The sequence below is a fragment of the Ambystoma mexicanum genome, chromosome 2p (genome assembly GCF_040938575.1).
Source record: "Ambystoma mexicanum isolate Mex_15411 chromosome 2p, UKY_AmexF1_1, whole genome shotgun sequence".
Classification (NCBI taxonomy): domain Eukaryota; kingdom Metazoa; phylum Chordata; class Amphibia; order Caudata; family Ambystomatidae; genus Ambystoma; species Ambystoma mexicanum.
The window spans coordinates 323,838,993-324,127,350 of NC_090923.1; positions in this window are offsets into that span (position 1 = coordinate 323,838,993).

Here is a 288,358-nt window from a genome sequence, read left to right on the forward strand (position 1 = left end):
CTATAGAGGTTGCCTTTCATTTTCTGTGATGTCACATTGAGGTAAGACCTTCTCTGTATTATGTCTTTTTTCATTTATTTGTTCTATTTCTTTGATCATGTGTAGAATGTGAACACTGGGAATGGCTGGACTGTGGAAGTGGGCAGAACCTCTGCACTGGTCTTTCATCTGGATAAAGTACCAGGAATGCCCTAGATTGTGCATGAATATATCTGAGTTTGGCATTGTGCACTTGTTTTCCTGTACAAGCGAGCCGGGCAGTGCCAATTTTTGCAAATATGTGCAAATAGATGCCCAGTTTCCCAGGCGATAGATCATCTGAACATTGGGGCAGTGTGTCTCTCTCTTAACTCAGTGTCACCAAACCTCAGAAATTCATGGCATAGCAACATCCATGGATGAAGCCTGTTGGTGGAAACGTGAGATGGTTAGTGCTACTACTAATTTGCTTAGACTTATGTCAGTACAAGAATCATTTTCCAGGAGGACGGAGTCTCCATCCCTGTCCAGCTAATGCAGTCTGTGTACACTCATAACACAATGGGCCTCATTATGAGTGTGGAGGTAGCCATGCCCTTAATAAGGGCATGGCTATCCCAAAACCCGAATCCGGGTTCCCTGAATGGGGAAATACCGGGCCATTCCGACCTTGGAGGCCCGGTATTTCCCCATTCAGGGAACCCCAACCCGGTCCATCCTCATTCCCATTTGAGCCCCCATAGGGCTCAAAGGGAATAGGGAGCATGCTAACAACAGGGCCGTTAATGACGGGCCTGTTGTTAGCATGCTGGGCCGCTCGCGGGACCTGCTAAGGACGTCTGGTAAAACCAGGCGCCTGAGCGAGTCCCGCGAGCAGACCTCGTAATGGGGCGGTAAGGGGTTAACGGCTACGGCACCTTTACCGGCGCTGTTAACCCCTTACCGCCCTCCTCGTAATGAGGCCAAATATGTCCAATGAACTCCCCTCTAGCTTGAACCCTTTCACCTTCTACCTTATTTCTGTTTCTATCTAACCCTTCTATGGACCAAACTTTTTTTTCTTGTTACCCTATTCATCTTTCCATCCAATCTCCTCCAAAGCTCACTAATTTTTTACTTTTGCAGAGTCTTCATTTCATCCAAAACACATTTTATCTTTTAGCCCTTCTTATGTTTTCATACAACCCACTCACTAGCTCACAATTCTGACTTTTGTGCCTACTCATCTTTTGAGACTTTCTTTTCATACACCACAAGTGAATCTCGGTCTGGCTTCTGCTTCCCATCCCCCTGCCTTTCTATCTCTTCTATCCTCGTTTTATTGCTCTTCCATTTCTGGTCTCATATGATGACACACCCACAAGCAACATAATGTATGTCCTGCACAATTATTATTATTATTATTATTATTATTATTATTATTATTATTATTATTATTATTATTATTATTATTATTATTATTATCATCTTTATTGTTTTGGTTTGTATAAACCTTTACAATTTTACAAAATCTACAAAATCTATAAATATTTTCAACATTTTTCAGAATTCATAAGTATACAACAATAAAAGGATAAAACAAGAAACATTCCTAAAAGACATTGCACATATTTCTAAAATTTTCATTAAAATTCACAGGTTGTTGGCCCCAAGTGGATACATTTACATGTGGCTACAACTGAAATTTTAAGCGTTCTTAACTTAAGATTCTTTTTCATAACAAGTCTACATTTTGAAATAAGTACATCAGTCAAAAATAGCTTTCTAGTCTTACGTAATAATATTAGACCACGGGCGAAGATCAATTACTGTGTCTAGGGTTCAGCCTTAGTGATCATTCTAAGGCACATATGTTATACAAGAATTAATGCACTTTCATTTTTAAGGCAATTTGATTTCCATGTAACATTTCCTTCCACAATTTATCTCGATCAACATTAGTTGTATCTAATACAAATTTTGAGAAGCATTGAGTTCTTTCTTGAGCTAATTTAGGACAGACCAGTAATAGATGCATCAAAGTTTCATTTTCCTCTGTGAGATTACAAAATCTGCAAACAACCTTCTGCATATTCAAACCACGAATTGTCAAAATGTCATTAGTGCTCAAGACATTAAATCTGAATCAGATCATTGTATTCCTAAACAGCCTCGATGGATATTTTACTAGATATTTTTCTGGAATCAGAAACCATTTCCAAATGAGACTATTTGAGAATATAAATTTGAGTTCAGCAGTATAACATTGTTTTTTAACCAGTCATACACTTTTACTGTTTCTTTGACTTTCCCATAATTTCTTAACAAAGTCTCCACTGTTAAACCCACTTTCATCAATATGGTTTCACAAGCTGCTATTAGATCTGACATAAAGTTTCCTTTTACTACTACTTTCAGATGGCAGTATAATGATTCTCTATCTGCAGTCAAGCATTTTCTAAACAATGCTAGTTTTTTTAGATGCATCATGCAGGATATAGAGGTTAAACCTAATTCATACCTGATCATTTCAAAAGGAGTGCATTTCGTTATATAGAATAGAATTTTGCACCAAATTGAGGCTTCTAAGCTTTTCAGAAAAGGCACCAATGATTCAGGTAGAAATTCCATACCATAAATTAGGTTTGGGATAATCTTTAGTCTGTAGAATTGGATACAGGGGGCCAGGGTGAATTTACCAAATCTTCTCTCTATAGACTTAATTTGATTCGTGTTTTTTTTTGTTTCATTAGGAGATTGTTTTTCAAGAACACATTAGGATTGGAACTATACACTGTGTAGCCCAAGTATCTTAATACAGATTGACTCTTAATGCAGGAGTCGTCTTTTTACTTCCACCTTGAAAGATAATCGTTTTCGTTGGATTCATTTTTAGTTTTCTTTCATCAATAAACTCCCCAAAATCATTTATCAATCTTTGCAAGCCTATTTTTGAGCCATCCAGTAATAGAAAATCGTCAGCATAAGCTATCCATCTAAAGATATGCCCACCAAACTTTAAGCCAACCAGGCCACTAGAGTTTAACTTTTTTCCGGCTTCTGCAACATACAAATTAAAAAGTGTAGCTGCCAGCCTGCAGCCTTGTTTTAGACCATTGGCCGTTGTAATTTCATTAGATAGTAAGCCTTTATTGTTTAACCTCACTCACATGACAGTATCTGAATATAGGTGGATTATTACATTCAATAGACCACTATCAATCCCCAAGGACGTTAGATTTTTCCATAATGTGGGTCTGTCGACTAAGTAAGGTCAAGTCCATTGATGCTTTATAAATCTGTTCACCGTTTTTTTTTTTTCGCCAAGCTCATTAGTTGGTGCAATAAGAGACCACCCGCATCGGTGCCAATGTATTTTCTAAAACCTATCTGTCTAAAATCCAAAATCTCTTTGTCATCCATCCATTATGTCAGTTTCTCCAAGACTATGTCAGCATATAACTTGCACTCAACGTTTAAAAGGGTAATGGGTCTATAATTTTTCGGTCTCATCCTGTCCTCTTTCTTAAATATCAATATAACATATGACATTTTCCATGATTGTGGTATTTTTTTCTCTTACAAATGTCACTAAAAACTATATGCAGTAGTTTCGACCATATATAAGGATGGCTTTTCAGAATTAGAAATGATAAGTGGTTCGGTCCAGGGGTGGAGGTTTATTTTGATTTTTTGATATATTTTAAGATATTTAATTCCGTGATATTCAAGGACCATCTTTCCTCTTCGCCATTTATTACTATCCACGATTCTGATTACTTTTTATAAAGATTACTGAAATGTTCAATCCATGTTTGAGAATCAATAGGATTCGCTTGAGCTTGATATTGGGCTGTATGCAAGCTATTTATAATGGACCAATACATATGTGGGTTAACAGCGCTCATTGCTTTAAGCATTGATTCTCCATCGTTTTGGGCAATCTGGGCCTTCATATTTTTTTGCCAATTTTAGTATTTCTGTTAAATTGACCTGATCTTATGATTACGCACCACAACATCACCAGACTCTTTATTTAGCTTTCAAATGGACACTTATATACTCTCGTCCTCCCAAACCCACTATCAAGGATGGGGACACCACCACCAATCCCGGTTCAGTTACAATGCTTGCCTTTTTATTTTCTCTGACCTCCCACTAAGGTAAGACATCCTCTCGAGTGCTTTCTCTATTTTAAAGTTGATTTCTTTCTATGAGCATGTGTTGTGTGCAAACATAGGGAGCAGTCTTGTATCGGCAGTACCTCCAAAATGTTCCACAGCAAACCTCATATGGATAAAATACCAATGCTGCCCTTCATTTTTGTAGTGTATTAAACAGTACATGTTTTGTATTACTTAGGAAATATGACCCGAGAAGGGGGGCCAATAATGGTCAGGTAATGCCCCGGTGCCATAGTTAGAAGTCTGAGTGAAGCTAGGGCTTTAATGGTGCCCCGAAGGCATTACCCAAATGGTAATGGCCCACCTCTGAGAGTCATATTGACATTAGTACGGTGGCACGTCGTACTGGGGTACTAATTGCAATTTTTCTCGAGTCGCGAAACAGCGCTGCAACCGTTTCTCAAAAAGCAAAAAAATAGCCGCCATTGATCGGGAGAAGGGAATGCACGTAGTCCAATCTCCCTTTCCATGGTGGCCATTCAGACGAATGAAAAAAAAGGTAAACAAAAAAATGGCTGCCATGGACAGGGAGAAAGGACTACATGTAATCCCTTATTCCTTTCCATGGCAGCCATTCATGGAAAGAACCCTGGATCTGCGGCAGTGAAGCAGAGGCTCCAGGGCTTTCTCAGCGAGGTAAGGCATTGGCGAGGGCCAATGAGCTTTCTTGAAACAAGCTCATTGACCCTTGCTGGGTACTGGTGCAAGATAACATGCAGACCCAAGAGTATCAAATGCTACACAAAACACACATGATATGGTAAAGCTAACTGAGGCACTGCACCCAACTAAAATATATTTGGGATTTTCAAGATGATTTTCAAATAAAATATATTAGAACATATACAAACCCAAATATGGTATTTACAGTAATTTATAATAGCTTACATCATAAAGATGTATAGTCAGAGCAGTTAAGTAATCCTGAAACTACCTCTTCTACCATACTACCTCTCCATGCATATAAAATCTTTTCATGGCACCTTTCTTCTTTGTGTTAGAGGAGGAGGGTGTGGTATTCTCAAACTAAGCAGATGACACCCAATGCATAGTTCCCCTTACGGGATCCCATGAATAGGATGAGCTTGAAGTTAATAGAGTTAATGATCGTAGGCAGTTCATATGTCTTGCAAGGTCTAAATCAGTCTTATAGCTCTTTTAAGTTAGGTGACAATACTATAAGTCCACTTCCAAAAACTAAAATATTGGGAAATACTCTCGATCAGACTCTTAATATGAGAGCTCATGTTACCTCTGTTGTATCTTCTGCAGCCTGTTATGTAAAATTATTGTCACATCTGAGACCACTTATTTCACAGAAAAGCACAGAAACTATCACAGAGCGATTATTGGAGCGAAGATGGATTACTGTTGTAGTCTATTACTGGGTACCTGTATGCGGGACTTAAAGAGATTGCAGGTTGTACAGAATTTGGTGCTGAGGGTTGTTGTAGGGCTTTCAAGGTGCACTCACGTTTCAGAGGCCAGGCCATCGATTCATTGGCTACCAATTGAATCAAGGATTAAACTTTACTTTTTACCTGACAAAGTTCCTTTTGGCAGTGCCATAGAAAGTATAGACAATCTGCTTTTTAACTGTTTTCAGTTTATAATTGTCCTTAGATGCTCCACGTCCCAAAGTTTCTAGTTTCATGTTTACTTGTTGTCTGCGCCTTCATGCCTGCGGGTCTATAGCGCGCATTATAAATGCCATGTAATGTAATGTAAACTGTAAATTAAGCAGTAACTATTAAGAAAAATGACCAAGTATTACGAGGGGTGCGCAGGGAGTTTTACACTCGATTGGCCTGGCGCGAGAGGGGTACGTTTATTACGAGAAGTGCACGGGGAGTTTTACACGTGATTGGCCTGGCGCGAGCGGGGTACGTGTATTCCGAAGGGTGCGCAGGGAGTTTTACACACGATTGGCCTGGCGCGAGCGGGGTACGTGTATTCCGAGGGGTGCGGAGGGAGTTTTACACGCAATTGGCCTGGTGCGAGCGGGGTACGTGTATTCCGAGGGGTGCGCAGGGAGTTTTACACGCGATTGGCCTGGTGCGAGCGGTGTATTCCGAGGGGTGCGCGGGGAGTTTTACACGCGTTTTCGTGGTTGGGGGACTGTTTGCTGGTCCACTGGCCTTTGCGCCATGTACTGGATTTGTGCCATGTTTCTGGCGCACGGAGCAGGGTTGGGGGTGTAACTGGCACTGCTGCAAGGGTGCTGTGCCACTCTGTGCCACGGCTGCTTATGGATGTATAAATCCATGAATACGCTGTGCACCGAAATGGGTTTTGGTGCACGCGGCTGGCACAGACTGCCGCACGCACAATCTGTGCACCAGCTGCATGCACCACTTGTACGCTGAATTCTATGAATTACCCCCTAAACTCAAAGTGTAATTTTTTGACAATTCATTCAGTCGATCTACCATTACGCATGAAACACTGTTGTTTGCTACACCTGCAAGATGGTGACTAAACATAAATGTCTGTATAGCTTGGTCATGTAACTGCACACACAACTGCAGATCCTCCATAACCACCCTGTATAAGATTCCACTGTCATAAATCTACATCTGGCAAAGCTGCCATAAGCAGCCTCTACTCAAATAATAGAAGTATGTATCAATGCATCACACAACTGCAATCATCAAACCAAGAGCCCTAACCAGATGTGTATCAATTATAGGTATAACTGTGACTAAACAAAATGACAAATATGTTTCATATACGTACAGTTAAGCACACAGGAAACTGAAAAAAGCAGACATGTTTGCTCATTTCTAAAGTTTGAAAGAAGTCTGAATACAGACGGGGTACACTATTTTTGACGTTACAAGACAGACCAACCTCAAAGGACAGACAATGCCAAGAAGAGCAATTATTTTTCCCAGTTCTTAATGTTAGATGATAGAAAGTGCAATGTTTTCTTTGATGGAGAAATTTTGCAAGTCCTAATAATATGACAGACGAGAGCAAATCTGTTTTTCCACACAGACAAACAGCCAAATGAGAGCTGAGAACGTTTCTAAAATTCAAGTTTCAATTTCTCATGTTTAAAGAAAACCTACTGGTGCAAACAGAATATATTTTTCATTGTGACATTAAACCATACTGTGCAAGTGCAATACAATGGCAATAATGGCAATACAATCCCAATATGTATTACAAAGCCTCTATGCGAGAAATCATTACAATTCTGTACCCACCATCTGAATAATGCATACTAATTATATGACGCAAAGTGCATTATGGTCTTCAATGAAGACACATTTGTTATTTCTACGATAAATTATGTTGTGTAAAAAGTGACACATATTTTCCAATTGAAAAATGCTTTGTGAATCAGGCCTATAATCTCTAAGGATCCTGTTTGTAGCACCTCAAGGTAAGACTTTTCAAAGTATTATTGTTTTGTTCTCAATCAATACTGTAAACTGGTTTTGAATAGTCAAAGTTCAAGGTAGCGGAATAACAAAGTTATTACCAAGAACAAATTATGGTTCCAAAACAACCTTCTATATCAATTTTGTAAAGATGTACACAGGAACACAAAGGAACTCATTTTCAATTGAAACCTAACATCAATGGAAGATGAAAAATCCTAAGACTTTTACACCGTCCATTGATGGCACTGCTCATTTGAATTCATTCGTATGGTGTAGAGGAGTTGTTGAATCCCACTGTTGTTTCTGCCGCCTCCCTTCCACTCCAACATACAAACTCTCCATCATTTGCACTGGCATGGATTTTCTTGCTGGAACATATAGTCATAAATCCCTATGGCATAAAGCAGGTTGACCACATAGAGGTCCATTGTAAATGCCGCCTGCCATGCACGCATGCTAGGTAATATTTTATAATTACAAGTAATTGATGTACGACATTTTTGCATGTCAGACAGCGTTTATTTATCATTGTGAACACTGCTTACCAACCCGTGCATGGTAAGCAGTGTTCACAAATGAAAACTAAACTTACTCTGATATGCAAGCATGTCGGAGATCGTTTAATTGTAATTGGGAGTGCCGCCTGCCATTTGGGTTGGTACTGTTAAGTGGATTGATTATATGCTCCCAAGAGTTTCAAAGCGAAGTATGTGATTTATCAAATGCCTAAATGTTTACCGTTGAACCAAGTACAGTTTTGACCGTCTAGATTTGCAATTTCAGCCAATGTTCTGTGGCCACTCTCACCCTGAAAAGGATTCTTTGTATTGTTAAATGGTCTTTCTTTCTTTCTTTCTTTCTTTCTTTCTTCCTTTCTTTCTTTCTTTCTTTCTTTCTTTCTTTCTTTCTTTCTTTCTTTCTTTCTTTCTTTCTTTCTTTCTTTCTTTCTTTCTTTCTTTCTTTCTTTCTTTCTCTCTTTCTTTCTTCCTTCCTTTCTTCTTTTCTTTCTTTCTTTCTTTCTTTCTTTCTTTCTTTCTTTCTTTCTTTCTTTCTTTCTTATCACAGATAACAGTTAATGAACCGAATGGGCTTAAGATCTTACTGCTGAGATCTCAATGATCGATTTGAAAAAATGAATTGCTCTGTGCACATATAGACATGGTTTGTACTATTGATCCATTTTCCCTTCATATGGAAGCTTTAATTAATACTAAAAGAACAATACTTACTTATCCAAATGCTTGATAATTATTTTCTGTTTGCCGAGTGAATGTTTGGATATATAGTCTCTGCCAGATAGGTGCATACAGTTAGTTTTGTCTCTGCACAGTGCATGCTCAATCTTATAGTCACTGCTAGATATGTGCCCACAGCTAGTTCTGAGCTACTCATATATAGTCTCCGCCAGATAGGCACGTACAATTAGTTTTTTCTCTGCACAGTGCATGATCAAACGTATTGTCACTGACAGATATGTGCCCATAGTGAGTCATGTGCTATTACTGCAGTGCATGTGTAATCTGGTATATTTATACAGCAACATTTAAGAACTTAACACATTGAATGTTCAGACTTGTGGTCTCTGACAGATATGCACCCAATGTTCTTACTGCAGAGTGTGCTATGGAGCCACTGCCTGAAAGGTGTCCACAGCGAGCTTTGGATAAGTAAGGTGGGTTCTGGGAGTTTCTCTCTACTGGCCTATATCCCAGGTGTGAGTCTCAACCAGAGTCTTTAGCTCACCATCCTTTCACAGAAGAGAAATGTCCACAACATATCAGTCTTTGTCCTGCCCAAGGGCAGTCCAGGCCAAAATGCCAGGCAATTCTCTTCTAAACCATAGTACCAACAGCAACTCCAGACACGTGTTTCGGCCTGGTTGGGCCTCCTCAGTGAGGTGGAGCTGTGCCTCTCTAAGAAGGGTGAGCAAAGGTTCCACGTCTGGAATACCCTAGTAACTTAGGGCGAAAACCCAAAGCTACTTAATATCCATAAGTAAGGGGGGTTCTGGGAGATTTTCTCTACCGGACTAATGTCTGGCAGAGAGACTCCCAGAATCCCCCTTGTTAAATTGCATAATTGAATTAATTGTGGGTCTCACCCTAACTTACTAGGGGAATCCAGACGTGGACCCCTTGCTCACTATTCTTAGAGAGGCACAGCTCCACACTACTGATAAAGTCCAACCAGACCGAAAGACATGTCTGGGGTTGCTGTTGGTACTCTTATTCAGAGGAGAATTGCCTAGCATTTCGGTGCTGGACGGCCCCAGGGCACGACAAAGACTGATATGTTTTGGATATTTCTCCTTTGGGAAAGATAGTGACCTAAATAATCTGGGTAAGGCTCTCGTAACCAGGACTAATGCCTGGCAGAGAGACTCCCAGAACCCCCCATTGTTAAATTGCATAATTTAAGTAACATTGGGTCTCACTCTAAGTTACTATGGGAATCCAGACCTGGACCCCTTACTCGCTATTTTTAGAGAGGCACAGCTCCACCCTACTGACGAGGTCCAACCAGACCGAAATACATGTCTGGGGTTGCTGTTGGTACTCTTGTTCAGAGGAGAATTGCCTAGCATTTCGGTGCTGGACTGCCCCAGGGCAGGGCAAAGACTGATATGTTTAGGATATTTCTCCTTTGTGAAAGATAGTGAGCTAGATCATCTGGGTAAAGCTCTCATAACCAGGACTAATGTCTGGCAGAGAGACTCCCAGAACCCAACCTTGTTAAATTGCACAGTGAGCTTTCGCCCATTAACACAGTGCATGTGTAAATGTGTACATTTTTTCAGCGACTTTTGTGCTTTTAATGCAATGCGTGCTTGGATGTGTAGTTTCTACCAGATATATGTGCTCTGTTAGCTCTGCACTCTTAATGCAGTGTATTCTGCAATGTGTAGTAACTACTAGATATTTTACCACAGTGATTTTTATGCTCTTAACGCAGTGCATTCTGGTGCACTATCGGATATGCCATCATGATGCCTGTTGTGCTAGTAACACCGTGCAATTGTACTTTTGTATATTTGTACAGTAGTTCTCCTTAGTTTGGTATAGTACAGTAGTATATTACAGTTGTATTACAGTAGTAACAGTTGATTTTGTTCATACTGATGAATTGTTCGAATCCTGGCATGACTACTTCTTCTTCTTTCACATGATGTAACCCATGATTCGTGACTCCAACAATCAAAGCAGAACACCGAATACAAAGGTCTTGATGGGGCTAGTGTAAGCCTTTGAGCACACCCTTTCTGCAGACGAGATGGTTGTGGCGCTCAAAAGGATTAACCAAATAGCATTTAGGAAGAAATGGCATTACCTCAGCAAGCTTTGAGCAAAGCAACATTTGAAGTTAATATGTTTGAGCTGAATCTACAAGAAAGGATTATTGCCACTTATGATTTAGAGGATATAACTGACAATGTATTTTTCAAAGTAAACATTAAATTGCAATGTCTCTTGTGATGACACCCTCTAATTATGGGTCATCCAGGATTTTGACCCTTTGCACTCTGCTTGGCTGAGTTGATGGTGGAACATGGCCTCAAATGGGCGAACCCCAGCACCCCCTGAATCACGTGACCTAAAACTAATCCAGATGGTCTGGATCCATTTAAAGGGGTACCCCAGCCCACCCATTAGGTCAAAGTAATTAACATTATGAATAAATATTGTTTCAACACACTGGCACCGATCAGCAGAACATAAGCTACATGAAGAATATTCTCCCTATGGTTGAGATACACACGTCTAAATGGCATAGTGTTTTGTTTATGGACCCCACTTTGCTGTTCTAGAGTACTGCACACAAACCTATACTGTTGTCTCATTAAAAGTGTGTACAGTAATGAAGAAATAGACACCGGTCCTTAGTTTGCGCATTTAATTGAATCAAGAAATGTACAGCACTACAACATAATGTAGAATAGTGATACTAATTACAGGCAGTACTTTAAGTTGGATCAAAAATGAAGTGGGTGTTGTACAAATTTATAAAATGAATGTCTTGTTTAGGTGTGCGACCTAAGGAATGTTGGGCATGGCTATTTAGCAGAGAGATGGCCATAGCTCACTAGGGGTGCTGCCAATTCATTTGCTGATATTGCTCAAAGTTGAGCAAATGCTTGAACAGTATCTGTGCCATATCACCCAGACATTTGTTATAGCACAGTGGCAACGCGCTAGTCTATGAAGAAAGACCACGCAGAGCCACATAGGTTTGAATCGCATATCCGCTCTTAGAAACCATACTCAGGTGTGGTATTAGGCCAGGTAGGGTATTAGGCGTGTTTAGAACAATAACAACGATTAAATAAATGTAATAATAATGCCCTAATTTGTCCTCAGCTGAAGTTCTTTTTAGGTGGTTGTCTGTAAATGAAGATCCAACACTTGCCTTCCATTTAGTCATCATCCTTTGGGCTGTGGTGGCTGTGGTGGCTTGGGGCTTTCAGAAATGGACATGACCCAATGGTTAAAGACAAAGGTCCCAAAGGAGGCATGTGGTGGGTGACCTTGGTGGGCGATCATGTGGAACAAGTGAAGGTTCCATGATTAGCAATGGGGATTTTGCAGTCTCTCAAGAAGTGAGGCAGAAGACGTCTCAAAGGTGCTTTCAGGGCTAAAGCCAAAATGTGCCCCATGCTACTCTGAGACTAAATATAAGTGGACGGTGCTTGCATGCACCACCATTCTTCACATTAATATATAGATGAGCCTTTATTGTGCACACTTGATATCTGAACATCCTCCTCTACTCCTCCAACTCTGAGATCAGCTTGCACATGTGTAGAGGCTGTGCACGCAAGCCGCCGAGGGTGCTAAGGGGGATTTCAGCACATACTGAGGTTCTGAAAGAAACCAGGAATAATTGGAATGTGAGCTTAATGTACAGCATAAGGCGACCTTGCAGAAAATCTGCATACTGGTCTGCTCTCGGCTGGACTACTGCAACAGCCTCTTTCTTAACCTCCTTCTTCTCCTCTCCGTCCTCTTCAACTCATGCAGAACAGAACTACAAGACTTATCCTTGTCCTCAAGTTCAGGGACCGTATTTTTTCGGCACTGAAATCCCTTCACTGGCTCCCCATGGCTGCAAGGATTAAGTTCAAGACCCATTGCATTGTTCACAAGGCTTTCTGGGGCCTGGGCCCACTCTATCTGCAAGGCTCCCTTCCTAAATACTCCAATCGTCTTCCTCCAACTCTCTGCGGGTGAGCCGCTTCTCCAAGCAGAGACTTGGGGGGAGATCTTTATCCACTGTTGGTGCTTCCTTCTGGGACCGCCTCCCTGCCTCTCTCCGTCTTGAGTCAGATCTCCTTAAGATCCGGAAACTTCTCAAGACTCACTTCTTCGCCTCCTCCTTCTCCCCTGCTAACCACCTCTTTTTGCTCTCTCTCTCTCTTCCTCTACTTCTGTTCAATGTTGCTGACTGTTTGCCTGGTGTAGCTTCAGAGCCTCACAGGTCCCAGGCCTCCATCTCCAGTCTACTGCACTTGCCTCCAGGCCTTGCACTTGCTGCAGCACTACTGCACTTTGGTCACGACCCATGAGAGTGGTATATCTCTGCACTTAACCCTTGTTCTGACGGAACTGCATGATCTGAATGTACCACGCGTAGTAAGATCGTTTGTCTTGTCTTCCTTATTTCTTCCCCTCCCATGCATTGTTGCGCTTTGAAACACCAGTGTATAAGTACAAAATAAATAAACAATCAATCAATCAATCACTGTAAACCAAAGATGACTTCTTTTGTATTATTATATCAACCTTTTATATAAAACATTTCTGAGAATTATTACATCAAACATAACTCTAGTACTTATAAAATCATATAAGTAAAATCACACTATAAATCATAATTCATTTATTTAGCAAAGTACCACTTTATAATTTCCTGACAGAGCAAAACACACATATTTTACCAGAACAAAATAGTCATATTGTATATGTGTAGGCAGTTAGCATTCATCAATTTCCAAATGAATCCCCTATCCACAAAACTGATAGCCCTTTGCTCATTACCAATTGTGTCATTGACCTCTCTGGATACAATGGGCCTCATTAGGACCTTGGCGGAGGACCATGGCGCTATTAGCACCATGGTCCATGACGCTAAGTTGCCAACTCCACCATGGTGGTTGGCGGACTTACCGCCCCATTCCGACCTTGGCGGGGCGGTAAGTCCCCAATCCCCATTTACCCTTCCCCATTCCCATTTTTGCCCCATAGGGCATAATGGGAGTGGGGAAGGCGTTAATTACGCCACCGTAAATTACGGTGGCGTAATTAACAACAAGGTCCCTTAGCGCCATGGATTTTAACACCTGCTAAAAGCAGGTGTTAAATCCGCCAATGCGCTAAGGGATCTCGTACTCAGGCGGTAAGGGTCGGCGCTGTTTACGCTGGCGTAAACCCCTTACCGCCTGGGTCGTAATGAGGCCCAATGTGTTTTTCTCAGGTGTCCGTCACTCTTTGCTTCACTCCATGAACACCACCATTAGTTCCTATGACTCCACTTGTGTCCATCCTTCAACATCACATACAGTATCCACTTCCCACTTTGCCTGCTATTTTTGGCCTCAGATAAACTTGTAAGAAAGTACACAAAAGCACTTGATTGTACTTTCAGCAGAACCTGTGAGGTGGCTATCTGACACACCATGCTCCTGAGCTTCTCCTCCATCTCCGTTGGTATCTGGTCACACTCCCATTGCAGTCCCAGTGGGACCTTCAGTTGTTCAAAAAGAAAGAAAAAATACAATGAAACACATTGTATAGCAAAATACAGTAGCTCATGAACCATCAGCACCAGAGATGCTTCTATGTAAGGGGGAAAAGGGACACATTTGCAAACATTCTATTGCAGAGGCTTTGTCGAACAGTACCAGTATTTTCATACAGTACAGTATGTGAAGGAAAAGCAGTTTCAGTATGAATGGGTGGATCGAAGGATTGCATCGAAATATATGTGATCTTGGGCAAACGTCTTCATTCTGAGCACTGTACACATGCATTACTTGCTATAATAAAGATATCACTAATTCGTGTCTAGTATATGCAGGAGCAAGCTGCATTGTCTTTTCTCAAAATTGATCACATTTCAATTAATCGCCTTCCCTTTTTTCTCTTCAGCACCCCATTTTAGCAATCAATGTTATTTGGGTCCTGCCTGTAATGATGGTATTTCACTCCTGTTGAGGGATGCGTTCATGATGATACATTGGAAGAAAACGAGCTTCAGTTTCACCAAGTGGTCTGTACTGTAATCAGAAACTAGGGGCATTCTGCCTGACCTTGTACTACGAAACAACGTAAATCACTTACTGAGTAGTGTACTTGGCTGATGGACTGTGTCGATTGGGCTGTATGGAACTCTTTATCAGACAAGACTGGATTTGACAAAAATGTCTTCTGCCCTGGGGGAGTACATGGGTGAGTAAAGGCTAAAGCACCTATTAAGCCCTCACAGCTGTAAAAGCCAACACAATCATACAGGTAACAGAGGCACAGTTAAGAGAGATGCCCCCTTCAACTTTTCTGATAATGTGTCCTGTACTCTCAGGAGGGATCTGTATATTATTCAGTTGTGTAAAAAGTATAACAGTCCAAAATAAAGGAATAACCAATCAAAGTTCTATTAAAATGTAAATACGTTAATAAAACACACCATATGCCATAGTTTTTTTTAATTTTTATTAAATGATCGATTTATTTCAAACCTTACAAAAACATTCAAACTTGTCATGTCTTTCATTACAATTTTCCATACATCCCTTTAAAAAGGAAACCAAAAAATGAACAGTCACAAACAAAAGTCAAGAACGGGCACAGAACCATTAGCAGAGTCATAACGGCTCCCAGGAATCACCCACAAACTTAATAAAACAAGGAGAACATAATCAGTTCACCCCATCTCATCATGGCCGTTTGTCAGTTCCAATACAACCTCCAAAAACTTCATTGCAGCTAACATCAGTGAAGTTTTTTCTCCCAGAATGAACATATCCCACCGCTCCTGACATGTTAAAGTTTTACAGCACTTCGTTGTTTCACTCATATATTGCCTCCTTTCTGCCTCCAAAACTTGACACTCACACAGTAGATGTTGTGAGGATTTTACTATATCTTGATTTTTGCAGAATCTGCAGAAATATTCAGTAATCGGAATCTGTCGCCTGTAGTTTAGGACTTCCCAAGTAGAGAGAATATTTAATCTCCATCTCATAAATAGTACCCTATAGTGTTTGCTCTGGAATTTCAATAGCTATTTATGGAGAGTGTTCAACGGTCTCCATCCATGCTCCAAGTTCAGTGGTAATCTGTAGGAGCTTCTTTACAAGAGAGTACTGATCCAATCCAATCTTTTCACCTGTAGTTTCACGTTTTTCTGATTCGAGTGAAAGAGCTCCTCTGTTAGTTAGTTGTGACTATCTAAGTAGGTCTCTGAAGGCAGATTTCCAGTCATCCACAACCTCATAATTTTCTTTATAATATCCTTTATCAAAGATTTCAAATGGGTGAGCCTTCCCCTCAATCATACATTTAGAGAATAGACTCAACGAGCACCACCCAATCATTGAACTAAGAGATTGAAGGCCCAATTCAAATGAGACAAAGGAGATGGGCAGAGACTGTGGTAGCCCCAGCACCCTCCTTCAGAAGAGGCCCTCTAATTTGTCCCAGGTTGCCTCCAGAAGATTAGGGGCAGATTCAGAGACCACGTGTTAGTATCAGTGCAACTTTGAGTCTATAGAAACAGACTAATGGTTCAATTGTGAATTTGCCGAATGTGGTGTTTTTTTTTCTTGTTTGCGCAGCCAGTCTCATGCAATAGTAAATAAGTAGAAAACAGTACAAAAAATAACATCCCTGAGTAAAGAACATTGAGCCAAAGTGGGGTGCAGTGAATAGTGTTCATCCAAGCAGCAAGCTGGCAACAAGCTGGGACTGATAAGGTGCTTACAGCAGTTTGAAGGCTGCATTCGAGCAATGCAGGTTGATGCGCACATCATGATTGGATTAGGGTCAAGCCAATTCGAATCAGGGTTGTAACCTATGGGTAGGTTCAATGGGTGATGCTCCTGTGGTTTGAAATGAGAGCCGGCAACGGTTCAAAATGGTGATCCTGATGCCTTGGTGTGTGGTTCAACAAAGCAGCAGTTCACGGTCAGGCCGGGTTTAGTCATTTGTGTAACAGCAGTTTCAAGTAAGCGAGTGAAACGCCAGCTGTTTCAGTCGAGATCCGGCGATAAGCAAATAGTTTGAGCAGGTGACGAACTCCACGAGGCACAATGCAACATCGAATTGGTTTGAGATACAAGCACCCTGGTTTGAAGAGTGCAGTTGAGTGCCAAAGTCAGCACCTGTGGTTTCTGTTGTTTGAGATGTGGTGACTCCAGTTCAAAAACAGTTTGACTGGTTTAATGCAATGAAAACATGGTTGCTGACTGTCATGGCTCACATAGTTCTGTAAATCCCAATCCAGACAATCAAGGATAACTTTAGTCCTTGTTCTCAGGCTCTCAAACACAGGGGAGGTTGGACCACAATTACAGGAGTCCTTCAACACAGTGATGTCCTGGGTACTGTTGTACCTGGCAGAGAGGCAGGTCTTGTCCCAACAGTAGTTCACCTCCACTGGTCTCTGGTGATAGTTAGTGACAGAACTTCCCTGTGCCTTGTACACTCAGCCTTCACCTACTTGGTAGAGGACTTTGGAAAGATCAACTGTCCTAACCGAGGTACAATTAATTCTTCCTCAGGTTTTTGTTCAAGAATGATTCAAAGAAGGAGTGGGAGACACCTCCTTTTAAAGGCAAAAACCCCACATGCGATTGAAGTAAAGCTAACCTTCTTTTAGGGGTCCAATCACTGTTCTTAGAGCAATTGGACATTGACTTCTGACATCACACCCAAAATGCTTTGTGCTAAAGGAAGTTGAGGAGACAGGAAGGAAAGGTAGATTCAGAGATAAACAAGATGGTGGAACATTCCTCCAGATATAAAGACCTCCCTCTGTATACACTAAACCTGCCCCTTCCCTTCTCAATAGAACCAAAAGCCTTTAGATATACAGCACCCCGGTGTGAGGCTACTCCGTTGTGAGGGAGGGTGCCCTCTGATTCCTGTTCCCAGTGGCTGTTTCTCTGGTAAGGGTGTTACCACCCTCATACAGGAACAAAGAGATTAAATCTCAGAGACTACAGTCCAGCCTCTCTGTGGAAAATACAATGATCCCTTTCACAGCTTATCTAGGCTCACAGCACTGACACAAGGTTATAGCAACTAGTTTTGACTGTAATAATTATGAGAAATACCATCCACTATACCATAACTCAGGTTTGGCTTATGTTTAATAATAATAATATTTTTAATGTGATACAGATTGAAAAAATTCAAACTTTACACATATTGCATTTACATAACCAAAGAGAGAAAGGAAAAGAGAATACAATTTCACTTTATACATTTGTGTAGATAAAAGAAAAGGTGAAGGAAAAATACCGTAAAAAAGAAAAGAAAGAAGAAGAAAAAAAAAAAAAAAGGGAAAAAAGAAGAGGCAGAGTGAAATATAGAAGTAAATATATCTAAGAACATACATCTTTAGCGGAATCCAAAATCTTAATAAAACCTTCATATAAAAACACTTTTAGTCATTTTAGATCATAATGCCCAGCACTTTTTCAATTTGTAGCCATACATTGTATAATGCAATAAAAAGGTGCATATTAGATGTATTAGTGCAATATAACCAAAATTGATTTTCGGGTATAGATTCCAGGTTGTGAGCAAATTCTCCAAGGTATTTAGCAATTGAGGGTCTCATAATAGAGCATTCTGTCAGTAGGTGCTTGGCCGTCTCCAGGCATTCCGAAAGAGCACATAGACGACATATTCTATCAACAGTTGCAATTTTTTCCCTCGATCCCACATTATAAAATGTTGGTAATTGCTCCAAACGGAAAAGAATAATAAACCGTCTAAGCCTTACAGAGGGGCATAAGTGGAGATAGGCCTGAGGTTTCATATAGCTATACAGTCGATACTTTACAAAAGCACATGACTTTAAACTTCCTAGATGAGTAAAGTTCTCCAACCAATCCCATAAATCTACCTTTTTCCCCAGGGCTACTAAAGCCTCCTGGGAAACGGTCGACCCTCTATTTATCCAACCAATATCTCTCAGTAATTGGATCATACTTTTCTGAAGAGGGGAAGAAGTATCTTTTTTACTTACTTCTAAATATATGGTAGCCAATAGAGGATTGGGAGAGCTGCTCTTCATCTTGAGATAGAAGCTCACCCTTTTTTTAAGCATCATTGCTTTAAGTGAAGGTAAACCCAATTCAAGTCTTATCAAGGCCATAGGGACACTCGGGGGTAACCCCAGTATGCGCCGCCAAAATTTTCCCTCCACCACTTGAAGCCAGGCTAGGTCAAATGAGGTCAGGGCTTCCAGCCCATACGTGATCATCGGTGCAAACACCTGTATGTACAGGTGTCTCGTCCCCCATAATGTGAAACCAGACTGTCTACGGGTAAATGACGCAATGAAAGCTATTACTTGCTGCGCCCTTATTCTCCTGCCTTGTCTACACAGGGAATAATCACCCCGTGGTTCAATTTCAACTCCGAGGTAACGATAGGAGGGGTAATATAGTATGTTGTTATTCTGCACCCAGAGCTCAACACGTGAGACTTTTTTCTTCGTGAATCTTATAACTTTAGTCTTATCCAGGTTGATCACTAACCCATTGGTCTTGGCATATTCCCATAGTGCCACCGCTGAGCGCCTAATGCCAGCAACGGTGTTGTCAAAGATGACTAAATCGTCTGCATATGCCAACACTGCGCACGGTACATCCACTATTTTAGGGGGGCAGTTATTCACCTCGGCCAGCATTGTTGGAATATCATGTACATAAAGATTATACACCAGTGGCGCTGTAACGCATCCCTGTTTTACCCCTCTATCCTGTCTCACTTGTCTAGTCAGGGAGCCCTCTTGATTTAGCCTGAGGCATACCATGGTATTATAATGCAGCTGTCTAAGATAGTACAGGAGACTAGGCGGACAACCCATAGCTTCAAGTTTCTTCCATAGCCTGGCTCTTAGAATAGAGTCGAATGCAGCCTTAAAGTCAATATAGAGGGCGTAGAGCGGGGGTTGTCCCTTATCGAACGCCCGCGTTCGTAGTGTATCCATCACCCACAAATTGTGCGTGGTAGAAAAACCCCGACGAAATCCACATTGGAACCTGCTAAGAATATTCGCCTGATCAGCCCAGTTTTGCAATTCTGTAAGCAAAAGCGCTGCAAAAAGTTTTCCCGTAATGTCCAGCATGGAAAGAAGTCTATAATTGTTTGGGTCCATACGACAACCTTTTTTATACACCGGCACCAATATCGCCGTTTGCCATGTGCAAGGAATCTTCCCCTGTGCTAAAACCTTTTTAAAGAGTATGGAGAGGAGAGAAGCCCAAAATGTAGGATGGTTCTTAATGACGACATTTTCTAGGCCATTAGGGCCAGGAGCTCTGGAAGCTTTCAAGGTTGTTATTTTATTGAGAATGGCCTCCTCAGAGGGCTCAAAGGGCGGGGGATAGTAATTCTTCCTGGTTGTAGTTATTGGTACATCTGCTTCTCCTGAATTACGATCCAGAAGAAATCTTACCCAGGTTTCCTCTCCAATAGGATTATCCAGCTGGCCCTTGACCTTCTCTTTGTTCTCTTTCAGTAACTGCCATATGTTACGCGAGTTTCCAGAGCAGATGGTTTTTACCAGCCTCAGGTTTCTCACGTTCCTCTCTGTATTTCTGATATTTCTAATGCTAGCTCTATATTTGTTTTTAGCTTTTCTGACTTTATCATAATAGATAGTGCACGCTATATTTTGTCCCCTGAGCCCCCGCATCTCTGCTCTAAGCCTTCTCTTGGCGTCGCGAATTTCCTTACTGTAAGGCATAATCGTACCTCCAAGCTTTAACATATACTTTTTCCTAGAGGTGGCATGTAATCCTGAGAATCCCAGGATCCATTCTTCTATTTCATTAACGTTCAACTGTTCAAAATAGGAAAGAGGACCCTGGGCCGGATATGAGAGAGCTTCCGTAGCCTTGTTAATGTTTCTCTCTGACCAGATAATTCTAGAGCCTGCATGATTAGTTTGGATAGTGCCCGTGTTACACTTATTAGCAGGAGAGAGAGGGAGTTGTAGAGAGCACATCAGAGCCGCATGGTCACTCCATTGATTGGCTCTAACCCTCATATTAGTTACTGTGGACAACATTTCAGGACACATAAATATATAATCTAAAGTACTGAATGATGTCCCATTAGACCAAGTGTGTTTCCCCGGCCTGTCACCCATTGTTCGACCATTGATCATGGATAATTCCCATGACTCAAACAATTGTAGCCATCCCATCCCTTCATTATCTCTTTTATCGTGTGTCATCAAGCAACTTTCATTCAAGGCAGCGTGGGGGGCGACAAGCTGGTCATCCTTCATATGACAATTAAAATCACCCATCACCACTACCGCCAAATTTCCAGATCTTTGAGTCCAAAAGGTCAGTAACTCATGAATAGCTTCTTGTAGAGCTTCCCTTATCAGTGCTCCAGGGGGATTATAGAGGTTAATCAGTAAAAATCTGCTGTGCCCATTGTCATTGGGATAATCGACCTCGACCGCCAAGTGGTAATCAGTGGCGTTAACCTGGATCTGCCGTGAATTGACCGTATTGGCCACCCCTATAAGAAGTCCCCCGTACGGACGACCTTTGTCCCCTCTTTTGGCAAATGACTGATGCACCACAAAACCATCCAGCAGTAAAGGATTCATTGCCCAAGTTTCCTGGAGACATATACAACTATTTTGCAGTAATAAGTCCATAGACCCATCTGGTCTTAAAAGGTGGGCAAATCCCCGACAATTCCATGAGACAAATGAGAAACTTCAGAGATTCTGTGCCATTCGTGGGAGAGCTTCCAGCAATATTTTAAGAGCTTGCTGTATTTCGGTCATCGCTGTATTTTTTGGTGCCACTGTATTGGCCATATTTTCTGACACCACTGGACTGGCCAGAGGAGTTTGTGACTTCTCAGTCGTAGCTACCTCAGGTTCTTCAGTAAGGTCTCTCTCCTGAGGATCTACATCGATGGCAATATCTACAGTTATCAGTTCTTGTTTAAATTTTCTGATCAACTGTGCTGAAACTAAGAAAGTACAGTGTATTGCGGAAACATGAGGATTAGGAACCTGTAAGGGTTCAATAAACGCGAAGTCGTCAGATTTCATAACTCTCAATTGGGGTATGTAATGCAGTCGAGTTAAAAATTCTGAACGCGTCAGCCAGGGATTTTTACCACTAGGGTACAGATTCTTAATATAACAAATGCGATTCAAATTCCTTTCCTCTTCCGAACCTATTTGCACGGGCCATGACGGCTCAGGTGTTTCGTCTGTACCAACTAGGTCGGTGTGAACGTCTGGGTCAGCTATAACACTTTCATCTTGATCAGTGTCTTCCTGTGTAACTTCATCTGTGTCAGCCAATTCATACTTTTCTCCTGGCACTAACCAATCAGCCAATGGCCCCTTTGCTTTTGCGGCTCGTGCTACTGCTCGCGCCTTTCTTTTTCTGATTTTTTTGGAGAAAGGTTCCATGGCTGCTTTAGGTCTCACGCTGGGAGGTATAGAGTTGGATACTACTTTCTTGTTTTTCAGAGCCCTTTTAGCCAATCTACGTTGTTTCCGCGTAAGATATATCCCAGGACTCTGTAGAATTTCTAAATCCTCAACTGTTATTGCTGACAGGTCTTCCACTGGGGGGTTGCCCTCCGGGACCATATTCAGAGGAGCATCTTCGGTGGCTTCTTCCATTATCTCTTCAGCTTCTTTCATCTCCTCCATAGTTTGAAGGGCATCGCTTCTGTCTCATCCCGCGGGGCATCCTTCCGCTCTAATGTCCTCGTGATGATATTAGTGTTTGTCAATATGCTCCCTACCATTTGCAGAAGTATTTTAAGAGCAAATTGTAGTGAAGCTACAGATGATTGAAGCTCGCTTATTGCCATATTGTTGGTATGCGGACTTAATTCTTCATTGTCCTCCTTTTCCGGGTCATCCTCCATAGAGGCCATCGCAAGATTCGGAGATGCCGAGAGACGTCCACTACTGGACACAAGATTGGCTTCTTCCAGTGCAGTATTAATACTATCTGTATGGTGGATAGGATTGTTAATAGCCTTTGCCGGATTCTGTGTTGACATCCTTCTCTGGATACTCAGACAGAGGTCCAGTAATGAATTATTGTCTATGTCCCCGTAGTTTGTAGAATTTAGTGAGACACTCTCCTTATTCCCTGATTCAGCAATTTCCTCGTTTATTGTTGAGTTAATCTCTAGTGGTGGATTCACTCCAAAGAAATCTGTGATGGCTCCTTGTACCACTGGCATTGTTTTTAAATTTTTTTTGCCTTTATTGCCTTTCTTCCTATTTTCCTTGTCATCACTCAATGGCATAGTCTTGCCTTTCCGCAAATTGTAGATTGTCTGGGGTACTTTTCTTCCTCGCTGCATGTCCTCAGTGTATTAATTCCGCACAAGGGCGTATGCTAGATTACCAGGATAAAGTCCTCCTTCAGGTGTGAGGAATACTAGACTGTGCGCTACCCCAGGTAGGACGCCACTACACTGGGACTGAAAGAGTGCACTAGGACTGTTGAGGCTTTAAAATTTACCTTTGGGGGCTCAGTAGGTACGACTATAACTCGCGCCTGCTGATCGCACCTTGTTAGCCGTCACCAGCCGTCACCAGCCTGAGCTAGGCCCTCAGCCCCAGCCCCCGACCCCCCCAGTCAGAGCTCAACCCTCACCCCTACTGCATTACATAGTACCGCAAACCGGCACGTAGGGTACTGGAGTCGGGGATCTAGCTGTGCCGGCTAGCTGTGCCGACTCCCACTCCAGTCCTGTCACCCAGTTCTCCGATAACCTACTTGTGTAGTTTCCGGAGTGGCCCCACGTCTCCACACGTCTCCACAGTCCGTGTTCCGGAAGCTTCGGGATGCTGCCTCCGTGCTCCGTACTGCGTTCTCGGGGCCTCGGAGCCTCGGAGCCAAATGCCCTGCACTCCACTGCGCTCCTCTGCGTGGCCCGTGCTTCCTGTGCTTCCTGCACCTGCACCGCCAACGGCCAGCCGCCCGCTGCACAGCCCGCGGCCCGTAGCCCGCAGCCCGCAGCCACTGGGTCTGAGGAAAGGACCTACAGACTATAGAGTCCACCAAGTCAAGCCGCACTGTCGTCCTGTCTCGTCCTGCCTCCAACCTCAGGACTCGTAACACAGCCACTTCCGACTCGACTCCACCTCCAGGCATTCTTATGTTTAATGATGTACCTGCCAAAAGGACAGTAAGCTTATGGTTTTAGGATTTTGGTTTTTGGGTGCATAGCTTATATGCAGACCTTGCGCTGCAGAGACTTGGTTGTCACTTCAGCTGTCAAATGGGCATGTGTGTCCTCGGATCCTGCTCTGTGCCACTGGTAAGGCAGGCACTGCAGATCAGGATACTGATGCATCAGGGCACATGTGCACACTATGCTTTTGGCTTGGATCTTATGAGAGGGGAATGTGTCCTACATCAATGTTTTCATTAATAAAAAATAGCCAGGGCTTCTGCACCTTTTCCAGATGGTAATTCCTCTCACTGGACTACAATAACTGACCACATATTTGCACTACCACAAAGCCTTCACACTAAAATGTATAATCTTCTCTCAACATACCACTTCGAATGAGGGGTCTGCATCATTTATGTGGACAATATTAGACACTGTGATGGGACTTGGTGCTCAGTTGGCTAAACCCTCACTGGCAGCCTATTGTGAGTCCTGGGATGAGGGGGTGGTGTATTCATTATTACAGCTGGATGGGTTGATGGGTTTTAATAGTTTGGACTGGCACATGACATTCCTTCAAATGAGCCTAGAGTACAGTGCGGTAGCAGGTTGACTGTGGTTGTTAGTCATCCTCTGTTGGCCCACACTGATAGTCTGAAGTTGAGACATGTTGGTGAAGGAGTTTGGGGATTATTGTAAGGATGCAATAGAAACCCCCTTCTGATAGTCTGAAGTTGAGACATGTTGGTGAAGGAGTTTGGGTATTATTGTAAGGATGCAATAGAAACCCCCTTCCAGTAGTTATAGAAGGATAAACCTTGTTGCTTCAATACTTAAGGTATTTGGTGCCCTTTTGATTATGATGCCAATTTCAATTTCTGATTAATTTTTTTCTGGCATGTGGTGATGCTTCAACTATAAAAATTAGCCACTGTCTCTTCCAGGTAATGGTTTAAACCCACCTAGCACAAACGCTGTTCTCACTGTAATAATCAATACTGGTATTAAACAACTCTAATCATCATCTACAACATCTGTGGCAACACAGAGCAACATTAATCAATTAATTAGACTCCATCTTATCACAATTTTGTGATCTCACAAAATGCCATGAAAATATCCTGCTTCTTTTTTTTCAAAATTGAAAACGTCTATTTTCGCATAACGGCCGTTTTGTTAAATTAAGACACAAAGGGACATGTTTTCAAAATGTTTATTTGCAAAAGTAATGGAATTCACCAACACATCTGATCCCTTAAGGCCAAAAATGATTTGCGACATTTGGATGTTCTTTTTCCACCTCTTCACGTATTTAAAATCTTATTCCGAATTCACAAACTTGACGCTCTTTTAAATGTGTGGAAAACTAAGGCAACCCCATGCACCTGCATGGAATAGGTGCAAGGGGATGCAAAGCATAATAGGATTTTTCCTAACCATGTCATGCAATTTTATGCAAGTAGGACAGCAGAGGTATGAACCGCTGCTTGCATTTCTGTTCCTGAAATGGAATAGAAATGTTTTTAGCTTTTTAAATTGCATTTTACAGTGACAGGACCTTTGAGAATAAAGTGACGTTCTCCTTTCCAAAAATAGGGCACCTAAAAACAGTAATCCTCTAATCTATTTTTAGATGCACCATTTTTTGGGGATCTGCCCAAAAAAACAACCCTTTTCTAAAATCCAAAAATAGTCACAATATGAGGGGGAAAGAAGAGAGACGTGATATGTTGGGCTAGATGGAGTTTGATGGGCAAGGAAGCAGAGGGAGAGCAGTGGGCCAGAGTGGGAAGCGTTGGGTGAGAGAGCAGACAGGCACTGGTGGTACAGAGGTGGGGTGGTCGGCCATAGGTGGGGTGGTCGGCCGGAAAGCAGAGAGGAAGTGGCAAGCCAGAAAGCAGAAGGGCAGTGTAGGGTCAGTGTGATTAATTGGATTCTGTCTTGCAGGAGTACAAGGATGGGTAGGGGTAAAACGGCCCACTCAGCTCTCACACCTCAACAAACCAAAACACAATGCAATCAAAAAGGTAAAACTGGACAATCAAGAATTATACCTATTTCGCCTTTTGTGGCAACGTGGGCTGAGGGAAGGCTATACCCTTAAGAGGGGTTTGAATGTGAAAAAGTGGTGACCCAAACAACACAGTATCGAAGTCCAAAATAAAGTGATTGTCCAGTCAGGGTTCTATACAAATATAAACACTTTAATAAAACACACAATCTAAACATAGAACGAAAAGAGATTAGTATGCCAACACCGACCCCAAAGGAAAGAACAGAGAAGATGCAACAGACTGGAGAAAGTAGCACTCTGAGGTTATTTACAGATGTGGTAGGTAAGGTACTACCATAAAAAGGATATTGGGTGGAAAACAGCAGTGATCATGAATTTAGCAGTCTTTAGCGCCCAAGTGGACCGTGGAGGGCAGTTCAGTGTCACAGTATCTGGATTCAGTTCTTGTTGGGCTAGCAAATCACACCCGGGTTCAAATGTAGATGTGAGCTGATCTGATAAAGCAGATTACCCTTTGGAGAAGGAATCACTTGCATCATTTTATGTACTAATAAAAATAAAAAAAGCCTTGGTTTTGCACCCTTGCCAGATGACAATTCTTCACAGTCAGATGTAGAGGGGGCAGTTGGCTAGAGGAGGAACAGTGGGCCAGAAAGCAGAAAGGGAGCGATTGTCTGGAAAAGAGGCAATGAACTGCAGATTGGAAGAAGTAATGGGGGGAGAGTGCAATGCAATGGAAGCGAGAAAGAGTTAAAGACTAGACTTCAGGGAAAACTGGACATCATAAGCTGTGAGTTGAGAGCATGGTTTGGAGCATGGCGGAGACTGGGGAGTGCAAGCTGTCACTTGGAAGGGTGACAGAGCATGTGAGTTTGTGTATGACAGGCAGAGTGAGAGGTTTGGGAGTGAAGGTTGTGATGGGGAATTTGTGAGTGGAATGTGAGGGTGCTTGGGGAATTGAAGAACAATGTATGGGAATATTCGTACCATTAAACCTAATATTGATGCATAAAGTAAATGTTATTAAATATGCAAGGACATTAAACCAAAGTAGTGCAAAGCAAACACTGTTTTGTCAAGACATTGGCATCTAGAACTCTACCTAGTAAATTAATTCAAAAGGTGCAAACAATGACAACCTGGATCACTTGGAGCCTCACACACTTCCACTTTCTCGCAATCTCCAAATCTTACACACATCGGTAAATAGAAAAATGTGCCACAAAAATGCTGCAATAAATACAATTTTGTGCTGCAAATTTTGCATTCTTATTCCATCAGATTTTCAATTTCATGCTGCAATATTCTGGAGGGTCTATTTAATTGGGAAGTGGCCTCTGTAATGTTGTACTGTCTTACATTCAGTTCGTGCCTGTAATAATGAAGATCTGAAATGGCAAAATAATTTCTTGCATTCAATTGTTGCACAGATTTATGTTGTATTCCTTTATTAAACTACATACATATCTACAGCGTGTTTTATCTTAGGATTCCGTGGCAAGAATGAAATGCTTCGGAATTATAAGGAGTGTACTCAGAAATATGGGGGTTGGGAGGCTGCCTGCATTGTTAAAGTGGCCAAATTGAATACACATGGTCAGTACAGTTGGACATTTTTGCAAACGTAGTGTCTGTAACATATACTGTAATTTAGCTGTCATCTTGGAATGGGTACAGAGATGCAGGGATGTATGTCTGATAGTATCCCTTAAGACTTCTGTGGGAATTGGACATGACCACAATATAGATAAGTCGCTTTACAGTAAACTGCCTAAAATGCATAATGTTCAGTAAGGACAATATACAGTACACAGTATCACCACAACAAATCCTGGCTCCATGACAGAAAAAAGTACACTGACTACATGGTCCTACTGTATAGTAGCGGCTCCCTATGAAGCAATGGTTTGCTATGTTATTTATACGTAAAAGAATGTAAACATAAAATAAAAAATAAAAATTAAATAATGAGCATTGAGGACTGCAACCAGTTGATCTGAGTAACCATATGTATGAGGCATTCACTCTGTCAATTGATGAACAGCAGGCCTGAACCCTTGCTCCCAAATGTATTGCAGTGATTAATGCATCTGCAACTCCGAGCTGGCTCCACCACCATTACCCAGGGGGCTGGGTGTCTGAATGTCAGACTCTCCTCCCAATTGCACTGTTCCTGCAGGCAGCCATTGAAGGCATGGGTGCTCAGGCACCTTTCAATGGCAAGGAACTACCTAGTGGTGAAATGAGAAACAGCATCATGAAAGGTTGTGTACAGCCAGCGTTGCAGATAGATTGCACTCACAATATCACCGAGAGAGGTGTCTGGTGTGGCTTATTCAGTTTACAAAACCAGCAAGATTTTCAGAACTCGGTGACAGCAACTGTAAAGAATGACATACATAGGATGAACATTAAACAAGGACATGAATCAGGCTGAAATGAGTATGACCCTTACCTTCCAAATCCTCCACCATTTGCACCTCTGGAGGGATATTCTAAGGACTATGGCCACCCCTCCCCCATTATCTGCACACACAGCTGTGTCTGCAGCACTTTCACATTAATTGCGCTTAACTGCAGGCGACAAATGCTGATCACTGCAGTGTGAGCATATGTGTGGGGCTCGGGAACGGGCATCATGCTGAAAGGTTATACCCGCATACTAGGGCCTATGTGATAGATCAGCATCATGTGGGAAGAGAGTGTCCTGAGCACGACCCAGGTTCGAATCCTGAGTAAGGGGGAAGCAGCACAAAAAAACAAAGTGTGACTGTTACAAAAAAAAGGAGGGGTACTATGGTGGATTTCCCCAAAGAGTAGAGAAACCCTTTAGTTCCCGCAGACTTCCACCGCTGGAATTAGCATATTAAACGTACAAGTTTACATCACTGAGAAAACTCCAGCTATCTTCTAAGATCACTACCAGTGTCAGCTTGGCATTAGAGTTACCGATACAAATAAATGATATTCTGCTTTAGAAATGGCATCCGTTTACTGTGAAGAGAAAAATAACATGCATTTCTTATAACATTAAAACCTGGTTTAATTGTTTTAGCGAGTCATGTGTCTACAAAAACACAGTAGACATTTACTTGCCCATAAACTTAAGGGTACTTCGTGTCTTGGTGACTCCCTGTGGAACTGTGTGTGTTCTATCCCTTTAGGGCAAGACATCATCTTAACCATAGACGCAGTTTGGACATAAGTGTCTGTTTTAGGATGGCTCACATTGTTCGCAATCTATTTTAAAGTATTGGCCAAGAATCCGGCCAATAAAATCTCCAGTGACTCAGGACGCATACCAGTTCACACGGTGAGAACCTCGCCGTCACCCGAAAGCTATTTATTTTACACGACATTTCTTCATTAGTCCGGGGCTTCAAACTTTACAAGAACCCCCAGGAAATCCACTTTTAGAAAAGTGGGGCACATGATGTTTTCCTCTGATTACCGTAAAGCCGACAGCTGTTGAAGCCTCCAGACATGCTTTACATTAAATGATAAAACGACCCGGCTCCTGCACAGCTATAATTACACGACTTTGCAGATAACCAACCGGAGCGATTGGGGCTCTTACACCGAGGGACTGTGAAGGCAACCACACGCCTCGATCACACGGCGGGTGCGTCTACGAGCAGCGGGGAGGTCAAAAGTCTGCATTTTTCCATTGATAAAATGTTCCCTGCCAGGAAGCCTCGGAACTTATAAAGCGCATGATTATGGGAACTCTTAAAACTGGCCCTACCCAATTCCGCATTTTACGATTAAATCCATCTGACACATGGCAATTATTATGTCTTAGAAGGTCGCCATTTCACTGGTCATCAGATATAATTACCTCAAATCCGTGCACTTGCCTTGCTTCGTTTGGTACAGTTAAAAATGAAACAACGTATTTTAATTCTAGTTTAGGAACTTGGCGGGCACATAGGCATGTGGCCCTATTCATGGAAATATTTGCGCGGCAAATAGGGATATTGCGCGGCAATGTGCGTGCAAAATCCCGTTTGTTGATTCATGGAATCGACTGCACCATGCTTTTTCGTACTTTGAAGGGACTTTGCGCAGGCTTGGCACGTCTCTGCGAGTGAAAGAGTGCCTTTCGGGAGGCACCACGCAGAGTGTGGGCGTAGCTTGCGCACCTCGGCAGGGGAGAGGCAGAACACGCCCACTACCCCGCGGAACAACACGTATTCATGGATCCATGAAATGGCCAGGCAAAGCCCTCATTCGAACCGACACACAAAGGAAGGCATGCATACACTTGCACATAGGATTCACCACGCAGAGGTATGATCGAATGTCGGATTTCGGGGAGCATGTATACAGGCAGGGTTTTGATCTGAGTTAGGGGTGCACATACATAGTGTAGTGGGGCGTAGGAACAGTTTACGGGGGTTCACACACAGGTTTTCTGAGTTTTAGCCAAGCTTTCAAAAATCATGTGTCTGTTGTCAGGGTGCCCGTCACAGTTATGGGGGACCATGCGCAAGGTCCCTGAGACGAAGACCAGCTTGTGGGGGACACAATGCACTGTTTTGAGGGTGCATGTTATCGAGCCTGCGGAGCCCGCAAAGGTAGCTGTTTCTGGCTGCTTTTGCTTTGCGTGGGGGTGTGTCAAGGGCATTCTACAGCTACGATGAATGTTCAATTTTTCGCAGCACTGATCGTGGGACACCACAGGAGAAGGAGAATAGCCAGGCCCCACATTTATTTGCCCAGGACCAGCCTTTTTGGGATGCCTGATGACCAGGTCTATGACAGGTATAGGTTTCCACTTCGTATCATCCTAGACCTGGTCACTGAGTGGGAGGATGACCTCACATCACCCACCTTGTGCCCCCAAGCACTGAGCCCCTTGGAAAAGGTGCTCAATATCGTGCATGTTTTGGCCACTGGGTCATTTCAGCGGACAACTGCCATAGTTGGGGGTGTCTCACAGGCCACGCAGTCACGCTGCCTACACCAGGTGTTGGCAATCATGACTGCACGCCCCTCAGTCCGCTGGCACATATACATGCTCATAGCCCCCACAGAAAGGCAGGCCATGGTCCAGGACTTTTACAGGGTGGCACACTTCCCCAAAATGCTCGGTGCCATAGATTGCACCTATGTCCTATGTCCACCTAGGGTCCCTGAGCACATCTATGGAAACCGCAAGCACTTGCCTTCCATCAACGTACAGGTTGTATGCGATGCCCATGGAATCATCACTTCTGTCTATGCAAACTATCCTGAGTCCACCCATGACAGTTTCATATAAAGAATGTCTGCCCTGAGCCGGAACCTGGAATCTGGGAAGCATGGCGACACATGGCTCACTGGTGAGTACAAATGTCTGCGCACATGCATGCATGTCACACAGAGACAAATACACAAACCCAACTAATGAAAACCATCCTCACCTCCCCAGGGGACAGTGCCTACCCTCTGAGCAACCACATGATGACGCCAATACGGAACCCCACCACACCACCCCAGGTAAGATACAACGCAGCCCATATTGCAACCAGGGGCATAGTGGAGTGCACATTCGGAGTGCTCAAGTCACGCTTCTGCTCCCTTGACCGCTCTGGCGGGCAGCTACTATATGCACCCCCAGTAGTGTGCAGGATCATTGTGGCAGCATGTGTACCGGTGGACATGGTGGTGGCCCCACATCCCCAACCAGAGGCACAGGCCTGCCGATGGGATGGGAATAGTGAACGTGGCGAGGCAGCCCAGACCCAGCTTGTGGCCACATTTTTCACCTAAACTCCCACCCCTGCGGAGAGCATACATGCCTGGCACATACCAGGGGACAATCGATGATGACAAAGAGACAGGCAACTGTCACAACCTTACCACCCTGAGAATGTTGTCACGGAAGTGCTACATTGTGTGCATCCCTATCTACTTAAACATAACCAATCCTGTGTGAGCAAAAGGAACACATTGTCATGACCACTGTGAGGGGGCACAAGTTGTGCCACAAGCAGGCTCCCACCAGAGCCCTGAGGGCCTTAAAACCACTGCAAAAGGGCTCCTGAAGCCAGTCCAGACACCTTTGGCACCAGGCTCATATGTAGGAAGTAAGGGTTGTTCAAACTAGGTCCCATGTATGTACATGGGCCTTTAAATCCAACATGGAAGTACCCACACAGTCTAGTTCTAAGAACCAAGCCATGCGGTCTAGTGTTTTGGGTGTGGCAGTCCTGGAACTACTTTCCCTGATACAACTTTACCTGGGCTATATAAATCTCTCCCTGAATGCAGAACACGCTTCGTGTTATTCTACAACCAGCAGCGTGACGCTCACCGTGTCCAGCTCCTGGTCTTCAGCATCTTCCTGTAATCCTGCAAGAACAAGAACAAGATTATTCTAGTTTACCTGAGAAAAAACCATCCAGCACTCAGCATCTCAACTGGGCTGCAATCTGTGGAAACCGAGAGAAGAAACATCACTCACCTGTGAATACTAGTTTAAGGACTTCCGGCGAAACGCTACCACAGCTGCTGTTCGAACATTGCGACCTGCAATAACGAGAAAGGAAAAACATCGAATTCCATCAGTTTTACCTGAATTCCATCGCGCTGCGCCACGCTTCCACCCGGAGCACCACAGCAACATCTGCAAAGGAAAAGAGACATATTCAGATTCGTTTTCAATATTAAACAACCGCACAGCGCTATACTTACCTTAACGGATTCCAGGGGCCTATTTTTCATCGCGCTCTCATCCACTCCCAGCACCACAGCGGGCTGTGAGGAGAAGAAGAAGAAAACACAGGTTAGCTTTAAAAGTCAATAAAGGCGCTGCGCTTCACGCTTTCTCTTACCTAGAAAACGTGCCTCTCCATCTGGCACGCCAGCATCAAGACCTTCACACCCGAAAAGAGGGAGATAAAGACATTAATGAATTAACAAACATACCTGCCTACTAGCAGATTCGGGGTCACAGCAGGCCTGGGCCCAAGGAAGGCATACTGCACCAGTGAAGCAACTCGGCAGCTCACCAACAAACGTCAAGCTACCCCTGCACAAGAAACGCAAGACGGATAGCTCAACCTACAAATAACTAAGGTGAGAAAAGAACCCAGTGGGAAGGAAATCGTTCAGAGGGAGGTGGGAGATTCACCCATTAGAGACAGTTATCACAAATCCTTCCTTCTGTAATTGCAGATTCAGCATTCAGCACTGGGCAACTACGCATCCAGGGTTCCAGATCTCAGATCCTTCCAGACGCTCCCAGGGATATCAGGTGAGCGTAACACACATGCAAGGTGTATATCACACCACCCCCTGCAAAACAGGCAATGATATTCAGTGGCACGTCACCCAAACCCTCCCAACACACATCACCCTTGTCCGCCATACCATGACATGGCATGCAACAGCAAAAGAGCAAATCAAACTAGTCAAATCAAATCAAATCAAAATCAAAAGCACAACACATGACCAATTAGATACAAAGTGACACGTGATAAATGGAAAGAGGCCTGAGACAATCACACCTGACATGCCACCAGCGGTACCATCAACAAAAGACAGAATGCCTGTTGGCATGCACATTGGCCAAGCCAAATCCAAAAATCCCAAACCTGTGTGCTGTGTGTGTCTCCTGCAACACACTGCTCAGCACACAGCACAGTGAGCAGCCATTGTGTTGGGGATACACCTTGAGCATCATATAAAAAGGACAAGCAACAAAAATAACCTATTGATGCATGTACACGATCCCCAAATGGTAAGTGATCATGAGCTGCAGGGACACAGCATGCCAGAAAAGGCAATCTGTGTGCACATGTGGGCATGGAAGGGTGGTTGTATGTGTGGGGGAGCATTGTGTAAGTGTGTGTGTCAGTAGGGACATGCACCCAATACATGCATGTGAAATCTAGTGACCCTCAGTGTCCTGTACACATCACATGTGAACATTGGCCATGTGCACACCCCAGTATGTCAAACCACAACAATCCCCTGACACCTGAAAAGTAAACACAACACAGGAACAGCCATTGACCAACAGAACACATCTTGTACACAGTACCCCACAATGACAATGTCAGAGAGTGCCCAAACACTGTAGCCCAAGCGTACTGTCCGACAACAAAAGGCCCTCCCTCATTTACTCATCACCATGACATTTAGAAGAACTGTGTCTGGGGTCCGTTGGCTTCTTCCTTCTAGTGTACCTGGCTTCAGGATCCCCCAACCCCTTGGTTTCATGGTTCCACCTTTTGTGTAAATAGGGTCCAGACCCTCAGAGGCCACCTTGACTGGTAAAAATACCCAATCGTAGAGAACTCCAAGGAGCCAAAACCCCAAACTGGGGGAAAAGCCTCTAGCCACAAAAAAACCCTGGACAAGTCTTCAGTAGATGCTTTGAAGTTGCTGAATATGGCCAAGCACATGTCCAAGCAGAATGATAGAATAACTACCAAGGTAGCACAGTTGAACAATGGTTCAACATGATGGGGAGCAATTTCAGAACACAACAATCAATGAGGATGCAACAACTGATGGGTTGTGTCAAATCTCCGGTCTCCAGGTGCAGGAGTGGCACAAACCAACCACCCCCTTCGCGGTCTGGGTGCCTGCAAGGTAAAACTTACACAGGCCTCCGAGACCCCAGCGGGGAAAGAGGGTTTGGGATCCGTTGGTTGGATAAGCATTGGTAGATAGGATAACCGGAAAGAGGGTCAGGAGAGGGGAGGTGGATGGGCAAGGGAAAGTAGTGAAAATACAAAATACAACTATTGTCAATTACACATAATCATAGAAACCATGTACTTTATGCACATTCTACAAAATGGCTCCAAGGCGAGCAAAAGAGAGACTTATCTCTGGGTTGAGTGCTGGCCTCCTGCCTGCGTACTCTCAGGTCCGGTAACAGGAGCAGTTCAATGCTGCAAAGAGAGTGTGAGTTACTATTCTGTGTGTGTTTTTCCCAAACACACATAACACCATTCATGCCTCGCACTTAGTGACTCCTCCCCAAACAAGCACTCTTGTCTGCTGCTTTGTTCGTATAGTTTTTCTTGCCCCCGTGATGGTTTATACACTGTTAATGCGGTAAGGTAGCTGCATGTGGCCCCACGTTAAACGGATGACCATGTGTTAAGAATCACTCATGATAGACTGTGCCTTGGATGTGCTGCTAGACGCGTGTTGCGAGGTGCGACTTCAGTACACGTTGCTTTCTGCCAGCCGCAACTTTCTATAGGCAGCACACATGGCTAATGATATGCACTGCATTAGAGTTTGTGCGTCGCTGGGTGCCCCCCCTTGCGCTGTATTAGTCTGTGGCTAGGAACACTCTTGCGCTAATAACTTAGCTTCTATGGAGCAGGGGGGACTCGAGGATATGGGTGACGCCCCCTGTGTGTGCCCCTGACAACCTGGAAAGCTTCTTGGCATTTGCTCCTCAGCGCGGCTTAGCTGTACTGTGCGCATCCTCCCCAACGCCTGGCTATGCTCCCCAGCACTGGCACTACTTAGCTTGCATATGCGAGGGGCCTGGAGGACGGTCGTCTGGGTCATGGCTCCTCATGCTGCTCACCTTGCTCAGAGCTCCTGGAAACACGTCTGCTTCTGTCGGACGTCTGAGCACAAGCCCTTTGTGTCTGCTTGTGCACGCATGCGCACGTGTGCACCACCCAACATGGCCAGGGTTCTGTATTTCTTGGCCCGGTGTCTGCTGGGAAAGGTAGTCTGGAGGATACTTTTCCTGCAGAAAAGGCATAAAAGCTTTTAATAAGGCTGGAAAGTTTCCTGTGTGTGTGTCTTCATGCTGCTTGTCACTGGGCCATTTCTGAGACCTACATCTGACCTCCTCCCACACAACCCCAGGTTCTGTACCCTGACATGTAGAGCTGGAACTTGAATCAAAAATAACCAAGGAGGCTGGCACAACTGGATGGTTGACCTGAAACCCAATCAATCCTTGATAGCGTGAACAAAGAAAGGCAGAGACAGCACAAGTCTGGAAAGGCACAGAGAATGCAAGATAGCCGGAAACAGCTGACAGCAAGTTAAGAGAAACAACCGTTGAATAGCATTGGTTAAAGCCAACAGGCAACATAAAGGCATGGATGTAATAGATGAAAGACAGGAGGAGGGACAGAAAGATGCTGTTGAACAGAAGTGTACTGATGTAAACCGAGGCAGTGTAAGAGTGCGTGGAAATAACAGCCTGAGAGACTGGTGGACAGATCTGCAACAAGGACAGTAGAAGGAAGAAGAACAGGGACTAAAGGCATCAAAATGTGAAAAACAAGTAAAAGAGCAGTAGTCCAGTAGGAAAAAGCATCAAAGTCCAAGAGGGAAGCCAGACACAACGTGCCATCCAAACAGAATGTTGCGTAGTAGTAGTATAGGCGGACATTTCAGGTGAGGACTGGACCGTGAGTTGTGCTTCTTGGGTCACATTCCTAATGCATCCTCCTTTGCCACAATCCCCAGGGGCTGAACTCAACATGTACCAACATGACATTGTCAACATCCGGCCCCGTCCCACCATCAGTGTGACTTTGACAACCAAAGGGTTCAGGCTACCGTCTACAGCATGAAGTGCATCAAGCACGTATACAGGCAAGAAAAGAACATACATCACAAATAACATCAATAAATGGACAGTTCAATAATGTACACAACAAAATTGATATCAGACATGCCGTGGATAAAATATGCATAATCCCCACTAGGGGTGTTGACACAAGTAGTACAGAAGCAGACAGGCCACAGATATGATGAAAGTCCAATGCCCTTGTGTAAATGGTTGTCATACCGAACCATCCTTGCGAGCCCATCGATAGGGGAAGCAGGAGTGGCATATGTGTCAGGACTCCAAGCTGCAGACACATACATGGGACAAGTTTCAATGGGCCCAGCTGGAACAGACAGTGGATGCTTTCAAAAGCCACAAAGTACCACACCGTCACATGAATGCACAATAGACAAACAATTTTAAACTATATTAACTCATTAAACTAACTATAAAATAAAAAATGGCCACATATGACCCTAGGGGGAGGCACCCAGGAGGGGGAGGTACAGGGTGCACCTCAACACCCACATGCGATGATGTTGAGAGTCACCCTCTGGAAGGAAAGCAGAAGGTGGACGTGGTACAGTAACCTGACCATGCCCATGCCTATGCGCAGCTTGCCCCTCGTCGGCAGCAAGTCTGCGGGACTGGTAAACCTGGTCCTGTGCAGTGATGACACGTAGGTCAGCATGCAGCACCTCACATGATACGTGTGCTTCCTCTTGTAAGGTAGCATGTGTAACACAGAGTTTTTCCTGCATGGAATCGCAGCTCAGCTGAGATGGTATTCTCAAGCTGCTCCAACCTCTCCTCTGTCCGATCCCTCTGGGACATGTTTAACACACCCAGAGTAGAACTGAGGGATTTATGGTCATCCCTCAGAGCCTTCCTGTATGCCTCTTCATGAGCAGCAAGTGCATGACGCAGAGACACCATTTCAGCCTGGCGTGCCCTGTCTGAGGCTGCCATGCCCAGCCTGAGCGAGTGGGCTGTGGACTGTGCTGCCCGCTGCTGGAGATCTACCTGCCTATCAGGGGGGAGCACGGATTGGGCCACACGTTCCATGCTCTGAGCGATCTTATCAATTGCTGCCCCTGTTGTTCGGAATTGGCACACATGGCTTGCTCCCACTCAGTAAACCCCGGCACACGGCCACGGCGTTGCTGGGCTTGACACCCGCGGGGCCCAAGGAGCCAGGGACCTCGCTGGGTTGGCACCACCCACGGCTGCAGGACTACATTCCTCCATTGATGTGGTGCTCCAGGCACATCAGCAACTGGTGTGGAATGTGACCATGCATCCCGATCCACCACATTTGGAGGTTCCAACACTGTCTGGACCCTCAGTGCAGGGGACACAGAGGATCATCCCCATCAGAATCACTTACTGTCGACGAATGGACATGACGTGCATCCAACTCAACATTGTTGTCAGAGTGAACATCCGAGCTAGACCCATTGCCACCCCATGACCCCCACTTGTGCCAGGTTGCTGATGTAATAGCAACCCTGTGTCAGGATTGACATCACCATCCTCTGGCTCCATTGCATCATCATCTGTAATGTTGAAAAAAAAAAACATGAGTACACATGTCAGATGCACATAACGCACACACACATAGACATCACATCGACAGCCAACACAGGAAGCGGACATGTCGCACACAAATGAAATTCCGGCATGCATCCAGTGGCATCAATATGCAAACGCATCCCAAAAACAGAAATGGATGTGTGTAAATAGCGAAGCCTACACATTTACTGAATGTAGTATATCACCTCCATCACAAACCACCTATGTCAGGCACATGTCACAGGCAGAAATGACAGATGACAACAAAGAGATGGCACATACCATAAGCATGTTTGAACTGCCAAATGGCCACAGCTGCAAGTGAATCCAAACACACCATAACTCACGTAATATGCATGTACACATGCATCACTAAATCATCATCACCAATATTGCTTCATCCATCTGCAGATCAGCCCGTACCGGGTGTCATAGGCCATGTAGACATAGTGAATGTCCCGAGCAAAACGAGGGCCTGCAACCAGGCATGATGGACCATAAGGCCAGTACGGACTGAGCTGGCGCCCATGAAGCCTCCAGAACACCCCTCAGGGCCTTATTGAGCACATTGTGCTATGAATGTGCCATAACCATTATTAAGCATGTCAAATCATCACGGCCAGGCACCACCAGATTAGCTAAGTGGGCCGGGGCATACACATACTACACAACAGTGCACCTTCAGGATTGTGCCAGTTGAACATAACGGGCGTAATGCTGAAATCTCACCAGCATTAACGTCAATCAACTACATATTAGTCAGTCAACAAAAAAGCTTCAGTAGACACATGTGTAAATGAACACTTTCACACACACACATAAGTGAGTAGCCGCAATGTTGCACTACACAACGTTGAAGCTGCTTGCATATATCCATGTGAAAGTGTTCAAAAACACCTGTGTCCCTTTACACCTGTATTGTGATCATGAACAGCAACCAATACAGCAAAGCAAGCAGCTAGAAGGCTGCTTGCTTTGATGTATGTGAAAGTGTACACATACACAAGTGCAGGCAGCTCCACAGTCATTACAGCCCGATTGGCAGGCTACAGTCAATCTGCGACCTATAACGGTTAGTATAGGCCGCAGATTGACTTATCAACTTTGCTAAACCCCCACTGGGGTGTTTTAATACTGAGTACATGTGTCACTGGATGCACCTGTGCCTGTGCCTTTCATGACAGTGAAGGGATGACAATCTGACCATACATGCCAGGTCATTTTGACATTGCAGCAGTGAGTAACCTTGTAGAACGGTGTAACATGGCTCAGAAGGGGGTTGGTGCTGTGCAGAGCATGTGCACTTTACTGTCTATCTACATCATTATGATGTAAATCAATAAACAAGAAGGCAGTGTAAGTGCAAGGTCAGGCATCACTGGCAATGTGCATGCAATGGGTTGCATGGATACAGGCAACCTCCCCCACTGCAGGGAGGCATTGTATGGCAGTGAAAGGTTGACCAGATAACTGTGTATTGGCAGACAGTGTTGAGTAGCGTCAATTGCATCATCTGAGTCAACTGACAACACAGCCAATGAGAATGGGACAGTGAGCAGGACACATGATGAACCCTCTGTAGTACACCCATTTTGGCAGAAGGCACTACACAAGTTTGACAGGGTCAGGGGGCCTGAGACAGGGGGAGGCCTGTGCCCCACACAGACTATGACACCCTAAACATGTGCGTGATGCCGGACTGAGCCACAGTGAGCATGGAATGGATGATCAAATGCCATTAAATGTATGTCATCCTGGACACATACTACAATGATCATCCTGCAAAGGACACATAGAGGCATGCATGGAATGCACATGGAGCATGAATGTGCACTCATGTCCCAGCGGAGCATCTTCCATCTGCACAGTATGAGTGAGACACCCTGCATCAAGGACATAGGATGTACCCCACAGTATGTTTTTGGCTGGTTGGCAGGAGGATTTGTGCATGTACACAGGAGCGTTGAACAGGCCATTGCAGTAGTCCAACATGTTACCCACCAGTGCAATGGTGTAATAGTGGTGGAGAGGCAAGGGAGCATGCCTACGTGGAGTACCCGCATGCAGGAAGAACACACATGCACGTCCGTCATGCAATGACATAGTCCACGTGCTGAGTGGAAAGACACCCTAGGCTACTTGCAGAAGGGCCAGTGAGCAGGAACATGGACCGGAGGGGCAGCCGGGTGACTAGCATGTGAGTAGGGTGCAAGTGTGGTGATTAGGACAGTCCCTGTCTGCACTACATGTCCAGCATGCTGCACAGCAGGCAGGCATCAGTGAAGCATTGCATGACTCATAGAGAACTTAGCATGAGAACCATGTACACATAGCATGTATTGGCAGTCAAGCACAACACATCGCACAAGCAAACCACACATGGGCTGGACAAACATGCAACAACACTCACTGGACGGGGCATCAAAATCCAGAATCTCTCCCACTCCTTCGACCAATTGTGCCGGTATGAACTCCGAAGCGATCAACTCATGCGGAGTGAGTTCTTCCTCCACCACCAGTCACCCCATTCATGGCATAATTGGAGGCACTCTTTAGCTTAGCACAGCGTCGAAGGTCATCCCAATGCTTTTTGCACTCCTGAGCTGTGCGCACCTCATGTCCGAATGCACTAACACTCTCTGCAACACACTTCCAGTGGTTCCAATGCTGGGCAGCCGTAGTGTGACAATTTGGGCCCACTAGCATATCATGTTCGTGTTCCGACATGTAGCCCACAAGGAAGTCCACTTCCTGCTTGCCGAAAGGCTTCTTTCTCAACGTGCCGGAGGCCGGAGCCGTGTCTGGGGTCCCAGCCTCTTCTGCAGGTGCAACCTTCCTCCTCTTGGTCAGTGATCCGGACCCTGACTGGCAAATTCTGTCCTGATCAGTAGAGGCAGTGGCACTGGTGGATTGAACCGAGCGAGTGGCAGGTGGAACTAGGACGGAAGCCCTGACTTGCGTCAGTGGCTGCTGGGTGCCCTTGACTGGACCCTGCACAGCAACATTGGCTGTGCCAAGGTCATTGACCGGGACTGTCCTGGATGGTAGACTCACAACTGGGATGGTGTCGGCTGCATCTGCCATGCACTTGCCAACACGTGGCTGCTCGGGGCAGCAGATGACAATACTGCCCCAGGTGTGCCTCGGTCAGGGCAGCCCTGCATGCACCTACCATGTGCCTCCTGACCTCCTGGAAATCAGCCTGGGACTCTTCAGGTGCCAACGCAACATGCGCTGGCCGACCCTGAGCCTGGGTGGTGGTGGCCACAGCTGCACCTGCAGCTACCACTACCCTTGGGCCCGTGGCAGTTGATGAAATGGACTGCCGGGTCACATGGGCGCCAGTGCTAGATGCAAGAGCTGCATCTCCCGGAACCACAAGGGGTGGTGGCATGACTCCATCAACACGTGGCAGAACATCCTGCCAAAGTGGCGCACCTCTGCCTCTTCCCCCTTTGCAGCCACCCTGGACGCCCTGGAGTCTCCCTACTCCCTTGTCACCCCGGCCACATCCCTGACCATGCTCGCCACATGGAGGATGCCCAGCTGAGGCGCCCCTCACCTTTCGTGGCCTCCCAACCATGGCACAGATGTAGTAGTTCCGGCACATATGTAGTAGTGCCAATGGGAGGTGTACACGACAAATGTCCTGGACAATTGGGATGAAGGGGATGGAGTACTAGATGTTAACCGCACCCCTGTGCACCTGCAAGGCTGTATGTGACCCCAGTGATGAAGTGACAGGTCACGCATGGCTCAAGCACCCCAAAACTGCAGTAAAACCGTGCACGCAACCCCCAATAGCCCACGTGTGTGAAATTAATCTCCCGCAGTATGCGGTGGCACCCAGGGACACGGAAAACAAGTACACGTGGGATATGCTGGCTACTATTACCTCAAAAGGGGTACGCGATACACAGGGGGACCCGCAGTGGGAAAAATAACGTGCGTCACTCACCGTCTGACTACCGTGGTAATGAAAAACACACATAGCCAATACCCCCGCCAAAAGAAGAGATACGTCCTTGATCCGCTGTGAAGTAGTGATGGCACGTGAAACAAAGAAAAGTAGCAACACACATGTCAGTCTCCACGAAAAGCACATACAGTGAACTACTGGCCCCGCTCACCTTTAACCCTTGCTGATGTAAACACCTGCCCCCGTCACGTCACTTACGCGCTTAGGCCCTTTCCTCGAATTACACGCATTAACACACAGACATGCAGTTTTTTCACGTGCTGAATCACTATACACCTGTGCCGAGGTAAACGCCAGCACGTGTTACGTCACATGCATGCTTACGCGCTAAGGACCTTTCCTAAAATTACACGCTGACGTGCTGTTTTTTCACGTGCCATCACTGCAATCACTCCGTATCAAGCTGGCCATGCAACAACCCATGGAAGACCACGCTCCTGCCCAGGAGGCCATTTTCCTGCCCCCCAGAGCCCCAAGCTGACTCCCGCCAGCCATCTGCTGCTGCCTGCTGGCAACATGCCCTGCTATTTGGTGCCTGCACATCATCCATCTGCAGGGGTCCAGTTGCTGTGACCACCCCTGCTAGAACAGAAGACTCTGGACTGCAGTGCCATCGCTCCACAGCCCAGCACCAGGACCCAGTTGCCCACCCACACCTGCCTCAGGAGTTGCCATGTCGGGGGAAACAACATCTGAGACCACTGGCAATCCCTAGCCAGAGAGGCAGAGGGCTGCCAGCTTCACAGCAGGAGAGGTTGGCATCCTGGTGGAGCAAGTCCTGGTGCATTATGATGCCCTCTTCTGAAGAACACGTGCTGACAAGGATGGACGGAGAAGGATCTGGATGGACATCGTGGTTGCCATGAACGCGGAGGGGGTGGCAACCCGCGACCTACCACACGTCAATTAGCGCTGGGAGGACTTCAGGTCCAGGACTCTCAGGAAGGCCCGGCACCTCTTGGACGCAGCAGATGCAGAGGGGTGCTGGGTCCACCTTACCAACAACCAGATGAGGGTCCGGGAACGCATATGCCCAGCGCTTCACCTCTAGATTCTTGAGAGTCAGACCCGTCCGGAGTCGAGCGGTAAGTGACCATGTGTACTGATTGGACGCAGTGTATGTTGAGGTGTGCCAGGAGTGTGCAGCATGGACATATGTCTGGAAAGGCCCATGTATGGATGTGTATGTGCAGGGACATGAGCCTGCCGCATGTGAGTCCAGTCATGTGTGATGCACAACAATGGTGTATGTGTTCCAAAGCATGATGCACAAATGCATGTGGAAACGCACACATGTTAGCATTTCTGTGTATGTACTATGCCATGGTTGGGGTGTGACACATGGATGCTGGTTCAACCTTCATGTATGTGCACTGTGTACATGTGTGTGTGTGTGTGTATGTATTTGACATGTGTGCGAATGTGATATTCCATGGATGCATGTGACACAGACATCGAGTGAGCCGATTGGCAGATCTGACAAAGTTGCCGGTGATTGCACTGTGACAGGTGGTGGAGATGTACAGATGCATGTCTGTCTGGTAGCGTGTGTGCATGTGTTTGGCACTCCCCGTGTTGCCTGTGATGTCAAGCTGACCTTTGGATCTTCATGCTGTTGTGTGTGTATGGATGCTGCTGCCTGATGCACCATTCCTGTTAATCTGTGCATGTGTGTGGGTTCAAATGATATGTGTGTTGTGGAGTGTGATGCCATCTGTGAAGTTTGACACTGCCACTCATGTGCAACTGTGATGTGTGTATACAACCATTGAACAGTGCCCTGATGGCTGTGTCCTGTGTCTCCCTGTCTGCAGCGTCAACTGATGAAGAGAGCAGAGATGGTGCAGTGGTGCACAGCGGCAGGGATCCCACCTCCAGACGGAGACAGAGGGCCCAGCTCCCCTCCTGCGTAGTCATCTCTTCGGGGAGTGAGGAGTCTGTTGCCGCGTCCATGGCCGCAGCTGCTGAGGGTACGTCCAAGAGGCAGAGTTTGGAAGTGGACTCCTCGGCAGCAGTAGGGGCAGCTGAGCCCCCACAGGGGCCTTTGGAGGAAGATGGCACGGAGTCATCCAGGTTGGTGGGGGGTTCGGTTGAGGAGGAGGCCACTGAACGCCCACGCACGGGGCCTGGAAGTGGGGGTTTCCATGGTGCTAGTGGTGCAGTCCAGGGGCAGGGACAGGAGGCAGCACAGGCCGCCACAGAGGTGCCTGTGTGTAATTCTGGCCCTGATCCTGTGACTGCATCATCCGGCACCAGCAGGGATGCCTCCGTCCAGACCCGTTTTCAGGGAGGAGATGCGCATACAACAACTGACCTTCCTCTCCCTGCGGACATTGCAATTTGTGACCGTATTGAGCTAATCCTAGCAAGGGTGGCGTTGCGCCAATGTGGGATTCAGGATGACGTGCAGGGTTCTCATCTGAACAATGCACGACATTTCAGATCCCTCTTTGGCCGCATCGACCTAATAGGACAGGTCGTCAGCACTGGGTTCATCCATGTGCTGGAACTCCTGGCGGCCCCCTCCTCAACTGAGCACCATATGCGCCAGTCGTCCTCCATGCCATCTTCTAGCCCAAGTATCACCTGGGCCCCGTGTGGAGCTGCCCCTGAGCCAGCAGCCAGGCCGGTGGAGGACACATCCCTGCCACATTCGGGAGTCAGAGGTCCAGCAGGGGTGGCCACCCCACCAACTGGACCCCAGCAAGAGGAGGACGTGCAGGCATCAACAGGTCGTGCATGTGCACGGCAGCAGCAGGCTCAGGGTGGGAGCGATCATGGCTCGGAGCCATCAACATCACAGGGGCAGGCATCGGCCGGAGGGCAGGAGGACCCAGGATTGGGAGTGTCTTCCGTGTGGCAGCGGTTGGACCAGCAGATAGATGCTGAGCGGCGGCGGGCGGATGGTCAGGGCAGAGAACTCCATGCACAGGGCATTGAGGCGACTGAGTGCCTCGAGGCAACTCGCAGGGAGTTGGAGGAGGCCATGGCTGCATCCCTGCGAGACCTCGAGGCCAGGGAAGAGGCCCGCCTCTGGAACATCGACGTGGAGTTCAATGATGCCATGGCCCGGAACATCAAAGAGTGAGCCGTTGGACTTGCCCACTGCCTTTGTACATAGTTCTTTAGGCTTAGGTTTCCTTTGTTTTATATTCATTTTGTAGTTCATGGTCTTTGCTCCACTTTATGTATATAGTTTTTTTATTTATAGGCTTTTTGGTAGGTTTCCTTTTGTTTGGGGATCATGGACCCTTTGGACTTGCATTGTAAATAGTTCAAGATATATATATACTTTTGTTATTTCAACTTCCCATGGATCAATGGTTTTGTTTGTTTTTTATTTATTTATTTGATATGGACATTGGCGATGGACCACTTTTCAGTTTTAAGTTGTGGATTTTTGTTTTTCATTGGATTTTCCTTTTTTTTGGTATTGGTTTTGTTATTTCTTTATTTGCAAGTTTGATTTTCCTTATGTTATGTTATTATGTTTTTTAATACATTTCATATATCTTCATTATTGGTGTTGTGTACTCTCATTGGTTTTGTGCATGTCTCTATGAGCATTGTCTCAGTCATGCGTTGCCACTGTGTGGCTCTGTTGTACATTTATACATGGCCATGCTGGTTCTTTTAAGACTCTCATGGCATGGGTAATTTAGGAGTGGGTGCAGTGGATGGTTGTGTGCTTGTACTGGGGGGTAAGGGGGACTTGGGTTGGCATTAGGGCCATGGGTCTGTTTTGTTATGACATGGTGTTTGGTGGGCCATGTGTCAGGGCCTGCTGGCAGGTGCCCGTCAATGGGGGGGTGGGTGGGGTGGGGGGCCATGAGTCGGGGCCTGCTTGCAGGTACCCGTCAATGGGGGGTGGGTGAGTGGGGTGGGGGACATGAGTCGGGGCCTGCTGGCAGGTGCCCGTCAATGGGGGGTGGGGAACATGAGTCAGGGCCTGCTGGAAGGTGCCCGTCAATGGGGGTGTGAGTGGCGGGACATGAGGGAGGTGGAAGGGCCACACCCAGGAGGGCCCACACTGCCCAATCACGTGCAAAACACCCCGCGCACCCCTTGGAATAAGTGTACCCCGCTCGCCCCAGCAAAATCACGTGTACAACACCCTGCGCACACCTCGGAATACGCATACCCGCTCGCGCCAACGAAAATGCGTTGAAAACTCCCTGTGCACCCCTCGGAATACGCGTACCCGCTCGCGCAAGCAAAAATGCGTGGAAAACTCCCTGCACACCCCTCAGAATATGCGTACCTGCTCACGCCAGCGAAAATGCATGTAAAACTCCCCATGCACCCCTCGGAATATGCGTACCCCGCTCACGTCAGCAAAGTCGCATGTAAACCTCCCCATGCACCCCCAGTGTACATGCAAGCAGACCATCCACCCTCCCCATGCCCCGCAGGCAGACTATCCACCCTGGGCATGCTCCGCAGGCAGCCCTTCAAACCTGGGCATGCCCCACAGGCAGCCCATCCACCCTGACCATGCCCCACAGGCAGCCCTTCAACCCTGGGCATGCCCTGCAGGCAGCCCATCACCCCTGGACATGCCCCGTAGCCAGCCCATCCACCCTGACCATGTCCCACAGGCAGCCCATCCACCCTGGGCATGCCCCGCAGGCAGCCCTTCACCCCGGGGCATGCCCTGCAGGCAGCCGCTCTCCCCTGGGCTTGCCTTGCAGGCAGTCCATCCACCCTGACCATACCCCGCAGGCAGCCCATCCTCCCTGGGAATGCACCGCAGGGAGCCCATCACCCTGGCCATGCCCTACAGGCCGCCCATCCACCCTGACCATGCCCCGCAGGCAGCCCATCACCCCTGGCATGCCCCACAGGCAGCCCATCACCCCTGGGCATGCCCCGCAGGCAACCAATACACCCTGACCATGCCCCACAGGCAGCCCATCCACCCTGGGCATGCCCCGCAGGCAGCCCTTCATCCCTGGGCATGATCCGCAGGCAGCCCACACTGCAGGGGGGACTTTTTCCACACAATTTTGCTGGCGCCAGTTGGGTATGTGTATTCCAAGGGGTGCGCAGGGTGTTTTACACGCGATTTCGCTGGTGCGAGTGGGGTATGTGTATTCCGAGGGGTGCGCGTGGTGTTTTACATGTGATTTCACTGGCGCAAGCGGGGTACCCGTATTCCGAGGGGTGCGCGGTGAGTTTTCCGTGCATTTTTGCTGGCACGAGCAGGGTACGCGTATTCCAAGGGGTGCGCGGGTGGGATATGCGCATTCCGAGCGGTGTGCAGGGAATTTTCCACGCATTTTCGGTGGCACAAGCGGGGTACACGTATTCCAAGGGGTGCGTGGGGAGCTTTCCACGCGATTTCACTGGCACAAGCGGGGTACACGTATTTAGAGGGGTGCGCAGGGAATTTTCCATGCGTTTTCGCTGGAGCGAGTGGCTTATGCGTATTCTGAGGGGTGCGTGGGGTGCTTTCCACGCGATTTCACTGGCCCGAATGGGGTACGCGTATTCCAAGGGGTGTGCGGGGAGTTTTCCAGGCGTTTTCATGGTTGGGGGCTGTATGCTGGTCCACTGGCCTTTGCGCCATGTACTGGACGATGTTTTTGGTGCAAGGGGTGGGATTGGGGGCGTAACTGGCGCTGCTGCAGGGTCGCTGCGCCACTCTGCGCTACGGCTGATTATGGATGTTAGCATCCATGAATTCTCTGTGCGTCAAAATTGGTTTGGCACACGCGGCTGGCGCAGACTGGCGCACGCTTCCTCTGTGCGCCAGCCGCGTATGCCACTTCTGTGCTTAATTCTGTGAATTACCCCCTGTGTCTCGGCTACACCTCGACTGCTACCAAAACAATGAGCTTCCTTTTGTGCTCATTCGGTTTGTGAAATTAGTAATTAGTTGACAAATGCAAATACAATTATGGTAGTCTGTTTCATAATATACTGCTGGGATTTAGCACAGGTGATCGGGAGTCTGTCTACAGGTTTCCACTTAATCCAAATCAAAAGGCTGTTTATTAAATGCATTTTAATTAAAGTGATTAAAATATTTGATTGACACTAAGCAGTATAATACTATGGGCCTCGTTATGAGTTTGGTGGAAAGTGAGAGGCAAATCTGCCAATTTACCATCAAACGAATGTACCATTACCACCATGCGGTCCCGTGGCATTACCCTGGGATTCCAAGTGGTGGTACTCCATAGGAATCCATGGGGATTTTACGGAATTAACACAAGTGATGATTGCACATCTGCTGATTTCGGCATAAAAAATCCTTCGCTTCGAGGTCAAACTTGTAATGAAGCAGTGCGGTAAAAGTGGTGGTAAATATGTTGCTGCCAAAAAGTGGCATAACTGGTTAATGTCACTCTTTTAGCACACCATCCAATTTGTAATGAGGCCATTTTATTTTATCAACCAAACTGAAATTACTATTACTCCACGTTACAACAGTTGGAAGATCTGTTGCATCAGAGCAGGCAAGTATTAAAAGGGGTAATGCTCCAGCCACATATTATAAGGAGTAAAGCATCATCTGCTGTACATTATAAAGACATTGCAAATCACCTCAGAGTTCCGTAAACTTATAAAGGATCTTGGCTTTCTTTTATGTCACAGATCTTGTTGGCGAGTTGCAATTTCACAGTTGGAGTGGTATAACCAATGTTTAGTACCCTTTATACAAGGTTGCTCAGTCAAATGGCATGCAGGCATTTCCAGCATTAATATATGTTAGTGTCTCGAGTTTCTCCCCTAAGAGACTGCTGCTCAGCAATGTTCTCCTTCTCCCCCACTGCCCCGGCTGACCCCTGTCTCCCTTTGTACCGAGGACTCACTTCCACTTCTCTCGGCCTCTTTCAATTTGCTCCCTCTGCCTACTGCCTGCCTCTCTGGTAGCCATGCCAGTGATCTACCGAAGAGGGTGCATTGCTGTTATTGCATATTCTCTGGCACAGGGCAGACGTGGCCGACTCTATGCCATTTTACAAGAATTACTTCCGGTGTGGCTTCTCTCTCCATACACTGGTCTCACAACGGCTAATCCCACTTGGGGGATTAATAATCCAAATACTTTGTGGGTACTCAATATGGTGTATACAAAAGGAAGGATACTGAAATGCTTCAGTCTGTAATCACAACTGTGAATCTACACTCAGTACCACATTCTCTCTCCATACAACAGTTTCCAAAGCAACCCTGCAGTTGCCCTTACCTTTTTTGCAATTCTCTGTTCATTTTTTGTGACTCCTAATCAGCCACCTGCCCTTCATCACACATGTGCTGAATGTCTTAGCAACCGCAAGGGTGGACCCCCTGTTTATTAGGTTCCCACCTTTCTGGATACCTATTGGCGGGATTTCCGCCCCTTTGGTAGCTGATACATAATAGCCTTAAACCTGCCAAGTTATGATACAACAATTTAAGTTACCTTCAATAACAAAACAATAATCACATTGTTCTGACAACATTACACTGTCTCTGAGGGACATGCTACATTGCTCTCCCAGGCCAAAATTAACCTTACCAGACATTATTCTTAGGTCTGCTCCAGCACCTCACCCAATGACCATTCACACTCTTTGCCTGATTCCCATCCCAATCACCACCCAGAGGCCCACCCCTACCCCAAGAATCATTACACATTTCAGTCTCACTCTCATGGCTCATCCCCGCCCCTAGGCCCAACCTTCTAGCAGACCCTTTCCTGGTACTAATCCCTTGCCTGCCTCTGGATCCATCCCTACACGGAGGCCCTTTTTGCACTGCCAGTCTCCTCCCTCAGACAGCACATTTTGTCTGAGACCACGCCCAAAATATTGCTATGGTATATAATAAGGAGAGCACAATTATAATTGTTTGTCTTTCATTGTTTTGAAAAATATCAAAAGTCAAAAGGTTACTTGACATGATATAACAAGTAAACCGTGCCTATGAGGCCATACATAACCGCTTAATGGCATTACCTTTTTTATTTACATTATTCTAAATCTTATAGATCCACCCATCTAAATTGTCTCTAGGCACTTAAGCAATGAGTGCTATTATTACCAAACTCAAAGGGTTCACTTTATGAACCACATAATATTGTAAGGCTGAATATGCCCTGCAGGCTACTGAAAGATACACTTCCCAGACTTGTTTGCTATCAAATTGAATTTGGTTAGGGTTCAGTTCAGATGTAACAACTCACCCAAACAAGAAGACAATGTGCCATGAATAGAAGTAAAAATATCAGTTAAGGCACGTATCTGTCGTACAAATGGGTAATTGGAAGAAATGTTATAATAATATCAATGTAACATTTTATCCTATTTCTTTTTGCTAGATATCACTGAGTTGGGGAATAACCCCTTTCTCTTTTACAAGAAAAAACTTAATATTGCCTAACACTCTGTAAACCATGGTCACATTGCATCGAAGGGTGATCACTACTGCTCAATACTTCAACCAATCCCCATCCTCCTCTGCCCTGAACCCTCTGTTGTCGTTCATTCTGTGTGACACTCATCTCTTCTCCTGTCTCTCTCTCATCTCAATTTCCATGGCATCGTCCTTGCCATTGCCTGGATAGACTTCCCCCTAAGTGGAGGCTCTTTTATATCTCCTGGAATATTGAAGCATTGTATGCCACCCCTCCTGGGCCCCCTCAATGGAATCTCATTAGTCCCTTCTTGTTTACTCCCATGCATTTTCCATGGAGATAGCAGGATACAGAGGATAGCACAGGGGCAACGCACTTGTTTGGAAACAAGACTATGTAGATCAACAGAGGTTCAAATCCCAGATCCGCGTTTAGAAACTGAACTCAGGTACAGTATTAGGTGTGTTCATTACTAAATTACTCGCCCTTTAGCACACTCATCTTTTCCTCTGGGATCTCCTATCAGGTGTTGCCAATGGAACATACATGTTTGTTCATTCATTCTGTCATCACAAACATTATGGGAACCATACTCAACTCGATGGCAATACACAACCTGATGCTAAACTCCTCCAAAATTGAGATAATCTACCTCCCATCACCTAATGCCTCCATCCTGATTCCCTCTCCTCTGTCCCTCCCCTCCGAAACCTTTACCTCACGTCAAAGCACACAACCTGACTGCAGTTGACAGCAATCGAATTATCTACATCACTAGATTACAAGGCTCAACCTCCATAGCACCCATAACATTTATGACAATCACTCTGCTGAAGAAATTCCTCTCTCACGTGTAGACAGTATATTTGACTACGGATCAAGTACATTTATGGGACCCCTTCTCTTCTCCTCTATACTCCTGCACTACATACACAAAAATAACTTGCTGTTTCAATCTGTGACCTTTCCATTTTTAGATTTTGCTAATCCCATACATCTATGTACACCATCTCCAAATACAAAATCTGTAGCAATTGCATACTTTTTAAATCCCAAAATCTTGCGTAGATGTCCATTCATGGTCTAGATTCCTTCATCGTGTGTACATACCCATCCACGGTCCAAATAGAGTTCATAATTTGAAAGATGCCTACACAGTTTGTAAGCCACTAAGTATAATGGATGCTTCTGTTGTCTACACCCTTACTGCTAGCCAGTGCATTCGATGTCATTCGGGACAGTTTATTTCACAATCAGATATATAGTTTGGTGCGTCCACTCATGCCCTAGAGGCAAGGAGTATTACACATGAATTCGCTGAGTACTGTATCCCCGAACTATGCTGCTCATCTAGTTTCTGCCAATTTGTAAAGTTCTGTCTGCATTTGCCTTGTTCTTTTCTACTTAGCTACTTCTACTGCAATGTTTTATTTGATCTTCTTTTAAATTATAAAGCATGTATATTTTTGCCTGGTACAATTTGCACGTTATGTCTCTCAACTATAGTACTTTAATGTATTAAACCTTTATGGGCATTGCCCAAAAGAAAGTTACTATTGATTGACTATGCATTAATGCATATAAGAGCAAGATTTCTAATAAGCTAATATTTAAATTATTCAACAAAGCAAATGGGTTCTTCACTGGGCATTTCTATTAGGTGTCTGATTGTTGTCTTCTCGCTGTGCCTTCTTTAACCCAATGGTAATGCAATCAAGTCAAAACAGCTGACATTGATTAAAGATAGCCATAAAGCAGAGCTAATTGGAAGGGACTGATTCAGATTGGCCATGTTCATGAACGGAAATGCACAAGCATGCAAACAATGAGCCATTCATTGTTTAAAATAAAAATAAAAAAGCTGTAGAGAGATAGGCTATGGACTGTTTGATGTTTCAGATATATGCACATGCATATAAGTGAAAAAAAGGAATAAAGTACAAGCTGTATGCGATCTGTGATTTATAATTATAAGTGAAATCCTAGGTAGCATAAATGAACTATGAGTTTCTCTTGCAGTTTGGGATCTCTGTAAGCCTTAGACAGCTCAAATCAAATGTGGAATAAAATGTCCTTTGATTGGTGTCTGCCATGGTGTGATGCATTGGGATCTGGCAAGGGTGTGAAAGCACTGGCATTTTTATTTGTATTAAACAATACAATTATGGGGGTAATTCCATCTCTGAAAAGGTACTCTGCTGATCAAATTCCCCTTTCATAAGCTTCATGCCAAAAGCATAGTGTGTACCTTTTGTCTTGTTGCATCAGTAATCTATGGCACACCAGGTTCAGAGGTCACAGTTGCTCATTTGCATATTATTTTCTCTTTCTACTGCGTTTTTTTAATATGTTTTCTAGTTAGTAATTAGTGTACATAGTGTGTTTGATTAAAGTGATGTCCTCCTGTTTAAGCCATGCCGGTATTGCCGACAAGAAGGGTCGCGTGCCCGCGCCCATGCCGCTATTAGAGGCACCGTTAATTATGGTGCCGCTAATACTGGATTGGCGGGTCATGATCGTCCGGAGCGGTAAGCGATGCCGGTAATCCTTTACCGGCATCGTTGTTCCCTTACCGCCAGGGTCGTAATGAGGCCCAAGGTCTCATTACCTAGTCCAAACATTCGGCCCTCGGACAGTATAACCATTAACTAGGCTCAAAGGTCGGGAAGGCTCGTTTACAAGTTGGAAACACAGTCCACCATTTTAGAACACAGAATTACATATGAACAGAAATCAAAATGGCGGATGATCCTAAAATGGCGGCAAAGTCGATCTAGAATCAGAACTTTGCAACGCGGTTTTCTTCGCAGAGCGACTAAGATTAGGCCAATATATATTAGAAGGAGGCACAATATGATTTCCCGTTTAACAATGTTGGCCAGCCTAGCTGCTACCCATGGGTTTACACTGCATTCAATTTCCAGGCCCTTCCAATCCCCTCCTCACCTGATGCATAGATTCAGTGCCTGCAGCAGGACAATGATACAGGAACTTATGATCTTGACAATGAACCTGTGAATGGTGGTGGATGGAGAGACAGATACCTCTGTAAAACCTCTAAACATGTCTGCACCACTGGCAGTGTGCCCAAGTATGTCCTTGAAGGGATCTGGAGCAGGCTAAGCAACATTAAGCAGTGACAGGAGTGCATTGAAAACATAGTGGAGCAGCAGCTACAACACCTGTAGGCCATTAGGAATGGTGTGCAGGGGTCATACCAATGGATAGCCAGGATGAAAGACAACCAGTGCCACCACTTTACAGTAGGGACAACATCCAATAAAGTGGTGGGCCGGGGGTAAGATAGCTGGCACTGAGACCATGCAGAGAGTACAGGAGCATATCCGTGGTCAGAAGTCACATGGTTCCACTTCCGTCACCCCATAGACTGGTCACTGGCAGGGAGCACCTTTCATCAGTCCAATGTTCCTCTGCATGTACACATGCTGAACAATCTGGTATGTGGAAAAGTTCACATAAATACATTTGCAGTTCATTTAAGGGTGGATAGAAGGGAAGAGTGTTAGGAATGAGGGTGGACAGAGGTCAAGGGTGTTGGGGAGAAGCTGGGAGGAACGGCCTTGGTGTTTTGGATGAGCATAGAGGGACGGTGAGGATGTTGGGGATGAGGTCATAGGTAGGGCAATTATTTAGTATAGACTGGGGAACAAACACACATATGAAGATGAAATGAGGAACGCAAAGTCATTTTGTGTGTGCATGACAGATTTATTTTGTGACTATATACAATGTAATGTATGTGTCCTCCAATGTCCTAAAAATAAATCCTCAATCAGTTCTTGCCACACAATACATCTGTCCCTGCCTACCAAACTATCGCTGCATGGCAGCAAGTAAACCGTACCATGTGTGCCCTCATTCTCTACTGGGGGTTTCATGTTGGCATCTGGGGGCCTGGGAAAATGACTCCCGATGCACATATGTAACAGGAAGGAAAATACCACAATTAATATCCCCTCCCTGTTTGGCCTGTACTTAGGCCATATACCTGCCTGAGGAAGATCGGCACTATCCCTTCAGAAGACCAAAAAAAACATTCAAAACAAAGCCTGCTCATAATGTGTTCCTCATTATATGCCACTTCCTGTTGTGTCTGAGGGTTCCAGAGAGGGGTCTCCAGTCATGGGAACTGGTGCTATCAGGAGTCACAGGTAAAGGCAAACTGGATAGGTGCTAGTATTGGAACAATAAGCAAGTTTACCCAATAGTCCTATTCTACATACAAAAATAAATCCTATTTGTTATTCAAGTGTCACCCTTCACTGTTCCCACATCAAGTGGAACATTCCAAAAGATTATCACAAATGTTTATTAATCATCAATTACCATATTTTTAAAAACACAATCATAAAAATGATCACAGTACATAAAACACATACAAAGTGCTAAAACAACACCAACACAAGTAGAATCAGCATAAGTGAGTCGTAGTACAATACTTTTTCAAAGGATCAAACATGTGTAACCAATTTACACTATGATTCCGTTGCCTTCCTACTTTCGGCTTATTCCCTATTAATATATATATAAAACCCGACTTGTACAAGTTTCTGTCCTTTTTGAACACCAATGTAGGACATTCTTCAGGGGAGTGTGTGTTGTGTCGAATTTTAAAATCTTCCTAAATTGGGGAGAGTACCCTGTTGGTAAAAAGGGACACCCTATTAGTGTTGAGTTTTCAGTCTTGGTTTCTATTTCCATATAATCAAGCCCTTATCCCTAAAGGGGCTAAAACAGTATGTTCATTATTACATACGTACATTTCCTTGTATTAACTCCTGGACCTTTACTGATTCTTGCTGCGGATTTCCAAATTTCTATTGAAATTCTCGCTCTTCCTCCTTTTGATTCTGATCTAGTGCACAATGGATGCACATTACCATAGGTTATCATACGTAATGCACTATATTCTTTTCTTTGTATATGTAAAAAAAGGGATGGAGCTTACCCAAAAACGAATATTCCCATCCACTTTTTACTACCAAATATTCTCTGTTTTCTGATTGGTGAATATCACCCTGTAAAATAGAGTACTATCTCAGTTTTTCATATTGGTTTTTCATATTACTTTTTTCAACCTTACTTTCAAATGCATAATAGATTGTTGGACATTATAAGGAAGGACTTACTTTTGTCATTAGGTGATAAATTCCACCTCACTTTGGACTTTGTTTCATCCAAAAATATTGGCCTCAAAATCTTTTCCTTTTTCAATTTCGTTTCTATAGAACAAAGCCAAATTAAAGGCTGTATTATAGATATTAGCTCCCTTATAATATATATTATTACCCAAACTCATATAAGTGCGGCAGAAACGGTGAAAAACCCACGTGTCTCATGATGCAACGCCATGACGTCATCGCGTCGACGCAAACGTTTACGCAATGACGTCACCGCGCCAGCGCCAATGCAAAACATAGCGTCCACAGCCCCTGATGTTTGAGGGACTTGTAGGAAGGAATAGACATGGAATCCCATGTCAGACAAAGTCCTACCACAACGGAATTGCCCTTGCGAGGTGTGTTAGGGCTTTGATGGACAAAAAGATATGTTAAAAAATTGAATAATGAAAGCCCTTAATTATCAAACTAGGCCGGGCCATGAAGTGGGAAACATAGTTGGAATGAAACACTCCTTTTATTCTACAATACATTGAGTGTTTATGTGTATAACCTAGAAAGACCCAAAGGAAGCACGTGGTCTAAATTGACTACATTTTACAAAAAATATATATACAACAAAGGGGCAGATGCACTAACTCTCTAGGTAATGAGATATATGGGAGGTTATATTCTGATTGTTTATAGTTGGGCATTATGCCATTCCACTCCCTCATTTAGCCCTCTAATATGGCTTTTTGACAAAAAGATAAGTTTCTGTTCCAAATGCAACAATTTCTTATTGATCACCAACTGTGATTTCCCCTTGATTTGTTTCAAAATACACCATTCAAAGTCATTACATGTGTGTTTCATTTCTAAAAATGTTTGACCATCGGTGCTTGCTCCACCTTATTCTTGATGCAGCTCCTGTGTTTGATCATTCTTGTTCTACATTTCCTATTTGTTTTACCAATGTACATGCGTTTACAAGGACATGTTATCAAATAAATCACATTGTTGGTGTTACAATTTGTGTGTTCACTAATGTTTCACATCTTTCCATACCCAAGTCTACATCAGTTGTCTTTTTTGTTTGGGTACACATGGTACAATTTCCACATGGATAGTGACCTGTCACAGCCGGTAAACCCCATAAATTAGTCTGTTGTAGGGGTTTCTGCTTGACACTCACATCATTTCTCATGACAAGGTTTCGTACAGTGGTGCAATTTCTGTTGATAATACCCTTAATTTTGTATGACAAGTTGCTGAATGTATTCACAAATACTATGGGTGTTTCGTTGGTACTTCTCTCTCTCTGTATTTGTTGATCAAGTAGAGATTCCCTATTATTATTAAAAACCCTCTTAGCTGCGTTCTTAACCATAGGGGCGGGATACCCACGATTTACCAGTTTGTCAATCAAATTGTTTGCTCCGTTCTCATACGATTCGTTTGTACTACTGTTCTTTTTTAATCGTAAACATTGACCGAAAGGGAGATTGTTCTTTACATGTTGAGCATGGTGGCTCTGAAAATGTAACAAAGCATTTTTATCTGTGGCTTTTGTATAAGGTCGTAAAAATAATAGACCATTATGATTATATACACAAATGTCCAGATAGTTGATTTCCTTATTGCTACTATTACAAGTAAATTTAAGGTATTGATTTTGTTGATTAAGCCACTGTATGAAGTTGCAAGACTCTTCTTCATTCCCTTTCCATATAACAAACACATCGTCTATGTAACAAAGCCAACAAAGAATGTTGTTCTGGAAAGGATTACGATTATTTTAAATAACGGTTTCCTCAAACATATTTACAAACAAGTTGGCTACATTGGGAGCCATCACTGACCCCATTGCTGTCCCCTCAATCTGCTTGTAAAACTGCCCCATAAATTGAAAAATGTTTTCTGTCAGTGCCATTTCTGTGCACCATTTGATGAAAGAATTGGGAACTGGATTTTCATCATCTCTTCTCAATAGGGTCTCCTCCACCACTTCCAGGGTCGCCAATTGTGGTATATTAGTATATAATGCTTGGTTATCTAAACATAGCAGTAAATTCACACTGGGATTAAATGCATTTCCCTCTATTCTATTGATTGCATCGGTAGTGTCCTTTATATAACTCTTCATAGTTGGAATGAAAGGTCTTAAATAAAAGTCCACAAACTTGGATAGAGGTTCCAATAGTGAGTTTACACCTGAAACAATGGGTCTACCCGGGGGGGGGGGTTCTCTAAGCTTTTGTGAATTTTGGGGAGTATGTAAAAGATGGGAACTCTACCATTCTCTCTAATCAAGAAATCCCCCTCTTGTTTGCTAATCAAGTGTTCTTCCACAGCTCTCTGAACCTTATCTTTGATCACAATCAACAAATCATTACTCGGGTCTCTGTCTATTTTTAGATAGTGATCATCATCTGCCAATAGATTATTATATTCTTTGATGTAATCGATCCTGTTTAGTATTACAATCGCACTGCCTTTGTCAGCTTGACGGATGATGATCTTATCATTAGACCCCACATTTTTTAAAATATTGTGTTCCATTTTGCTCAAATTGGAATGGTTAGGTATCCCTCCGGCTTCCAATTTGGTAATCTCTTCTAACACGTTCCTTTCAAAGACCTTTGATTCTGCTGAGTGTGAATTGGGAGAGGCACAAAATACAGAGTGATTTCTCAGCCCATGCAATTGTCACCTTTATCAAAAATGCTCTCCATGAAAAATTCTCTTAAATGTAATTTCCGCATGAACTGATTGAATTCAATCCTGAACTCAAATGGATTATGAAATTTCGTTAGTATGAAATTCAGTCCCTTATTTAGAACTTCCTCTCCTTTTTTTGTAATCTGGACATTGGAAAGATTCACTACCAGCCCCTGTGGCTGTGTGTTTGCATCCGTTCGGATTCCCACTGTCTCTGATCTCCTTCTCTTCCTAAAAAAGATTGTCTTTGGTTATTGCCTCTCTGACCATTATTTCTTGTACCTCTACCTCGAAAGGGACGGGTATCTCCCCTATTGCTCGAATTTTCACAGGCTTCTTCATGTTCAGAATATCCCCCATCACTCGAGCTGTAGGAGGTATTCCGGAAACGTACTCTCCGGTTCTGTTTGGTATTAGGTCTAGGTTCTACAAACTTATAGTCCTTATTTGTATAACGGAATGCCTTTTCATGAGAGAAATCCTGTATATCTTTCTTCATTCTCTTCACTCGTTCAGAGATAGTTTCATTTTTTGACTCTTGCATCTCTTTTAAATGTTTGTCTAGGCCTTTCTTAAAGGCTTTGACATCCAATTTACTTTTAATTTTTTTCTTCTAGATTTTTTAGATCGATCTCAATCTTTTTAGCTGTTTCTTGAGCTGTCTCAATAATCAAAATCAACCAGTCACGGCCACATTTATTGGAGATGTAACTCCATTTCAATTTAAATTCTGGATTGTCAAGGAATAGTCTGGGTTCATTTCTCACAGTAAGGCCTTGAGGTAAAGCTTGGTTTTTAACATACTGTAACATGATAATGGCATGAGCTCTGTGCGGATGAGTCTCTTCCTCATCTGTACTAATTCATCCCATTGATCATCTTTGTTGAAAGCTTCAAGATCTTTATTAAGGCCCACTATAGGTAAAGATTCTATTAGTTTCCGGACATATTCATCATCGTAGGCTAAACACTTCTCGAATCCCAATTTGGGGCCCGAAAGTTCACCTAATCGTGCACTAGATAGACTACAAAAGGATAGGAAGAATCGTGTTACTTATCACGACCGCCACGGAGACCCTATCGGTCACTAACAACACTGTTCTCAAAAGAACAGTTCTGAAACACAGATGGGGATAAACAGATTTCTTACTCTGTGAACATATCTATTCTATATACAAAAAGAAATCCTATTTGTTAATCAAGTGTCACCCTTCACTGTTCCCACATCAAATGGAACATTCCAAAAGATTATCACACATTTTATTAATCATCAATTACCATATTTTTAAAAACACAAACATAAAAATGATCACAGTACATAAAACACATACAAAGTGCTAAAAAAACACCAACACAAGTAGAATCACCATAAGTGAGTCGTAGTACAATACTTCTCCAAAGGATCAAACATGGGTAACCAATTTACACTCTGATTCGGTTGCCTTCCGACTTTCAGCTTATTCCCTATTAATATATCTAAAACCCAACTTGTACAAGTTTCTGTTCTTTTTGAACACCAATGTAGGACATTCTTCAGGGGAGTGTGTCTTGTGTCGAACTTTAAAATCTTCCTAAGTTGGGGAGAGCATCCAGTTGGAAAAAAGGCACACCCTATTAGTGTTGAGTTTTCAATCTTAGTTTATATTTCCATATAATCAAGCCCTTATCCCTAAAAGGGCTAAAACAGTATGTTCATTATTACATACCTCCATTTCCTTGTATTAACTCTTGGACCTTTACTGATTCTTGCTGCGGATTTCCAAATTTCTATTGAAATTCTCGCTCTTCCTCCTTTTGATTCTGATCTAGTGTACATTGGATGCACATTACCATAGGTTATCATACGTAATGCACTATATTCTTTTCTTTGTGTATGTGAAAAAAGGGATAAAGCTTACCCAAAAACGAATATTCCCATCCACTTCTTACTACCATATACTCTCTGTTTTCTGATTGGTGAATATCACTCTGTAAAATAGAGTACTATCTCAGTTTTTCATATTGGTTTTTCATATTAGTTTTTTCAACCTTACTTTCAAATGCATAATAGATTGTTGAACATTATAAGGAAGGACTTACTTTTGTCATTAGCTGATAAATTCCACCTCATGTTGGACTTTGTTTCATCCAAAAATATTGGCCTTGAATTCTTTTCCTTTTTCAATTTCGTTTCTATAGAACAAAGCCAAAATAAAGGCTGTATAATAGAAATTAGCTCCCTTAGATAACATATATTATCCCAAAATGACTAGTCTACATAGTCACTCCGCTACTTACTTGAAAAAAACCACATGTAGTTAGGGTTTGCCTCAAGGTATCCCATTTAACTCTGGATGCTTACAATGTCAGCTACCCAAAATCATATAAGTGCGGTGGAAACGGTGAAAAACCTGCTTGCCACATGATGCGACACCATGACGTCATCGCGCCAGCGCCAATGAGAAACATAGCGTCCACAGCCCCTGATGTATCTGGGACTTGTAGGAAGGAATAGACATGGAATCCCATGTCAGACAAAGTCCTACCGCAAGGGAATTGCTCTTGCGAGGCATGTTAGGGCCTTGATGGACAAAAAGATATGTTAAAAAATTGAATAATGAAAGCCCTTAATTATCAAACTAGGCTGGGCCACGAAGTGGGATACATAGTTGGAATGCAACACTCCTTATATTCTACAATACATTGAGTGTTTATGTGTATAACCTAGAAAGACCCAAAGGAAGCATGTGGTCTAAATTGACAAAATTTTTCAAAAAATATAGATACAACAAAGGGGCAGATGCACTAACTCTCTAGGTAATGAGATATATGGGAGGTTGTATTCTGATTGTTTATAGTTGGGCATTATGCCATTCCACTCCCTCATTTAGCCCTCTAATATGGCTTTTTGACAAAAAGATAAGTTTCTGTTCCAAATGCAACAATTTCTTATTGATCACCAACTGTGATTTCCCCTTGATATGTTTCAAAATACACCATTCAAAGTCATTACATGTGTGTTTCATTTCTAAAAAAATGTTTGACCATCGGTGCTTGCTCCACCTTATTCTTGATGCAGCTCCTGTGTTTGATCATTCTTGTTCTACATTTCCTATTTGTTTTACCAATGTACATGAATTTACAAGGACATTTTATCAAATAAATGACATTGTTGGTGTTACAATTTGTGTGTTCACTAATGTTCCACAATCTTTCCATACCCAAGTCTACATCAGTTGTCTTTTTTGTTTGGGTACACATGGTACAATTTCCACATGGATAGTGACCTGTCACAGGCGGTAAACCCCATAAATTTGTCTGTTGTAGGGGTTTCTTCTTGACACTCACATCATTTCTCATGACAAGGTTTCGTACAGTGGTGCTTTTTTTAAAAGCCACAATAGGTCTACCTGCTTCCTTTGTCATGATTTTATTCCAATTTCTGGTGATAATACCCTTAATTTTGTGTGACAATTTGCTGAATGTAGTCACAAATACTATGGGTGTTTCTTTGGTACTTCTCTCTCTCTGTATTTGTTGATCAAGTAGAGATTCCCTATTATTATTAAATGCCCTCTTAGCTGGTTTCTTAACCATAGGGGCGGGATACCTACGATTTACCAGTTCGTCAATCAAATTGTTTGCTCCGTTCTCATACGATTCGTTTTTACTACTGTTTTTTTAAATGGTAAACATTTACCGAAAGGGAGATTGTTCTTTACATGTTGAGCATGGTGGCTCTTAAAATGTAACAAAGCATTTTTATCTGTGGCTTTTGTATAAGGTTGTACCAATAATAGACCATTATTATGATATACACAAACGTCCAGATAGTTGATTTCCTTATTTCTACTATTACAAGGAAATTTAAGGTATCGATGTTGTTGATTGAGCCACTATATGAAGTTGCAAGACTCTTCTTGATTCCATTCCCATATAACAAACACATTGTCTATGTAACGAAGCCAACACAGAATGTTGTTCTGGAAAGGATTACGATCATTGTAAATAACGGTTTCCTCAAAAATATTTACATACAAGTTGGCTACATTGGGAGCCATCGCTCACCCCATTGCTGTCCCCTCAATCTGCTTGTAAAACTGCCCCATAAATTGAAAAAAGTTTTCTGTCAGTGCCATTTCTGTGCACCATTTGATGAAAGAGTTGGGAACTGGATTTTCATCATCTCTTCTCAATAGGGTCTCCTCCACCACTTCCAGGGTCGCCAATTGTGGTATATTAGTATATAATGCTTGGATATCTAACCATAGCAGTAAATTCACACTGGGATTAAATGCATTTCCCTCTATTCTATTGATGGCATCAGTAGTGTCCTTTATATAACTCTTCATATTTGGAATGAAAGGTCTTAAATAAACGTCCACAAACTTGGATAGAGGTTCCAATAGTGAGTTTACACCTGAAACAATGGTTTGGGGAGTATGTAAAACATTGGAACTCTACCATTCTCTCTAATCAAGAAATCCCCCTCTTGTTTGCTAATCAAGTGTTATTTTTTAGATATATTAATAGGGAATAAGCTGAAAGTAGGAAGGCAACAGAATCAGGGTGTAAATTGATTACACATGTTTGATCCTTTGAAGAAGTATTGTACTACGACTCACTTATGGTGATTCTACTTGTGTTGGTGTTTTTTTAGCACTTTTGATGTGTTTTATGTACTGTGATCATTTTTATGATTGTGTTTTTAAAAATATGGTAATTGATGATTAATAAAATTTGTGATAATCTTTTGGAATGTTCCACTTGATGTGGGAACAGTGAAGGGTGACACTTGAATAACAAATAGGATTTCTTTTTGTATATAGAATAGATATGTTCACAGAGTAAGAAATCTGTTTATCCCTATCTGTGTTTCAGAACCGTTTTTTTGAGAACAGTGTACCCAGTAATCCTAAAATGATTGTCAGAATTTCAGATAATTTCCATATTGGCAACATGGATTTTTCCACTATTGGTCTTTTTGTCCCGGAATTATATCATGCCTAATGATACTAGTGAGAAAACGCTTAATGTCACTATGAGAATCTCTGATTTCCAACATCACTGCCCCACCCGAGGGAACAAATTGTAAGCAAATTTCTAATGGGCATGCAATCTGTGGATCTTTGTTACTGAACACTCTTACCAGCTAGCAGATAATCCTGTTTACTTTGTATGATATGATATGATATGGTATTTATAACGCGCCTATACACAAGTGTTTCAAGGTGCGACAAGGCAAGGGAGGGGGAACAGAGGGAAGACAGACAACGATCCTACTAGGCCAGTTGTCATTCAGATCGCGCATGTGCATGGGAAGGGGAGGGAGGGGAGTGCGGGGGAAAGGAGGAGAGGACAGTGCATTACATGGAATAAGAAAATAATAAAGAATAAGTAAAAGTACCGCAAGCAGGTGTCAAGTGCAAGGGTAAGTGCAGGCATCAGGTGTCAAGTGCTAGTAGTGGGACTGTAGGGATACAGAAAAGAGGCCCCAAGTGTGGGGGTTGCCAGGAAGGCAGTGCAGGAGTGCGACTGGTGGGGTAGGAGACCTGGGCCCGAGAACAGAGGGTGGCCAGGTAATCAGTGCGTTTCAGTGTCAGGCAGAAAGTCAGCAAGGGAGAGGAGGAGAAAAAGCAGAAGCAAAGAGAAAGGTTTTGAGGTGCTTCCAGAACCGAAGATGATTCTCCTTAAGTTGCAGGGGGCAGGGAGGCTGTTCCAGAGGGAAGCCCCTGCAGAAGAAAGAGATCTACCACCAACTCGTTGCTTGGAGAAGCAAATGACCCTGAGGGAGTTTAAGGCAGATGAGCGAAGATCTCGAGAAGGAAGGTATTTAGGAAGAGAGAGTTGAAGGTATTGAGGCGCCAGGCCCCAGAAGGACTTGTGGACAATGCCGGGGGTTTTGAATTTAATGCCCATGGCCACTGTGAGCCAGTGCAGAGATTTCAGTCCTGGAGAGATACGGTTCCTGGGTTTGAGGCCAAGGACAAGTCTGGCAGTCCTGTTCTGGATATGTTGCATAGGGTGGAGATTAGAAGCAGGCAGATTTAGAAAGAGGCTGTTCCAATAGTCCAGCCTAGAGAGAACCAGAGCGCTGGAGACAGTGAGCATCTAGGGGAAGGAGAGGAAAGGAGGAAAACATCTGATGAGGTGCAGCTGGTAGTGTGAGTTCTTAGAGACATCAGAGATGTGAGGAGAGAAGGACCGTGTAGAGTTCAAGATGACCCCAAGGGTTTTAGCCTTGCAGGTGGGAGCAGGAAGAGGGCCAAGAGAGGCGGCCAGAGAGCTACAGGAAAGGAGGGAGAGGGTGTGCCAATGAGGAGAATCTCAGTCTTACTGGCATTGAGGCAGAGGTCATTGGCGCACACCACTCCTGATTAGCAGACAGACAGTCAGAAATGAGGGAAGTAGAGGAGGAGACCAAAGGTAGCCTAAAGATGAGCTGGGTGTCATCCGCATAGCACTGAAAGTTGGGGCAGAGAGCGGCGATGCGGCAGGCCAGGAGTGCCAGGAATTGGTTGAACACCCAGGGAGAGAGGTTAGACCACTGGGGGACACCACAGGTACAGAAAAAGATAGCGGAGAGGAAGGAACCAAGTTGGACCTGGGAGGGTCGGTCAGAGAGGAAAAAAGTCAGCTATTCCAGAGCCTGACCAGTGATACCCAGGTTATCACAGAGATGGTTGATCAGGATGGCATGGTTGACAGTGTTGAAGGCAGAATAGAGATCAAGCAGGATGAGGACGCAACGGATGTTAGAGTCAAGGATGGAGAGCAGGTCTTCACAGATGTTCAGGAGAGCAGTTTCCATGCTTCTGGCAGGTCTGAAGCCAGACTGATGGTCATGAAGACAACCAACAGAATCAGTGTGGAGATTAAACTGGGAGATGGCCAGTTTCTCCAGGAGCTTGCCCAGGAAAGGAATGATGGAGATTGGGCGATAGTTAGCCGGGTAGGAGGGGTCGGCCGAGGGTTTCTTAAAAAGGGGGTGCACAAGGGAGTGCTTCAGGGGGGATGGGAAGACTCCAGTGGTGAAGGAGGGATTGCAGAAATCACCCAGGGCAGGAGTTAGAGAGTCGATGTGGTCCTTGATAGTTTTGGAGAAACAGGGTTGAACCTGTTTCGATGAGACTTTCATAGATCAGACTTTTCTAGTAACCGTGTCTGCGGAGAACAGAGGAAAGGCAGAGAAGGAGGGAGGAGAGGTGGCTGCAGAAAGGCTAGAGGAAGAGCAGGGAGTAGGGGGAGGGAGGGGATAGGAGGAGAGAGAGGACAGGATGTCCTGAGTTTTAGAGATGACGTGAGAAGCCAGTGCCGTACAGAGGGCCTCGGAGGGGACAGGAGAGGTAGAGACTGTGGCAGGATTGGCCAGTTCCTTGCAGATTTTAAAGAATTCAGCCAAGTTCTTAGATGTCGCAGAGACGCTGGCTTGGATATGCGCTCTCTTCTTGATTAGGATAGAAAACCGGTATTGCCTTTGCAGCAGGCGGCAGGCCAGTTTGTCAGAGGATGTACATGAAGCACGCCATTACCTCTCGGCCACCGAGACGAGACGAGGTCAGAGTCATACCAGGAGTTGCACTTGGCTTTGGCTTCAGGTGCATTCTCATGACAGGGGCAAGGATATCAAGAGCATCAGATATAGCAGAGTGGAGCGTGGAGAGGGCTGTGTCAGGGTCAGAGTCAGCCAAAGAGGAATGAGGGGTGAGAAGGTCACAGCGAAAGCCTCAGCTGACATGCACTTCATGGGTCGGATGACCGAGAAGGTGGGTGGCAGTGATGGAAATGGCTTGGCCTGAGGGGTAAGGAGGGTGAGGTGGGAGGAGAGGAGAAAGTGATCACTCCAAGAGAGAGGAGTGGTGTGAGGGACAGAGGGAGGAAGGTCTGCGGAGATCAGAGCATCAATGGTGTGCCTTGCAGAATGAGTCGGGCCAGAGGGGAGAATAGTGAGTGAGAGAGAGTTGCAGAGCTCACAAAAGAATCCAAAGGGAGGACAGGAGGCATCCAGGTGGATGCTGAAGTCTCCAAAAAGGAGGAGTTGAGTAGTAGAGGCCAGGAGTTAGGCAGAGAGGTCCGCCCACTCAGAGAGGAAGGATGACATGCGACCAGGTGGGCGATAGATAGTAGCCACAGTAAGAGAATGGCTAGGGGAGAGAGAGAGCCTGCAGATGAGGCATTCAAAAGAGGACTAGGCCTGCGTAAGAGTGACAGAAGCAGGAATCCATTCAGGGAAGATCAGGGCTACACCCCCACCAGAGCAGTTGGCCCTGGGCATGGAGAGGATCTTGTAGCCGTCAGGTATGAACGTATCAAAGCTCGGGACAGAGCTGGCCGTGAACCATGTCTTGGTGAGACCGAGGACATCAAGGTCAAGTTCTTCCAGAAGGCGCAGATATCAGATTATTGTTTGACAGCAGAGCGTGAGTTTAGAGTGGCGGTATATAGAAGGTTTCCATCCTTGAAGGACTTCCGTGGAGGAGTACAGATCAGAGGTGCACCCTGCGGAGGTGTAGAAGGAGCCTGAGAGGGGTCAGAGAGGGAAGGGAAGGCAAGGTAGCCAGGGAGGAGGCAGAAGGGGGAAGGGAGGTGATCAAGGAAAGGCGAGAGGGGACAGCAGGAGAAGAAAGGAAGTTGATGAGGTGCGGGAAACATCTATCAAAGAGGAGAAGGTTGGCCTGAGGGCCTTGGTCCAGGACTGTCCCATTAGAGTAAACACTAATGATGACCTTAGAGGAATGGAAGGATACCAGCAGGGCGTCCCAGCGGGTTCCAAAATTAATGGGAGAGGAGGAGAAATGGGAGGTTACAGAGACCATATGAACGGTCCATAGGTCTGGCGAAGGCACGACAAACAGGATGTCAGTGAGAGTTTCCTTGGAGGAGGCACTGATGTAGGTCTCGGCGATGGGGAGGCCAGGGTTGGAGACCAGGATGTCCTTTTTAAACTTCTTCCTACCAGATTTAGTGACGAGAGCAGGACAGTCAATAGAGACGCAGTTATAAAAGATAGGAGAGACAGAGAGCACCATAGTGTAGGTGGGAGAGAAGGGGGGATGGAGGGAGGAGGGGAAGACACTAGCAAAGGTCACTAGAGTAGGCAGACAAGACAGCAGGATGCAAGCAAGTTGCACAATAACACAGTTGACAACAGTACGATAAGAGTTTTCAAAATGCACCGGTTAGAGCACACGTAAAGTTTGAGAATCCTAAATAGGGGATATATGGCCCGGTTTTTCACAATGCAATTATTTTATATACTGATACAGTGCATATTAAAACAAGACGGGGAAAAAACACCTAAGTTTGACAATCCTAAATAGGAGAGAAAAGGCCTGTTTTTTCATAACAAGGGGAAAATAACACAACCGAGAAGGGTCTGATGGTGGCAGGAAGCTTGTGGGACTAACCTGAAAGACTGACTGGTAACTGGCGTACCCTGCGGATGCCTGAAGACACTTATAGGGAGCCGCCAAGTAGGAGACACCCTTTGCCTAGGGACCCTTAGCCTTGGGGCTGCCGGGCAGGGGGGCTGCCCAGGGAGGGCCTGTAAATAGGACGGGAGAGCCATTCCGGGAGGGGGACAAGAAGGGAGGTGGTCGGAACAACGCTGTGGAAGAACAATGAAGGACAAAGAACAGGGGACATGCCAGTCATGATGTTTGGCATTCATGGCATAGCTGCCTGTCAGTAGTGCACTGTCATCTTTCACATCAGATCTGTGCCTTGCCCTACCTATGTGGTTTACCTATGTACTGTGGTTCCTGTAGTTAAATGTGAAATTATGCATTTCTGGCATGCCCTGATGTTGCCATGCAGGGCCGTGTAAGGTTCTGTAGGAGTTTATATGCATTGTTAGTGGGCAGGTCCTTTATGCACAGCACAATGGCTGGGCATGCATTACAGTGCCATTACTTACATGCATCCCTTTCTAGTCATCTCACCTGTTCACTTGTGTTCCATGTATGAGTTGTTTGATGATGTTTCTACTTACCCAGGATCCAGGTCTGTTGCACTCTGTAGTTTTTCATTTATGCAGGCAGTGGACTGTTACGCAGGACCATGGCATCATGGGTTTAAGTTTAACCTGGGATAAGAGTACTGCAATAGGTCACGGTCAGGTCTACATCACAGGTCACATGTACATTTAGGGCATGCAGTTGTTTCCTGTTCCAGCACAACTCTTCTTAGCCTTGGGGGCCAACAATGTTGCATGCATACAGCCCAGAGCTGCAATAACTTTAGGGAAATGGGCAGCTTCATAGAATCATCCCTTAGTCGCATTTACCTTTACATGGGTGGTGGGCAGGGAGATATGCTAAGGTGCATGGGTGCATGAGTGCATCCAGCACCTGATCAAGCACTTCTGAAAATTTGGACTGTGACTTGTCATGCAGCACACCCACAGTGTGCTGGTAACTGCCTGGTTCAAATCATGCAGCTCAGAGACAAGCTTCAGCAGTGTTGCAATAGTTGTTTTTAAGCTAATCCTGTTTTTCAAATCTTTCTGTTTTACGGTGAGTAGGACAGCTATTATATCACTGTAAGGTGTTACAGTCATGTTGTCTGTGTATCAGCTAGTGCCCAGGGGATAGCCTGACCTGAGGAATGGGTGCACTCCTTAAATTCCTTCTACTCCACCTTTGTGCCCGTTATGTACTTTGACACTGCTCCTGCCCATGCCTCTGCAGCTCACTGTACATCAAGGGCTTCTGGAGGTCAAAATGTAATACTGCTATGGACAGCATGGTATTTGGAAGTGTGTTTGGTGAAGGTGTAGGCCTTAAATTCCCTTCCAAGGACAATTTGGGGCACCTGTGGTCTCATTTCCACCAACTGGATGCATTTAGTTTTGCCTATATAAGAAACCATGGTGGCAACAGTAAAGACAGACACAAATGATCACAGTTCAAGGGTGTTTATTAAACTTTACAATGAGTGAGCAAAACGTGCAATCTTAACCTAAATCTAAGATGGGAGCAAGCTACAACTATCAAATAATAATAAGGAAGTTCTAGTGGAGTCTTGTGAAAGAGAAAAGGGCCTATACTTAAATAAAATATTGCCAATTCTTAAACTAAGTTACAAAATAGTGTGAGATAATGTTCTTAAGAAATGAAAGAAGTGTTCACCAAATGATAAGTCAGGATGGTATGGCTAGGGTCTCCCTTCCCCATGTTTTTCGCATGGGACTAGGCAGCACCTCTGAGAACAGCACACTCCTGGACCTTGCCAGCACAAGTGTTAAAGACTCCAATCAAGCAGTCCCACTAAGTCAGTGCCTTGTCTGGGATGGCTCAAGGGAAGCCCTTATTTATATATTTTTATGTCCAGTTTGTGTACTCTGGATGACAACCCTTATATAACACCACTCTCTTAGAATACCCCTGACCCCACTGAGCCAAGAAGTAAGTTTGTCTTGCAAATTTAAAAGGTTTATTTGAGAATTAAACAATAAATATATATATATATATATATATATATATATATATATATATATATATATATATATATATATATATTGCACTTTTATAATAAATTAATAATTGATATCACACTTAGACATATGACAGTGAGTGATAAACAATGGATGATGTGATACTAGCACACTGGGTAATTACTTAGGAGTAGTATAGAGGATAAGGTAGCTGAGAATGCTTTATATGGTACAAGGAAATGCAAGGTAGAAAAGAAGAAACACAGGAATAAACTTGATATGATTTCAGCAAAACATAATATAATCACTTTTCCCCTTTTGGCAATTCACCCCCTCTATGCAATGTAAGGAGGTGGAAGTGCCACACACAGTCTTCAGGAATACAATCACAGTACAATCCCAATTCAGTTCTCCCCTAGCAAGCTTAGATCAACAGGGATGATTTTAAACACAGGCAAAGTACTTTAAAGGTGGTTTGCAAAGAAGGGAAAAATATGCTAAACATTATTTTAATTCCCTCTAGAGGTTCAGGGTGAGTGATAGCTAGTTTAAATTAGTTCAGGATCACTTTAGCAATGCTTTATGAATGATTGTCAGGTTGCAAACGAATTTCAGCAAAGGAAAGCAAGGACAAATATTTTTACACGTGGCTGAAATGAAGCAAAATGTCAAATCACAGCAATTTAGTTGCAGGCGTCGAGCGCAATTACGGAGGAAGTATAAGGACTAGCAAGTCGGTTTAGAGCTTGTTGAATCTCGCTTTTATCACAAACGGTTCAAGAGTTACAGACGATTTTGTGGAGGTAGATTTTCAGAAATGAAATTTTAAAGTTTCAGAATGACAGATGACAGTTTTGCAGCTTTGAATCAAAAGACGGGACACGATTTCTATGATGCAGTTCTCAATAGGTTAAAATAGTTTGAATTAGATTATTTTAAACTAAGAGATTGGTTTTGCACAGTCCTGGCTGAGTACTCACACTATATGTTGGACAGGAATGCGACTTCATCACGGATCGGGTCAGGATTGACTGCGGTTCTCTCGCCACGGACGGTCTTTATTACCGGTTCTCTGGTTACAGCGGTCTGGGTCAGCTCTGCTCTGCCAGTCTGGCACTCGGCACTTCACAAAGGTCTGGCCTCTGGCTCTGGGTACAGCTCTGCTTTCTGGGTGTTTCTGGCACAGGGTTTTAGGCCAGAATCAAACAGCTCAGCCCAGCTGTTTTACTCTGATGTGCCCCTTGGAAGTCTGGGGTAAATCAGTTTGCAAAAGATTTTGAGGCCTGCTGACAAATTCTGAAGTCTGAATTCAAAGTTCTGGTCTCTGTCTGGATTTAAGTGCTGGATCTGGTGTCTTCTGGCAAAACGCTCCGCAAGAAATCAGCTTGAAGTGGGAAATGAATGTCCCTACCTGTCCTGCACAGTCTCCTTTTATGTGTTTAGAAAGTGGGAGGGTCGGCTAATTCTGCATGCCCAATCCTCTCAAGATTTGATAGGTCAAAGTATTCTTTGGTCCCTGATTTGAGAAAGGATAGTGTATCAGAGTGATGTCAGCCATTTATGATCTACTGAAGAAACGCCCCTTTGCTTTTACCTTAGAAATCATTTTTCTTAACTACACATATTTCCCAGATACACAGTTGTTTGACATTACATGTACATATAACAGATTACTTAAGGTACAATCTGGCCCAACTCTGATCTTCCTGGGGGCTTGCATTAAATAATGACAACTTATTTTCGTTTTTAGTTGATTTACCAATATCGGACGTTTACCAAAAATGGCACACATGTACACCGCCTTTCTACCTATATTCCATTAATTTACTAGGTCTCTAGCATAAACACAGTGTCTGTAGTATTAATAATTAGCGGGGTTTTGGCTCAGAACATCACAGAGCGACCAGCCTAGTTTTGAACTGGGAGTGAATGTGTCAATTTAAAGATCCCATAGTTGTACATTTCTGTCATCTGGTTACAATTAGTTATCAGTGTTTATATAAAACATATATTTGCCTTCAATTCAATTCACAAAAAGTGTCTGGCCCGCCCCTAGGAACTGGGTGAGTCAGGGATCACATGCCTCTTCTTCCAGGCAGAGCTCTGTTTACAGTCCACACCCAAATTAACATACCCCATTCAATTGCAAGAGTCTATTGTGTCGGCTGAGGTCTGCAGGCCAGGGGGCCACTCTGCATTTGGTTAGCATGTCCATGTGATCTCCTGGCTTCTTGTGTGTAGTTCTGAGGTGAGAAGGTTTCCCAGTCTCTTGCAATGTTAATTGAATCAGCATGTCTTCAGGGAACAGCAGGTGTTTAAATTCTTAATTAACCAAAAAGGCTTTGAAGTTTCCAGCTGTCTCAGGAGGCTGGCAACTCCTGAAGTACAGTTCTACTGTCAGAGTTTAGACCGCTAGCACCAGCTTGTGTCCAAAGCTGGTACTGCAGCCATTTTTTTAGGAGTTGAATTTGACAGGAGGATTTTGCTTGACAGCTCTAATCCTTGCTGCCATTGTTTTGATGGGCATCCTTACAGTAGAGTGGTGATGTGGAACCCCCCTCAAGAAGGTTGAATCTTTAGAGTGGTCTTGTGCCCATGATTTTAGCAACTTGTTGACATCAATAAAAACAGATTTTGAACAAATTGAAATGGACATTTTGAGCTTGCACTTCAGAGAAACAGCAGTGATTTCAAGGCACTTTTGATCTAACAGGCACTGCCATTTTTCCTTTGGCACCACCTTTCACCCCTGGCGCTTCCAGTCCATCACGCTTACACTGGTGGGTGGCAGGTTAGGCGACCATTTTGGTGTGCGCAAAACTGCACGGTTCTCCTGGTACTGGGATAGAATGATGGGCGGCGACAGCTCAATCCCCACATCTACCCAATCTATTGATTTAGTTTTGTTCTGGGATAGAATGATCGGTGGTGACAGCTCATCCCCACATCTACCCAGTCTAATAATTCAACATGGGTCAAAACCCTTGACACAAGGTTACAGTTCCTTTCAATGTTGCCAGGATCTTCTTGTGCCAAGTCTCTTTCCCGCAAAATCCCTTGCCTTAGAAAGCCTGCTGTAGCAAAAACAATAAACAAACAAAAGCTCCTTTGGTAATCTTTCACGTTGGGCGATTGTTCTTCGCTCTTGGATCCCCCTCAGCTGATCATTCTTGCAATATTAGCCTCCCTCTATCGGATTCAATACGGCCTTTCACTGAAAAACATATCATTCAACGGTCTCAATGTCCTTTTAAACAACTATCCATTGTGGACATCCCTCAGCCGGATTCACACTTGTTGTCACAATGTGCACAGGTATATCACTGTTTACCCTCAATTCGCATGCATCCGTCTGTCAAGTTCACATTTGCCAGTTTCACAGTTCAATCAGTTTTCTCCAATGTGTCAAAGACTTTCAAGCGTACGAGTGGCTTTGCTCGACCCTTGCAGGACCACTTTGACACTTCACAGTGGCCTCTCATAAGGCCTCTTGGTTCTAGTAGTTTCAGCAAAACAACACAACCCAAAAAGGCTTCAGTAAGAGTCCTTCGAAAGAGCTCCATGCAACACTTGACCAATCTGCTTCTCAACCTTTTACTAGGGTTTCTTTAAAGTTCAATTACAAAAGTTCCTTGTTCTACAAGGTTGCCCCCTGAAACTTTGGGCCCAGCAAAGTTTGGTTTTACTATCTGTCTTCTCTGACTCACCGGCTATGCTGAACTGTTGGAGTTTCTTGTGTTGGGAGTGAAGGACTGCACCATAGTGGCAACTGCTTTAGCTATCAGCACAGGATGGCCCATGTGCTGTTGACACCTGTCACACCACATACCAGCAGTACTTCTCGGTCTTATGATTCCCCTTTCTGAGGCTCTGCAGGTTTGAGTTGAAAAGGTTTCCTTGTCGTCCCTCCAGGTCTCTCTGCCAGGTCTCTCTGCCATTCTCCTCCATTTGAACTGCCGATCCAGAATATCTGCTTCCTCGTGCATTCAGCCTTGCTAAAAGTGTGCTTTTGTGCTATAACTTTTATCCCTGTGGGGAAGGAAAAGGGCCGCCAAGTGTGCGTAGTTATTGTCAATTGACTGACTCTGCCTGACCCTTGTGTTGGGACATGCCAGGTAAATGGCACTGGTGTTAGTCTGTTGTCTTTCACGGTATAAGGAAGTGTGTGTGTCTGAAAATGGGGGCTAGAACATTTGAATATCCTACGGGGTAGGACGGGGAAAAGATGTTATAGGAAAATGGGAGCTGCATCTCACCTGTTGGTGTCCCACTTCCACTCCCCAAGGACCCCGCTCCAGGTGATCCTCCTGCTCTGGTCCACCCCGAGGAACTGGATCCAATAGCGATGGCTGTGTCCTAGCCACCTGGATGACAGATCCCGGGGACTAGTGGGTGAGATACCTTCAGGTTTCTTACACTTCCAGGTGGAGGTGACAACACTCTTATTTTGGTAAAAATAGTGCCTTTTTAGTGATATTTTGGTGGTACTTGATCTTTGTAATTTTGCATCAGTGAAATTAGGATTTTTTGCCACTGCTAATTTCTCCAGTGGAATTAGACCCAGGGGAATTACCATGCGTTCTTGTCGATAATTCCCCAGGCGCTAATTGTTATTTGCACTGGGAGCATTAATGCCAGTTAATTTAATTTGGCAAAATGGTAGAAGTGGTGGCATTTCCATGTCTGCCACTGTAGGTCCTTAGCACCAAACTCATAATGGTACGCAGGACCTCATATCACGTTTGGCGGTGCAGAAAAAAAAGTGGCGGTAATTCTGTTTCTGCCAATTTTCCCACACTGCCAAATTATAATTTAAAAGATAATAAAGCTTTTACATTTATAAAGCTTGTTGCTGGAGGTAAATCTCCTAAATAAACATCCAAAAATCAGTAGAATGACGGAAAAAAGACAGTCTGCTGCAGTTTGTCAACAGAAGCAGAGGAGTTTGTGGGTTTGTGGAACATTGTAACTGGCACTTTAGCTTTTGAGGTGGAGACATATAATACGTCAGTGGCGCAAAGCACCAGCATGAAGGACGGCCAAAGGACAGTCTGCTGCAGTCTGCTGCAGATCCATGGCAGAAAGAACGGTGGTGTCTTCTAATTACCATTTACCCATTTACCCTCTGCGGTCTTGGCAGTGTCTTACTTCTTACTTTGGTGGGGGAGCGAGCAGCAACAGCAGCAGTCTGGGAAATACGGGAGTCTCTGCCCTGTGCCTTGTGAGTTAACTAACATTTATTGCTACTCATGCCACTCGTGCTGGTGTGTTCTGAACTGTACTGCGTATTGACTTTATTGACTGAGAAGCCTGTAAGTCACAGATGGCTACCACTATTGCGATAACTATGACTAAGGTAAGAAGTGGCCAGAGCTTTAATACTGGCTCTCCTGTTTCCACTTCGGTTTCCACAGCTGCTATTCAACTGGTGGATATTCCTACAGGCAATATAATGGGGAAGGTGGTAGCCCAACAGAATGTGAGGGGGAAAGAGTGTTACTATAATAGCGTTCATCCCCCACAACCCTCAGTCTGATATAACATCTGCCTGGAGACTGACAGATAGCGGATTTAGCAGATGGTGGGAATATTTTGTCTAATTATAAAGAAAACGGTGGAAACTTGTTATCCAGTGCTTCAAATCACAGAATTTCACTAGACCACTCTTATATGATGTGGAATCTCAGAACGAATCAGCAGCTTTCTCTGTTGGAAAGTGTGACGAGGGAATCTTTCTGGCACCAAGCAACATGTATACCTTAAATTAGCATTTTGAAGATGCTATGGTCCTGGATGAATCTTTTCTCCACCTCTGATGCCATATGGGAGATCTTGGAAATTCAGGGTACTCAAGATCACTGAGGGATATGCAAGATGGGGCTACCATAGTTACATGTACACAATGGGAGAAACTGAGTATACTGAATCAATCTTTGTGCCAGGGGACACAGTCAGAAGTCTTCTTTAAACCAAATTTAAAACCAGCTTCTATTTTTGAGTATCACACCCCAAAAAGCACTCTGGATTGATGTGACTCAAATATTCTCCCAAACATCCATTTTTTGGGTCCCGCCTCTATCTCCGCTCTCCATTTGGTTCTCCAGTCTATCTTACATTTGTCTGACAACATCAAAGACGAAGTACAGGACAGAGAAATTGACCTCAATAGGTAGAAATGTGAGTTTTCTGAAGGACAGTGTGTTTAACCTTAAAGAAGATCTTAGGGGCTTGGGTAGGCCTCTGAGGCATGCTACTGAAGAATGTGAGGAGCTTCGTGAGGAGCTTCCTTTGAATGATGGTCTGGTGGTATCTGTGAATGATCCTTCAGATATGCAGGCACCCTGCAGTCCCTCTGCCTTGTTGGAATGTTTAGCAGCTCTAAACGCTTCCCTTGTTCTTTCAGACTCCTTTGAAGCTCAGCCTGAGACAACGATGGCTGACCAGGACCTGGAGTTGTCCATGAATCAAGCTATCATCGAGAACGTAAGCCCACAGCAACAGTGGGAGACTTCCAGAGGGAGAAAAAAGAAGGCCTGCAAAGCCCATCAGTCCAAGAAGACAAAGAATTTACCAGCGGTGAACCACAATAGGAGTACAGTATTGAAGAATCTTTCTGGAAGTCTTATCGGATGTGGAAGAAATGATGGACATGACCCAGGGGTAGACTGTGCCCGGCCAGGGTTGTTGCCGGAGATCAAAGAAGACAAACCGGTCTCGGTCGGGGCCTGGGCAAAGCCAGGATGTGAATTCTGCCACATGGTCTCAAACAACATCTAAGAAATGCTCTCAGCATTACATTTCTGCATTTATAATTCCAGATAGACATACTGTGGTCGGATGACAACACCTTTCAAGTTAGAATGGGGAACTTGAAGCTCTATTGGATGGCATTTTCAGGCGATTTAGGTCTTCATAAAAAGCTCAATCTTTTTTCCATCTATGCGGCTGAAACAATGTATGAGTCAATGGTTCAATGTCAAAGGAGGTACTTCTTTCCAATAACTCAAGACCTGTTGGTTGTTTGGGATCAAAGACTTAAGGAAACCATAACTACACGCTACATGGGATGCAATCTAACAAACAGTAGCTCATTGGTGGAAACCGGGGTTTTGCTGAAGGTAAAGGTAAAACCGTTGATTTCACAACCAAAATGTATCAACAGTCTACTCTGCAAATTTGCTCTTTTGCGCTAATAAAATTTTATCTAGCCACGGTGGAGCCAAATGTTTTTTATGGACTGGACCTTTCACTACTGGATCTGGGAGATATCCTTGATTCTGTACAGAGCAGGGTCTGGAAGAATACTTTGAGCATGCAACAGGGGCATTGTTTGCTTGTTTGTTTGTTTATTTATTTATTTTCTAATGCACACCAAACCCTTAGGTAGCTGGGCGCTACAGATACATGGATATTTGAAGCTACTTAGGCTACTTTGTTATTAAACTCATTGAACTGATGAGAAATCCCTCCTTCTTTGAATTACTTGGAACACCTTTCACTATTGCACTGTTCAGCGCAGTGAGACTGAGAACTGCCTGTGTTCATTTATATTTGAAGCTTAGTTACAACATGTAAATAGGTACAGTAATTGAATTAGGGAGTGCCATAGGTGTGGAGTAACATACAGAACAAGTGCAGTGGTCAGTTCAACAGACAGGTACATTAGATAAAAGAATAGTCAAATAGTGAAGTGCACATATGGGTACAGCAAGACAAGCAAGTATTATATGTTATTTGCTCAAACCCAGTTTAACATATTGCATCTGATTCTAGGGTATGGCTGTTCAGCTCTGAGGTCTTGGGGGAGTGCATTCCAGCCTAGAGCCACTTTAACTGGAAGTTATGCAATCGTAATGCAATTATTCGATATGGGTTGTATCTAGTTTCTCAGAGGTCGGGGTATTCATAGAGGCAACTGATCTGCTATGCTAAGATTGTTAGGTCCCCGCTGCCTTCATTCTATGACGATCTGGGGATATTTAGTCAGCATGAGATAGTTAAACTCTATGATTACTTTATAGAGGGAAAATAATTAGTCTGAAGTGGAATTGGTGAATTGGTGAAAGGACCGGCTATGATCAAACACAAATTGTTTGTGCTTGACTGGTGTAGAACATCTGAAAAGTTGGGCTTCTACAGGGAGTATGTGAACTTCCCAAGAAAAGGCGTAATATGCCTAAGTATATGTAACGCTCACCTTGTATCCACAGAGACACCACCCAACTGGACTGGATCGCTTTGGATTCGGGTTCACCTTCCCCGGTGACTCGTTCTGCCGTTGGTCTATTTTGGAAGACAGGACTTCTGTTTTAGCCACAATCTCCTTCTCTCAGGGCCCAGCTCCCAAGTGCCCCTCTACAACCCCCTTAGATTCTTCCTCACCTTACATCTCGACAAGATGTGCTCTCCGTCCTGCTGTTCTGTGCAGGGGCGTGTCATGGCAAGCACCTTTCTGCCAAGTTACTTCACGGGCGTGGGCCCGGGAGTCCAGTCCTGCTGTGACTCCGCTCTTGAGGTAAGTCTATAATTCTAGTGTGTGTCCATAATAGTAGTTGACCTGTTAATCTCCTCCTTTTCTCATAGGTGCAGAAGGGATGATGAAGACGTGGAGCTGATGGAGAGGGCGATGCTCGAGAAGATGAGTGAAAGCGCGAAGCGCGGCACTATGAGCGTCTTTGGAATATGGCTAACCTGTGCTGTTCTTCCCTTGCAGGTCGCCGAGAAGTTCCTGGAAGAAATGCGATCAGATGGAAGTGCAATGCTGAGTGGAATATGTCCGGACCGCTGTCAAATACCAGGAGAGTTTTGGTAGGTAAGCGTGAGTCTGAAAGGCGTTGGAATCGGAAGACGAATGCTTACTAAAGTGTCCTCTTCTCTCTCTCTCCCTAGGATGTTGCTTGCTGGTGAGGACAGGTTCTAGAGAAGACTCCGGAGCAATCGAGGAGCTGGATTGCGAAACAGGTAAGGAGGAATAATGGTGTTCATCTTCTCCCCCCAGATTCAGGCCTGGAATGCTGCAAGCAGGTCTCGGTGAACATCACGCTGCGAGTGCAGAACAACGCAAAGCATGTGCTTCAGCTCGTGCATGGCTTAAATAGCCTACAGGTATCCCAGGTGCCTCCAGGGCAGACCACGCCCTAGATGCTAGACTGCATTCCGAACTGAACCTTGTGGGGGCAGTCATGTTGGTCCATTCCCCAATAGGAACTCTATCTGCCACATGAGCCTGGCGCCAAAGGCACCAGGACTGGCTCCAGGACAGCCGAGAGGGGCATGATTGGGCCCTTGGGGCCTTGCAGGAACACTGCGGCAAGGCCCAGAGACCCCAAGTCCCCATTCCAGGGGCTTTGGCCGTGACAGTATATCTGTTTGTTTCCATTGTCTAGAACTCAAAGCTTATACTAACTGTTTAAACTAAACATATTACCCCCACTGGACAATACTAGCATATTGGGTGGTAACTTGATACGATCTTCAGCTTGTTGACTATGCAACCAAGCAACTTGTATAGAGACATTGAACCACCTTACGCTTTTCTGCCCTAGTTCAACCGAACGTAGAATATTTTATTTTGGGAGTCTTTTGGGGTCAGAGGGGGGACCACTGGAGATTTGTTTTTGGCCCTGCTTATGTGGCGGGATAACACCTCACTTTTCTTAGTACTTTATGATGTTTTATGTGAGACAATAGGAAAGCTTAAGGAAAGTATATATAAATATGTATTAAGTTTTATATAATTGTATGATGTGTTATATAATTGTATAATGTTTTATGATGTTTTATGATGTTTGGTCCAACATTGTTTCTTTTTTGTTAATTTTCAAGCGGTAACACAATAGCAGATTTAGTGCATGGTAATTCCGCTTGTGGTAAATCCATCAAGAATCCCCATAGAGTTCTATGGACTCTAATAATGGGGAATACCTCCAAACTTGTAAGGAGGCCGACAATGTCAAAATGTTACTTGAAAATAAATGAAGTGGTTTGTTCACAAATGTTCTATCTCTAACCAACTGTGTGAATTGTTTAGAAATGTAACAACGTAAACACTGAATTCTAAAAAAGAGGTAGAGGATGGGTTATCCCAATCATGCATCATTAGGGCTATTAGACAGTGCTATTTATTTTAAATCAGCTTAATTTCACTAGACAAATGTTGCTACTTGATCACATAATGCTTATCAAGGGGGAATTATAGTGGCTGACATTTGCAGAAAAGCAATAACTGGATGATCTTAAAAGATTATTTTTGAGTGTTATAATTTCTTCCATATTGATAACATTTGAAATAGGATGAAAAAGTATGTTTATCTGAGGGATTACAATCTGACATGTATTATTTCTTAGACTGATGTTTCCTTTTCTTGTTGCTTCTCTGAGGGATGGCACAAATCATTTACATTCAGGTTACTTATTTGATCGTTTAACTTGGTTTTAATGGGATCAATGCGTCAACACAATATTGTTGCCAAGACTTGACTATCAGCATTGAAAGGATTTAGTGTAAGAAACATACTGATCTCATCACAAGTAGCATCCAATAGGGAACACATGTTTTGGTAGGGATGGAACCCAAATCTGAGGCTACCCAATGATTTACAAAGATGTGTACTTCATAATGATTGGTCCATGTGAAAGGAACAGGATCTCAATTGATAATCATGTAATCTCTACAAAAGATAACATCTATGGTACTAACCTTCAAAAGAGTGTCAACCTTCTGTTCAAATTGAAGTGTGTTAAGATATTCTAATAGATACTGTGCTTATTGGCAACTATGTGACTTGGCTCCAAGTAACTCCAAAAATTGAGGTAAGGATCTTGTGGGTCTATCTCAAGAGCCAAGTTGGGCGCACACCATAATGGTTCATGCAGAGGCCTGTATATTAGATTAAAAACTGCGTATCATTTGGGAAAAACTGATATTTTATAAAGAAAGAATCACAATATAATAATTCTGTATCCAAGATTAAAGTAACATAAATGGAATCTCTACCGTTATGTAAGGGCACAGACATACCCTGGAACCTCCTTCTGGTACTCATTAATTGTCCCCTTTTCACGCCAGTCATGTATACTAATGTCTGTCAGATGGTCTCTTGCAGCCATGCTTCAATCACAAACAAAAGCACCAAAGAATTATCTATAATAAGATTATGGATCTCTTCTCTGTCTAAGATTGTAGAATGGAATTCATAAGCAAGCTGTAAAATGATTTAGAACAGTGGGTACATCTGCTGACACTCACAACAAGATCAGGTTTAGTATTAATTTAAGCAGGTGATGGTGAAGTGAATTAAGGAATCATCAATGATTTTACTTGAGGTTAAATGAGGGGAAAGTTTAGAATCACAACACCTCCTTAATTCAACAGAAGAATAGACAATGACGAAACTAACAGAACTCGCTGGCTCCTGGTGTGGCCTGGTGTTGAATTCGAGGGGACATTATTCTCTGTTTGTTTGCATGGGTACCCCTGTTTTCCTGTTATGGTGTGAAACTTCTCCAAGAAGTGTGGCCCCTAGATACTCCTCTTCTGAATGAGTTTACTAATATGTCACAAAAGGAGCTTTTCCTTAAAAAAGGACCCTGCATGGGAGTTCAATTGACAGCAGTATATAATGCAAAACTACAATTTGGTCAAACAGTCATTTAGGACTTCTTGGAGTCAAAGCAGAAGCAAAGTTGAACGCATTGCCTGTGCAGCTACTAATGCAGCTATTAATGGTAATCTCTTATTGGAACCCTTATACATTTAACTTGGATACATTTATTTAGACTCTTATGGGCATTCTATCCTCCTGCTTGAACGAGGGATATCTACGTAAGTTTATAATAGCTGGGGATTTCAACTGTACCTGATGTGAGCCTGATGAGGAAAACATTTTGAATAGTCTTACAGCCAAACAGGGAGAAAAGAGAGAGGCCAAAGGAATTACATTAGATAGCAGTCAGGGGCACCCATGATGGAATATTGGATACACAGAGGCATTTCATGTTACGTAAAGATGCGTTATTATATGCTTCCCACATCTGTTGACTACATACTGTGTAGAATAAATTAAAGTTCTATTTCAAAGTTTGGCCCCAGAGGCACCCATGCATGCCTCCTTCGAATACAAGTTTCTATCCATTGAAGGTTGTACTGACATATGGAGGCAGTGCCCCAAAGATGGTTCTGAAGTGTATATCACAACTGCAGCTGGGGCACATCAGGGCAGTACCCAGGTGATTTATGGCTAGAACCCAAACTGTGTTTGCCTACTTTAAAATCATGGTATTTTATGAATGTGTTCTTATTGGAGGTGTTTTTCTTTGGTAGCAATTCCTATTATGTCATCCAGGTCAAAAACCATGTGACAGCACTCCCTGTCCTGCAACTGTGGTCAAAGTTCATGAAATGTGCCTTCCAGAGATGTTATCATGTGAGTGATGTCACTTGCACCACCTCTGATATTTTGATGAAATTAAATCTCTCACCAAAGTTTCATCAGGAAATATATTTAACATGAGCTGGGCCTACAATTCAGGAACTAAATTATTTAGTTCAGAACTGCTAGAGGACATGTGATGAAATGCTGTTATGAACACAATCAGAGTTCCATGTTGTATAGTCCACCAATATACTCTTCTACACTGGCATCATAGTCCAGCTTCTCTCCTGCTATGTTGATATGAGGAAACAGCAGCCTCCTTAAAGAGACCAATTATGGAAATTATTTAGCCTGGATAAGAGTATGATTGCAGATCCCTCCCGCTTCAAGTTCTCCAAAGTCAACACTCTTGAAGTGGAAAAAATCATTCTGTCTCTGAAACCATCCAACTGCCAGGGGGATCTGTGCCCAGCTCAGCTGATCAAAGACGCCGCCCGTGATTTGTCACCTTTTATCACTAAATTGATCAACGCCTCATTTACTACCGGCTCCATCCCTACTAATTTAAAACAATCCTGGGTACTGCCTTTATTAAAAAAAAACTACCCTTGATCTTGCCACAAACTACCGACCCATAACGACCGTTCCTTTCCTACTAAAAATCCTAGACAAGGTTTTCTATGTTCAAATACAGAAGCATTTGGAAGAACACCACCTCATAGGATCCAGACAATCAGGATTCCGCCCGCAACACGGGACGGAAACTGCACTTATTGATTTGAAAGCCCAAAATGACACACTCAGGGACAAAGGGCAAGTTGCCCTACGCTTCCTCCTCGAACTATCCGCAGCCTTCCACTTGGTCGACCAGTCTGTCCTATGCTCACACCTTCACACAGCAGCACATTTCTCCTCCGAGGCCATCACATGGATCACCTATTTTCTTAACGGAAGAAATATGAGGGTCTTCTCTCATACTGCAGCAGCAGACCCGATACCTATTACCTGCGGTGTCCCACAGGGCTCCTGTGTCTCCCCGACACTTTACAACATATTTACCAAGCCGCTTTTCGATGATTTGGACCATCTCGGTATCACCTACACTAACTACGCAGATGATACCCAGATCCTCCTTCCGCTTTCAGGAGATTATGAAAAGGATTTGGCCTTGCTAAATAGTGTGTACATCATCATCCAGGCATGGATGGCCACTCACGGACTATGCCTGAATGATGAGAAAACGGAGCTTATCATCTTGGGCACCACGCCTAGCCTAAAGAAACTCAGCCCGGCCTATAATTCCTTCATGATAGATGGGAACAATATCAAAGTCAGACAGGAGGTCAAAACTCTGGGATTTTACTTGGATTCAAACCTTTTCTTCAAAAGAATATTGAGTTCCTTGGCATTATCATCGGCATACACATGCAAATTAATCCGCTCGGCCAAATGTTTTCTTTCAGACACTAGCTGCGTTACACTCGCCAGACCCTTATACTCTCCCGCCTTGACTATTGTAACACCCTTTACCTGGGTACCTACAAGGCCACTACCAACAAGTTACAAACTCTTGAAAATAATGCTCTGAGAGCAGCCCTAGGCATCCATAGAAGAGAACATATTTCAGGATTCAGCCAACAGAACAACTGGCTATCAACTAGTAACAAAATACTCCTAAAAACGGCATCACTTACCTATAAATCTCTCAACAATGCCGCCCCGATATACCTGATCAACAGATTCCATAGACAAGCGTCCTCGAGACCCCTCAGAACTGCGTACAAAAACTGCCTTTCCGTCCAACACTTCAAACTTGCTACCATAGGAGGTAATAGCTTCCCAGTAAAAGCAGCAAAAATTTGGAACTCCTTACCTCCCAACCTGAGAGTAGACATGCCCTACTTTCACTTCCGCGCCAAAGTAATATCATGGCTGAATCTGAATGACTACCGAGACAACTAAATGTTATGGCTTCATTTATGCTATCTGCACATCGTGCAGCTTGTGTGCCCACCTTTGTAATTTTGTTGTTACGGCTTACATTGTCTACCCTCCCTATCTGTGTGAATATACTCCCTATTGCCACTGTGTACCTCTATACCTGTAACTAAGCTTTGCAAATTCTTGTAACTGCTGCGCCCTGATACCCTTGGGTACAACTGCGCATTACAAATAATAAAACAAACAAACAAATATAATTGAAAATCAACCTAAACATCACATGCAGGGTAGCAAACAACACACTCCCATAATTCACTTATTATCAGCTGCACGTAGCTCCCATAGACCAGCACATGTCCAAAACTAAACCTCACCCGTTGCTCATAGCTGCTGAGGACCTGATTAGCAAGCGATAAAACAAAATGAGAGCAAGACAATATTTTTGCTTAACAAATCAATGAATGGTGTGAGTAACATAGTGGACAGCAGAGAAATTGGCTAATGTACACTTGTGATAAATGGTTCAGTTTATGATATTTGGATTGCAGGTGTTGGGATGAACGTTCAATGTCCCACATGTGAGAGAGAATACAAACTGAGAAAACCCATTCAAGATGAATCTGAAACCACACCAAAATCCAAAGGCCCAGATAGCCTCTACAATACATGGACACTTCCACCATCTCCCCGCTATGTGATTGAGACAGTAGCCAGCAAGATACACACATACACCTACATTTAGACTTTAGGTAAGTAAGAATGATGGGAACGACAAGTAACATATAGGAACATATTAGGCTTAACCAGACATGCATGCACAAGTAAGCAAGACTAAGATACAAGGAGTTCTTTAAGTAGTCATGTAAGCAATCAGAAACATTGAAAGATAGTACTTGTAAGACACACTGTACATCTATGAAACATCTCTTATGCATGTGACACACAGAGTAGGCATCAGAAAAAAGAAAGTTTCATGAGCCATTTTGATTCACTAGGCCTCAGAAATCCATGGTTAATTCAAAATGCACTTGGTTTCAGCCCATACAAAAGATGTACGCAAACAATGTCCGCTGCCTCAATGCAGGGTGCAATGTAGTGTTGCGTTTGGTCAGAATTATGAGATTAAATACTTTCCCAGGCACAGAATGAGAAAGAATGATTTAATCAGATGTTGCAACCATGAGCAGACCTTGTGAGAGGAAGCTGTAAAGCTGTGTAGGCATTGGTTATAAATATGAAGGTGCATCAAGTTCCCACACATCTTACAAATAATCATACAACCACTGAAGTTCCTGCCCATGTTCATATAAAAAAACAAACACAAGGTCACAGCTTGGTGGGAACGAGGCAATGTGCAGAGACGTGCACAAGACGTCACTCAGACAGAAGACTCACACTGCCCCCTGTAGGAAAATATTCTCTTAGGAGTCAAGCAACAGATAGTATAAGTGCCGTTCATCAAGAACCCACAGTGATGGTTAACATAAGATTGTAGAAACTAAAGATTATATTAGGTGATGTAGGAACATAACATAAAGGGTGCCCTGGAATGTATTAAAGTACACATGTACACATGCACACCCACCCATTCACTGAATACCCCTTTTAGTCAAGCACACGGTCCCAGAGTAAGAAGCCAAGAAGTATTTCCATGAAGTCATGTAGGCACATCATGAGAAAGGATATAGAAGAGCAACATTTTAATGAGAAATCACAATATAGCTGCTGATTGAGCAGTTAGAAGGCTGAGAACTGTAAGCTGGTGCCAACCTTGTTTAGGTCTCATGAGAAAGGATGTGATTATTCTTTTTGCTTCCATACTGTTCACACCTCACAATTCCATTGGTCAGCAACAAACAAAGCAGGCCACACCAGTATAGCCGAACGGGCAACACCAATCACCTGCAAAGTTGTATATGATATGTTTTAACATGTCAACTGTCCAATTAAATTCGTGTGAAATTAGTTGATCCCACCATGAAATCATTACCATGAGATAGTCATCAGAAAGGTCATTAGGAATAGGATAGGCCAATAGGGCTAAGCATTGTATAGAATCATCTATGGAGAAACCAAGACTGTCTATTCAGCAAATATGAGTTTGAATGTATTCTGAAACAATGTTTGAAATTTCACTCCATTTCTCATTATAAAGTAAGCCGATTTGTGATGTTCATGAAATAGTCCATAGGTGCCCCTCTGCGAGAACTAACACGGCTAAATGACCTGTTCTTTGGGAAGGTACCCACTTGAGAGTCCACAACCACACTTTAGCTCACTGTACATTTCAAAGAAGGGAAATATCCATTTGCATATCAGTCTTTGTTCCACCCACAAGGGCAGTCCTGCACCGAAATGCTATGACAATTCTCTTCTGAACAAGAGTACCAACAGCAACCCCATACACGTGTTTCAGCTTTGTTGGGCCTCAACAGTGAGATGGAGCTGTGCCTCTCTGAGCACAGTGAGTAAGGGATCCACGTCTGGATGACCCTAGGAAACTTAGGGTGACTAAACCTAAGTTCCTTAAACTATCATAAAAGAACAAGAACGAGAACAAACACTGCTAATTTACCTGTTCTTTGGGAAGGTACACACTCGAGAGGCCACAGCCACTCTTTAGCTCATTGTACTGTGGAAACAGAAAAGTAATATGAGGCCGGGAAGCCCAACAAGAAACACACCAACACAGGTTACAAAGAACATACAAGTGCTTTATTTAAAAGCTACAAGAGTTACCAAGTCAATTGACAAACGGATAGCTATTCGGCTCTCAGAGTAACATAACGAACTTCAATGAGGGTTCGATGCGTCAGTGAGAGAGAGAGCACATTGAAATACTCAGGCTCTTTATACGATTTGTCCAACCCTTGGCCAACCCTCTCGCGGGTTAACCATTCTGTGAGCCGGGCCTATGGGTTCTTTGCCAGGTCAATCCTATAATATATGCATTTTGATTAGTTTCACTGATATAGTTGTACATTTACACATAGGTCAACGGTAGGACAAGGTCTCAGTTTGCGACCCCGACATGTGGCCTGCAGGCATATTAATTATTCATGTATACGGAGGTCACAACGGCCAGAATCTTACTCAGAATGTCATTTGGCCTCCATTTTGATGTTCAGGGTGACTTCCATATAACAAGAGAACCTAAAATGGAGGCTTAATCCAAGATGGCGACTTACATTACTTTCTCTAAGGTCAAGACCTTGCCGTGGAGTTTGTTCGCATATGATGTTTAGACAACTTGGCATAGGCCAATACACATACAATTGTTACGATAGGAGGCATAATATTGTTTCAATTCCGACAAACCCTCCTTTTGGCCTATGCCAAGTGCTAATATCATTTCTAATACCTCCGTAAATAACTCCATGCATTGTCGTCCATACATCCTGAATCATTGTCTGTAATATCTATAGCCATTAGGTCGTTCATCAGAACCTCTTGTAACACAAACTCTTTAGATGCTGTATCTGGGGCATACATTTTGTGCCCTACTGTGCTCACTGCCTGAGCACAACATCCCCCTAGCATTGCACATATACTAGGTAGACATTGGAAACAGCAACAAAGGAATAGCAGGATTCCAAAAATAACCAGTATAACAGAAAGCACCTTCCAACCCCAGGATCGTAGAGAATCCCAGAACCAAGTGCTAATATTCCAATCTCCCACAGGAACATGCACTTCAGAACTAAGGATGTGCAAGTTCTGTATTGCTTTGAAAATTGTTGGTGCGGAATCTGGTACGAAAACACAGCAAGCGGACCCCACTAACTTGCATACTCCACCACGTTCTGCCAGGATGACATCTAATGCCATCCGATTTTGGAGTTATACCAATCTTATTGCTTTCTGTTCTAGTGTCATTTGTAGAGTATATCCGTGGTTCAGTTGATGGTTCTCTCCAGTACTCTTGCTAGTCCCCTAATATTTTCAGAATTTGCTATCTGTCCCCAAAATGGCACAACTGATTTTGCTATATCTCCCAATACTTGCCCATGGGTATCTCCGTTCTTGTCCCGCCATGGGGGAGCCTTAGAAACCTCCAATGTACTAGCTATGAATACCCCAGGTAACATGATTCCTAAATAACAGGTTCCCTGCCAATCCTTGGGCAACCAAGGAAATGCTAAATTACCACAAACGAAATAGACAGGCCCCCCTACATACAGAGGCCTGTTCTCCCCGGTCAAATTTACAATGTTCACACAACCTTCAAAATCTCCCATTGACCGAGTGCCATTTCTTTGTACACAAAAGGGGACTGAATCGGGGCTATGATTAATATTGTAGGATGGAGGCACAGCGTCCTTATTGCCTATCGGAGCCATTTTAAAGGAAATTAGAGTTTGAAAAGGAAGAGATAGTTTGTCAGATGGCCTAATAGAAGCAACATTAGGTCTACTTCTATTTGCAAAAAGCGAGCATCCCAGGGGAGTCAATTCACGTTTCTCAAAATCATTTAAATTAGTTCCATCAAAGTTCCCTGAGATGCTATCAACGGCCAAAGAATAGTGCTCTGAGAGAGGCATAGCAAGCAGTCGTTAAAGGTAAAGGGTGAATATACGATCCTAGCCCCTTGTTCCCATGTTGCGGTAAATGGCTGCAAATCCAGCAATTAGTCTTATTAAAAATGGCATGCGTTGAATTCATTATTATCATTAAAGTGTTATTATGGTGCTTTCGTCTATGCTGGGAGTCTCTAGGTGACAAAGTATGAAGGTGTACAGAGGGAGTCAAGGCAGTAGGTACAATTTCAATTGGCAGTAAAGGTTTTAGAGGGTAAATTTCTTCAAAGTACCAAAGTCCCACAGCGGTAATTATACAAATTCCTATTACTATTAACACAACACAGCAATACATTTTCGGGGCCCAGGCACATTGTTCGTTGTCCGAGTTGGTCACCCCTTTATTTACAAGTCCAATGCGAGCAGCAGCAGTGGAGGTGGCAGGCATCGTAGTTTCTCAATCGACGACCCCAATGTTCGTTGCTGGCGACGCTGCGGTCGCACAACTTCTTAGTCCTTCCCCAACCCTAGCCAGCAGAATTCCTTTTTTTTTCCTTTTGTTCAAAAGGAACTTTCTTTTACAAGAGAAAACTTTCAATCACTTCTTCTTTCCAGATGCACAGGAAAAACCTGTGCCGTAGTTCTATTTTCTTCGTCGAAGGTTGTACCTGGTGGTACCCAGTACTGTTTGATCCGGAAACAGGGTAACGTCACTTCCTGAGGGAAGCAACGTATCGGGGGCGACGGAAGTCGCAGAACTTGAAACAGTGTTTTCTGGAAGTGACCTTTTCAAAGAGTGCAGAGATGAAATGGACTGTTCCCCATGCTCCAAGGACTCAGAGAAATTCTACGACACACTCACAGCGCTATTTGCTACTCCAGGATCAGAGATTGTAGCATCAGCGAGGGGTTCTGCTTCTTCTGTAACGTGTGGCGTCGGGTGAGGAAGTTTCTTGACATGCGTCACGTGGATCCAATGCTTCTCTCCAGCCACCCGCACCTCTGTCTGGGTGACCAACAGCACCTGGTAGGGTCCCCTCCAGCGAGGCGCGAGACAGGAAGACCTTTCGTAGGCCTTCTCTAGGACCCAACTTCCAGGCTGAATATCGTGTCCTGGGCCCGTAAACCGTACAGGTAAAGCTGATTGGACCTGATGATAAATGAGATACAGATTTTTAGTCAACTGGTTACAGTAGTCTACAAGCAATACATTCTCGACCTCCCTCAGGTCTTTGGGCTTCGGAAGGCCCCAAATGTTAGCAGGTCTCCCCATCACTACCTCAAATGGAGAGAACCCAGTCTAAGTTTGAGGTGTGGTACGCATGGCTAACAATACAATAGGTAAGGCATCTGGCCATCTCAGTTTGGTGCCGGCACATGTTTTGGCAAGCTTATTCTTTAGGATACCATTATGTCTCTCTACCAACCCAGCACTTTGAGGATGCCTAGCTGAGTGAAATCGTTTTTCAATGTGTAACGCTGTGCATATCTGCAAAATTACTGCTGCAACAAAATGGGGACCGTTGTCCGACCAAATTACCCTTGGAAGCCCAAATCGTGGAAAGAATTCTTTTACCATTGTCTTTGCAGTGGTCATGGCAGTGTCATCCTTAACGGGGAAAGCCTCAACCCATTTACTAAAAGCACAAATAATCACAAGAACATATTTTAGATTGTTACACCGTTCCACTCAATAAAATCAAAGTGGATGACCTCGAAGGGGACAGAAGGGGGCCCAAAACTACCCCTTGGAGTAGTTTCCCACCATTTCCCCTTCCCACCATTGTGCTGTAAGCAAATCATACAATTCTGAACATGTCGCTGTACAATCTTCAAAATGTTATCATTCACCCAGACTTGTTCTAACATTTTCGTGATCTGCTGAGCACACACATGCATAGGACCGTGTGCCATCGTAACCATCGCCAGCACATATGAATCAGGGAGCAACCATTTCCCTTCATATGTATTCACCCAACACCCATCGTCATCTAGTTTCCCCATTCCTTCGCCCCACTTTTTAGATTCTTCTATTGTAGCATCAGTTTGGATATCTCGCACAGACCCGATACCCTCATCCATTACATAGGCATCTTTTGTTTTCCTTAGAGCATACATGTCTGCGCTAAGGTCTGTAGCCGTTTGCCTAGCTATCTGGTCAGCAAAAGCGTTCCCTTTTCCCACATCATCTATGATCTTACGATGTGCTGCATATTTCATGATCGCTAACTGACTAGGGAGTGAGAGTGCCGAGAGCAATTGCACTATCAGGGGACCATGCTGAATCTTGGTCCCATGTGAGGTTAGGAACCCTCTTTCCGACCAGAGCCTCCCGAAGTTGTGAGCCACCCCAAAGGCGTACTGGCTATCAGTATATATGTTTACTATATGCCCTTTGGAGAGTTCACAAGCTCGGGTCAACTCTATAATCTCTGCGGCCTGCGCGGAGTTATGCGGAATTCTCTTAGTTTCAACAACCGTACTCAATGTAGTAACTGCGTAGGCAGCTGTAGATGTACCATCGGGGAGTTTGAAGCAGGAGCCATCAAAAAAAGCTCCCCTTCTGCATTGCCCAAATGTCATGATCTCTGCTTCCAAAAGGCCAGGACTTACTCAACTCCCTTGGAAGCAGACCCATAACCCAGGTTCCGAGTGCCAGCCAGTCCCAATTGGGACCTTTTGGACCCTGTCCTGGCGCCAGTGGCGCCAGGCTCATAAATATGCCCAGTCCCAGCGCTGCAAGCGCCGGGCTCATAATGCTTGGGTGGACTTACCTGCAGCAGACCATGCTGCTTACTTACCTGCCAGTTGAACCCCTGATCCTCTTCTGTTTGGGACTACTTTTCCTGTTGGGTGGGGCAGGAGCCACTCCCTAGGTTCAGAACACTGGAACTCTTCTGGAAAGCAGGAACTCTTTTCTTACCTAGGCGTGGCTGTGGAAGGAGACACCTAAGCACTACAGGAGGCTATTTAAACCACACCCGATGGATGAATCTTGCTTTGCGTTATTCTGCATCCTCTGCAGCAGAACGCTCATCGTGTCTTCTGCATCTGATCCTGGGCCTAAAGGAAAAAGGCTTACCATCCTGAATCCAGTCTTCAGCAACATCTATAAAGACAAGAAAGAACAGGTTAGCACTACGGTCTTCAGTGACAGCGCATCTCTTACCTGGTCCATCGGCTGTCATCAACGCCTTGCGCCGCATTCCTGCATCTGAAAGACAAAGGCTTATCTACTCTTCACGCGCTCCGGAGGTCATCGCACTGCATTCCGGCATCTGAAAGACAAAAGCTTACCAACTCTTCGCGCGCTCCGGAGGCCTTCGGCGCTGCATCCCGCATCTGTAAGACAAAAGAAGGTGCGTTTAAAGACATTGGGTAACGTTCAATACTCACGTGCCATTACTCCATCCACGCCGAACTCAATGGGCATTCCGGCATCCTTCAGCAGCTCCGAACTGGTATCTGCAAAATAAAAGGACAGTTAGTGCGCATCGTGAAGCAAGCAACAAGCGCTTACTTACGCGCTTCCAGGCGCTTCTATTCCGCATACGGGTCCATCCTCAACTCACTTCAGCCAGTCAACCGCCATCGCCGGAACCCGCAAAATAAGAGACAGCATTACAAAAGACTTTTAAAGACATTTGAAATATTCGGAACTCACCGTTCGTGAAGTAAACGACGGACAGCAGTCCTCTGAAGTCAAGAGGCCTGCGCTACCTATCCAGTGAAGAAACTCATTACAGCACCCTGCCCCGAGGCAGATGGAGAGCTCGGCGTTCACTTACCTAAGGTGAGAGCGTTAACCTTTGGGGTTCTACAGGAGAGGAGAAAAGGAAAGAGATAGGGACACCCCAATAACCCCAGTTCATTAATCCCATATTTTCTATCTGCAGACATCTTACTCTTCGAGTCAGGCATACAGTGCACAGAGGTCCAGCCCAAAGAGCCAACCGGGTGGTGCACATCACTTTTGAAGATACGGTAGTCGCCCAGTCAAGACCGCGCCTCTGCGAGAATCAGGTGAGCGTTACAGAACGCAAAGCCTACCGCAAAACTCTCGCCCAGGCGCTATGGAAACCTCGGATACCGACCACCTAGCCCGGTTACTTGGGGAACTAATGGCAGAAGTGCATGCAGCTCGTCAGGAAACGAATGCTCTAAGAAGGGAACTAATTATTTCCAAGGAGCGAATTGCTACAGTCACAAGCCGGACAGACCCCGTTACCCGCATTAGGGGAAAATCTTCCTTCAACATCCCCTATGAATCCAGTGCAGATCAACCTACCTGGGAATGTACCTCTGGCTCCGCCCGAACGATTTTCTGGTGACCCAAAGAGGTTTGCAGTATTTATCAATCAGTGCCGGTTGCATTTTTTATGCCGGCCAGCAGCCTTTCCAACTGATCAAGCTAAAGTAGCTTTTGTGCTTTCGTACCTTAGTGGCAATGCGGCAGACTGGTCGATCCCTCTAGTTAATCAAGATGATCTGGTTCTCCATGATTTTCAAGCCTTTCAGCTTAGTATGGAAAAACTGTTCGCAAGACATTCACAGGGGCAGGCCTTGGACAATGAGCTTCTTTCGTTGCGACAGGGTAATCAAGACCTTTTGGCTTATATTGCATCTTTCAACAGACTAATAGTGGAAACTCAATGGCCTGAGGACAAAAGGATTACGCTGTTTTATAGAGGTCTACGTGGAGAGCTCAAAGACGTTTTAGCCCAAGTAGTGAATCCCCCACAAGACTGTTCGGATTATATAGACTTAGTCGTTCAAATAGATCACAGGCTGCAGAACAGGAAGGCCGATCGTTCCAAGTTTGATGCTCGAGTATTTTCCAAACCACCAACTCCTTCCAAAGGAGTAGACTCCGGGGAACCCATGCAAATAGGGGGCCTGAAAGGACCACTAACACAAAAGGAGCGGGAAAGGAGAAAACAGTTGCAATTATGCCTCTATTGCGGAAACTCAGGGCACTTTCTTCGAGACTGTCCGGTGAAACCAGCCAAGAAGGCGGTAGGAGCTGCAGTTACCAAGGTCACAAACTCTGAGCAGGGAAACGACCTCGCCCGACAAGAATAGAGGTCCTCTTGCCGAGCGTTAAAACCAGTTCCGTGACCTCGCATTTCGTGATACCTATGGTCCTCATTAGCCCTGATCATCCAGATAGATTACATGCGATTGAAGCTTACGTCGACAGCGGTGCCATCGGCAATTATGTGGATCAGGAAATTGTTTTGAGGATGAATCTAACTCTTTGTCCCAAGGCTGTAAAGGACGTCATTACTACGGTGGATGGTACGGAGATAGCCTCCGGACCAGTAACGCATGCCACTCAAGAAGTGACGCTAGTAAGTCAAGATGGACACCATGAGAAGATCGTGTTCGATGTGATCAAGGCCCCTCAGTTCCAGATTATTCTAGGGATACCTTGGTTAGAAAAAGACAATCCTCGGATCGATTGGCGAGCAAGAACGGTTCAGTTCCCAAAATGTGTCTCTACTTGTCACCCTCCACCTGGTGTTGCTCTAGCAGCAATTTCTTCGGAGACTCCCCAGTTACCTCCCGAATACCTAGAATTCCAAGATGTTTTCCGGAAGGATCAGGCTAACTCTCTACCTCCTCATAGGTCCTATGACTGCCAGATAGACCTGATACCTGGATCTACTCCTCCGTGTAGCAGAATTTATGCCCTCACCGAGCCTGAGAACCTTCACCTCCGACAATACCTGGATCAATACCTAGCGAATGGGTTTATTCGTCCTTCTAAGTCCCCTGCTTCTTCAGCTTTGTTCTTCGTTCCAAAAAAAGAAGGGGACCTTAGAACTTGTATAGATTACCGCGCCCTGAACCAGATCACCGTTAAGAATAGATATCCGTTACCTTTAATCCCTGAACTCATGGACCAAGTCAGAAGAGCATGCATATATACAAACCTGGATCTTAGAGGAGCCTACCACTTGGTACGAGTAAAAGAGGGCGATGAATGGAAGACGGCCTTCCGCACCAAGTATGGGCTATTTGAATATCAGGTCATGCCCTTCGGGCTTTGCAATGCCCTGGCCGCCTTTCAATATTTTATGAACGATGTCCTCAGAGAACTCATAGATGTATGTGTTGTCGTTTACATTGACGACAACCTCGTTTATTCTTCATCGGAATCTGAACATAGGAAACACGTGAAAATGGTCCTCGAGAGGTTGCGTCAACACAGACTTTTCGCTAAATTGGAAAAATGTGTTTTCAACGTGACTGAAGTTGAATTCTTGGGATTCATATTATCACCTAGCGGAGTGCGTATGGATTCAAGGAAGGTCGATGCAATTCTCAAATGGCCATCACCATCCTCCGTAAAAGGGGTTCAAAGCATGTTAGGCTTCGCCAACTTTTACCGCAGGTTTATCCCCGAATTCTCTCGAATAGTCCAGCCCATCACCCCCTTGTTAAAGAAAAACAAATGTTTTGAATGGTCTACCGAGGCGGAACAAGCTTTCCAGAATTTGAAGACAAAGTTTATCTCTGCACCAATTCTAAAACATCCTCGCCCCGAACTCCCCTACATCGTTGAAACTGATGCTTCGAGCCTTGCCATGGGGGCAGTTCTATCACAGAAGGACCCAGTAACCAATCAGTTACATCCCGTGGCATTCTGGTCTCGCAAATTCTCGCCTCCTGAGATCAATTACACTATTACTGATAAGGAACTTCTGGCTATCAAGTCTGCCTTTAAGGCTTGGCGGCATTATCTTCTGGGGGCCCGACACACCGTTACTGTGATTACGGATCACCGAAACCTGCAATATCTGAAAACCGCAAAAGCCCAATCCTCTAGACAACTCCGTTGGGCACTATTCTTTGCCGAGTTTGACTTCATAATTACCTATCGACTTGGTACAAAAACGGTAAAGCTGATGCCCTTTCTCGGATGGGAGTGGAGGAACACTTGACCAACCCTAAACCTGTACCTATCATTCCCGAACAAAGAATTCTGGGTGTAATAACCACACAATCCATAGAGGAAATTAAGGATAAAACCAGGCAACTTATAACTCCAGCAGAAATACAGAATTGGCATCTGCAGGGAAAGGACTTTGCAGTAAAGGACAACTTATTGTATTTCCAAGAACGATTATACCTGCCCAGCACAGATTTACAGAAAAAGGTGATCTCTTGTTATCACGAGTCTCTAATGGAAGGACATCCCGGTATGGCCAAAACCTCAGAAAAGATCAAGCGCTACTTCTGGTGGCCGTCTTGGAAAAAAGATATCAGAGACTTTATAATGTCCTGTGGAGTATGCGCCCAAAACAAGAGTCAAAAGGAAAGACCAGCCGGCCTCTTACGCCCTATTGACATCCCACCTCGCCCTTGGCATACGCTTTCTATGGACGTCATCACCGACCTACCTCCATGCTCCGGATACAATACGATCCTGGTAATCGTGGACTTATTCTCCAAGATGGCGCATTTCATTCCACTCAAAGGCTTGCCAACAGCAACAACTCTGGCCCGAGAATTTCTCGAAAACATTGTCCGACTGCACGGTTTTCCTTCAGTGCTAATTTCGGATCGAGGTAGTCAATTCATTTCTCATTTTTGGCGAAGTTGTTGTCGGTCGGCTCAAATTGATGTGAGATTATTGACCAGTCACCACCCTCAAACCGACGGACAAACCGAGAGGACCAATCAAACTCTGGAACAGTATTTACGCTGCATGCTGCAACAAACTGAAAAAACTTGGAAAGATATCCTTTGGATAGCCGAATATGCCTACAACAACTCTGTCACTCAGGAACTGGGAAAACCCTGTTTTTTCTTTTATACGGCTGTCACCCTCGAACCTCAGAGTTGGATCCACCCCAAGATCTTGGAACACCAGCAGTAGACTACCTGCACTCTACAATCACCCAAGCTTTTAAGGAAGCCGTTTCTCACCTTCAAAGGGCTAAGGAACAATACAAGAAAGGAGCAGATCAACATCGGAAGGAAGCCCTCCTATATCAAGTAGGAGATCAAGTCTGGTTATCCACCAAATATCTACCTCTAAAAGGACCACGCACATTCAACCCAAGATACCTTGGTCCCTATTCCATCACTACCATAGTAAACCCAGTAGCGGTCAAGTTGGACTTGCCCCCTCACATGAAGATACATCCGGTCTTCCACGTCTCTCTTTTAAAACCCGTGCAACCTCAAACCCGACTAACTAAATCCCCAAAACCTATCCTAGTTGATGGAGAACTCGAGTTTGAAGTCAAAAGCATCCTGGACTCCAAGATCTCCAAATCTAAGCTATTTTACCTAATTGACTGGAAAGGCTACGGCCCTCAAGAAAGATCCTGGGAACCTGCAGAATATGTCCACGCTCCTCGTCTAATCAAAAGATTTCATCAAACATTTCCTGACAAGCCAAAACCCCCGGGGAAGCCCGGTTTGGGAGGGGCCTTGAGGGGGGGTACTGTCATGATCTCTGCTTCCAAAAGGCCAGGACTTACTCAACTCCCTTGGAAGCAGACCCATAACCCAGGTTCCGAGTGCCAGCCAGTCCCAATTGGGACCTTTTGGACCCTGTCCTGGCGCCAGTGGCGCCAGGCTCATAAATATGCCCAGTCCCAGCGCTGCAAGCGCCGGGCTCATAATGCTTGGGTGGACTTACCTGCAGCAGACCATGCTGCTTACTTACCTGCCAGTTGAACCCCTGATCCTCTTCTGTTTGGGACTACTTTTCCTGTTGGGTGGGGCAGGAGCCACTCCCTAGGTTCAGAACACTGGAACTCTTCTGGAAAGCAGGAACTCTTTTCTTACCTAGGTGTGGCTGTGGAAGGAGACACCTAAGCCCTACAGGAGGCTATTTAAACCACACCCCATGGATGAATCTTGCTTTGCGTTATTCTGCATCCTCTGCAGCAGAACGCTCATCGTGTCTTCTGCATCTGATCCTGGGCCTAAAGGAAAAAGGCTTACCATCCTAAATCCAGTCTTCAGCAACATCTATAAAGACAAGAAAGAACAGGTTAGCACTACGGTCTTCAGTGACAGCGCATCTCTTACCTGGTCCATCGGCTGTCATCAACGCCTCGCGCCGCATTCCTGCATCTGAAAGACAAAGGCTTACCTACTCTTCACGCGCTCCGGAGGTCATCGCACTGCATTCCGGCATCTGAAAGACAAAAGCTTACCAACTCTTCACACGCTCCGGAGGCCTTCGGCGCTGCATCCCGCATCTGTAAGACAAAAGAAGGTGCGTTTAAAGACATTGGGTAACGTTCAATACTCACGTGCCATTACTCCATCCACGCCGAACTCAGTGGGCATTCTGGCATCCTTCAGCAGCTCCGAACTGGTACCTGCAAAATAAAATGACAGTTAGTGCGCATCGTGAAGCAAGCAACAAGCGCTTACTTACGCGCTTCCAGGCGCTTCTATTCCGCATATGGGTCCATCCTCAACTCACTTCAGCCAGTCAACCGCCATCGCCGGAACCCTGCAAAATAAGAGACAGCATTACAAAAGACTTTTAAAGACATTTGAAATATTCGGAACTCACCGTTCGTGAAGTAAACGACAGACAGCAGTCCTCTGAAGTCAAGAGGCCTGCGCTACCTATCCAGTGAAGAAACTGGTTACAGCACCCTGCCCCGAGGCAGATGGAGAGCTCGGCGTTCACTTACCTAAGGTGAGAGCGTTAACCTTTGGGGTTCTACAGGAGAGGAGAAAAGGAAAGAGATAGGGACACCCCAATAGCCCCAGTTCATTAATCCCATATTTTCTATCTGCAGACATCTTACTCTTCGAGTCAGGCATACAGTGCACAGAGGTCCAGCCCAAAGAGCCAACCGGGTGGTGCACATCACTTTTGAAGATACGGTAGTCGCCCAGTCAAGACCGGCGCCTCTGCGAGAATCAGGTGAGCGTTACACCAAAGGAGTATCTATAAGGTCTATCCTGCCCTTCGTTTCCTGTTCAGTGGTATACAGGCAGTCATGTAATTCTTCGTCACTGCAAACAGTATTTTGCGGGAAAGGTAGGAGTTCAGCCGGATTAAGAACACAACACCTCTTAATTTGAATGTGAGGGGCAAACAGAATTAAATCATACCTCGTCAGTCGTGCAGAGGTGAGGTGTTGCGTTTGGGTTTTATTCAATAGAACATCTGCAGAGTGGGGTACCATCAAAATTAGATCATGGCCTAGGACCATTCCTTCACTCTGTTTTACAGACGCGGCAGCAGCAGCGACAGCTCGCAAACATCTTGGCAAAGCGCATGCGACAGGATCAAGGGTGGAAGAGTAGTAGCCGCACGGCCTATTCTTCCCTCGTGTTCCTGTGTTAACACAGCCAAAGCACATCCATCACATTCATGCACAAACAACACAAAGGACTTGTCATAATTTGGAGTACCCAGAACCGGTGCAGAGCATAACGCAGTTTTGAGAAGCTCAAATGATCGTTGATGTTCCGATTTCCATGGCAGCGGCAAAGAAATGCCCTTCTTCGTCAAAGCCAATATCGGTTTTATCACTAGTGAGAAGTGTGGGATCCACAACCTACGGTAAGAAGCCATACCTATTAAGGCTCTGACTTCCTTCTGTGTATTTGGAACAGACATGCCAGAAATGTGTTTTATTCTTTCAGGTGTCAATCTTCTCCCCTCCTTTGACAGGAGGTCGCCTAAATAGGCGACCTCCTGAGAACAATATTAAATGTCTTGAGCGAAGCTTTGTGACCGTTTTCGGCCAGATTAATAAGTAACAATACAGTGCCTTCTTTACAAGCACTTTCAGAATCTGCAGCTAAAAGTAAGTCATCGACATACTGAAGCAATGTACAAGTAGGTGGCAATTCAAGGGTTTCAAGCTGCTCTTTCAAAGCCCTACTATAAATGCTTGGACTTTCAGTATTCCCTTGAGGCGCACGAGTAAATGTGAATGAACGTCCCCCCAAGGTGAACGCGAACAAATATCTACTCTCCTAGTGTATAGGAATACTAAAGAAAGCATTCTTTAGATCCACAACACTAAAGTGCGTAGCTGTAGCAGGGATCATTGTTAGTATCGTTGTCACATCAGGCACAATTGGAAATTGTGGGGCGACAACTTTGTTAATAGCACGTAGATCAATTATAAAACGGTATGGGATTGCATTGTCGCCTTTCTTGTAAACAGGCAAAATCGGGCTGTTACATAAACTACCTGCAATCTCTTCAATCACTCCTCGATGCACAAAATCGGAGACAATGCACTTCAAAGCACGCTCGCCCTGAACTGATATTTTATATTGGTGAATGCGTGGTAGTTTAACTCCATGTTTCAAAACTATTTTAACCGGTTCCGACATTCCGGAACAACGCTAAGCTCAGGAGGCAATGGTCGAATCAGAAACTGGGAAGTGGGAAGCTGCTGTGGTGAAACCGTCAATCGTACTCCGTCAGAGGAACAATGAATTACTGCATTCAATTTCTTCAACAAATTTAACCCCAGCAAATTCTCTCCACAGTTCGAAGTCAGAAGGAAGGGACAATGGTCTGTAAAGGGACCCAAAGAAACAGACACCGGCGAAGAAACCGGGCAAGCAATTGGTATACCAGAAAACCCTACAGAAACATTTGTTTGCCCTGACAGTGGAATGTTTGGAACCCGGGAATAATCAACGGAGCACTTCTGTGCTCCAGTGTCTATCAAAAACTGATGTTTCCCATTCCCCACTAACAATTCAACGTAGGGACCTTTCTGATTAACGGGAATAGGTGAAGGTTCCAAACCCTGCTTCGGGCAGTCCTAATGAAATAAAATGTCATCGGAAGGAAGCTCTTCAGAAAGGTAGGCAGCAGAAGGGTGATCAAATATGTTTCTCGTTGTCATGATGCCCGCTCCCGGGGAGCCGGTTCAAGCCCTGCATCCCCGAAAGCGGACATCCAGTCCCCAAGGAAGGACCCAGCAACCCCATATAGGGGCTCTTTGGACAGTGTCCTGGCGCCTATGGCGCCAGGCTCATAAAAGACATCAGTCCTTGCGCCATAGGCGCCAGGCTCATTATGGAAGTGCTTGGGTGCACTTACCTGATGCAGACCATGCTGCAGGATCCCGGCCTCCTTGAGGCCTGAAAGGAACTACTTTACCTGTGGGACTAATTTACCATCCGGGCGTGGTCAGGGAAGGATACATACCTGATTGGAGGAAGGATACATACCTGGAACTTCTTCCAAGGCCATTTAAACCCCACCCGAACAGCTACACGTGCTTCGCGTTGTTCTGCATCTAGCAGCTGGACGCTCATCGTGTCTGCTCCTGCATCCTGACTTCTGCCACGCCTGCCAGCATCCTGGATCACCTGCAAAGGAAGAGAAGAAGAGAACAGAAGAAGGAAAAGTCCTTACCTGCTAAATCCGCATCCCGGAGACATCTCGCCGACAATCCTGAAAAGGAAGACTTTTATTTAAAAGCTCATCGCGTCCGGATTCGCAGTCACGCCCCAGCGCCTAGGGAGAAAAAGACAAGAACAAAAGGTGAGAGAGAGAGAAGGGAATAAGGAAAGCTAAATCTCCATGTTAAGACTTACCTGTTGATTCATTCCCTCTTCATTTCGGGTCCGCGCCGCATCCTAGCATTTCCGGACCCCGGCCCCTAACGGGAAAAAGAGACATCAGCGTTAATGAGCGAATGAAAAAACATTACCAAAAAACGCTCATTAAAGACTACCTGATTTCTACAAGGATTTCACCTCTCATCTCGGGTCGGTGCCTGTTCCCCGGCATTCCGTACCCGGGCCTCTATGGGGAAAAAGACACTAGCATTAGTACATTAATGCATGGACACAAGGGGAACCTCTTATCAAAAAAACTTACCTGGAAGCCAAGCAAGTTTGGTTCTCACCAATCCGAAAATCCAGTGAAGTAACTGGATACCAACGCGCCCCTGCATCAGAAGCAGGATGGAGAGCTCGTCATTCCAGACCCTAAGGTGAGATGCTTCGAGGAATCACAGAAGGGTTTCGAGGAGGGTGAGAGGGGAAAGTGGGAGGCCGATTGCATTACCCCACAGACAGTTAATCCGCTATTTTCGCCCACAGAAGGATACTTCTGCGAGCCAGACAAGCCAGATTTGGGGGCCCGGTCCAGTCCATCTTCCGAACCCTGCGCATCACCTTAGAAGAGGTCACAGCAGCGCGAACCAGGCCAGCGCCTCCGTGGGAGTCAGGTGAGCGTTACACTCGTGTCCACACTCGAAATCTGATTTTCCCCTGAAAAAGGTTGCTGAGGATCTTGTGAGAACTGACCTCTATCAGGGCCCCCCGCTCCAGGGCGACCTCTAGGTCGTCTACCCATACTCCCAAATGCATTGTTTGACCTTTGGCGAAGGACGGGGCACTGTGCTCGCCAATGACCTTCCTGGCGGCAATAGGCACATTGATTAACATTCACAGGACCCAAAGGAGCGTTTCCTTTCGGGATATACTGACCTCTGGTCTGTGAAGTACCTCCTCTGGGATTTCTAACAATTTGTTGTAACAATACTTTAGTCTTCAAATCTCCTTTCCTCTTCTCTATTTTCTCTTTTTCATTATTAACACGCTTCTCATAATACTGAGCCATGTGCAAAACTTCAGATTGGGATTTCGCCTGCCAAGAGCTCTCAGAGGACATAATCTGTGACTGGATGTCGGGCAACAATCCACGTACAAATTTGTCCACAAACAACCTTTTCCCAGACTCTGTGCCCAAGTCCTGTCCACTGAAGTCAGAGAATACCTGTTTGAATCTATTTAAGAACTTGGTGGCACCTTCAGTTTTTCCTTGAACACAGGCCGTAAGCTTGTCCCAAATAATTCTTTTCTCAGGAATTATGGTTTTCAATTTTGCGACAATTCTATAAGGAAAAGTAAGTATTACCTGAGGTAGTTTCTCACCAGCTGGTCTCTCCCCATCAAACCTAGTCATGTTAGCCCACGTATCTCCCAACCCTGGCACATCGTCTATTGTTCGAACCTGCTTCCATAAATCTACGGGCAGGAGTACAGGGAACAGCAAGTCAATATCACTTAAGGTGAACGCAGAGGACTGCAAAACGGACTCTATCTCTTTGTAAAACCCTGTCGGGTTTTTCCTGATATCGGGAATTGATTGTCTAATAGTGTTCACTTCCTGTCGTGAAAATGGGACGTGAACAAATTGCGATACATAATGCGCAGGGATGTCCACAGCGGGTGACCAGTCCCAGCGTTAGCTGGAATCTCAACCTCTCATAGGCAACTGAGATATAGGTAACTCTGACCGCTTACTAAGCAACAGAGCCAGGTTGAGTGCCAAGGCAGCTGAAGAAGTGTCGGGCGAAAAAGCCCTCATACAAATACCCAATAACTCTATTGGACAACTAACCTTCTTCCTTACACATTCATCTTGCAGGTACTGTACCACTACCTGAATCACCTTCCTCTGCATTTCTACTGTATACTGACTATATGTGTCATATACTTCATCTGGTGGTATCGATGAATCCGAGATCCATCGAATCGCATCTTTAGTACAAGTTCGTACTTCCTCAGATGCCGATCTATGACACGGAAGGAAACGTTTCTGTACATACATACTGTCGTCTTCACCATCCCCATCCCGTAATTTTATAAGTCCCTCCTATACTCAAACAATCTCTCAACATGACCATGTACTTTCTCCTCTGTGTCCCTCGAAAGCGCTAAAGTATTTAAATCCCTCACCCCTTGTGGGAGATCCGCATTGTGTAATGTACCCCACATTACGCATAAATGAGTCCCTAAACCTTCGATAAAAACATTTTTCTCAGGAAAATTTCCCATATTTAATAATGTGGAAAAAACGTTAACTTGATCACCTCTCTCCATACAGTGCTTAGCCCATGCAAATAATTCCTGTTTCTTGTCTGCAGAAACAGTATTGCGAGTGACAATCTTTGACCCCGCCCCCCGATCAACTTCAATCAGTTCAGAACCACTCTGGAGCAGAGGTGTGGGCATATTCAATGGGGGTACAACTATCAGCGCAAGAGGAAGGGGTGGCGGGATAGATGGAGGAACAACAACTAGAGGAATAGGAACAATAGGTTGTACAGGGGGAACAGGAATAACAGCAGGAATAATAGCAGGAATGGGCAGAGCACCCGGGAGAGGATCATACGGAGGTGGCGCAGAGGCACCAGGCCTGCGTTCGTTTAACAATTTTTCAATAAATTCTTCAGAAGCATGGAAATCTTTAGAGGGATACATTTTCTGGATACCTAGTGAGAAAGCCCTATCCATATTTTTGACTGACTCCGAATGTTTTTCCTTATCATATAACAACACCTTTTCGGCATTTGTTTTATGACGGCGTGCATGTTTATCCCTACTTTTAAGCTGCTGCAACGCTTCTTTTTTCCAATTCTACAAAACATCAAATGCTGCAGGTCTGGCCTTCTTTTTTAGCAAGACCGATTCTAGGTATTCAATACGGGGGATCTCGAAACTACCATTGATTGGCCACTGCAATTCGGAGGCATGTCTGGTATGTCTGTGCCAAATATCATTAAATACTATACTTCCAATGCCATACTTACAGTACATAGTACATGCCGGCGAACCCTCCTGTGGTGCCGGGCGGCTAAATTCCAAAGATTGTCGATCGCTGCGGAACAGAGCCCTGAAGCAGCTAGACAATTTCCCAGGCATTTCACAAGAAATTGGTGTTACCTGGTCAATAATTGTGTCTGCAGATACAATACGCCAAATTCAAATTGTCAGGGTTAAATTAAGAGCCGAGTCACGACTGCACCTGACCAAACCTAAGGAGGACTGTACGGTTGATCAAAGAACTTACCTAACGAATTTTACCTTGTGTTTGGTGGTTTCGACAAATCTGCCCGCCTCAAAAATGGACCCTCGTCAAGATGCCGTGTCAGACCACACGACTTTCGTCCAAGGATCGGATCGTGCAGCGCTGCCGAGGTATTGCGTCTCGTTCGGTCGGACCCGCAGTATCACACCGTCCGATCCCGGTTCGATAGTCTGTGTCAACCTTCAATGATCCGGCATCAATCCTGAGGGGCCCTGTTCTGGGGTGCCAACTGTGGAAACAGAAAAATAATATGAGGCCGGGAAGCCCAACAAGAAACACACCAACACAGGTTACAAAGAACGTACAAGTGCTTTATTTAAAAGCTACAACAGTTACCAAGTCAATTGACAAACGGATAGCTATTCGGCTCTCAGAGTAACATAACGAACTTCAACGAGGGTTCGATGCGTTAGTGAGAGAGAGAGCACATTGAAATACTCGGGCTCTTTATACGATTTGTCCAGCCCTTGGCCAACCCTCTCGCGGGTTAACCATTCTGTGAGCCGGGCCTATGGGTTCTTTGCCAGGTCAATCCTATAATATATGCATTTTGATTAGTTTCGCTGATATAGTTGTACATTTACACATAGGTCAACGGTAGGACAAGGTCTGAGTTTGCGACACCGACAAGTGGCCTGCAGGCATATTAATTATTCATGTGTACGCAGGTCACAACGGCCAGAATCTTACTCAAAATGTCATTTGGCCTCCATTTTGATGTTCAGGGTGACTTCCATATAACAAGAGAACCTAAAATGGCGGCTTAATCCAAGATTGCGACTTACATTACTTTCTCTAAGGTCAAGACCTTGCCGTGGAGTTTGTTCGCATATGATGTTTAGACAACTTGGCGTAGGCCAATACACATACAATTGTTACGATAGGAGGCATAATATTGTTTCAATTCCGACAGTACCTTTCAGAGAAGGGAAATATCCATTTCCATATCAGTCTTTGCCCCACCCACATGGACATTCCAGCACCGAAATCCTATGGCAACTCTCTTCTGAACAAGAGTACCAACAGCAACCCCATACACGTGTTTCAGCCTTGTTGGGCCTAATCAGTGAAGTGGAGCTCTGCCTCTCTGAGCACTGTGAGCTAGAGGTCCACGTGTGGATGACCCTAGGAAACTTGGGGTGACTAAACCTAAGTCCCTTAAACAATTATAACACGGTCCATAGGCACCCCCCTGCGAGAACAAACACGACTAAATGACCTGTTCTTTGGGAATGTACTCACTCAAGAGTCCGCAGCCACACTTTAGATCACTGTACCTTTCAATGAAGGGACATATCCATTTGCATATCAGTCTTTGTCCCACCCACATGGGCAGTCCAGTACCGAAATGCTATGGCAATTTTCTTTTGAACAAGAGTACCAACCGCCAGAGACGTCTTTATGGAGGGGGGCCCCAAAAAGGCTGCCTGGTCTGAAGAAGTAAGATTACATTGTTAACCAGTCTTATCTTAAATACCAGTCTTATCTTAAATAGCACACATCAGGATATTTTATGGGGTGCTACTGAGTCCTTAAACCCATTGCCTTTCTGTTTTGACAAGTACATTCTGCCTTGATCAATTCATCATGTATTGCTTTCTGTGTTCACTGTGGTATACATAGTTTGTGTGTTCCTTACGGCACAACTCTGTAGCATTCTTCCCTTCCTGTGGGAATTCTGTTGATCATGTGCAATAGGCAACAGTGAAATGCATATTGATAAATTGAGTGCGACAATGGTTGGGAAGTTAGCTCAGTGTGTGAAGCACCCATTGCAGAGATATGTGTTCATATGCAAAATTAGAATATCATATTCCAGCAAGTCTGGCTGAGCCTTTCCTATGTCTGAAGTGTATACAACTGGATGCCTACTTGGTTTTGCAGAACAACATCTGCTGGTTTCAGCAATGTACCTGTACCAGATAGGGAATGCTATAAAAACGAACATGTCATCTGTATGGTGAAGGTCTAGAAATTGGTTTGTTCAGATGAGGTGTTGTGAAACCTACGCAATCGCCTCCACCGATGCTATCAACTGTTAGTCCAAGAGGTGAATAGGTATCCATGGAAAGCGTTCATGCTTGTATCCTGGCTTTGTCAGCAGATAGTACAGTGATCCTGGTCAAATCATCTCATACATCTTACATTACTTTGCTGTCTTCTGTGATTTGCCTTCTTACATGCTTCTGGCATCGTTTAGCCCATTACTTGATCTTTCTTCTTATGTAGACCATTTGAGTGGAAGGGGTGGGTAGACAGAAGACAGAAGAGAGCGGACCAGATGTTGCAGGCCTTAGGCAAGCATATTTCAAGGTCTGCTTTTTTGACACAAAAAACTGTTAGCTTCTTGGTAAAAGTCAAAGGTTTTAATGCACGTTTATAAATGAAAATGTCACAAGCCATTGTTTTGGAAGTATTTCAAGCTTTAAAATACAAAAGACAAACCCAGATAACATTTGTTAAATCACATCGATTGGTATGCTGGTACTTATATACTTCCCTTGATGATGGAGAGAATGAAGCTAGAACCATTCCCATTTTGCGTAGAACTCTTCTATATTATTTTGTTAAAAATGGTCATGTTTGGTAATGTGATTTGTGTACATCCAAGTCCATTTTTTATAAAATTAGATTGTTTTAGTTAATGGTAAGAACTGAAAAGAAAGTGTTCAAATGCAGAAATTGCAGTGTTGGCACAAATCCCAGCTTCACCCTTTCAGCCCTTAACCAATGTGTGATGCTGGGCATCTCATTTATTCTTATATTGCCAGTCCCTAAACATTTCACAATTGTCAGCCCTTCAGAGTGATTTTCTTCTCATGGTATGATCTTCTTAAAAGACTTATTCATGGTGTCACTGGCTATAGGGTTGCTACCACTTTAATACTGAGTATATTTATATTGCACATCACAGGCATTTGTTCCTTTGATATCTAATGGCAACACTATTTGAAATCCATATCCCACTTCTAATCTCAATCTGTCTGGATAAAGACACCTTTCTGGTAGCTTCTAATCTGCATCCACTATCCATGCTACGGTATGTGTAGCGTTCTCCTTCCTTCCAATTGGTCTCCTCTGTCCATGCATGAGCACTTTTGCATTCTATGAAGTAGCTAATGTGAGTTATCTGTCTATTATGGTTGACATGTACCTTTTACATATCGTCCTGCATTAATACTACAGGCTGCATACCTTCCTGGATGCTTTTGATAAAAAAGTATCCTGTATGTACTAGAACAGTAACCTCTTCGTAGACTGCTATTGTTGGTCTTCAAATGCTACTTGTTTATCATTCTGATTAGAGCAAGAATGAAGAAGGTAAGGAGACTTAAAGGGAGTAAACATGCTTATTATGCTGCAAGACAGCATATCATACTATAGGTTGTGAGCGCAATGGGTGGGGGTAGGGTATGCAACCATTATTCTTGATCCCTTAATTCATTTGGTTTGGTGGAAGGGAGCCCCAAAGATGTCCGTGCCCAGGGCCCCAAAAGTGCCTAAAATGGCCCTACCAACAGCAACCCCATACACGTGTTTCAGCCTTGTTGGTCCTCATCAGTGTGGTGGAGCTGTGCCTCTCTGAACACAGTGAGCAAGGGGTTCACATCAATTTGTGATGTTAATTCAAATGATTTGTGGATCATTCCCAGCTGTGGTTGCATGTAATAAATACACTGTTGTCTATCTGGCTCCCATGCATTTTTATTGGCACATTGAATTACTTTTGTAATATTGATTTGTGGGCCTTACGTTACAAGGGTTACTCTTGTTTAAAAATAAAATTTAAAAAACAGCCAAAAAAACAGGGAAACAACACTAGACCTCACTTGGCTGTAACCTGTAGTAGGGTGGCTCCAATTTGTGTCAGCTGCCTTTCAAGACAACCTGTGTTTCCTCCTCATGAAATAACAGTACAATTGAACCATAACTTTCATTTATAGAAAAGAACATTGTCAAGTTCACTGTAAATCACGTACATAGATAATATTATGAAGCATTAATGGGAGCATAGTTCAGGGTCAGTGCACCCTGGTCCCACACCTAGAAACTTGTCTTTGGTACTTAGCTTGTTATAAAAGATTCATGAATTTTAAAATAATTCTTGCAGTAGCACAACATTACTTTTTTCTGTGCCCAGAGTATCAGGCATCCATGGCCCAAGTGAGAACCCCAATCCGGTACTTATGTTCTTTGACCAACTGAAAACGTACACATACAAACTGTTGATTTTATTTGCCATTTACATTTGCTAGAAACTGTCAAAATAGAAATAATAAAAAAACTACAAATATATGCTATAAGACTAAAGTTATGGCTTTTTAGGACTGGTTTACTTGGCAACACCTTTCCGGTTGCTTCTGCAGTATAGTTAGATTTGTTATCAACGAGTAGTTGTGAAATCATTTGTGAACTGTCGCGTCTTGGGTGAGTGAGGTGGTAAAGGCCATCAACCACCAATATTAATTTCTGAATCACAAAATCACTCATGTAGATCTGCACCAGTTAAGTTGTAAATCAAGAAAAAGTTTAATGTGAAAGATTATCCAAGTGTGCCCTTAGTGATGACACGTGTTTCGGCTTACGCCTTTATCAAATCATGGCATGTATCATCTCTAGTCAAAATCACAAAAACAAAAAAAAATCAATTGTTCTTGTGTTAAGCGTTCATTCTTGTGTCAAATTGAAGGGTTACATCCCTGAGCCCTAGTGTTCCTGTTCCCGGCATTGGCTTGTGAGTCGGGCTTACAAATATATGCTGTTTGTCTTCCTGTGACAATCACAATTAATATAAGCAATTGCTGGGATTCTAAGGTGTCAGAAGCGGCCTCTTTGTTTACTGAGCTTACCTGCAGCGAGGTGGGGCTTGACATGTTGTGTTCATGTTTGTGGGTGCTTTCCTTGAGCTTTCTTTGAGCAGAGTGTGGAGAGCGGAGTGTAGCGAGGATACAATGACCCCATCCCAGTTCCCCGGTGTGGTGCTGCGGCCAGGAGGTTTACACAACACGGGAGGTTTACACAATGCAGCATTTTAGTCACTAGGTTGCTTGGTTGTGTGACCCTCGCCAGCGGAGGCTGCAGCAGAGGTGGCAGTGGGTCAGCCCTGTAAGCCTTGTGGGGTATCCCTGTGATCGGTAGCTATGTGACTGGCCGCGTGACCGGCTGTGATTTGATAGCGGTGCAGGACGTTTTACTGAAGGAAACCTGGATTAAAATAAGATTGAATTCAAAAGGAGCTTTAACAGCACTAATCAGAAAATTTAAAGGGTTAAGGCAAGTATGCATATTTGCACCATGCCTATTTAACCTTTTCATGGCTGACTTCTATCAAGCATTGAAAGGTATCGGTCTTATCTCACCTAAATTGGGGGGAATTAATAAATTGGTTGGCTCATGTGGACGATTTGGCACTTATAGACTACACACCTATCGGCTTGCAGCGCCTAATATTTAAAGTGACTGAATATGCTGAAGAGAATAGATTGGTTATTAATGAAAAGAAGTGCCATATTATTTAGATAAACCCATTCAAAGATGGCCAGAGTAAAATATATCTGGCAGGCAAATAATATTAAGATAGTACCTCAGAGGGAGCTATTTTATTTAGGGTTCCAGTTATGGGACAGAACATCTCGAGATGGCAGTATTAAGCAAATAATGAACAACAGCAAGACATTGATTTATCAAATGAAGAAGATGTATAGTAAATATTGCAAGTTTACAATAAAGACTTGGTTGACTTATTATATAGCAAGGTTGTCCCGAAGATAATGTATGGGATAGAAATCCAGTGAGCCTAAATATTCAGTGGGTTAAGATTGAGGGTCACATATGGAAAAGGGTGTTGAATCTTCCCATGGGGACACCAATGCCGTCAATTAGATTTGAATTGAGAATACTGTCCCTGGCACATTGGTTTCAAGGGAAAGTTCTGATCTTAATGGAAAATATCTTTAACCCGATGTGTAACACCCTTTTTGAAAATCTGAACAAGGAACTAGTGTCAAGTAATTCCCTGTTTCTTATGGCTATGGTTTACGCTGCTGATATCATATTATCTGAATGTAATAAGGGCAGGAGAGAACTGCACAAACACCCAGACTCAATTAAATAAAGATTAAAAGAGACTGGTTGGATTAAAACCATTACTATGGTTAGAAATTACAAACGTCATACCACTTGGGTCAGAATTGATAAACCATTGGGCATGTTGCCAATATATCTAAAACAATCAATTCCTGTGTCCTAGAATAAGGAGTCAATGTATGCGTTTCTGCCTCACTCTACTGCCTACAGGGGAAATATTGGCTAAGAGATCAATTCACACACTTCAAAATACAGACACGTGTTGCTACTGTAAAGAAAATAAGGAAACCTTATTCCATCTAATGGTAGAAAGCGCGAATTTGAAAATAATGAGAACGCGCATTCTGAGTAGATTTTTCACAATGGGAAGGACAGACCTGGCACAAGAAGTATGGTATAGGCTGAGTGGAGGGAATGAGGTTTTCTTGACTGCAGAGGTCATAAGAATGCTGGATGAGCTTGGTTTAACGAGGTCAAATTAGTGTCTATTTAAAGGTTATTATTTTCCTTTTCTTTTTTCTGATTTGCAAAATGGTGTTGTATCTTGAACGTGTGAGGTGCTAGTAATATGCATTTTAGGTAGAAGTTAATGATGATGAAAGTATTTTATGTGTTAAAAGTATATCCTTGTGTTAAAATGATGAAAGTATTTATCTGTTTTAAAATTATGAGATTGTTTATTTATGTTTTAATCTTTTTTTTGTAATACTTGTGTAAAAGTTCAAATTTTGAACATAACCACATTAAAAAAAAATAAAAAAAATAAGCAATTGTGACTTTTGACTGTGAGCCTTGAAGCTGCCCAGTCATCAGACAGCTTTTTATGCCCTACCTTCTGTATTGCATAATGATTTTAGCCATGTGTTTAAGGATATTAGGAGTGCACGGATCATTAGCCGATAGATTCCTGCATCTGTTTTTAGCTGTCCAGCAGTTTTATCATCTCTGATATTGAAATTGAATGCATACAGCCTGTGAGATGTTTACAGTCAACCACAGAATCATCAGATACGTGAAGCAGTTTTGACTGTGAATGCCATCTGCTTAATGTGTAAATAATAGAATCAAATTGCTCTAGCGTTTAAAAGAAACCCGAATGATTGCCGTCATTAAAGTAGAATTACACTGGCCAGCTACAAAGGAATAGAACTCACTGGAGCTACATGGTGTCATAGCGAATTATTCTTAGAACTGTGGAGGTTTTTCTTTAAACGTCGTGATCGGGTTTTGTAAATATCTTTACAACAGGATGTCATTCTTCTCTCAATTTTGTTAGTATTCGAAGACAATGGCCCCGATTTCAGGACGTTTGCAGCGGGGTTGCTGACACTTTGCATGGCATTAGCACTACTGCAAACCGTTCCCAGGTGCAAAACAATTTATTTTCCAATGCATGTTTGCAGCAGGGCAATATTTGCCCGAATATTCAGAAGGAACTCTATTTGCACTACTGAAACCTTGCCCCTGTTCATACACTGAATATTTTTGGCACTGGGTCATTTTTTTCACTAGGACTAGTACAGTGCAAAACTGCCATTGCACCAGTGTGTGATATGGTCCATGTTGATCAACTAATAGATGAATGCCTTAACCAACATGAGCCTATTGTGCAATGACTTTTACAGCTTTACTGAATCACGTGGTAGCAGGATAGGCTTGTCTACAGAACTGAGCAGGCTGGGGCTCACTCTCACCAGCACACAAGCAGACACATTATACCACACAACAATATTAAGAAAGGATTATAGTATTACAAAAAGCACATATTTTATTAGGTCTGCATCCACTTGGAAACCATTTTTACAATATGTGTGAAAGTTGGCGGTTAGTCATAGGCAGTCAAGGCATAGAATGCTGTGGCAGTTCCTTAAGAGGAGAGTTCTGTGCCGGGCTCAGTGCCCCGGAAATGACATCACTAAAATATTGACAATGCACCAGCTGAGCAGGGCAAGCGTAAAAACAAAAAAAATACGAACACATCTTGATAACATTGAACCACATATTTGCATCAGCTTTGCCATTTAACCATTGCTTACATTGATGTCCATCGTGTACTTGTGTGTGAGCAAACCATGCATTCTCACAGTGAAAGGAGATGTGAGATTGGCGAGGCTGTGGCTAAGTTACTGACTTTCCGTAAACATGGGTTCTAATTGGGTTACAGTAGTACATCTCTTCATGGACGTCTTTCTAAAACTGTGCACCTTGTTCGTGCACAGTTCTATGATGTTTCCCCACAGACCAATTTCGCTGAAACTTGTTTTGCTGTGTCCAGTTGTGGCGCTCCAGGGAAACATCATCCCCTCTCAGTACCCCCTTCCCGTTTACCTCCCAGTGTGGAGACAGCGCCACAACACCCCTCCACCATGCCATCTGTTGTGCGGGGGACACCCCGATCCCCCCTGAACACATCACCCACCCTCCCTCTCAACATGTTAGACGTTAATACACATCCTGGCACAAACATACATACACACATGCATACAAATACCACTACCCCTCCCGAAGCCAACTCCTTACCTCACTGCTCACGCCATCACACAGCAGCCAGTCCCACTTCCTGGAGGTACTGTAAGCACATGCAATGTTCACTGACAGGCCGCTGTTCAGCAAAAGTGGCCTGTCGGGAAATTGCATGCCACAAAAGTGGGCTGGCTCTTGTGCACTTTTGGTCGAAATCGACCAATTACATGTAAATCTACGCAAGTATGAATATGTGTATGATGGGGTAGGGAAGTGTGGGTTTGATGGGATGGGCTATAGGGGGCAAAGTGGGATCCCTCTATTTAAAAATGTTAAAAAAAATAAAAAAAACGAGTCGATTTCATTTCGAAAAAATGTGCACACATTTATTTTTATTTAAATGTTTTTTTTTAACATGCGTTATACCTGAGTTTGGTTTCGTAGCTCGAATCAGAGGTTCGTACACTCTATTGCTTTCCGTTCACACGGTTACAAAGGTGCCTATCGACCCAATCAGGCTCAGTTCATATTTCAACCTTGCTGAAAAATGAAAGTTTGCACTTAAAGCTAAAATTCAAAATTATTCAAACGATGTTAACCCTGGTGTGCAAGGCGCATATGGGTACGGGTCCCCCCTCTTGACCTGACTATGCTCTGTATTATACCAGCAATCTCTCTTTTTACTTATATTATTTTTATTTTGATGTTATTTTAATGTATTTTAATGTATTGTGCAGTAATGCCTTTATTTGTGTGCCCATTAAATGAACTTGCGTTGAAACAATGGGTGCTGATGATACAAACTGTTTCAATCTCGTTTGAACCAAAACTGAGACTAATCAATCGTGATAAGGCTCTATCTGTATGTGGGGTTCTACAGGGAAATTATACTGATTCAAATCATTATTCCAATTCTTTAGACCAAGTTTTGAGGGAAGCTTTTTCAGGCTCTTCCACCACTATCACTAATCCCTGCCTGGATTGAAAATTGTCTCAAACGTATTTGCTTTTGGTCAAATATCCTTTTTCCCCTCTGCCTCAAATTATACAGGTTGACCATTAGATGTACATATGTAAAAACAAACAACATCTGTACAGTGTTGCACCAACTTTTGTTCCAATTACATATTACTACCCTCTCCAATATATTTCAAATTTCTGGACCACTCACTCTGTTTGGTTTCATGTAGGGTCTTGCTATGACATGAGTTGTCAGTAAAGCAGATTCACCCTGATGTATAATCCTATCATAAAATATAATGTAGTGTCATAGAGTGAGGGTGCAGGATGATGACACGCCACCAAGTTATGGTCTGAGGCTTCTCCTCAGCCATTAGTTGGGGAATGGTCACTATCCCAAGCAATAATCTCCTCTCCCAAGGTCTAAAAGGCTATTATCAAATGGTAGCAGTACAATGAACATTCTTTTTAGTTTTGGTGCTGAAGTAAAACTACTACTTTAAGAGTGAGTAAAGTAAATAGACTAACTGAGTTAGTAAATTAAATGTGGTTTACATTTCTAGTATTTTAATTACATGGTTGTCTTCTTCATTCAAGCATTTTAATTGCAACATGATTGAGCTGGAACATGTTTAACATGAGCATGCATCAAGTGTCCGGAAATAGTAAACAGTTTCTCAATACAAACCTGAAATAATTGTCTAATGTGTTAGCTTTTTATTTCATGTATCAAATGGCATGTTGCAGCAAAAAAGGTCCTCCCACTGAGGAAATGTCTTGTTGGAAAAATAAATCATTGTATTATTATTATTATTATTATTATTATTATTATTATTATTACTATTATTATTATTATTATTATTATTATTTTTAGGTAGGGCAGTGAGTGGATGGTGTGTGGCCCTAGGTGTTAGGGAGGAGACATTCCTTGGACTTGAGAGTCTTGAGCTCCTTCCTGAACTGTTGAAGTGAGGGGGCTAGTATGATGTTGATAGGGTGATGTTCCAAAGTCTTGGGGCATATACCGAGATTGCTTGTCTTCTGGCTCTTTAGTTCCTGCACTGACAGAGTTTAAGGGCCTGATTCACAGAAGCGTTTTATAATGTCCCAGTCCATAGGAAAATGCTCTGTGAATCAGTTCCTTAGTCTGCACATGTCCTTACGTCTGTTGGATTGTAGATTATGCAGCAGGATTTGAAGATCATACAGGGTTGCAGCGGGAGCCAGTGCAGTTCTATGAGGGTGGGGCTATGTGGTAGAGTTTGTAGAATCCTTTGATGACTCATGCTACAGCATGCAGGAATTATCTTAGTGGTACCAGTGAAGTCGCTGGATGGTTGTATCCATGTCTTTTCTTGGAGACAGAAGGTTCAGAATGCAATCAATACCCGTTGTTTTGACTGCACTCCAAACATTTTGATTGGATGAGAGGAGGTCAATAATGATCTCCATTTGCTGTCAGATATATACGACCAATCCATCTATCACAACACAAGATTTGCTCCCGCCATGGTACATACCAAGAAGGGATTGCCAGTAGAGAAATGGGCCTATTAATCAAGTTTCTATATTTTACTAATGTTGTTTGGTAAGTGAACTGCACAGATGTACAATGGGTACCACCCAAAGACAGACAGGAGATATTCAGAATGCATTAAGTGCTGCACGCCATCACCGTCCAAGGGATGTGTGATAGCACTGGCAAACTCATCATCACACATATATGTGGCTAGTTTTTAGCAGTCGAACCCTGATGACACGGTAGTAAGAGTTGGATACAGTTCTACCATCATGAAAGTTACCACTGTGTAAGATCACAGCTACTGTGAGTGCAATGGACAGTAGTGCCCTTCAGAGATATCTACATTGAAATTACATCTACGCTTCATAGGCTTTAGCAAAATGTTCATAAAGTCAGAAAATGTGTCTAGTTTTCCTGATACAATGTAAAGCACTGGAGCTTGTGACACAAATGTCTATATATATTATGTTATGGGTTATCTCCATTCTGAATGGTGTGAAAAGCCGCCAGAGATTTGGGGGGATATTCATTTGAACAGAAGCAAAGTATTTGAGGCCTGAGAGTACTGCTTCCTGAACCAACATATTCTGATGATCTTCAGACAGCAAAGGACCGATTATGGACAAGGAATTAAGATGGAAGTTCGCAGATTTAAGTGAGATTCACAAATGAGGATTAAAGGTAAAGGAACATGAGGTGAGGGAAGAAGGAGCAGCCAAAAAAAATGTATGCTATCAATAATTGAACCTCTCAGAATTGATATCTCAATTTAATATGGTGTTAGCATCCCGGTTGAAGGGCTGGAGCATGGGGGTAATGGCCCGGTATCTGAATTATATGCCCAAGCAAAGATGGACACTGCAGGGCAGGGAAGGTAGCTGGCAAGTTTCATATATAGCGGGCTAACATTAGAGGTTTCAGCCCACGATCCGCGTAACCTGATTAGCTGCGCTCCCTGGCGCGGGTGCTTATCACCATTAATGCAGATCCAAATATCACATGTCAAATGCTGCAATCACTCATAGACCACCTGAACAATGCCATCATGATCACTCTGTAGGTTCAACAGGATATCAGGATTATCAACATGTACCTGACACTGTAGAGAATGAGCTGCTAACAGGAGGGGATGGAAAATAAACATACATTGAAAAGATGTGTTTGAACAGGACTGTATAGAAAATATTGGGCCTCATTACGAGGAAGGCGGTAGGGGGTTAAAGGGGCTGGTAGAGGAGCCGGCCCCATTAGTCCCCTACCGCCTCATTACGAGGTCCACTCGCGGTACCTTCTAAGGACGCCTGGTTTTACCAGACGTCCTTAGCGGGTCCCGCAAGCGGTCCAGCATGCTTACAATGGACCCGTCATTAACGGGTCCATTGTTAGCATGCTCCCCATTCCCATTCAGCCCTCTGGGGGCTCAAATGTGAATGAGGATGTACCGGGTCCGGGTTCCCTGAATGGGGATATAACGGGCCCTCCAAGGTTGGAATGGCCCGGTATTTCCCCATTCAGGGAACCCAGACCCAGTACCCGGAATGGGGGTAGCCATGCCGGAAAAAGCGCCATGGCTACCTCCTTCCTCGTAATGAGTCCCATAGAGTTAAACTGAAGGAATGGCTACTGTTGACCTCAGCCCTTGCGGGTAAAGTGAATGCATGTCAGCTTCATCCCTCCGATGCCAATCTCCTAGTCTAAGCACTAAGCAGAATGTCATGGTCCATGGTGTCAAAAACTGCCAGCGGATCTAAAAGAAATAACTCAGATGGATTACCATGATCCCAAAAACGAAACTACTTGGCCTAATTTAGAATAGCCTTTTTCAATGGCAAACTCACATTGAAAAAAGCTTTGAAAATTAGGCCATTAATCTTTGTTGTGCTTTCTCTGCCTCTATGTGGACAGAAACCTTATTGGACATCAGATAGAAGGTAATTATGCTGCTAACATGCCTGAAGAAGAATGGTGGCCCTCACTGACATAATTTGCAAAATAATGTCAATGTAGCTGTTTTTTGTTGTTGTTAGAGATAGCATTTTAGTTTCTGTGAGGGAGCAAGAATATTCCCTGCAAAATTCGATCATCTAATATGCTGTCAAAGTTCCTAAGAACTATTTTAGATTTCAGAATATAGCCAAATTACAGAATCCTTGCACAGGTGCAAGTGCAAAGTTGCACAGTATTAGCACTAGGGCAACGCTTGTCCTATTTCTAAAACACTTGGACATTTTAGAAAACCATTGTACCATGACAAGTGCCTGTAAGCACCATTTCCTATTCCCTGTAATTGCTCACATCTGTTTCAAAGTTGTCTGCATCACTCATAGAGCCTAGTGGAAAACGGGCTACACCACGCATAAAGTTAGAAATAACGCACTACCTGGCTCCTGTGATCACTGGGCTCAAAGTCTAGTGTAGTCCCTGTCTTCAGGGAACACACATAGGACAGCAGAATTTCTGCTGCAGCCATGGCTTCTCAATGGAATGAACTTCCAGGATGCATCAGGGATTTTGGAGAACAGCTTCAGTATTTCAGGCGGAGGATGGCAACCTTCCTCTTCAGGAAAACGTTTGGTCTGGATTTCATGATTAAGTATTGTTAGCTGCATGACTCATCTGTTGTGTGTATGTATCTCCTGTGTCATGTAATGCACTTCTCCTTCCTCTTTCCTTAAGGTAGCATCTTGTTAACACATAGCTATTATGTGTTAACATGCTAACATGATTGCTGCCCTGTTATCTACCTTTGGGCGTATCTTATCAGATTGTTCCCATGCCTGCATAGATCAGCTCTTCCTCCTTCCTTCCTTTTATTTGGAGGCACAGTTGGTGCCTTATAAAAATCCTATTAAAAAGTAAATATATAGATACATGGTCTGCAGTTTTAATCTGAAAGAAACATCTGCCTAATACTGCATTGATATGTGGAACCAGCATCATAGGCAGGACAAAAAGAACCACTAAATGTTGTACTTCCACTGGGCGAGCAAGCCTTCAGCCTAAAAGGAGGGAAGGGGGGATCATTAAGGCTGAATGTATATAACTACACAGGTCCCACATATTTTGTCCTCATTTTTGCTTTTATTGAGTTAAAGGTTTCTATTTTTCATCCATTCATGCACTCTAAAGAGGCAGTCCCACAGGTTTTGGCAGTTGTCCCCCTCCCTGAAGATCATAATCATTCCTTAATTTGTAAAACAAAATGAGTACCAGGGCCCACATTTTTTCTAGCATGCTTATGACACATCAGGCCGAGCACACACTCCATCAGTATTGCCACCAGCCACAGCTGTTCCCACAGTGCCAACATATTTGGGGTTAAAACTGCAACTTGAGCAGGATCATTGCGCGTTGATGGATGCACTAAGTCAGATTTGAGATTTTCGAATAACAATCAACATAACACAGGATAACATACCATACTAGATGACACTTGAAATGAATCACATGTTTAAGTGCTTCACTTAAGTGCTGGGGGGCAGAGCCTATAATGATTCCTTAGAGGAATTCAGGACGAACATAGACACCATTAGCACTGAAGGGGAATCGTGTGTAGATTGGTACTCAGGACATACACTCCTCCTAGGCATTGGCCTTTACCCAGGCAATTTCCAGGTGTTGCTGGTGCTGGCTATCCTGTTGTTGTCAACTCACCCTGCTGTGCAAGTGCTGCTGCTTAATGCAGTAGCTGATCTGCACCAGTTAGATGACGATGAACGAAGCAGTGTGCAGGCATGACCAGCAGGGGAGCCCAGCATTGTCAGCTTCCTCATTGTTTTCATGAAACTGAATAACTAGCACTCTCACATCAGTGTGGGTCATCAAGTACATACATTACAATGAGCCAGCCCAGGGTGCAGAAGCAGAGATGGTAGCCTGTGCACCTGTTGTTGCTTGCTGTGTGGCTTCTACTGACTGACAGATAAAATAATAAAGCACCACATCACAATAAAATTGAGTCTGATGCAATACGTGCTGGGGCTCAAAATAAGTGCCAGGGCAGAACACTAGCAAGCACCTCCACAATTCAAAAACTGATCATAATGCATACCTGCATGTCATCTGCATATGATTCATTATTGACATCAAAGTCATTGAATATGTTAAACAATGGATTCAGGGATACAGCAAATAGTACTGGGGAGAGACAGGGCCCCTCTGATACTCCAGAGTTTATGTAGACTTTGGAACAGTGCTTGCAAAATCTCCTTGCTCAGACTTTGGTATGGTTGAGGCCCATTTGCATGGTTGTTCTCGGCCAGGCCTCTGGGAGGCAGCATTGCTCAAAGTATATATTTTATCATAGGTGAAATGCACCATTTAACAATAAAATCATGTGCTATTTTTTATTGTATAAGGGGTGAAGGAATTTGTTGGGGGTATGTACAGTAATTAAATAGTCTGGTAGGGCTAGTAGCATCTTTAAGAATTTGTGAGGCATGTAGAGAATTAGGTGTTCCTATTTTGACACATTTTGACATGTAATGTAAACGTCTTGTAGTGTGCGCTTCTGCCTCTATTGGTGACATGGCTATGTGTGGATCTGTAAGAATAAAATTGGGGTGGGCAGGTGAGGTGCATTAGTCAGACAGTAGGAGAGACAGATGTGAAGCGTGTTGTGTTGATGGGTCCAGGTCGGACGTACCCATTTCTGAGTGTCAATCTGCTTTCTATGGATTTTGCAGAGAAACTTGGGAGCATGATTCCCATGGGGAAGAGCCCAGTATCTGATAGACTACATCGCTTGCTGGAAAATGATCCGAATCATCTGACGGCATACAGGGAAGCATATGCGATTAATGTCAAACAAATGAGGTAGATCTCATGGTCAATTTCACGGGAAGCTGATGGTAAATTAAGCACAGCCATGTGAAAACCATATTGATCGTCAATAGAACAATCCTACAAAGCAAGCAAGACAGATGTTGTACATGTGTTGGGTAGAAGCCTGTTTGCATGTGATAGAAACAGCTATGGTTGTCCAGACATATCTGCAGCTGTTGGTAAAACAGACAGATTGGTAATGGGCCAGAGGCATGCATGCATGGCCGTTAATTGGGTTTTTGTTTGCTGAAAGGAGATAATTCCAATCTTAAATGGGGCAGAAATTAAGTCTGTCCTGAAGTAGGTATCTATCATGTGTTTTAAACAAGTGCAAACTGACCTAAATGTTATTTTTAGTCACCATGCAGGGGCCTTCTTGTCTTCAATGTTGGTCTTCAACATGCTTAAGAGGACACATAGAATAGGTAGCACACTGCAAAAGGGAGGTTAAGCATTATAAAGGGTTGCATGCTTATCAATCACAGCCATTTCTTTTCTTGGCATTCCAATTGTGTTCACAAATAAATAGGTTAAGTGTTCCACAAAGTTCTGGTGAATCTAGGATTTGTCTCGGAAATAATGCCCAAAGTTTAGCCTGGAGGATATGTTCTTGAAAGTTGTAAGTGATTTCAATCCGGCACTTCACCTAAGTCAACGCCTAGCGTGTAATGCACAACTGAAATCCTTATTTATTTTGTGTCTAAAAGTTATTTTATTCTGAACGATGTACCACTCATGTCACGCCCCTCTCTTGGACCCCCCCCCCCGGTCACACTAAACCAGGAATCAGGCTGATTTGCAAAGTTACAATATTTCTTTATGTATTCACAATATAGTCACACTATGTTTAATGGGTATACAATAATCACCAATGGGGTTATGTAACACTAAGCAATCTCCTTAATCATAAGGAGTAATAGTGAGTAAAATAATTCAGCACAGAAATAATACTTTTGTGTATGTTCAGATCAAATAGCAGTAGGGTTACTATTTCCCCCTGCAAACTCCTTAACCCCCCAACAAGCAGCATAAAGATATAGGAGGAGATCGAGCAGGTATTCAGGAATGCAGAATTCAAACAAAATGTCAATCCCAATTTCCCCCCAGCAAACACAAGAGAAAAACGGAATTGATTGGCAAGCTGTCAAACTGGTTTTTAAAGTATCTTGAGAATGGATTGGGTAAAACACTAAATATGGTTTAAATTGCTGAAATTGTTTAAATTCTTATGGGAGCTGCTTTAGATAGTTGCAGACAAACACTAGCAATGATTTGATACTAAGGAACAATGTGAAATCCTAAAATTGAGGTCAGGTGCAATCAAAAACTGTTTTACACGTGTCAGAAATTTCCTAAAACAAAATTTGCGGCAAACTTTTCCACGTGCGGTAATCGCGATTGCGGGAGAACTTTATGAACTGAGGATGTTAGCTACAAGCAGAAGTTGAAATGTTGTTTTTAGTATAAAAATTGAGGAAGTTATGGACATTTTAGTGGAGGTCGTTTTTCTGAGATAGGCGCAAGCATGGGAAAACAGGGATGCGCTTTTAAAAAACAAATGGGATTTCTTATACTGGATTATGACTATAGAAAAAGAGAATGCCACACACAATTCTCCACAGTCCTGGGCAGAGACTCTTCAAGTGGTGGACATTCCCTTTCTTTCTGGGATTCAATTTATTTATTCACAATACTAATGATTTATGATTTTAGAAAACAAATGAGAAACTCAGCGCAAGAAAACACTCTGACAATTCAAAAATACTCCTAACACTAACGGCTCTGAATACAAGAGAGGATGGGTTTAAGACAGGGATTAATATGGACAGTACATATGCTAGTGACACAGTTCTATCTATATATACTCACTATATGGGTTTCAAACAGAACCGTCAGGGATTCTGGTCAGGGATTCTGGTTCAGGGACATACTGCTGGGCACACCGGATTGGACTGGGTCTTCAATGGTGCTGGTCACGGCTTGGCACAGGACTGGATAGGGTCTGCAATGGTTCTCTGGTCACAGCACAAGACAACGGGATTGGATATTTTGGTTCTGATGAGAATTATTTTAGAAGGATAGCACTTACATCACAGCCGGCTGTTTGTTTGATGTTCCCCTTTAGTTTTGTGGGTTTTTTTCTGGTTCTGGAAATTCAAGGCCTAGTTGAAAATGGTTCAACTAATGGAATGGGCCTTTCTGCTTGCCAAGTTTCTGGAGTCAGGATCAAGGAAGATGGACAGTTCTGCTTCAGGGTGCTTCGCCAGGATCAGGATAGTGGGTGAATCTGTGTGTGTCTCTAAGTCCTCAGCTGTCTCCATTTATGCTTATGCTAAAGGGGGTATGTGCTGGTTTATCCTAAGCATGCCTCTTAGGCAGGCGATTGGCTGGAGTCTCTTCTCTCCCTTGATTGGAGAGGAAAACAGGGTGTCACCATGATGATGTGGGTTTATGAGTCAAATAATCCTCCCCTTGTCCCATTGAACATGAAATCTACTTTTGGTACAATACATATTTACTTGTGTGCAATCTTTATAACAATAACATATATAGATTACATATTTTGTGTAGCAGATACTCCTCCAAACTCCTCCAAACCTCATCGTTGTACGATCTTGTGTCTGCTTTTGACAGAATTTTGCCCTTTTTGTTCGGAACACAATATCCAGTTTATCAGAAATTGTGCACAAAAGTGTGCATTGAATATGGGCATTAGTGTATGGCATGAATACATTTGGTGTAAAATCAAATTTTCTGCTATTACTTTCCAGAACATCTCACAGCATTCTGGCATCTCTTAAAACGCGCATCCAGAAATCACATTAACAATGCTGTTATTTCTATAATTTTCACAATTTTACACAGTAATTTATCAGTCTTTTTAAAAATTTGCTTTTGGCCTTTGTTAAGCAGCATATGGTCGTTTGTCTCTGCCTCCTTCTTCCCCTGGCACCTCAGAAGCAGTCTCCACCCAGTGCCTTCAGGGAGAGGCCATTTATGATTCTTCATACTTCGCCTTTCTTTTCAGCCAGAGGATGTCCATTGTCCCCTTCCCGTGCAGCCCCAAATTCTCCTCCCATAATCTAATTATCAGAGAGGTGTGATTTCCTGGTGGAGTGAAGCAGAAGGGAGATGCCTGGCCTCCGTGGGGGAAGCTGTTTGACTGGTTTGATTGCTTTTAGGCAGTCTTAAATCCAATGTCATTATGTTACATTTTTTTCTTGGTTTAAAACAAACTTGTAATTTCAAAACAAGCAGCTAGAGCACTTATTCCAGCTTCTAAACCATGGGATTTAACAGTTACAACCTAGGTTACTATCAATAACAGGTCACTTAGTTTTCAGACATTAGATTTCAGTTGTACAAGTTTAAATTCTATCATGCAGTCTACTGACAGCTGTCATACAGGCGGCCATCGGTACTGCGCCCTCATTTTGACAGATTTCACAGGCAGGCACATTTTTGCTGTGAATGTTTTGTTGACAAATTCAGCTTTCCTGGACATTGTATGTTCATAATGATTTCTTGAACTAAGTGACTTGTAGCGCCCAGCAAGAATATTGGATGTTTGAGGGTGTTTTGTACCAGCATTCTGCAGTTTCAGAAACCAAGAAAAAAGATTTAAAAACAAGATTTTGGATTTCCTTCAGCAAAGCACTGCTTTTCAAGCAGGCTCCATTTTTATGTGTTGTGAAGCCCAGTGACATGTTTTAGGAGTGAGACCTCCATTCCACCACTGACAACATGCATGGTAGATTTGTCAGCCATCTTTTTGTGTTGTACAGCGCAGTTTCCATAGGTTTTGACACGCACAAGGGTTTTGCGGCCATTTTGATAATCTGGCACCATCAGAACACAGGGATGACCTGTAGGGCAGAGCATAAGTTGGTTAATACATCCCACAAAGCCCCCCTCATGACTTGAATTTGACCGCCTGTCAAGGGGAAGTCAGGAGATTGGGATGTTTATCCTTTCTTTTTGGTCCAAGTGGAAAAATGTGTCTGCTTCTCCCATCAGTGCTGGATCGATAGGTTCTCCTCGCCGGTTCCAGGTGGGAGTATGGAGCAATTCTCCGGGCCCTTGGGTCTTTCCTCCTGGTCCCCGAGTGGTCCTCCTTGGTGCTTAGAATCCTTGGATCCAGTGCTTTGATGACAGAACAGAGCAAGGTTACGGACATTTCCCCACCACTATTCATGTAGTGGGGCGGATGCATACATTTGACATGAAATTTACAATCTTTCCCGCCTGTAATTACTAATGATTTTAATGGGTGGATTGATTTTACAGTTGTAATTTTCTAGGGATCCAGAATGTCCCCCTCTGGGTTTCCAGATGGCTCCTCTAATTGCCGCAGAGTATGCCTAGGATGGCAAAACTTCAGCTGGTTGATGTGAACTTACTTATCTTCCCCTTCTGCCAAACTGCCTTTGGGGATACGGATTTTGTAGGTGACTGGTGAGATTCTGTCTACAATTTCAAAAGAACCCTGCCAGCTAGGAATAAATGTGCGTTGTTTGGCCTAGTTCCTTTCGAAATTGTCCAAGTAGACCCGGTCTCCTACTTGGTATTCTTTTCTAGTTGTCTTAAGGTCATAGTGGGTCTTCATATGTCTGCAGATCTTTCTAGATTCTGCTGAGCATGGGCAAAAGCATGTTGAAGGTGTTTTCTCAGATTCCCAACATACTCATGAGTTGTGGAGCCATTTATCAAGGTCTGCTCTTGGGTTCTGTAGAGCAGATGCTGGGGAAGAACCTTCCTTCATCCAGTCATCAGCTCAAACGGCAACATTTTAGTTGCAGAAGAAGGGATAGATCTGATGGCCATCAGGACAAGAGTTAATCGAATTTCCCAACTTGGCCCAGAATCTGCCACAAACTTTTTTAATATGCTCACAATTGTCTTGTTGTATCTCTCAACTCCACCACTAGAGGCTGCCGGTAGGCAATATCCCACATTACGAGTTTGGCGGTAACCATGCCACTATTGGCGGCATGGCTGCTGCCGAAATCGCGTCGTGGTCCCGGTCCTCGGAATGAGGACTTACCGGGCCATTCCGAGTTCGGAAGGCCCGGTAATTCCTCCCTCCAAGGACCCGAACACGGTCCTTCCCCATTCCCATTTCAGCCCCTATAGGGCCCGTTGTTTGCTCCCTCTTCCCCTCGCGGGACCCGGTAAGCATGCCTGGTTTTCCCAGGCGTTGCTTCCTGGGTCCCACGAGGGGAACTCGTAATGCGGCAGTACGGGGTGAACGGCGCAGGCACCTTTTACGGCGCCATTCACTCCGTACCGCCAGGGTCGTAATGAGGCCCAATGTGTAGTTTCCTTTTGACCCCAAGTATCTCCCACATCTTTGTCATCACTTTGCTAGTGAAGTGGCTACCTTGGTCTGACTCAATCCTTTGGGGTAGTCCAAAACGCAAGAAGATGTGGTTGATCATCAGGGTAGCTGCTGTTTCTGCCTTGCAATTTGGGGCCAGGAGACATTCCACCCATTTAGTGAACAAGCATGTCACGGTCAAAATGTACTTGTTCCCCCTAGAGGAGCGAATCACGGGCCTGATAAAATGAACTTGTAAATCTGACCAAGGCAGTGTCATCCCCCTCTTTTGGAGGGGGCAAGGTGTGTGAGTGATATTGGCTGAAATTGTGCACACACAAGACATCCCTTCAAGTATTGGTCAAGGACCTGCCCCATGTGTGGCCAGTATGCAACCTCTCTCAAGATTTCTAGTGTCGTATGAAACCCCCGATGACCGACTGTGGACATGGGCGTGACTTAGCATCAGACTTCGGAATGAGGTAGGGACCACCCACTGGTCATAGCCAGCAATGGATCTCCTTACCAACAACCCGTCTTGGATTTGGAACATTTTTGGACATTTCATCAACACTCTTAGGTCATCTTTCCCAATGTAATCGATATTCATCAGGGGAAAGTTCTCCGGGTCCTCAATGTGTTGATAAAAGTTACCAATTATTGGATCCCATTTTTGAGGCGTAATCAAATCAGCATCTGGGGTCTCCTTACTCCATTGGAAAGTTGAGAGTTCATTGTGAGCATTTGTCTGGGACCTAGTGATAGCAGTGATCTGGATTTCCCCCAACAGTGACTCAGTCTCAAGTAGATCTCCTTGGATGGCTCCGGTTTTGGGCAGCTATCAGCTAGGTAATTTCCAGTTTTGTCTGGTCACTCTACTTTAGAATGACCCTTGATCTTTTTCCAGTAGATGGTCATCCCATTTGAGGTGACCAGATCATCAATATTTTGGATTAATTTTCCATGTTTCAATAGTTTATTATTAGCACGCAGCATGCCTCTGGTTTTCCAGTTAACCAGGTGCTCCACAAACCCGTTCCGTACATAATCCAAATCAGTGATTATGACCAGTTTGTTGAGTTGGTGTTGGACAGCAGTGAGGATGGCGTGATGCACAGACATCAACTCTGCCACTTGACTACTTCGGGGACTGATTTTGTACCCAGCGCAGGGTTCTGGGGCATCATTCACCCATGCATTCCCTACGTCGGCCACAAGTTCTTTTTCCCCGTTGTTGTGAACATGGTAGGAGCACCCATCCACATCGACAATGGGCATTCCCTCACACTGGTCTTCTTCATAGGCTTTGTGTGGGGAATTGAGGTATGCCTCCATGTTGTCCTTGATTTTAAGACTTTAGACCTTGAGACAGATTTCTCTGGCACAATCATGCAAGTCAGCCAGACCTTGCGCGAGGGGACACTTCTTGTTTTGGCCATATCTGACCTCCACAGGAAAGCCTTGCATTGAAAGAATCCAGGAAGTAATTTGGAATTACTCACAAAACCGGCCCGGATTCTGTCACTCTGAAGATATTGCAAAGGTTGGTGTGGAGTCCCACTATGATGTGTTTGTTTGTTTGTTTTGTTTGTTTGTTTTATTATTTGTAATGCGCGAGCGTACCCGAGGGTATCAGGGCGCAGCCTTTACAAGAATGTGCAAAGCTTGGTTACAATAGTCATAGAATATACAGAGAGACAAGATGGTCCACCAATAATATATACAAATCAACAGTGAGTTACATAGATATAATATACCTATAGACGAATGAGCACACATGGTTACAATGTGTGCAAGTGGCACGACGGGGGACAGCCTGGCACTTGAGGTGACTATGGCGGCTTACGTTTTCAGCCAAGAAATTACCTTGGAGCGGAAGTTCTGGTAAGGCAGGTCCTCTCTGAGATTTGGCGGTAAGGAGTCCCAAAGCTTGGTTGCTTTCACTGGGAAACTATTGCCTCCTATGATGGCACATTTAAAGTGAGGGACAGAGAGGCAGTCTTTGTAGGCAGTTCTGGTGGGTCTCAGGAAAAGTTGTCTGTGGAATCTGTTTATCAGGTAGGTAGGGGCAGCGTTTTTGAGGGATTTGTGAGTGAGCGATGCAGTTTTTAACAGAATTTTGTCATTGATGGAGAGCCAATTGTTCTGTTCACTAAATCCTGAGATGTGCTCTCTTTTGGAGATGCCTATAAGGGCTCTGGCGAGAGTAAGGCAACTGGTGTCAGACAGAAATGGTTTAGCTGTGTGGATTAATTTACACGTATATGCCATGGAGGAGGCCAGGGAGCTCACCTGTCTTCTAAGGGAGAAATTGGAATCCAGGTAAAAGCCTAAAGTTTTGACCTGGTGTTCCCCCTGGATGAACGGGTGGTAATTCTTCAATGCCCACACCATAGCCAGGAATTCCTTCTCACAATCGTTGAATTTTTCCTCCACAGAGGATAAAGTTTTACTCGCATAGGAGATTACTTTATTGAACTTGTCATGCTTTTGATATAATACTGCAGTCAAGCATGTATTTCAGACCCCTGTCTCCAAGAAGAACTCCTTGTTTTTGACAGGGTAAGCTAGGCAAGGCGCTTGTGAGAGGCTTCTTTTGAGTTGTCTTACTGCCTCGGCTTGTTCTGGACCGCACTCCCACTTGACCCCCTCTTCAAAAGATGAATCAGGGGTCTTGTGATGTCTGTGTAGTCCTCAATGAACTTTCTGCTGTAATTAGTTAGTCCAAGGAGGCTCCTTAGTTCCTGCAGAGTTGTGGGGTCTTTTAATTTCTGGAGTGCTTCCACTTTCTTTTCCTAGGGACAGAGACCCTGAGGAGTTATCTCATGCCCCAAGAAATTGACACAGGTTCTGCGCCATTGTGCCTTTTGAAAGGAGAGTTTTGCTCCGGCAGCCCTCAACTGTGTCAGGACATAACGGATCTCCGCTATGTGTTCCTCCACAGTTGAGCTTTTGACTAGAACCTCATCTACATAGGCCAGGTTACCCCTTTCACCCAGGTCGGGCATGGCCTTGTGTAGAAAAATGTTGAATTCATTGCCGGAGTTAATGTATCCGAAGGGAGTCTGGGTCCATGTGTACTGCTGCCCCCCGAAGGTGAAAGCCAGTTTATATTGGTCCTGACAGGTACAGTCCGGTACCCATTGCTCAGGTCTATTGCAGTGAATACCCGTGACCCCTGGATCTGGGCCAGCCCTCGGTCAATGTAGGGAAGAGGCCATCGGGAACTATGGACATGTTTGTTGAGCTCACATAGGTCAGCACAGAGTCTCCAATGGCCGTTTGGTTTCAAAATCCCCAGCAACGGATTATTGAAGGAGCTGTGGACTGGACGAATTATCCCACGGGACTCAAGGTTCTTAATTATTTCAGTAAGGGACTCCATTGATGCGAGAGGCAAGCGATATTGCTTCACAAACACTGGAGTCATGCCAGGGTCCATGGGAATTGTTGTTGTGTGGATGTCGGTGTGACCACAGTCATATAAGTCCAACACAAAGAGTTCCTGAAAATCTAAGAAAACTTGTTTCAATTTTTGCCTTTGCTCCAGAGTCTCACAGGCATCAGCTAGGTTGACTCTCTCTTGAACCATCTGCCTGAAGCCTGGAAAGACTTCTGCTTTGGCTATCTCAGCGGCCTCCTCCAGCTGGGTGGAGAAGTCAATGGTCAAAGTGCTGATTTGGACTGATGGCTTCAGGTGGGGAAGGCAGTCCTCGCGGACTTGAAAGATCACCTCATCCCTCCTGAATTCACAGGTCACATCTTCCTTACCATAAGGGCAGGAAGTGTACACCAGGAAATACCCCCCATGCCGGGTGAAGATCCTGTCTGGTGTTGCGTCATTGTCGCTATCACTGTCAAAACATTCCTTGGGGATTGGTCCTAACAGTTCATTACCTAAATCCATGGAAAAATGTCAGTCATCAACCGCCATTCCAATAATGGTGCCTGCGCCCAGAGTGATACTCTTTAGGTCGCTGTTATCTACCTCTATTGAAATTGAGTCGTGTTCTATGTTGACTAATGGTGTTGGGTTTAACCCCAACCCTTGCTGTTGGAAATGAGCATTCAGTTGGACATAGGCGTCAGGATTTTTCACTTTCTGTCCTCTTTTAATTTTTACTTCCAGTGAGCATTGTCGGGTCCGTTCTGGGATGGTGACCTCCTCTCCAATCTGAATTTCAACTGCATATGGCAGCAGTTGTGCTGATCTAAATGCTTTCTCGGGATCATCAAAGTCAATGGGATTACCCGCTAATCTGGACCAAGCTTTGAAGTTTATTAGGTCCTAACTAATGGCAAAGCGATAGAGAATGTCACTGCCTAAGTAAAATGCAGCAGGGACATCTCGCACGACCCAACAATTATGGACTATGCTCTTGTTGCCTATGGAAATTTCGAGCATAAACCTGGTAGGCAGAACATGTTTGGAATTGGGTATTTCCAGGTCCATTTCCCATTTGTCTAAAAGTTTAAATGTGGGAATGGCTGGATCTTTTGGGAGTTTGCGGAACATGGCCTCGCTGATGAAGCTCTTACCGTTGTCCGCACACACTCAGGCGAGAACAGAGTCCTTCCCTTCATTTAGCTGAATAGGGATGAACAACAGCTCTCCAATTTTCTGAATATCATCCAAGCTTTGAGCTGATTTCTCATCTTTCTGGACTAAGGGAGTGGGATTTTCTGATTGTGAATTTGTAAAGAATTACAGAGTGTTCCCTTCCAGGGTGGAATGCCACCTTAGACTGGAAGGAAGGTTGATTTTCAGGAATAGAGAGGACTCACCCTCACCAGTTTGTTGCCCTACTGCAATTACTGTCACATCTGGGATTTGGTTATTCTGGAAGTGAAATTCTATTTGGTCAGGTTTTTTTCCAACCATGTGGCATGTGCTGTTTAAACTAACATGGTTGACACTATGTTTCAATTTTATTGGTCAGCTAGTCTGGGTCCAGAGGACCATGTTTACACAAACTGTGAGGGGAGACAACCTACGCAGGATGTCATTCCCTAGTAAACAAGGTGTGCCCTCTGGAGTCACAACTATGACCGGGTGCTTCACCTTGTGTCGCCCAATTTTAATGTCCAAATCTGCAGTCCCCTCGACGGGAATTTCCTTCCTGTCGAAGTTCTGAAGTTGTCTAGGAAGAGGGGGGAGAGGAATTTGGTATTTCTCCCCCCTTCCTGAATTCAGTTGATCCAAAGCCCTTTTTGACAGAAGAGTAGCTAGGGATCCAGTGTCCACCAGTGCCAAAATTGTACATTGCCCCTGTATTTGGACCGGGGCATACAATCCTCCCTCCTTTTCCTCAAGAGGCAAAGATAATGCACATTTTTTGGCCAACTGGTGGGTTAATTTCTTGGTTTTGGATATTGAAGAGGTGATTTGGGCAGTATTCTGTTTGGGATCTTGGGAATCTGTAAGAAGAAGGTGACAGCTAGATATGGGGGAAGTTTTGGGTTCCCCTGGTTCTGATTCTGGGCCACCCCCACCTTTTTGGAGATAGTCACCAGGATGGGTTGAACCAGAGGATTTTCGTGCTGATCATTCTGGGTACTGATGATGGGCGGTTCTAACTCGGTCCACACATCTACCCAGTCTGGATTTGGATCCTTTGGGACCCATTTTTCTTTGGGAGGAGTTCCCCCATCCCTGAAGGAGAAGATCCTTTCCAAGAATCCTCTGAGCATCCTCTCCTTCAAACTTGAAGATTTGTACCTCCTCCACAAAATGGGTGTTTTTTGGGCTCTTTATTTCTCCTACCCACCCTCTACTCCTTCTTCTTGGGTGGCAGACTTTCGGGGGCAGGAGATTTTGGTTCTGGTTCCTGGGTTTCCAATGGCTTTTCACAAGTGGGGAAGGAAGCTTCCTCCAAGGCTTTACACCCCCCTTCCCCTTGTGCCTCCTCCCTGGGAACCGGTGGGTTGTCGGGGTGCTGACCCCATCATTGTTCTGGAGCACCAGGTCCAGATTTGGGGGCATTCTGCACCGGCATGCCCATCTGAGGGTTCTGCTGAGCCCTCAGCATGTGACCCAGATCCTGTACCATGTTCTGGACCTGGCGCTCTAGTTGGGACACCCGCTCTGGCTGGTACGGGGTCCTCATGTCTCCCCTGGGTTGATCCCGGGAAGGGTAGCTATCCCTTCTCCCAAAATACCCCGGGTTAGGAAAGTTTTGGTACCCCTCCACCCTCGGCCTCCCCCCTCCCATATTGGGCTGTCTGGGCTCAGGAAAGTGGGGAAAAAAGGATGGGTTGTTTTGAGGGTTGAAATTTTGATGGTACCTAGGAAAGAAATTTGGTCCGGTATTTGGGGAATTACTGCACTCCTGGGGAAAGTGAGGAGGGAAGTTCCCTGGGTTTACTGCTGTCTGGTTGGATTCCCCCCACCCCTCTTGGGCTGGAGGAGTCCACACATAACCCAGGATGGGTCTATATCCCTTGTAGTGTGGGCTGATGTAGTCAGGGGAGTTAGGGGTCCCATTTGTGGGGTTACCCACCTGGCTCCCTGTTTGTAATTGGCCCGAGGGCCTTCTGTGTTTGGGGTTGTATGGATTCTGTGCGGGAAGGTTTTTAGGCCCCCCCATACCAGATCTAAAATGGGGGCAACCTTCACGTCCACCACTTTAGCAGCAGCAGGGGTGTTGATTGTTTTAGGGTTTTTGTACAATTTTTTTTTCCAACGGCTTCTGCACCTCATAGATGTGCGTTGCTTGTTCAATAACCCAGTCTAGTGATCTTCTCGTGAAAATCCCTCACTAGTTGGGTCATGATATACTTAGGGAGAGCTTGAAAGAAGGTGTTCACAAATTCTCTAAGTGCGCACTCTTCTAGTGGTCTGCGCAAAGGCGTGTTTCAACTCCTGAGCAAATCCTTGTGGGGCCTGATCTTCCCCACATTGTAATTTTTAGGCTGCCTTGCGAGCCTCTTGAGGTTTCCTGTGAATAGAAAAATGTTTCAGGATGGCCGCCCTATAGGTGGACCATCTGGAATGATTCTGATCCTCCAGCCCCGCAAAGAAGCTGGAATACTCAGGAGAAAATGTCCACTTCACATACTGAATACAGCTTTGGCTGTCCTTCATGTGTAAAGTGTCCATCATCTGTTGAAATAGCTCAAGGTGCTCCCAAACCGAATATTTTGCATTCTTGTGGTAGGGCTTGATAACGCTCCTAATGGCTTTTATTTGTTTCAAGGGATCCTTGAGCAGGCCCTTTTGAATTTGTTGGCTTTTTTATTTTGGGTCACCCTGGTCCACTCATCCTCTGATTCAGAGGCACTGCTACCAGAGGTGGCTGTCTGGTCTTCTAGACTCTTCTGTATTCTGTGAGCTGGGGAATTGCTTGCAGAATGTGGTGGCCTAGTTTCTTGGGTCGTGTGGTGCTCAGAACAGTCTTCTGACTCTTCCTTGCTCCCAGGATTGGCTGAGTACCCCCCCACTGTGCCAGCTGGGAAGGGGTTTTTAATGTACTCTAAATGGGCCTACCCTCATGGAATCCCCCACTAAATTTTACCATCTGATCTCTGGATAAGTGATATTTCTGAGGATCCATTTTTCTGATTCTCCCCTCATTGGAGTCTCCCTGATCAGAGAACATGGCCCTAGCACCTGAGAACCCATACATAGATGCCTGCCCATCTATTTCTGGGAGGTGATGCCCTATTGGCCCCATATTTCCCCTTGGGTTGAAGTCTACCATCCCCATGGTCCTTGGCTCATGTGAGCCAGTGGACATGGGGGTGGCAGAGTCCATGGAATTGAAGAGATTGAGGTCTCTGGTGCCAGGGTTCCTGAGGTTATGCTCAGGGGTTTCCGTCTCCCATCTGACCTCATCTCTCTCAGCCCCCACTCCCTGTTGCCATGCAAGACTCTGACCCTTTTGTTCTTCTATCCAGGCTTTACTGGTCTCTATTAGTTGTTCCTGCATAGCTAACTGTCTACGGAGCCTGTTATTTTTCTCACAGAGAGCCTCATTGTCTCTCTGTGCTTCCTGCCTGATTTGAGAATATTGGGCCAATTTCTGCTACAGGAGGGTCAACTCCTGATTCCTGTCCTTACTAGCCTGGTCATTCTTTGCTAGAGCATCTTCCACCCTCCTGGCGTGCTCTAGCAGTTTTTCGTAGTACCTTTTGAGCTCACCCAGTCCCTGAAGGGCCAGGTGATTTTCTTTCATCTTGGTTTCTAAGTAACGGACTTCCTGGCCTAAGGTGTCCCTTTCCTAAATTAGAGTACCCTCTGTGCAGCCAGGTCGTCCCTTTGTTTTTAGAATGCACCAGCTTTCTGGCGCTCTTCATCACATTCTGTTTGAGATTCAAGATCTTTGAGAATGAATGTATTATTTTCTTCTTTTATCTCATCAAACTGATTTTCCAGGGTGACTATCTGCCCTGCGCAGGCCCTGTTATAGTTCAATTGCTGCTCCAGCTTTTGTTGGATCTGTAGTAGAGAGTCCAACCTTTTTTGGCACTTTTTTTGGCAGTGTCAGTATTTTGGTATCCTGCTCTACCTTCTCTTGATGCAGGATATCCAGATCTTCTCGGATTCTTGGCTCTTTTGTAGCCTTTGCTCTGCAGAGTCCAAATCAGTTTGGTTTTTTCTAGCGATTATACTTGCCTTTTTGCCAAATCTAGGTTTTCAGCATATTTTTCCTGTATTTCTCCAATGTGGAGGTACAGGTATGCCACTATTTTGGCAATTTAAATTGCTCTTGTTTTGCCTTTGGGGCCATGTACAATTCACTAAGTGCCATGTGTAATGGACCCTGATCCTGCCATATATCTAATTCTGTGGCAGTGGCTTGTTGCTTGATTTCCTGCAGGCAGACATTGTCATCCTGCTCTGTCCATTCACCGCTGACAAATAATTTGTGCAGTAGGTGTTCTTTTGCCATATTAATTTCTACTGGGGTCACCATTCCGGAAATATTAATTTCCTTCTGACTTACAGGAGTTATTTTATTTTTGCAAATAGGCCAAACTTCTTAGAGTGTTTCTATTGAAGGGTGTTTTTACAGTGTAGCACAGTGTGGTAGCCCAAGACGGTTTATGTACCCCGTCAGTTAGCACGCTGCATTAGACTGTCACAAGTGGTATGTCTAATTCAGAAATCTCGTGGCGAGCCCCCAATCTGTAAGTGATTTCCATCCGGCACTTCACCCAAGTCAACGCCTAGCGTGTAATGCACATTGAAATCCTTATTTATTTTGTGTCTAAAAGTTCTTTTATTCTGAACAATGTACCACTCATATCACGCCCCTCTCTTGGAACCCCCCAGTCACACTGAACCAGGAATCACGCTGGTTTGCAAAGTTAAAATATTTATTTATGTATTCACAATATAGTAACACTATGTTTAATGGGTACACAATAATCACCAATGGGGTGATGTAACACTAAGCAATCTCTTTAATCATAAGGAGTAATAGTAAGCAAAACAATTCAGCACAGAAATAATACTTTTGTCTATGTTCAGATCAAATAGCAGTAGGGTTACTATTTCCCACTGCACACCCCTCAACCCCCCAACAAGCAACATAAAGATATAGGAGGAGAGAGAACAGGTATGCAGGAATGCAGAATTCCAACAAAATTTCAATCCCAATTTCCCCCCAGCAAACACAACAGAAAAACAGAATTGATCGGCAAGCTGTCAAACTGTTTTTTAATTGGGTAAAACACTAAATATGGTTTAAATTGCTGAAATTGTTTAAATTCTTATGGGAGCCGCTTTAGATAGTTGCAGACAAACACTAGCAATGATTCAATACTAAGGAACAATGTGAAATCTTAAAATTGAGGTTGGGTGTAATCAAAAGCTGGTTTACACGTGTCAGAAATTTCCTAAAACAAAATTTGTGGCAAACTTTTCCATGCGTAGTAATCGAGATTGCGGGAGAACTATATGAATTTGGAATGCAATTGAGTAAGTTATGGACGTTTTAGTGGAGGTCGTTTTTCTGAGATAGGCGCAAGAATGGGAAAACAGGGATGCAATTTTAAAAGACAAATGGGATTTCTTATACTAGATTATGACTATAGAAAAAGTGAATGCCACACATGAATCTCCACAGTCCTGGCCAGAGACCCTTCACGTGGTGGATACTCGCTTTCTTTCTGGGATTCAATTTATTTATTCACAATACTAATGATTTATGATTTTAGAAAACAAATGAGAAACTCAGCGCAAGAAATACGCTCTGACAATTCAAAAATACTCCTAACACTACCGGCTCTGAATACAAGATTGGATGGGTTTAAGACAGGGATTACTATGAACAGTACATATGCTAGTGACACAGTTCTATCTATAGATACTCACTATATGGGTTTCAAATGGAACCGTCGGGGATTCTGGTCAGGGATTCTGGTTCAGGGACAGACTGCTGGGCACACCGGATTGGACTGGGTCTTCAATGGTGCTGGTCACGGCTTGGCACAGTACTGGATCGGGTCTGCAATGGTTCTCTGGTTACAGCACAACGCAACGGGATTGGATCTTTTGGTTCTGATGAGAATTCTTTTAGCAGGATAGCAGTTACAGCACAGCCCGGCTGTTTGTTTGATGTTCCCCTTTAGTTTTGTGGGATTCTTTCTGGTTCTGGAAATTCAAGGCCTAGTTGAAAATGGTTCAATTAATGGAATGGGCCTTTCTGCTTGCCAAGTTTCTAGAGTCAGGAGCAAGGAAGATGGATAGTTCTGCTTTAGGGTGCTTCGCCAGGATCAGGATAGTGGGTGAATCTGTGTGCCTCTCTAAGTCCTCAGCTGTCTCTATTTATGCTTATGATAAAGGGTGTGTGTGCTGCTTTCGCCTAAGCACGCCTCTTGGGTAGGCGATTGGCTGGAGTCTCTTCTCTCCCTTGATTAGAGAAGAAAACACAGTGTCACCATGAAGAGGGTTTATGAGCCAGAGAATCTGCACCTTTGTCCCTTTGAACATAAAATCTACTTTTGGTACAATACATATTTACATGTGTTCAATCTTTATAACAATAACATATATAGATTACATATTTTGTGCAGATACTCCTCCAAACCTCATCGCTGTTAGAGTGTCTGCTTTTGACCGAATTTCGACCTTTTTGTCTGGAACACAATATCCAGTTTATCAGAAAATGTGTACAAATGTGCGCATTGAATATGGGCATAAGTGTATGAATGCATTTGGTGTAAAACCATATTTTCTGCTATTGCTTCCCAGAACATCTCACAGAGTTCTGGCATGCCCTAAAACGTGCATCTAGAACTCACATTAACAATGCTGTTATTTCTATAATCTTCACAATTCTACACAGTAATTTATCAGTCTTTTTAAAAATGTGCTTTTGGCCTTTGTTAAGCAGCAAATGGTGTTTTGTCTCCGCCTCCTTCTTCCCCTGGCAGCTCAGAAGCAGTCTCCTCCCAGTTCCTTCAGAGAGAGGCCATTTATGACTCTTCACACTTCGCCTTTCCTTTCAGCAAGAGGATGTCCGTTGTCCCCTTCACTTGCAGCCCCAAATTCTCCTCCCTAATCTAATCATCACAGAGGTGTGATTTCCTGGTGGAGTGAAGCAGAAGGGAGATGCCTGGCCTCCGTGGGGGAAGCTGTTGGACTGGTTTGATTGCTTTTAGGCAGTCTTAAATTCAATGTCATTCTGTTACATTTTTTTCTTGGTTTAAAACAAACTTGTAATTTCAAAACAAGCAGCTAGAACACTTATTCCAGCTTCTAAACCATGGGATTTAACAGTTACAACCTAGGTTACTCTCAATAATAGGTCACTTCGTTTTCAGACATTAGATTTCAGTTGTACAAGTTTAAATTCTATCATGCAATCTACTGACAGCTGTCATACAGGCGGCCACGGTTACTGTGCCCAGATTTTGACAGATTTCACAGGCAGGCACATTATTGCTGTGAATGTTTTGATGACAAATTCAGCTTTCCAGGACATTGTATGTTCATAATGATTTCTTGAACTAAGTGCCTTTTGGCACCCAGCAAGAATATTGAATGTTTGAGGGTGTTTTGTACCGGCATTCTGCAGTTTCAGCAACCAAGAAAAAAGATTTAAAAGCAAGATTTGGATTTCATTCAGCAAAGCACTGATTTTCATGCAGGCTCCATTTTTATGTGTTGTGAAGCCCAGTGACATGTTTTAGGAGTGAGATTTCCGTTCCACCACTGACAACATGCATGGTAGATTTGGCAGCCATCTTTTCGTGTTGTACAGCGTGATTTCCATAGGTTTTGGCGCGCACAAGGGTTTTGCGGCCATCTTGATATTTCTGGCACCATCAGAACACAGGAATGCCGCAGGACACAGCATAAGTGGGTTAATACATCCCACACTGCATTGTTTGATTGAGAGGAGGCCGTCTCTATGGAGTAACCCAAAAATACTTATTTTCAGTTAGGGTTGCTTTTTTACAGATTTGAGTCAATTTTCAAAATGCTTAAGTGAGTGTTATGCCTCTTTTTTCCATTCGTTTTGTGACACAATCAATAGGTTTTATTTGTATTTTGAAGCATGTAGCATAATGAAATTGATTGATGGATAATATTTATGAGGATACCCCTAAATAAATTGTTGGCATTCAACAACAAAATGTCGAGCATATCCTCAGTGGTGTCAGTGGAATATGAAGTTCAGAAGCCTTTATAGACCTTCTCTATGTGTGGGAAGTTATGTAAATTATGTGTGGCCAATTATACTGATTATATTCACTGCCATTGGATTCATTAACATTTTATGGAGGTGATTAATCTTATATAACTATCTTTCACCACACAAAGGGTGGAGTGTTTTTTATAATGTGTGCATCATACTGTGAGCTTAACAACCTCCTAAATGCCATTGTAGTGTGAGATATGTGAGTGAGGAATAGACAATACTAGATGTTGTACCGTGGAGAGATGCAGTACCCTTGACACCAATGCTGACCAATGTGTGTGAGCATGTGAACATAGATTAAATGGTATTTTGAAAAGTATAGTTAGCAGATGCTCTTTGTTCCACATTGCCCATCAACATCTGTTTCAAGGATGACATCAGCATCCCAGAAGGAGATAATATTGAGTGAGACTATGGGTTCTGATGGCCCAAAAGAGCACATCGTGGCAAACTGATGATTAGAGAATCTGTGACAGGTGAAATAAAATGGGTAGTGGCCTAGTCATTTTGGGGATTGATGTTACATCATTGATATTGATATTGATATTTTATTTCTATCGTGCTTGTACACAAGTGTTTCAGAGCGCGACAAGGCCAGGGAGGGGAACAGGGGAGAACAAAATAGCGATCTTACTAGGCCCAGTGACATTGAGAACGTGCAAGTGCATGGAAGGGGGGAGGGGAAAAGTGCATGGAAGGGGGGAGAAGTGGAAAGGGTGAAGCAGAGGAGAAACAGATAAATAACAATAAATAAATAATAAAGGCAATAAACAGTGGTAGTGCATCCAGCAATTTGCAAGTGCTAGGTTTAAGGCAGTAGACAGGGTAGATCTGATAAGTGCGGGAAGAAAAGGGCGGGGCTGTATGGGTACAGATACTTACCCCAGTGCAAGGGGTGACCCGTAGGCAGTGCAGGAGGGTGGCACGGTGAGCAGGTACCTGGACCCAGAGGTCAGAGGGTGGCCAGGTGCACGATGCCAAGAGAGAAAACAGATCAGCAGGGAGGAGGGGGAGCAAAGGCAGAAGAAAAGAGGAAGGTCTTGAGGTGCTTCCGGAACCGGAGATGGTTCTCCTCAAGTTTAAGATTGGCAGGGAGGCTGTTCCAGAGGGAGGCCCCAGCCGAAGACAGAGATATACCCCCAGCTCGTTTCTTTGAAAAACAACTGACCCTGAGGGAGTTAGAGGTAGAGGAGCAAAGAGCTCTAGAGGGGAGGTATTTGCGGAGGGATAGCTGAAGGTATTCTGGACCCAGTGGACAATGCAGAGGGTTTTGAATTTAATCCATGCATCCACTGGGAGCCAATGAAGAGATTTCAGAGCTAGAGATACGATCCCTGGGCTTGAGGCCAAGGACAAGTCTTGCAGTCCTGTTCTGGATTAGTTGCAGAGGGCGGAGAGTAGAGGCAGGTAGATTTAGAAAGAGGGTGTTACAATAGTCCAACCTAGAGAAAACCAGAGCTTGGGATACCATGAGCTTCTGGGGGAAGGAGAGGAAAGGCAGAGTACCTCTGAGGAGGTGCAGTAGGACATTTGACTTTTTAGAGACCTCAGAGATGTGGGCGGAGAAGGAAAGGGTAGAGTCAAAGATGACCCTGTGCTTCTTAGCCTCGCAGGTGGGGGTAGGAGGAGGGCCAAGGGAAGCCGGCCAGAGAGTGAGGGGAAGGGATGGTGAAGGTGTGCGATGAGGAGGATCTCCATCTTGCTGGCATTTAGAGAAAGATCATTGGTGGCACACCAATCTTGAATGGCAGTTAGGTAATCAGAGATGAGAGAGGGAGAGGGGGTGGCAGAGAGCAGCCTGAAAATGAGTTGAATGTGTCATCAGCGTAGCACTGGAAATTTGAGCAGAAAATGGCAATGCAGTGGGCGAGAGTTGCCAAGTATTGGTTGAAAAGCCAGGGATAGAGGTTAGACCCCTGGGGAACACCACAGGTAGAGAGGAAGATAGATGATAGGAAGGACCCAAGTTGGACCTGGGAGGGTCAATCTGATAAGAAGGAGGTCAGCCAGGCCAAAGCCTGATCAGTGATACCTAGGTTTTCACAGAGACGGTTGAGCAGGATGATATGGTTGACCGTGTTGAAGGCAGAAGAGAGATCGAGGAGGATGAGGACAGAGGGAACGTTAGAGTCAAGGTTGGAGAGCAGATCTACATGGATGTTCAGGAGAGCAGTTTCCGTGCTTCTGGCAGCTCTGAAGCCAGACTGGTGGTCATGGAGACAGCCAACATAATTGGAATGAAGGTTAAGCTGAGAGATGGCCAACTTTTCCAGGAGTTTGCCCAGAAAAGGAGTAATGGAAATTGTGCAATAGTTAGCTAGACAAGAAGGATCAGATGTGGGTTTCTTGAGAAAAGGATGTACAAGGGAGTGCTTCAGAGGGGAGGGAAAGGATCCTGAGACAAATGAGTGGCTGCAAAAATCAGCAAGTGCCGGAGCGAGGGTGTCAATGTGGTCCTTGATGCTCATGCCCGTGATGCCATAACTGCAGGACACAGGGGTGCACAGAAAACTTTGGACATTTTGAAATATTATGCCTATTGGCCACACATGTCCCAAGATGTTGAACTATACACCAGGGGTGTCTAGTATGTGCACAATTTCATCCTGTTTCACCTACTCATAGAGCACCATTAATGAAAAGGTGTTTGACCCTCCCATGGTCTGATTTGCAAATCGATTATGTTGGGCCTGTGGAAAGATCAGCAAGGGGAAACAGGTATATGTTAACAGTAATGAATGTGTTTAATGTCCAAATTAGTGGTGTGCATTCAAGCACCGGATTGCAGTGCAGTGCGCAAACGGCAAACACATTACTTGTAAATCACATTTTTTCAAGATTCGGTTTACCTCAAAGGATAGAGTCAGATCAAGGAAGTCATTTAACTAGTGCATTGATGACAAAGATATGGCCAATTTTGGGTTTGAAGGGAAAACTACACATTTCGTACCGACCTTCTAATTCAGGGGGAGTGGAACAATGTAACAGGACAATAGTGTATATGTTAAAGAAATTTGTGGCTGAAGCAGATTCTAGTTGGGACCTTCGGCTTCCATTGGTATTAATCGCCATTAGGTCGACTCCTACTAAATCAACAAATCTCAGCACTCATGAAATATTGACAAGACCAATGAGCAAATCCTTGTAAATGCATTCACAATTCACAAATATGCGGAAGAGCTGAGAAAGCACTTACAACATGTGTTTGCATTTGTGCAGCGAAATTTGGGAAAGGCCGTTGACAGTGCAAAAACATATTATTATAGCAAGGCGTCTGCAAAAGAGAATGAGGTAGGAGATCAGGTATATAAATCTAATTTCGGAAAGGGAAGACATAAAAACTCAAAATGAGTTTCAACATGCATTTCAAGTGCCATGTAAAATTACAGATAAGGTGTTGCCCGTAGTGAAAAGGATTATTAAAAAGGAGGGTGAGTTGACAATGGAGCAGTTTGTCCATGTTAATCAAATCAAACCTTTCCACCCGAAAAGTGAGTACAATGTGGGGGGGTGGTGTATTTTTTAAATTGATTTGTTTGCACGGCATTTTATGTCTCTGATTTGTATTGATATAATAATATTAATAGATTTGATTTCAGGTGCTCCAGCGTGGCATGTTGTATTTATAATTTGCATTATTAATAATAATAACAATTATAATTTTAGATGCTCCAGTGTGAAAAGGGATGAAAATGTGTTGTTCTTGATACTTAATGTGTCTTTTTCTTTGTACTCTAGAACATTTACTAATTTCCTCATCAGCGCCGGTTCCTTGGCACGTTGGACCCCTGGAGTATACCACTGGATTGGACAACGCTGGAAAGCCCCCTGGACCGAAGAAGGGGGTGAAGATGCAGAGCCCGAAAAATCCACAGAGGGGATGCCTCAGGAGGAGGTCCCTTGTAGTCCTGGGCTGGAGAAGTTCTGCTAACAACGATGTTTTGTGTGATGGAACGACAAACATACATTGACAGGATATACATGATGCATAGACTGTTCTACTATTGCTATCACGGGATGTTTTGCTACAGGACATATTTAAACAACATTTTATTTCATCACAGTTCTTTTATTTATTTGTTTGTCTTCATTTTTTTATTGATTTTGCATTTGATTAATTGACGCAGATGTGTTGAATGTTGTCTGAAAATATTAATAATTTAATTGTGTGTAAAAAATATATATATAATTGGATCACCAGTTAAAAATAAAATCTCTATATTCAAAGATGGTGATCATATAAAAAAGAATTTCTTCAAAGTTTTTTTTAAAAAAAAGATTAAACATTAGGCCATTAAAAAAAGAGAAGAAAACAGATCACCAATACATAAAAATATATATATGAGATCAAGATAAGAGTGATCAATAAATATTGAAAAAAAAACATATTTTTGCTCTATTCCTTTTCAAAGATATTATTATTGTTCTTGTGATTAAGAGTCATATGTATTTTTCTCAAGACTGAAAATGTGTATATAATGTGCTAAAACATTGAGTCAATGTACATATTATTTATTTTCAGGTATGGGTAATTTATTTGGGAGCAACATATACATTTTAAAGCATTTAATGTTGTTTTTCCTGCATTGATGTCCAGTGGTACCAGTAGTACAAAAAAAAGGAGGGAATAAAATATGTTAGGCATATTTTCTAGAGGAGTTACACCTGATCTTGTGGTATTTTATTCTTGTGGTAAATAGTGGTATCTTATTGTTGTATAATATCTCTTATGATAGTGCGTTGTTGGATTCCGTTTATAGCGGTAAAACTCTTGTCAGAATATATTCTAACACATGTCCTTTTTATCCCCGGGTGATTCACAATACCAGATACTGGACTTATTACACTTAGTATGGGATGGTACCTCTACCTCTTAGCACCTTATTTATGATGCTGTTGTATGCCCAGGTGGCTGATCTAGACAACTGTAAACAGGCAAAATGAAATACTGCACACTCATTCACTTTCTCCTTATAGAGTTCACATCAGATTCTTCAAATGGAAACATTTATTATTGCACGCTTGTCTGGATGTGCAGATCAAGTAAGATGAGCAACTGTCACAAAATGCATCAGAACACACATACATTTTTATTATGTGACTTTATCGTGACAGAAACACTTACCAATTACGCATGGCAACAACTATGCATAGGACAGATTGGTTGGTGTGAATGTTTTAAAAAACAGCGAAAGGCACATTTCAAAAATAGAATGAGCTGTAACCAGCCCTAGCAACTCGACCTTGAAAGAACAGAACTTGGCAAGAGTTAATCAAACTGTAAAGCAATCCTGTACATTCACAAATTTGATGCACTTATAACATTGAAACATTACACATGAAATAACCTATCCCTGACTGACTAACGGACAGGCAAATCCTATACCCTCACTTCAACCTATATTTACCTAAACATTGGTGAGATTCCTTGCACAGCTGAACGTGGGAATCCCTCTCACTTGGTTTTCCCACCAATAAGGATTGTCATGACGCCAGGAAACCTGCCAGCACTTTTATAATCTCCCCTTGTAAGTTCAAAAGAAATTCTTCCCCTCGACTAGGTAATACCACTTCATCTGTCCAGCTCAGTGTGTTTCCCATTGAAAATTATTATTACTGTCCTGCTAAATTACAAAGGTAACATCTTCTTCCTTTTATTTTCTGTGCAAACACAATGACCTTCTTTAGCAGCACATATTTCATATTTGCAGCCTCTGCTAAGCTGCACTTTGAAAACTCTAATTGAATTAAGCCACAGCTTCTAACTGCACACTTAAACCACATTGCAGAAGAGCAATTTCCAAAATTGTTTTCAGGTTATTTCATCTGAACCAATTTTCACTAATTTATATTAAGGTATGTTACAGGTTACTGGGAAGTGGTTAGCATGTTAATTCATATCACTATTTATATTTAGTGCAAGCCAGTCAAATGAAACATTAACCTGAAATAAAACACTTTTAAACATTTGCTATCTGTTCCTGCATGCGTGCATTTCCCATCTGGTGGATGCACCATCTGCATTTGCCACTACTTGCATGTGTTTCTATATCCCTGTCTCTACATAAGCCCGCTAACACTACATGTGCATACTAAGCTAATAAACACCTGTAAAACAGCCCCCCCAGCTATTCAGAGCCCCCAACTAGTCCTACACCACCAAGTTTGATTGTAAGCAGGAGCCAAATTAAGCCAGTGCTATCAATGAAATTCTTAGGCACCATGATAAGTGCAAGCGCCTGCGAGACTCCATGGAGAAAAGACTGAAAAAGGGAAAGTAAACCAGTTAACCGTGCAGAAAACTTTGAATGGCCAGAAATATGGCAAGTTCTCACACTTACCGATTATAAAATTCTATAATAAAAAAAGTGACCCCAGTCCTTACATATGCTGCTGAAGCATGCCTGGACTTATCATAGGAAACATGGGAGAGACTTGAGGGATGCTTTTGGAGAAAGGTGGTGCGCCTCCCGAAAGCAATCCCGATTGCCATCATAAGACACAAAGATAGCCTCCGGTCCTATCACACGAGAGTGGTCTGGAAATCACTGTTACTCTGAACGTCCCTGATTGTCCAGTGCCATTAAAGATTCTTATAAATAAACCAACAACACCGGAATGGCCAGCGAACCTGTGGTTTGATAGATGGAGAGATACCTCACTCAATTTAGGTTTGGCAATTGTGGTTCTCTGCAGAACTACAACACTGGGGAAAAGAAACTCTGGGCTGATGACAGGCGAGCAACAGAATCAAAATGAGCTAACTCCAAAGTCCACCCGCTTTCAAATAATCTCCCCTCATTATTCAGTGTGACTTCATAGTACCTGAGGAGGTCTACTACACACCAAGGTTACTTATTTATCTATTTATTTATTACATTTATATAGCACGCAGGCAGCCCAGGGGCATTGTGGCGCTGTTACTTGTAGGGGAACTTCATATTGATTCGGTGCAGAACTGAGAGAAATGATAAATGCAGACTGTGCAACACCCAAGAAACTCTAAAACATCTAATTCTGTTCTGTCCAGCACAGAAATTGAAAAGGACACTATCATTTTATAATCATATGGTTAAAACATTGGGAACTGACACAGAGGCATGGTGGGAGAACGTATACAGTGTCCTGGGTAAATATCTAGAGATGATATTCCTAAAAAGGTTTGGGCTAAATTAAATGATCAGGTGTAAGTCCTTAGTGTAATCAAACTGTCTGTCATATAAACACGCCCGATGTTCTCAAACCCCATGTTTAATTTCATGATGACCCTGTCCTTAAATAATTGTTTATTCATGTGGATTTTCACTTGGGTTTGCTGAGTGGCCATCGGTTTCTTTTTATGTTTATCATTCTGATTGTACAACCTAATGGCAAACATTTTGTAACTAACTAAATGCTTTAATAATATAAAAAATACATTTAAAAAATGTGTTTTCAGGGGCCTGTCTATGCCTGTCTATGCCACAGATCATTGCTAATGTGGTTTGTCCTCCAAAACCTGTTCAAAAGTTGACTGAAGTGTTGTGGTCTTTAAAATGTCATCCAAAGCAAGTTTCAATAATTTATTTTATAGTTTGTCACTGCATTGATAATAAATTCTGAACGTTAAATATTTATACTTTTTATTTATTTAATGTTTGTTTATTAAGTTGCATTCAATATGTATTTACTGAGTGTTTTAAAAGACTGGTTCATCATTTATTTTCTTCAATACCTTTGATACATATTACAACAGTAAATTAGAATGATAATGTTTTAGGGATGAACCTTTTTTGCTTAATAATTAAAAATTCTAATCATTATTAATACCCTATATACGTACCATTATGTACTATTGTTTTGATTGTAATTGGTCAATCTAAATGGTTGAAAATGAAAAAAGACACATACATGGAACATGCCTCATGGCCAAACATTGAATCATAATATTCAGACAGGTGACAGACGAGACTATACACTTTTGAGGCAATTTCTAAATACAGGTTAAAAGAACAAAATAAGATTAATTTACCTCCATTTAAATATATAACCATCAATATTTAAATGTAATACCACATACCTAAGGGATAACTTGGTTTTATATGGAGGTTATTACAATTGTGTTGAAGATGGTGATTCTGCAGTGGCATAAGACTCAAAATTCTGCATCCCTAACCTCCATAACAAAACTCAATTGATAACATATGCCATCAGCACATTAGGAATGTGTCATGACCCTTGCCCCTGGCCCTCACTGGAAAGTCAGCCTTCCAGTAAGGGCCAGGTCAAAGGCCTTAAAACCTCATGCAAGACTCTCTTGGAGTCAGTCCTGGTGCCTTTGGCGCCAGGCTCATAACCATCATGAAGACCAACATTAGAATGGGACTATTTACTTGGGACTATTTAACTTGGGGGGGGTCAGCCAACATGGAGGCACACACGTAGCTCAGTTACAAGGAACTGAGCTATGCGGTCTAGTCTTTTGGGTGTGGCAGGCCTTGGACTACTTTACCTGGACTATTTTGGGTGTGGCAGGCCTGGGACTATTTTACCTGGACTACTTTACCTGAGACTAGTTAAACTTCACCCAAACAGCAGAACATGCTTTGCGTTATTCTGCTGTGGGCAGCGTAACGCTCGCCGTGTCCAGTTCTTTGATGCCAGCTTACCTGAAACCAAGGACATGCAGAGAGAGAAAGAACACTACGGAACTTACATGGAACAGTATCCTGTCTTCAATCCATCGCCGACTTCATTTCCACTCACCTGAAGGTACGAACTCCATCATCCGGCAACGCATGCATCCTGCAATACCATAATCTGGAAAGAGGAGAACGAAAGACAGCATTAGTAAGCGTTTAGTCACATTTCCTCCCGATTGAAGAAAGCCACACAATTCTTACCTGGGAAGTCATCTCCTGGTCAGTATCATTGCTGGAACATTACGGCGCTCGGCGAGGAACATTGCAACCTGCAAGGAGAGAAAAGACACAGGTTAGCAATATAAAAGGCGAAACAGAGCAGCGCATCGTGCATTACTCACCGGACAGCATCACGCACACCGCGCTTTCGCCTACCGGCCCATGCTCATCTTCAAACTGCATGACAACACCAAAATATCTTTCCATACCTAAAAGGAAAGAAGCAAGACATTATTATTCGAACTAAGAGGAACATAAGAACTGCATATAAAGACTATAAAGCAGCAAACCTATGGAGTCGCAGCAGGCCTGGATTCCCACAGGGGGGCTTGCACCAGTGAAGTAACTTGGTCGCTACTCACCCCCCACATCTACGGGCCACTGCCACGAGGAGCAGGACGGAGAATCCACCTTTTACAATATTAAGACCCATCTTTAACTAGAGGCCTTACCAAGGGACCGGGAGAGGGTTTGAGAGTGCAAATCATCCAACCAGGGCTGGGTGGCATCCCCGTGGATACCAGGTGAGCGTAACAGAACGCAAAGCCTCAATAATATTATCCACCTGGGCGTCATGTAGACTTCAGAGATTGACCAGTTAGTTCAGTTGTTGGGACAATTACGCACTGAAGTACATTCAGCCAGGCAAGAAACCAACGCTCTTAGGAGGGATTTGATTGTTACTAAGGATCGTACCAAAGAAATAAGTAGACAATCACAGGCAGGACAGACCCCATTGCCTGGTAACATTCCGCCAGCACCTGTACCAACTTCTTCCACCAATCCAGTACAAATAACCCTTCCTGGGGCAGTTCCTTTAGCTCCACCCGAACGATTTACAGGGGACCCAAGAAGTATGTAACGTTCATGAACCAGTGTCGTCTTCATTTCCTTTGCAGACCTAGGGATTTTCCTAACGACCAAGCACGGGTTGCTTTTGTCTTGTCATATCTGAGTGGCAGTGCTGCGGATTGGTCAGTACCATTGGTAAGTCAGGAAAACCCGTTGTTACATGACTTTGGGGGTTTCCAGATGGAAATGGAAAAACTCTTTGCTCGTCATACCCAAGGCCAAGCATTAGACAACAAACTTTTGTCACTCTGTCAAGGAAGTCAAGACTTGCTTAAATATATAGCAACATTTAACAGACTAGTCGTTGAAGCTGGGTGGCCTGAGGAAAAAAGGACAACACTATTTCATCGGGGTCTACGAGGGGAACGGACGGATGTCTTTGCTCAAGTGGTTAACCCACCTAAAGATTGTGGAGAATTCATCAACCTTGTGGTGTAATTAGATCACAGATTACAAGACCGAAAAGCAGACTGGATAAGGTCAGACACTCGAGCTGTGTATGTCCGGTCAAAGGATAATGTTCCACGTTCATTTGAAAACACGGTAGAACCCATGCAAATCGGAGGTGTACGGCCCCCTTTAACTAAAACTGAAAGAGACAAGAGAAGGCAACAGCAATTATGCTTATATTGGGGAAAATCAGGCCACTTCCTCAAGGAATGTCCAGTGAAACCACCAAGGAGAACTGTTGGAGCCACAGAGAAGGAACATAATAACAAGGAGTGGGAAAACTACCAAGCATGGCAAGCATAGAGGTCCGCATGTTGAGCGAGAAGGATGAGCCACAGACCTCACACTTTGCATTACCAGTAATTTTGATCAATCACCAACAACCGTCTCGGATGCATGCTGTCGAAGCACACATAGACAGTGGAGCAGTTGGGAATTATGTAGACCAAGATCTGGCAGCAGAGATGGGGCTTCTCTTATGCTCTAAGTCAACTACTGAAAAAGTTACTACAGTTGATGGGACAGAAATAGCTTCCGGACCAGTAACCCAATGCACAGCAGCACTAACCCTACTGTTCCAGGATGGACACTGAGAATGTATTGCATTCGACTTCATCAAAGCTCCTCAGTTTCGACTAATCTTAGGGATTACATGGGTGGTAGCTCACAACCCTCTAATAGATTGTCGTGCCAAGAAGTTGGCCTTTTCCGATGATTGTGCTTGCACCTGTTATTACCAAGAAAAGGGGAAAACAGACTTATGTACATCTGCTACTCCCAGTACGGAGGCGATTGTACCAGGTGTGACTAGTACTCTACCAAATGAATAGCAAGATTTTCAAGACGTGTTCCAGAAAGAGCAAGTCAATACTCTCCCACCGTACAGCGCCTACGATTGTCAGATCAACCTCATACCTGGTGCGCAAATTGCTTGTGGTCGAATCTATGCACTTACTGAACCAGAAAACCTCCATTTGAAATCTTATCTTGATCAGTACCTGGCAAATGGATTTATCCGCCCATCTAAATCGCCGGCAGCCAGTCCCTTATTCTTCGTACCAAAGAAGGAAGGAGATTTGTGGACTTGCATCGACTATCGTGCATTAAACAAGATCACAGTAAAAAAACGTTATCCACTGCCCCTTATTCCTGAATTATTGGATCAAGTCATAGACGCACAAATCTATACCAAATGGGACCTTAGGGGGGCGTACCATCTTGTTCGAGTGAAGAAAGGAGACGAATGGAAAACCGCCTTTTGTACCAAATACGGCTTTTATGAATACCAGGTAATGCCTTTTGGAATTTGCAACGCTCCTGCTGCATTCCAGTACTTTATGAATGATGTTTTGCGGGAGTTAATCAATGTTTGCACCCTGGTTTATATTGATGACCTCTTAGTTTATTCTGCTACAAACAAGACCATGTCAGGCATGTCCGCTCCGTCCTTACTAAACTCTGCCAACATAAACTGTATGATAAACTTGAAAAATGCTCTTTTCATGTCACCGAAGTGGAGTTCCTCGGTTTTATCCTCACACCAAAAGGTATCAGAATGGATAGGCACAAGGTAGATGCCATTCTTAACTGGCCGTCACCAACTTCATGCAAAGGAATCCAGAGTATGTTGGGCTTTGCAAACTTTTACCGCCGATTCATCCCAGATTTTTCCCAAATAGTGCATCCAATTACATCACTATTGAGAAAAAAGAAAAAAAAGTTCCATTGGACCGAAGAAGCAGAGAAGGCCTTTCAAGAACTTAAGAAAAAAATTACTTCTGCTCCAGTTCTGCGGCATCCTCGCCCAGACCTCCCTTATATAGTTGAAACAGATGCCCCTAGCATGGCTATGGGAGCTGTTCTCTCACAAAGGGACCCAGGAACTGGCCAGTTATACCCTGGGGCCTTCTGGTCACGAAAATCCTCACCTCCCGAACTCAACTATGCTATCACAGACAAAGAGCTCTTGGCTGTAAAATCAGCTTTCAAGGCATGGCAACCCCATCCCCATGGTGCTAGACATACTGTCACGGTCATAACTGATCATTGAAACCTGCAATACCTAAAAACAGCAAAGGCTCAATCATCCCGTAACTGCGGTGGTCTCTTTTCTTCGCTGAATATGACTATGTGATCACCTATCGGCCAGGAGTCCGAAACGGAAAGGCTGACGCCTTGTCCCGCATGGGTGTTGATGAAAAGGTATACATAACTCCAGATCCAGTAGCCATCATTCCAGAAGACAAACTCCTGGGTCTTATGACAACATTGACACAGGGTGAACTCCAAAACAAGATCCAACTCTTAATGGATCCCACTTTCTCACAAGAGTGGTGTACTCAAGGAGAAAATTACATCATTAAAGACCAGTTACCATATTTTAGGGACAGTCTATACTTGCCAAGTAAAGATTTACAAGAACAGGTTATTTCGGGTTATCATGACACCCTGATTGAAGGTCATCCTGGAATTGCCAAAACTCTAGCTAAAGTAAAACGAAACTATTGGTGGCCCACATGGCGTAAAGACATCATATAATTTATCCAATCTTGCGGTGTGTGTGCACAAAACAAGTCCCAAAAGCAGAAACCAGCTGGTCTTCTCCAACCATTGGAAATTCCTTCCGCACCATGGCACACACTGTCACTTGATTTCATTACAGATCTACCTCCCAGTCAAGGATTCAACACCATCTTAGTAGTTTACGCATCTTTACAAAATTATGTCAAACATCCACATACAATCGTTACATCATCATTACAAAAATTTCAAAATTCAACTATATCCATACAGCATATATATAAGATAACATAAAAATTGCAATCATCGCAAACACTGTCTTTCCATCCAATGAGAAAAGGGAAGTACGTCATTTTACAAACAAACAATTCCATAAACAACACTTAAAATAATTACAAAAAAGCAAGTAATAACTACACATATCAAATAAGATTATTCTAGCAGCAAGAGTTTTCATTACATAGATAGAGCTGTCTTAATAATTTTTACTAAGTGAACTGTTGCAATGATTATGGAGTTAGATGAACCCCACATACATCTTGTCCAAATTCATTCTCTCCCATATGCTGTGTGTGTCAAGTTAAAAGAGTTAATAGCTTTTAGTCTATCTGCTTCGAAAACGGGGCAGAACAGAAAAAGATGTCTTAAGGTTTCTGTGAAATCCACATTGCAGAATCTGCAGACGATATCATTTGGCTCTGCTAAATTGCTAGACCAATGTTTGGTTCTTGCTTTCGTGTGTAAAAGATCTAGACGAAAGCGCAAATATCGTGTCCGAGTTTCCTCACTGGGACAAAGCATGAGATATTGCAGGCGAGGTATTTGCTTGTGTCTATATAATGCATATTCAGTGAATAAGGAGTATGAAGCAATTAGTAAAGAAGTTGTGGGCCAATCATTCAAGAAGATCCGCTTGTGGGCTAAGCGTAGTTTAAATTGAAGATCCTCTGGCAGAAGGTTAATGTCCGAGAGTACAGTCAATATACGCTTGTTTAAGATTGCAATGGATTTAGGATGAGAATCACTCAACATCGTTAGAAAATCTTCATACAAAGAATTAGTTATTGGGAACCGCATCTTTACAAATGTATTTAAAATGCGCCAATTATGTCGCGAAGCCAGAGAATTTAAGCCAAGTTCGTGACGAAGGATGGCATTGGGCAAATACACGGGTAGTCCAAGAGTGGCTTTCCAAAGCTTGGCTTGTATTTTATTAAGAAAGATTGATAATTCAAGGAGACATATATTGAGTCCATGTAAGATAATTGCTTCAACCTTTTTATAATAGAATTCAAATAACGGCAATAGGGAGAACTTGCAATATTTCCGATAAATTATTTTCATTTGGCTTTGTAAAGGTAATACTTTTTCAAATAATGCCTTTTGCCAAAAGGAAGCAGAAGAATTGTTTGCCAAATTATAGCCTAAGTAAATAGTCTGTGTGACAAGCTGAAGATACTGGAAATCGATGTGCCAGCGAATTTACGAATCTTGTGCTTTGATGATAGGACCAGAATGGTTAATTTTGCTGAATTAATAGTAAGATTGTTTTCAGAGCAAAAATGATGAAAAGATTCTAATTTGTATTGAAGTCCAGAGTGTGTCCTGTCAAAAAGGAGCACATCATTGGCATAAGCCAACCAAGAAAGTTGTAGCTTGCCTAGGCGGACCATGTTGAATTTGGACGAGTCCCATATGCCTTCGATGCCTGCTAGATATAAATTGAAAAGAAGCGCAGCAAGGTTGCAGCCCTGTTTTACACCAATTGCTGTTGGAATAGGTTCGGTCAAAAGCCCATTGTTTGAAATGCGCACTTTGAATGATGTATTATGATGTAGTAGCGCAATAAGCGCCACTAAGGATGTAGGAAAATTGTATTTTAACATTTTGGCCCAAAGTCTACTGCGAATTACGCAGTTAAAGGCAAATGACAAATCTACAGAGGCTATGAAGAAAGGGCCAAAGGCAGGACAATGAGAAGCAGCTATTAGATGTGGAAGGATAGTTGCATTGAGTTGGGTCCCCATATTTTTTCTAAAGCCTGTCTGGACTTTATTGAGGATATGATTTTCTGCAATATGAACTTCAACTTCCTTTAACAGTAGAAGTGCAAAAATGTTAGCCGCAACATCAATGAGAGCAATAGGCCTAAAATTTAAAGGATTATTCAGAGGCCCTTTTTTGTGAAGTGGAATAATAATCGAGCTGACCCAAGAAGGAGGGAGGCATTTGTAGGTAAAGATCAATTGAAAAATCCTCAAAACACAGTAGCCCAAAAAAGAGGGTCATCTTTGACAACGCATGGTGGAAGCCCATCAGGGCCTGCGCACTTTGAGAATTTTAATTTTAAGATTGCTGTAAGGATGTCGTCTATAGACCATGGACAGGTAGCCGGAATATGAGTCACTAACTCACTAATGTCAGGTTGTGTAAATCTCATCGGAAGTAAGTATTTTTGTTAAAGAAAAACAAACCATGTCTTACCATCAATTGCGGATTCTAACTGGGTCACAGGACATTTATTCACCGTCCTTAGTATTTTCCAAATATCACGAATGTTATGCTTGCAGATTAGTTTTACCATGTGCTGATTACCTATTAGGTGAAATGAAGCACGAGCAGATTTTATACTGTTCTTATGTTTAGGTAGAAGGATTTTTTTAGCTGCATGATAGTTTATAATATCCATAAAAAGGAACCTAGTCCTCAATTCTCTGAGTTTGTGGTTTCTTTTTGTTTTTAACTTAGCAAGAGTGTTTGATAGAAACAGGGAAGAGGTGAAATATTCAGCTGCTTAACATTAGATTCTGCAATAATCTCAAGATGAGACTGTATCATATGTAAATTCCACGAGAGAATGCACTGAGAGGAGTTGTTATCAACAATAGGAACAGGCCACCAGTCGCGATTGACTAAGAATGTTAAACAGCGATAGTTTGAAGTGTTCCATCGAATGGAGAGAAGAGGTCTATCTGTCTGAACCATAGAAAGAGCATTCATTTTAGCAAAAGAAGTTGTTTCTGCATTCAAAATACTAGAAAGAATGGCAAGATCACCATAAGCTGGAAAAAAAGGAGGTAATTGGAGATAGTTATGCCAGAAAGATATTTAGAGGCAACTATAAAATCAATGGTAGATCCAACATTTCCCCTTTTCCATGTACTAAAGGACTTTAAGCAATGTGATTTAATTACATAAAGATCCCAGCAAGCAAAAAAGTTAACCCATCTTGCTCCATTTGCATAAGCATTCTTAAAGTGTTTAGAGGATTCGTATGGTGCGGGAATATTCACAGATGCATATAGATAAGCGTTAAAGTCGCCACAAATTAGTATCTCTGCACCAGGTTGTTTGCAAGTTATGTCCAAGATGGTATCAGTTAGAATGTTAAGTGCTTCATCAATTGAAAAGGCAGTCGAATTCCAATAAATTGAAATCAATACCAGGTTTTTAAGCCCAAAAATGTTGATATTGACGTCAATTAGAAGAAACAAATGCGTAGATACACTGCGATTATAGCAAAACAAAGGTGATTATTAAGAAGTATAGTAGTTCCACCAACAGGCCGCCCGAATAGCGGTTGTGAAGCAGCATTGTGAAAGGCTGTAAAGCCATCCAATTGAAATTCATTGCAGCGCATGGTTTCTTGTAGTCAGAGAATAGAAGGGAGCGTTTCCACATTCCGATGCGCGAACCAAGTTGAAAGATTATTGAATCCACAACAGTTCCAAGATTGAATAATCAACTTTTTACACTATAGGTTCGTAGTGGAGACCGGGTTTGCGGACGTTTGTTGAGCAGGGGCTTTTCATATGGGCAAAATTCCCAAAATACCATTCAGTGCAGATGTGAGAGAGGCTAATTGCGTTAGAACTTTTGCATTCTCTGATTGATCAGAGGAACCACCAGGAATACCATTGAGATCTTTTGGCAGCATAGGGGGTTTGAAGTCTAGAAAATGCATCGCCTTTTCCAAAGATGAAAAGGCCTGTAATTCCAGTCCTAGGGAGAATAGATCGAATTTATGTTCCCAGATTAATTTCGCTATAATCGGGGACAGAACCTTGCAGAGCATACAATTATTGTTCATCAATGGTAACTTTATCCAGTCCACATCTAGGGAGATCAGATTGCGCAGAGAGGGAATTTTATATAAGGTGTTCATAAAAAATGCACGATTAATAGGTGCTACACCATTAATTTGGGAATTACTGGACCATCCAATAAGAGTTTTCATTTCCTCAGAGATGTCATCAAAGGCAAGCAGCTTTTGATTATGTATCACAAAGGGAAAAGAAGAAAAACTCACTGGAACGGACTTTGATTGAGCACCGTTTATTTCATCCTGGGACAAAAGGGCCTGCGTATGAGAAGAAGACTGTGTGCAATTATCGTGTAAGGGTTGGACAGACTGTCCATCTAATTCCGCACTTGATGGGTGCAACAGTTGTGAGCATGCACCTAATGGCAAAGTTTGAAGTAGCATATTGGGCATCTTTGCCAAGAGGGGTTTAATCAATGGTAGATCTAAACCAGGTTGATGAATCATTGCCTGGACGACTATGGGCCCAAGCACAGTAACTTCAGGCATACCATTGGTAGAATTACACTTAGTACTGGAACCTGATGTTTTTTTGTTCTCTATAAGAGGAAAAACAGTTTTCAGGTTTGCTTGTATCAAAGAACAAGAGGGGGCAAGCTCCTTAGGAGGGGAAGAGTTGACAGCTGTACTTTTCTCGTCCACTATAGTCTCAGCAATTGATTTAAGGACGGAGAGTGAGGCCCCTTTCTTTCCTCCTTTAAGTGCTTTTGTTGAAGATTTTAGTTGAAGTGCCAGTTGACTTTCTTCATTTAGTTGACTGAAATTAAGATGAAGATCTTCATTCCCTACTTGAGATGCATTCAGAGAAGCATTATCTGTGTCATTGTTAATGGCTGAGCTTTGCAAGGAAGAGCCTGTAGTAGTGTTATTGGGAGAACATGTTTTTAACAAATTCGATTTGTTTCTACTTTTTACTGCATGTTGGTGAGCTTTTTACATTCTGCACGATGGATGGTAAAGCTTTTTAGAGAGATACGTAGATTCAGACATCTTAGTGGATTCAACGGTATCCAGTATATTTGTGAGAGCTGAGGGGCTATCCGGAGACGTGCTAACCGTGGCCATAGCTTGAGGTACAATATCATTTGCTAGCAAGTCTGCAGAAAACAGATTTGATTTAAAGAGAATTTGTTCAATTTGCAAAATTCTTTCGTGTTGTAATTTTGCAATTTCTATGGAGTCTATTTTGGGAAGCAGAGAAGATGTGGCCTCCGCTGTGGTGGGCTTAGCAACTGCCTTTGCAAAAGAAGTTGGAGTCCCCTTTAACAAAAGGGAAGCGTTGGTAGTTTATGTACTTTGAGAAATCATCCCATGCAAGGGAGGGAGAGTGGGCAGGCTCCTTCTTACAAGCTCAGCCGTGCACTCAGAACATGTTACATGAAAGTTATGACAGGCTTCCTGAGCTAGCATAAACCCTACAATTTTAGAAAGTTTAGAAGAGTTAGTTATAATACATTCTTTCATGTCCTTTAAGAGAAGATGAGTGAGTTTATGGCCTTTATCCAAAAGATTGAGGATCCGTGTAAGAACAGGAAAGGAATGTAATTCACGTTCTAGTTCGTGAGAGGAATTCTCGTCGTGAGGGATCGAGGACATCTGAGAGTGAGGAGAGATAGGAACGGAAGAAGCTTCCTGAGGGAGTTGTTTTATAGGAGATTCATGAAAGAACGTATCGTCGAGTTGTAGTTTCCTTTGAGAAAGGAATTCACAAGACGACGAGCTTCCCATTTTACTAGGTGCAAAGAAAACATTAACAGATTTGGTGGGAGTGATAGGTTCTGTGAGGGGAGGTATAGAATGGAGAGGAGTAGGATGAAAATGCACCTGTTCCCGAAGCCCACATGATGCAGTGACAGGGGTGGAAGGGCCCAGGGAGAGGCTTATTCTCCTTCCTAAGGCTGCAATTATACCAGGTGCCAGCAGCGAAGTATCAGACAGAAGAATAAAGGGGTTGTCCAACTCCTCTCGGGGAATATCTGCAGTGATATCCAAATCATTTGCAGTTTTTAAAGTGAAAGGTGTGTTTGCGTCCAATGTCACTTGTGCATTAGGCAATTTTGTATCTAGTGGCTGTACATGGGGAGAGTAAGACAGAGGAAGTGCTTCAGACCTAGGAGGCGGGTCTGCTTGTAAGGATACAGAAAGGAGCGATTTCTGATCAGAGGGTAGAGCATACATGACGTCTGAATTCTGTTTGAGTAATTTTTAACTTATTGTAGATTTTACAGAGTCGCGCAGGCGCTTACCAATCCCTTAAAGTAGTGAGAGTGGAATCCATAAAGCAGAATGCGCGTGTTGTCGCTGACGATTAAATCCAAAGTATATAGAAAAACACACCTGGATAATGAGTATCAAAACGATGCCAGCACTCTACCAGGGACAGGGGGTAAGCAGGGCCTGTGCCCAACCTAACAAACCTTAGTTCCTGAACACCCGAACGCCGAGCACCGCGAACAGCAAACAATGCTTTGCTGGTGCTTTGCGGTGCGCGGCCTCGGTCTTGATCTCAGATCGAGGTAGTCAGTTCATATCCAATTTCTGGAGGAAATGGAGTTCAATGGCCCAAATTGACATTCGCTATCCACAAGTCACCATCCTCAAACAGATGGCCAAACAGAAAGAACAAACCCTCGTGCAATACTTACGTTGCATGTTACATCAAGTGGAAAGAAATTGGAAGGACTTGTTATGGATAGCTGAATATGCCTATAATAATTCATTACACACTAGCACTGGACAAACCCCTTTCTACACTATATATGGTAGACATCCACGTACTTCAGAATTGGATCTCCCAACCCCTTTGGAAATTCCAGCGGTTAAAAACCTACATACGACTATTTCCCAGGCCTTCAAAGAAGCAGCAGAACATTTACTCCAAGCCAAGAACAGACAAAAGAAATTTGCTGACCAACATCGTAGTAAAGCCCCCGACTATCAAATTGGAGACAAGGTCTGGTTAGCATCAAAATATGCACCCATAAAAGGGACTCAGACCTTTCGTCCCTGATATCTGGGACCTTATTCTATTGAATCCATAATAAATCCAGTGGCAGTTAAATTAGCCCTAGTACCCAGTATGCAGATTCATCCTGTGTTTCACGTATCACTCCTGAAACCGGTACAACCCGGGACTCGGGTTACAACACCACCAAAACCAGTATTAGCTGACGGAGAACCAGAGTTTGAAGTAAAGGATATTCTAAACTCAAAATACACTGGTTCCAAACTATACTACTTAGGTGATTGGAAGGGATACGGCCCTCAAGAGAGATCATGGGAACCTAGTGAATACATCCATGCACCTCGCTTAATTAAAAAGTTACATCAAAATTACCCAGCCAAACCAGGACCAGGCAGGAGTGCCACCATGATAGGGGCCTTGGGGGGTGAGTGCTGTCATGAACCTTGCCCCTGGCCCTCACTGGAAATTCAGCCTTCCAGTTAGGGCCAGGTCAAAGGCCTTAAAACCTCATCCAAGACTCTCTTGGAGTCAGTCCTGGCGCCTTTGGCGCCCGGCTCATAACCATCATGAAGACCAACATTAAAATGGGACTATTTACTTGGGACTATTTAACTTGGGGGGTTCAGCCAACATGGGACTGAGCGATGCGGTCTAGTCTTTTGGGAGCGGCAGGCCTGGGACTACTTTACCTGGACAACTTTGGGTGTGGCAGGCCTGGGACTATTTTACCTGGACTATTTTACCTGAGACTATTTAAACCACACCCAAACAGCAGAACTTGCTGTGGACAGCGTAACGCAGAGAGAGAAAGAACACTATGAAACTTACCTGGAACAGTATCCTGTCTTCAATCCATCGCTGACTTCATTTCCACTTACCTTAAGGTACGAACTCCATCATCCGGCACTGCATGCATCCTGGAATACCATAACTTGGAAAGAGGAGAAAGAAAGACAGCATTAGTAAGCGTTTACTCACGTTTCCTCCCGAATGAAGAAAGCCACACAATTCTTACCTGGGTAGTCATCTCTTGGTCAGTATCATTGCTGGAACATTACAGCGCTCAGCGAGGAACATCGCAACCTGCAAGGAGAGAAAAGACACAGGTTAGCAATATAAAAGGCGAAACGGCTATGCGTATCGCTCATTACTCACCGGACAGCATTGCGCACACTGTGCTTTCGCCTACCGGCCCATGCTCATCTTCAAACTGCATGACAACACCAAAATACCTTTCCATACCTAAAAGGAAAGGAGCAAGACATTATTATTCGAACTAAGAGGAACATAAGAACTGCATATAAAGGCTGTAAAGCACCAAACCTACGGAGTCGCAGCCGACCTGGATTCCCACAGGGGGGATTGCACCAGTGAAGTAACTTGGTCGCTGCTCGCCCCCCACATCTACGTGCTCCTGCCATGAGGATCAGCACAGAAAATCCACCTTTTACAATATTAAGACCCATCTTTAACCAGACGCCTTACCAGGGGACCGAGAGAGGGTTTGAGAGTGCAAATCATCCAACCAGGGCTGGGTGGCGTCCCCGTGGATGCCAGGTGAGCATAACAGAATGATCTTGCAGACAGGACATGGACTGTCAGGAAAAGAAGAATTAGTTGTGTGGTTTATAGTAACTGTGCATCACGGTCTGGCCATGCCGAATGCACAGAGAAGAGGCTGACAATATATGGCTTTCATCATGCAACAAACAGGCACTTTATTGTAAAGTATGATGCAGGTTACATCTCGGTCACATTGCAAAGGCATGGAGGCATTGAAGTGCTACAGACGACTGTTCCACAAATCTTCAGTGATCTCAATACATGTGTGTCTGTCTCTATATATCCACCCATCTCGTTCTACATAAATATCCATGGATTAGTATATCTGGCTCTATCCATTTCCCTCTGTCTGTCCTTGTCATTCTGTGTTTGCATGTCTCTATACGAACAATTACATAGTGCACCATCATTTCATCTGTGTACATCTCTATTGATCTTTACAGATGTATATAAATCTCTCCATCTACCTATATCTCACCTGTGCCCCTGCATCATATGCATACTTAGGTATCTACCAATCAGTTAATGTACATTCAACCCAAAGGTCATCCAAATATTTGTGTTTTCTTATATATCAATCAATGTATAGGTTGTTTGCTCTCTATCCATCTAAATGTATTCTTCTACATGTATGCATCATTATATATGCCTCTATCGAATGATCTGTATACATCGATCTCAAAGTATATCTCTCTGTCTGCAGCTTTATGCATCACTCTCTATGAATCTGTTTATTTCTGTATGCATTTGCCTGGTGATCTATCAACATCTGTGTCCAATTCTATAGCTCAATAGACCATTCTTCAACCTAAAGAAGTAGCCCACATTCTATGTCTATATGTCTGTTTTTCTGTTTCTCTTTATGACTTTAGTATTCTGTTTTTCAACCATACATAATGTATGGCATCCTCTATTATGCTAGTGGTGTGGCCAAGAGGCACTGTGTAGTTGGACAGCCTTTTGAAGATCATTGTCAGTCTTGGGAGACGTGAAGAAAAGATTTGTAAAAATGAATTTGTGCAATGTTTTCCAGCAGAGAAGGGCAGTAGGGAGTGGCTAGGTGGCTAGCAGCAACACATATCAGGCGGGGGAATAGGTGCAGTGACTGAAAATGGAGGGAGAGTCACAAGGGTCAAATAATGTAACTGATGGACATTATTTTATGTGTGTCTAAATTGTATTGGGTTTGAGGTGGTGATGCGTGTTGTTCAGTATGTGTAATTGTGTAGTGTATATTGAGAAGTGTGAAGGTGGGTGACATGTGACTGGGCATGGTACGGTTATGTTTCGTTGTCATGGGGGGCTTGACTTTACATTGAAGAAAGACTGGCACAGGTTGTAAAAAACTCTTGCGACAGAAATGCCATTATATGATCGATAGGTTCACAGTAAGTAGTTTAAATCCCCAAAAATAAAACAAATAAATAAACCAGCAATGTCAAGAACCAGAGCACAAACACCTGATCTCACATCCAGCCTTCCCAACAGACCCTATACCCTGCATCCTTCAGACCTATCACCAGGACTGTGAAACCCATGCATGGGATTCTGCTATATCCACCCAACAGCTGTAGTAGAAAAACAGTACTGGTCACCATTTGATGCCTAGGTCTAAGAATGTAAGTGGTTTTCTACAGTGATTGATGGCGGCTTTCTCAACACATGTAAACATCTGCCACCTGGGTGTACATGTTGGTGGTATATTACAAACCATTACTATCAGGGTTGTCTTCAGTGTTGCAAAATTGGCAGGGTATGCTATGAAGAAAATCATGCTACTTTTCCCACCAAATGCACCTTCAACAACTAATGATAAACTTACACACAATCGTTCCTGCACCCCATATGGTGACTTGACTCAGTACTGTCTGTCTGCAATAGTCAGAAATGGGTGGGACATGGGGGTGTTAGCTCATGCTCTGCATCTGTTTCTTCCCCTTATTAGGCCTGCAGTGCTGTGACACAAATCATGTTCCTACTGTGCCACCCATAGTGCATGTGGGGTGCAGAACAGGAGCATACAGCCACACTGCTGTCCATGTCCTGCTTCAGGCTGCCGTTCGAAAGGCAGCCAGGCCAGGCAGAAACACATGGCAACACTGCTGCCCTGTCAAAAGAGAATTGTAATTGGTTATTTATAAAGTGCTTAATACCCATAGCATGCAGGCAAGAAGCTGTTAGCAGGTAGCTGGTGCCTGCTGGGCCCATGTGGCCACAAGGCACTAGTCAGCCGCACATACTGGCCATGCCTCAGGGTGGCCCTGAGCACACAGCACTGTGTGGTGTCCATGTCCTGCACTGCTCCAGGCTGCTGCTCCTGCAGTGGCCCAGAAAGCGGTGGGGCAAGGTGCATGGAGACCATTAAATGGCATTGGTGTGTGGCATAAATCACAATAACATAACATGGCATACCATAACACCTGTTTCTGGTGTACTCCTGCACGGACAGCAATGTAATTGTCTTGGCAGAGGGACACCAAGCATCACCCTGCTGCCACCCAGCTCGGAACGCCACTGGTCACTATTGTATCAAACTCACATAAAGCAGTGGATATATTAGTCATTCTTACTGTAGGATACTGTTCGATTTGGGTTGAAAGAAAATAGTCGTTATTGATTGTACCAAAATAAATTTGATTTTGAAGACATGTTATAATCCATTTGCATTGCAGCTGAGCAGATGAACACTTCCCCTAAACAAGGTTTAAATAAGAATGTGAATATTTATAGTAAAGAGCAAAGAAAATATGTTCTGCTTATGAAAGGTTCTTATATTCATTGCACCACTTGCAATTGAAACTGGAAGATAACATTGATCATTTCTGTGGTATTTGTTCCCAAAAATGAAACCTTCCTTTGGCAATATACATGGTTGCTGTGGTTGCTGTGTTATTTGTCCCTGAATCCCTCATGCTAATAATGTCAGGGACACAATGTGGCGAGTAGCCACAAAGAAATGTTAAGGTGCACTATAATGAAACATAACATATGAATTGTATGCTTGATGACTAACTATGTGCTACATTGATATTCAAGTTAACAAAAAGACTGGACATCGGAAATGTACATTTTACTGAAAATTTTATTTTTAATGAACGTGTGAATTTTTCTAATTGTGTATTGAAATATATTTTTGCCTTCCAAAATGCACATAGTTACATCATTGAGATGTGTGTGTTTGTGTGCAAAGGCTATGGATACAATCTTTCCGTGGATGCATTCTTTAACCAGAACTGGCAAATAACCATCAGTAATGGAACTGTAATATCCATATTCTGGGACAATCGTGAGGCACCAGTTTGCCCATTTGTGCTGCTGGTCATCTGTAGCAACATTCCAGCCTTTACACTATGAAAACATGCGGATGGCAAAGTGTTGTATTTCGACATGAAAGGAGTCTTTTATCTCAGAAACCGAACACCATGCGCTTCGATGCTAAATCACAGATGGAACACAATTGAATTACATTACATAACACTGAATTTTAACTTCACAAATAAAGTAGAGGGATTAATCAGTTGATGAAGGCTATCTGATATATTTGATAGAATGTGACAGTTGATAAACATTTTCGAACTATGCCTTGTAGTAAACAACGTTTTATTGCAAACATTATATTCACAAATGTTTTCAATAATTCCTTCATTGTAATCTTCTATTTTAAACTTGAATATAAAATATATAACGACTTGGTAAATCCCTGAATTACAATAGTCTAATCTGGAGACAAGAACGCTCTTGTTAACGTAATGCAGCTGTCAGTCAAGAGGAAGGGTCTGCGGCATTGAAAAGTTTAGTTGTGTAGGCCGAAGATGAGGCTATGGTATTAACCTGTCTAGTTAGCGTAAGGGAAGAATCGAAGTATACCCCAATGGTTTTAACTTCTTCAGAGACTGGGATAGAGTTGCTGTCTATGGTAAATGTTGTGTAAGCTCTGTCAAGTTTGTTTAGAAGATTTTGAGTTTGGATGAGAAGCAGCTTGGCCTTCTCATCATTAAGGCAAAGCAAGTGCTGGGCCATCCATGCCTGGATGCTTTGGTAAATTGTGTTCAATGAGCTAGAATCAGTATCGTAGTTGCCTGTGATGGGAAGAAGAATTTGGGAATTGTCCACATAATTAGTGCAGGAGATAGCCATAGAGTCAAGGAGGTTGAAGAGGGGCTTCATGAAGATGTTGAATAGCATAGTTGAAATGCAGGAGCCTTGAGGTACACTGCAGGAGACTAGGCCAGGGGAGGCCAATGTTGATGGGGAGAAGACTCTCATAGTTCTATTTGCCAGGAAGGATTCAATCCAAGTCATTGCCTTAGTCGAGAAGTGGGCTGTCGAGGCAAGGTGATGGCAAATAATTTTGTGATCCACCAAGTCGAAGGCAGCTAAGAGATCATGCAGGAGGAGGAGGGCAAGTTTGCCGTTGTCTTTAAGTTAATCCATTTGTATTTTTAGGTCTCGAAGGGCTGATTCTGTTTCATGACCTGAAGGCAAGCTGGATTGGCACAATCCGAGAAGATTGTAAGTTTCAAGGTACTTTTGATCTGTAAATACGCTGCTCTGTTGAGAATTTTAAGTAAGAAAGGGACAGTTGTGATGGGGCGATAGATGGTGAGGATGCTAGGGTCGAATGCCAGTTTCAAAGTGAGGTGATAATGCAGCTCAGCCTTCTGCCTATGGTATTTTGTTTTGTTTCTGAGTGCATGCACAATAGGCCCACGGTTTGCTGTACAAGTGTGAACAATAGTCATGTTCACAGACAAAGCCCAGAGGAGCCCCTTATCATTTATACGTAACTGAACACTTTCTAGTTTATTAAGCCAGAAGCATGTTAGTCATAGACATATTAGACGTGTTGATAGTGCCAGATAGCTTTGAGTTTAGTTTCTCTTGACATGTTCTGGGGGTTTAATCCAGGAAGAATCACAGCACACAGAAGTGTTATGAAGATTATGAGAAGTTTTAGTCTACGCCTCGAAGGCATAGAGTTAGCTCATTGTTCTGTTCCATTCTAAAACAAACTGACATGTGTTATGATTTGTATCCTGCCACCTGCACAAGTAAGACAATTGCCAGTGATTACCAATAGCCATTAGTGAAGCATGAGAGCCCTTATATGCAGTCTCTACTGTGTGGTAAATGATTACCTTATAAGTTAATCACCAAAGTGAACACTAGGACTCCTGAAGACAAAAACATCACATGGGGCCACGTGCAACAGAACATGTCCTTGTCTCCCTTCCTACTAATCAATACCCAGCAAACAATGCCTGTGCACTTCACTGCAGCAATATATCAAACATAACCATAAGCATCGTAAAGGAAAGTTTAACAAATCCAAGACCACTTTTGAACTTTGTGGTCATAGCATAAGCACTTTAGAACACCTCACCTAAAGCACAGAAAATGAATCAAGCAACAAAAGAGAGCACTCATATGGCATAAAAGTCACAATACTGATCAAAGACATTGTTCAAATTAAAACCTTCCGGGAAGAATATTGAAGACGATTTCATGCGCTGGGAGATCAGTTGCTAAACTTGAACTGAGCTTTGTTCTACTGAGTGCACAAACAAATGGTAAGCTTGGGCTGGGGTGTTTCTGGCAGGTAGAGTCTGCATTGAACGTGTGTTCATTGGCTGGAAAAATGCTCTAATGATTAGGTAGACTAGGTTTCGCGTCACAATTAGGGTGAGGAGTAGGGTGCATTCACAGAAGTAGGGAAAGGATGCAGAATACCCAGACAGGGTTAGACAATCAGTATAGAGTAGGTAGGGATAGGTGGCAGCATACATGGGCAGGGAATAACAAATGGAAGCATGTAAGCAAGACTTGAAGAACACTAACATGGCAGAGGTGGAGCAGAAGTACCACCATTATTTAGATCAAAACTTGCAAGGCCTCAATTCTGAAATACTTCATCCTGATATAAATTTGCTTAAAACAAAATTCTAGGCCTCACAAGGCTCAGACAGCAGCCCCATAGAAGTTGAAACTGCACCAGATAACGTTTCGCAGGGCACACAGCATGGAGTTATTAAGTTTATTAGTTCAGTTGGTAGCAGTGAGAAATACACATATCCTGGAATAGCAGGTGCAAGCAGCTACCACGTTAATTGTTCCCATAATGAATGGATATACAGTGCCCCAAGTGGCTGCCGGAGTAAAAGCACACACATGATTTGGATAGCAGAAAATCCGATAAATAAATTAATTTGAGCTCTGAACAGTGGTCCTCTACCATGTGATCTGAACAATGGTCATTTATTCCATGCCCAATTAGATAGAGCACTTGCTATTTTCTTAATACATCCAGACATAGAGACGACATGTCAAGGCCATGAGCAAACTGGCAGATAAGGCCTCAGGCATGGGAATGAGAAGGGAGTAACTTCTTAAAACTGGATCATAGAGCCCATCCCTCCTTCCTCACCACGTACCTTGGGACCACATAAAAGTGTTTTAGGTCAGATGAGCAAATAACTGATCAATCAAGCTCTATTTTCCATTGATTAATGTGGTGGAATGCCAACCAATGGCAAGATAGATTGAAATGTAATATTTTTAGAAAGATGAACATAGTACGAGTTATTAGTTGTAGAAGAACCAATAGTAAAAGTACCTGACCGCCCAGACTGAAGTATACTATTGCCCAAAGAAACTTCTGCATGAGCCAACGCACACGCCCACTGTGCAACGGCTCCATTTGCAAGCTGCATTTCCTCGCCTGTATCGCACTGAAGTAAGAGCCTCATGCTAATCACGGCACGTGGTTCCTCCAATACTGTACACTCAATCCTGACTATACTTGCATTCCAGCCAATGATTTTGTCAGCATGCATCCCATATGTATCACCAAGGGATACCTGCATCCTTTCGTTGACTTAATCCAGTCTGTGCGCCCACAACTAACTCTCAACTGCATTTAGCCTGCACCTAATGCTTGCATCCTGGTCCTGATTTGTATCTAGCCTGTGCACCCTACTCCTGCACCCAAGCTTCAGTAAGCACTGTCTGTCGCACCATGCCATTGGTAAAATATTGATTGTTGAACCCTGCCACTGGTAAATTATTGATTGTTGCACTCTGACACTGTTAGAAAACTTTAACTGTTGCACTCTGCCATTGGTAATATATTGATTGTTGAACCCTGACACTGATATTATATTGATTGTCCACCCTGCCACTGTTAGAAAACGTTAACTATTGCAGTCTGCCATTGGTAAAATATTGATTGATGCACCCTGCCATTGGTAAAAATATTGATTGTTGAACCTTGCCATTGGTAAAGTATTGATTGTTGAACCCAGCCACTGGTAAACTATCGATTGTTGCACCCTGCCACTGTTAGAAAACTTTAACTGTTGCACCCTGCCTTTGGTAAAATATTGATTGTTACACCCTGCCATTGGTCTAATATTGATTGTTGAACCCAGCCACTGGTAAAATATTGATTGGTGCACCGTGCCATTACTAGAAATGTTGATTGTTGCACCCTGCCACTGGGAATATATAGACTGCTGCACCTTGCCACTGCACCTGCCCTCCTGATGATATCATTCATACCTGCCTTCGACTGATGTTCATCAATATTTGTTCATAAGCCTATGTTAATGTGCTATGAGCACCATGTGCTCCCCAAAGGCATATCCGAGCACCTTGCTCGCCGCAACTCCCACCTTCAATCATGTACCCACTGAAAAAATGACCCATAAGCACCCCCTGCCGCAACATTAGGCTATACCCCAGGGACATGGGACACAAAGTTCAAGTCCTCCACACCATCAAACCCCATAAACCACAGACCCTCTCACTGCCTGCCCCTGCTGATCCCTCTATTGCGAATAAGCCGTCCCTCCACACAACCAACAGGAAGGAAACCTCCACCACAACCACCTGCCCTGCGGCCACTGAATCACACCTTAACTGGGCACTCATCAACGCCCGCTCCATCCCTGCTCACGCAGCAGACCTACACAATCTACTCACGACCAAAAACATAGACCTATGTGCTGTGACCGAGACCTGGCTTCACAAAGCATCTGTACCATCTCTGGCAATAGCAATCCCTTTGGGCTACACCACATTCGGCCAGGACCTCCCTCTCACTAAAAGAGGCGGAGTGGCACTTATTACCAAAGACTCCATCACTATCAGAAAAAATAGACCACTCAAACTCCTGCAAGTAAAATCTCCTCTCTGTAAAAATCGCCACTTCACACAACTGCACCATCACTTTTCACATTGTATTTCGCCCACGAGGCCCCCTAGCAGACTTCCACACCTCCATCATGCACCTTGTCTCAAATAATCTCAAAACCGCATCCAAGATCATCCTGGCAGATGATCTTAATTTAGGGCTTCACGACCCCAAGGACATTCCAGTTACAAACCAGGCAAAAGCACTAGAAACTCAAGGCTTCTCACATTCCATCTCCAACCCCACTCACAGCAAGGGTCGCTCCATTGACTGTTTATCCCACCACAACTGTGCCCCAGATATCACAGCCAACCTTCCTCTCCCATGGATGGACCACCACCTCATCCTCTTCACACTCTCCATGCCGAAGGTACTAAAATCCACCAACTCTGCTCCCCTCTGTGTCCACTAGAAGCGCACGCCTCCTCACTAGAGAAAAGATAGCACCACATCTGCAGCTCCCATCCCTTGAGGCTCCATTCTCCAAAGATCCTGAGGTCTTGCCTCTCTCCCGCAACACCATTGTAGCTGAAACTATTGGAAACTCCTGCCACCCTCCAGTTACAATCAAGCATGGTGCGCTGACATTCAAGCAGCCATGCTGCTCAAACTTGACACTCTGTAGAAAAAAATCAGAGCAAATCAACTCAACCCACTCCCCTCCAATACAACTCAATCACCCACTCCCAACCAGCAGAGGATCAACACTACTCTCTTCTCGTTCGAAGACGTAAATGAGACAGAAGTCGCTGCCTGTCATGACCCCTGCCCCTGGCCCTAACAGGCAAGCCATCTGGGCTGCACCGCGGCCTTCCATCATGGCCTCAAGGGCCTTACCATTCTGCCCAAGACTCTCCTTGCGCGCCAGGCTCATATGTGAAGCCAGAGAACTTGAGAACTGGGACTTGCAATAGCCTTTGGACAACATGTATGCCCCCCATAGCTCAGGCCCAGAACTGAGCTATGCGGTCTAGTGTTTTAGGTGTGGTCAGACCTAGGGGCACCTGGGATACCTGCAGGCTATATAAGCTACGCCCAAGCTGAGGAACACGCTTTGCGTTACTCTGCTAGCTGCAGCGTGATGCCCACCACGTTCTGTTTGGATCCTCATCTGCATTCCTGAGCCTATTACCGGCAAGAACAAGAACATTGTTAGTATACACTTACGTGCGAGCAAATCCTCTCGGCGAGCGCTCCTTCGATCTGGAAAGCCGCACCTGGGAAGAGAAGAGAACGGAAAAGCAGCATTAGTAAGCATTTATTCTCCAATATTGAAAACAATCAAAATAAGCGCATGCTTGCCTGGTGTCGACTCTCCCTTTGCCCATGTCCATTGCGGGCCATTTTAATGACCTGCAAGAGGGAAGAAAACAGTGATTAGCACGCAAGAGATCAAGAAGGCAGCACATGCTACGCTTTACTCACCGCTTTTCATCTTCTCGGCAACATCCATTCGGGGACATTGCAGTGCCTGTAAGGAAGAGAGAAAAAACAGGTCAGCACAAGAAAAGGCACATAGCGCCATGCATCGCGCTTTCTCTTACCATCTCGTGCACATCCCCAAGCAGCACGGCACCACCAGAACTCCATTCGCACCTAAGGAAGAAGGAGAGTCATTAATAGGGGCAATTGCAAAGTAAAGGAAAAACTGCCAAACCAGCAGTCTTACCTGGACAAACGGGAGTCGCAGCAGGCCTGGACTCTTAGGGCCCACACCAGTGAAGCAACTAGTTTGCGCCACGCCCATCCAACAACGCACCCCTGCAGAGAGCAGCAGGACGGAGAGGACACCATATAATAAATGAAGGTGAGGAGAGCACTAAGTGGGTCTTTGGGTCCACAAGGGAGGTGGGCTCCAGGCTGGAAGAGACAATAAAACTAAACCCAAATTCCTGTGTTTTCAGACCCGGTCCTCGGCCGAACAAGAGTCCAATGGAGGGCGTTGAAGGTCGGAAGTGGTCCAACCAGACTGAGTGGCGTCCCCGTGGATATCAGGTGAGCGTTACAGAATGCAATACCTCACAAACTATAATCCACCTGGGCGTCATGGAAACGTCGCAAACCGACCAGTTAGCTCAGATGCTGGTATAGTTATGTGCTGAGGTGCATTCAGCTAGACAGGAGACCAACACCCTGCGGAGTGAATTAATAGTGGCTAAGGAATGTACTGACGACTTGAGTGGACAACTCCTCCAGTCACAGGCCAGACAAGCCCCATTGCCTGGGAACGTCTCATCAATGTCAGCGCCACCAACCAATCCGGCACAGATAACCATGCCAGGAGCAGTTCCTTTAGCCCCACCTGAGTGCTTCACGGGAGATCCTAAGAAGTATGTAACATTTATGAACCAATGTCACCTACATTTTCTTTGCAGGCCTGGGGCCTTCCCTAATGATCAGTCGCGGGTTGACTTCGTGCTATCTTATCTGAGTGGCAGTGCTGCGGACTGGTCTTTACCTTTCGGACAGGATGATTCACTGCTACTTGACTTCGGGAGCTTCCAGCAGGAGATGGAAAATCTCTTTCCTCGTCGTACTCATGGACAGGCACTAGACAACGAGCTGTTGTCTCTTCGTCAAGGAAACCAAGACTTATTAACATATATAGCGACCTTCAGCAGGCTTGTGGTCGAAGCTGGGTGGCCTGTGGAGAAGAGAACTACGCTATTCCACTGGGGCATACGGGGGGAGCTAAAAGATGTTCTTGCCCAAGTGATTGATCCACCGAAAGACTGTGCAGAGTTTATTAACCTTGTGGTTCAACTAGATCACATGTTGCAAGATCGAAGGGCAGATCGGGTAGATGGACAATCGCCCCATGTACGTACGGTCGAGGGACAATGCCCCACGGGTGGCAGACAATTCGGTGGAACCAATGCAACTAGGAGGGGTAAGAACCCCTTTAACCAAAGCTGAAAGAGACAAGAGAAGGGAGCAGCAGCTATGCCTATACTGTGGAAAAGCAGGTAATTTCCTCAAGGAGTGCCCAGTAAAACCGCCGAGGAGAATCGTAGGAACAAAGGATAAGGAAAACACGAATGAAGAGTCAGAAAACTACCAAGCCTGGCAAATGTAGGGGTTCATTTGTTGAGAGAAGAAAGTGAACTACAGACCTCCCATTTTGCGCTGCCAGTGATCCTAATCAACCACCAGCAACCGTCAAGGATGCATACCATTGAAGCATACATCGACAGCGGAGCGGTTGGGAATTACATGGACCAGGATCTTGCAGCAAAGTTGGGGCTTCCTCTGTGCCCTAAATCGACCACCGAAAATGTCACCACTGTTGATGGTATGGAAATTGCTTCCTGTCCAGTATCCCAATGCACAACAGTCTTAACCCTTCTGTGTCAGGAGGGTCACCGAGAATCTATTGCTTTCGACTGCATCAAGACGCCTCAGTTCCGGTTCATCTTAGGGATGCCTGGTTGGTCACACACAATTCGCCTTTCGATTTGCATGCAAGGGAATTGGTCTTTTCTAAAGGCTGTACTTACACCTGTTGCTATAACGGAAGTAAGTCAAAGAATACAAGCTCATCTGTCCATGGAACAGCAACAATAACTCTGGGTGTGATCGGTACCCTACCAAGTGAATACCAGGACTTTCAAGATGTGTTTTAGAAGGAACAAGCTAATACCTTGCCACCGCACAGGCCTTATGATTGCTATATTGACCTGGTACCGGGTGCACAAATCCCTTGCGGACAGATCTATGTGCTCACAGAACATCAGAACCAACATTTGAAGTCCTACTTAGATCAATACCTGGCTAATTGATTCATCCGCCCTTCAAAGTCACCAGCAGCATCTCCATTATTCTTCATGCCGAGGAAGGAAGAAGATTTGAGGACTTGCATCGACTATCGCGCATTGAACCAAATCACCATTAAAAATCGCTACCCCCTGCCACTTATTCCAGAACTGCTAGAGCAAGTCAAAGATTCCCAAATCTACACTAAATTGGACCTTAGAGGAGCGTACCATCTCGATCGAGTAAAAAAGCGGATGAATGGAAGACCGCGTTTCGTACCAAATATGGCCTATACGAATACCAGGTAATGCCATTTTGACTTTGCAACGCCCCCGCTGCATTTCAGTATTTCATGAACAATGTCTTAAAAGAACTGATTGACGTCTGTGCCCTAGTCTATATTGACGATATTCTAGTATACTCAGCTTCAAAACAGGACCACGTCAAGCATGTCTGTTCCGTTCTTATGAAACTCCGTCAACATCACCTCTATGCCAAACTGAAAAAATGTTCATTTCACGTCACCGAGGTAGAGTTCCTCGGCTTCGTCCTCAACCCAAAAGGAATCCGAATGGATGTGCATAATGTCAATGCCATTCTAAACTGGCCAGCCCCAAGCTCGTTCAAAGGAATCCAGAGCACTTTGGGTTTTGCAAATTTTTACCTGAGGTTTATTACAGGGTTTTCTCAAATTGTGCACCTAATCACATCACTATTGATAAAGAGCAACAAGAGGTTCCAGTGGACGGAAGAGGCAGAAAAGGCTTTCCAAGAACTTAAGGTGAGGTTCACTTCCGCCCCTATTCTACAACATCCTCACCCAGATCTTCCATATGTGGTGGAAACAGACGCCTCAAGCATGGCGATGGGTGCTGTTCTCTCGCAAAGGGACCAAAAAACCGGTCAGTTACATCCTGTAACTTTCTGGTCAGGCAAATTTTCACCACCGGAACTCAACGAAGCTATCACGGACAAGGAGCTCCTAGCCATCAAATCAGCCTTTAAGGCCTGGCGACACTATCTTCTAGGGGCCAGGCACACTGTCACCGTGATAACTGATGATCGAAATCTACAATATCTAAAGACAGCAAAGGCTCAATCCTCACAACAGCTACGTTGGGCCCTTTTCTTTGCAGAGTATGATTATGTGATCCCGTTTCGACCCAGAGTCAGAAACGGAAAAGCTGATGCCCTTTCCCGTAGGGGTATTGATGAACAGGTGTATAAGACCCCCGTCCCTGTGGCCATCATCCCAAATGACAAGCTCCTGGGCATCACAACCATGATGACTCAGGACGAACTACAACAAGAGATCCAACGCGTAATGAATCCCGAGCTGTTACAAGAATGGAATGCACGGGGAGAACACTATACTATCAAGAACCAACTACCATATTTCAGGGATAGCTTATTCTTGCCCAAAAAGGAACTACAGGAACAGGTCATCTCAGGGTATCATGACACTTTAATTGATGGCCACCCTGGAATTGCTAAGACTCTAGCCAAGGTAAAACGAAGCTACTGGTGGCCCATGAGGCATAAGGACGTCATTCAATTCATCCTCTCCTGTGGTGTATGTGTGCAAAATAAATCATCAAAACAAAAACCAGCTGGACTCCTTAGACCGTTGGAAATTCCACCGGTGCCCTGGCATACTTTCTCTCTTGAGTTTATCTTCGATCTACCGCCCAGTCAAGGATACAATACCATTCTATTGGTTGTGGACTTATTCTCTAAAATGGCCAACTTCCTGCCGTTACAGGTCTCCCAAATGCATCTTGCTTGGAAACGGTATTCCTCGAACATATTGTACGACTTCACGGGTTCCCTTCGGTGCTAATCTCTGATCGAGGTACCCAATTCTTATCCAACTTCTGGAGAAACTGCTGTTCCATGGCTCTAATCGTTATCCTACTATCCATCAGCCACCACCCACAAACGGATGGCCAAACTGAAAGAACGAACCAAACACTCAAACAGTACCTGTGCTGTATGCTACATCAAGTGAAAGGAAGTTGGAAAGACTTGCTGTGGATAGCTGAATACGCCTTTAATTATTCCTTGCACAGCAGTACGGGACAGACTCCGTTTTACACAATATACGGCAGACATCCACGCACCTCCGAACTGGACGTTCCCACTACTCTGGAAATGCCGGCCATTAAAACTTTGCACACCTTAATTTCTCAGGCCTTCACAAAAGCAGTTGAACATTTACACCAGGCTAAATCCCACCAAAAGAAATACGCTGACCAGCGCTGTGAAAGGGCTCCCAACTACCAGGTTGGAGACGAAGTTTGGTTAACATCAAAACATGTGCCTATGAAAGGAACCCGGACATTTCACCCATGATAGTTAGGTTATTTCATCATCGAAGCTATTATAAACCCAGTAGCAGTTAAACTGGCCTTGCCTTCCAACATGCACATTCATCCTGTGTTCCATGTGTCTCTTTTGAAACCTGTCCAACCTGGAACTCGAGTCACTGTACCACCTGAACCAGTAATGGTCAATGGAGAACCGGAATTCGAGGTCAAGAATATTCTGTACTCAAAGTATGTCAGAGCTAAACTATATTATTTAGTGGACTGGAAGGAGTATGGCCCGTAGGACAGGACATGGGAACCCTGTGATTATATCCATGCACCACAATTGATACAGTGTTTCCATCATGATCATTCCACCAAGCCAGGGCCAGACAGAAGAGCTACCCTGAGAGGGGCCTTGGGGGGAGTGCTGTAATCACCCCTGCCCCTGGCCCTAACAGGCAAGCCATCTGGGCTGCACCACGGCCTTCCATCATTGCCTCAAGGCCCTTACCATTCCACCCAAGACTCTCTTGGAGTCAGTCCTGGCACCTTTTGCACCAGGGTCATATGTGAAGCCATAGAACTTGAGACTGGGACTTGCAATAGCCTTTGGCCAACATAGATGCCCCTGTATAGCTCAGTCCTAGAACTGAGCTATGCGGTCTAGTGTTTTAGGTGTGGTAAGACCTAGGGAAACCTGGGATACCTGCAGGCTATATAAGCAACGCCCAAGCTAAGGAACACGCTTCGCGTTATTCTGCTAGCTGCGGAGTGACGCTCACCACGTTCTGTTCGGATCCTCATCTGCATTCCTGAGCCTTTTACCTGCAAGAACAAGAAAATTGTTAGTATACACTTACTGGTGAGCAAATCCTGCTTCTGTCCTCCGCTCCTGGGTCCTGAACATACAGCATCTCGGTGAGCGCTCCTTCCATCTGGAAAGCCGCACCTGGGAAGAAAAGAGAACGGAAAAGCAGCATTAGTAAGCGTTTATTCTCCAATATTGAAAACAATCAAAATAAGCACGCTTACCTGTGGTCGACTCACCCTTGGCCCACGTCCATTGCGGGCCATTTTAATGACCTGCAAGAGGGAAGAAAACACAGATTAGCACACAAGAGATCAAGAAGGCGGCATGTGCTACACTTTACTCACCGCTCTTCATCTTCTCAGCAGCATCCATTCCGGGACATCACAACGGCCTGTAAGGAAGAGAGAACAAACAGTTCAGCACAAGAAAAGGCACATAGTGCTGCGCATCGTGCTTTCACTTACCATCTTGTGCACAAACCCAAGCAGCACGCCACCAGCACAACTCCATTCGCACCTAAGCAAGAAGGAGAGACATTAAAAGGGGCAATTGCAAAGTAAAGGACAAACTGCTAAACCAGCAGTCTTAACTGGACAAACGGGAGTCGCAGCAGGTCTGGACTCTTAGGGCCCGCACCAGTGAAGCAACTAGGTTGCGTCGCGCCCATCCAACAACGCGCCCCTGCACAGATCAGAGCATTAATAAAATATAAACATTATACATCTGTGATCTGTTCCCTGGGCATGGCATGTGTTATCATAAAATAAAACACATTGTTGGTGATGGTGATACACTTGGCTGAGAGGCTGGGATTGGGAAGGCGGCAAACGAGCAAGCCCAACAGGCACAAATGCACAAGAATGACTGAAATGCTCCTGTAATGAACACTTTCAAAATAGTGCATAGGCCATGGGCATCTGAATAGAAACAAGCCGAGTTCAGTGCTGCAAAGGCCCACAACCACACATACCTTTTAAGATCACACCCACCCACCCAGGTGTGCGGAAATTCCAATCGCTGCAGCATCTCTCCATGTCTCGATGGACAGATGCGCTGTATCATGCGGAAATGTGCAAATTGGGGCCTATTCGTACATTTTTTTACTTGAATATCTTGTGTTTAAGTTGAAAATGTATGCCCTTGCCTTGCGTTTCGGAGACCTGCCTCTAATATGTGGGCGCGCGCTAGTACGGCTTGAATGTCGCAAGAGAGGCTGCCTTGTGATTTTTAGGTGTTTGAAAGGGCAGCGGCCTCTTTAACGTGAATGTCTGTGCGCCGCTCACCACTTCTGGTGAGGAGTAGCGTTGGCGACATGGGCGCTTAAACTGGTCCATGAAACTTTAGGAAGATCGTGGGGACCGCCGGATCATCTGCCAGAGGGGAAGGGATGCTGCTTGGTCACAGTCGCCAGAGAGTAGTGCCCCAGGGGACCTCCCTTTTGATAGGGCTTCTCAGCTGCGATTCCTTCTAGAACTCAAGGGTGGAGGAGGATGCGCAGCGTGCTGCCTGCACTCCACCTCCTCTCCAAAAAGGCAGCCCACCCATATTTTATCTATATGAAAAGATTACATAAACACACGGGTACCCCGCCCCGTGACACAATATGCTTTACCTTTTGTTTTATATACCCACTGTTACTCTGTACTCTCTTGCATTTTGCATCACAGTAACACCATGCATTGCATGCCACGCAACAACTTGTATGTAAGAATGCTACATGTTAATATGCTAAATGTTGACCCAGTACCAAAATCACCTGGTTGATGAATCAAACTAATTCCTCATCCTAATACTTAAAATGAGTATTTATTTGAAAGTATCAACAATATGTCAATGACATATTTTTTTATGAACTCTGGATTTATGAATCAACTTCTGAATGTAGCACACAGAAATGCTTTCTGAAGTATTTTGTCTATGGTTGAGCTTAGGTAATGAAGGTGGGACGGGCCACAGCCATTTGAAAAACTCAATGTGGCAAAGATGGCAAGATCATCATACGTGACACTGTGCACAGTGTGAAAGAAGAACCGCATCCAGGGAGGGAATCCAATATTATTTGTCCTGCTATTTGTCATACTCGAAAAGGTGTAAGGTGGACTTCCAATGTCTGAATGCCCTATGGATGTCTAATACCCAATCTTTCCCCATGCAAGAGTCCCAGGAGACCATGCCGTCTAAATGGGATGACACTAGAAGAATGCTAATGGCTAGCAAACATGAGGTGAAAGGGAGAGAGAGAGCGAGAGGACAGTAGTCAAGAGAAATACCCCCCCGAAACCTGCTCTCCGTATCTGGAGGAGGGATGGATCTTGGAAGCAGAGAAGGAGCAAGCAGAATCCAAATAGTAAGATGTATGCAAGGATTAGAAGTAAAATGCCTGAAGCACCCTGGCAAGTAAAAGACTAAAAAAGTACTCTATTTTGAGAGAATGCTGCATCCTGGAAACTAACTTCTAACTCCTACAGCTAACTTCTAACATCCATTGTGTTACTGGGATGAGACTTGTATTTCTGAGCCCTTTCTTCCAGTGTGCCCTTTGAAAACATTTGTTGTGTGACAATGTTCTATGCTGGGGTATCACCCAACATAGACTTTTCATTAGAGCGTATTATAAACCGCAAAAGCAAAGGTTCAATCTGCAATTCGTCCTCCAGAAAAGGTAAACCCAATTCTATGATGGCACATTGGATCAGCTCAACCGAGGCTGTACAGTACCATTGAAATGATAAAACCTCTCCAAATGCAATTCCTACAAAAAATGCATACATATTTCCTTAACTAGACGCCCTCTTCCAAATAAAATACATGTGCGGTTCGAAACAGTGTGAAATGCTCGTGAGTGACATGCATTCCTCTGAACGTTATGTCTTATGTTACAGCGAATGTCTGCTGTGCGAGGACATGGACGTTTCCGTTACATTCCTGACTGCATTTAAAGTTAAGACCACTGCCCTTTGGCTGCAGGCACTTACCTGATTTGGGGACTGGCACTCGGCTCACTGGCTCGGCTGCCAAGGACTCTGCCTCGCTCGGGCCTCTCCGGTGGGTCACTCACGTGGGGTGGGGAGGCGGCTGCCGCAGCCGTGGGGTGCTGGTGCACAGACTAGTGCCTAGTCAGTGCACACTGACACTGGCTAGCACTACCCACTACTGCGGCAGTGCAGACAGTGGCAATCAATCACCCACGGCCCAACTAGGTTGGTAGGCAGCACCCGCACGCACGCGGCAGCAGCAGGCAGGCTCTAGACTATGTCTGAAGAAGAGAGTGAAGACGGTCGACCGACGCCATGCCTAGACACATCGTGAGAAGGTGGCGCCATGCTGCCTCCTATGGCAACAACAACACGTCACCATGTCATTTCACAGCAGCCAGTGAAAACTGCACATTCTGTGTTACTGCATAGTAAGAACAGAATGGTAGTTTTCATTGGCTGTTGTTGCATTGTGGTCCCTCCCAGGCCCAGCCATGGATGGCCTGCAATGATTTAAAATGAAGTTATTGTTGTCAACTTCCTACTCGAAATCAGAAAGCCGGCCAGGTGGGGTTGGGGGCAGAGAGGAGACTAGAGCACTATGTTGCTTAGTTACTTCTTTACTTAGGAAGGAAAGAAGGATCATTTACCTTTAAATTAAAGTAGAGAACAGGCCTGGGGAGGGGGAGCCAGCCGTGAGTGGTGCGCCCGTCACCGTGCCTCCTGCTGCAGGCAGGCTGGCACGGGCACGTGCTATTCTCACACGAGTGTCACAACACTCCGGATCATTCTGGGGGCCCCTTACAGGGCCACCAGCATGGGGGGCCCAGAGCATGTTCCCCATTTGCCCCCCCCATAGAGACGTCCCTGTACACAGTGTATTAAGAGACCGACTCACCCTAGCCATTTGCCTTATTGTTGTATTTACTGCATGTATGCAGGCTAATGTAACCAATCGCACACCTGTGTGACACAACTAAGACATATTCATGTAACAGCGCCTCGATGCCCCTGGGCTCTAAGAGAGCTTTGTAAATAAATAAATAAATAAATAAATAAATAAATAAAAGTGTGTATCTGAATAAAGCTGTGTTTTCTCGTGCACTTGGAATTACTCAGTTATTGTTTATTTTTTATTTTATTGATATTCTTGGGTCTATATTAACACCTTTAGGCAATGTGAAATGGCAACACAACAGTGTGTACTAAAAAAAAAGACATAACCACTGGGCAGAATTTCTGACATATTCACTTGGACCTGATTCTAAAAGATTTGCAATAGAACAAATGAGGAGATAACTGTTAGCATCTCAGATATGCACGTACTAAAGGTATTCTCAAATGAGCATCTGAAGAATTCTCTAGGCATCCTCAGTTTTGTTCCAGTTGTAGGATTTATGATTCGGTTGCAAGTTAGCAATTGCAAATAAAAGATGCTCATAGCACAATGCATCTCCTTCTTTATTCCAGTGCAAATGTTTGAGAATCAGACATGTTGACCGTAGAACACATGTATTGTGGCAAGCACACATAAGACTGCCATGTGTTTAAGTGTGCTCTTTCCATGTTTCCAGCCAGTAACTTTTGAAGGAATGGCTAATCTGGACTCTAAACTCCTCAGATAAAATGCCAATATGGTATTAGAAAGAACGTTCATATAATTGAGTGTCATACAAATGGGATATAGCCTTCACTTGCTCCATGTCCCCATCGCATTTTATGACCAATCTGAAAAATGTGAAATTGACTGCGCTTTTGAAGATTGAGGATTACACTATGCTATTTATAGAGCTAAGATCTAAGGATATGTTCCCTGAAAAATGGGTATTTAAATAGCTAATAAAACTGCATCCAATGTGTACTTTTATTCAAGACAATGTGAATGTGTTTCCAGATGTAAGATCCCTTGTGTGTGATTGTGCTCCCTTCTCTGGTGCTGGGCACAGACAGAGCAAAACTGATATGGGTTGGTTCGTCAGCCTGTGCCATTGCTTGTATAATACTCAGTAAATAAGGCACCTGAAATTGAGCTTCCCTGCTGATGTGTGATGTTATATTTCTACCAAAAGAATGTCCTACGTATTATTTTAAGTTCCAGTCCTGCGATTACTTCTTGGGCCGAATGTCTTAATAGTATATTAACTGCATGCTAGTGCTCGCCCATGGCATGATGGTAGACTAACACAACACCATGCATACCCACGTGTTTGGAGAATCTTAAAAGAGATCCTGTCTTCCATGATAACAATCATTTTCTAATGCCTACATGGTGGAGGGCTGCAACACTAACGTACAACTGTTGTTCCATAGGAAAGCACAGAAAGAATCGCAAGTGTGTCTGCCGATACAGGAACGTGCCACTTATGATCATCAATGCTACGTGCCTTATGTTATTGTATGCACCTCATATTCATCTCTCTTCGGGGCTAACTTTCCCTTGCCATGGGTAGACCCGGTGGTTGAGAGCATTGTTGTTCTAGAGCCGCACAAGGTAAAGTGGCACAGACGTCTTCACCACATTTCAGACTCCTTTGTCTGCATCTTAAGAATGTCATGTATCTTTAAGTCTCCCCTGACATGTTTAAGCTCTGCATAGGTAACTGCTGCTCTGACATTGACAGTGTGTCTAGGTAGCAGAACTGTCATTTGTGAAAAGCAATTGATCAAGGACAGTGAAGAAAATTACATCTGTACCCAACTCAGAGTGTTAGACTGTGGGGATACTTAGAAAATGGAGGCAGCAGGTCCGTAGATGCATTCATTCTCACAATCAATCAGAGCAGTACAAAGATGTGCATTTGCTATGTCCAAGATTCCTCTCTCTGTGTTGTCTATTTTCTTATTTTGTCTGGTTTTGTACGATTCGTGCTTGGTTCACGCAGCGGCATGAGCAACTTCACAAGGCTTGTTTCGGGTCCTGAGACAACAGGAGAAACGTTGCGCTGCTTGTTTAGCTATGCAGGCGTGGCAAAATGGTGGATTTCGGTGAAACGGATAAAAATCTTTCAGATTTAGCTTCCCCGACTGGTGGAACAGAATGTGACAATTTCTCTAAGCCCAAGACAAGATGCATTTTCTTAGGGCAGAGACATAAAAGGTGAAGAGCAGAGGTCCAAGACACAAGCAGAGGTGGGCTCCAACAGGGAAAAGGACATGGTCAGTGGTTTGCAATTTCCCTGAGATTTCTAAGGATCAGCCTTCCAGGTAGGAGGTGATCCATGGGAAAGCAAATATGCAAAACCGAACAGCCCGGAAAATGAGGAAGAGAAAGGAGTGTGTGGCAATGTTGAAAGTGTGAGAGGAATCCAAAGGAAGAATATAGAGCACAGTCTAGAGTGAGAAATCCAAGAGAAAGATGGAGATATGCAAATGAGCACTCTCTTTGCAGTGTTTACTACAGTAGCCAGATTGAGGTGGATCTCTAAGGCCATTATCCTGAAGGTTGGTAGTGATCTTCTTGAAGACCATCCACTCAGTGACATTTGAATAATTGGGACAGAGGTAACCTGGGTGTGTTGAAATGTAATCTGGCTTCCTAGATCTGTATCAAGTAATACAATGAGTTATTCCAACTCTGAAATGGAAATCTGCTAGTCAGATTCCCCTGTCATAAGCTCCATGCCAAAAACATAGTGTGTACTTGTGCTCTGCTACATCAGTATCTTGATTCACAGCACTTGCTCTATCATTTACTCACAACAGATTCAGCTGTGACATGCAGTGACAGCCACATCTCCTGTTCCCAAACTCTATAATTACAGGTCTACCTCCGGGTGGCAGAATCATCTTTAAACATATGCCATACCCGAGTTAGGAAGTGGTGGATGGTATTCTCATAATTATTATAGCCACATCTAATTTTATTTTGCACATGTGTGCCTAGTTCAGCTGTGGAAGAATTATGTGTATTCCCCCAGACAGGCCAAATCTTGGTCTGCTGACAGAAATGTAGCCTGAGGGAATTGCCTATCTTTGTTATCCTTTGTAACACATTCTCCCGGGGACAGCCACTCCACTGTATGCTGGACTGAGAACAGTCAAAGGCCACACCCAATTAGAAAGAGCCAGACCCCACAACAGGGGCTACATTGCTAAAGTCCTTTGTTTATATTGTGAAGGAAAGGGGGCAGGTGTAGTATAGACAGAAAGAGATCTGCACATTTTGGGAGAATTTTTCCATTGTGTTTCTCTCTACCTCCCATTCTCTTTCCTCTCTCCTACACTTCCTATAGCACACACAAAGCACTTTGGGTGGGATGTCAGAAGGGCAATGTTCACTCATTTCAAGAGTTGGGTAGAGCTTGTCCAATCACCTGTGGGCTTTTACCTTTAAAAGAAGGGCTCCCACACCACTTCTTTTACTCATCTTGAAGCATCTTTGGATCACCACTTGAGATTATTACATCGGACTCTGCTGAGAGAGCTGTCTTTTCTAAAGGCCTCCAGTTGTGAGGTGAAAGCAGGTTTTCCAAAGGCAGAGGCAAGCTCTGTCCCCTCACCATCCTCATGGAACATTGGGGGTGATCTGCTGCTAGAACATGACCAGCCCCTCTGCCAGCCATAGCAGTAACCAGGATCACACCATGTTGGAGGAACCATGCAGTTGTGTGCTAGCCACCCCCGTATTTGTGAGCCCGAGAAGGAGGGCCTATCCTGTCCATGAGTCACTGGGTTGGGACTCACAGCACCCTGCGATGTGACATGTTGCTGGATCAACTCACCTCTCAGCCAGCCACAGCGGTACCTAGGACCTCACCATGCTGAAGTACCCCTGCGGTTGTGTGTCAGCCTACCCTATGTTTGGGAGCATGTGAAAAGGACTTGTATTGTCCTTCAGCCCCTGGAGTCGGTCTCACAGAACCCTGAGAGCCAAGACAGCCAGCAACCTACTGTGTTTTGCCGTTGAACTGCTTGGAACTTGTTTCAAACATTTCAGCATATTTGAACCAGCAGGACCCTCTGTTGCTGTCTTTTACTCTCTACCGTTCTTCAGACAGCACCAAGAAGTCCGGCTTGGCACTGCTGAACCTCCAAGAACTTCAAAGAAGGTACTATTGACTGCTAACGGCCCCCTTGATCAATTTATGGGCCCTAGAGGAAGGTTAGGTCACTTTGAACACTTTTTGCTCACAAGTACATCTGCCTTATCAGGAGCATTGCTGCATATGCTTGCCTTTCACCCCATAATCATTATTTAGATTGCTTCAACAACTATCTTTGCTTATTCTGGGTTCCTTCTGAGGGGTGGGTTTTGCATAGTGTTTTTCTGGTTAGTTATTATTGAGCATGTTGTGTTTGATTAAAGGTTTTATAGGAAAATATATTTAATTGCTCAGAGGATCTGAGGCAAAAAACTGGAAGTTCATATCCTCGAACTCAATTGCAAGGGGTGACAAAAGGATGGCAAATCCAATGGGGTTGGTACATCGCTGTCCAGAACTGAAGATTAGATTCTGTAGCTGTGTGATGGTAATTCAACCTGGAAAAGGTCAACTGTTCATATTCTGTTTTCCTGTGTTATTATTTTAATGGTTCCCGTGGGTCACAGGGAGGTAGAAATACTTGAGGTTCAACAGTTGGAAATGCCCATATAAAAGTGGCCAAGAGGCCAAAAAGGTGAGGTGGGGCTATTATAAAAAATTGCACACTCTTTTCATCCTACTACGGAGCCAAAAATAGCTGGAGCAGCAATTGAACTACAACATAGTATGTGCAGAGCAGATAGTCACCCTGCAAAACCGCCTAGACCAAGAAAAAGAAGAAAATAATACATTCATCCTGAAAGACTTTGACACCCAGACAGAATTTGATGAAGAGCACCAGAAAGCTGGTACACTTCAAAAACAAAGGGACGACCTGGCTGCACAGAGGGGTACTCTCATTCAGGAAAGGGACAACTTAGGCCAGGAGGTCAGTCATTTAAAAGCTAAAATGGAAGAAAGTCACCTGGCCCTTCAGGGACTGGGTGAACTCCAAAAAGACTATGGAAAACTGTTAGAGCACACCAGGAGGATGGAAGATGCTCTAGCAAGGAAGGACCAGGCCAGTAAGGAAAGGACTCTGGAGTTAACCCTCCTGCAGCAACAATTGGTCTAATATTCCAAAGTTACACAGGAAGCACAGAGAGACAATGAGGCTCTCTGTGAGAAAAAGGACAGGCTCCACAGACAGGTAGCTATGCAGGAATAACAAATAGAGACTAGCAAGGCCTTGATAGAAGAACACAAATGTCAGGTTCTTGCATGGCAACAGGGAGCATGGGCTGAGAGAGATGAGGTCCGCTGGGAAAGGGAAACACCTGAGCATAACCCCAGGAACCCTAATAACAGAGGCTTTCATCTCTTCAACTCCATGGACTCAGCCACCCCCATGTCCACTGGCGCACATGTGCCAAGGGCCACAGGGATTGCAGACTTCAATACAATGAGGAATATGGGGCTCATAGATCAGCACCTCCCAGGAATGGATGGGCAGGCATCTGTGTATGGGTTCCCAAGTGCTAAGGCCATCTTCTCTGATCAGGGAGACTCCAATGAGGGGAAGGTCAGAGAAATGAATCCTCAGAAATATAATTTCCCCAGAGACCAGATGGTAAAATTTGGTGGGGAACTCCATTAGAGTAGGCCCACTAAGGGCATCCTGAAAAGCTCTTCCCAGCTAGGACAGTAGGGGGGTAGTCTGCCAATCCTGGGAGAATCAGAAGACTATTCTGAGCACCTCAGGATCCAAGAAACTAGGCCCCCACATTCTGACAGCCATTCCCTAGCTAGAATCGGGGACAGCCTAGAAGCCCAGACAGGCACCTCTGGTAGAAGTGCTTCTGAATCAGAGGATGAGTGGACCAGGGTCACCCGAACTAAGAAAGCCAACAAGGTCAAGAGGGCCTTGCTCAAAGATCCCCTAAAACAAATCAAAGCCATTAGGAGCGTCATCATGCCCTATCATAAGAATGCAAAGTATTCGGTTTGGCAGCACCTTGAGCTATTTGAACAAATGATGGAAACTTTCCATTTGAAGGACAGCCAAAGCTGTATTCAATATGTAAAGTGTATTTGTATTTGTATTTATTTTATTTATAAAGCGCAGCCAGGCCCAGGGGCATACGGGCGCATGAGTTAGATCTGGTTACAGTTGCAATTGAAAGCAGTCAATAAGGGTTACGTTACATTGCAGTTACAGGTGGGTACAAACTTAGTCATGCAAATGCATATATACATAGTCTAGTATAAGTACATTAATTACAAAAGTGTGCCTGTGACAGTCGATCATGCTGGGATCAGGTGGTTAGGCTGTCATAGAGTCCATGTTGTGAAGCCAACACTTCGTGTTATGTTTAAATAGGTTAAATGAAGGTTCTGCTCGTAAAAGCGCAGGTATTGTGTTCCATAATTTGGAGGCTTGTACAGGGAAGCTAGCACCACCCGAGTTATGAAGTTTAAATCTCGGTATGGACATAGTGTTAGCTTGTGCTGCTCTAAGAGGTCTTGAAGAAGTGTGAGGTGTAAGTTGGTTGGTGAGGTAGGCTGGTGCAAGGTTGGCCCTGGCTTTATGTGTAAGGGCCAGAGTTTTAAAGGATATTCTGTGCTTGACTGGAAGCCAACGTAGTTTGCGTCTGGTCTCCGAGATGTGCATCTTTTTGGGGATGTTGAGGGCAGCTCAGATGGCATTATTTTGAATTACTTGCAGTTTGTTGATATTTTTGTAGCTAGTGCCTAAGTAAAGGGCATTACAATAGTCTATCTTGGATAGGACTAATGCTCTAGCAAGAGTAATGCAATTGGGTGAGGAGATGAATGGCCTACATGCAGTGATCAGCTTGCAGGTGTAAGCGGCTGATGATGCTACTGCATTAGTTTGTTTGGAGAAGGATAAGGTGGCATCGATGTAAACCCCAAGGGTTTTGGTGTTATTTGACACGGGGATGAGATTGCCATCTATGGTGAAGGATTTAAATGCGGGATTGAGATTTTTTAGTTTGGCGTGAGTACCAAGGATGATCAACTCGGTTTTTCCGTCATTGAGACAGAGTCCATGATGTGCCATCCATGCTTGAATTACTGAGTAGATTTCATTAAGGGTTTTGCTGTCTGTTTCATAGTTCCCCGAGATAGGAATGAGTATCTGGGTGTCGTCCGCGTAATTGGTATACGTGACACCCAGATAGTCAAGGATATCAAAGAGGGGCTTAGTGAATATATTATAGAGTGTCGGGGACACGCAAGAGCCTTGCGGGACTCCACAGGGTACTGGTGAAGGTTCAGCAGAATCAGTGGGAGAGAAGACCCTCATGGTTCTGTTCGCCAAGAAGGAACTGATCCAGGCCGTGGCTGCGTCTGAGAAGTGTGCTGCAGTTTTCAAGTGGTGACAGAGTGTTTGATGGTTGACCAGGTCGAAAGCTGCTGACAGATCAAGCAATAAGAGGAGTGCAAGTTTACCATTGTCTTTCAGGATTTGGATCTGGGTAGTGAGATCTATTAATGCAGTTTCTGTACCGTGTCTCGGTCGGAAACCTGACTGCCTAAGTCCTAGGAGGTTGTTTGATTCTAAGTAGGCCTGTATTTGTAAATAGGTTGCTCTATCCAGTATTTTTAATAAGAAAGGTACAGTTGTTGTTATCGGTCTATAGTTAGACGGGTTGGCTGGATCAAGAGTAGGTTTTTTAAGGAGTGGGATGACCCACGCATCTTTTAGGTTATCAGGCACTACTCCAGTTTTGAAGGAGGCATTGATGAGGTTGGTTATGAATGGTGCCAGGTCGTGCGCAGCAGCTTTGGTGATCGGGGCAGGGCAGGCATCACCTTGGCAATTTGAAGGTTTAAGTTTCCTGATGATGTTTTCTACTTCCCAGATTGAGAGGGGTGAGAAGCTGAAAGGTTTACAAGTTGACTTAAAGGTAGGTGATTTGTTAGGTAATTGTTTGTAGTCCGGGTCAGCAAGTAGCAGGGATTTTTTTGCGTTGATTTTAGATTGTAGGCGAGCTATTTTATCTAATAAAGCCTTCTGAATATTACTACACCATAGTGCATCTGTAACACATTTGTCTATGGGGGCAATGGGGTTTCTAGTTCTTTCAAAATCTTAAAGAGTTCCTTTGTGTTGGATTCCGCTTGTGTAATCCTTTTGTTATATGTGTCCTTTTTAGCAATAAAGATGGCTTCTTTGTAACTAGAGGAGGCTAGGGTTAGCTCAGTCTTATTGGATGCTGTGGGATGTTTTTTCCAATGTGACTCTGCGGTTCTCTTAGATTAGCGTAATTCTCTTAGCTGCGGCCTGAACCAAGTGTTAAGGTAACGCTGTGGTTTAGGTTTCCGCAATTTTAGGGGGGCAATGGTGTTCAGTGCTTTAAGTATAGCCTGGTTGTAGATATCCACTGAGACTGTGGGGTCAGCCTCTGAGTCGATATTGTTCAGGATGGGGAGTAGTATGGGTAAGAGTTTGTCAGGTGTAATATCTTTCTTATTTCTCGTGCTGGTGGCTGGGGCGATGATAGGCGCCAGGTGAGGTGTAGTGGCTTTGATAGAGAAGGTTATTATGTGATGATCCGACCAAATGCATGGGTCATTGGATAGAAGGTCAATAGAGCAATTGAGGTGAGTGATCCAGTCCAGTGTTCTGCCTTTGATATGAGTGGGCTCGTGAATAATGGGCGTGTGACCCAAATCCGATAAGGTGTTAGCTAGGTCATGGGCGTTAGTGTTCTTAGGGTCGTTAAAACCAAGATTAAAGTCCCCAAGTAAGATCGTTTGAGAGTTGGGTTTGGTATCTGTGGTTATGAGTGATGCAATGTCCTCTATAAAGGAAGAGATGGGACCTGGTGGTCGGTAAATAAGGTGCAAAGTTGCCGTGTGGTTAGGTGATAGAGGTAGCTTAATAGACAAGGATTCAGCAGAGGGGATTTGAGCGTCCTGGATGACTTTGATGTCGAATGTATTTCTGAATATGATGGCGAGTCCACCTCCCTTCGTTTGAGTGGTGTTTCTGTCGCATCTAATAATAGCATAATCATTAGGTATAGCAAGGGCCAGAGATGGACCGGAGGCAGCATTAAGCCAAGTTTCCGTGACTGCGAGGAGATCGAGCTTTTCGTGAGATATAAAGTCAGCGATGTCGAGAGCATGGGCAGGAAGAGACCTAGCATTCACCAAGGCTGCTTTAATGAGTTTGTCTTTTTGGGAAGATTTTTCAGGTGGTATAGGTAGGTCGTGCAAATGGGTATGGGCTAACTTGACTGAGTCAGTGGTCGAATTGGCAGGGTTGTGGTCAGTATGCAAATGTTTCATGCTGCGGGCTCTTAATCTAAAGTTTCTGGTTAAGATGCTAGGGTGGGAAGAGCATGGAAAGGTAGGTAGGCTAGTTTTAGAATTCAGTCTAATGTTTCTATTAGAAATGCTAGGGTGGTGGGAGCATGGAAAGGTAGGTGGGCTAGTTCTAGAATTCAATCTAGTGTTTCTAATAGCCGTAGTACAAGGTTGGATAGGTGTTGGTCTGGTAGCAAAGTGGCGTATCCAGAGTGCTGGATCATCCAAATACGGGTTAGCAGGTGTCATGGTGCTAGGCCACGAGGTGAGGGTGGTGGTTAACATGCGTGTGCAGGTGTAAGTGTCTTGACTAGGAAATGGATTAGGTTGACTAGTCCAACGTCTAGTGCAGATATACAGTAGGTGGATGAGAGTAGATAGGCACCAATACATGATGTGGGCAGTGTTGCTAGTAAGCAGGGGTTGCAAATGTGGTCTATTGGCGACCATAGGCACAACACAAATCAATCAAATGTGGTCTGTAGGCGACCATAAGGCACAACACCTGATGCAGTGTGGCAGCATCTAAGTACAGAATAGTACATAAGCTGAAGAGGAGTTAGGCATCGCCTGGGTTCGGGTAGGACACTTAAACTAATAGTGCAGTAGGGCAGCAACTGAGTTCCGAGTCGTGCCTAAAGCTACAAAGCTAAAGTGTTGTGTGCGAAGACAGCAGTAGTGTGTCAGAGCGCAAGTCTAGAAGGCACAAGCTGGTGGGTTAGAATGCTAGGGTACAATTACCAAATGTGGCGGACAAAACAATCATGCTGCCGAAATCTAGAGTGCAGCTGGGAGAGGACTATGGCCTACCTTGCATCTGGCAAGGCACGCGGGCCTCGATCCTGTAGCCTGCTGCTCCTGCAGTGGATGGATGGAGCTCCTGCTCCTCCAGGATTCAGCTGGAGATGCTGGTCCAGTGAACATACTTTGTGTAAAGGAGAGCAGAGTAAGGCGCTCCGTCGCGCCCCAGGACGCGAACAGGGTGCAAACAGGAGCCTTAATGTGGGCCTTCGTGTGGCCAGCTTACGCTCACCCGGTATCCACGGGTTGCTCTTATGCCCTGGTTGCCGGATTCACCCTGGACCTTCCCGATTCTGGACAATGCCTTCTATGGTAGTCGGGCCTGAAAACACAGGAGGATTGGACTTAGAAACAGATTTTGTTTCCTCCCACCAGCCCCCTGAACTCGATCTGATGGCCCACTCCTCACCCTGTTATGATGTCTGGCATGCTCTCCGTCCTGCCTTCTGTGCAGGGGCGTGTAGTTTTCTGCGGGTTGAAGCGACCGAGTTAACTTCACTGGTGCTAACCCATTCAAGTGTCTTTAAGGAGGTACGTCTAGTTATAGCAGTCTTAAAATGTCCTTACTTTCCTTTCTTGCTATTAAAATCTTTTCTTTGTTTGTTCCCCTTAGGTTCACAGAGGTTCAGTGGGTGCGCTACTTGGATCAGGCTCCTACCAGGATGATGGACGAAGGAGCGTATTATGGATGGTAGGATAAGCGCGAAGTGCGGCGCAGTAATGTCTTTTCTTGCTAACCTGTATTCTTTATTCCTTTTCAGATGGCGATGGTCTTTCTGGTCGTGTGAAGATTTCCAGAGCAGAATGGGTCAAGAAATGCCCAGCCAGGTGAGGATTTTGTGATTACTGTCGTGAATTCCGTGAGTAACCTGTTTTAATGTTGTCCTTCTTTCTCTCTCCCTCAAGGTGCTTCGTTCCGGTGCGTGCGTGGTGTCCTGATGATGCTGCTGACTGGATGGAAGACCGCAAGCAGCAGAAATCGACGGATGGAAAGTTGCAGGTAAGCAGAGACTGCTAATGATGTTCTTTTGTCTCCTCTGCAGGTCTGCTATTCAAGGATCACCGGGTGCTGATATCTGAACATGATGAGAGTCACGCTGCTGGCTGCAGAATAACACGAAGCACGTTCTGTAGCTTGGGTGTGGTTTATATAGCCCTCTGTAAAGTAGTCCAGGTAAAGTAATCCGGGCTACCACACCCTAAAACACTGCACCGCACAGTCTGGTTCTTAGGAACTAGACAGTGTGGGTGCCTCCATGTTGGCTGCAGGCCTTCACAGAAAAAGTAGTCCCTTCAAGACAATGTCCCAATCTGAACATGAGCCTGTCGCCAAAGGCACCAGGACTGACTCCAGGAGAGTCTATGATGATAATGCAAGGCCCTAGGAGCCCCAAGTGAACCCTGAGTCCTAACCCTACCTGGCATGTGACCATGCCTGTGGGGTTTTGGGTCACGGGTCGTGACAGTAATCCCCCAAATACTGGACAGAATTTCTTCCCAAGGTACCCGACAAACTTTAACCCCCAAAACAATCCATCCTTCGTTACCCACTTTCCTGAGTCCAGGCCCAATCCGGGAGAGGGGAGGCCAAGGGTTGAGGGGTACCCAAACTTTCCTAACCCAGGGTATTTTGGGAGAAGGGGTAGCTACCCTTCCCGAGATCAGCCCAGGGGAGACATGAGGACCCCGTACCAGCCCGAGAGGGTGTCACAACTAGAGCGCCAGGTCCAGAACATGGCACAGGATCTGGGTCGCATGCTGAGGGCTCAACAGAACCCTCAGATGAGCATGGCGGTGCAGAATGCCTCAAATCCAGGACCTGGTGCTCCAGAGCAATGACGGGATAAGAACCCCGACAACCCACCGGTTCCCATGGAGGAGGCACAAGGGGAAGGAGGTGTAAATCCTTGGAGGAAGCTTCCTTCCCCACTTGTAAAAAGCCCCTGGAAACCCTGGAACTGGAACCAAAATCTTCTGCCCCCAAACTTCCCTAAAAGACCCATTTTGAGGAGGAGGTACAAGTCTTCCAGTTTGAAGGAGAGGAATCCTCAGAGGATCCTGGGAAAAAAATCTTCTCCTTCAGAGATGAGGGAACTCCTCCCAAAGAAAAATGGGTACCAAAGTATCCAAATCCAGACTGGGTAGATGTGGGGACTGAGTTAGCACCGCCCATCATCCAACCCCAGAATCATCAGCATGAATATCCCCTGGTTCAAACCCCTCCGCGTGACTGACTCCAAAAAGGGGGGCTGCCCAGAACCAGAACCAGGGGAACCCAAAACTTCCCCCATATCTAGCTGTCACCATTTTCTTTCAGATTCCCAAGACTCTAAACAGAATCCTGCCCAAATCACCTTCCTGTCAGTGTCCAAAACCAAGAAACTAACCCACCAGTTGTCCAAAAATGTACGTTATCTTTGCCCCCTTGAGGAAAAGGAGGGAAGATTTTATGCCCCGGTCCAGATACAGGGGCAATGTACAATTTTGGCACTGGTGGACACTGGATCCCAAGCTACCCTTCTATCAAAAAGGGCCATTGATCTACTGAATTCGGGAAGGGGGGAGAAATATCAAATTCCTCTCACCCCTCTTCCTGGACAACTTCAGTACTTCGACGGGAAGGACATTCCCGTCGAGGGGACTGCGGATTTGGACATTAAAATTGGGCGACACAAAGTGAAGCACCCGGTCATAGTTGTAACTCCAGAGGGTACCCCTTGTTTCCTGCGTAGGTTGTCTCCCCTCATAGATTGTGTAAACAAGGTCCTCTGGACCCAGACTAGCCAACCAATAAAATTGAAACATAGTGTCAACCATGTTGCTTTAAACGGCACATGCCACATGGTTGAACAAAAACCTGACCAAATAGAATTTCACTTCCAGAACAACCAAATCCCAGATGTGACAGTAATTGCAGTAGGACAACAAACTGGTGATGGGGGGGTCATCTCTATTTCTGAAAATCAACCTTCCTTCCAGTCTAAGGTGACATTCCACACTGGAAGGAAACACTCTGGAATTCTTTACAAATTAACAAATAGAAAAGCCCACTCCTATAGTCCAGAAAGAGTAGAAATCAGCTCAAAACCTGGCTGATATTCATAAAATTGGAGAGCAGTTGTTCATCCCTATTCAGTTAAATCAAGGGAAAGACTCTGTTCTCGCCCGAGTATGTGTGAACAACGATAAGAGCTTCATCAGTGAAGGTATGTTCCGCAAACTCCCAAAAGATCCAGCCATTCCCACATTCAAACTGATAGACAAATGGGAAATGGACCTGTAAACACCCAGTTCCCAAAATCTCCTGCCTAGCAGGTGTATGCTCAGAATTTCCATAGGCAACAAGAGCATAGTCCATAATTGTTGGGTCATGCGAGATGTCCTTGCCGCATTTTGCTTAGGCAGTGACATTCTATATCGCTTTGCCATTAGTTTGGGCCTAATAAACTTGGTCCCGATTAGTGGGTAATCCCATCGACTTTGATGATCCAGAGAATGCATTTAGGTCAGCTCAATTACTGCCTTATGCAGATAAAATTCAGATTGAAGAGGAAGTCACCATCCCAGAAAGGACCAGACAATTTTCACTGGAAGTGAAAGTTAAAAGAGGACAGAAACTGAAAAACCCTGACGCCTATATTCATCTTAATGCCCATTTCCAACTGCAAGGGTTGGGGGTAAACCCAACACCACTAGTTAACATAGAACACAACACCATTCCAATAGAGGTGGATAACAGCGACTTAAAGAGTATCACTCTAGCCGCAGGCACCATTATTTGAATGGCGGTTGATGACTGACATTCTTCCATAGATTTAGGTAATTAGCTGTTAGGACCAATCACGAAGGACTGTTTTGACAGTGATAGCAACAATGACGCAACACCAGATAGGATCTTCACCCGGCATGGGGCGAATTTTCTGGTGTACACTTCCTGCCCTTATGGTAAGGAAGATGTGACTTTTGACTTCAGGAGGGATGAGGTGATTTTCGAGGTCCACGAGGACTGCCTTCCCCACCTGAAGCCACCAGTCCAAATCAGCACTTTGACCAGGGACTTCTCCACCCAGCTGATGGAGGCCACTGAGATAGCAAAACCGGAAGTCTTTCCAGGCTTCAGGAAGATGGTTGAAGAGAGAGTCAACCTAGCTGATGCCTGTGAGACTCTGGAGCAAAAGCAAAAATTTAAACAAATGTTCTTAGATTTTCAAGATCTCTTTACGGTGGACTCATATGACTGTGGTCGCACCGACATCCACACAACAACAATTCCCATGGACCCTGGCATGACTCCAGTGTTTGTAAAGCAATATCACTTGCCTCTCGCATCAATGGAGTCCCTTACTGAAATAATTAAGATCCTTGAGTCCTGTGGGATAATTTTTCCAGTCCACAGCTCCTTCAATAATCCAGGTGCTGGGGATTCTGAAGCCAAACGGCCAGTGGAGACTCTGTGCTGTGCTTAGGGAGCTCAAAAAACGGGTCCATACTTCCCGGTAGCCTCTTCCCTACATTGGCCCAGGGCTGGCCGAGATCCAAGGGTCACAGGTATTCACTGCAATAGACCTTACCAATGGATACTGGACTGTACCTATCAGTAGGGAGGACAATGTAAACTGGCTTTCACCTTTGGGGGGCAGCAGTACACATGGACCCGGACTCCCTTCGGATACATCAACTCCGGCAATTAATTTAACATTTTTCTACACAAGGCCATGCCCGACCTGGGTGAGAAGGATATCCTGGCCTATGGAGATGATGTTTTAGTCAAAAGCTCGACTGTGGAGGAACACATAGCGGAGATCCATTATGTTCTGACACAGTTGAGGGCTGCTGGAGCAAAACTCTCCATTCAAAAGGCACAGTGGTGCATAACTCGTGTCATTTTCTTGGGGCAAGAGATTACTCCTCAGGGTCTCTGTCCCCAGGAAAAGAAAGTGGAAGCACTCCAGAAATGAAAAGACACCACAACTCTGCGGGAACTAAGGAGCATCCGTGGACTAACTAATTACAGTAGAAAGTTCATTGAGGATTACGCAGAGATCACAAGACCCCTGATCCATCTTTTGAAGGCGGTGGTCAAGTGGGAGTGGGATACAGAACAAGCCGAGGCAGTAAGACAACTCAAAAGAAGCCTCTCACAAGTGCCTTGCCTAGCTTACCCTGTCAAAAACAAGTAGTTCTTCTTGGAGTCAGGGTTCTCAAATACATGCTTGACTGCAGTATTATATGGAAAACATTACAAGGTCAATAAAGTAATCTCCTATACAAGTAAAACTTTATCCTCTGTGGAGGAAAAATTCAATGATTGTGAGAAGGCACTCCTGGCAACAGTGTGGGCATTGAAGAATTACCGCCTGTTTATCCATGGGGAACACATCATAGTGGAGACTCCACACCAGCCTCTGCAATATCTCCAAAGTGACAGAATCCGGGCCGGAAATGTGAGTAATTCCCGAATTACTTCCTGGATTCTGTCAATGCAAGGCTTTCCTGTCGAGGTCAGATATGGCCAGAATAAGAAGAGTCCCCTCGTGCAAGGTCTGGCATGATTGTGCCAGAGAAAACTGTCTCGAGGACGAAAGTCTTAAAATCAAGGACAACATGGAGGCATACCTTAATTCCCCACACAAAGGGTTTGAAGAAGACAAGTGTGAGGGAATGCCCACTTTCGATGTGGATGGGTGCTCCTACCATGTTGACAACAATGGAGAAAAATAACTTGTGACCGGCGTAGGGAATGCATGGGTGAATGATGCCCCAGAACCCTCCGCTGTGTGCAAAATCGGTTCATAAAGTAGTCAAGTGGCAGAGTTGATGGCTGTGCATCAAGCCATCCTCACTGCTGTCCAACACCACTCCACAAACTGGTCATAATCACTGATTCGGATTATGTACGGAACAGGTTTGTGGAGCATCTGGTTAACTGGAAAACCAGAGGCATGCTATGTGCTAATAACAAAGCATTGAAACATGGAAAATTAATCAAAAACATTGATGATCTGGTCACCTCGAATGGGATGACCATCTACTGGAAAAAGATCAAGGGTCATTCTAAAGTAGAGGGACCAGACAAAACTGGAAATGACCTAGCTGATCAACTGGCCAAAACCAGAGCCATCCAAGGGGATCTACTTGAGAATGAGTCCCTGTTGGGGGAAATCCAGGTCACTGCTATCACTAGGTCCCAGACAAATGCTCACAATGAACTCTCAACTGACAATGGAGTAAGGAGACCCTAGATGCTGATTTGATCATGGCTCGAAATGGGTATCCAATAATTGGTACGTTTTATCAACACATTGAGGACCCTGAGAACTTTCCCTTGATGGATAAATTACATAGGGACCTCACAGTGTTGATAAAATGTCCAAAAATGTTCCGAATCCATGACGGTTTGTAGATCCCTAGCTGGCCGTGATCATTGGGTGGCCCCCACCTCATTCCGAAGCCTGATGCTAAGTCACGCCCATGATGCGGCCACAGCCGGTCATCGGGGGTTTCATAAAACACTTGAAATCTTAAGAGAGGTTGCATACGGGCCACACATGGGGCAGGACCTCGACCAATACTTGAAGGGGTGTCTTGTGTGTGCACATTTTCAGCCAACATCCCTCACAGACCGTGCGCCTCTCCAAAAGAGTCGATTTTATCATGCCTGTGATTCACTCCTTTAGGGGGAACAAGTACATGTTGACCGTGACATGCTTGTTCACTAAATGGGTGGAATGTCTCCAGGCCCCAAACTGCAAGGCAGAAACAGCAGCTGCCCTGATGATCAATCACATCTTCTCGCATTTTGGACTAGCCCAAAGGATTGAGTCAGACCGAGGTAGCCACTTCACTAGCGAAGTGATGACAAAGATGTGCGAGATACTTAGAGTCAAAAGGAAATTACACATTGCCTACCGGCGAGCCTCTAGTGGTGAAGTCGAGAGATACAAGAAGACAATTGTGAGCATATTAAAAAAGTTTGTGGCAGATTCTGAGCCAAGTTGGGACATCCGACTACCTCTTGTCCTGATGGCCATCAGATCTACCCCTTCTTCTGCAACAAAAATCTCACCATTTGAGCTGATGACTGGACGAAAGATGGTGCTTCCCCAGCATCTGCTCTACAGAACCCAAGAGCAGACCTTGTTAAATGCCTCCACAACTCATGAGTATGTTAAAAATCTGAGAAAACAACTTCAACATGCTTTTGCCAATGCTCAGCGGAATCTAGAAAGATCTGCAGACAGTACGAAGACCCACTATGACCTTAAGACAACTAGAAAAGAATACCAAGTAGGAGACTGGGTCTACTTGTACAATTTCCAAAGGAACCAGGCCAAACAACGCAAATTTCTTCCTAGCTGGCGGGTAGCTTTTGAAATTGTAGACAGAATCTCACCAGTCGCCTACAAAATCAGTATCCCGAAAGGCAGTTTGGCAGAGGGAGAAGATAAGTGGGTCCACATCAACCAGCTAAGGTGTTGCCATCCTAGGCACACTCTGCAGCAACTATAGGATTCATATGGAAACCCAGAGGAGGACATCCCTGCTCCCTAGAAAATTTGATTGTAAAAACCATTCCATATGCTATAGTTATTAATAAGTATAAGCGGTCAGGATTGTCACATATCTATCAAATGTATGCATCTGCTCCACTACATAAATAGTGGGTGGGAAATGTCTACAAATATGCTCGGTTTTGTCATCCTACCGAATCCATGGATCTTAAGCCCAAGGAGGACCACTCGGGGACCAGGAGGAAAGACCCAAGGGGCCCGGGGTATCGTTCCCTACACTTCCATTTGGAACCAACGAGGAGAACCTGTCGATCCACCACTGATGGGAGAAGCAGACAAATTATTTCCACTTGGAACGAAAAATCTACCTTGCCTGTGTCAGTGGTGGAATGGAGACCTCCCTGCTGAAACATGCCACTGGCTGCCCACCAAGTAAAAATGGAAACTGCATGAAAGGCAGTGTTTTACTGAAAAAAAAACAGAAATTGTTCTTAAATTCCTTTTTCTTGGTTGCTGAAAATACAAAATACCCACCCAAAACACCACAAAACATCCAATATCCTTGCTGGGTGTTACGCGTCACCTCCTTTAAGAAATCATTATGAACCTAAAATGTCATGGAAAGTGTAATCTATCATCAACATATCCACAGTAAAAAGTGTGCCTGCCTGTGAAAATCTGTCAAAATATGGGCGCAGTAGCAGCGGCTGCCTGTATGACAGCTGTCATTAGTTTGCATCAGAAGTTTAAACTTGTGCAGTTGAAATCAAATGTCTGGAAATTACGTGACCTGTTATTAAGAGGAACCTAGGTTGTAACTATTTAATTTCCATGGGTTAGAAGCTGGAATAAGAGTTCTAGCTGCGTGTGTGAAATTGCAAGTTTTGTTTTAAACCAAGAAAAATGTAAGAAAATGACATTGGATTAAGCCAACTCAAAGCCACCCAACAAGATCCACAGCCTCCCCCCAACAAAGGGCATCTCTCTCCTGCTTCCCACCAAGGCCAGGAAGTCATACCTTTGTGAGAATTGAATCAGGGGAGGAGATCTTGGGCTGCACCAGAAAGAGACAATGGACCTTCCTTGGCTGAAAGGATATGCAGATTGTGAAGTGTCAACAGTGGCCTCTCCCAGAAGGAAGGGGGCAGATTGCTTCAGACATGCCAGCAGGAAAAGGAGGCGGGGACAGACAGTCACTTGTAGATTCTTGAAAAAGACTGATAAATGACTGTACAAATTTGTAAAAATGATTGAATTAATAGCATTGTTAATGTGATTTTTGTGTACACATTTTAAAAGATGCCAGAACTCTGTGCGATGTTCTGGGAAGGCACAGTGAAAATTCTGGTTTTGCAGCAAATGTATTTATGTCAGAAGCATGAAACTTCACACACTTATGCCCATAGACAATGCACACATATGTACCAATTTTTGGACAAATTAGATTTTGGGTCCCAGACAAAAAGTACGAAAGTCTGTCAAATACAGATCCAAGATCCCACAGCAACGAGGCTCGGAAGAGGGTTTGCTCCACAAAATATGTGATCTATGTATGTTATTGGTATAAAGATTGTGCACATGTAAAGATGTATTATACCAAAAGTAAATGTCATGTTTAAAAGGCAAGGGGGAGTATGTTTTGCCTCATAAAACCACATCATCATGATGACACACTGTTTTCTCCTCCAATCAAGGGAGAGAACGGATTCCAGCCAATAGCCTACCAAGGGGGTGTGTTTAGGATAATTCAGCATACACACCCCTTTATTAAATGCATAAATAGAGACAGCTGAGGGCTTAGAGACACACACAGGATCACCCACCAACCGATTGCTGGCGGAACACCCTGCCAGAGGACCTACATCTTCCTTGCTCCAGACTCCAGAAACTTGGGAAACAGAAAGGTCCATTTCCAGAGCTGAAACATTCTCAGCTTGGCCTTTAAAATTCCAGAAACCAGAATTTACCCCAGACCACTAAGGGGAACCAAAGAACAGCCTGGCTGTGATGTAACTGCTTTCCTGCTAAGAATTATTACCAGAATCCAAAGACCCAACCCAGTAGTGCTGTGACCAGATAGCTGTGACCAGATAGCGGTGAACCAGAGCCATCGCAGATCTAGTCCAGTCCTACCGTGCGGTGACCAGAGCACCTTGCTTATTGCAGACCAGAGCACCTTGCTGTCTGTCCAGTCTGGTGTGCACAGCAGAATTCCTGTCCAGAAATCTTGACTGACCTGAATCCCTGACGGTTCTGTTCAAACCTATGTAGTGAGTATCCTTAGTATAGGACTGTCACTAGTTTATGTACTGTCCATAGTCATCCCTATCCAAACCCATCCTCTCTTATATCCAGAACTGCATTGTTAGAAGATTTCTGAACTGCCTGAACTCTCTATCTCATCCCTATCATCTTCTGTACTAGTAGTGTTAAACCGATCTTTGCGCTGATATATATTTCATCTGAAGAAGGCAAGCGTCTCGGCAGGCAAAAACCTTCCAGAAATGTCCTGGGCTGGTGGCTGTGCTGTCGTGTATTTTGCATCTTCATAGTCCATCCCTAGTGTAAAGAATCCTGTACTATTTGTCTTTTTAATAGTGCATCCTTATTTTACAATTTGCCTCTATCTGAAGAAAAAATGACCTCCACAAAAACGTCTATAACTTCTTCAATTTTCATGCTAGAAACAAAATTTAAGTGTCTGCTGGTAGCTAACATCCTAAGCTTTCCAGAAAAACACATCCCAAATCCCTATATTTCTCTTGTAATCGCAATTACCGCACATGGAAAAGTTTGCTGCAAAGTTTTCGTTTTGGCAAAATCTATAATGTGTAAAAAAGCTTTTCATTGCACCCAACCTCAAAATTAAGTTTACAACTTGCTTTTTACTCTCAAATCATTGCTAGTGTTTGTTTGTAACCATACAAAGCGGCTCCCATTAGAATTTAAACAACTTTATTGATTTAAACAATTTTTAGTGTTTTAGTGTTTTGCCCATTCCATTCAAAGCCAACTTTAAAACCATTTTGACAGTTTGTCAATTAGTTCTGTTTCTCTCTTGTGTTTGCTGGGGGGAAATTGGGATTGATATATTTGCTTGAATTCTGCATTCCTGAAACCTGTTCTCTCTACTCATATCTCTCTACATTGCATATTGCGGGGTTGAGGGGTGTGCATATTTGCCATTTGATTGAGCAAACCCACAAAAGTATAATTTGTGTGCTGCATTGTTTTTGCTCATTATTACTCCTTATGATTAAAGAGATTGTTTAGTGTGACATCACCCCATTGGTGATTACTGTATACCCATTCAGAAAAGTGTGATGATATTGTGAATATATATAAATACATATTTTAACTTTGCAAACCAGCCTGATTCCTGGTTCAGTCGACCGGGAGGGTTAAAAGAGAGGGGCCTGATATAAGTGGTACATCGTTCAGAATAAATTAACTTATAGACACAAATAAATAATTAAGGGTTTCAGTTGTGCATCCCATGCTAGGCATTGATTTAGGTGAAGTGCCGGATTGAAATCACTTACAGAAGGTACTATTGACTGCTAACTGACCCTTTGGTCCATTTGTGGGCCTGAGTCACTGGTTATGTCATTCTGAACCCTTTTTGCTCACAAGTACACATCCTTTTTTCAAGAACATTTTTCTTTTGCTTGCCTTTACTCCCTTAGTCATTACTCATATCGACTATCTTTTCTTATTCTGTGTTCTGTGTTCTTTCCTCAGGGGTGGGTTTTGTGTAGTGTTTTAGTTAGCTATTATTGTACATGATGTATTTGATTAAAGTATATATTTTTACGAGCAGAAGTATCCGTTCTCCAAATGGGTTCTGTAGACAGACTTGATAACACTGATCCTGTAGGTATCTGCTCCAATTCACTTATCTCTTGATGTGCTTTATACCCTGAAGTAAACTGCACTAAGAATGAGCACATGTGGCTGGCTGAGATACACCAGAGCAGACTTTGGGGGAGGCGAGATTTTGTGTGTCACTGCAAACTGGGATATTCTGTTCTTTCTCCCCGCCTGTCGCCTCACCCTCCAGCGGTGCAGTTCATTGTGGTGCACTGCAGTGCATTGCAGTGCAAATTCCATGGAAACTGAGCATGCTAGACCCTGAATCTCTCGTTTCATTCCTTATTTCGTGACTGGTCGCTATACGACCAAATTGATGTTTCAACGATTTCAGGAAGCCATTTCAAGTTTCAAGCCTCTGAAATCCTGGGAAAGAGGTGGGTTTCCAAATGTCATGTAGCTAGTAATGTCCAGAGGGTCCTAACAGTTACCTATGCAAGATTTGGTGCAGATTGATGAAAAAGTGCAGGTGATAGACAAAAGGACGATGGGGGAGTGTGATAGATGAGGGCTGTGGGAATGTCCCACATTTTTTGGGAAAAAATGTTAACATTACAATGAAGGCAGAAGAGCTAAACATGCTTTGGTGGGCATAGTGGTAAGCTACAATAAGTCAAGGTTTCCCCAATTATTATTATGAACAGAATCTCAAGATTTGAAGTTCCTGAACATATATATATATAGTATTATTCCAGCCTTTCAACATCTTACATATCATAAAATCATAAAATAAAGAAAATGAAATTAATACATCTCCTATTTACAATACAATAAAAAGAACTTCTACTATTGGCATACAATCATAATGTTTGCACATCTAATGCGAAGAAAATCACAAATTACACATTAATACAATAGTAGAGTTGCAATCGTTCTTGATTGGATTATACTTTCTCAAGGTATTTTCATACTGTCAGGCTATCCAATGATTATTCATATTCCTGCAGTTTCAATGCATTTAACAGTTGCATAATGTAGACATTTTTTGTTTGTATGAAACAAAGTTAGCCACAATTGATCATGTGTGACATTTGTATATCCCTCAAAATGTGATTTGAAATATTTACACCTCATGCACAATAGCTCAACACAGTCGATCAACAAATGCCCTAAGGCTTTCACTGAATGACAAAATCGACAATGTATTTTATCTTCTGGCCATATATTACATCTACATAATATGTCTGCTGTTGGATAAATATGCAATCTGAAATGCAGAAAAGCTGAGCGATGCTGCGGGCTAGGTGACACTAACAAATAGCGTGCGACCTGTCCATATTTCTTTAACTCAAATGGATTCTCTCTGAATTTTTTATATCTGAGACAGTGCAGGCGTGTCAGGTTCCAATCATGATGCCACATCTTTTGCTTTGCCTTGTTGGGATTATCATATAATAACTTCAATGATATGTTGGCATTGGACAGCAACTTTTGCGCTCTCAAACGCCAGGTTTTAATAAAACTATCAGTCGAGTTTTGGGAGACATATGTTGATAATACGAGCAGAAGGCCATTTTGTAATCGTCGATCATTAGTTTTCGATACAAAACACACCATTTCCATTTGGACATGCCATGCAAGAAGATAAGACCTAGTTCGTATCGAATTATCGGAAGAGGCTCAGACATAGGTAACAATAGAATTTTCTTCCAATAGGCACCTTCGATTTTTGACCAATATGAGTATGACTGCCACCTTCTGGTTTCTGTACCATACAACAAGATTGGTGTAATTTTTTGTTTGTAATACATTATTAGAGGATGGATGGAAAACTTACAGAACTTGCCTCTGATGATCTTAGCCTGAGATAGAGCTGTGTGTTGTTTAATTTGTTTGCTCTCTTCATAGGGTAAATCTAAGGGAAGGTCATTTATTAATACTCCTAGATAGTCATAACTTGTGATCACGCTCAAATTGCTATTTTGCAGTACCCATATGTAGGTTTGACATCTCTGTTTTAGATTGCCAAATTGCATAATCTGCGTCTTGGATACATTGATTGATATGCAATTCCTATGCGCATACATATCCAGTGCTCGTAACATAGTTTTAAGACCTTGCAGTGTTTTTGATAGGAGGACCATGTCGTCAGCATATAACAACCAATTAATAGGAACACCCATGAGTCTCGGAGCATCCGTGATCAATCCCCTGAAAGTGTGTCCAATATCGGAGATGAAAAAATGTAACACTGCACATGCTAACAGGCATCCCTGTTTTATTCCTCAATCTGTTCTTATGTCTTTGGACAGCAAAACATCCCTATTTAATTGAATTTGTATGCTGGTGTTTGTATGGAATTATATGAGCCATTTCAAAATTGACAAGGGACAACCATGCTTCAAAAGTTTCAAGTACAATAATTCATGTGGGACTGCGTCAAACACAGAACGAAAGTCTATGAATGCTACGAAAATAGGTTGTTTCTTTTGTTTATTCGCTTGTATGACGGCACTGAGAGCGATCAAATTAATTGCAGTCCCCAACCCCGGGATAAAGCTGATTTGGAACTCAACTCTGATTTTATTTTTCTGTTAGCCAGGCGTTGAATGCCACTAATATTAATCAAGCAAAAATCTTCCCCAGACAATCTAACAGGGCAACCGGCCGATATGATTTTGGATCAGTTCTGTCTCCTTTTTTAAAATGGGAACTATCATTGATTTTCTCTAGGAGTCAGGAATTTTACCAATTCGTATTGCATGTTTGAAGATTTTATAAAGTATAGTGGCCCATAACGATGGATTCTGCTTAAGTGTGTAATTGCAAAGTCCATCTGGGCCAGGAGCTCTAGATTGACTGAGCTTCGTTATGCAATGTACAATGTCCTCTTGGTCAAATGAGATGGCATGATTCATTTTGAAGATTGACCAGTCAAATTTAGTCTGAGGGAAAGGGGATCTATAAACACCAGCATAATAATCAGCCCATTTTTCTTGTGGTATATGATTGGACTGTAAGGCCATTTGGCCCGACGAGTTAGTCTTGTTAAGTAGATGCCAGATGCCACCTGACGATTTCACTATGATTTGGCTTATCATTCTCTCTTCATTGAGCTGATATTGTTGCGCTTTCCTACCCCTTTGCCAGTTTTTATAGATCAACTTCAGATATTTTATTAAATTAATGTCAAATCTTTAGGGAATTGACGTATGTCTTTCTTCAATTGTGTTTTTCTACATTTTATATGAGGGTCAAATGCATGAATATGCCTGATTTTGTGCTGGTGGTTACGGTTCCCATTATCTTTAAACATCTGCATGGGTTTCACGTAACATCCCCCTTCTTTTAGATTATAATTTTGTAAATCATGTTCTAGGATCCCCTCAAATCGCAATAACTTGTTGTTCGTCCATTTTATGCGATTACCTGCCTTATTTACTACAGCAGGAGCTATATCCTGGAGACTATACAAGGGAGTATCATCATGTTTATTCGGCCATTCCCAAGGCAGTCTTAATTGGTCGTGATCACTCAATATCAATTTCTTCACTACCAGAGGGATGATTACATTCATGAAGGCCCTGTTAGTACAGATATAATACAGGCAAGCCTTAGATGATTCTCTATGCCAGGTTGCCTGAGCCGGGATGTCTACCGTAATAGACCCATTTAACATTGCATAATTTCTCTCCCTCATCATATTTCTCCAGTGCAGTTCATCATATGAATAATCCTTGGTCTTGAGTAATAATAGGTGAAGATTAAGATCACCCATGATTAGAGTGTGGTTAATGGTGTTAGCCATCATTAATGAATTAAGAATTTTATTCATATATGTGAAGAATTTCTCAGAAGTTAATTGTTGTTTGCCCCAGTAAACATTAATTTCAGCAATCGTAAGAGGGGCTTTGCTTATTTTCACCACTTGGATATATGATGAGTGAGAGTTGCATGATGCTATTTTAAAGTTCATTGCTTTTTTAACAGCTATAAAAAGGCCTGCCGTAGGTCGGCCAAATAGATTCTTTATAGCTGGAACTATTGTGACATAATACGGGTCCCATACAGGTTCATCAATGAGCCATGTTTCCTGGAGCACAATGATGTCAAAGGCATTCAAATCATCATTTGGTGAATTTATAAAGTGTCTATGACCTTGGGTGTTGCAGGAGAGTAAATTCACTTTCGTACCTGCCTCGGATTGTTATGGATTATTCACGTTGGATTGCCAGTTCTCAAATGATGTTTTGGGCAAGTGGCTATTCTGTTGCGCATCCACTACCTTCTTGTATACCCTGTGATGCATTTGAGATGATGCAGAGATAGATCCTGAAACTAAATCTTGTGCAATTTGAAAGCCCATGTCAAAGAATTCTGATCTTGCTTGCCAAAGAGCATTCAGAGTAATCCCAGATCTCATAAATAGTCTAACTCTGGATAAATCATTATGATCAATGAATTCAACTAGGTCAATGTCTGAACTGGTAAGATCTTGTAGGGTAGAAATTTCAGCACATATATTCAAAATGCTCATGCGATTTAAGTCATATTTTGTGAACGGTCGATCCCGGCAAGACATTATTAGACGATGACAGTGTCTATATGCACTCCATCCATGTGCTTGCCTATCTAGGCTCAATACATCTTTATTGCTCGGGACATTTATGGCACGTGGGTCTTTATGTGGTGAAATAGGTCCATTGTTATTAACTCCCAATGGTCCTTTGAGTAATATAGGCAATTTCGGTATTATCATGGGAGGTTTTTGAGATGTCACAGTGTCACCCAGATTATCTTTAGATTGTAAAATATATTGGGCGACTGACTCTCTGATTTCATCCCGTAGTTCTTGTATAGTGGGGAATAGCCGATTGATTGGCTCCTGTTGTTCAACTATTATTTGGGATTGGTTCACTATTCTTTTTGCATCGCTAGGTGCTTTCACATTTGTTGCATATTGAGGTATAGACCCCCTGATTTCATTTCAAACTTGTTCTTTCGTGGGGAAGATCAACTTGTCTTGTGGCCCTTGTTCCTTTCCCATTTGAGGGGGTTGAGTATCTCTTTCTAATAGATTTGTGTCTCTTATCGGGAGCGATATCATAGCTACTAAGCTATTCAAGGGCTCATGTTCCGGTGGAGAGATCAGATCAAGGACTTGAGTTTGTTTAGCCTGAATTGGCTGTACCTGACCCAAGTCTTTCTTTTCAACCATCGTTAAGGAGGGTTTTTAGCCACTACTTTCTTTGTCTGTGGCTTCTTGATATTCCTCTGCTTGATTGAGTGTATCTACTTCTGGCATTGTAAAGAGTTGGATGATATCTGCTTTCCCAGAAAGGTAAAGGATTCACCTTCGAGGGATTTGCAGACAGTGTTGCTCTGTCTTCTTCAATTGAAATGACTGACAGTGACGGAAGGCCTCCCATCACACTGGGGACAACCAAGCTATTGGGTGGCATGTCTCTATCGTTCACAAAAATTGGGGGTGCTGTATCCTTAGGGGTCCATCTTTTCACAGCAGTTTTAGGTGGATTTTTGGTGCGATTAGCTTGTTCTTCACTACTCGCTGAGATGGGCTGCAAGAGAGTTCTTATGACAGTCTCATTGGCCATCTGTTGAGGTGGTGTTATGGATGGTTTGGGCATGTCATCAGTTTGAGCAATGTTTTTTAATAATTGAATCAACATCTCAGTTTGGGAGTTCTCCTTACATTCCAGTACCTCATATAGTCTTGCTATCGACATCAAAGCAGTATTCATGGCACTCAGTGTGTTATTTAATGCTGGGGCTTCCGGAAAGGAGGGTCGGCCAGGATGTTGTCCGTTTATAAAAAAGTTATTATGTTCTTGGGCCACTTCACCAAAACGAGTACATTGTGGTGTTGGTGCTACAAAGGACACTGAATTGTTTAGTGAGTGCTCATGAGATTTGTGAAACATAATCAGTGATTTGGACAACTCATGATTTGGATGCTTTACTTCATTTTCCATGGTCAATCGCCTAGGGAGTGTTATTTTTCGGGTTGAGGGAGACACGCTCCTACCATTCGACTGATTTAAATCGCCTGTATCAGAGCATATATACATTACTTCTCTAGCATCAATACAGGTATCATTGGTTGTATTCATGAAGCTAATCATGTCTTCATCGACTTCTCCCGCGACCATCAATGCCTCATGCGCTGGTCGTAATTCCTGTTGAGCCAGCACCGTGCATGGTCGAATGGTTAAGTCGAGTAAGGGGGTCTCTTGTGATGACTGCATGGTGACTGTCTGAGTAGTCATCAATTCACCACTGTTATAAGCAATAAGTAATGTAGAGTCAGATGTTTCCGGGGCTTGTGGTGAGTAAGGATTAGAATTATCATTTAAAGATTTACTATGCTCTTTATCACTATCTGCCTCTATGCAAATAGGTGCATCCTGTTGTATTCTGTCAGTCATTTCCGGGGAAGATTCACGGGGAGTACTTGGATCATCTCTTTTAGTTTCCCCCGCAATCGCAGAACCTCCAGTTACTTGATTCATATGAGTCAAGGGCACACACACCTTATCAGGTAGAATCAAAGGGAATAAAGTTTTTACTGCAATTTGTACAAGTGGATTTCCTTCAACAGGATCCTACTCTTTCATGTCATTAGTGCAAAACTGACGAATATCAGATGCCAGAGATACCGATTGTTGTTTTTTTATTTTTTTTAGGGAAACCTCCGTTCTAGCAAACTGTTAGTAATTTTCTTTTAATATGATTTCTTGATAATTGCTTATGCTCCTCGTTATTAACCTCATGGGGCATTCCTATTTATAATGTATACAACCCAGCAGACATTGTATTACCACAATTTTACAACTTATTTGCAGAAAATAACAGGCAAGCAACACAGCATTAACGCACCCCAGAATCACAGCTCCTGCCGTCTGCTCGCCAGCTAGACAGCAAGACAGCCCACTCAGCAACCACTCGCTCGAACACGCGTGCTGAAAGCGCGTGAGCAGTGTTTATGTGATGCCTGCTGGGCAAGTAGGCGGACACGTTTTGGTGAAAATGGTCCAAACCAAAACAATGAAGTAGCTGGTTACAAAAGTAAGCTACAAGAGAAGGAAAAGAAAGGGAAAATAAATTAAATAAAACACCTATCAGGTGTAGTCAGACTATGAAAATCAGTCCAGATATATCCTTAAATGCTTTCAGGATGATTACCTAGTCCGCCAACAAGTTAAGGAAAAGAGTCCAAAAGTTTGTTTTCAAGCAGCATCCAGCGGAACAGCACTTTTTGGGTGGCTTATAACTTCGCTCCCCCTGGACGAATCCTCACCAAACTTTGCCCACTCTGAATTTTTTTGCAAAGTTTGGTGAGGATTCGTCCAGGGGGGGCAAACTTTTTTTTTCCCCATAGACTGAATGGGAAAAAAAATTCGCCCGCGCCTACAGCCCAAACCGCTGGATGGATTTTCACCAAATTTGGACCAGGAGCAGCGGCTTGGTACCGAAAGCGTGCTTTTGCAAATTTGGTGAAAATCCATCCAGTTATTTTTTTTAAAATGACCAAAAAGTAGGTAAAAAAAAATGTGTGATATCTGTGTTCGGTCCGTGGACACACTTCCCTGTTCGCTCAGCGGACAGTGTCCTGATTGGCCAATCGGCTTGCGTGATGTCCGCGGACGTGCAACGTGTTCGCTGATTGGACGGTGTTACGCTTGAAGCACGTCAGATTTTTGGTAGCGCCCGCCATCTTGGATTTGCGGACGTCCGCGGACAGCGCGGTGAAAGTTTGTTCTAAATGTGTATTTAGTAGAGTGTGTTGGTGTGTAGTAGTGTTTGGGGAAGATGGAAGGGTATGAGATAGGTTAAATGTTGTGCTTTTTTATGTGGTAGACGTTCTTTTTAGTGTTCGATTTGTCTGCGGACATCACAGGTGTTCTGAAATGTTCTAAATAAACTGAATGGGGGGTGTTCTGAGGACTCAATATATGTCCGTTTTGTTTGCAAGTAAGATGAAACTGTTCTAAGAACACTTGCGGTGTCCTGAAATGTTTGCAAATAAACAAAATGGGGTGTTCTGGGGACGCTGTCCGTATTGTTATGTGGCAAGTTGAATGTGTTCTAAGAACACTCGGGGTGTCCTGAAATGTTCGCAAATAAACAAAATGGGGGTGTTCTTGGGACGCTGTCCGTATTGTTCTGTGGCAAGTTGAATGTGTTCTAAGAACACTCGGGGAGTCCTGAAATGTTCGCAAATAAACAAAATGGGGGTGTTCTGAAGACGCTGTCTGTATTGTTCAATGGCAAGTTGAAAGTGTTCTAAGAACTGTCTCTGTGTCCTGAAATGTTTGCAGGGGGTGTCCTGAAGACGGTGTCTGTATTGTTCGATGGCAAGTTGAAAGTGTTCTAAGAACTGTCTCGGTGTCCTTAAATGTTCGTTGGGGGTGTCCTGAGGATGCTGTCCGTATTGTTCGTTGTCGAGTTGAAAGTGTTCTAAGAACTTTCACGGTGTCCTGAAATGTTCGTAGGGGGTGTTCTGAAGACACTGTCCGTATTGTTCGCTGGCAAATTCAAAGTGTTCTAAGAACACTGGTAATGTCCGTGGACATTAAAAGTTTCCATAGGCCATAGTTGAAATGTTTTACTCTATGGGTGTGATATGCTGCGGTGGTTGTGGCCTGGGCATAGAGTGTTGGGTGCATGGCCATTTGGACCATGCACCCAACACTCTATGCCCTGGCCACAACCACCGCAGCATATCACATTTATAGTTGCTTATAACTTTTGGGTCAAAAACAAATTAATAAGGAACAAAGTTATAAGATACTATGGGTGTGATATGCTGTGATGGTTGTGGCCAGGGCATAGAGTGTATAATATACTTACTGATTGGTTTAGTAACTGGAGTACATGTATTTCTTGTTAATTTCTTTGATAAAAGAAAATAGCATGTTAGTATTAGTATTTTGTGATGACTTTTTACCTTGTATAATCAACATTTGTTTTTATTTTGGACCCTGATTTTTTGTAGATTACAAACCAGAGTACTGTGCAATTTGCTCAGTTTCTGTGTTCGTTGCTAAAATCATTGGGTCAGTGGGAGAAAAAAAATCCATGTTGGATTTAAAAAAAAAAAAAAAATTTCTGTTATGCTACAGTTTATTTATTTGTTTTCAGTGTGCATTTGTTGTTTTGGCTAATGCTTTATACATTGGGTTTTTGCATTTCTTTTTGGAGCAGTAACATATTATTTATTTTTTTGGATATTATGAAATTTTGGAGCAGTTAGATACCAGTAGGCGTATTCTGTCTATTTTTTTTTATATATTTTAGTGGTATTGATTTATCTGTTTTGGAAATTGTTAAATTTTGGGACAGTTAGATACCAATTGGCGTATTCTAAATAAAAGCGTTCATTGGGGATTTCTTCTTGTGTCTCATTGTTGCAGAGAGTGCGTGTATGTTTCCACATGTATGAAATCTGGAAGATTTCATTTTAGGTATGTTTTTGTTTTCCAGTACTTGTAGTAAGTACATTAGACATTCTTGTGGATCTTCCTGTGAGTTTATAGAGTTTCACCATTCCAGCACAGTAGTCCAATTGTTGTCTTATTTCATAAACACTACACGTGTTGTCAGGATTGTTTGCTGCATTTCTGTGAAGTACTTTCATTTGCAAACACAATGGGTCTGTACTGTGTAAGTAAATGTTCTCAACATTGAAATAGAATATTCATTGCTACATTTGCGTAGCAACTTACACCAACTATATTTGAGAGTTTAAATGGACCAGGTAGTTCTGTGTATGACTGCTTTTTTGTCTTCCTTCTTTGAAGAAGTACCTGGTTTATTTTCCCTAATTGATTCTTTTTTGCTTGTTGCACTTGATGAAGTATTAATTTCTTTTACTCTCTTTGGAGGATTTGCAGGGACATCCTGTTGCTTTTCTGTTTGATTTATTTTTCTTTTATAATGTTTTACTTTTTGTGGAACAGAATATGTGTTTAGATGGGGAGTGTATAGTGAGCGAAGTCTATTTTATTCTAAAATGCAAGGAATATCAGCGTTTATTTTACTTGCATCAAAGTTGATTAGAAATAGACCGTTAAGTGTACGTAAGCGTGATAGTGCTACGTAGCTCATGCCTTCTTTAAAGACTGTGTTACCAATATCTATCATTGCTTTGTCAAGGGTAAGACCTTGTGATTTATGAATCGTGACTGCGTATGCAAGAGTTAGAGAAAATTGTTCTCTGCGTACATACATGTCTTTGAAGAGAAGGAATCGAGCTGTTGAGCGTCCTATCCTTTTAACTTCTGAAAGTTTGTCAAAGAGTATATTGACAAACTGAATTTCCTTGTCACGTGGGTATGTTTGAAAGCCAACAACTTTACCCAGTGCTCCATTAACTAGTCCTTGGTCCAGGTCAAGGTTACGTTTAAGCATTACTCTGCAATTTAAGGATAATTTTAATATCTTTTCTAAGCCTGCTGTGTTAAAGATTTATATTTCTAAACTATGTATCTTGTTGTGGCTTGGTCACACATAGGTAGTGTCATACCATGTACATCTAGTTTGTCTGTGGCGCTAATTTCTATTATTGGTTGCATTTCTTTACTTAACATTATTTCATTGTTCCATAACATCAGTAGCACATGCAATATCGCCATAAAGTGCATTCATTTGCCGGGTTTTCAATATTGTTTCTGCTTCTTTAGAGAGTATACCAACTCTGATACTTTTTAAGATGTTGGCAGAAGTGAGATCTGCAGATTGCTGCATGTTTTCTGTTAATTCTCTGTATTGGAAATGTTGCCAAAGGTTGACATTTCCAATGCTGCCAACAGTTTTACGGCAGAGTTTGTGTCCTAATGTTTTAAAAATAGGCTCACCTTTTACTGGTGTCAATTGAAGAAGATCTCCGAAAACAATAATATGTTTCCTGCAAAGAGCTCTTCATAGTTTGTTTTCAGTACTTCTTGTAATCTAAGGTGAATCAAAGCCAACATTAGGTTGGAGACCATGCTCACTTCATCTATTAGTAGCATTTTCATTTGTTTCAATACTCTGTGTAGTTCCATTGCAGCTTCTGCAGAAAGTTTGTAATAGTCTAGTTTGTTCTGGTGTTCTACTGGCAATAGTAGTAATCAGTTAAAAGTGACACCACCTATGTTGTAGGCAGCTAAACCTGTGGGGGCAGTGACAACAGCTGACAGTTTGTTGTTTGTCAATTGTTGACGGAATTTACTGATGATTTTGATTAGGAATGTTTTGCCAGAACCAGCTTCACCACTGACATACAGTAGTATAGGTTTATAATTATGGCAGGAACATTCTTTATTTTCATGTTGTACACCATGTGCAATTTGTTTTGTTACTTCTTCAAAAATGCTAGGTTGTTCGTTGTTTAGTTTTAATTGTAGTATAGTTAAGTCTTCTTTATATTCATACTGACACATGGTGTTTTCTACTTCTATCATAGCTAATTCTGCCTCATTTATTATTAGTGGTTCTCCCAGTGGTTCTTGGCTTCCTGTTACAGAAGGTTGACTACTGTCAAGAGTGTCTTTATATAGTTGTGTCTGGAGTTCTTCTTCGTGTTGCTGTTCATTGTGCAACATTGTTTTGTACTGTGTAACATTTACATCAGTTATAGTGCTTTCCTTTGCTTTGAAAGCATCTTCATATGAGTCATATTTTTCTAGTATTTCTTCTTCTTTTCTCCATGGTTTAAAGAGTTGTAGCAGGGACATGTAATATATTTCTTTATGTTGAGGAGTCTTCAATGACAATTTGATATGATTAATTAAATTTGATTTTGTGAGTTTAACTAAGCTGCCTTCACAGTTTGTCACTCTGTATTTACCTTTTTTTTCATCAGGTTTTATACTATTTTTGTATGTGTAGTTTTGGGCTATGTGGTATATACACATGGTTTCCAAAGTATTACTTCTGTTTGGGTAGTATGTGTCCAATAAATGTTTTTTTAAAATGTCTTGGCTGTTGGGATCATGTTTGGCTATTACTTCTATATCTTCGTATGTTTTTAGAACTCTTTCTCTAGATTTAGCTGGACCAAAACTTAGCCATAGTATATTTTCAGATTTACCATACAATGCAGTACCAGTTAAACGATCAGCTGCTTCATATGATCCGCATTCTATATGGGAGAGCATTTTTATGCCCAAGCTGTATAATTTCTGACACACTGTTTTATCTGATGACAGGTCATTCCAGAGGTCTTGGAGCTCTGTCTTTTCTGCTTTGGTTAAGTATGCTGTGACATATCGTGCAACTGCAGTAGAATTGTCTGCAATGTACTGCACATCTATGTTTGCATTCCATAAGTGGGCAATTATTGCATTATAATCATTGATATATTTTTCTTCTTCTTTTCTTTTTATGTAATATGTATTTTCAGATGACTTACCTTTAACACTATGTCTAACTGAAGACATGAGGTTGTCACTTGACCTGTATTTGTAACTGGTCTAGGGAAACCAAATCGGCATTTGGTGTAGTATTTCCCTTTGTTTTTGTATTTGCGACGACAATATTTAGCACATTTATGTCTTTGAAATTGTAAAATGTGTGAATGAAGATCACTATTTGTGGATTCTGATGGAATTTCACAAGTGACATATTTTTCAATAAACTGTAAAACAGTGGCATCACTGTCTTGACCAAATTTAGGAGCATCTTTAATCCATAAAAGCATGTGGATATGTGGTGCTCCTCTGGCTTGGTATTCTTTTCTCCAAAAGAAGTGTTGCACTTCTCCAAGGGGAGGAACAGTTTTATTACAAATAAAATGTAGCATAGCAATGAAGTGATGGTGAAAATATCTTGAAACATTAACAGGATCCAAAGAACAAAGTTCTCCTGGTGTTAGTATATCTATGTTTGTTTTGTTTTTATTTGATATGCGTAGAAAATCATGGAAATCTTCCCATGCATATTCTGCACAACTTAATGTAACAAACCAAGTGGGTGGGCCAAGGTTTCTGATCATACAACATACATCTCTGTGACGTCGAAACCAGTACTCTTAAGTACCAAGCATATTTGCTAATAGATTTGTAATATTTGATTGTAAAACCTCATCCTTTTGTAAAAATTGTGTAGCTGTCATATTTTGAAAGTGGGATCCTGATTTTGATATGTGTGTAACTCCGTAACATAAAGTTGCTAGTTCACTTTCAAAGAGTAGGTGGAATATGTATTCCACATTTTGTCTAAATCTGGGATCTTCAGAATACATCCGTAATGAGCGGTATTCTGAAGCTGATATTTGAATAGGTCTATCATCATTTGCCAGTAGGAAAGAGTAGAGGAAAAGCACGTGCTTCTATACTTTTTTCCCATATGCTGATTGGTGATCCTTTTGTTTGACGCATTTGGTAGGTTTCCAGTGCATCTTCTATGGTGTCATTAGAGTGCAAAGGATGAATTGTATAATGGTCTAAAGTATTTGATATTGTAGCAGGATCTAGTAGCTCAAATTGACAAGCTTCTTGTGTTTCTTGAATTATTTCAGTTGTATATTTCAAGTTTTCTTCAATAGTAATTTGTTTGTCATATTCATTATTCTCTTTAAGATATTGTAAGGCTTGTCTAACTTTATGTAAATCTACCAGCTGTTGCCATATTTTTTTGTCTATTGTAGGTACTCCATTTACTAATGTAATTAAAGATTGCTGCATTGGATGTTGCACTCCTAGAGTATGCATATTTTCTTTTAGATCTAATGGTAAATAAACTACTTTTCCACGAATGCCTTTTACCAATTCAGAGGGAGGTAATTTTACTGTTTTTTTTTAAGGCGTATTATTGCTTGAAATGGGTGTACTGTTTGAATTATGATGCTCTCATATAAATTAAGTTGTTGTAGGGGTTTTGGTAGTGGGTATAATTCCAAATTATTTGTGATAGCACGTGAAGGAGTTTGGTTGTTGTCAAGTTTTGTAGTGCAGTAACTGCAAAGTATTAAGGGGTCACTTATTTCGTATTTTCTGCTACAAGGTAGAGAGATAATTCAAACGATTTAGAATCTTCATTGTCTTCTATTTTATATGATAGGTCTACAGTTTTCGTGTTACGTTTATAAAAAGTTCTGCAGCAACATACACATACATGGTTTGGTACTTCAGCTGATGTACTTTTAAATTTTAGTATTTCTTTTTTGTATGTGTTTAGCAAAAGGTTGCCATGTGTAAAATTGTTGCTAACTTGGTTTAAAGCTATTTCATTCTGTAAATGGATTTTACTTCCAAAATATTTTTTCTGCATATAGTCAATTTCTTGAAGTAGGTCTTTTGCTGTACCATGTAGAAGAATGTTATTTAAATTTGCTAGTGCTAAAGCAGGACTTTTAGCATAGTACAGTTTATAGACTAGATTTCTTATAGTTGAATGATGTGTTGATATTCTTTTGATATCATGCAAGGTGGTTTTACAAGTAGGTCCTGTAATGCAGGTCAATGAATGTCCTTGTCGTCCTGTGTATTTGCGCACTGGACAGGTATCCATATTTTGCAGTAGTTTAATTTTGATTTTGTCTTTGCTTTTTTCATATTGATTGAGGAATTGGCGTAAAGACTTGAAAAATTGTTTAGGAATGTTACATATTGACGTGCATGGCCATTTGTACACTAGACGTTCTGATTCAGTTGAATGAAGGGGTAATTCTAAGTTTTCAGGGCATATTTTTGTAAGGAGCACTTCTTGTTCCATTATGGTATTATTAACTTTTTCATAACCTTGACCACTGCTATGTATGGCAATTGTATTTGTTTGTGTTTGTTTGTACGCTTCTTCATGAAAGAATGGTTCTGTGCTTGTTGTGTGACTCCATTCACCTCCGCAGATACTTAAGAAGTTCTTTCTGTTGACATTTCGTTTATTGAGAAGTCTTTTTTGTAATTTAGTTATTAGTTTTGTTAGTGGTTTCATTTTGTTTAACACTAAAATAAATAACTTTCTTTTGAGAAGAATCAACGCTTCTAAAATTAATTTCCTACGATAGATTTTAAGCATTGAACCTGATTTATCTCCTGTTTTTATAAGATTTTGAAGGACTTTGTGATGGGACATTTTGGCTGAAAAACTTTTCTTGGTATGCTCACTTTGCACTATATTACAATTTAAAGAAGTAGTTTTATATGTATTGATAGCTGATTTTCTGTTGATTGTTTTTGGTTTGTTTTACATTTTGATAGAGAAGGCAAAGTTTTACTTGAAACTTCTTGTGTTTCACTAAATGACTGTATTAGCTGTTTTGTTTGAACTTGTTTTACAAATTCTGCTAGAGATGGATGCTTATGTTGGACACTTTTATTTTCATTTGCTCTACTTCTGCGTTGCTTTCTATGGACTTGACTTTTGGTAGGCATTCTTTAGGGTCTGTTGAAAAAAATAAAGAAGGTATGGTTGGGGTGTTCTGCAATGTATGTGTGCTGTGTGCATGAGTGTTTGAGTAAGATGATGTATGTAATGGTGTCTGATTGTGCATTGGGCACTACAACTAGTTGGGAGGTGTATTCTTCAATTAATATGTTACTAAACTCAGTTTCAGATGACAGAAAACAATAAGCTAGTGGTGTGGAGAAGTACAAATAGTAAATCTAATGTATACAATAAAAACAGTTGTTTGTTCTATAATATGAAAATTCTAGCAGTTGAGTTGGGTAATTTGTGTGTCCAAAAGTAGGAATGTGTGCGCCATTCTGGCTGTAAATCGCTGTTTAAGACATGGGGATTTTTGGACAGAATGGTGCACAATGTCTATTTTTAGGCACAGAAATAGCATGAATTAACTTTACAGTATGTTTGAGTAATAATACAAATATTATGGTGATATTCTACTTACTTCTTTTCTAAAAAGAGCAGTTTAATTCTTAGTTCTTCTTTGTTCTTGAAATTCGGCTGCTTCTTTTCAGGAGAATGGTCTTCACTGCAATTGTAAAAGAAACAAATTAGTAATTTTGTTTGTATATAGCATTGTTTTTAATTTAGATATTGATTTTTTTAATTGAAATCCTCAGCTCCTTCCTTAAAACCATTAAAACTATATTAATCACATAAGATATGTCACACCAGTTCAATACATATGATTTGTTCTTAATGAACAAATTGTATTGCAATGAGTAACTGTAACAAACAACATATCTTTAGTTTGTCTTGTGAAATTCATAATGTACCACTGAATACCACCATTTATGTAACTAAGCTGTTTTAGGTAATAGTGCCTGAATGTCATGCTTAAATTAAAGTAATCAAATAAATAAATACGTAAATAAATAAAGAAATAAATACATAAATAAATAAAGAAATAAATCTAATTGTATAGGTATTATTTTTTTAGATTGGAACATAGAGTGTGCATGCATGCAATTTTGTTTCAATATATGTAGTCTATAAATTTCATTAAAAAGAATGTTAGTTTAACATGATTTGATAGTGTGTGTATTAAGAAAGTAAATAGTATAAAGGTTTATAAGTGATAGTTGATTTTAGGAAATTAGAAAAAAGACAGTAGATTCATTTTACAGATTACACAAGCTAAAAGTCAGTTTTAAAATGTGTTCATGCAGTGTACAGAAAATATGCATACCTGTAGTTTGTGTTCATGCAAATGGATATGCATGGAGCTGCAAGTAGAAATCTTGGAGACTTGTACAGTATCTCTTGTAGATGGTGCTTGCCAATGATATGACACTTATACTCAGAGAGATTCACAGTACATTTGCAGTGCTGATCTATGATGATGCAGTCATATGTAGAGGTCTTGAATGTGATTGGTGCATGGTCATGTGATTTCTTAGCTACATCCAATGAGGGAATGGCACAGAGAGTGAAGTGGAAATGGTAGAAGGGCTCTTCATGTTACGATATGTTCGCGGACATGGCGGTAGTTTGCAGACATCAGGAGTTACATCCCCGATTTTTGGGTTCAGAAGTCATGCAAATGAGAATGAGCAGTGAAAGAGATTGGTCAGGAAAGTTTAGTGGGTGTGTTGTGCCAGGAGAGAGTTTCTCAGAAACTCTTTTTGCTGAGAGAACAACAGATAGCTATGGCTGTGTGTTTCAGAAAACAGATTGTTTGGATTTTGGGAGATTCGTGGATACATTGGTTGAAGGTGCATGCACAAAGCTGTGGAGTAGCTGTAGATCTTGGATTTCCACATGTGGAAGTACACTGGCATGGAGTACGTGGAATGAAGTGGTTGGACTTGCTACCTCTCTGTGCTACTTTGGAAACAAAGCAACATCCAGACATAATTGTAATTCATTGTGGAGGGAACAGTTTAGGACATGTGCCTGGAATTTCTTTGCAATTTGCTATGAAAGAAGGACTTGGGAAAGTCATGGACATGTTTCCTAATTCTCAAGTAATATTGTCACGGATTGCGCAGAGACAAATGTGGCTTTGTTCTTCTTCATTTGGTCCACAAATGGAAAAAGCAAGGCGCAATGTTAATAAGGCTGTTTGTGCATTTCTAAGAGATTTTGGCATGTCCGCTTTTCACAATGAAAATATTAGTTTCGTAGTACATACATTTTTCGCAGAGATGGAGTCCATCTTACTTATGCTGGCAATCAGATTTTTCTGAGAAATGTACAAAATGCTCTGCAACCTTTTTTAGAAATACAGCATCCATTTTGAAGTAGGTGTTAAGTATTTATAATTTTTGACATACAAACACCTCCCAAAGGCTCTTTTCAGAGCCACCACTTCCTCCAAGAGAAAAATGCAATGGTAACAATGGGGTATCACCCCACTTTTTTTAATGTTCGCAAACTGTCTGCACTTTTAAGAAATACAAAGGGCCCTGCTTTATTTATCTTCACTTCTATTTTTTAACTGTGAAAGGCGGTTCTGAAAAGAGCCTTATTTTTTTTGATTTTTGTAATTTTATATATTTTTTTGTTTTTTTAGACACGACACACTAGGAGAGCAGGGGAAAGGAGAGTAAAAGGGGGGACATCAACCACAGGGATAAGAAAGGGCGAGCTGAGAGAGGAAGATGTAGAGTGTGTTTTATTTTGGGTAGTGAGCAGGTCTTCTCATGCTCTGAGACGATAGTCTCAAAAGCACTGCAAAGTCGCTCCCCCCTGCAGAGTACTGTGTCACAGTACTTACATACAACTGTGACCCTCGAAAGGTAAGGGTCATCAGAATTCTGTATGGCCTGTGAGGCAGCTTGAGGAAGACGCTGTCCCACAGAGGTGGTCCTTGTGGTGACAGGATCAGAAACAGAGGATGAAGTAGAGGAAATCAACCTACTACGTTCTTCGCAAGGTACAACCTTGCAAATAGCCCCAGAGTGAAATGACCTCAGGTGTCGCTTCATGGTCGTGGTCCCAAAGCTGTACGAACCGTGCTTCCCGCGACTGAGTATCATTTTGCACTCATTGCAGATAACACGGTTCGCACGAGCCTTAGGACTATTCCCATAAATGGAAAATAACCGCCACACCCAAGACTCACGTCTAGTGCGGGTAGTAGGGATTTCCTCTAACTCATTCTCGTCATCCTCTTCTTCCTCCTCTTCCTCCTCTGCATCCTCACTCCTGCTACCCTCTTCAGGCCCTTGGGAAGGTGGTGGTGGAGGAGGGGGTGGAAGTGGTGCTGAAGCAGGTGCAGCACCAGGTGGCAGTTCTGCAGCCAGGGATGCCATCTCGATGGTGGAATCAGCAAGTTCCTGGAGAAATAGCTGTGCTCAGAAACACAATGAGAATAAGCTCTAGGGCGTGGTCTTTTATAGGGGTGCTTGTACGCGGTTCACGGACATGCACGCTGTCCGCGGACAGATCGAACACAAAAAAGGGTTCAAAAAGTTTCAAAAGATATGTAGAAACTCAGGATTACTATGTGGGACTTGTGCCATGATGAGTTTTTATGGAAAAATATTGTGGATTACTCGAAAATTTACTTTTAAATTGTTCGGGGACACGAACAGTGTCCGCATTCAGAACACGTGATCAGAATGGGCGTGGTCACATGATCCCTTCGCGAACAGGTCCGCGAAGGAAGCTCCTGTCTGCAGGACACTAAAGGCACGGACATTGGTTTGCGCATGCGCGTTGATGTTCTACGGACAGTGTTCGGGTCCTGAATTAATTAAAAGTGCTTCACACATCAAACAAACATTTCTGGACATCGCATATATTCTAGAACAGTTTAAACTTGCTAGCGAACACTACGGACAGATACAGTGTTTTTAGGACACTTCCATTTTCGTTTGATTACGAACTTTTCAGGACATCAATTGTGTTCTTAGAACATTTAACTTGCTAGCGAACATTAAGGACAGGTATCGTGTTCTTTAGGACACCTCAATTTTCATTTAATTACGAACATTTCATGATACCAATTGGGTTCTTAGAACAGTTTCAACTTGCTAGCGAACAGTACGGACAGGTATAGTTTTCTTTAGGACACCTCCATTTTCGTTTAATTACGAACATTTCAGGACACCGCTTGTGTTCTTTTAACAGTTTCAACTTGCTAGCAAATAGTACAGACAGGTATAGTGTGCTTTAGGACACCTCCATTTTCGTTTATTTACGAACATTTCAGGACACCGCTTGTGTTCTTAGAACAGTTTCCACTTGGTAGCGAATAGTACGGACAGGTATAGTGTTCTTTATTAGGACACCTCCATTTTCATTTAATTACAAACATTTCAGGACACCAATTGGGTTCTTAGAACAGTTTCAACTTGCTAGCGAACAATACGGACAGGTATAGTGTTCTTCAGGACACCTCCATTTTCGTTTATTTACGAACATTTCAGAACACCTGCGCTGTCCGCGGACATCTACATTGTTTTAAAAAAAATAAAAAAAGGGAAATAATGACAACACAATATAAAAATGTAACTTTATTTCACATATATTAATAATTTATGAGAGAGAAGGTGAGGCAGAAACAGAAACAAAAACAGGAGAATTAGGGGTTTCAACATGATTGATATCAGGTGAAGAAGGGATGGAAGTCTCATCAAAACGTTTTGGATTATGGAGACGGTTTGGGGATAATTGAATGGGATATGGTGAGGGGGGACAAGTACATGTGGGACAACGGTATGAGGTTTTTGTTTTAAAATGATCCTCAACAAAAGTTTTCAAATTATTAAAATTGCTCAATAATAAATCCATTTTTTCTTTTAAGCTGTCAAGCGTGTTTTCCATAACAGTTTCTTCAGACATATTTTCTATTTTGGTATGCTCTGTACAAAAAGAAATATATATGTTAAATATATATAAAATAATAACACTTAAATGGTTTATATTGTAAAGTGTGTACCATTAGCTTCACTATTTTCTGACATTTCGTCATGTGGGAAGTGCTCCTCTAGCCATTCCAGAGTACTAGACATTTCTGTGAGAAAAAAAAATATATAATATTTTTTTTTAATCTAATACAGAAAGTTGATAAAGATATGAGTAAAATGATGTACACTTACTATTTCAGGTAAGATATGTTCTGAGTAGTCTGTATGTCAGGTCTTAGTTGTGGAGTGTCTGTCAGGTAATTATGTTGGAAGCCTATTTATCTTCTCTTGGTATATTCCATTTTAGAATATATTGTATTTAAATGAATGGTTAGTGTGGTACATATATGGGTTACATTTCTTATGTATTACTACATATAATATGTATGTGTACTACTTTGTGATTTCTTTAAATGTTATCATGTTGTAATATAACAATGAAACATGCCCCCCCCCCAGACTTTTTAGGTAGTGGTATTGTTGTCTAAATATGTCCGCGGACATCAAAAATGTTTGCAGACATTACATTCAGTAGAAGTGGTTCAGTATGTTCCATATTACATGTACATAAAGTCAAAGTTACTATTGTTAAGCTTTGCTACTAAAAACCTATGAAATTCAGTTAAACAACTTTGTTAAAGGGACATTATGGTTAAGTTGTGCTACTAAAAACCTATGAAATTCAGTGAAATAACTTTCTTAAAGGGACATTATGGTTAAGTTGTGCTACTAAAAACCTATGAAATTCAGTGAAAAAATTTTGTTAAAGGGAAGTTATGGTTAAGTTGCGCTACTAAAAACCTATGAAATTCAGTGAAAAAACTTTGTTAAAGGGACTTTATGGTTAAGTTGCGCTACTAAAAACCTATGAAATTCAGCGAAAAATGTTTTTGTTAAAGGGACGTTATGGTTAAGTTGCGCTACTAAAAACCTATGAAATTCAGTGAAAATACTTTGTTAAAGGGACGTTATGGTTCTAAGTAAAACCGAAAAACCCTTGAAATTCGCCAGTTATTGTAAGCTATGCAACCATAACTCGCACCAACACCGTGCACTGCTAAGACTAACACCCAGGACATCAAAGATGATATCACAAATGTCACTGATGACATCACTGATGACATCACATGTGCATTTATCTTTCATGAAAAGTCTGTACAAGGGTTTCTTATTGTAATGTTAATAAAAAAAAGTGTCGAGGATTATTGGAATAAATAGCAAGTGCTAATTCGTCCATCCAGTATACTAAGCCACTCATGTAGAAACATAGGCATTGTGTGCAGCATACATGATGGAGGTGCAATATTCATAAACTTGCCATGATGAATAGTGAAATGATAACTGTTTTCTTATTAGACTTTTGCATACTGTGAAACATGTGATAAGTAGATAATAAAACCCACTTACTACATAATTGCATTATTATAGACAAAACACAAAGAGACAACACCACATACAAATATGAGTTTATACAAGGAAATTGAAGAAAGGAAATAAAACAGCAGTAGTAGCAAAAAGTGTTCATAACCTAGCAGATTACCTTTATGCAGAGAAATGATTGCTCTGTTTCAAACGTGCTACTTACCCTATGTATATATATATATATCACATGATGTGCCTGGACTCTCAGGAAAGTAGTGTGAATACAAGATATAAAAATTGGAACATATACAGGGAAAGTACGGTAATAAAAAACAACAGAACTATCAGAAAGTGCTGACAACTCTACTGATTATTTTAATGCACAGAAAGGATTGCTGTCTTTCAAGCTTGTGTCTTCTGCTATGTATATGTTTCAAATGATATGACTGGACCCTAAGGGAATTATTGTAAGAACATACTTGAAGGATAAGTCTACAAATATACTACCTTTTCCAATTTTAATTACTGACTGTTACTGAAGAAAACTATGTGGCCTAGATATGTCAGTAAAGGAAAAAAGGGGGAGCCAGACATGTGATGTCATCAGTGATGTCATCAATGACATTTGTGATGTCATATTTGATGTCCTGGGTCTTAGTCTTAGCAGTGCACGGTGGTGGCGCGAGTTATGGTTGCTTAGTTTACCATAACTGGTGAATTTCAAGTGTTTTTCGGTTTTACTTGGAACCATAACGTCCCTTTAACAAAGTTTTTTCACTGAAAAAAAAAAAATATATATATATATATAAATTTTATAGTTGTATTGGCTGTAGTATTATTCCAGCCTTTCAACATCTTACATATTATAAAATCATAAAATAAAGAAAATGAAATTAATACATCTCCTATTTACAATACAATAAAAAGAATGTCTACTATTGGCATAAAATCATAATGTCTGCACATCTAATGCGAAGAAAATCACAAATTACACATTAATACAATAGTAGAGTTGCAATCCTTGATTGGATTATACTTTCTCAAGGTATTTTCATACTGTCAGGCTATCCAGTGATTATTCATATTCCTGCAGTTTCAATGCATACAGGTATTTAACAGTTTCATAATGTAGACATTTTTTGTTTGTATGAAACAAATTTAGCCACAATTGATCATGCGTGACATTTGTATATCCCTCAAAATGTGATTTGAAATATTTACACCTCATAGACAATACCTCAACACAGTCGATCAACAAATGCCGTAAGGCTTTCACTGAATGACAAAATCGACAATGTATTTTATCTTCTGGATATATTTTACGTCTACATAATATGTTTGCTGTTGGATAAATATGCATCTGAAATGCAGAAAAGCTGAGCGATGCTGCGGGCTAGGTGACACTAACAAATAGCGTGCGACCTGTCCATATTTCTTTCACTCAAATGGATTCTCTCTGAATTTTTTATATCTGAGACAATGCAGGCGTGTTAGGTTCCAATCATGATGCCACAACTTTTGCTTAGCCTTATTGGGATTATCATATAATAACTTCAATGAGATGTTGGCATCGGACAGCAACTTTTGCGCTCTCAAACTCCAGGTTTTAATAAAACTATCAGTCGAGTTTTGGGAGACATATGTTGATAATAAGTGCAGAAGGCCATTTTTGTAATCGTCGATCATTAATTTTCGATACAAAACACACCATTTCCATTTGGACATGCCATGAGATAAGACCTAGTTTGTATTGAATTATCGGAAGAAGCTCAGACATGGGTAACAATAGAATTTTCTTCCAATAGGCACCTTCGATTTTTGACCAATATGAGTATGAGTGCCACCTTCTGGTTTCTGTACCATACACAAGATTGGTGTAATTTTTTGTTTGTAATACATTATTAGAGGATGGATGGAAAACTTACAGAACTTGCCTCTGATGATGTTAGCCTGAGATAGAGCTGTGTGTTGTTTAATTTGTTTGCTCTCTTCATATGATAAATCTAAGGGATGGTCATTTATTAATACTCCTAGATAGTCATAACTTGTGACCACGCTCAAATTGCTATTTTGCAATACCCATGTGTAGGTTTGACATCTCTGTTTTAGATTGCCAAATTGCATAATCTGCATCTTGGATACATTGATTGATATTCAATTCCTATGCGCATACATATCCAGTGCTCGTAACATAGTTTTAAGACCTTGCAGTGTTTTTGATAGGAGGACCATGTCGTCAGCATATAACAACCAATTAATAGGAACACCCATGAGTCTCGGAGCATCCGTGATCAATCCCCTGAAAGTGTGTCCAATATCGGAGATGAACTAATGGAACACTGCAGATGCTAACAGGCATCCCTGTTTTAGTCCTCAATCTGTTCTTTGTCTTTGGACAGCGAACCATCCCTATTTAATCGAATTTGTATGCTGGTGTTTGTATGGAATTGTATGAGCCATTTCAAAATTGACAAGGGACAACCGTGCTTCAGAAGTTTCAAGTACACTAATTCATGTGGGACTGCGTCAAACGCAGTACGAAAGTCTATGAATGCTGCGAAAATGGGTTGTTTCTTTTGTTTATTCACTTGTATGACGGCTCTGAGAGTGATCAAATTAATTGCAGTCCCCAACCCCGGGATAAAGCCGGTTTGGAACTCATCTCTGTTTTTTTTTTTTTCTGTTAGCCAGGCGTTAAATGCCACTAATAGTAATCAAGCAAAAATCTTCCCCGGACAATCTAACAGGGCAACCGGCCGATATGATTTTGTATCGGTCCTGTCTCCTTTTTTAAAATGGGAACTATTATTGATTTTGTCTAGGAGTCAGGAATTTTACCAATTCGTATTGCATGTTTGAAGATTTTATAAAGTATAGTGGCCCATAACGATGGATTCTGCTTAAGTGTGTAATTGAAAAGTCCATCTGGGCCAGGAGCTCTAGATTGACTGAGCTTCGTTATGCAATGTACAATGTCCTGAGCACGGATGTCTACCGTAATAGACCCATTTAACATTTCATAATTTCCCTCCCTCATCATATTTCTCCAGTGCAGTTCATCATATGAATAATCCTTGGTCTTGAGTAATAATAGGTGAAGATTAAGATCACCCATGATTAGAGTGTGGTTAATGGTGTTAGCCATCATTAATGAATTAAGAATTTTATTCATATATGTGAAGAATTTCTCAGATGTTAATTGTTGTTTGCCCCAGTAAACATTAATTTCAGCAATCGTAAGAGGGGCTTTGCTTATTTTCACCACTTGGATATATGATGAGTGAGAGTTGCATGATGCTATTTTAAAGTTCATTGCTTTTTTAACAGCTATAAAAAGGCCTGCCGTAGGTCGGCCAAATAGATTCTTTATAGCTGGAACTATTGTGACATAATACGGGTCCCATACAGGTTCATCAATGAGCCATGTTTCCTGGAGCACAATGATGTCAAAGGCATTCAAATCATCATTTGGTGAATTTATAAAGTGTCTATGACCTTGGGTGTTGCAGGAGAGTAAATTCACTTTCGTACCTGCCTCGGATTGTTATGGATTATTCACGTTGGATTGCCAGTTCTCAAATGATGTTTTGGGCAAGTGGCTATTCTGTTGCGCATCCACTACCTTCTTGTATACCCTGTGATGCATTTGAGATGATGCAGAGATAGATCCTGAAACTAAATCTTGCGCTATTTGAAAGCCCATGTCAAAGAATTCGGATCTTGTTTGCCAAAGAGCATTCAGAGTAATCCCAGATCTCATAAATAGTTTAACTCTGGATAAATCATTATGATCAATGAATTCAACTAGGTCAATGTCTGAACTGGTAAGATCTTGTAGGGTAGAAATTTCAGCACATATATTCAAAATGCTCATGCGATTCAAGTCATATTTTGTGAACGGTCGATCCCGGCAAGACATTATTAGATGATGACAGTGTCTATATGCACTCCATCCATGTGCTTGCCTATCTAGGCTCAATACATCTTTATTGCTCGGGATATTTATGGCACGTGGGTCTTTATGTAGTGGAATAGGTCCATTGTTATTAACTCCCAATGGTCCTTTGAGTAATAGAGGCAATTTCGGTATTATCATGGGAGGTTTTTGAGATGTCACAGTGTCACCCAGATTATCTTTAGATTGTAAAATATATTGGGTGATTGACTCTCTGATTTTATCCCGTAGTTCTTGTATAGTGGGGCATAACCGATTGATTGGTTCCTGTTGTTCAACTATTATTTGGGATTGGTTCACTATTCTTTTTGCATCGCTAGGTGCTTTCACATTTGTTGCATATTGAGCTATAGACCCCCTGATTTAATTTCAAACTTGTTCTTTCATAGGGCAGATCAACTTATCGGGAGCGATATCATAGCTACTAAGCTATTCAAGGGCTCATGTTCCTGTGGAGAGATCAAATCAAGGACTTGAGTTTGTTTAGCCTGAATTGGCTGTACCTTACGCAGGTTTTTCTTTTCAACCATCGTTAAGGAGGGTTTTTTAGCCACTAATTTCTTTGTCTGTGGCTTCTTGATATTCTTCCGCTTGATTGAGCGCATCTGCTTCTGGCAGTGTAAAGGGTTGGATGATATCTGCTTTCCCAGAAAGGTAAAGGATTCACCTTCGAGGGATTTGCAGACAGTGTTGCTCTGTCTTCTTCAATTGAAATGACTGACAGTGACGGAAGGCCTCCCATCACACTGGGGACAACCAAGCTATTGGGTGGCATGTCTCTATCATTCACAAAAATTGGGGGTGTTGTATTCTTAGGGGTCCCTCTTTTCACAGCAGTGTTAGGTGGATTTTTGGTGTGATTAGCTTGTTCTTCACTACTCGCTGAGATGGGGTGCAAGAGAGTTCTTATGACAGTCTCATTGGCCATCTGTTGAGGTGGTGTTATGGATGGTTTGGGCATGTCATCAATGTTTTTTAATAATTGAATCAACATCTCAGTTTGGGAGTTCTCGTAACATTCCAGTACCTCATATAGTCTTGCTTTCGACATCAAGGCAGTATTCATGGCACTCAGTGTGTTATTTAATGCTGGGGCTTCCGGAAATGAGGGTCGGCCAGGATGTTGTCCGTTTATAAAAAAGTTGTTATGTTCTTGGGCCACTTCACCAAAATGAGTACATTGTGGTGTTGGTGCTACAAAGGACATTGAATTGTTTAGTGAGTGCTCATGAGATTTGTGAAACATAATCAGTGATTTGGACAACTCATGATTTGGATGCTTTACTTCATTTTCCATGGTCAATCGCCTAGGGTGTGTTATTTTTTGGGTTGAGGGAGACACGCTCCTACCATTCGACTGATTTAAATCCCCTGTATTAGAGCATGTATACATTACTTCTCCAGCATCAATACAGGTATCATTGGTTGTATTCATGAAGCTAATCATGTCTTCATCGACTTCTCCCGCGACCATCAATGCCTCATGCGCTGGTCGTAATTCCTGTTCAGCCAGCACTGTGCATGGTTGAATGGTTAAGTCGAGTAAGGGGGCCTCTTTTGATGACTGCATCGTGACTGTCTGAGTAGTCATCAATTCACCACTTTTATAAGCAATAAGTAATGTAGAGTCAGATGTTAACGGGGCTTGTGGTGAGTAAGGATAAGAATTATCATTTAAAGATTTACTATGCTCTTTATCACTATCTGCCACTATGCAAATAGGTGCATCCTGTTGTATTCTGTCAGCCATTTCCGGGGAAGATTCACAGGGAGTACTTGGATCATCTCTTTTAGTTTCCCCCGCAATAGCACAACCTCCAGTTACTTGATTCATATGAGTCAAGGGCACACACATCTTATCAGGTAGTATCAAAGGGAATAAAGTTTTTACTGCAATTTGTACAAGTGGACTTCCTTCAACAGGGTCAGACTCGTTCATGTCATTAGTGCAAAAATGATGAATATCAGATTCCAGAGATACCGATCGTTGTTTTTTTTGTTTTATTTAGGGAAACCCCCGTTCTGGCAAACTGGTAGTAATGTTTGTTTAATTGGATTTATTGATAATTGCTTATGCTCCTCGTTATTAACCTCATGGGCATCCCTGTTTTTAATGTATACAACTCTGCAGACATTGTATTACCACAATTTTACAACTTATTTGCAGAAAATAACAGGCAAGCAACACAGCATTAACGCACCCCAGAATCACAGCTCCTGCCGCCTGCTCGCCAGCTAGACAGCATGACAGCCCACTCAGCAACCACTCGCTCGAAAACGCGTGCTGAACGCGCATGAGCAGTGGTTATGTGATGCCTGCTGGGCAAGTAGGCGGACACGTTTTGGTGAAAATGGTACAAACCAAAACAATGAAGGTAGCTGGTTACAAAAGTAAGCTACAAGAGAAGGAAAAGAAAGGGAAAACAATTAAATGAAACACCTATCAGGTGTAGTCAGACTATGAGAATCAGTCCAGATATATCCTTAAATGCTTTCAGGATGATTACCTAGTCCACCAACAAGTTAAGGAAAAGAGTCCAAAATTTTGTTTTCAAGCAGCATCCAGCGCAGGTCCCGACAGCAAGACAGCCCACTCAGGAACCACTCGCTCGAACGCACGCGCTGAACGCGCATGATCAGTGGTTATGTGATGGCTGCTGGGCAAGTAGGCGGACATGTTTTGGTGAAAATGGTCAAAACCAAAACAATGAGGGTAGCTGGTTATAAAAGTTAGCTACAAGAGAAGGAAAAGAAAGAAAAACAAATAAAATAAAGCACCTATCAGGTGTAGTCAGACTATGAAAATCAGTCCAGATATAGCCTTAAAAGCTTTCAGGATCATTACCTAGTCCACAACAAGTTAGCCAAAAGAGTCCAAAAGTTCATTTTCAAGCAGCATCCAGCGGAGGTCCCGACAGCAAGACAGCCTACTCAGCAACCACTCGCTCGAACGCGCGCGCTGAACGCACATGAGCAGTGGTTATGTGATGGCTGCTGGGCAAGTAGGTGGACACGTTTTGGTGAAAATGGTCCAAACCAAAACAACCAGGGCAGCTGGTTAAAAAAGTAAGCTAGTCCACAACAGGTTAGGCAAAAATGTCCAAAAGTTTGTTTTCAAGCAGCATCCAGCAGAGGTCCCGACAGCAAGACAGCCCACTCAGCAACCACTCACTTGAATGCGCCAAGTGACTGAACATCTAATTCCCATCATGTATCTGGTAAAGTTAAATTTTAGCCAGAAAAGTGAAGTATGTAATTATGAGAAGCAAGCTCTGGTAATGAGACGTGTTTTGCTCTGTTGTCATACTACATATATGAAACATCAAACATGGCAAACACAACTCTCAAAGTAGCCCTCTTTCCATGTTGGAAAAGCACCTATGGAAAGTAGAGTACAATGGTGCAGCTTTGCTGAAGGGGAGATCTTATAGATGGTGAGTATGGTCCATACAGTAATCTCTTTTCCTGGCAGAGCTCTAGAAAAGGATCGCACACACACACATGCAGTCCTCAAGAACAACCAACACAAATGCATCTGTGGATCTGCTGGCAGGTAAGGTTTAAACATTGTAGGTTGTGAACTGTCAGTGGTGTAAATTGACTTTTTTACGGGGGGATACCACCTAGTGCTGGGATAAAGGTGTCGGATTTGTGCAGGGTGAGGCAGAAGTTTTTTAGTCACCCCCATAAAGATTTGCCTCTCAGCCTCCATAGAAGATGAATCATTAACACCTGGAAAATAGTTGAATTTCTTATAATGTTGTCACAAAAGTGCAAAATATGCACACGATTTAAACCCCCCAAAAATGAACATCAATATTTCCAGTACAGTGCAACATTGACATGTAAGATCACAGAGTTCCTTCTCAGACCCTCAAATGGTCTTGTGTGTTAGTTTCTTGCCTCTCAACGGTTCACATATCTGCCCAAACACGAACACAAGGAAGGCACACAGCAATAGAAAATACATGTAAAGTGTGCACAGCATTGCACATGGATTCCCCTAGGTAAGGGAGCTGGATCTGAGATCCTCGGAGACAGATCCCATATGTGATATGATATGATAAGTCATTTATAATGCACCTGTACACAAGTGTCTAGGCGCGACAAGACAAGGGAGGGAAGAAAGAGGGAAGACAAAAGAAACGATCTTACTAGGCCTTGTGTCATTCAGATCGTGCAAGTGCGATAAGGCAAAGTGCATGGGGTGGGAGAGAAAGGAGAATGTGCCTGGGAGAGGGAAAGGGGAAGTGCAATTAGGGCAGCATTGCTCTGAGTTATTGCAGCCAGGGCAGTGCAGCTCTGGGTAAGTGAGAGGAGGCAAGGGACTGTAGGGTTACAGTTGCAGCCCCTGAGTGCAAGGTAGGCAGGGGGGCAGTGCAGGGGCGACTGATGATAGAGGGGCCTGGTGCCTTGTACGACTCTGAGCATAGCCAGGCAATCAGTCAATGCAGTAGAAAGGTAGGTCACCAGGGGAGAGAGAGAGAGAGAGAGAGAGAGAGAGAGAGAAAGAAAGCAGAGGCAAAAAGGAAGTTGTACAGCTGCTTCCAAAACTTCAGGTGATCTGGCTCAAGTTTGAGAGGGGCAGGGAGGCCATTCCAGAGGGATGCACATGCAGAGGAGAGGGTTCTACCACCAACTCTTGAGAAGCGTCTGACCCTCAGAGAGTTAGAGTTGGCTGAGCGAAGGGCTTATGATATGATTTGATATGATATGGCATTTGTAACGTGCCTATCCAGTGATGTTTCATATTAAAGGTGTTTTGGAAGAGAGAGCTAGATGTAGTGTGGCCAGATTCAGCACATGGTTTTTGGGTCAGAATATGTTTTAACCATGCCAGCTGTGATTTTCACCACCAATGAAGGGTGACGCTTTCTCTGATCCTTCTTATTTATTTATTTATTTATGTATTTATTTATTTATTTATTTATTTGTAATGCGCTGAAAGCCGGCAGGCATCCGGCGCAGGAACATTTACACACTATTATATACATAAAGAATGGGACAAAGATAAACAGGTTAGGCAGGAGCCAAAGACATTATTCAAAAAGTAAGGTCATTAGTGAATTCCTGAACTTTCTGAGATTGGGTTCAGCTGTTAGTGTAGCTGGTAGATCATTCCAGAACTTGGCGGTGTAGAGGAGCAGTTAAATGCCTCTGCGGGAAGTCCTGCCCCATTCATCCTATATGTTGGAAACCGGAAATTGCGACATGCGCAATGTCAGTAATGGTACCTGTACTGCAAAGTGACTTTGAGATAAGGTATGCATTGAGAAAACCCTACAGGTGCATCCCCGAAGAGATGACGGTCTCCTGAAAGAGAGCCCCGAAGAGGTGTGAAGATGTGAACAAGAGAGGCTGGTGACATCACAAGAGATGAGTGTGACAAACTGAGAAGGATGCAAAAAGCAGGGGATGGGGGGGCACAACTTAATTAAGAAGTTCAAGAATTTAATACTTCTGCAATGTCCATAGATGTTCCTCGAAGTTGTTCAACTTGTATGGTTATTTCAGGTGCAAAGGGCAAAAAGTCTCAAGGCCACCCGAGACTGGAAAGGAATACACTAGCAAGACCCGTTGATTACCAATTGAGTCTGAAGGTATTTTATTTATCTATTTAATGATACTGTGAAAAGTTTCTATTTAGCATGAATGTGCAAACATGATGTATATATCCAGCCTCTGCTGAACACTGAATACTTTTCAAACTGTTAACGCTGTAAACACACTTGAGGGATCCATCACTCTGTGGTCTAGTCCCTTGGACATTTAAATAATTATTTTGGATCTTGAATCCCTTGGGAGTGCATACAAGGGTTACCTGTTGGAAATAAACGGGTCTTGCTAGTGCACTGAGAAGGATACCCAGAGAAGAGAATGTATAGATCTTATAGAATCTGATGGCGAACTAAAGAATTGAGAAGATGTTCATGTGTGAAATGAAGATTGCACGTGTAAAGAAGCATTGAAGAAAATGGAAGTTGTTTTTATAACTGTACAGATGCCATAAGGCAAGTAGAGTAAGTAATCATAAGGCTGGCTTTACGTAGTGAGTAGACTGCAGGCGATGCCGCTTCTGTGAATAATAAAATGCAGCACAACATAACCTCAGAAGAACGGACAGCCATAAATAATCTAAAACAAGATGAGACACGAGATTCTCCTCCTGCCCCACGGACTATTGCCACTTTTATTTTTTGCTGTGTGGCACCTGCTCGAGGTGCCTGCACAGTCCTGATCTGGCCCCTCAGCACCGGAGTGCAGCCAGCACCACAGCTGACCACGAGGCTGTTAGCCATTCCAAAATGGCCGACCGATATTCCTTCCTGCGGGTCCTGTGTGTGTAAACACACCAGGAGCAGCTTCCACAGCTGATTGGGCCAACATCCGTATTTCTCTGCCAATAGGGAGCCGGCAGGCTCTAAGCCGGCCCACCCTCAAAGGCATACTATTCAAGGCAGTGCACCCTGTCGTGAGCCTGTCTGGAGCCGCCTGAGCCCAGAGCCACGAACCTTGCCTCCCGAGCGTGCACCCTCGCCTCTTCACCTCGCCTGGATCGCTCATTCCATCCCATCGCCTACACCGAGTCAAAGAATTCCTGCAGCTGCACAGACGCCCTGAATGCGGCCGCAGACAAACGTAAGAGTTCATTTTAGCTCATACAGAGTGTCTTACACCGAGCTACACTAGGCGGTGATAAACTGCGCTGCCTGTCGATACCCTGCATGTTAGCCCACATTGTAAGTTCACATCCAGAAGAACCTCGCAGCTGTCCTGCACAGTTCTTGCTAGCCCAAATTGCGATCTTTAAACGGGGCTCCACCATATTGTGACAATCTTTCCTGCCTATTGCTACAATGCATATCAGCCTTCATATTTGACTTTCAAATCTAGATGAACCTTTGTTGCTGCGAATGTTTTTGTTGGCTGCTATACTGCATTTCAGCCCATATATTTGACTTTCAAATCTAGATGCACCATTTGTTGCTGCCAATGTTTATGTTGGCTGCTACACTGCATTTCAGCCCATATATTTGACTTTCAAATCTAGATGAACCTTTGTTGCTGCCAATGTTATGTTATGTCGCCTTTCAGACCACATTTGAACTGTGTTGTGCCTTATGGTCGCCTTTCAGACCACATTTGAACTGTGCTGTGCCTTATGGTCGCCTTTCAGACCACATTTGAACTGTGTTGTGCCTTATGGCCGCCTTTCAGACCACATTTGAACTGTGTTGTGCCTTATAGTCGCTCACTCCTGCCACCTCTGGCTAGGTCCACCCTTCCTGACTGTGTCCTCCTCCTCACACAGCCCCGCCCAGCATACAATCATGCCCACAGTGTCCTGCAAGCGCACCGCTGCCACCACCACGCTGCTCACTCTCCTCGCAACACTCACTGCTCTACAACTCCATACTCCTACACATCCCCACATGCCCACAACACTAAGACCACTCCCCTAGCCTAAGCATCCCGCTACACCAGATACCTCACTAACCATGCCACCTCACACACCCTGTGTCACAATTATGCATAGACGAGAAAGGCTTAGAGCTCGCACACAAACTACAGAACTTAGCACACGACCCCTTCCCACAGAACACAGAAACTATAGGCTGAGCTCCCGCACCACCTCCAAATGCTACTCCCGCATGGGACACCCACTCTACCACAGTCCACCTCCCACTAACCTCGCCACACCTCACAATACCACCATACTCAACATATCAGCTACAACCACCACTCACACTCCCACAAACAAATCACACACACCTCACATCAAATGTGCCCTTCTCAATGTCCGATCACTCCCAGCTCATGCATCTGATATTCATGACCTCATAGTCAACAATAACATAGACCTATTAGCCATCACTGAACCATGGTTACATGAAGCATCAGGCCCTGCACTACCACCTGGCTTCACCATACTCAGACAAGACAGGCCAGATCGAATAGGAGGCGGAGTAGCCTTCATCTACAAGGAAAACCTCCAGCTCCGACCTGTCAGTCACCCCTCGACCAGCAACTCTGACCTCTTATCGACCAAACTCACACTGTCACCCAACAGCACCACTAACATCCACCTACTATACCGCCCCCCAGGCAACACCCCAGACTCCCAGGATAACATAATTCACATCCTCAGCAATAACATCAAAAGCTCCACCAAAACCCTTCTACTAGGGGACCTCAATCTCAGATTCAACGATACTAAAGACAAATCAGCAGCCACTCTTACCAAGGAAGTGCAATATATGACGTAGATATATTGAATGTAATTACGTTGGGCTTTTCCTTCTGGCAAAGAATAATAATTCATATATGTAAAAAACATGACTGAACCATCAATATTGCTGATAGTTTGCCGTTGCATTTTTTAAAACTATGCATTTCATGCAAAGCATAAAACAATCAGATCTGTCAGCATTCCCAAATCTATTTTGACTATTCCAAGATGTCACTCAGAGAAACATGTATTGTGAATAAGAAGTTTGGTCAATGGAAAGCAAAGTCATTTATGTCCACAATCTGACGAAGCCTGTGAGGGTGAAACACGTTGTTGTTCTGTTCTCTCCTGAGCAACTTGTCCACTGTATCTGTTAAATAAAGGACATTTGATGGAGATCCTTTTTGAACGTATCCGGGTGTTTTTTACTACTGAGGAGAGTGCTGTCCAGAAAGCTGTAATTTTCTTTCAACTTTTTCTTTGTTTTGATATGTGTAGTTATGGTTAAGTTGCTAATCCCATAGGAAGAGCACTTTTTGGGTGGCTTATAACTTCGCTCTCCCTAGACGAATCCTCACCAAACCTTGCAAAAAAGTATATGTCCCACTCTGAATTTCTTTGCAAAGTTTGGTGAGGTTTGATCAAGGGGGGACAAAGTTATAGGAGGGGTGCCAAAATGTATTTTTTCCCATAGACTGAATGGGGAAAAAAATTTGCTCACGCCTACAGCCCAAACCGCTGGATGGATTTTCACCAAATTTGGTGAAAAAATCCAACCAAAAAATAGATCACTAAAAATTAGTGATATCTATGTCGGACACACACACACTTCCCTGTTCGCTCTGCAGACAGGACACAGATTGGCTAATCGGCTTGTGTCATGTCCGCGGACACGCGACGTGTTCGCTGATTGTCTGGAATGGAGCATGAGGTGCGTCGGATAGTTTTGATGCGCCCGCCATCTTGGATCCCCAGACATCCGTGGACAGCGCAGTGATGAAAAGGGGCAGAATACAAATTTGGCAAGTGTGTTTGTGTGCAAGAGTGCTTGGGGAGGGTGGGAGAGTAAGAGATGGGTGAAATGCTGTATTTGTTTAGGTGGCAGGCATCCCTGATGTGTTTGTCATGTCTGCGGACACCGCGGACATAAAATAAATTTCAATGCGGTGGATGGCCGAAGGCCCTAGGCCATAGGCCATGCACCCAAGACTTTAGACCCTGGCCACAACCACAGCAGCATATCACACCCATAGATCACACCCATAGAATGAAACATCTATGAAATATTTGTAAATGTACAGTTTGTGTACTGTTTGATTTGTATAGTTTGTATGTGAAGTTTTGGCTATGTGATGTTATTAAGATTGTAGAGTTTGGTTACAAGCACTGCAGTATAACATATCCATGGAAGTAGACATTTTGTATTGTGGTGTATGGTTAGATGTTTGCTTAAATGGTTGTGTTATGGAGCAGTATTTATGAGTTCTATTTATTTTCTAATATACTTACTGTTTGATTTTTTGCGATTGAATACATTTTTTTCAGGACTTGGTTAACTGGAGCAGATATTCTTTTCAATTTTTGTCTTAAAAGAAAATATCATTTTAGTTTATAAAGACTTATTACATTGCATAATAGACATTTCTCCTTTATTTCGACCCTCATATTTAGTAGTTTACAAACCAGTGTACTGTGCAATTTGCTCAATTTCTGTGTTTGTTGTTTAAATCATTTGGTCTGTGGGAAAGAAAATTCATGTTGGATTAAAAAAAAAAACCTTTTTTGTTATGGTATAGTACATTTCTTTCTTTGTTTTCAGCGTTTACTTGTTGTTTCTGGCTAATGTTCTATCTATTGGTTTGTTGCAGATAGTTAGATAACTGTTGTTGAATTGTAACTGGTTATCATTTTTTATTTATATTCTCAAGTTGTAATCTATCTGTTGGGTTGTTGCAGATTCTTGAGGCTGTTAGATACATGTTGGCATATTCTAACTGTTTATTTCTTGTTATATTTTAGCGGTATTGATTTATCTGTTTGGTTGTTGCAGAATTATGGGGCAGTTAGATACCTGTTGGCGTATTCTAACTGTTTATTTCTTCTTATAATTTATTGGTATTGATTTATCTGTTTGGTTGTTGCAGAATTTTGGGGTAGTTAGATACCTGTTGGAGTATTATAACTGTTTATAGTTTTCTAATTGAAGTTTTATTACTGTTTATGCAAAGATTAGTTATTAGTGGTATTGATTTATTTGTTTGGTTCTTGCAAAATCTTGGGGCAGTTAGATACCTGTTGGCGTATTCTAACTGTTTGTAGTTTTCTAATTGAAGTTTTGTTAATGTTTATGTACAGATTAGTTATTCAATTTTGGTTTTAAGAAGATTAAATAAGCATTTATAAGATTTGCTGGTAATCTCTGCTTTAGAGTAATGATAGTATCATTACATTCGAACCATCCAGAATTCTTTTTTTATATATGCAGTGTAGTGACCTGCATTGGTTATGGGTCCTGCATGGTAGATTATACCAATTGTTGTGAAGGTTTTCTCACCAAGTGATACTTGACCATGTGTGAATCCAGTCAGTTTGCAGTTGTTTTTGGTACCATCTGCATTGTAACGTAGAAGCATTAATATTATGTATTTACTATGTGTTTGTATTTGTAAGGTGGAGCGATTATCTGAATTGCAGGTAGTACATAATCTTCCATGGTTTGCATTTTGTACAAGTTGCTGAATGGAACAGATTCACAGTTAGGCATGGATACATGCATGAAGTGTTCATTAAAGATTTGTTCCTGTGCCATATTGTTGCACAGAGTGCATGTATGTTTCCCCATGTATGAAATCTGGAAGATTTCATTTATAGGTATGTTTTTGTTTTCCATTACTTGTAGTAAGGACATTAGCAATTCTTGTGAATCTTCTTGTGAGTTTATACTGAATTTGACCATTCCAGCATAGTAGTCCAATTCTTGTCTTATTCCATGAACACTATATGTGTTGTCAGGATTGTTGCTTGCATTTCCATGAAGGACTAACATTTGCAAACACCATTGGTCTGTATTGTGTAAGTAAATGTTGTCAACAATTAGTGGCAATTGAAATAGAATATGTATTGCTACATTTGTGTAGCAATTTACACCACTTATATTTGAACATTTGAATGGACCAGATAGTTCTGTGTTGAAGTCATTTCTTCGGAGTGTGTGTTGCTTCTTTGAAGTACCTGAATTACTTTGAGTAGTAGATTCTTCTTTGGTTGTAGTAATTGATGAAGTATTACCTTCTTTTACTCTCTTTGGAGCATTTGCAATGAGATCCTGTTTCATTTCTGTTTGAAGTAGTTTTCTTTTACAACGTTTCGCCTTTTGTGGAACAGGGTGGGTTTTTAGATGGGGGGTGTATAGTGAACGTAGTCTATTGTATTCTAAAATGCAAGGAATATCAGTGTTTACTTTACTTGCATCAAAGTTGATTAGAAATAGACCGTCAAGTGTACGTAAGCGAGATAGTGCTACATAGCTCATGCCTTCATTAAAGACTGTGCTCACAATATCTATCAATGCTTTATCTAGGGTAAGGACTTGTGATTTGTGATTGTTGAGTGCGTATGCTAGAGTTTTTAGAGAAAATTGTTTTCTGCGTATATTTTAGTATTTCTTTTTCATATGTGTGTAGTAGAAGGTTGCCATCTGTACAACTGTTGCTAGTCTGTTGTAAAGCTATTGCATTTTGTAAGTGGCTTTCACTTCCAAAATATTTTCTCTGGATATGCTCTATTTCTTCGAGTAGGTCTTTGGCTGTTCCATGTAGAATATTGTTATTTAAATTGGGTAGTGCTAATGCAGGACTTTTAGCATAGTACAGTTTATAGACAAGATTTCTTATAGTTGAATGATGTGTTGATATCATTTTGATATGATGGAAGGTGCTTTTGCAAATAGGTCCTGAAATGCAGGCTAATGAATGTCTTTGTAGTCATGTGTGTTTGCGCACTGGACAGGTATCCATATTTTGTAGTAGTTTTATTTCGATTTTGTCTTTGCCTTTCACATACTGATTGAGGAACTGGCATAAAGATTTGAAAGCTTTTTTGGCAATGTTACACATTGACGTGCATGGCTATTTGTATACTAGTCTTTCCGGTTCAGTCGAATGGAGAGGTGATACTGAGTTTTCTGGGGACATTTTTGTAAGCAGCATTTCTTGTTGCATTATGGTATTATTACGTTGTTCATACCCTCATCCACTGCCATGTATGGTAATTCTGTTTGTTTGCTTTTGTTTGTATGTTTGTTCATTGAAATATGGTTCTGTGCTCATGGTGTGACTCCATTCACCTCCACAGATATTTAAGAAGTTATTTTTGTTGACATTACGTTTATTGAGAAGTCTTTTTTGTAATTTAGTAGTTAGTTTTGTTAGTGGTTTCAGTCTGTTTAATACTAAAATTAATAACTTCCTTTTGAGAAGGATTGCACTGTCAATTGAAGCTTCTAAGATTAATTTTCTACGGTAGGTTTTAAGGGTTGTGAATGATTTGTCTCCTGTTTTTATAAGATTCTGAAGGACTCAGAGCAGTGTTAGCAGTTGTGGTAGCTGAATTCTTGTTAATCACTTTCTGTTTTGTTTTACATTTTGAAAGAGGAGGGAAAGTTTTTGTATTGGAAGCTTGTTTTATTTCGCTTAATGACTCAATTAGATCTTTTGTTTGAACTTTTGTACAAATTCTGCTAGAGATGGATGCTTATTTTGGACACTTTTATTTTCATTTGTTCTACTTTTGCGTTGCTTTCTATGGGCTTGCTTCTTGGTAGGCATTCTTTGGGGTCTGTTGAAAAAAAAGAAGGTATGGGTTGGGTTATTCTGCAATGTATGTGTGCTGTGTGCATGAGTGTCTGAGTATGATGGTAAGGGTGTATGTTATGGTGTATGATTGTGTAATTACTTTTTTTGTTTGGAATGAGCAGGCTTCTTCTGAGTTGTTTGTTCTTCAGATGCTGCTGCTTTTCAGGAGGGCGGTCTGCAACTGCAATTACTGCAATTGTAATAGAAAGAAGTTAGTAATGTTGTGTGTTTATAGCACTGATGTCAATTTAGATGTTGATTTTTATGTTTTTGCAGTAGTATTCTTGTTTAATAACTGAACATAGTATGTGAATGCAGTTTTCTTTGACTGTGTGCAGGGTTTATATTTTACTTAAAATATGTTAGTTCAAAATGCCTTGCAAATGAGTAGAATGCTAAGTGTATGAAACTCACTTGGTTTGTTAAGGCTGTGTTATTGAATGTTAGGAGACAGAAGAAATAATGATATACTATTTTGCAATTTGTATAAGATAAATGGCAGAAAGTGTATAGAAAAGCATGGAATGTATGAATTTGTGAAGGCATGGGTAATAAAGCAGAAGGATGTGATTTACAGGCAGTGGTGTTATTTCAGCTGGGAGTAGTGGCTATCTGTGTGAGTGTATGAAGATCCATGACCTTATCCTGGCTGTGTGTAATTTTAAAACAAACTACTTAGTGTTTTTCTACAATAATACTGTTATTTCTCCCATCTGTTAATATTATATTTTTTTAGATAGCTGCGTGTGTAAAAAAGAATGTAGATAGCAGATAGGTTTGGAAGTGACAGTTGATTATAGCAAATGGGAAAAATGACAGTAAATTCATTTTATAGGTTATACAGGTTAAGTGGTAGTTACTCTGTTTATATGCATTCATAAGAGTTGTACATGTACTGTGCAGAACATATGCTACCTGTAGTTTGTATTCGTGCATGTGGATATGAATGCAGCTGCAAGTAGAAATCTTGGAGACTTGTACAGTAGTTTTTGTAGTAGATGCTTTCCAATGATATGAGGCTTGCCCTCAGAGTGATCAACATTACATTTGAAGTGCTGAACTCTGATGATGGAGTTAGATGTAGAGGTTTTGGATTTGATTGGTGGATGGTTGTGTGACTGCTTAGCTGTAACCAATAAGGGAATGGCACATAAAGTGAAGTGGAAAGGGTAGAAGGGCTGTCCAAGAGTTACGCAGTCCGTGGACACCGCGGCTGTCCGCAGACAGGCCGTACAATATCCAGGGTTTTCCAGAAAATCCATCATGGAAAGGGGACTGTAGGGATCAGTGAATCAGGTGTTGAGGTTGGGGATTTTTGTTGAAAGAGACTTTGTGTAGTGAAGATGGCAGAGGTGGAGAAAGTCAGGGTGTTGGTGCTTGGAGATATGTTTGTGCATGATTTACAGCAGTATGCTCAATGTAGGCATGTGGCAAACAATTCTGACTTTAAAGGAGTGGAAGTCTTGTACAGATTTGTGAAGAAATGGGCAGGATGAACAGGCCCGATGTGGTAGTTTTATACTATGGGGCTTTCCACCTGGGCTATGTCAGTGCCTCTACTTTGTTGGCAGATTTGGAACACTTAGTTCAAGCAGTAATGAACATCCTTCCAAATGCCAAAGTAATTTTTTCTGGATTAATACCTAGGGCAATATGGCACAATAGTTCTGTTTTTGGTCCTCAGCAAAACTTTGCTAGGTTTGCAATCAACCGAGGCATGTGTGCTTTCATGCTTAGAGCTCATATGTTTTTCTGTAATAATGAGAATATTGATTCCAGTAATGCTATTTATTTTAGAGAAGATGGCATTTCTTTATCTTTTATGGGAAATGCCATGCTGTTCTGGAATGTAAGGGTTGCTTTGGAGAAGGTAATGTGAAGATTTTAGGAGTAACGTAAGAAAAAAATACAAAATAACAGGTGTCTGTCAAGCATTTGCAAGAAAAACCAACAAAAAAACGGCTCTTTTCAGAGCCAACCTCAAGGGGGAAATGGGACACACTATCTAGATTTAAATTCATTGCACTCAGTTTTTGATATGTCCGCGGACATGGCGGTAGTCCGTGGAAACTGCGTATTACATACAGGGATTTTGGAGTGGAGAGGCATGCAAATGAGAATGAGCAAAGCAAGGGATTGGTCAGTAAAGTTTACTGGGTTTGGTGTAAGGAGAGAGTTTGTCAGAAAGTCTTTTGTGATGTCATCTTTGATGTCCTGTCTGTTAGTCTTAGCAATGCTCGGTGGTGGCGCGAGTTATGGTTGCTTAGCTTACCATAACTGGCGAATTTCAGGGGTTTTTCAGTTTTACTTGGAATGGTCAAGTCCACCTACCAGCACCTGGGGTACCAGCTTACGTGCTGCTAGATAATCAAATGTTCCAGAAGGGTACAAGTGTGCCAACCAATTGTAGAAGGCCAAACAACAAAGGACCTTATAGTTTTATAGCCAATGGTGTGCCATGTAGCTAATAACTGTTGAAGATGACTTGCACTAGGGGTGGGCATGAGTTGTCCAACGGACTGTAGAGACCCAATCACAATCCGATCCCATATAGAAAGTATACTTAGATGTTCCCCTTAGGCCAATCACTATCTCATGTAGGTTTTGTAGTTTGTTACGTATTATGACATCAAATATGACGGGTTTTTGCTATAAAAGTAATGTTTTTTATTTAATGCATTGAGAGCGTGCTGTGTGACGTCTGTTGATGTCAGTTGTATACCCTGTTTTAGATAATTGATATTAAAACAGACATTTTTGCCAACTTCCTGAGTCAGTCTTCTTGTTTGGTGTGAGAGTTATTATCCACCCCATCCACCGCACAATGTGTTGCCTTAATTAAAAGGACCATAACGGTTCACTGGCTTTGACCATGGCCACTCTCCCTCGCTCCACCCCCCCTCCATCCTGTCACAGTTTTAGAACACGGCACACTCCAGCCAGGGACTCCTTCCCCCGACAATGAACGTGGGGCACAATAAAAATGCTTTTTATTTTTAATAAACCGCAGATTCGTTTTGAGTAGGCCTCCAACCTGTCTCGCACCCACCTTTACAAACACCCCGTGTCACAATGGACTAGGAACCAGGCCAGTGTGTATCAATAAGATATTTATTAATTCATTATTTATTGGAGAAAGGAAAAGTATTCAAAAGACAATTTACAGCAGCCAGCAGTGTTGTGGCACACAATGCAATGTTTCCTGAAGAACAATTGGCTCAGATATCCTACACAATTCAGATGAATCTTTAATGGCAAACAGGGAAAATGGTTTTAAGCATGTGATTGCACTAGGATTAAGCACTTCCCCTGCAACACTCAACCCCAAACATCAGCTAACTTAATTCCCTTTGGATGGAAGACAGTGGCAGGGAGTAAGGATAAAGAGAGAAACATCAGATTTGGAATACAGTTCCACCCCAAAATGGGAAGTCAGAAAAGAAAATGAAAACCTGATTTAGGAGCAAAACGCCAGAATCGGATTTGCTTGTTACTTCCAAAGCAGCTCACGACCAAAGCGGGACAGCTGAGAAGGAAATTTGTGTTGCTAAACTTAAGGAGATGGGAAATCTTATGTCCTACTAATCCACACACAGAACAACGTGGAAACAAGGTAGGAAGATTGATTATTGGGAAGAAAGCAAATTCAAAAGAAAACACACACGGCTATGGAATTTCGTTTTTTTATACAGGATTTATGATGACAGGCAGCTAAGAAAAGGGGCCCAGCTGTCAAAATCGGAAATCAGTTTCAAGGACAGTGACAACAGCTGACAGTTTGTTGTTTGTCAATTGTTGACGGAATTTACTGATGATTTTGATTAGGAATGTTTTGCCAGAACCAGCTTCACCACTGATATACAGTAGTATAGGTTTATAATTATGGCAGGAACATTCTTTATTTTCATGTTGTACACCATGTGCAATTTGTTTTGTTACTTCTTCAAAAATGCTAGGTTGTTCGTTGTTTAGTTTTAATTGTAGTATAGTTAAGTCTTCTTTATATTCATACTGACACATGGTGTTTTCTACTTCTATCATAGCTAATTCTGCCTCATTTATTATTAGTGGTTCTCCCAGTGGTTCTTGGCTTCCTGTTACAGAAGGTTGACTACTGTCAAGAGTGTCTTTATATAGTTGTGTCTGGAGTTCTTCTTCGTGTTGCTGTTCATTGTGCAACATTGTTTTGTACTGTGTAACATTTACATCAGTTATAGTGCTTTCCTTTGCTTTGAAAGCATCTTCATATGAGTCATATTTTTCTAGTATTTCTTCTTCTTTTCTCCATGGTTTAAAGAGTTGTAGCAGGGACATGTAATATATTTCTTTATGTTGAGGAGTCTTCAATGACAATTTGATATGATTAATTAAATTTGATTTTGTGAGTTTAACTAAGCTGCCTTCACAGTTTGTCACTCTGTATTTACCTTTTTTTTCATCAGGTTTTATACTATTTTTGTATGTGTAGTTTTGGGCTATGTGGTATATACACATGGTTTCCAAAGTATTACTTCTGTTTGGGTAGTATGTGTCCAATAAATGTTTTTTTAAAATGTCTTGGCTGTTGGGATCATGTTTGGCTATTACTTCTATATCTTCGTATGTTTTTAGAACTCTTTCTCTAGATTTAGCTGGACCAAAACTTAGCCATAGTATATTTTCAGATTTACCATACAATGCAGTACCAGTTAAACGATCAGCTGCTTCATATGATCCGCATTCTATATGGGAGAGCATTTTTATGCCCAAGCTGTATAATTTCTGACACACTGTTTTATCTGATGACAGGTCATTCCAGAGGTCTTGGAGCTCTGTCTTTTCTGCTTTGGTTAAGTATGCTGTGACATATCGTGCAACTGCAGTAGAATTGTCTGCAATGTACTGCACATCTATGTTTGCATTCCATAAGTGGGCAATTATTGCATTATAATCATTGATATATTTTTCTTCTTCTTTTCTTTTTATGTAATATGTATTTTCAGATGACTTACCTTTAACACTATGTCTAACTGAAGACATGAGGTTGTCACTTGACCTGTATTTGTAACTGGTCTAGGGAAACCAAATCGGCATTTGGTGTAGTATTTCCCTTTGTTTTTGTATTTGCGACGACAATATTTAGCACATTTATGTCTTTGAAATTGTAAAATGTGTGAATGAAGATCACTATTTGTGGATTCTGATGGAATTTCACAAGTGACATATTTTTCAATAAACTGTAAAACAGTGGCATCACTGTCTTGACCAAATTTAGGAGCATCTTTAATCCATAAAAGCATGTGGATATGTGGTGCTCCTCTGGCTTGGTATTCTTTTCTCCAAAAGAAGTGTTGCACTTCTCCAAGGGGAGGAACAGTTTTATTACAAATAAAATGTAGCATAGCAATGAAGTGATGGTGAAAATATCTTGAAACATTAACAGGATCCAAAGAACAAAGTTCTCCTGGTGTTAGTATATCTATGTTTGTTTTGTTTTTATTTGATATGCGTAGAAAATCATGGAAATCTTCCCATGCATATTCTGCACAACTTAATGTAACAAACCAAGTGGGTGGGCCAAGGTTTCTGATCATACAACATACATCTCTGTGACGTCGAAACCAGTACTCTTAAGTACCAAGCATATTTGCTAATAGATTTGTAATATTTGATTGTAAAACCTCATCCTTTTGTAATAATTGTGTAGCTGTCATATTTTGAAAGTGGGATCCTGATTTTGATATGTGTGTAACTCCGTAACATAAAGTTGCTAGTTCACTTTCAAAGAGTAGGTGGAATATGTATTCCACATTTTGTCTAAATCTGGGATCTTCAGAATACATCCGTAATGAGCGGTATTCTGAAGCTGATATTTGAATAGGTCTATCATCATTTGCCAGTAGGAAAGAGTAGAGGAAAAGCACGTGCTTCTATACTTTTTTCCCATATGCTGATTGGTGATCCTTTTGTTTGACGCATTTGGTAGGTTTCCAGTGCATCTTCTATGGTGTCATTAGAGTGCAAAGGATGAATTGTATAATGGTCTAAAGTATTTGATATTGTAGCAGGATCTAGTAGCTCAAATTGACAAGCTTCTTGTGTTTCTTGAATTATTTCAGTTGTATATTTCAAGTTTTCTTCAATAGTAATTTGTTTGTCATATTCATTATTCTCTTTAAGATATTGTAAGGCTTGTCTAACTTTATGTAAATCTACCAGCTGTTGCCATATTTTTTTGTCTATTGTAGGTACTCCATTTACTAATGTAATTAAAGATTGCTGCATTGGATGTTGCACTCCTAGAGTATGCATATTTTCTTTTAGATCTAATGGTAAATAAACTACTTTTCCACGAATGCCTTTTACCAATTCAGAGGGAGGTAATTTTACTGTTTTTTTTTAAGGCGTATTATTGCTTGAAATGGGTGTACTGTTTGAATTATGATGCTCTCATATAAATTAAGTTGTTGTAGGGGTTTTGGTAGTGGGTATAATTCCAAATTATTTGTGATAGCACGTGAAGGAGTTTGGTTGTTGTCAAGTTTTGTAGTGCAGTAACTGCAAAGTATTAAGGGGTCACTTATTTCGTATTTTCTGCTACAAGGTAGAGAGATAATTCAAACGATTTAGAATCTTCATTGTCTTCTATTTTATATGATAGGTCTACAGTTTTCGTGTTACGTTTATAAAAGGTTCTGCAGCAACATACACATACATGGTTTGGTACTTCAGCTGATGTACTTTTAAATTTTAGTATTTCTTTTTTGTATGTGTTTAGCAAAAGGTTGCCATGTGTAAAATTGTTGCTAATTTGGTTTAAAGCTATTTCATTCTGTAAATGGATTTTACTTCCAAAATATTTTTTCTGCATATAGTCAATTTCTTGAAGTAGGTCTTTTGCTGTACCATGTAGAAGAATGTTATTTAAATTTGCTAGTGCTAAAGCAGGACTTTTAGCATAGTACAGTTTATAGACTAGATTTCTTATAGTTGAATGATGTGTTGATATTCTTTTGATATCATGCAAGGTGGTTTTACAAGTAGGTCCTGTAATGCAGGTCAATGAATGTCCTTGTCGTCCTGTGTATTTGCGCACTGGACAGGTATCCATATTTTGCAGTAGTTTAATTTTGATTTTGTCTTTGCTTTTTTCATATTGATTGAGGAATTGGCGTAAAGACTTGAAAAATTGTTTAGGAATGTTACATATTGACGTGCATGGCCATTTGTACACTAGACGTTCTGATTCAGTTGAATGAAGGGGTAATTCTAAGTTTTCAGGGCATATTTTTGTAAGGAGCACTTCTGGTTCCATTATGGTATTATTAACTTTTTCATAACCTTGACCACTGCTATGTATGGCAATTGTATTTGTTTGTGTTTGTTCGCTTCTTCATGAAAGAATGGTTCTGTGCTTGTTGTGTGACTCCATTCACCTCCGCAGATACTTAAGAAGTTCTTTCTGTTGACATTTCGTTTATTGAGAAGTCTTTTTTGTAATTTAGTTATTAGTTTTGTTAGTGGTTTCATTTTGTTTAACACTAAAATAAATAACTTTCTTTTGAGAAGAATCAACGCTTCTAAAATTAATTTCCTACGATAGATTTTAAGCATTGAACCTGATTTATCTCCTGTTTTTATAAGATTTTGAAGGACTTTGTGATGGGACATTTTGGCTGAAAAACTTTTCTTGGTATGCTCACTTTGCACTATATTACAATTTAAAGAAGTAGTTTTATATGTATTGATAGCTGATTTTCTGTTGATTGTTTTTGGTTTGTTTTACATTTTGATAGAGAAGGCAAAGTTTTACTTGAAACTTCTTGTGTTTCACTAAATGACTGTATTAGCTGTTTTGTTTGAACTTGTTTTACAAATTCTGCTAGAGATGGATGCTTATGTTGGACACTTTTATTTTCATTTGCTCTACTTCTGCGTTGCTTTCTATGGACTTGACTTTTGGTAGGCATTCTTTAGGGTCTGTTGAAAAAAATAAAGAAGGTATGGTTGGGGTGTTCTGCAATGTATGTGTGCTGTGTGCATGAGTGTTTGAGTAAGATGATGTATGTAATGGTGTCTGATTGTGCATTGGGCACTACAACTAGTTGGGAGGTGTATTCTTCAATTAATATGTTACTAAACTCAGTTTCAGATGACAGAAAACAATAAGCTAGTGGTGTGGAGAAGTACAAATAGTAAATCTAATGTATACAATAAAAACAGTTGTTTGTTCTATAATATGAAAATTCTAGCAGTTGAGTTGGGTAATTTGTGTGTCCAAAAGTAGGAATGTGTGCGCCATTCTGGCTGTAAATCGCTGTTTAAGACATGGGGATTTTTGGACAGAATGGTGCACAATGTCTATTTTTAGGCACAGAAATAGCATGAATTAACTTTACAGTATGTTTGAGTAATAATACAAATATTATGGTGATATTCTACTTACTTCTTTTCTAAAAAGAGCAGTTTAATTCTTAGTTCTTCTTTGTTCTTGAAATTCGGCTGCTTCTTTTCAGGAGAATGGTCTTCACTGCAATTGTAAAAGAAACAAATTAGTAATTTTGTTTGTATATAGCATTGTTTTTAATTTAGATATTGATATTTTTAATTGAAATCCTCAGCTCCTTCCTTAAAACCATTAAAACTATATTAATCACATAAGATATGTCACACCAGTTCAATACATATGATTTGTTCTTAATGAACAAATTGTATTGCAATGAGTAACTGTAACAAACAACATATCTTTAGTTTGTCTTGTGAAATTCATAATGTACCACTGAATACCACCATTTATGTAACTAAGCTGTTTTAGGTAATAGTGCCTGAATGTCATGCTTAAATTAAAGTAATCAAATAAATAAATACGTAAATAAATAAAGAAATAAATACATAAATAAATAAAGAAATAAATCTAATTGTATAGGTATTATTTTTTTAGATTGGAACATAGAGTGTGCATGCATGCAATTTTGTTTCAATATATGTAGTCTATAAATTTCATTAAAAAGAATGTTAGTTTAACATGATTTGATAGTGTGTGTATTAAGAAAGTAAATAGTATAAAGGTTTATAAGTGATAGTTGATTTTAGGAAATTAGAAAAAAGACAGTAGATTCATTTTACAGATTACACAAGCTAAAAGTCAGTTTTAAAATGTGTTCATGCAGTGTACAGAAAATATGCATACCTGTAGTTTGTGTTCATGCAAATGGATATGCATGGAGCTGCAAGTAGAAATCTTGGAGACTTGTACAGTATCTCTTGTAGATGCTGCTTGCCAATGATATGACACTTATACTCAGAGAGATTCACAGTACATTTGCAGTGCTGATCTATGATGATGCAGTCATATGTAGAGGTCTTGAATGTGATTGGTGCATGGTCATGTGATTTCTTAGCTACATCCAATGAGGGAATGGCACAGAGAGTGAAGTGGAAATGGTAGAAGGGCTCTTCATGTTACGATATGTTCGCGGACATGGCGGTAGTTTGCAGACATCAGGAGTTACATCCCCGATTTTTGGGTTCAGAAGTCATGCAAATGAGAATGAGCAGTGAAAGAGATTGGTCAGGAAAGTTTAGTGGGTGTGTTGTGCCAGGAGAGAGTTTCTCAGAAACTCTTTTTGCTGAGAGAACAACAGATAGCTATGGCTGTGTGTTTCAGAAAACAGATTGTTTGGATTTTGGGAGATTCGTGGATACATTGGTTGAAGGTGCATGCACAAAGCTGTGGAGTAGCTGTAGATCTTGGATTTCCACATGTGGAAGTACACTGGCATGGAGTACGTGGAATGAAGTGGTTGGACTTGCTACCTCTCTGTGCTACTTTGGAAACAAAGCAACATCCAGACATAATTGTAATTCATTGTGGAGGGAACAGTTTAGGACATGTGCCTGGAATTTCTTTGCAATTTGCTATGAAAGAAGGACTTGGGAAAGTCATGGACATGTTTCCTAATTCTCAAGTAATATTGTCACGGATTGCGCAGAGACAAATGTGGCTTTGTTCTTCTTCATTTGGTCCACAAATGGAAAAAGCAAGGCGCAATGTTAATAAGGCTGTTTGTGCATTTCTAAGAGATTTTGGCATGTCCGCTTTTCACAATGAAAATATTAGTTTCGTAGTACATACATTTTTCGCAGAGATGGAGTCCATCTTACTTATGCTGGCAATCAGATTTTTCTGAGAAATGTACAAAATGCTCTGCAACCTTTTTTAGAAATACAGCATCCATTTTGAAGTAGGTGTTAAGTATTTATAATTTTTGACATACAAACACCTCCCAAAGGCTCTTTTCAGAGCCACCACTTCCTCCAAGAGAAAAATGCAATGGTAACAATGGGGTATCACCCCACTTTTTTTAATGTTCGCAAACTGTCTGCACTTTTAAGAAATACAAAGGGCCCTGCTTTATTTATCTTCACTTCTATTTTTTAACTGTGAAAGGCGGTTCTGAAAAGAGCCTTATTTTTTTTGATTTTTGTAATTTTATATATTTTTTTGTTTTTTTAGACACGACACACTAGGAGAGCAGGGGAAAGGAGAGTAAAAGGGGGGACATCAACCACAGGGATAAGAAAGGGCGAGCTGAGAGAGGAAGATGTAGAGTGTGTTTTATTTTGGGTAGTGAGCAGGTCTTCTCATGCTCTGAGACGATAGTCTCAAAAGCACTGCAAAGTCGCTCCCCCCTGCAGAGTACTGTGTCACAGTACTTACATACAACTGTGACCCTCGAAAGGTAAGGGTCATCAGAATTCTGTATGGCCTGTGAGGCAGCTTGAGGAAGACGCTGTCCCACAGAGGTGGTCCTTGTGGTGACAGGATCAGAAACAGAGGATGAAGTAGAGGAAATCAACCTACTACGTTCTTCGCAAGGTACAACCTTGCAAATAGCCCCAGAGTGAAATGACCTCAGGTGTCGCTTCATGGTCGTGGTCCCAAAGCTGTACGAACCGTGCTTCCCGCGACTGAGTATCATTTTGCACTCATTGCAGATAACACGGTTCGCACGAGCCTTAGGACTATTCCCATAAATGGAAAATAACCGCCACACCCAAGACTCACGTCTAGTGCGGGTAGTAGGGATTTCCTCTAACTCATTCTCGTCATCCTCTTCTTCCTCCTCTTCCTCCTCTGCATCCTCACTCCTGCTACCCTCTTCAGGCCCTTGGGAAGGTGGTGGTGGAGGAGGGGGTGGAAGTGGTGCTGAAGCAGGTGCAGCACCAGGTGGCAGTTCTGCAGCCAGGGATGCCATCTCGATGGTGGAATCAGCAAGTTGCTGGAGAAATAGCTGTGCTCAGAAACACAATGAGAATAAGCTCTAGGGCGTGGTCTTTTATAGGGGTGCTTGTACGCGGTTCACGGACATGCACGCTGTCCGCGGACAGATCGAACACAAAAAAGGGTTCAAAAAGTTTCAAAAGATATGTAGAAACTCAGGATTACTATGTGGGACTTGTGCCATGATGAGTTTTTATGGAAAAATATTGTGGATTACTCGAAAATTTACTTTTAAATTGTTCGGGGACACGAACAGTGTCCGCATTCAGAACACGTGATCAGAATGGGCGTGGTCACATGATCCCTTCGCGAACAGGTCCGCGAAGGAAGCTCCTGTCTGCAGGACACTAAAGGCACGGACATTGGTTTGCGCATGCGCGTTGATGTTCTACGGACAGTGTTCGGGTCCTGAATTAATTAAAAGTGCTTCACACATCAAACAAACATTTCTGGACATCGCATATATTCTAGAACAGTTTAAACTTGCTAGCGAACACTACGGACAGATACAGTGTTTTTAGGACACTTCCATTTTCGTTTGATTACGAACTTTTCAGGACATCAATTGTGTTCTTAGAACATTTAACTTGCTAGCGAACATTAAGGACAGGTATCGTGTTCTTTAGGACACCTCAATTTTCATTTAATTACGAACATTTCATGATACCAATTGGGTTCTTAGAACAGTTTCAACTTGCTAGCGAACAGTACGGACAGGTATAGTTTTCTTTAGGACACCTCCATTTTCGTTTAATTACGAACATTTCAGGACACCGCTTGTGTTCTTTTAACAGTTTCAACTTGCTAGCAAATAGTACAGACAGGTATAGTGTGCTTTAGGACACCTCCATTTTCGTTTATTTACGAACATTTCAGGACACCGCTTGTGTTCTTAGAACAGTTTCCACTTGGTAGCGAATAGTACGGACAGGTATAGTGTTCTTTATTAGGACACCTCCATTTTCATTTAATTACAAACATTTCAGGACACCAATTGGGTTCTTAGAACAGTTTCAACTTGCTAGCGAACAATACGGACAGGTATAGTGTTCTTCAGGACACCTCCATTTTCGTTTATTTACGAACATTTCAGAACACCTGCGCTGTCCGCGGACATCTACATTGTTTTAAAAAAAATAAAAAAAAGGGAAATAATGACAACACAATATAAAAATGTAACTTTATTTCACATATATTAATAATTTATGAGAGAGAAGGTGAGGCAGAAACAGAAACAAAAACAGGAGAATTAGGGGTTTCAACATGATTGATATCAGGTGAAGAAGGGATGGAAGTCTCATCAAAACGTTTTGGATTATGGAGACGGTTTGGGGATAATTGAATGGGATATGGTGAGGGGGGACAAGTACATGTGGGACAACGGTATGAGGTTTTTGTTTTAAAATGATCCTCAACAAAAGTTTTCAAATTATTAAAATTGCTCAATAATAAATCCATTTTTTCTTTTAAGCTGTCAAGCGTGTTTTCCATAACAGTTTCTTCAGACATATTTTCTATTTTGGTATGCTCTGTACAAAAAGAAATATATATGTTAAATATATATAAAATAATAACACTTAAATGGTTTATATTGTAAAGTGTGTACCATTAGCTTCACTATTTTCTGACATTTCGTCATGTGGGAAGTGCTCCTCTAGCCATTCCAGAGTACTAGACATTTCTGTGAGAAAAAAAAATATATAATATTTTTTTTTAATCTAATACAGAAAGTTGATAAAGATATGAGTAAAATGATGTACACTTACTATTTCAGGTAAGATATGTTCTGAGTAGTCTGTATGTCTGGTCTTAGTTGTGGAGTGTCTGTCAGGTAATTATGTTGGAAGCCTATTTATCTTCTCTTGGTATATTCCATTTTAGAATATATTGTATTTAAATGAATGGTTAGTGTGGTACATATATGGGTTACATTTCTTATGTATTACTACATATAATATGTATGTGTACTACTTTGTGATTTTTTTAAATGTTATCATGTTGTAATATAACAATGAAACATGCCCCCCCCCCCAGACTTTTTAGGTAGTGGTATTGTTGTCTAAATATGTCCGCGGACATCAAAAATGTTTGCAGACACTACATTCAGTAGAAGTGGTTCAGTATGTTCCATATTACATGTACATAAAGTCAAAGTTACTATTGTTAAGCTTTGCTACTAAAAACCTATGAAATTCAGTTAAACAACTTTGTTAAAGGGACATTATGGTTAAGTTGTGCTACTAAAAACCTATGAAATTCAGTGAAAAAACTTTGTTAAAGGGACATTATGGTTAAGTTGTGCTACTAAAAACCTATGAAATTCAGTGAAAAAATTTTGTTAAAGGGAAGTTATGGTTAAGTTGCGCTACTAAAAACCTATGAAATTCAGTGAAAAAACTTTGTTAAAGGGACTTTATGGTTAAGTTGCGCTACTAAAAACCTATGAAATTCAGCGAAAAATGTTTTTGTTAAAGGGACGTTATGGTTAAGTTGCGCTACTAAAAACCTATGAAATTCAGTGAAAATACTTTGTTAAAGGGACGTTATGGTTCTAAGTAAAACCGAAAAACCCTTGAAATTCGCCAGTTATTGTAAGCTAAGCAACCATAACTCGCACCAACACCGTGCACTGCTAAGACTAACACCAAGGACATCAAAGATGATATCACAAATGTCACTGATGACATCACTGATGACATCACATGTGCATTTATCTTTCATGAAAAGTCTGTACAAGGGTTTCTTATTGTAATGTTAATAAAAAAAAGTGTCAAGGATTATTGGAATAAATAGCAAGTGCTAATTCGTCCATCCAGTATACTAAGCCACTCATGTAGAAACATAGGCATTGTGTGCAGCATACATGATGGAGGTGCAATATTCATAAACTTGCCATGATGAATAGTGAAATGATAACTGTTTTCTTATTAGACTTTTGCATACTGTGAAACATGTGATAAGTAGATAATAAAACCCACTTACTACATAATTGCATTATTATAGACAAAACACAAAGAGACAACACCACATACAAATATGAGTTTATACAAGGAAATTGAAGAAAGGAAATAAAACAGCAGTAGTAGCAAAAAGTGTTCATAACCTAGCAGATTACCTTTATGCAGAGAAATGATTGCTCTGTTTCAAACGTGCTACTTACCCTATGTATATATATATATATATCACATGATGTGCCTGGACTCTCAGGAAAGTAGTGTGAATACAAGATATAAAAATTGGAACATATACAGGGAAAGTACGGTAATAAAAAACAACAGAACTATCAGAAAGTGCTGACAACTCTACTGATTATTTTAATGCACAGAAAGGATTGCTGTCTTTCAAGCTTGTGTCTTCTGCTATGTATATGTTTCAAATGATATGACTGGACCCTAAGGGAATTATTGTAAGAACATACTTGAAGGATAAGTCTACAAATATACTACCTTTTCCAATTTTAATTACTGACTGTTACTGAAGAAAACTATGTGGCCTAGATATGTCAGTAAAGGAAAAAAGGGGGAGCCAGACATGTGATGTCATCAGTGATGTCATCAATGATATTTGTGATGTCATATTTGATGTCCTGGGTCTTAGTCTTAGCAGTGCACGGTGGTGGCGCGAGTTATGGTTGCTTAGTTTACCATAACTGGTGAATTTCAAGTGTTTTTCGGTTTTACTTGGAACCATAACGTCCCTTTAACAAAGTTTTTTCACTGAAAAAAAAAAAAATATATATATATATATAAATTTTATAGTTGTATTGGCTGTAGTATTATTCCAGCCTTTCAACATCTTACATATTATAAAATCATAAAATAAAGAAAATGAAATTAATACATCTCCTATTTACAATACAATAAAAAGAATGTCTACTATTGGCATAAAATCATAATGTCTGCACATCTAATGCGAAGAAAATCACAAATTACACATTAATACAATAGTAGAGTTGCAATCCTTGATTGGATTATACTTTCTCAAGGTATTTTCATACTGTCAGGCTATCCAGTGATTATTCATATTCCTGCAGTTTCAATGCATACAGGTATTTAACAGTTTCATAATGTAGACATTTTTGTTTTGTATGAAACAAATTTAGCCACAATTGATCATGCGTGACATTTGTATATCCCTCAAAATGTGATTTGAAATATTTACACCTCATAGACAATACCTCAACACAGTCGATCAACAAATGCCGTAAGGCTTTCACTGAATGACAAAATCGACAATGTATTTTATCTTCTGGATATATTTTACGTCTACATAATATGTTTGCTGTTGGATAAATATGCATCTGAAATGCAGAAAAGCTGAGCGATGCTGCGGGCTAGGTGACACTAACAAATAGCGTGCGACCTGTCCATATTTCTTTCACTCAAATGGATTCTCTCTGAATTTTTTATATCTGAGACAATGCAGGCGTGTTAGGTTCCAATCATGATGCCACAACTTTTGCTTAGCCTTATTGGGATTATCATATAATAACTTCAATGAGATGTTGGCATCGGACAGCAACTTTTGCGCTCTCAAACTCCAGGTTTTAATAAAACTATCAGTCGAGTTTTGGGAGACATATGTTGATAATAAGTGCAGAAGGCCATTTTTGTAATCGTCGATCATTAATTTTCGATACAAAACACACCATTTCCATTTGGACATGCCATGAGATAAGACCTAGTTTGTATTGAATTATCGGAAGAAGCTCAGACATGGGTAACAATAGAATTTTCTTCCAATAGGCACCTTCGATTTTTGACCAATATGAGTATGAGTGCCACCTTCTGGTTTCTGTACCATACACAAGATTGGTGTAATTTTTTGTTTGTAATACATTATTAGAGGATGGATGGAAAACTTACAGAACTTGGCTCTGATGATGTTAGCCTGAGATAGAGCTGTGTGTTGTTTAATTTGTTTGCTCTCTTCATATGATAAATCTAAGGGATGGTCATTTATTAATACTCCTAGATAGTCATAACTTGTGACCACGCTCAAATTGCTATTTTGCAATACCCATGTGTAGGTTTGACATCTCTGTTTTAGATTGCCAAATTGCATAATCTGCATCTTGGATACATTGATTGATATTCAATTCCTATGCGCATACATATCCAGTGCTCGTAACATAGTTTTAAGACCTTGCAGTGTTTTTGATAGGAGGACCATGTCGTCAGCATATAACAACCAATTAATAGGAACACCCATGAGTCTCGGAGCATCCGTGATCAATCCCCTGAAAGTGTGTCCAATATCGGAGATGAACTAATGGAACACTGCAGATGCTAACAGGCATCCCTGTTTTAGTCCTCAATCTGTTCTTTGTCTTTGGACAGCGAACCATCCCTATTTAATCGAATTTGTATGCTGGTGTTTGTATGGAATTGTATGAGCCATTTCAAAATTGACAAGGGACAACCGTGCTTCAGAAGTTTCAAGTACACTAATTCATGTGGGACTGCGTCAAACGCAGTACGAAAGTCTATGAATGCTGCGAAAATGGGTTGTTTCTTTTGTTTATTCACTTGTATGACGGCTCTGAGAGTGATCAAATTAATTGCAGTCCCCAACCCCGGGATAAAGCCGGTTTGGAACTCATCTCTGTTTTTTTTTTTTCTGTTAGCCAGGCGTTAAATGCCACTAATAGTAATCAAGCAAAAATCTTCCCCGGACAATCTAACAGGGCAACCGGCCGATATGATTTTGTATCGGTCCTGTCTCCTTTTTTAAAATGGGAACTATTATTGATTTTGTCTAGGAGTCAGGAATTTTACCAATTCGTATTGCATGTTTGAAGATTTTATAAAGTATAGTGGCCCATAACGATGGATTCTGCTTAAGTGTGTAATTGAAAAGTCCATCTGGGCCAGGAGCTCTAGATTGACTGAGCTTCGTTATGCAATGTACAATGTCCTGAGCAGGGATGTCTACCGTAATAGACCCATTTAACATTTCATAATTTCCCTCCCTCATCATATTTCTCCAGTGCAGTTCATCATATGAATAATCCTTGGTCTTGAGTAATAATAGGTGAAGATTAAGATCACCCATGATTAGAGTGTGGTTAATGGTGTTAGCCATCATTAATGAATTAAGAATTTTATTCATATATGTGAAGAATTTCTCAGAAGTTAATTGTTGTTTGCCCCAGTAAACATTAATTTCAGCAATCGTAAGAGGGGCTTTGCTTATTTTCACCACTTGGATATATGATGAGTGAGAGTTGCATGATGCTATTTTAAAGTTCATTGCTTTTTTAACAGCTATAAAAAGGCCTGCCGTAGGTCGGCCAAATAGATTCTTTATAGCTGGAACTATTGTGACATAATACGGGTCCCATACAGGTTCATCAATGAGCCATGTTTCCTGGAGCACAATGATGTCAAAGGCATTCAAATCATCATTTGGTGAATTTATAAAGTGTCTATGACCTTGGGTGTTGCAGGAGAGTAAATTCACTTTCGTACCTGCCTCGGATTGTTATGGATTATTCACGTTGGATTGCCAGTTCTCAAATGATGTTTTGGGCAAGTGGCTATTCTGTTGCGCATCCACTACCTTCTTGTATACCCTGTGATGCATTTGAGATGATGCAGAGATAGATCCTGAAACTAAATCTTGCGCTATTTGAAAGCCCATGTCAAAGAATTCGGATCTTGTTTGCCAAAGAGCATTCAGAGTAATCCCAGATCTCATAAATAGTTTAACTCTGGATAAATCATTATGATCAATGAATTCAACTAGGTCAATGTCTGAACTGGTAAGATCTTGTAGGGTAGAAATTTCAGCACATATATTCAAAATGCTCATGCGATTCAAGTCATATTTTGTGAACGGTCGATCCCGGCAAGACATTATTAGATGATGACAGTGTCTATATGCACTCCATCCATGTGCTTGCCTATCTAGGCTCAATACATCTTTATTGCTCGGGATATTTATGGCACGTGGGTCTTTATGTAGTGGAATAGGTCCATTGTTATTAACTCCCAATGGTCCTTTGAGTAATAGAGGCAATTTCGGTATTATCATGGGAGGTTTTTGAGATGTCACAGTGTCACCCAGATTATCTTTAGATTGTAAAATATATTGGGCGATTGACTCTCTGATTTCATCCCGTAGTTCTTGTATAGTGGGGCATAACCGATTGATTGGTTCCTGTTGTTCAACTATTATTTGGGATTGGTTCACTATTCTTTTTGCATCGCTAGGTGCTTTCACATTTGTTGCATATTGAGCTATAGACCCCCTGATTTAATTTCAAACTTGTTCTTTCATAGGGCAGATCAACTTATCGGGAGCGATATCATAGCTACTAAGCTATTCAGGGGCTCATGTTCCTGTGGAGAGATCAAATCAAGGACTTGAGTTTGTTTAGCCTGAATTGGCTGTACCTTACGCAGGTTTTTCTTTTCAACCATCGTTAAGGAGGGTTTTTTAGCCACTAATTTCTTTGTCTGTGGCTTCTTGATATTCTTCCGCTTGATTGAGCGCATCTGCTTCTGGCAGTGTAAAGGGTTGGATGATATCTGCTTTCCCAGAAAGGTAAAGGATTCACCTTCGAGGGATTTGCAGACAGTGTTGCTCTGTCTTCTTCAATTGAAATGACTGACAGTGACGGAAGGCCTCCCATCACACTGGGGACAACCAAGCTATTGGGTGGCATGTCTCTATCATTCACAAAAATTGGGGGTGTTGTATTCTTAGGGGTCCCTCTTTTCACAGCAGTGTTAGGTGGATTTTTGGTGTGATTAGCTTGTTCTTCACTACTCGCTGAGATGGGGTGCAAGAGAGTTCTTATGACAGTCTCATTGGCCATCTGTTGAGGTGGTGTTATGGATGGTTTGGGCATGTCATCAATGTTTTTTAATAATTGAATCAACATCTCAGTTTGGGAGTTCTCGTAACATTCCAGTACCTCATATAGTCTTGCTTTCGACATCAAGGCAGTATTCATGGCACTCAGTGTGTTATTTAATGCTGGGGCTTCCGGAAATGAGGGTCGGCCAGGATGTTGTCCGTTTATAAAAAAGTTGTTATGTTCTTGGGCCACTTCACCAAAATGAGTACATTGTGGTGTTGGTGCTACAAAGGACATTGAATTGTTTAGTGAGTGCTCATGAGATTTGTGAAACATAATCAGTGATTTGGACAACTCATGATTTGGATGCTTTACTTCATTTTCCATGGTCAATCGCCTAGGGTGTGTTATTTTTTGGGTTGAGGGAGACACGCTCCTACCATTCGACTGATTTAAATCCCCTGTATTAGAGCATGTATACATTACTTCTCCAGCATCAATACAGGTATCATTGGTTGTATTCATGAAGCTAATCATGTCTTCATCGACTTCTCCCGCGACCATCAATGCCTCATGCGCTGGTCGTAATTCCTGTTCAGCCAGCACTGTGCATGGTTGAATGGTTAAGTCGAGTAAGGGGGCCTCTTTTGATGACTGCATCGTGACTGTCTGAGTAGTCATCAATTCACCACTTTTATAAGCAATAAGTAATGTAGAGTAAGATGTTAACGGGGCTTGTGGTGAGTAAGGATAAGAATTATCATTTAAAGATTTACTATGCTCTTTATCACTATCTGCCACTATGCAAATAGGTGCATCCTGTTGTATTCTGTCAGCCATTTCTGGGGAAGATTCACAGGGAGTACTTGGATCATCTCTTTTAGTTTCCCCCGCAATAGCACAACCTCCAGTTACTTGATTCATATGAGTCAAGGGCACACACATCTTATCAGGTAGTATCAAAGGGAATAAAGTTTTTACTGCAATTTGTACAAGTGGACTTCCTTCAACAGGGTCAGACTCTTTCATGTCATTAGTGCAAAAATGATGAATATCAGATTCCAGAGATACCGATCGTTGTTTTTTTTGTTTTATTTAGGGAAACCCCCGTTCTGGCAAACTGGTAGTAATGTTTGTTTAATTGGATTTATTGATAATTGCTTATGCTCCTCGTTATTAACCTCATGGGCATCCCTGTTTTTAATGTATACAACTCTGCAGACATTGTATTACCACAATTTTACAACTTATTTGCAGAAAATAACAGGCAAGCAACACAGCATTAACGCACCCCAGAATCACAGCTCCTGCCGCCTGCTCGCCAGCTAGACAGCATGACAGCCCACTCAGCAACCACTCGCTCGAAAACGCGTGCTGAACGCGCATGAGCAGTGGTTATGTGATGCCTGCTGGGCAAGTAGGCGGACACGTTTTGGTGAAAATGGTACAAACCAAAACAATGAAGGTAGCTGGTTACAAAAGTAAGCTACAAGAGAAGGAAAAGAAAGGGAAAACAATTAAATGAAACACCTATCAGGTGTAGTCAGACTATGAGAATCAGTCCAGATATATCCTTAAATGCTTTCAGGATGATTACCTAGTCCACCAACAAGTTAAGGAAAAGAGTCCAAAATTTTGTTTTCAAGCAGCATCCAGCGCAGGTCCCGACAGCAAGACAGCCCACTCAGGAACCACTCGCTCGAACGCACGCGCTGAACGCGCATGATCAGTGGTTATGTGATGGCTGCTGGGCAAGTAGGCGGACATGTTTTGGTGAAAATGGTCAAAACCAAAACAATGAGGGTAGCTGGTTATAAAAGTTAGCTACAAGAGAAGGAAAAGAAAGAAAAACAAATAAAATAAAGCACCTATCAGGTGTAGTCAGACTATGAAAATCAGTCCAGATATAGCCTTAAAAGCTTTCAGGATCATTACCTAGTCCACAACAAGTTAGCCAAAAGAGTCCAAAAGTTCATTTTCAAGCAGCATCCAGCGGAGGTCCCGACAGCAAGACAGCCTACTCAGCAACCACTCGCTCGAACGCGCGCGCTGAACGCACATGAGCAGTGGTTATGTGATGGCTGCTGGGCAAGTAGGTGGACACGTTTTGGTGAAAATGGTCCAAACCAAAACAACCAGGGCAGCTGGTTAAAAAAGTAAGCTAGTCCACAACAGGTTAGGCAAAAATGTCCAAAAGTTTGTTTTCAAGCAGCATCCAGCAGAGGTCCCGACAGCAAGACAGCCCACTCAGCAACCACTCACTTGAATGCGCCAAGTGACTGAACATCTAATTCCCATCATGTATCTGGTAAAGTTAAATTTTAGCCAGAAAAGTGAAGTATGTAATTATGAGAAGCAAGCTCTGGTAATGAGACGTGTTTTGTTCTGTTGTCATACTACATATATGAAACATCAAACATGGCAAACACAACTCTCAAAGTAGCCCTCTTTCCATGTTGGAAAAGCACCTATGGAAAGTAGAGTACAATGGTGCAGCTTTGCTGAAGGGGAGATCTTATAGATGGTGAGTATGGTCCATACAGTAATCTCTTTTCCTGGCAGAGCTCTAGAAAAGGATCGCACACACACACATGCAGTCCTCAAGAACAACCAACACAAATGCATCTGTGGATCTGCTGGCAGGTAAGGTTTAAACATTGTAGGTTGTGAACTGTCAGTGGTGTAAATTGACTTTTTTACGGGGGGATACCACCTAGTGCTGGGATAAAGGTGTCGGATTTGTGCAGGGTGAGGCAGAAGTTTTTTAGTCACCCCCATAAAGATTTGCCTCTCAGCCTCCATAGAAGATGAATCATTAACACCTGGAAAATAGTTGAATTTCTTATAATGTTGTCACAAAAGTGCAAAATATGCACACGATTTAAACCCCCCAAAAATGAACATCAATATTTCCAGTACAGTGCAACATTGACATGTAAGATCACAGAGTTCCTTCTCAGACCCTCAAATGGTCTTGTGTGTTAGTTTCTTGCCTCTCAACGGTTCACATATCTGCCCAAACACGAACACAAGGAAGGCACACAGCAATAGAAAATACATGTAAAGTGTGCACAGCATTGCACATGGATTCCCCTAGGTAAGGGAGCTGGATCTGAGATCCTCGGAGACAGATCCCATATGTGATATGATATGATAAGTCATTTATAATGCACCTGTACACAAGTGTCTAGGCGCGACAAGACAAGGGAGGGAAGAAAGAGGGAAGACAAAAGAAACGATCTTACTAGGCCTTGTGTCATTCAGATCGTGCAAGTGCGATAAGGCAAAGTGCATGGGGTGGGAGAGAAAGGAGAATGTGCCTGGGAGAGGGAAAGGGGAAGTGCAATTAGGGCAGCATTGCTCTGAGTTATTGCAGCCAGGGCAGTGCAGCTCTGGGTAAGTGAGAGGAGGCAAGGGACTGTAGGGTTACAGTTGCAGCCCCTGAGTGCAAGGTAGGCAGGGGGGCAGTGCAGGGGCGACTGATGATAGAGGGGCCTGGTGCCTTGTACGACTCTGAGCATAGCCAGGCAATCAGTCAATGCAGTAGAAAGGTAGGTCACCAGGGGAGAGAGAGAGAGAGAGAGAGAGAGAGAGAGAGAAAGAAAGCAGAGGCAAAAAGGAAGTTGTACAGCTGCTTCCAAAACTTCAGGTGATCTGGCTCAAGTTTGAGAGGGGCAGGGAGGCCATTCCAGAGGGATGCACATGCAGAGGAGAGGGTTCTACCACCAACTCTTGAGAAGCGTCTGACCCTCAGAGAGTTAGAGTTGGCTGAGCGAAGGGCTTATGATATGATTTGATATGATATGGCATTTGTAACGTGCCTATCCAGTGATGTTTCATATTAAAGGTGTTTTAGAAGAGAGAGCTAGATGTAGTGTGGCCAGATTCAGCACATGGTTTTTGGGTCAGAATATGTTTTAACCATGCCAGCTGTGATTTTCACCACCAATGAAGGGTGACGCTTTCTCTGATCCTTCTTATTTATTTATTTATTTATGTATTTATTTATTTATTTATTTATTTGTAATGCGCTGAAAGCCGGCAGGCATCCGGCGCAGGAACATTTACACACTATTATATACATAAAGAATGGGACAAAGATAAACAGGTTAGGCAGGAGCCAAAGACATTATTCAAAAAGTAAGGTCATTAGTGAATTCCTGAACTTTCTGAGATTGGGTTCAGCTGTTAGTGTAGCTGGTAGATCATTCCAGAACTTGGCGGTGTAGAGGAGCAGTTAAATGCCTCTGCGGGAAGTCCTGCCCCATTCATCCTATATGTTGGAAACCGGAAATTGCGACATGCGCAATGTCAGTAATGGTACCTGTACTGCAAAGTGACTTTGAGATAAGGTATGCATTGAGAAAACCCTACAGGTGCATCCCCGAAGAGATGACGGTCTCCTGAAAGAGAGCCCCGAAGAGGTGTGAAGATGTGAACAAGAGAGGCTGGTGACATCACAAGAGATGAGTGTGACAAACTGAGAAGGATGCAAAAAGCAGGGGATGGGGGGGCACAACTTAATTAAGAAGTTCAAGAATTTAATACTTCTGCAATGTCCATAGATGTTCCTCGAAGTTGTTCAACTTGTATGGTTATTTCAGGTGCAAAGGGCAAAAAGTCTCAAGGCCACCCGAGACTGGAAAGGAATACACTAGCAAGACCCGTTGATTACCAATTGAGTCTGAAGGTATTTTATTTATCTATTTAATGATACTGTGAAAAGTTTCTATTTAGCATGAATGTGCAAACATGATGTATATATCCAGCCTCTGCTGAACACTGAATACTTTTCAAACTGTTAACGCTGTAAACACACTTGAGGGATCCATCACTCTGTGGTCTAGTCCCTTGGACATTTAAATAATTATTTTGGATCTTGAATCCCTTGGGAGTGCATACAAGGGTTACCTGTTGGAAATAAACGGGTCTTGCTAGTGCACTGAGAAGGATACCCAGAGAAGAGAATGTATAGATCTTATAGAATCTGATGGCGAACTAAAGAATTGAGAAGATGTTCATGTGTGAAATGAAGATTGCACGTGTAAAGAAGCATTGAAGAAAATGGAAGTTGTTTTTATAACTGTACAGATGCCATAAGGCAAGTAGAGTAAGTAATCATAAGGCTGGCTTTACGTAGTGAGTAGACTGCAGGCGATGCCGCTTCTGTGAATAATAAAATGCAGCACAACATAACCTCAGAAGAACGGACAGCCATAAATAATCTAAAACAAGATGAGACACGAGATTCTCCTCCTGCCCCACGGACTATTGCCACTTTTATTTTTTGCTGTGTGGCACCTGCTCGAGGTGCCTGCACAGTCCTGATCTGGCCCCTCAGCACCGGAGTGCAGCCAGCACCACAGCTGACCACGAGGCTGTTAGCCATTCCAAAATGGCCGACCGATATTCCTTCCTGCGGGTCCTGTGTGTGTAAACACACCAGGAGCAGCTTCCACAGCTGATTGGGCCAACATCCGTATTTCTCTGCCAATAGGGAGCCGGCAGGCTCTAAGCCGGCCCACCCTCAAAGGCATACTATTCAAGGCAGTGCACCCTGTCGTGAGCCTGTCTGGAGCCGCCTGAGCCCAGAGCCACGAACCTTGCCTCCCGAGCGTGCACCCTCGCCTCTTCACCTCGCCTGGATCGCTCATTCCATCCCATCGCCTACACCGAGTCAAAGAATTCCTGCAGCTGCACAGACGCCCTGAATGCGGCCGCAGACAAACGTAAGAGTTCATTTTAGCTCATACAGAGTGTCTTACACCGAGCTACACTAGGCGGTGATAAACTGCGCTGCCTGTCGATACCCTGCATGTTAGCCCACATTGTAAGTTCACATCCAGAAGAACCTCGCAGCTGTCCTGCACAGTTCTTGCTAGCCCAAATTGCGATCTTTAAACGGGGCTCCACCATATGGTGACAATCTTTCCTGCCTATTGCTACAATGCATATCAGCCTTCATATTTGACTTTCAAATCTAGATGAACCTTTGTTGCTGCGAATGTTTTTGTTGGCTGCTATACTGCATTTCAGCCCATATATTTGACTTTCAAATCTAGATGCACCATTTGTTGCTGCCAATGTTTATGTTGGCTGCTACACTGCATTTCAGCCCATATATTTGACTTTCAAATCTAGATGAACCTTTGTTGCTGCCAATGTTATGTTATGTCGCCTTTCAGACCACATTTGAACTGTGTTGTGCCTTATGGTCGCCTTTCAGACCACATTTGAACTGTGCTGTGCCTTATGGTCGCCTTTCAGACCACATTTGAACTGTGTTGTGCCTTATGGCCGCCTTTCAGACCACATTTGAACTGTGTTGTGCCTTATAGTCGCTCACTCCTGCCACCTCTGGCTAGGTCCACCCTTCCTGACTGTGTCCTCCTCCTCACACAGCCCCGCCCAGCATACAATCATGCCCACAGTGTCCTGCAAGCGCACCGCTGCCACCACCACGCTGCTCACTCTCCTCGCAACACTCACTGCTCTACAACTCCATACTCCTACACATCCCCACATGCCCACAACACTAAGACCACTCCCCTAGCCTAAGCATCCCGCTACACCAGATACCTCACTAACCATGCCACCTCACACACCCTGTGTCACAATTATGCATAGACGAGAAAGGCTTAGAGCTTGCACACAAACTACAGAACTTAGCACACGACCCCTTCCCACAGAACACAGAAACTATAGGCTGAGCTCCCGCACCACCTCCAAATGCTACTCCCGCATGGGACACCCACTCTACCACAGTCCACCTCCCACTAACCTCGCCACACCTCACAATACCACCATACTCAACATATCAGCTACAACCACCACTCACACTCCCACAAACAAATCACACACACCTCACATCAAATGTGCCCTTCTCAATGTCCGATCACTCCCAGCTCATGCATCTGATATTCATGACCTCATAGTCAACAATAACATAGACCTATTAGCCATCACTGAACCATGGTTACATGAAGCATCAGGCCCTGCACTACCACCTGGCTTCACCATACTCAGACAAGACAGGCCAGATCGAATAGGAGGCGGAGTAGCCTTCATCTACAAGGAAAACCTCCAGCTCCGACCTGTCAGTCACCCCTCGACCAGCAACTCTGACCTCTTATCGACCAAACTCACACTGTCACCCAACAGCACCACTAACATCCACCTACTATACCGCCCCCCAGGCAACACCCCAGACTCCCAGGATAACATAATTCACATCCTCAGCAATAACATCAAAAGCTCCACCAAAACCCTTCTACTAGGGGACCTCAATCTCAGATTCAACGATACTAAAGACAAATCAGCAGCCACTCTTACCAAGGAAGTGCAATATATGACGTAGATATATTGAATGTAATTACGTTGGGCTTTTCCTTCTGGCAAAGAATAATAATTCATATATGTAAAAAACATGACTGAACCATCAATATTGCTGATAGTTTGCCGTTGCATTTTTTAAAACTATGCATTTCATGCAAAGCATAAAACAATCAGATCTGTCAGCATTCCCAAATCTATTTTGACTATTCCAAGATGTCACTCAGAGAAACATGTATTGTGAATAAGAAGTTTGGTCAATGGAAAGCAAAGTCATTTATGTCCACAATCTGACGAAGCCTGTGAGGGTGAAACACGTTGTTGTTCTGTTCTCTCCTGAGCAACTTGTCCACTGTATCTGTTAAATAAAGGACATTTGATGGAGATCCTTTTTGAACGTATCCGGGTGTTTTTTACTACTGAGGAGAGTGCTGTCCAGAAAGCTGTAATTTTCTTTCAACTTTTTCTTTGTTTTGATATGTGTAGTTATGGTTAAGTTGCTAATCCCATAGGAAGAGCACTTTTTGTGTGGCTTATAACTTCGCTCTCCCTAGACGAATCCTCACCAAACCTTGCAAAAAAGTATATGTCCCACTCTGAATTTCTTTGCAAAGTTTGGTGAGGTTTGATCAAGGGGGGACAAAGTTATAGGAGGGGTGCCAAAATGTATTTTTTCCCATAGACTGAATGGGGAAAAAAATGTGCTCACGCCTACAGCCCAAACCGCTGGATGGATTTTCACCAAATTTGGTGAAAAAATCCAACCAAAAAATAGATCACTAAAAATTAGTGATATCTATGTCGGACACACACACACTTCCCTGTTCGCTCTGCAGACAGGACACAGATTGGCTAATCGGCTTGTGTCATGTCCGCGGACACGCGACGTGTTCGCTGATTGTCTGGAATGGAGCATGAGGTGCGTCGGATAGTTTTGATGCGCCCGCCATCTTGGATCCCCAGACATCCGTGGACAGCGCAGTGATGAAAAGGGGCAGAATACAAATTTGGCAAGTGTGTTTGTGTGCAAGAGTGCTTGGGGAGGGTGGGAGAGTAAGAGATGGGTGAAATGCTGTATTTGTTTAGGTGGCAGGCATCCCTGATGTGTTTGTCATGTCTGCGGACACCGCGGACATAAAATAAATTTCAATGCGGTGGATGGCCGAAGGCCCTAGGCCATAGGCCATGCACCCAAGACTTTAGACCCTGGCCACAACCACAGCAGCATATCACACCCATAGATCACACCCATAGAATGAAACATCTATGAAATATTTGTAAATGTACAGTTTGTGTACTGTTTGATTTGTATAGTTTGTATGTGAAGTTTTGGCTATGTGATGTTATTAAGATTGTAGAGTTTGGTTACAAGCACTGCAGTATAACATATCCATGGAAGTAGACATTTTGTATTGTGGTGTATGGTTAGATGTTTGCTTAAATGGTTGTGTTAGGGAGCAGTATTTATGAGTTCTATTTATTTTCTAATATACTTACTGTTTGATTTTTTGCGATTGAATACATTTTTTTCAGGACTTGGTTAACTGGAGAAGATATTCTTTTCAATTTTTGTCTTAAAAGAAAATATCATTTTAGTTTATAAAGACTTATTACATTGCATAATAGACATTTCTCCTTTATTTCGACCCTCATATTTAGTAGTTTACAAACCAGTGTACTGTGCAATTTGCTCAATTTCTGTGTTTGTTGTTTAAATCATTTGGTCTGTGGGAAAGAAAATTCATGTTGGATTAAAAAAAAAAAACTTTTTTGTTATGGTATAGTACATTTCTTTCTTTGTTTTCAGCGTTTACTTGTTGTTTCTGGCTAATGTTCTATCTATTGGTTTGTTGCAGATGGTTAGATAACTGTTGTTGAATTGTAACTGGTTATCATTTTTTATTTATATTCTCAAGTTGTAATCTATCTGTTGGGTTGTTGCAGATTCTTGAGGCTGTTAGATACATGTTGGCATATTCTAACTGTTTATTTCTTGTTATATTTTAGCGGTATTGATTTATCTGTTTGGTTGTTGCAGAATTATGGGGCAGTTAGATACCTGTTGGCGTATTCTAACTGTTTATTTCTTCTTATAATTTATTGGTATTGATTTATCTGTTTGGTTGTTGCAGAATTTTGGGGTAGTTAGATACCTGTTGGAGTATTATAACTGTTTATAGTTTTCTAATTGAAGTTTTATTACTGTTTATGCAAAGATTAGTTATTAGTGGTATTGATTTATTTGTTTGGTTCTTGCAAAATCTTGGGGCAGTTAGATACCTGTTGGCGTATTCTAACTGTTTGTAGTTTTCTAATTGAAGTTTTGTTAATGTTTATGTACAGATTAGTTATTCAATTTTGGTTTTAAGAAGATTAAATAAGCATTTATAAGATTTGCTGGTAATCTCTGCTTTAGAGTAATGATAGTATCATTACATTCGAACCATCCAGAATTCTTTTTTTATATATGCAGTGTAGTGACCTGCATTGGTTATGGGTCCTGCATGGTAGATTATACCAATTGTTGTGAAGGTTTTCTTACCAAGTGATACTTGACCATGTGTGAATCCAGTCAGTTTGCAGTTGTTTTTGGTACCATCTGCATTGTAACGTAGAAGCATTAATATTATGTATTTACTATGTGTTTGTATTTGTAAGGTGGAGCGATTATCTGAATTGCAGGTAGTACATAATCTTCCATGGTTTGCATTTTGTACAAGTTGCTGAATGGAACAGATTCACAGTTAGGCATGGATACATGCATGAAGTGTTCATTAAAGATTTGTTCCTGTGCCATATTGTTGCACAGAGTGCATGTATGTTTCCCCATGTATGAAATCTGGAAGATTTCATTTATAGGTATGTTTTTGTTTTCCATTACTTGTAGTAAGGACATTAGCAATTCTTGTGAATCTTCTTGTGAGTTTATACTGAATTTGACCATTCCAGCATAGTAGTCCAATTCTTGTCTTATTCCATGAACACTATATGTGTTGTCAGGATTGTTGCTTGCATTTCCATGAAGGACTAACATTTGCAAACACCATTGGTCTGTATTGTGTAAGTAAATGTTGTCAACAATTAGTGGCAATTGAAATAGAATATGTATTGCTACATTTGTGTAGCAATTTACACCACTTATATTTGAACATTTGAATGGACCAGATAGTTCTGTGTTGAAGTCATTTCTTCGGAGTGTGTGTTGCTTCTTTGAAGTACCTGAATTACTTTGAGTAGTAGATTCTTCTTTGGTTGTAGTAATTGATGAAGTATTACCTTCTTTTACTCTCTTTGGAGCATTTGCAATGAGATCCTGTTTCATTTCTGTTTGAAGTAGTTTTCTTTTACAACGTTTCGCCTTTTGTGGAACAGGGTGGGTTTTTAGATGGGGGGTGTATAGTGAACGTAGTCTATTGTATTCTAAAATGCAAGGAATATCAGTGTTTACTTTACTTGCATCAAAGTTGATTAGAAATAGACCGTCAAGTGTACGTAAGCGAGATAGTGCTACATAGCTCATGCCTTCATTAAAGACTGTGCTCACAATATCTATCAATGCTTTATCTAGGGTAAGGACTTGTGATTTGTGATTGTTGAGTGCGTATGCTAGAGTTTTTAGAGAAAATTGTTTTCTGCGTATATTTTAGTATTTCTTTTTCATATGTGTGTAGTAGAAGGTTGCCATCTGTACAACTGTTGCTAGTCTGTTGTAAAGCTATTGCATTTTGTAAGTGGCTTTCACTTCCAAAATATTTTCTCTGGATATGCTCTATTTCTTCGAGTAGGTCTTTGGCTGTTCCATGTAGAATATTGTTATTTAAATTGGGTAGTGCTAATGCAGGACTTTTAGCATAGTACAGTTTATAGACAAGATTTCTTATAGTTGAATGATGTGTTGATATCATTTTGATATGATGGAAGGTGCTTTTGCAAATAGGTCCTGAAATGCAGGCTAATGAATGTCTTTGTAGTCATGTGTGTTTGCGCACTGGACAGGTATCCATATTTTGTAGTAGTTTTATTTCGATTTTGTCTTTGCCTTTCACATACTGATTGAGGAACTGGCATAAAGATTTGAAAGCTTTTTTGGCAATGTTACACATTGACGTGCATGGCTATTTGTATACTAGTCTTTCCGGTTCAGTCGAATGGAGAGGTGATACTGAGTTTTCTGGGGACATTTTTGTAAGCAGCATTTCTTGTTGCATTATGGTATTATTACGTTGTTCATACCCTCATCCACTGCCATGTATGGCAATTCTGTTTGTTTGCTTTTGTTTGTATGTTTGTTCATTGAAATATGGTTCTGTGCTCGTGGTGTGACTCCATTCACCTCCACAGATATTTAAGAAGTTATTTTTGTTGACATTACGTTTATTGAGAAGTCTTTTTTGTAATTTAGTAGTTAGTTTTGTTAGTGGTTTCAGTCTGTTTAATACTAAAATTAATAACTTCCTTTTGAGAAGGATTGCACTGTCAATCGAAGCTTCTAAGATTAATTTTCTACGGTAGGTTTTAAGGGTTGTGAATGATTTGTCTCCTGTTTTTATAAGATTCTGAAGGACTCAGAGCAGTGTTAGCAGTTGTGGTAGCTGAATTATTGTTAATCACTTTCTGTTTTGTTTTACATTTTGAAAGAGGAGGGAAAGTTTTTGTATTGGAAGCTTGTTTTATTTCGCTTAATGACTCAATTAGATCTTTTGTTTGAACTTTTGTACAAATTCTGCTAGAGATGGATGCTTATTTTGGACACTTTTATTTTCATTTGTTCTACTTTTGCGTTGCTTTCTATGGGCTTGCTTCTTGGTAGGCATTCTTTGGGGTCTGTTGAAAAAAAAGAAGGTATGGGTTGGGTTATTCTGCAATGTATGTGTGCTGTGTGCATGAGTGTCTGAGTATGATGGTAAGGGTGTATGTTATGGTGTATGATTGTGTAATTACTTTTTTTGTTTGGAATGAGCAGGCTTCTTCTGAGTTGTTTGTTCTTCAGATGCTGCTGCTTTTCAGGAGGGCGGTCTGCAACTGCAATTACTGCAATTGTAATAGAAAGAAGTTAGAAATGTTGTGTGTTTATAGCACTGATGTCAATTTAGATGTTGATTTTTATGTTTTTGCAGTAGTATTCTTGTTTAATAACTGAACATAGTATGTGAATGCAGTTTTCTTTGACTGTGTGCAGGGTTTATATTTTACTTAAAATATGTTAGTTCAAAATGCCTTGCAAATGAGTAGAATGCTAAGTGTATGAAACTCACTTGGTTTGTTAAGGCTGTGTTATTGAATGTTAGGAGACAGAAGAAATAATGATATACTATTTTGCAATTTTTATAAGATAAATGGCAGAAAGTGTATAGAAAAGCATGGAATGTATGAATTTGTGAAGGCATGGGTAATAAAGCAGAAGGATGTGATTTACAGGCAGTGGTGTTATTTCAGCTGGGAGTAGTGGCTATCTGTGTGAGTGTATGAAGATCCATGACCTTATCCTGGCTGTGTGTAATTTTAAAACAAACTACTTAGTGTTTTTCTACAATAATACTGTTATTTCTCCCATCTGTTAATATTATATTTTTTTAGATAGCTGCGTGTGTAAAAAAGAATGTAGATAGCAGATAGGTTTGGAAGTGACAGTTGATTATAGCAAATGGGAAAAATGACAGTAAATTCATTTTATAGGTTATACAGGTTAAGTGGTAGTTACTCTGTTTATATGCATTCATAAGAGTTGTACATGTACTGTGCAGAACATATGCTACCTGTAGTTTGTATTCGTGCATGTGGATATGAATGCAGCTGCAAGTAGAAATCTTGGAGACTTGTACAGTAGTTTTTGTAGTAGATGCTTTCCAATGATATGAGGCTTGCCCTCAGAGTGATCAACATTACATTTGAAGTGCTGAACTCTGATGATGGAGTTAGATGTAGAGGTTTTGGATTTGATTGGTGGATGGTTGTGTGACTGCTTAGCTGTAACCAATAAGGGAATGGCACATAAAGTGAAGTGGAAAGGGTAGAAGGGCTGTCCAAGAGTTACGCAGTCCGTGGACACCGCGGCTGTCCGCAGACAGGCCGTACAATATCCAGGGTTTTCCAGAAAATCCATCATGGAAAGGGGACTGTAGGGATCAGTGAATCAGGTGTTGAGGTTGGGGATTTTTGTTGAAAGAGACTTTGTGTAGTGAAGATGGCAGAGGTGGAGAAAGTCAGGGTGTTGGTGCTTGGAGATATGTTTGTGCATGATTTACAGCAGTATGCTCAATGTAGGCATGTGGCAAACAATTCTGACTTTAAAGGAGTGGAAGTCTTGTACAGATTTGTGAAGAAATGGGCAGGATGAACAGGCCCGATGTGGTAGTTTTACACTATGGGGCTTTCCACCTGGGCTATGTCAGTGCCTCTACTTTGTTGGCAGATTTGGAACACTTAGTTCAAGCAGTAATGAACATCCTTCCAAATGCCAAAGTAATTTTTTCTGGATTAATACCTAGGGCAATATGGCACAATAGTTCTGTTTTTGGTCCTCAGCAAAACTTTGCTAGGTTTGCAATCAACCGAGGCATGTGTGCTTTCATGCTTAGAGCTCATATGTTTTTCTGTAATAATGAGAATATTGATTCCAGTAATGCTATTTATTTTAGAGAAGATGGCATTTCTTTATCTTTTATGGGAAATGCCATGCTGTTCTGGAATGTAAGGGTTGCTTTGGAGAAGGTAATGTGAAGATTTTAGGAGTAACGTAAGAAAAAAATACAAAATAACAGGTGTCTGTCAAGCATCTGCAAGAAAAACCAACAAAAAAACGGCTCTTTTCAGAGCCAACCTCAAGGGGGAAATGGGACACACTATCTAGATTTAAATTCATTGCACTCAGTTTTTGATATGTCCGCGGACATGGCGGTAGTCCGTGGACACTGCGTATTACATACAGGGATTTTGGAGTGGAGAGGCATGCAAATGAGAATGAGCAAAGCAAGGGATTGGTCAGTAAAGTTTACTGGGTTTGGTGTAAGGAGAGAGTTTGTCAGAAAGTCTTTTGTGATGTCATCTTTGATGTCCTGTCTGTTAGTCTTAGCAATGCTCGGTGGTGGCGCGAGTTATGGTTGCTTAGCTTACCATAACTGGCGAATTTCAGGGGTTTTTCAGTTTTACTTGGAATGGTCAAGTCCACCTACCAGCACCTGGGGTACCAGCTTACGTGCTGCTAGATAATCAAATGTTCCAGAAGGGTACAAGTGTGCCAACCAATTGTAGAAGGCCAAACAACAAAGGACCTTATAGTTTTATAGCCAATGGTGTGCCATGTAGCTAATAACTGTTGAAGATGACTTGCACTAGGGGTGGGCATGAGTTGTCCAACGGACTGTAGAGACCCAATCACAATCCGATCCCATATAGAAAGTATACTTAGATGTTCCCCTTAGGCCAATCACTATCTCATGTAGGTTTTGTAGTTTGTTACGTATTATGACATCAAATATGACGGGTTTTTGCTATAAAAGTAATGTTTTTTATTTAATGCATTGAGAGCGTGCTGTGTGACGTCTGTTGATGTCAGTTGTATACCCTGTTTTAGATAATTGATATTAAAACAGACATTTTTGCCAACTTCCTGAGTCAGTCTTCTTGTTTGGTGTGAGAGTTATTATCCACCCCATCCACCGCACAATGTGTTGCCTTAATTAAAAGGACCATAACGGTTCACTGGCTTTGACCATGGCCACTCTCCCTCGCTCCACCCCCCCTCCATCCTGTCACAGTTTTAGAACACGGCACACTCCAGCCAGGGACTCCTTCCCCCGACAATGAACGTGGGGCACAATAAAAATGCTTTTTATTTTTAATAAACCGCAGATTCGTTTTGAGTAGGCCTCCAACCTGTCTCGCACCCACCTTTACAAACACCCCGTGTCACAATGGACTAGGAACCAGGCCAGTGTGTATCAATAAGATATTTATTAATTCATTATTTATTGGAGAAAGGAAAAATATTCAAAAGACAATTTACAGCAGCCAGCAGTGTTGTGGCACACAAAGCAATGTTTCCTGAAGAACAATTGGCTCAGATATCCTACACAATTCAGATGAATCTTTAATGGCAAACAGGGAAAATGGTTTTAAGCATGTGATTGCACTAGGATTAAGCACTTCCCCTGCAACACTCAACCCAAAACATCAGCTAACTTAATTCCCTTTGGATGGAAGACAGTGGCAGGGAGTAAGGATAAAGAGAGAAACATCAGATTTGGAATACAGTTCCACCCCAAAATGGGAAGTCAGAAAAGAAAATGAAAACCTGATTTAGGAGCAAAACGCCAGAATCGGATTTGCTTGTTACTTCCAAAGCAGCTCACGACCAAAGCGGGACAGCTGAGAAGGAAATTTGTGTTGCTAAACTTAAGGAGATGGGAAATCTTATGTCCTACTAATCCACACACAGAACAACGTGGAAACAAGGTAGGAAGATTGATTATTGGGAAGAAAGCAAATTCAAAAGAAAACACACACGGCTATGGAATTTCGTTTTTTTATACAGGATTTATGATGACAGGCAGCTAAGAAAAGGGGCCCAGCTGTCAAAATCGGAAATCAGTTTCAAGGACAGGGACAAAGGCACACAACAGCTAAGATGCTAGGCACAATGGATTTCTCTCAATGGGACTACAGTCCGGGTTTTCAATGAGACAGATGCAAGTTAAGAGTTCATGGGGTAAGTCGCACAAATGCACGGGCAAATTCACTTTTCAGTGACAAGGGGACCACTTCTTAGAGACTATATTTTAAAGACTATGGGCCTCATTACACGGTAGGCGGTAACCATGGTGCTATTAGGTGAGCGGGGGCGGTAATTCCCCATTCACCAAGGCCCTTGCCCATTCCCATTTTTGCCCCATTTTTGCCCCATAGGGCATAATGGGAATGGGGAAGGCACTAATTACAGTACCGCAAATTGCGGTACCGTAATTAGCACCAAGGTCCCTTTGCGTTAACCAGCCGTTAAAGTCGGGTGCCGCAAAGGGAACTTGTCGTAAGGCGGTAAGGGTTAACGGTCACCGGTAGCATTACCGGTGACCGGTAACCCTTACCGCCTTCCGTGTAATGAGGCCCTATTTTTATTAAAGAAACACTAAGTGCAGGGGAGTTAATTTTGAATTTCAACCAGCTTACACCGTGAATTTCCTTATAGGGGAATTAATTGCTTTGCTTCGAAATAATGCTAAGGATTTATACAGACGACTGAAAAATGTATCAAAGGAATGTGCTAACATACTCAGGCTAATACAGATTCTTCTATGGAAAGGTGAATGACTTATACTGGCAATTTGGACTTGCAAGGGGATTTTCAATATGATTTTCTATGGGATTTTCTATGGGATTCATGTCACAACAGAAAAGGGGTATGCAATTTGGGACTGAGGTTATTTGCTACTTACAAAGTAAGCCTTGGTTTGGGATTTTGGAAAGTCATCTGGATCACAGGACCCTCTGGAAATCTAGGCAAGGGGTCTGGTCTCCACACTCTCCTGGATGGGATTCTAGACAGCTAGGCTGGATCTCAGGACTCTCTGTACAGCTAGGCAAGTGTCTGGTCTCTCTGCTTTATCTTGATGGGATCAGTGGCCTCCATAATTTTTCTCCTGGCTTCCTGGATTCTTTCATGGATATCTGATCATGTGTCTAGTACAGTCACTGTCACAGATGGGATGGCGGTGTTTCACGCCCCCCAGCCAAATGTCTTCCCCTGGCTCAGCTTGCAACAAAGGATTTTTTTGAACCCTTTGAAGCTTGTCAGTTTGTCCTGGGTAGTGGATGCAAAGGAACTCGCACTTCTTGGTCCAGCACTGGCCACACTTGCTCTCTTTGTTTTTCCTGCCAGGGTCGCCTTCCAATCTGGTAGAACAGAGAATCATAAAACCCCACGCCTTGAAACACTTGTGTATAGCCGTATTATAAATTCCATATCATGTCACATCTTTCAATTGAGCCCAAAACTGGTTTAACTGGTCTGCTGGGCCTCAGGATGACTGAAGCCTGGTGGGGGAGAACAAATGTACATATGTAGCCAAATCCCCACCCACACTGACATTTCCTGTGCAAGCAAAATCTCCCATGTTACGTTGGCTTTTAAACAATTTGTTCTTTATGTTCTTTCACAAGTGTTGCAAGCCGTATTCCATTCACTGTTTAAATGTGGTTCTGTAAGCCATAGGATTAATTTGATTTGTCCTTCTGAGTGGGTCTACATTGACTGTTGATCCATGGATACAGAGAGGTAAGCCTCCTGCACAGGGCTTTTTGATTTGACACAGGATGAAAAATAAAACCAAGCCATTTTTCATTCATTAGCAGTGTTTCATGGTGCTGCCGTCCACATGAAAGGGACAACAAAGCTGTGTCAATTGCAATGTGAAATCCTTGCCCCTTATGTGAATGAACAGTAAGACAAGGCTGTTTTTGGAATGTATTGCCTAACTTTTTGGCATTTAGATTGAATAAAGTAAACGCAGGGCCATTTTGAATGCAGTTATGACTTTCTCATTATCCAGATGAAAGAAAAAGTACACGCAGAGCCATTCTAAATGCAGGTCATGTCTTCCCATTATTCAGATGAAAGGAAAGCAATTGCAGAGCCATTCTTGGTGTAAAGTTCAACTTCTGATCATTCAAAATGTAATAAAACAATTGCAGAGCCATTCTTTGGGTTGCACTGTTCAATGATTGCCACACTTGTCCCAGAAAAGCAGAGCACAGGCATTTTTTGTGGCACTGTTTATATGTGTTTTTTTAGGTGATGGGGATTTCTGTTAGGGCCTGTACATGCACCCCACACTTCAATATAGTCAAAAACTTCAGCTGCACTATGGGCTCAGGCTAATCGTCTCCTGTCAGATCAATAATGTTTCAAAGTGATGTCATGATTACCTAAAATCTCTAAGACACATTTTTCCTTACCTCTACTACCCCAACAGGTTTGCAGCTGTTATGTCTATTGTCATGTTGGGGCTGGACTATGCCACTCCTTATACCTGGGATCACCAGCATACCAACTCAACAAACTCTCCAAAGAACCCGAAACGTTGCCGCCAAACTCCTCCGCACCATGGGACACAGAGACCACATCTCTCCCGCTATTCGAGCCATCCACTGGCTCACAGTTGGACGAAGAGCCACCTTGAAGACCCTATGCATTACCCACCGAACAGTTCACAAGACCGGCCCACCGTACCCCCAAGAGAAGATAAAACCCTACCTCCCTCACGCACCCTAAAATCTAGCACTGCCCTCCTCCTGGTGAATCCAACCTCTAATTTTGCCAGGATTGGAGGATATGCTTTTTCAACGTTGGCCCCAACTCTGTAGAACTCATTCCCCCCCACATATTTGACAATCCCACGACTACATGGCCTTCTCAAAGTTCTAAAAACCTGTCTCTTTCCGTAATGCTGATTATGGCCATCTAAGACTGCAGAGACCTAGCAAACCTGATAACAAATGTTCAGAGAGACCCCGAGCAATAACGCCACAGAATGCGGCTATTAAATTACAAATACATTTTGCAGCAATCGCAACTGCGGACCTGAAATACAGAAACAGTAAGCTCATTAGATAAATCATACTCCCGACACCCATCTCTCATATTGCCACGCTCACTCTCTACTCTACATCAACAAACAATTTTGGCCTAGCTGCTCAAATATGAACAATACTTCATGAACACCTCAACACTCTGATAAAACACAGCGATACCCTTCTAAATCAGCCTAGCTGCACACATAAGCATCCTTCTCACACCTAACACAGCCTGAACCCAGTCCTGATGACTATCCTCCAGACTGCAAACATTTAACTGATATCAAATATCACCTCGCTTAATGCGTGAATGCAGTTTCCATCAGGCATTCGCTCCAGCTGCTCACTTAAACGATGCACCCAAGCACCCTATGACACCTTACTCTCTCGACTGACCTGGACTACAGGTTCTGAGGGCTTTCACCCTACCTGTGCTTTGAGGTCATACCAATGATACATAGAGGGCTATATAAATGGCAAATAACATAGCATAACATAACATAACATAATAGATCTACTGAGGCTGTTTATCTGAGTGTAATTCTGGCAGATGACTGGCTTTTTATTGGTTGATCGCAATGTTCTGGTTGGATGTTATTCTGGTATCAGTGCTTTGAGATAAGTAGGAACAACACTGTGAACACATCTGTGGACGAAGGTTCCCACTTTGAAATTAACACGTTCCTCAAAAGGCAACCAGTGGAGGTCCGTCTATGACTGGGGATGTGTTCACATCTGGGAAGTTTTGCAGGACTTGACATTTTCTTAGATTAGCTGCTGATGATCTGATTAAAATGGAGCTGAATTAATTGAGTCTTGATAAGATAGTGGCTTGGGCAATGATAGCACAGCTGTCTTCCGAGATGTAAGGGTGGATGTTTTTGAGAAGATGCAAAGAATAACTACAATTCTTACTCAGTTGATTCACACATGCATCTGAGATCAGCGTCGCTTCAAGTTGAATACCTAAGGTTTTCACGTTCCTCTGGACCGTGATATCATTCTGGCCAATTCAAACACTTGTGTAATCAGAACTGAGTTTTGCCCGGGCTGCCTTGACCCAAAGATCAGACAGAGCAAATTTGTTGCCATCCAGGCTTCAATACATCGGTAGATGTAGTTACCTGATGTTTCTATGACAACCTGAGTGTCGTCCACATAATTAGTAAAGAAGACACCCAGGTTATCCAGAAGAGAGCATAACGGCCTTATGTATACATTAAATAGTAGTGGTGACAAACATTCTCCCTCTCGGACCCCACACCATATGGGAGCTGTGGGTGAACATTCCTGGCCCATTAAATTTTGGCTTCACGATTGGAAGGAAAGGAGTGGAACCACTCCACTGCTTCCTCTGAACAGGGACCTAGGTGGCACAAGGTATGCCGGAGGAGGTTGTGATCCACCAAATCAAAGGCTTCTGACAGTTCCAATAGGGCTCAAAGCCCCACTTTTCCCCTCCTCTGTCTTTGTACTAAAACACGGGTGAAAGCCAGATTGTCTGCCATGCAGGATATTATTTTCTTTTACATACGATTGAAATTGTAGATATGCTGTTTTGTTGAGTACCATAAGGAGGAAATTGCAATTGGTGATCGGACGGAGATTGCTGGGGTCTTTGGGATCTAGGTTAGAGTTTTTAGGTAATTTGGTAACTGAGACGGACTTGACAGCTTTGGGGACCACCCCATCTCTAAAAGACGCATTAACCAACTGCGTGAGAAATGGAGCAAATATCTCCTTGTGTCACCTAAATTTCGTTGGCCTGATAATGATTTCCATGGGTGTCTGTGCCCAAATAAGAGGGAGGCATTTGCAGATTTGTGGAGGCCGGCTGTTCACTGGGATCATGAGCTTATTTCCCAGGAGTTATCGAGTTAGGCGCCATCTTACTCGGTTCCCCACACACCGCCCAAACACATTTCATTTTTTGTAATCTTTAGTCTATTACAGACGACTTCTGCCTTCAGAGTACCCTGTCTGAACTTTGTTCTTATTTCCCCCATGCGTAATATGTAGTATTACAGAGACAGAACAGGGGTCATATAATCGAAACTGGTCATCATGGCAATACAACTGTGTTTTGTGCCAGAAGTTGAAGAACAACTCCTTTCTATAGCATTTCAGCCGTTGTTACTGTTATAAAAGTTTAACTATTACCTAATACAATCATACCGAATATATGTGCTGTGGTCCTAACTCGCTTTCGTATCTGATAGTTATTAATCTCGTATTAATGTTGACAAGAAATTGCATTCGATATTCTAGGAATATCCTTATGCGGTGATGTTGAAGCCACACACAACGATCGCATTCCTATGCACTATTCAACCAAAGGTTACTAGTGAAGGGTGCAGTTTCACAAATGTAGGCAATCTTCTAATTCTACTTTCTTGTTACTGAGAACATTTGCAGAAGGTGGATGAATAATTTACCTTTTTTACTCTTTGATGAAAACAATGTAATTGGTCATGGCAGAATATGAATTAATTGCATGTACCCCTTGTATAAACTACTATTGTTACACGAAGGCCAATGACGATTTTAGGCAACACGAGTTAGTTGGCTTGTTCCCAAATACACTGTGGCGATTAGTTCAGTGCTATGCATGGTAATATGAGATGATGTGTTTGTGCATCTGATGCAATTCACACTTGCTTTGGAAGCATTCCAGAGAAAACATGGAGAGTGGGACTGTGGTTTCCCAATGGATTTATTGACCCAGACAGCTGGTATTTCACTAGCCCCAAGCAATCCGCCACCGGCACAAGGGTGTGTACACGGCCTGACTCGCTCTTACTGTAAATCCAATAAAATGCCTTCTAGTTAAAACATGGCATTACAAAGAGCCAGAGTAACATTAATAGAAACATTTGTCGGGATGTTCATTATCGCATTTCTGTTTAACTGGATACAATTACCGGTGATTCATGCACATACAACCCTCTGGCCTTCGTTATTTACCTATTTCAAGCAGCTCGCATGGCCCGGTGAAGAATACACATGTGAAAATCATGAGAATCTTGATCTGTGTTTGTATTATTAATATTCGGGCTTCCTCTTGTATTATCAGACATCTATATTGTGTCTAATGCAGTCAAGTCGAACATTCCTCAGATATTCTGTATTTTAAGTTTGATCTTAAAACAATCACAGCAGATGTATTTATCAACTCTGCTATGGAATGATTTAACATTAGAGACTTCCCACCTAATTACCTAAGTGTTTCAAGGAGCATTGTATTGTCAATTACATTTTTAATTTTGACGGACATCCGACTCACTTTTTGCCACCATGCAAGACCCTTTGCATCAATGGATAAACATTCCATAAATATTTATTTTTTCCCCATCACATGTTGGAGTAATGACAGCTAATTGCATCACTCTACTTTCTCCCCAGTGTCGTGGTAGATGCAAACCACATGGTGCACGTTCCATGTGCAAGGAGTTGGCCATACCCAGGATGCTGCATCACACGCAGCCCTGCACAGCTGGAAATACACGCCATCCGCATGGTGTCAAGTACATGGCAGCATAGGGTGACTTAATGAGTTTAGCTTATGCACATGGGCTTCATGATCTCAGAAAGAGTAGTGTAGAGGTTTGAATATAAGACTTGGAAAACCCACACGCCTTGGAGCAGAGAGCAAACCTCTCAAAGAATGCATTCCAATGACTTTTAACACGAAAAATGCTAAAAATAGTCCGATTAGTTCTAGAAAGCGTAATTTTACACCTTAAACAAAGAGGACTAGGTGCCGCAAGCACCTAACTCTGGGTCACAGAAGAGCAGCATCGGCACGAGCCACAGTTGGAAGGAAATGAAGAGTGATCACTCAACTTTAAAGTTACAATTCAAACTCAAAATAAAAGTTTACAATTGGAGAAACAATCAGCCTCGTGGCTTGATAGCAAAGGGGTTCTGATTGTTTTCTTGACTTCCTTTACAGCTTCAAGTAGTCCATCCAGCAATCCAAATATTTCACACTTTTGGAACTACTGGTATTATTTTCCCTCTACAAGCAATAATTGATGCTTAAATTATTACACTTAAGACACACTGCTTGATTCAAAGGATAGATGCTTTTTTGCAGTGCCAATCGGGATGAGCACACACTAAATCAAGAAGAATGTTTAACATTTCCACCATTATAATTTATTTAGGCCTATAGTTGCTTACAATCAACAGTCGAAGCTATGATTAACCCACTCCACTATCTTTCTGATTATTTTTCATAAGGTCTGGCCAGGCCCTATGTTACGTGTGAGAGGTCTGTTTCTGTTTTGACTTATGGCTCGGAGTACCTGTTGTGATGTCTTCTTGCATGCTATTATAATAATTAAGCAATATGCCCTGAGCGGCGGGGGTATTACCGAGTCAGGAAACGCCCCGGGGCCCAGAGTTATAGGTCCGAGTGAAGCGAAGGCCTTAATGAAGTCCCTGGGGCATTACTTGACTCGATAATGCCCCCGCCGCGAGGGGCATGTTGCTATTAGTACCCTGGCCTGCAAGATCTGCGTGACCGGGGCACTAAAAGCATTTTTTTCTGTCCCGAAGCGCTGCAGCATTTCTGGACAGGAAAAAAAATAAAAACGACCAAGAAAATGGCCGCCAGGAAAGGGAAAACAGAGTCCGTTTTCCCTTTCCATGGCGGCCATCAGGAGCTGACGCGTCACCTGCCATGGACAGAGGAGGCAGAAGGTAAGTGGGGTGGGGAGAGCAGTTAGGAAGGAGGAAAGGGGGAAAAAACATACCTCAGTCTTCAGGGGGGGGGCGAAGGCACTTCTCAGCCGTGGGGAGGCTCGGAGCGGGGATGGCCCACTTCTATCCTCCTTATTGGCTGAGGGGCTGCCACGCCCCCCGCCATACACAAGGCAGCTGGAATCACGGTGGATAATCGAGGGATTCTCGGCCGGGTAATCACCATGCGAGAGCCAATCAGAATGCGTGTTGCATTCTGCTGGACTCTCACCAGGTACTAATAATCTATTATATACACTTATATAGAATCATCTGTTAACTTCTAAAAGAAAATGCTAAATGTCCTTTTGTAGTGACCCCAGGCTTCTTGCAAGGTGTTGATGTGCACTTTTTCTGCTCAGCAATTTCTGTCTTTCTGGGATTTAAGTGACAATGGCTCATGGTTATTAAAGCATCAATTATTATCACCAACTAATATAGCTGTCCTGAACGAGGTATTCTATGAAATAAATGCATACTCTGCCAGTTTTTCAAAGCACCTCTTTTGAAGATATTCATCTTTTGTGCTATGATGCAACCTGGGAAAACAACAGACCCATCATACCAACTTCATCTAGTTGATTATCCTGCACAATTCTATATGGAGAGAACCAATATAAGCACAGACATGGTAAGTGTGGAAGTGTATAGCGTGATGAAATGACTTCTAATTTGCAAGAGTACAAGGGTGAGTAGTAGTAGCTCAAAAACCTACTCAAACCAACAGTGATCCCAGTCATAGAGGTAAAATAGGCACAGCCAAAATATCTATCTCCTCCACCTGTTGTGGTAATGTAGGTCGAGGGAAGGCTATACTCTTAAAAGGTGTGTGCATGTGAAACAGTAGCAACCATAACAGCAGTAGTACAATACTTCCAAAGTAAAAGAATGTCCAATGAAAGCTCTATCAAAGTATATATTCTATACTTTAACAAATGAAACAAAACTAAACATCAAAATGCAACAACAAAAAAACACCCCTGTAAACGAAAACAGAAAATGCAGAACAAGGATCTAAATACATTCTGCACATTTTAGCAGGGAGGGAAAAGGCAAGCATTTCAGCAATGTTTGCTCAAGAGATATTTACTTCAGGAAAATCATGTACATGGGGTTTCAACCAATCACTAAGGCCTCAGCAACTGACCAGAGGGACCGGGGCTCACAAAAGTACCTTACTCTGTTTGTTAGGCAGTTCAAGAGGATCAAACTAGACTTTGAAGGGTGAATTGCATTGATCCCAGGGGATGTGTCAGCGTTGAGCTGCGTTTGAGTGTTTCAAAGGTGGCGTTGAGCGATGCAGGTTGATGAGTCACCAGGAGTGCTCGATGATCAGGCGTTGTTCAAAATGATAAGTAGCACTGGTTTGGGTCAATGAGTGCTGCAGTGCTTCAGTGGTTTGAGTTGGGGTTGCAATGGTGATTAAAATGCTTGGTTTGAAGATGCAATGGTTTGAAGTCGTCTGCATTGTGCACTGGTCCTTGAGTCAGACAGGTGACTGGCTCTGCTGGAATAATGTGGCATTGAACTGATGGATTCAAGCAGCAGTTTGAAGTTCGAAGCTGAGCGCCAAGGGCAGCACCCTAGCTCCTGGTCTTTGAAAGCATTCAACATGGTTCAAGTTCTGTTTAAGTTGGATTAAGCAATGAAAAACAGGAGACCTGGCTGCTTTGGCTTCTCTGGGTGCTCTAAGACCCAGTGCAGAGGGTTCCAAGACCCAGTGAGAATGTTTCAGTCCCTTCCCTCCCAACCTAGAGAGTTTTTCTTGCAGAGTGCTCGGCCTTGGTGCTCTGCTAAGTCACTCCTGTGTGTCCTGGAAATGGTAGTGAGCTGAGCGTTGTGGTCGCCTTGGAATGCCTGTCTTCTCTTCTGGCAGAGGGCTTTGGAAAGGACTGCTTTCCCAACAGGCTTCATATGCATTCTTCCTGATGTTGTTTATGATCCAAAAGCATGTCTGAATCTTTTGGCATGCAGTCTGGTTAGAAGACCACTCTTTGTTAGATGCATCATTTTATTATTGATAAATATTTTTTAATTGCCTTTTATGCCGTGGACATGTGGAAATGCAGTCGCTCCAGGCAATACTGACCAAGCGAAGACAGTGGGAGGAGGGCTCTACTACACGCTCCCTGCCTGAACATGCCATGCACCTACTACACACCATGTCTCCTTCCTGTGTACCACTGGTCACAGCAGGTATATCACAGTCTAAAATATCATGGGCCCTGCACCTCGTACTCTAAGAGATTCCTGCATCTGCTAGGCAATGCATACATATGCCACATGATGTCTCTAGCAGAGAAGAGTTCATGGGGCAGGCAGTTTCAGTGACATTGCATAGTACAGTGGGAGGTGCTCAGCCAATAATTGCACTCAGTTGGTTTTAGGCCGACTCTGGTAATAGAACTCTTGCATTGGAACAGAAAGCACTGATGAACTGCAAAAGTACAGCTGGTGAGATCTGATGACAAATGAACACCATGAATGTCTATGAAAAGTATCCTTGATCCATACATGACAACTATATGGTTTCCGACCTGGCCACAGAACAGATTCAGTTATTCTTTCCATGTAGGACGAGATCATAGGTTGCGTAGGCCTGGCTGACCTTAACAACCTGCATCAGCACCTATTTGAATGTGGTATTAGCGTGAGAGTCCTCAAACGGTTAATGTCCTTTCTAACCAATCAATCACAATTCATCTATGTGGACCCTTCCACTCAGAGTTTAAACATTTTTGTTTTTGTGTACACCAAGGTTCCTCACTCTCTCTGCTACTCTCCAATCCCTACCCCCTCACCATCCCCACCTGCGTAAGGACTGGAGTGGATACACCACTCAACCTTACAAAACAGAGCAATTCTTCCCTCAGATTGCATTAAAAAAATCAACACTTGGATGGCACGCAACCATCCCTGGCTGAATCCAGAAATAACAGAAATCCTATCAGCTGGAAAAGCATCATTAAAACACCTTTTCCTAAAAAGGAATATACTTCTCTGTTCCAGCCTTAACTGTTTCTCAGACTGTTAAAAACCTAGGATTTATCTTGAATGCCGATCCTTGTCCTGAACCTCAACCTCAAATCACAACAGTCACTCGAAAAGCTATAACTCATCTGAACGGCCTCAAAAGATCCTGCATTGTTAAGCCTTTCCAAAAGAAATCACTGTTATTACATTAAAAGTAATCTCCAGATAAGACTATGCGAGTATTCTTTACCTAGGTGCCCCAGGGTACCTCATTGGTATGCTACAGAGAGTGGAGAATGCAGCCACAAAGATCTTACTGCACCTGGGCTACAGAGATCACATCTCACCAGCATTTCAGTCTCTGCATTGGCGACCAGTCGGTAGGAGAACTGGATTTAAAACCATGTGTCTAACTTTCAAATCAATTCAGGGAATGGACGGGAAAAAGTATAGAAGCATACTTACCAGATACATTTCCAATCTTAGCCTCCATTCAGCCTCACACTCATGGCAACGGTGGTGCCTATCTATTCTAAGAGGAAATTGGGCAGATTCTTCTTTTCAACTCTCACACCACAACTTTGGAATGTTCTTGACAAAGAGATTAGAAGCACAGACCTGCACCCTCAATTTAAAATTGCCCTAAAATTATGGATGTTCTCTTGTTAATTGCTCTTGACCAATCTCCTCACCACTCCACTTCCTAGAAAGCTATCAAGGTATCCACATAAGCGTACCCTCACCTTCTACTTGCCTATTTCCTCTGTTGAGTGCCTAATATGTTTACTTTGAATCCACAACACCTACGATGAGACTTCCCCCACAATTTCATTTACTCAAGTCCATCTTGTGATACATTTCCTGATATTACTTTTCCACATTGGGTGGTTTTGAGCATACTTTCTCACTGAATAATTAACTTTCAGCTGGCACTCTCCAATGTTATATTCAATTACAAAATGTACCTATATTAGATATGCCTACTTCACTTCTGTTTTACTTTACCCCCAGCTCACAGCAACCATGTATGTATGTTTTATCCAATTCAACCATATATATATAGACATCCTCTCCCCTTCCTCCAATAAACTCTAATGCTTGGATCCTAATATTTACATAGTTTATTAATTGGTTATTTAGCTGACTTTCCCAACAATGTAAACTGTTAGGACAACCGACACATTGACACCTGTCTTTGATGGAGATCATTCTAGAAAACTAAGCTTTTATATTTGCTTCGTCTCAGTCCTATTTTTTTGGCCCCAGGTGGAAAAGCTTCTATGTCTCCCCCTACGATTGTCTGTCTTATTTCCTACAAACCTTCAGAAAATAGCCAATTCTTGGCTCTGAGACACTTCTTACGATTGAGCTGCCAGGTACTATTATTAGGGAAGAGTTTTGACATTACCAGCCGGTATGATAGCCAAAGAAAGCTATCTGGAATTCTTGAGCACATCTCAAAGCCATCATGCTTCTATAACTAGTCTTAATATGTTTCCCAAACACACTTAAAATGAGGTTGCCATTAAGGTTCATCTCACTCTCTCCCGACGTAACCTTTCTTTTTTCTAAAAAACAGATGCATAGCTCTTACTTACATCTCGTCGCACATGCTCATTATACCCTGTTTGCCCTTTCCTATTGATTGGCACACAACTTTAAACTATATCCACCAATTCTCCACCTAATTACCCTTTCCTTCTAACTTTTTTCCATCCTCTACACCTCCACATACTACAGTCTGGTCATAGCACCCTGGGAGGGTCACAATCCGCTCACCCACAGACACAAACTTCACTTAATGTGCATTATGATGGTGACTGGTGCAGTATAAAAGACAAATAACTAAACATAACATAACTGGAAAACTGTAGTGATCTGTGACTACTTACCTGTCGAACATGCTGATGCAGTTGGACAGAGGGACATGGCCATGATCATCAAGGATGGTGCGCTAGCAAGAGATTTCACATATCTAGGCATGTGTGCCATGTAGGACATGTGACAGTGTACATTGTGCATGGATGATGAGACCCCAATCTATCAAATGGCCAGTTACACCATTTGCCATGCAAGTGTCAATGGGGAAGATTGAGTAACACATAATGACAATGAAGATCAATGGCTCTGTCAGTATTATCAAGTTATTTACACATCATTCCGATCACATTACTAAGTACACAACTTGCGGCTTAAGGGTGGCTACTGAGTACACTGATCACACCCTACTGTATGCACACATTTCCATAAGCAAACAACGGTAATCACATCAACATGAAAACTGGTCTAGACATGACTTCATGATCAGGAGCTTTGCTGAGGTTTTGCTGTAGTCTCTGGTAGTCTGTCTACAGTCCTTACAGTCCCTGCCTGTGATGGAGGAGGAGCTTTCCTACAAAAACCTGGCCGCAACGCAGCACATTCACTGAGCTTTGCTGAGGCTCTGCTGAGGTTTTGCAGTAGTCTCTGGTAGTCTGTCTACAGTCCTTACAGTCCCTGTCTGAGAGGGAGGAGGAGCTCTCCTACAAAAACCTCACCGCAACGTGAAGCAATCGCAGAGCATTGTTGAGGTGTTGCTGCAGTCTCTGGCAGTCTATAGCTGTCTAAGGCATGCTGTGGGGTCTGGTGAATGGCCACGACGACACCCCCAAATGATGCAGTTAATGATAGGCATATGCTCCTGTCATCTGGATAGAATAGACCTAAAACCGACCAATTATTGGGAGGCTGAATGTAACACTATGGGTATGCTTTAACATAGAAGTGCACATTAGCATTATTGATCCAGCCTGCCCCTGAAATCATCCCTCATATTGGATCAAATCATATATACACACATTGGGTATAATAGCAGTCTGTCAGGTGTTATCTAGGCAAGCAGACAGAGGTTGTGAGAGACAGGGAGTCTGTGGTGGGTGGAGTGCTAAATTCTGTGTGAGTAGAGCAAGGCTTTGTTTCAGATGTTTAAGAATTAAACAGGAACTGTCATAGGACAGTGCAGTGAAGCCTGAGGGGGGAGATACAATACATTGTTTGGTGGGCAGGTGGGTTGGCATAAATGTGTTTCCATTGTCCCAGTGTTGGGATGCAAGCCCAGCTCCCCTGACCCCCCAAATGGTTTGGATTGAGAGCAATACGCTAGCAGTGTTTGAAAATAATGATGCAAAGTCATGGGGGGAGTGGGGAGGTGTACAAAAGGGACAAGGGGACATAGGAGTGTGTAGTAATTGTAGTGGTTGTAGTAATTACGCAATTTGAGCAGTGACATATACAGGACCGCCACCATTTTGGAAGATACGCCTAAATGGTCAAAACCCGCTACCAGAGAATAATAGATAGAGGCCTCAGCAGTAGTGCCCATTCTTATTCCTGTTCTCATGTCAGGCAGTAGACGGGAAGGTATTCTATCAATTAGACATAACCCTTCATCCTTTCACACTGCAGGCCCATGTAATTCAAAAGAAATGTGAACAGTGAAGAATGGGTAGGGTTGATCCGGAGGAAGGGCAGAGGTCTGGAACTGCCAAAACACCCATCCCAGATTTAGAGCATCCGTGTCCCTATAACCACTGTCATTCTATTAGAACTATCAGATGCCACCATTCAGAACCCCCTAAATCCCTCATCGTTTAATTGATTAGTGTGTCCCCAGAGGGCAGCCCAGAGAGGGGGCAGATGCCAAGGGGGGAGCACAAGCAAGATGCCCTGTGAATTGTACTGCGAGGTGCAAGGGTGAGAGCAACATATTTAGACCAACGATGGGGAGAAAACTAAGCTCCTCGCATTTCAGAGAGCAATCTTAACCTCAAGTGTATTCACTGAGTTCATGCCCAATCACCAGGCGCACATCATGTGGTTCATATATGGGGAGAAGAGCCTTCTCAACTAATGAAAAAATTGTGTTGCGAGGACTCAGAGTTAGCAAGGCCAAGGACCACGTGAAAGAAGATCGACACAAGTAACTGTAGCCAATCACTTGGTGTTCACTTAGGCAAGGACTATATGCATATAGGGGACCACCAATGAGGATGATGAAATAATACTGTATATTGTTTGCATCACAAGTG